This window comes from Drosophila persimilis, unplaced genomic scaffold (genome assembly GCF_003286085.1).
Source record: "Drosophila persimilis strain 14011-0111.01,24,50 unplaced genomic scaffold, DperRS2 tig00000124-arrow-pilon, whole genome shotgun sequence".
NCBI classification, from domain to species: Eukaryota; Metazoa; Arthropoda; class Insecta; order Diptera; family Drosophilidae; genus Drosophila; species Drosophila persimilis.
The window spans coordinates 3,931,130-4,219,487 of record NW_020825294.1 but is presented as its reverse complement, the minus strand read 5'-3'; the positions used below and the strand labels follow the sequence as shown (position 1 = coordinate 4,219,487).

At 41.8% G+C, this 288,358-nt stretch overlaps 13 protein-coding genes, 3 long non-coding RNA genes and 3 other non-coding genes across 25 annotated transcripts; 11 read left to right on the top strand and 8 right to left on the bottom strand.

The window, feature by feature from the left end:
• Nucleotides 1-27,226: 27,226 nt before the first annotated feature.
• Nucleotides 27,227-28,449, bottom strand: LOC6593277. Of its 3 annotated transcripts, none has more exons than XM_002018757.2 (2): nucleotides 27,537-28,448; nucleotides 27,227-27,437 (listed from the first exon to the last, which is right to left on the bottom strand). In XM_002018757.2, the coding sequence occupies exons 1-2, from the start codon at nucleotides 28,399-28,401 to the stop codon at nucleotides 27,349-27,351; spliced, it is 954 nt and encodes a 317-aa protein (XP_002018793.1). In that variant the 5' UTR covers nucleotides 28,402-28,448; the 3' UTR covers nucleotides 27,227-27,348. The 3 variants fall into 3 exon arrangements, with proteins under 3 accessions (XP_002018793.1, XP_026843054.1, XP_026843055.1); XM_026987253.1 differs by having other exon boundaries at nucleotides 27,377-27,460; nucleotides 27,537-28,449; XM_026987254.1 differs by having other exon boundaries at nucleotides 27,388-27,455; nucleotides 27,537-28,449.
• Nucleotides 28,450-60,841: 32,392 nt separating this feature from the next.
• LOC6593279 lies at nucleotides 60,842-76,785 on the top strand. The gene is made up of 3 exons (XR_003408635.1): nucleotides 60,842-60,917; nucleotides 76,319-76,526; nucleotides 76,589-76,785. It is a non-coding gene; the product is annotated as an uncharacterized LOC6593279 (long non-coding RNA).
• On the bottom strand, nucleotides 75,630-76,030 carry LOC113565510. The gene is made up of 2 exons (XR_003408636.1): nucleotides 75,980-76,030; nucleotides 75,630-75,920 (listed from the first exon to the last, which is right to left on the bottom strand). It is a non-coding gene; the product is annotated as an uncharacterized LOC113565510 (long non-coding RNA).
• A 1,564-nt stretch (nucleotides 76,786-78,349) lies between the features above and the next one.
• On the bottom strand, nucleotides 78,350-202,408 carry LOC6593283 (protein outspread). Of its 4 annotated transcripts, XM_026987639.1 has the most exons (11): nucleotides 202,077-202,407; nucleotides 140,733-140,813; nucleotides 106,572-106,637; nucleotides 105,377-105,953; nucleotides 95,467-98,240; nucleotides 95,262-95,396; nucleotides 95,053-95,192; nucleotides 93,622-93,771; nucleotides 93,437-93,551; nucleotides 92,817-93,201; nucleotides 92,262-92,476 (listed from the first exon to the last, which is right to left on the bottom strand). In XM_026987639.1, the coding sequence occupies exons 1-11, from the start codon at nucleotides 202,260-202,262 to the stop codon at nucleotides 92,268-92,270; spliced, it is 4,818 nt and encodes a 1,605-aa protein (XP_026843440.1). In that variant the 5' UTR covers nucleotides 202,263-202,407; the 3' UTR covers nucleotides 92,262-92,267. The 4 variants fall into 4 exon arrangements, 3 of the variants coding, with proteins under 3 accessions (XP_026843440.1, XP_026843441.1, XP_026843442.1); XR_003408607.1 differs by lacking the exons at nucleotides 92,262-92,476; nucleotides 92,817-93,201; nucleotides 93,437-93,551; nucleotides 93,622-93,771 and adding exons at nucleotides 78,350-78,595; nucleotides 78,658-78,865; nucleotides 89,354-89,481 and having other exon boundaries at nucleotides 202,077-202,408; XM_026987640.1 differs by lacking the exons at nucleotides 140,733-140,813; nucleotides 202,077-202,407 and adding an exon at nucleotides 109,472-109,543.
• Nucleotides 79,154-79,554, top strand: LOC113565483. The gene is made up of 2 exons (XR_003408608.1): nucleotides 79,154-79,204; nucleotides 79,264-79,554. It is a non-coding gene; the product is annotated as an uncharacterized LOC113565483 (long non-coding RNA).
• Nucleotides 90,526-90,597, top strand: Trnap-agg. Its single transcript has one exon. It is a non-coding gene; the product is annotated as a tRNA-Pro (tRNA).
• Trnap-agg lies at nucleotides 90,865-90,936 on the bottom strand. Its single transcript has one exon. It is a non-coding gene; the product is annotated as a tRNA-Pro (tRNA).
• On the top strand, nucleotides 91,155-91,226 carry Trnap-agg. Its single transcript has one exon. It is a non-coding gene; the product is annotated as a tRNA-Pro (tRNA).
• LOC6593284 (alcohol dehydrogenase) lies at nucleotides 110,905-112,859 on the top strand. Its single transcript, XM_002018761.2, has 4 exons — nucleotides 110,905-111,014; nucleotides 111,810-111,915; nucleotides 111,980-112,384; nucleotides 112,445-112,859. Exons 1-4 carry the CDS (start codon nucleotides 110,920-110,922, stop codon nucleotides 112,709-112,711), a joined length of 873 nt encoding a protein of 290 aa, XP_002018797.2. The 5' UTR covers nucleotides 110,905-110,919; the 3' UTR covers nucleotides 112,712-112,859.
• LOC6593285 (alcohol dehydrogenase-related 31 kDa protein) lies at nucleotides 112,924-114,246 on the top strand. Of its 2 annotated transcripts, XM_026987644.1 has the most exons (3): nucleotides 112,924-113,121; nucleotides 113,430-113,834; nucleotides 113,893-114,246. In XM_026987644.1, exons 1-3 carry the CDS (start codon nucleotides 112,924-112,926, stop codon nucleotides 114,226-114,228), a joined length of 939 nt encoding a protein of 312 aa, XP_026843445.1. In that variant the 3' UTR covers nucleotides 114,229-114,246. The 2 variants fall into 2 exon arrangements, with proteins under 2 accessions (XP_026843445.1, XP_026843444.1); XM_026987643.1 differs by having other exon boundaries at nucleotides 113,430-114,246.
• Nucleotides 202,409-232,583: 30,175 nt separating the features above from the next.
• On the top strand, nucleotides 232,584-233,088 carry LOC6593287 (34 kDa spicule matrix protein). The gene is made up of 2 exons (XM_002018764.2): nucleotides 232,584-232,595; nucleotides 232,658-233,088. The coding sequence occupies exons 1-2, from the start codon at nucleotides 232,584-232,586 to the stop codon at nucleotides 232,970-232,972; spliced, it is 327 nt and encodes a 108-aa protein (XP_002018800.1). The 3' UTR covers nucleotides 232,973-233,088.
• A 456-nt stretch (nucleotides 233,089-233,544) lies between these two features.
• Nucleotides 233,545-234,011, top strand: LOC6593288 (mastermind-like protein 2). Its single transcript, XM_002018765.2, has 2 exons — nucleotides 233,545-233,566; nucleotides 233,624-234,011. Exons 1-2 carry the CDS (start codon nucleotides 233,555-233,557, stop codon nucleotides 233,930-233,932), a joined length of 321 nt encoding a protein of 106 aa, XP_002018801.1. The 5' UTR covers nucleotides 233,545-233,554; the 3' UTR covers nucleotides 233,933-234,011.
• Nucleotides 234,012-247,480: 13,469 nt separating this feature from the next.
• On the bottom strand, nucleotides 247,481-254,214 carry LOC6593327. Its single transcript, XM_026987569.1, has 5 exons — nucleotides 253,602-254,214; nucleotides 253,394-253,542; nucleotides 253,120-253,333; nucleotides 251,054-253,047; nucleotides 247,481-248,809 (listed from the first exon to the last, which is right to left on the bottom strand). The coding sequence occupies exons 1-5, from the start codon at nucleotides 254,140-254,142 to the stop codon at nucleotides 247,682-247,684; spliced, it is 4,026 nt and encodes a 1,341-aa protein (XP_026843370.1). The 5' UTR covers nucleotides 254,143-254,214; the 3' UTR covers nucleotides 247,481-247,681.
• Nucleotides 254,215-255,190: 976 nt separating this feature from the next.
• On the bottom strand, nucleotides 255,191-259,519 carry LOC6593328. Its single transcript, XM_026987665.1, has 2 exons — nucleotides 258,197-259,519; nucleotides 255,191-256,599 (listed from the first exon to the last, which is right to left on the bottom strand). Exons 1-2 carry the CDS (start codon nucleotides 259,397-259,399, stop codon nucleotides 255,466-255,468), a joined length of 2,337 nt encoding a protein of 778 aa, XP_026843466.1. The 5' UTR covers nucleotides 259,400-259,519; the 3' UTR covers nucleotides 255,191-255,465.
• Nucleotides 259,520-259,734: 215 nt separating this feature from the next.
• Nucleotides 259,735-261,675, bottom strand: LOC113565418. The gene is made up of 6 exons (XM_026987346.1): nucleotides 260,748-261,675; nucleotides 260,540-260,688; nucleotides 260,266-260,479; nucleotides 260,013-260,193; nucleotides 259,813-259,940; nucleotides 259,735-259,742 (listed from the first exon to the last, which is right to left on the bottom strand). The coding sequence occupies exons 1-6, from the start codon at nucleotides 261,673-261,675 to the stop codon at nucleotides 259,735-259,737; spliced, it is 1,608 nt and encodes a 535-aa protein (XP_026843147.1).
• Nucleotides 261,676-262,124: 449 nt separating this feature from the next.
• On the bottom strand, nucleotides 262,125-267,524 carry LOC6593329. The gene is made up of 5 exons (XM_026987700.1): nucleotides 266,873-267,524; nucleotides 266,665-266,813; nucleotides 266,391-266,604; nucleotides 264,316-266,318; nucleotides 262,125-263,537 (listed from the first exon to the last, which is right to left on the bottom strand). The coding sequence occupies exons 1-5, from the start codon at nucleotides 267,360-267,362 to the stop codon at nucleotides 262,410-262,412; spliced, it is 3,984 nt and encodes a 1,327-aa protein (XP_026843501.1). The 5' UTR covers nucleotides 267,363-267,524; the 3' UTR covers nucleotides 262,125-262,409.
• A 5,892-nt stretch (nucleotides 267,525-273,416) lies between these two features.
• On the top strand, nucleotides 273,417-275,011 carry LOC6593330 (E3 ubiquitin-protein ligase KCMF1). Its single transcript, XM_002018770.2, has one exon. The coding sequence runs from the start codon at nucleotides 273,511-273,513 to the stop codon at nucleotides 274,834-274,836; it is 1,326 nt and encodes a 441-aa protein (XP_002018806.2). The 5' UTR covers nucleotides 273,417-273,510; the 3' UTR covers nucleotides 274,837-275,011.
• Nucleotides 275,012-275,651: 640 nt separating this feature from the next.
• LOC6593331 lies at nucleotides 275,652-276,411 on the top strand. Its single transcript, XM_002018771.2, has 2 exons — nucleotides 275,652-276,082; nucleotides 276,144-276,411. The coding sequence occupies exons 1-2, from the start codon at nucleotides 275,690-275,692 to the stop codon at nucleotides 276,306-276,308; spliced, it is 558 nt and encodes a 185-aa protein (XP_002018807.1). The 5' UTR covers nucleotides 275,652-275,689; the 3' UTR covers nucleotides 276,309-276,411.
• A 3,728-nt stretch (nucleotides 276,412-280,139) lies between these two features.
• LOC113565505 (protein Turandot X-like) lies at nucleotides 280,140-280,802 on the top strand. Its single transcript, XM_026987727.1, has 2 exons — nucleotides 280,140-280,216; nucleotides 280,273-280,802. Exons 1-2 carry the CDS (start codon nucleotides 280,194-280,196, stop codon nucleotides 280,724-280,726), a joined length of 477 nt encoding a protein of 158 aa, XP_026843528.1. The 5' UTR covers nucleotides 280,140-280,193; the 3' UTR covers nucleotides 280,727-280,802.
• Nucleotides 280,803-288,358: the final 7,556 nt, after the last annotated feature.

Below are 288,358 nucleotides of genomic sequence, written 5' to 3'. Positions count from 1 at the left end.
TGTTATCCCCAAAAGCCGACCGACAGACAGACAGAGAATAATTTATGCATAATATTCGCCTAAACCATATTTCATGTTGGCCAACAGCATTTGGCGCTATCAAAAACATCCTGTTTTTGTGGAAAAACCATTTATATATATAGTAAATATATGCATATATGTATGTACATTTATAATGGATAGATAGGGTCGGATAGGCGAAGCACAGCTCGATTCTCGAGCTCTAAGCTCTGACTGCATCCGCTTGTAAATCATATTAAAATATTTATGCTGCCGCTCAATGTTTGCCCCACACTCCCCCCTCTGTGCAATGCTATTTTATTTAGTCTTTTTCGGGGCATGCCACCGATAAATTCCGAACAAATGGCATTATGTTGCACACACACACACACATGTGTGCCGCCGTATCTGCGAGTGCCCCTCGTGTGTGTCCCGTGTGTGGTTTATTTAGTGCATTTAGATAAAGCGAGCGAAAATGTCAACTTTTGTGACTCTTTTTTTTTTTCTTCTCTGTTTCCCCCACGCTCCACGCTCCACGCCCCACCATTGGCATTCGTTGCTTGTGGCAGGCAGGACAGGCCAGGCCACTGGCAGTGGCAGTGGCTGCAATTATCGTGCAACAAATCATGGCAACATAGTTTATGGCATTAGTTGTGTTAATTTATGTCCCATTTATGAAATATTTACACATTTTTGAGCCATTATTGCAGTCCCCCCCTGTAAACCATTTTTCGATACGAATTCTGTTGGGAATCGGGGTTTTTCGGTTATTTATGAGCCTCCGCCGGATGTTTAGTTGCAGTATTTTTAATATTTATCAAAATTATTATGCATACGATTTGGCATTTAATTTATGTAATGGCATCTGAGAATCGATTCGAGCAGCGAGTATTTTCTGGGTAATTGGTTTTTGTCAGGAGAGACAGGCAACCAAATAATTGATGGCATTTGGCTTAAATTTAGATTCTGGTTAATTGTTCAACAACAAGCAATTAATCCCAGAACGAATAAGGGGGAAGAAAACTAAAGATTTAATCTTTAAAGATGATTATTATTGTAGGTGTTGTTCTGAAATTATCCTAAGATTCCGCTAAGATTATCGCTAAGTAATTATATTTTATAGAAAATTAGGAGTAAGATTACCTAAAATTAGTGTCAAGAAATACGTTCCAATAATGGTATTAATTCTGATCTTTTTTTTAATCGTTGAAGGAGAAGTATTTGATTTTTTCTTAATTTCAATTCCATTTTTTTTTGTTTTTTCCATATAAATATATTTTACACAAATTAAAAATCAAATATTGAATATCATAATATCTTATAATATCTCATAATATAATATTATTTCTTAATATTTATTGCCATTATTTTTAAGGCAACGATGCTACATTTTTGACTAAAATTCGTTGCTTAACTGCTTACTAAACACTTTTATCGTGTTAAATACTTTTCTATCGACTTAATTAAACACAAATTTGATGCCTTAACGATCCTAAAGACCAACTTTCATTAAAAAAACCAAGTGTGGCTCGACAACAACTTTTTAAACCTTTTTTTCTGTCCGAAAGGTACCTAAAATGTTCCGAAATATATCGTTTATGCCTCTTTCTGCTCGTATACCTAAACCCCTATAGACTTCCACTATTTCCTGCTCTTTATTCAGGCAATACCCCATCTTTTATCTTCCATCGCAACTCAACAAACATTGACCGAGTCCGAAACCCAGAGCTCCGCCGAGTGTCACAACAATCTTCAATCGATTTCCAGCAGACAATTGCCGTTGATTAAGATGCTGCTACAGCATGTTGCATGTTGTGTAAATGTTTGTGTTATTGATTAATTACATTTACAACAATCAAAGTTCATTGAGTGATACCAATCACAACAACGCAGCGACTGCAGCAGCATTGCAATGAATCTTCTTCGAGTTGAAGTGGGAGCCCCCATGGCAAATGGTTGTGAAGCGATCGGAATGACTGGCTGACTGAGTGACTGACTGACTGACTGAATGGGTGAACGAGTGACTGAGTGAGTGAATGAAAGACCCAAGAACATGTCTAATGTCTGCCCCCCCTCTGTAGCTGATTGCTTGCATGTTCAGAGGCTCTTGTCGCTGGCTTGTATGGCATTTGTCAGTGTGTTTGGTGGCCTCTCCGCAGCACTGCCTTTGATCTTGTTTTCTCCTTTTTTTTCTCTTTCTTTTTTTGATCTTCAATCGCTTTGATTGATCAATTAAATTCATTTGTAAGCAACTTGGGGCCTACGATGACGCGGCATTAACAGTGGAGCGGGGGAAAGACATCGGCCAGATGGTGGGGCAAGGGCCTGCGGCGAAAGACGGCGTCCTCAAAGAGGCTTTCCTCGGACAGAGAGAGGGAAAGATTTATTTGGTTTTCCTATTTTTAGGCGGCAGTTGAATTGAGGTTTTGGGTTAAAACCACACCAAAAACACACACACATCCCGCTGGTAATAATTAACAGATGATCGAGCTGTTCTGAAAACATTTTGGTAACATCATTTGCTGAAGGCAAATGTCAGAACCCTGTAGGATATGGCTGCTGAGGAAGCCATCACTCAGAGTGCAGTTTTATCTCAAGGGTAGAAGGCGCCTTAGTTACCCTGGGACCCCCGAACAGTGGTTTAATCATCTTTCAAGAGTATAGTTTAATTTTCAAATAAGTGTTTTTTTTTATATTTAGTTAACTATAAAATCCTTAAAAAACCTAATTTATATTTGAATTAATTTTCTATAATTTTTCTGATTTGTTTTTTTTTTCTTGTTTATTTTTTAATTTTGTTTCTCTTACATTTATTTTATTTTTTAGATAATTATTTCTTCAATTTATTTTACTTTATTTTTATTTTTGTTATTTATTGTTATTATTTTGTATTATTATTATTTTTCTTTTCTTTTTTTTTCTATTACATTTAATATAATTTAAGTTTTCTGGATAAATATTTCTAATATTTATATAACTTCAAAATTATAATTTATATTCTAATTAACTTCCTTGGATATTTTTCTTTTTTTATATTTAACTAATTTTTATGTTATTTTTTTTTGTCCCCCTATTTATTTTTTCTTTTTTTTCAAGAAGAATTTTTTTTATTTAACTCTTTAGATAATTATTTTTTCAATTTATCTTTATCTATATTTTTGTTAGCATAATTTCTTTGTATTAATTTTTGGTGCTTTTATTTAAATTTTAGTTTTTTCTTTTATTTATATTTTCTGTATTATGTATCTTTTTATCTGGTATATTTAATTTCATTTTAATTTCTAGATAATTTTTTCTTTAATATTTCTAAATAATTAATAAGCTTATTTTTTCTTTTCTATTATTTTTTGTCTTGTACATTTTTGACCCACTATGCACCACTGTCTGGGGCCATGTACGAACACAGTTTATCGTACATTTTTATAGCTGTCAGTGCGTTGGCTGTCAAGTGTCAAAAACATTTGCAACGCGCTCAGCGCCGTGCGGGCAAAATGCAAAATGCAAATGCACTTACGAACGTCTCTCGCCAAATGCCTGACAATGACAAGCCAACAGAAGAAACATACATATTGTACATATATAAATATATATATATACAACTTGCACGATGGATTCGCATTGTTTGCCACACAGAAAGAGAGAGAGAGAGAGAGATGGAGAGAGATATGTATTACACAAGTCAGAGTGGGGATTTGTACAATAGTTTCGAACAGGGGCGACTATCTGACTGACTGACTGACTGACATGACTGAACGTGTGTAATGATTATGGGTATGATGTTGATGATGCTCTGACATTGCCCTGACGCCTTGATTAAACTGTCATTTAACTTCATTTATTTTGACATAAAACTGACAAGAGAGAGACCCTCATCCCAAGCCAAGTGGCAGAATATATTCAATTTCAGCGAATAAAATGTGCACGAGAGAGAAATGGCTTATTTTAAAGCCCGATGAGGTCACCTATCTAACTATCTAACTATCTATCGGATTGAAAGTTCAATTAATAGATCAAGGCACGAATTATATTGCTTATTCTATGGTTTATCTGATTAAGTAACAAATCAATTGCACAAGTCATTCGATTCGATTCGATTGGATTCGTTGAGGAGGCAACAACACTCATTTAATGCTAAATAACAAGTGATTAAAATTCGCTTTGCGCCGCCGATATAAAGCTGTCACTAGACATAAATTACAATATGTCAGGTCTCAAGAACCTTTGACTTTTATTAATGTAAACATGGAAAGCAACACGCATGCTGAACAGACACAGGCACAGCTACAACATGCTGACACTGAAAGCCGAGATAAGTTACCCACAAGACTCGGGGCCGGGCCCCAAGACTCGAGGCCAAAAGACGGAGGGAGAGACCCAAAGACTGGCTCCACAGAGCCAGGCAGGCAGCACGCTGACAGGCAAAAGTCTGGACCGAAAGAAGATGCAATACTTGAGGTTCGTTTGGGCCCTTGATTATGGTATAATTCTTACTAACACAGCCAGAGCCAGTGCCAGAGCCCAGAGCCAGTCTCAGCCCCATTTCGCATACACCTCTCCTCTGTGTCTCTCTCCTCTCTCGCTGTTTTGTGTCTGTTTGCGCGCTCACTTAGCGATCATATCATTTTGACATGCTCGTGTGTTTAAGCTGTCAAATTGCCTGCTGTCTACGGATGCTGTTCCGTTCCTCTAGGAGAGTCTAGGAGAGGAGAGTCTTAACTATCTTTTTGAACTCCTCGTAGACTGTAGACTGCAGACTGCAGACTGCAGACTGTGCTGTGGCCGCCTGTTGGAGCCGCGCGCTTGTCTTGTCTATTTGTATCTGGACAGGCACTTCTCGGCCTTAAGTTGACGTGTTACGCTGTCAGCATGGAGAAAACCTCAATTTCAAACTGTCAGTTTATATGTCAGCTTCAACTGACAGTTCTCCATGTTGGCGCTGTCTCTTTTTCTTCGTTTCGTTTCGTTTCGTTACGTTGGCTCCGGCTCTGGCTCTGGCTTTTCCACAGATACAAATACAGATACCATACCGCGTAGAGGCTACAGTCTACAGCCGACAGACAGGGAGATACTTAGATGGGCATTTGAATAATGCGCACACAACTCTCTGGCTTACCAAAGAGGTTTGGTTTCGCTCTGTTATGGCGGGGATACTTGCTGTTCATTTGGCCATGATCCTAACTCTATTCATGGTGTGCGCTTCAACACGGGGGAAACAACTCATTCGTGGCTGCTGTCTACTGTCTACTGTCTACCGTCTACAAGTTGAATGGGCCAGAGATACGAGTACGACTAAGAGCACACACCAGTACACCAGCTTGCGGAATCCGGTGATGATTTCCACTGATACTAGATAAAGCATTACAGGCGACTCTTTCTGGGAAACAATGTTAAGTGTTGTAACCACACATTGCCACTGAAATGATTGTTGGATAACTGTATTTAGATAAATTTACTTGAAAGTACATGGATTATTTGATATATTATAGTACCTTTTTTTGCTTTTAGGTAAACCGACTGAATGTCCGACTAATATTATGGTAAGTTTGTCATAAATTATTGATTTTTCAATCATATCATATCAAATATACTCCTAATAGTATAACTAAAAGCAGGGACGTCTATTTAGAATACTAAGATTATGCAGATTTCTAAAACAATGCTATTTTCTGCGCTAACCCCTGGCTCACTCGCCTTGTAATGAGTAAAATATCGGATAGCGACGAGCCAAAAGATATTTTATGAAAATATAAGATGAATGCCTTCTCCCAAAAATACTTACAAAGATTCTTCGAATACAATACTTGTAGATATATCATAATAGAGGTGTAAACTGCTACCCTTCCCCGTCACTGTTCCTGCTCCCATTCACAGTGATTCCCAGCCACAAATACCCTACCCTCAGCGCACTTCTTTCGGAAGACAGAACGACAGCCGGACAGTTCCTTTTGGACTGTTCTCAAGCGATAAATAAAGTTGTGAACATTGGCTCGATTTGTTTGTAGGGCAGGGTCCACGGTACACGGTCCTGGGTGCAGTGCGGCGTGCGGTGAGGTGTGGTTCGGGCGTGCTTTATAACTGCCGCCGCCTTGCGCTCACCGGACAGATCCGATCCATGGCCTGGTCATGTCGTTCGTTCGTTGCACTGCGTCGGACACAAAAGATTTACGATTATGGCGCGACTATTAAAAAGTTTCGCCTCTCGCACACCTCCTCCTTTTGGCTTCAGCTCTGCGGCTCCTCAGCTCCAGCTCCAGCGCCCCGCACCTCTTCATCTCTCACTCAAGCCCACATTCAAAGTCAAAATATTGTGTAAAAAAGAGGACAAAAAAAAAACGTCGCTACGGTCTCTCGGGCAAAGGCTTTTGCAGCCGGCTCTCGGGTCTCTGGATCGATTAATTATGTGCGGAATTTGGTTTATTGAGTACGAACCGCCTTTAAATTGTCTAAAAGACCCAGAGAGCTGTCAGGGCATGTTCATTCGTTCGCTCGGTCCTCCATGGGTTGCCCGATCGGCTCGTATCGGATCGGATCGAAGAAACGGGTTTCAACGGCTGACTACGGTTGTAATTTATGAGTTTAACTATAATTTTGAACATTTACGCTGCGCCTGCGTGCGCTTGCAATATGACAATTTTACTCTGAATATACGAGTATAAATACTCTATCCAAAAAGGACAGACGGCCCGACAGAAGGGTGTGCAACAGCAGGGAGCCCACAGAGAGAGCGAGAGCGAGAGCGAGAGCCGAACAGGTCACCGGACGGGTGGTGGCGAGTGTATTTGGACTTTATGCCGACAGCTGGTCAATTGAGTTGGTCCCAATGTCGTCGTCGTCGTCGTCGTGTCGTGTTGGCGGGGCAACCATTTTGTTGTTTTCGATTAGACTGTTAAGTTGTCAAGTTGAAATTGATTTGTAGCCACTGCCACACGGCTCCAGCAGTTGCAGTCGCAGAGCACCAGTCCTCCCAGTCCCCTGGTGCCGGTCTGGGAGGGAGTTGATTTTAAATTGGTTAAATTAATGTTACACAAGGTGTTGCTCTCGATGAGGCCATAAACGCTCGGTCAAGCAGCCAACTGGATTGGATGCTGATCGTAAATCGATCTGGGGTAGCCATGTGCCCCCCCCCTCCCTCCCTAACTCCCAAGATGCCGTTGCCAATCCGGGGTGTTATGACTGCTGTTAGATGCCACAGATTAGCCACAGCTTTTTGTACACATGTCCAAAGGCTTTAATCGGATCTTATTGGTCGGATCTGGGTGGATTTTTTGTGTGCTCCAGTGTGTGGATATTTATTATTGTTGGTGGGTTGACGAGACCGATATTTGTGGATATTTGTACTATATACTAGGATGCTATGGCCATCAGAGAGAAGTACAACCAAAGCTCCCTTCTTAAACCACTTTTAAGGAATTTAATTTAACAAAATTCTCCCTTTTACCATTGAAAAATCATCCCTGAACCCTCCTTAGCGCCACTTAAAAAATCAACATAAATAAGTTAATGAACATCTATTGAGCAAATCTTCTCAGGTACCAATTAAAAGTCTGAAGATCAAAAAGGTCAGCAGTGGAACTGGGTGCTCACGTTTCGTATAGCCTTAAGTCGAAGAGCTATAGCGATGTCCCTTGAGGTACTGCAAGCGGATGCCACATCGCTGGTATTTCAGGGCCGGGGCTTCCTCAAAGCTGCGAGTATCCAGAGAGCTCTCCAAAAGACCTTCGTTCAACTCGGAGATCCTGCCAACGGGTGCCGAATACATGCCAAGGACCTTTTGCAAGTCCTCACCATAAATGAAAGCAATTATGACGGCCACCACAAATAATGTAATCAGCCAATTCATTTTGAACTATACAAATTCGACTTTCTCTCTCTTGATCTGTGCGATTTTTGACAGCTAACACCTGGCTGGAAATGTTAAATGTTTTTAATCATTTCGGATCGGACATGAACAAGTACTTAATCGCTTTAATGAGCAGGCAGCCCATGAGATTGGCGGGGAAGTGCTTAAGCCCGCAAAAGCCCGCAATTAAATGTCGTTTCTTATCAAAGACATTTCGTTTCGATTCGATTCGGGGTTTCTATTTCGAGTGTAATCGCGATTACGACATTCATCGGACATGCAACTGACTAATCATTTTTCAAAATCCATTCCGATTACGCACATCGTCATCAGCGTCTAATCCACAAACATTTCCAGCTCACTGAACTGGAGACTTGGAGGAGGAGGAGGAGGAGGAGGAGGCTGGCTGTTGGGATGAGATGGTGGATTGGCGTTCCATTCGGCTTCAAAGGAGTGTGCGACATCTTTGACGGCAACGGATTTGCCTGTGCTGTGCTGTGCCACACCCCGTTCCCCCGTGAATGCGAGGGCAGCGCGACAGGGGCCCATGTGTTTGTCGGCCGCGACTATAATCTGACATTTAATTAATAATAAAGTCGACAGCTTGTTTTGAGTGACTGTGACAGTTTTAATTGAGATTTGTATTCGTGTATGCCCTGCACATCGCCGAGTGATTGGGGCTTATGGATTTCAGCATGTCTCAGGGATCTTTCAGGCTCTGTCTGTCTGTCATTTATCGAAGCTACTGTTTAAATGGGGATGGTTGTTCTTTTGATGTTCTTTTTGAAAAAGATTTAAGCTGAAAACTGAAGAGAATAAAGTTAATTTCATGGAAAAGATAATTAAAATGAGAGAACCTTTTTTTCAAATATATCTCTAAGAAACTTCTATCAAATGAACTAGTAACCAGTCGTAGGTCTTGAACTAGTTCATTCGTCGAATGTTAAACGGTTTTAAAAGCGTTCAAGAACGAACTAGGTTCTAGAACTAAATATTCTGTATAATTTAAAAGAGATTTTTGGTAAAGAACTAAAAAATATGTATATTTTGCTGGCTTTCAATGTAACATAGCTTTTGAAATGAACTAGTTCGATAGTTCTCTCTCATAAAATATCATTTAATTCAAATATATATATATTTCTTTGAGCTCGATCACATTTTCCAATAGGTTCATGGCTTAAAAATGATTTCACACCCACTCGTGTCATCATTTCTCAACCACTTGATCGACCATCGCTATCCCACCTTTGATCTTCAAGTGCTCGACGATGTCACAGAGGCAGGGGCAGGGGCATTGGCAGGGATATCCGAAGCAAATTTCGAGAGAGAGCCAGGCAGGCACCCACCAACGTCAACGACATGCCACTCAAAAAAGTCAAACCACTTAAGTGCCCAACCGACAAAAATAAACCGAAACGAAATGAGCTTTTCGGCTTTTGTGTGGGGTACTCAACGGAGAGCCCGATTGAGAGGCGATTAGCGCACAACACACAGAAGTGGCATGTCTGGATGATCATCTGGCTGGGGGTCTGATTGCCGGCAATCAAGTGTTTGTCCAAAGCCCCGACAGGAGGGGACAGGTGCCTCGATGCGATAGACACGCGTAAAAACGCTCTCCAAATGGCATTTCAATTGAGTCATTAAGCTGAGCTCCAGGCAGGCCCCTCCACCCCGATCCGATCCGCTGATCCGCGCAGAATGGCCCAATGCTTGCGCGATAATTGAGTTTTATGATTGACACGACAACTTTGCTTTTTAAATTGACATAAATTTCAATATGTCGCATACAAAAGGGAGAGGGAAAATAACGCGCGAGTTAAACGAACCGAACGCGATCTGTCTGTCGTCTCGTTTGTCCCTATCTCTATCTGTATCTGTATCTCTCTGTCTCTCCATCTGCTGTCCCTGCGATAAATTGTGCAATAAATTTCAATTACAGTTATTTTGCCGGCAAAACTCACATAGAATCCGCCACATACTCGTACAAGCTCCAGCCCCAGCCCCCAAGTCCACATAAACTATTTAAGTGAACAAAAAAAAAAAAGAGTAAAGACCATGAAAGGAAGGCTCTCGTTTTAGGGTTCGAAGTTGTAGATACCCTTGTGGAACTCATATCGGCGCGAGCGATAGTAGCGAGTGAGCCGGGGGTTGGCGAGCGATAGAAGCGAGTGAGCCGGGGGTTGGCGAGCGATAGAAGCGAGTGAGCCGGGGGTTGGCGAGCGATAGAAGCGAGTGAGTCGGGGGTTGGCGAGCGATAGAAGCGAGTGAGCCGGGGGTTGGCGAGCGAGCTGAGCGATCTATAAGGCTTCCGATTAAGCAGAAATTATGGGTTTCTTGAGAGTATCTTTCGGTTGACAGCTTTCCGCATTTCTGATGCCATTTTCCCTTCATTCGGTCAACCCATAATACCCTCCTTATAGGGTACTTCAAACAACAAAAATGAATGTTGGAAAAAAAGAGCGAAACAAGAAATATGCGACACACACAAATTGTGATAAATTTTATGTTAAAGTGCATGAAATTATATGGCGACACATTTGGGCACTCATAAATTTTATTTAAACAATTTACAATTGTCATTCGAGAATTGCTTGTCGCAATTGTTGCTGTGTTGCCCCGTTGCCCCCTTGCCCCGCTGCCCCTCTGCCCCATTCCCATTGCTGTTTGCCCGCCGCCACTGCCGCTGCTGTGGCAGTCACGGAATGGACTGGACTCTGACTATGAATAGTGGTTATTGGTGTGGCTCTGGCTCTCTCTCTGGCCTGCACATTATTTATGTTTTATTGTCAGATGGAGGTTATTATATGGCCATATTGAAGCACGTTAGCACTATAAATATAAAACCCAATGATATGGAAGCTTGAACTGAATGGCAAAAAAAGGTGATGTGATATTTGTGATTGCAAATTGAAGGTAGGTTTGGGGGGTAGCACATGCATATGCAGATGCAGAGATGCTGTCATTTAAGGAGGGGTTTCAGGTGTGGATAGAATTTTCTGGATTATTTAGAGAGGGATTTGTGAAGGTTTTATTCGACTTTTGCTGAAGGTATTCCAAGAAGTTACGCACTACAGACCGAGGTGTGCTGCTGCATGACGCGGAATACATTTTTATATAATTTTCTATTTCGTTTGAAATATTTTTAAAGACCTTTCAACGACTTCTTGAATCATTTTTCTGCCATTGAAAAAGATGGTTCCCAGCAGTTACGCACCACAGACCGAGGTGTGCTGCTGCATGAAGCGGGATACAATATTATATGATTTTTTTTTTAGTTTTACAATTTTTTTGAAGACCTTGCAACGATTTATAGTAGAATTTTTCAGCCATTGAAATATGCTCTAAATACATTCCAAACTTTATTTAATTTTACTTTTAAATACAAAAAAAACTAGTTATTTGTGAATCCAATTCCATTCCGATTCCTATAAATAATTTGAATAATTGATACGGCAAACGAATGAAAACCAAAAACCAAAACCAGAAATTGATTTGATGTAAAATACAAAAATATATTTACCAAAAATACAGAATTTCCCCGCAGTCAAACAAAATACCTTTTTGCAGTCAGGTGGGGAGTGGGGAGCCGGTGTAGAGGGGGATTGTGTACAGAAAAACCTTTCAAATTTTGCAACGCAATATGTCAATTACTTTCAACAAGGCTGCCAACTGTGTCCATAGCAGACACACACACACACACAGCACACACACACAGCACACACGCACACACACACAAGAGTCGGTCTGTCGGTCTCTGACACAGAGCAAAATGAATGAAAAATGAATTTAATTGCCCTATGTTGGGTGTCAACATTTTTTGAAATGGGTTCGCATTTGTTGTATCTCGCCGACAGAAAAAGCACAATCCCCTCTGGATTCGGATTCGGAGTCGGAGTCGGGGTGGGGCCAGGCACGTTGGCAGCCGCTTTTATGACAGTAACAGCAGTAAAAACTTTGACCTCTGACCAGACCCCCATCCAGCATTTGACCCACATCATTGGACGGACCGGACGCTCTCCATGTGCCACAAATCGAACGAAACGTAACGTATTTTCATATGGAATGCTCAAAACACATTCTTCTTTGTACGAATCGGTCAAACATTCTGCCGCATCGTCTGGCTGTGGCTCTGGATTCCAATTGCGGGCCAAACGACTCGGAGTCGTCCCCCATCCGCTGTCCGTTGCAGGCGCAACCGCAAAGAGCAACATAATGAAAAGTGTTTGGTCATTTATTGTTTAAATGTCTGACAGCATGTTGACAGCCAAATGCCAAAGTAAGTTGTCAGTGGCACTGCTCCACAGTGGAGCAGCAGGCGATATTCCATTCCAGACCACGAGATGGGGCCATGTCTGGCAATGTCAGTTGGACTGGCAGCAGCCAGAGGAGCGGAGAGGAGAGAACTTTGAGTGGGTCTACTACGTCAACCCATTCCATGCCACCACGTCTCCTCCTCCCCCCCAACTTCTGATTGCAGAAAACTTTCGCAGCGAACGAGCGGGATTTTCGCCTTCATCTTCATCTCGGGGCCCCAGTGCAAAGTGCAGGCGACATTTGCTTTGATGTTTCTCATTTGATTGACTTGCGGGTCGGCGTCTGCCTTTTCCACTCTGCCCCACTCTGCGGTGGAGTTTTGAAATGTGAAATGAACGACGGGTCCCGGCGAAGGGTTAATTAAGTTGGCAAATCAAATGCATATTACGAATGCCAGCGAATGGAAAATCATTGGCTCTGAGTGCAGTTAACATTATATTTGCGGGTTTATAAGAGAGGTGGAAGATACCCTGGGATTCCAGAGAGTTGAGATATCAGATAGATATTTGTCCATATTTAATAGGTAATTTGTTGACCTGTGCATTTTGTTATGTCTTTTTCATAAAAAAAAATATTAAAATTAAAGGGCTAAGGAATGGACAATGGGTATTCCTAAAATTTCTTAACACCAATCGAATATCGTGTGTACCTATACTATATAAGATCGTATATAAAATTAATCGTGAAGCGACTAATTCTTCAATGAATGGGTATTGCCTGATCAATTTAGGAGAACTCTAAGAAACATACATTTTCAAAAAGAATGAACACAGAAGTGGACAATTTCCCATTGTATCTATCAATCTTGAGGAACTAAAAGAGAATTAAGGATGAGCGTAATATTCAATATTCAATAGACGAAGTCATTGTCTGACATATTCTCTGTGAGTGTCCATCACAAAACAACGTTCTTGTCTTTGTTGATTTCGATCATCTCTTGCCTCTAATGATTGATATTCCCGCAATTGCGACATGCTCACACGCACATTTTCATTATTCGTTCGCCTATTCTTTCATTTTATATCTCTTTCAGTTTGGATACCAAACTGTTCAGAATTCCATCTATTTCTAGATCCTTTAATGACTTGTGTTAATTTCAAGAATTTAGAACTGTTAAATGTATAATTTATTTGTGCCTTTTAACAACTCCCCGAATGGAAAACATTTGGCTTATTGTCTCACTCACCGCATCCATAAATACATCGGTAAGTAAACCCAAAACCATATCCCATATCCCATGGCCATCGATTTATCGCCCTTGTGGCACTGACAGTGTCAGTCCCCGTTCCCGGGCATTAAGTGCGTTCCGAGGCCCATTAATGGACTCTAAACACGTTGTTGGAATTCTTTTGCCTCGAGACGGAAAACATCCGTACAAATTGCTTAACACACATTAATGGGAGCATTTCGGAATGGCTTTCTCTTTTCGAAAGATCCCTATACCATATCCAGACACCTACACGGGGACATTGCACGTCTCCTGGTGTCTCAAACGCCCACGACCCGACTCTGGGGTCCTCTCAGGGCTCACCCTCTCTGTCTCTCTGTGTTCCCGAGGCTCGTCGTTGGCCATAAATTCTGTTTTATTTATGAGCATTTAATTTTTGTAACATTAATTTAAACATAACTGCCAAAACATAAATTAGCTTCCGTTTCAACTAATTATGCCACTCCGCTCCGGCTCCGGCTCCCTACCTTCCCCGCTAACCCCTCCCCGCTCCCTTCGCTTGGGTTTTCGTGGCAATCGCTCAAGCATGAAAATTGTTGACTGCACAAAAGGCAACATCACACAGACACATCCACCACAGCCCCTACCCGCCCCCATGCCCACAGGCATGGCCCAAAAACCGCATAAATTTAAATGTACATATATCCCTCTCTCTCTCGCTCTCTCTTACCCTCTCTCCTTCTCTCTCGTTTTTGGGGATTGTGTGAGCGCCACGTTTTATCTTTCCCTTTTCGCTGTGGGAGGAGGGATCTGGATAGTTTGTCGGTGGGCTGGGGGGTAGGGAGTTCTTTAAGTGCCGTTACACATGCATCTCCATCGCATGCATATAAATTTTGATCTGTTGTGCCGGCTGCCCTTTTGAACTGCCTTCAAATTAGTTGTTCATTCAAGCAATTAACCAAAAATGGGGAGCATCCAGGGCTGGATGGAGTCCACCAGGAATGTGGACCGAAAAATGTGTATTTTTAAATATTCATAAAATCTTTTCTTTGTGCCATAAAAAAAACCCCGAAATATAACTCATAAATTAACTTAATCATAAACCCATTAATAATCGCCTGTGAAAGTTTTGGCCAGAACTTTTCACTCGGACCGTACCTTAACTCTTTCGAATCGTTCCACTCGGCTGCTTCGGTAGCCCTGGTAGGCCCCAATCGTAAAAAAAAGAATAAAGAATTGCGGCAAAAGACACCGACACGGCACAAAACATAATAATCATAAATATATCAGGCAGCTAACTTTCGGCCTGGCATAATAAAATCCAATTAAAAACCAAAGAAAGCAAATGTTTACGACCTGGCACACAGTCGAAAAGGGGTGACGGGGTGCCACGGGGGAGTGGCAGTGGAAGTGGCTGAAAAGGGCTGTTGTCCGTCCATCTGTTTCGGTGTGTCTGTCGGCGAGCACATTGAGTTATGCTAATGGGAGGCACTGTGTCTGCGCCCCCACAAAAAAATAAAGAAAATGGAGTGGAATGGAATGGAATCCATGTGGATGTTGTGTGTGATGCAAGGGAATTTCAGTCTAAATTGAGGATCCAAAGGGGTGCTTCTAATTGCTTGTCAGGAAATCATTCTAAATACTTAATCGAAAGACAGAATGGTGTGCATGATCCACTCTAATGGCCAGGCATGCCACAACAGCTGTTTGAGACATCATTATTTAGCTTCCACAACAGCTGATGGGCAAAAAAAACTACCCCAAAAGGATATCCAATACAAATATAGTCCTTAAGGTTGATAATCCCTTCAATATTTCTATGACGAATACCCAAAACGTAAGACCCTTGAACTGGAATGCCTTCCACGTCAGCTGATGTTTCAATCTTCAAAAGAAAAAGCAATCCACAGTGGAATATACCGTCGAAACTGAATTACTTTTAAGTCTAATGCATTTCACAAGCCAGCTAACAATAACTGAAAGCCAGACCCAAACAGAAATCTTATCGCAACTGAAGTTTTTCTCTCTCTCTCTCTCTCTCCGCTCCACTCGCCCCCTCATCCACCCATATTTAGTCAGAGACAAAACGGTAGTCAACAAGCAACAGCAACAATTTCCAACTAACACCACATAATTCACAGAAAATGACAAACAGCTGAGCTCCAGCCCTCACCCCAAAACTCGCAGACTCCCACCCACCCGATACCGCCGCCCCCGCCCCTGCCCCTGCCCCTTGTCAAGTGTCAGCGTAAATCTTAAAATTCGCCGAGCAGAAAGTGTTGCCTTTGTGGAAATTGACTTGGCCCGGACCAACAGCAGCAGCAGTGGCAGTGGCAGCCACGTCTGACCAAAGACTGAGGAGTTTCAGTGGGTGATGTGGTGGGTTGTTGTTGGGGCAGTGGGGCGGTGCGGCGGCGGGGCGGCGGGGTGTTGCTTTGCACTTTATTATTTATGGCTGTCGGGTTGAGTACGAATTCATTTTATTTATGAAGCAAGTCAGCCAAGCGACTAGCCAGCCAAAAGCAGCCAAAAAGAAAGACAAACCAAAACCAAATGGCCAACGGACTGTGGTCGGTTGTGGGCGAAACACACAGAGTACTAGAGTACAAGTCTCTCAGTTGCTCGTTGAGCTGGAAGATGGGGGTTTATTGGACAGTGGTCGGATCCTTGGAATTTCACAAAGTTCCCAGGAATATAAGAAAGTTATTTGGGATTTTATGGATGGTAGGATGTAACGTTCTTTAAGCTCATTTTAATCACTCTTTCAGCCCAAACATCCCACTGTCCATCCAGTTGAGGCTCTCCCCCAAAATATGCCATACGATCCCAACACTTGCACTTTGGCTTCCTGAAACAATGATCCCCCTTCTGCCATTGAGTTTCTCTCTCTCTCTCGGTCTTCGTCTTCAACTCCACTTCCATCTCGGTGTCTTGTGGGCTCTCTCTCGCTCCCCTTTTTGGCCACGTTCGTAGCAATTTTCGTGTCGGCTAATTAGCTTTGGGTGTATTGTTTATAAATTTATGACGCATGTTAAATGGGTTTAATTTATTTATGGCACTTTGACCGCACAAGAGTCCCAGGGTCCAGGTCCAGGTCCGAGGCCAGAGCCGACTCGAGTCGAGTGCTTAAGCTTTGGCCAATTGAATTTTCGTTTGTGAATTATGTTTATGAGTCTCTCCCCGCGCTCTCGGTCTCTCTGGGTGTGGGCCGACGACGACGACGACGACGACGACGAGTGGCTCTGTGGCTGGGGATACTCGTATTGTGGCAGTGTTCTACATATTTGTGTGGTTAATTAGAGTCCGCCTCGTGACAGGGCGCCAGCAGAAGAATAAGCGGCACTGCCACTGCTGTCGCCAGACAAGAGAGACCCAATTAAAACTTCAAATTGTTGTCAGCTATCAGCACTCCTCCCCCGCTGGCTCAGACGGCTCTATTATGCCGCAAGGCGATAGGGATTGGGCACCAACCCCCGATAATGGGAATTAGAATGAAAAATACTGATGATTATCATAATGATTATGATGATTATTCAAAATGCACAAAACTCTTCGATATGGTCAAGGGAAAATGTCTTAATTGAATATTGTTTCAAGAGTGACGAAAGTTGGGTATATTAGCTAGTAGTTTGGGCTTGCTTTTGTTAAAACTCGACATGTTTCGGCATGTCCATTGTTGCGTTGTTGCTTTCTGCAGGGCGCTGTGTTCTGGTTTTATTTCTTTGCTTTTTTCGTGAGCGAGGCAGATCTGGAAGCTTCTGTGTAAGGTAAAGTCTGGTGTGGGTGTGAAAGGGATAGAGAGAGGCATGCAGAGAGCGCAGAAAAGGTAAAAGCGTTTAAGTCTCTCACAAGTGCTTTTGCATTGTGATGTCATCAGAGAGGCTGAGAGGTAGAGCGAGATAAAGCTTGCATAGCTATGCATGCAGAGAGTCAGATCAAAGAGAGAGCAAAAGGGCAGACAACTACGGCTCTCCCAAGTGTGCTTGCATATTCTTGCAGGTGTTAGTGAGGCGATGGGCAGAAAGAAGCAAAATTAAAATACGCAAAGCTGCGTAAGTCAGTCAGAAAAAATCATTAAAGTGCGAAAGTGATGTCACGCGGCAGAAAACCAACAACTACACATATATATATGTACATGTGTGTGCGAAAAGGAGTAGTATGGAGAGGTAAGTTCTGCTTGAAACTTGTTTATAATTTTCTACAAAAACTTCTTTCCCCTAAGTGAGTGTATTCTTCGCGTCGATGTGCCTTCTACCTACTCTCACTCTCTCTCACTTTGCCACAGAATTCGGTTGTCACACCCAGGCGCCAAGCCAGAATGATCAATGGCCGCTAATTAGTGTGTCCTCTCTTTTGGAAACTTTACACATGCTCTGCTCTGCTCTGCCCTGTGCTCTGCCCTGTGCTCTGCCCTGTGCTGTGCCCTGTTGTGCTGTGTTGTACGATGAGTATCTGCTGCTCCCTGCGACCCAAACCCGAGGGGTTTTCAGTTACAAGTGCTGATTACGGCCGCGGGGTGCGGGGCCTAGGGTCTTCGCCTGGCTTTCCTTGCCTTGCCTTTCCTCTTTTTTTTTCGGGTTTCCCCGCTGTGGCCGCAGGTCATTTATTATTTTGCTGCCGTTGTTCCCCCTCGCCCGCTCCCCGCCCCTGACTTGGTGACTCTTGAATTTCAATCATTTTTGTTGTTGGAGCCTGGTGCTTCGATGGTGCCGTGCCTGAGCCTTCGATTAGAAATGGCGATAATGTCCGCTGGCGACAAAGCTTTCGAGGCGCCCGAGAGCGACAGAGAGAGAGAGAGAGAGAGGTAGAGAGAGAGTCGCCCATGGGCGCCCTGTCTGCAGTTTGTCAGAGGCGACGGCAGCCACCAGGCTTATCTGCACTTGTCTGCCACTAAATTATGTTTTATCTGCATCTGTGGGTCATCGTGTTGCGCAGTTCTCCCCACACTCGTTGTAGATACTCGGATGCGAGTGTGTGTATGTGTTCCGGGCGGGGACTCTGTTGCGGTCAGTTTGATTGATGAGCCCAGAGCGCTAATGAGCAGCAATTAATAAAGTCATGGACTTTGTTGACCGCATCGAGATATACTCGCTTGTACTTGCCTATAGAGAGGGAATAGAGATATTTCGGTGTGTGGCGGGGGGGGAGACAGGCAGCGACTTGTCCGGCGTCCAGCTGATTAATGCCCCGGCACGATAATGAGGTTCGCTTCAGGATGGGCGATGGCCGATGGCTGATGGCTGATGGGGGAAACATGTTTGAAAACGGCCTGTTTGATTGATGCCCCTGCCGAGTGCAAAATATTGAATGTTCCAGCAAGAATTTCATTAGGGAATACATAACATCATGTAGGTGGAAATATTGGGGAGTATATTAGAGAAATATCCATATGAAAAACCCAACAAATAATAACACTTTTCCCTCTTCAATGCAAATATTAATTTTTGTAAAAATTCCTAGAAAAAAACCAAAACAACACCCGTTTAATGCATTCTCCCATCATGGGATATTCAAAAGCTGATCTTGTGCATATATAATTTATGCTTAAACTTTTGCCAGGAAATTTTATTTTTTAGTCCTTTCTCTCCGCCCTTGGCCGGGAGACAGCTGCAACTATTACCACGGACTAAAAAAATAAAGGAAAAATAAATATACATACATATAGAGTATAAGCCAAGTTATGTAAATGAAATGCGCTTTGCAATTGCTTACGGCTTTCGGGATTCCGCATTCCGCATTCGGTTTTCGTTCCACCTCCACTTGGAGTACACTGCGCAAAATATATATGTTATATGTATATACATTTTTTGGCGCAGTAGTTTGAAGGCGAAACGCGTGCAAATATAATTTATGGAGGCCATCAACAACCCTTAGAGCTGAAATGATAGATGGCGTGCCGGAATGTCTGCCATCCCAGAGCCAGAGTCAGAGCCAGAGCCAGAGCCAGAGCCAGGGCCCCACAGTCAGGGCCAAAGTCAGAGTCGAAGGCAAGTTAACCCAAAATCCAAAATATGCTGCGGGCGCAATATTTCTCGCACTCACTGTCAGCCGGAGAAAGGGGTGGAGAGGGGGAGAGAGAGTGTCGAGCACTTTTCGAATTGAAATGTCGTTTTGGCTGGCGCTAGAATTTTTCATTGCCAATTGCTGCTGCACGGACCGGAGTGGCAGAGCGGAGTGTGGCACGAGGGATACTTGTACGGTGCCGCCGCCTGCCAAGAGCTGCCATATTTCTCGAGGGCCCCAAACACAAATGTCACATCAATCTTGTGTCCAGCGTTGCGTAAGAAGCAACGAAAATATTCATTTCTCCCCCCACACCCCACCAAAGCGACCAAAAAAATTGAATCAAGTCTTGCGACTTGGCTGCTTGCGAAAATGATTAATGGGGGGCCGCTGCCATGTTGTGCGAATTTTAAATGCAAGACAGCGGCATAGTCGAGGGGGCTGGGGGGCAGAGCGGTTGGGGTTTGGGAGGGAGTTGGACAAGCATTTTGATTGAATGAACTTGCCAGAGGCGCTTGCACCCAACTAGCCGCTGCCACAGCCACTGCTGATGATGCTGCCCCACTGATGGTGGGGTGGGGTATGGGGTGGCATGTTCTGTGATTAACTAGGGGTGTAATTGATTCATATCATTTATTCTACAATTGTGGGAGTGATGGGAGGAAGAGGCGAAGGCTTAGGTACAGCAGTGGTCCGACTGAAATTGCTGAAACATTTTTCTGAATTTAATTCTTTTGAAATTAAACCATTTCCAGCTCTTAAAATATTTTATTAGCTAATTTTCCCGAAACAAAGCGAAAATGAGCATCTAATGCTCTCTATAGGATAACCTCTCCGAAATATAACCCTTTGATCTTGAGAATTGACCAAAACGAATCGTTCCTTAAGCGTTTCGGACTCTTTATTTATTTATTTTATTTACAGTCTCAAAACCCCTCCTTGGGGATCTAAAAATATACGATACTTATTATTTTATAATCTTATACTTTTCTATTAAAATTATTTAGGATGCATTTATCATATTTACCGTTATAAAGGGACCTTTTTTAAATGAAAAAGTACTCAAATTTGTACAAGTACAAGTACTTGTACTTAAACCACTTTGAACATGATTAATTTCTAACTTTAAAATACTTTAGATTCTAATTCTAAAATTCCCAGTATTTACCACTCAAAGGTTGGGTTACTTAAACCGCTTCCAGGTCTTTCCTTGGTTGAAAGGAATAGGAGACCATCGGGGTAGTTGGAGTCGATTGGCAACTCTACCCGTTTCAGGATCAGCCCCAGTTCAAAGTTCAACAGTAACTTAATCTAACAATTACGAAAAACCACAAATAAACACCAGAAATACACCCATACACATATATATGTACATCCAGTACTCGTTCTGTAATCAACTGCTAATCCCTTTCATATTCAACAGAAAGTTGCAAACCCCAAAAAAGGATGCAACAAAAAATAGAATCTCAACAATGCAATTAAACAGGTACCCTTCAGAGCATCCTCGAGCACATCTTTCCCCTCACACACACACACACACACACACGTTATCAAGTCATCAAGTGAGGTTAGGACTACACCCCCAACCCCCTGCGCCAAGGACTCGTCGTAGTCTCACCTCTAACATGGCCGCAACGTCATTTACGCTGCTTAAAAGTTGATTCGAAAAGTTTTACACCGCAACCGAAAGGCAGAGAGGGAGAGAGACAAAGACAGGAAGCTGCCAGAGAGAGAGAGAGAGAGAAAGAGAGAGAGCTAGGAAGCAGGGATCCTTGAATATGCGGACGTCGACGCCTTCGTTTTTGGCCCTGACATACACACAATTAAGCATAATCACCTACACACACAATTAAGCAGAGGCACTCGCTCTGGCACTCCACATAGATACAAAAACCCACACACACACACACACGACGGGGCAGGGGCATAACCTGCTTGCATCGTCGTCGACTCCGTCTCCGTCTCCGACCTCCGCCGCCGTCTCCGACCTCCGTCGCCATACAATTTCCGCAAGTCGTAAAAGTCGGTAATTTATACCTTTTGCCCCATATGCTATGGCATGGTAATTTGTTAAGTAGAGTTAAAATAATTGCTCGTATTTATAATTTACACATTTTGGCTGGGAGAATTTATCGTCGCGCTGAAAGTGCGCTAGATATCGCATACAGCACACACACACACACACACACAGCGACAGGCCACAACCACACACAGATACTATACGTAGAACAGGCCCCAAAGGAGGACTCCTCTCCACTCGGAAAACTGTAAAACCAGAGTCAGTCGGGAGGGAGGGGCGAGGCAGTCGCGGCGGCTGACTTGCCGACGCTTTTGGCCTTTTTAGCAATTTTTCGGTGTAGTATTTTCCCCACTTTTGCCGCTTGTGCACAAATTTATGGCCACAAGTTGCCCCTTTGCTAAACTGAATGAATGAGTAAGTGGGGCTCCTGCTCACCAGCCTCCAGTCTCTGGTCCTGGCTCCTGCTGTTGCTGTTGCAACACCCTCCCTCTGGCCAAGTTGAAAGTTTTAGCCGCTATTAATTTTTCTTGCTCCTCTGCATTTTGGGAGGGGGCCAAAGTGAGAGATACAACCGAACAACCTCTCTTTCTCTCTTCGTGGGGGGAATATGAATTGCAGTTGAAGAGATTTACTGGAGGGTTTTTTTTTTGGCAAAACAATTTGATTGGAATTGATAAATGTTAAATTCAAATTAAGAGGCAAAAAGATATCTTTGCAAGTGTCACAAGAGAGTCTAATTGAGGGCGAATAATAAACAATATTTGATAAACCATGTTTCAACCAACCAATAGCCCCCTAAGGCTCCTTTTTATATGATGTATCGATCAAAGAAAGGTTCATAAAAGGAGATCCATGCCAAGAGCTGGAAAATACGAATAAAACTTGATATAAAATCCAGAGAAAAAGATCAAAGAGATCACGTAGTAAATGGAGCATTTCTCTCCTTCTTCAGGCACCGATAAATATCGTTTAAAACCAGATGAAATTCATTTTTCTTCTCTTTATTTGCCATCTTGGATGTTGTCTATCCTTCCACCTTTGCTCCTGCCTTTTCTTTATATAATTTCATTCCAAAAGAAGAAAACCCAAACCATTTCCCCAACGAGACACTCGTTAATCATATGTACGAGTGTGAGACTCGCTACTCGCTCGGGTGGAAATATTTAGAGACAAAGTAGCACAGTTTACGAGTATATGAACCCAATGGCTGGGATTACATTCATTTTGTTACCAAATTACCGAGTAACTCCATTTTGTACGAAAATTTCAAGAACCATAAAACATTGTGAACGATAAATTTCATTTTAATGGCTCGAGAATCGCTGGGGAAGGAGCCGGGAGCGGGAGCCGGGAGCCGAGAGCTGGAGCCTTTCCCCAGCAGTTACTTTGTGTGTGTGCTGGAAACATTTTATAAAACATTTATTTGCTTGATTCCTAGCCTCATTTCCGCCAGACATTTCGCACCCATTTCGCTACCCCCCCATATGCCCCCCCTCCCCCATAAGTCAGGAGTGGTGCTACCCCGATTCAGGGAGAATTGCTGCAAAGATATATTTTGTCTGGCAGTCCCGGTCCCGGTCCCGGTCTCCGCCCCGTATGGCCCATAATGAGGCCATAAAAAGGGTTAAATAAAATGTGCAGCAATTGCTTTGTGAAGCCAACACGACGGGGTCTAGTACGAGTACGAGTATGGGGTCCTCCACCCTCCCCCCGCCCCATTAGATCCGACCACTGACAGCGAAAATTTGCCCGATTTTCGCGCCGTTGCCTTAAGAATTATCGACGTCTTTTTTATTTGGTCGGAGGAATGTCAGAAGAGGCGTTGGCCCAGGGACGGGACGGAAAACGGGGTCTGGGGTCTGGTTGGAAATTACAGCTTGTAGCTACAAATTGCTTCCGTTGCAGGCACTTGGAGGCTCTTTAGAGCTCCACAGAGGAGGGGAGTGGCCGATGCGGGGGCAGCCGAAAATAGACACATCAATGAAATTTATTAGTTTGCATGTGCAAGTGCAGCTGGCGGTTGGCGGTTGGCAGTGGTCGGGATTTTCCATTTCCCGCCGGACTAGGGTCTAATTCTCTGCTGCCTTCACTTGCCTCGTAAATCCCATAGATTCCCCGTACGTCAGTTCCTCCTTCGCCCCTTGATTCTCTCCCTCTCTCGTTGGCGGATGTAAATTGCCACTAATTTGGTGGCTACTACACTGAAATTAATCGGAAACTCAAATGAAAGTCCGCCCCGGGGGGAAAGCCCCCTTATTGGATGATGAATGGGGAAAGTGGTAACTAAGTATTTAAGGAATGGCACAAGTGTTCAGTTATTTACCCCATAAATATCAAAAGAATCTGATATTTTTTTTTATATCTGAAGTCGATACCAGAGTAATTATGATAATCGAAAGACGATAGCTTTTACTACAAATGTTGATAGTTATCATGCTTTAGAATGTCTTTGTTTAACCCTCAATCAATACAAAAATACGACATCCTTTGTTAGAATCGCATATATCGAGGAATCACCTTTTTTATTATAATTGTCGGTTTTTTATTATTAAGCCTTTACGATAACTCTCTTCAATCGATAATTAATTTGATAACTTTCGATCAGCCTTTCTATGTATTATAATTGATTCTTTGATGGTTTTCAAGAGTAGATTTGTATACTATATCATATTCCAGTTCTCTCCAGACGATACCAGAAAATATGTAAACGGAATGCGATAAATTTTGTATCAATTTAATGCATTTTTTCGATAATCAATAATCAATTTAATAGCTTTCGATAGGCCATTATTCTTATTAATGCTGCCTATTCTTTGATGGTTTTCCTGAGCAGATTTATATTATATCATATTCCAGTTCTGAAGCGACGCTCCCTTTGTAGATCAGCGCTCTTTTCTGTGGAAAAAACATTCTAATTATTCTCCCTGGAACATCGTACCTCGTGTCTTGTCGGCTGTCGGTTGATTGCATATGTAAATATAACACATCGTTTCATTCGCTTCAGTTTAGCGGAGATGTTCAGTCGTATTCGTATAATGAATGCCCGATGCGATGCGCTTTGATGTGGCCCGCTATCCTTTCACACTTTTATGGGTTTATGATGCGCCCCATCTGAGCGACAAATGCAACGGAACGAAACGGAATGGAACACTTGCGTTACACGTTTCATTCCTCCGGTACACGGTAGAGAGGCCACAGGCAGTCGCAGTCCGCCCTCTCATTACCTTTTCGGTTGTGTGTTGTGTCTCGCTTTTACGATGCCTCAAATAGTGTGATAATTAGGTGAACAGACGTCTGCCAACGTGCGTCGCGTCGCGTCGGTGCAACATCAAAGCGAACGACTCCCACTCCGACTCCGACCCCTGCCACGGTCCCTCTGCACTGCACTGGCACTGGCCTCTCATGTCTGTGTCCAAAAATTCGTGGGCGTGGGCGTGGGCGTGTGCTTCGTGTTTCGGCCTCTGGTGGGTGTGAGAGGTGGGATGAGGACTGGTATGACGAATTCCCAGAACTATTTGTTATGTCAGTTTACAATTGTTGGAACATTCCGCGGAACCATAACAATCTCTCGTCTGTTTAATATTTGACTAGGCGTCGACCGCTCGGATGTGTGCACACTGACGATTCTACGGACGATGGGCATGTGTACACACTCCAATGGCGCACAGCTCTATAAATGTTGATTCTTTATATCTGTAAGACTGTAAGACGATTAAATGGAGGGGAATGTAGGAAATGGTGGCAGATAAATTATACAATAATTATAGTAGCTGGATCTTCCATAAATAATCGCAGAAGAAATATTATAAATATATTTTCTTATGTTTAAAGTAAAAATAATTAAGAAAATATATTATTTAGTATTATTTTATATATATTTATATTTATTATATTATATTCGATATTATAAATCGTTATTGAAATATTATAAAAATATTTTCTTATGTTTAAATTAAAAATAATTAATAAAATATATAATTTAGTATTATGCAATATATATTAATATTTTTTATTATATTTTATATTCAATATTATTTTATTTTATATTTTTTTATATTTATTTTATTTTATTTATATATATTTTATTTTATTTTATTTCGCACCAAATCGTGATTTATATTATATCCTAAAGGCTCAATAAATATTTTTATTTATTCTCCATGTTAAATTAAATATATTTATTGATCTTAAAAGCGCTATTAATAATGTTTGGCTGGCTGGCTAATCTTTAAAGCCTGATCATTAGCCATGTACGTGATGTAATTTAATGTACCAATGTAATAATGTGATCTCCGGCTTAAAGTTCATCCAGCAACCAGCGCCAACCGCTCGAGCAGTTGTTCCCAGGGAGAAGGTCAGGGAATGAATGCTGCGAAACGTTCTGCCTTATTTGGTGGGTCCCGTCTCGTCTGGTCTCCTCCACCTGTTGCTGCTGGCTGTGCCACCGTTTGGGGAAAACGACACAGCGCAAAATGCAAAAACGACGACGTGACAGCTAATGGCGATGCCGGCAACAGTTTGCAACTTGTTTGTACCCCCCTCCCCGTTCTCTCTTGCCCCGATCGCGACGGGATCTCTGTGTGGCGCTGCGGACACATGTTGCATCGCTCGTCCGTCTATGTCGCTGGCCGGTGGTTGCATGCGGCGGCTTGTCGCTGATTAGCATCGGCATCGCCATCGGCATCGCCATCGCCTTCGCCACTCGTGTCAGGCTCTGCAGATAAGCTCAAGCTCCAGCGGAATCGAATCTCTGTGGCATGGCATCGATGCCACAAATCATTGCCAAACATGATTTCTTATTATGCCCCGACTCAAATCGAAGGTGTGGCTGGAATGTGTGTTTGCATTTGGTTATAAACTTGTTATTTCTGATTTAAATGCATGTAATTTTAATTATAATTAATTAGCTATTTATTTAGTGTGATTTATACAACAGGATGCTAGATGGCAGCTTGCAACTTGCAACCAAAGATTTATGCCACAAAAGATTAACCAGAGGTCTAGCAGGTGGATACACCTGTAAACATATATCCGATTCGTATAAAAATTACTACAACGATAGACAATAGTATATTTTTTGAAACTGGAAATTTTCATTATTTTATTCCCAATTTTTTTTTCTTAATATTGACAAACCCATTTAAATATCTTTGACAAGCAATTAATATTTGTTTTTTTTCTGGTGAAAGTTTTCCCCAAACAAAGATCTTAACAAATCAGAGATCTCCTCGGAGATATTTCCCCCCACAGACAGTCCCAGGCAGGCACTTAAGTAAATATATCAATTTCGTTGAAGCTTCCTGCTGCGATATCTCCTCTATACCCCAATCTATCTATATGGATGTCTCCCTGCCCTTGCCACTGCCCCAAAGACCGACATTGCAGAGGCGTCTCATTAGCTGCTGCTTTCGATGAGGCCGAACAAGCCACTTAATTTAAATTTAAATGTTTACTTCTCGCTTTGCGTGTCCCCTCCGCCTACCCTCCCCACCCCCTCACAGCTTGTGTGGGGGCAAAAGTATTTTGTATTTGTCTTCGTTGCGTTTCCAGAACCTGTCCGCCGTCCCCCCCTCCCCCCGGTCCCTGTGTGTGTCACGAGATGGCAAGAGATTTATTTTCGGTATTCCATGGGCGACTAAAATGCGCTGTCAGCGCACCAGTTGCCGCCATACGTCGCCCCAGCCAGGCACAGATCCACACACAGAGCGAACGGCTACATTAGCAGCGATGGTGGTCTCCTTAAAGACCCACACAGCGAGGGACAGAGAGAAAGGGGGAGAGAGGGAGAGCGAGAGAGAGCACTTGACACCCGAAATTGATGCGCAACTGCGCCCCGAGACCGTGCCACATTAATTAGGCAAAATATTGACATGCTGATGTGTGGTGTTGGCTATTGATTTATGCATTTTATTGGATTATTTTCAATGGGATTATGTGTGTGTGTGGCAAGTGGGATTTCTATGGGATTTCCTTGGGCAGCATAATGGATGAACTGCTGCCGGATTACAGCCGCTTTCTGCCCCTCTTGCCGCAAGTGTGGAACGGACTCAGGCGTATCATCAGCTGCAACAGAGCCCCCCAACGGGCGCGTCCTAGAAATCAGAATAAGGCTTCGCTTTAGGCTACATCGAAAAAGTGTTCTTGTAGGACTTCCGAGACTCGCGTCCGAGACTCCAATCTTTAGTTCTTACCGTACTTTTGTTTGCTGCAGTTCCTTTCTACGTTTTTCACCACTAAAAGATCTTCTGAACCATTCCTGAACTCGTTGGAGGGCAAATCATTGGACTCCCTTGAAGCTGGATCATTGGACAGCTTTAAAGCCGAAGCTTTGGACTCCTTAGAGGATAGATCCTTGGACTGCTTTGAAGCTAAATCATTGGACACCTTTGAGGACGAATCATTGGACACCTTTGAAGCCGAATCTTTGGATACCTTTGACGAATCATTGGACACCTTCAAAACCGAAGCCTTGGACTGCTTAGAGGATAAATCATTGAGCTCCCTTAAAGCCGAATCACTGGACTCCTTCGAGGGCGAATCATTGGTCTCCTTTGAGGTCGAATCTTTGGACTCCTTGGAGACCGAATCTTTGGACTCCTTGGAGACCGAATCATTGGTCTCCTTGGAGCTCTCTGTGCCCACAATCGATAGTGTTTCGGTCTCCGACAAATCCATGCCACTTTCCGCAGATTTCCTGAGACGTAGCCACGATCTCTGCAGCACATTACCCTCTTCGATAAACTTTTCATAGTCCTTGAGCAGCCGCCGGACATCCACATTAATTAGCTCCTCGGGCACCCTTTGGAAATTTTTCAACTGTTCCGAGGTCTTGCGCAGATCCTCGAAGCGTCGAATCAGCCTTTTGATATCAACCTGGCCGGGACACGCACTTGAACTGTCCAGGAAGACCTGTCCCACGGCCGTAGAGCTCATCCGGGTGAGCATTTGGGCCGTCTGTTCCATGAAGGCGGCCTGACGCTTCTGCAGCTCCCGGAATCGCGTCTTCAGCTCGGCCAAATAGGACAGTTCGCTGGGTCTGGGCGGCTCGGCTGCCATTTCTTTGGGTCGGGGTCACCAACAGAGAATTTTTGTGTCTTATTTTGTTTGGAGTTTGAAAGGAAAGTAAAGGAAAAGGCTACTAGAACCTCTCTTTGCTCTAGGGTATCTCCTGTTCGTTGCCTTTTTCTACAAATACTCGTACTCCTTGCTGGCCACCGCTATCGTCGGGGCCTATTACTCGTTATTTTTATGAGCCTCAAATTGAGATATCGCATGCGGCTCCGGCGGGTTCTTAACTAAGTTGTAACCCGCACCGCACCGCATCCTCTTCCATTCGTTGGGGGCGACGAACAATGGATGGAGGGGCACGGGGTACGTACACCTCTATATATCTTTAGTTTAGCCTTTTACTCGTTTCGGCTTTTGGTTAGGAATTTCACGAGGAAAAACGTGCCGCTGCCAACGGCTGACGCCTACAATGAAGAAAAGAGGGGCGTGACCGCTGTTGCCTGCCCCCCGACTGCTGTTGATTTCACCTGAAGGGTACTGTACTACAGTACCCTTCACTGCTCCACTGCTCCCCTGCTCCTCCTTCAACCGATCTCCATCCCAGGCAGCCGATCTCCATCCAACCTCCTTTTGGATCCCACCTCCTCCTTCTGGAGCCTGTGCAATTGTTGTTTTCATATTTTAATGCCTTTTTGAGTTGGTAGGCGTGCTACGACACGATTCTTTGCCCCGATAAGCTGTTATTTTTATGGCCCCGCCGAATCGGATCGACGCGGAGTGGCTGTGCCTCTGGGGGCACCGGGATCTGGCTCTGTGGCTCTGTGGCTATGGATGTGGTGTGGGCTGCCGACTGCCGACTGCCGACTTAAAGAAGTTGAAATTATTACACCGCAATTGTCTTGATCGTTGATTTATGTGCGCTTTTGTTGTCGGCTCTTTGGCTCTCAGATCTGGCAGTACTTTTTTTCTTGGTAGAGTTGGCCAAGAGGCAAATTTGTGTGGCTGTTGATATTTATTAGGCACGGCTCTCGGCCCCTGCCCCTGCCCCTGCCCCGGCCACGGCACTGCAGCTCTGGCATCAATTGTGTATGCAATATGGGAAGTTGATTATGCCTCTCATTAGCCACCGCTTTTTTTCCATCCACCCTGCCAACAGCCTTTTGTTTTTTTCGGGATTTTCTGCATAAAAAGTGATGACGATTCCCAGGGGTTTTTTTTTGCCTAGGGGAGTGTTTATTTCGACTGGGAATAGCTAGGGAATGCGGATAGCTAGAGAGGACTGCATTGTGGTAGTAATTAATGTGGGATATAGAAATTTATATTTTCTATAGAGACATCCTTTGAGAGTTTGGATTTCGGGATCCACAATAAGAGAAATATGGTACCTAAAAAAAAAAAAAAAAAAAAATCTATATATTAATTCGGGATTTTAATAGAAAAATAATTAAAATAGAATTCCATTTGAGTTTAATATAAATTCATTAAAAATACTTTTTTTAATATAGCCCATATTTAATCAAAATATAAACAACTTTTAAGTACATTAATAAAATCCTTAAATTTTTCGGAAATTGATCAATTTTATAAAATTACTTTGATTATTCAATTTATTTTAATATGAAAATATTTAATTAATTTTTACTACTTTTTTATTTAATTTTTTTTTTTATTATATCTATTAATATTATATTGAAAACCCGAATATTACTTATTTATTCAATTTTTTCTTATTAAAATAAGTTAGTTAAATATATCATATATACTACAAATTTAATATTCATTTATTTTAAATTGAATTAATTTATATTTTTGTTTAATTCATTTTCAATAAGAAATATATTTGAACAAATATTTTCCTAAATGTAAACGAAACTACTTTCTTTTTACAATTTCCACTCTCTTACAAGATATTTTGGTATACCTTTTTAAATCCTATTGTAAATATAACAATTTCATGGCTTTTTTCTCCGAGCGTCAATCATAACTTTCTGTTAATCTGTTAATTTCTCGCCATAAATTTCTCCTTACCACCGGATGCCCCTTCGGTATTTCCTAATTGAGTTCTTATTTGCCAGCCTGGACTCCACTTCCTTTCCCGAGTTTTCGGTGAATGTCTCACTGATGTCATAACAGAGCCACGCCAAACCTCATCTCGCCGGGAACCCAGCCCAGCCCCAGCTACAGCCCCAGCCACAGCCCCAATTCCAATCCCAAAGCCCATTGTGCGGCTTGGACACGATTAAAGGTAGGCATTCGCAGCCGCCTTCAATTGCCTGAAAACTTAATGATTTCATCTTTCATTGAATTCAAATTTGTATCCCCTGCCCATTGGGGGCCCCCACGATGTCCGCCGAGTGCGAGACTTGCAGCTGTGCAGAGAGCACGAATGTTGAATGTTGAATGCCGAATGCTGAATGCTGAATGTGGGCGTGCCATCATCATACGCCCCTAGAGTTATTGTCGCTGGGCTTTCAGAGACAGGGCTGTTGATAGCCACTGCCGCGGCGAGAGAGACTCTGAATATAACGAATTTATTATTTATTTCACCTGACAGCATGAGCAACAGACTCTATAAATTTCCCTAGCCACTCGATGGCCCGACTCTGGCTGTGTGCCCCACCGACTCTGCCGCTGACTCTGGAGTCAGTCCGGGAATCATATTTATGGTCTCCATCTGTACCTCTCGCTCTCTCTCTCTCTCACTGTGTATCTGGCGATGCGCGTATGAAAATGAAAATGAAAATTATTGATAAGGCCAGCCCTGGCCATACACACGATATATCCAACCAATACTATATTGTTCATATATTCCTTTATTTTTTCCAGACTCTGATTGAAATACCGCTTTCGTCTGGGGCACACGGGCAACAGCTTCATTTCGACAGCGGCAACAAAGTTTATTGGCAACAGACACACACACACACACACACAAAAGAAGGTAAGAGGAGGGTAAAACCTTAACCCAATATCCTGCTTATGGTCATAATTTTTGTGCTGCTTCCAGCCAAGAAACCAAAAGAAAAAGAAATGAGAAAAAAAAGAAGGAAAAAGATCTGTAAAAAATCCAGCGACCGCCTGGTCGCAACTTATTGCAGTTGCAGGGAGAACCCTGCCACATCCTCAGTTGCAGCTCTCCCATCTTGCGTCTCCCGGTGCCCGTCTCCCGTCTCCGATCCACATCCCAGCTCCGAGGAGGAGCATATTTCATTATGAATTGCTCTTAACGATGTTCCATTTTTCATGTGCGCATTCATAAACCTTTTTGCTTATTTTCGACTTGCGAAAGCGGATTGCTGTGTGTTTGCATCTTGTTGTTTTTGTTTCTGTTTCTGCGGTGGCCAGAGACCAGCAGAAGATTCTCTCTCTGTCTGTCTGTTCGTCTGTCTGTCCGTCCGTGTCTGCCCCACGTTCCACGGCTTGCAAGTGAATGAATAATTGCACCAAGGTGTTGTAAGGAGAACTCTGCTGCCAGTCCGTCCCCTCTATTCTGCTTTGGGTCTGCCACAGTGGGACTCAAGCCAATTTTTCAAGAAAAATCATATTTTAGAAAATGTGTTCCACTTTCGATGGAGTAGAAAATGTTGTCAAAAATTTAAGAATATTTAAGAAAAACTTTTACACTTCTGATGCACTAAAAAATATCACAAAAATGTTCTCAAGAATTCTAAAATATTTTGGAAAATTTTCCGCACTATCAGTGCACTAGAAAAGGCTACGAAAAAGCTCTACAAAATATAGAATATTTTTTAAATATTTTACACCTCTGATGCACTTAAATATATTTTCTAAAATGTTCTAACGAATTCTGTAATACTTTAGAAATATTTCCACACTTTAATTACACTAGAAAAAGCTACGAAAAAGTTATATACAATTCTAGAATATTGAAGAAATATTTCTAAATTTCTGAGGCAGCAGAAAAATCTATCAAAATGTTCTGAAAAATTATGTAATGTTTAAAAAAAGTTTTCACACATTCTATGCACCAGAAAATGATTCTAAATTCCTTCTAGAATATGCTAGAAATATTTGTATGATTCTGATGCACTAAAAAATGTTCTAAAAAAAGTATATACTATTTTACAAATACATATTTCCACTGCCCTAGAAAATTTTACAAAAATGCTCTACAAAACATAGAATATTTTAAAAATATTTTTCCACTTCTGGTCCACTAAAAAATATTATAAAAATTTTCTAAAAAGTTCTTTAATATTTTAGAAAGTTTTCCGATGCTCCAGAAAATGCCTCTATTTTATAAATATTCTTTTATACTTTACATGCACTAAAAAATTCTACTAAACTATTTGCAAAAACTCTAGAATATTTTAGAAATAATTTTGCACTTCTGATAAACTTAAAAATACTACAAAAATGTTTTCAAAAATTCTAGAATATTTTAGAACATTTTTCTACATTTTCTTTACATAGAAAATTGTACGAAAATGTCCTGAAAAATTCTAGAAATATTTATGTCACAGAAAATATTTTATAAACCGCATCTTTGAATCATTTTTCATTTCAAAACAAATTGCATTGGAAATTCATCTTTCCAATATGATTGAAAATGGTTTTGGGAATATTTTAACTAGTTTTTGGTTAAAGGTGATTTTTCAAATCCCATTTAGAGGCCCCCAGGGAGGTCCTTTTGCCTTTCCTTTTGGCAAGAAGCGAATCCCTTCACCGATTCACTGGGAGAGGCAGAGCACAGTCCCAGGGAAGGGTTTCCTCTTCAGATCGGTTCGGGTTCGGGGGCTGTCAAAGGCACAGCGGGCAGTCGTAAAATCGCGGCAAACACAATTGAAAAACGGCCAACTAGTGTGACAGAGAAGGCTATAGAGGGAGTAAGAGAGCGGGACCCAGAAGAGGCCATCGTGAGTGAAGGAGTGCGGCGGCAAACACTCCACACTTGTCAGCGAGCAGAGCAGAGCAGAGCGTAGCGGCGTTCCTCGTTTCGTTTTGGCCATGGCCTATACGTATTGCTATGGCTATTGCTGTAGCCCCCCGCCACAGTCCCAGTCGCAGCCGCGACCCCCGACCAGATCCCCGACTCACGGTCTTATGCTCACAAATCATAAATTGCCGCCTTAAAATTTATCTTCAATTTTCGAGACCCCATGTGGTGCTTAGCGAATGGTGTTTTGAAATTTATTGCTGCATTTGCAATAAATATTGTCAGTAGAGAGACACAGAGCTACAGAAGGGGGAGAGAGAGAGAGAGAGATAGAGAGGGAGAGAATGGGATAGCCATAATGGCGCGGCGTTTGCTTGCTTTTTGCATGATTGCCGCTGTAACGCCTCTGCCTACACTTTGGGTCTGGTCTCCCCTCGAAGTCCATCCTCTTCCTTCGCCTTCGCCTTCGTCGATGGTTTATTGTTTTCGTGCATATTAATGTACGTTGATTGCGGGGCTCCCAGGACCGCCACGGGGGCAGGGAGGGGAGAGGAGGGGAGGGGAGGCAATGAATGGTGGGTATACGGATATGGTCGAAATATCCCCAACCACCGCGCTTTGGCAGTTAGCAGCTGCCGTGCTATGTACACCCTCTTTCTCTCTGGATCTCTCTCTCTCTCTGTCTCTCTGTCTTTCTGTCTCTTTCCCCACAATGATTGTTAATTTACAGCGCGAGAAATTGATTGCCATTTTGTTGCGATAGTGTCGAAGGGGGCGGGTGGGAGGGAAGTGGTGGTGCTTCCGGGGCAGAGGTGTTCGTCCGACAGGGGGGTGGGTGTGCCATTCAATATTTGCCAGTTAATTGTGGTTTCTTTTGGAACTAACAAATTATTTATTGCCTTTGGCAGGGGCTCTAATTGGGTGCGGGGGGTGGGGAGGGTGCTGCGGGCTTAATGAAATCATCAAGATGAAAAGATTTCCCAAAGACAGATTTTAATTTATTTCGGGAATGATTTATAGAGCCCAGAACTTGAAAGATTGAGATTTAGCTGCATTAGAGGCCACTGCCGTTCGACTTTATGACCATTAAACCCCCTCTATGTACTCTCTGGTACCCTGTAACTAAGCTCCAATATGCCTCAACCATTCGTCGTTGAACGTCAGGCGGCATTGGCAGAGCCATCAATCAACTGCCAGACACTCGAGCCGTAAGCCGAGGCCTAGGCCCGCCTGCTGCCAAAAAGAACCAAAAAACGTAACAACTTTCCCTCGCACACACACGAAAACACTTCCTGTCGCCACAATTTGTTTGCACTGCTGTCAGGGCAGGGCGATATCCCCACATTTTCGCTGAGTGTAAAAAAGCCAGACAGACAGAGAGACAGAAAGAGAGACAGATAGACAGCAGAAGAAGACGATACGACACCCATGCACAAAACCCATCGATTCGGGGCCATGTGACAGGCATCAAGGCAGAGCTCATCAATCTCCTGTCGGGCCAAACAAAATATGCAATATGTTCACATTGCGGTGCAGGGGGGGAGACAGGGGGGAGAGAGCAGGATACAACGAGGCACAAACAACAATATTAGAACTCTTCTCGAACTCCGAACAGAATGGAAGAGAGGAACCCTTTTTGCGGCCTAACCACACAGTCGGTAAATATTGTACAAAAAATTAGAAAATATGTGTTGACAGCAGTCATCAATCAAGTGACACAACTTTTGACATGTCAAATGAACGAGCGAGTGCGCGGGGATAAATTACAACACCACGCGAGCACAGAGGCCATTCGACCCCGAAAATACCAAAAACACCAAAAGCTATACCGACCCCCAAAGAGATAGCGCGATTGTGTGATGTGATGTGATGGCCAGGGCCTAGAGAGCCCAGAGACAGCCCAGTAAGTAGTCGAGAGGTAAACATGTCACACGGAGGCAGGCAGGCGGCAATTGGAAAATCAATTTCATGGCATGAGGTGGTGGGAAAACCCACCAGCACGAGGGGTAATGGTAGATGTGGCCGTGTTAAATGTCATTACATTCATTGATAAGATTGATAAGAGTAAACGGTTTTGCGTGTTGTTTCCAAATGAGTCATGTGCTCCGCATCGCTGCACAACAGAAGCGCCGCATTTAATCACTCTCACACACACAGATACACAGTCCGTCAGTCCCTCAGTCCATCAGTCCGTCAGTCCGTCAGCCTCTCCACCATCAGACACAATCTGTCAAACAGTCACGCTGACAGGCATTTCCACTTAAAACAATGCCAAAACAGCAACAGCTGCTGCTGCTGCGGAAAAACCTCTTCATTTTGCACCTCTCTCTCCGCCCATCCACCAGTCCACTGTGTAATTTATCCGCGGTTTTCGATTTGTGATTTGTGGGAAAGTTTCAGCGAGTGAGCCAAAAAGGCAAATGGGCGGATCGTTGGGGGTTTCTGGAGTACTTAAAAAGGTCTCTGATTGGAGAAAACTATTTTTCTATCGCCCGAAATCTGTTTAAGCGAGCGGGAACGCTGGGAGTGGCGGTAAGGGCCGCAGCTCTACTTTCTACCCAGCAATCATCATCATCGGAAGGTCATGTTTTACTTCTAAAACCAACAGATTTTTTTCTTTAAAAGCCAGAAACTTGACAGCAAAATTGAAGTTTGGGTTTTTTTTTTCAATTTTCTTTTGTTTGTGACAGATTTTATATATTTTTTTTTGGCAGAGCAGCGTGTGTGTGTGTGTTTGTGTGTTTGTGTGGCAGTGACAAATCCTTTACCGTTATTTGCGCATGTCGACAGTTTGACAGGCGTCGACACATGCGAGAGTCGAGTCGAGTCGAGAGTCGCTGCTCTGCTCCACGTACGCGGTCGGACAAAGCCCCTATCATATTTCTTTCTTTCGGTCTCCGTGGATTCTCTTTGTGTGGTGTCGCTTCCTGCCAGGCTTGCGGCAAAGTTTTTAATAAATTTTTCGTGGTGTGTGTGCGAAAACATTTATTTCAATTTTCGCCTCATGTCAGACGGTGACGGAGTGAACGGTGGGAGGGGGGCGGGGGGGTAGAAACATGAGATGGGAAAATTGTTGCTGCCAGTACTTTACAAATTTGTTTCCGTCTCAGGCAGAACGGAGAGCGCTGACAGGCTGTCACTTGAGTTGGAGCCACAGAAAAAAAAATAAGAAAGAAGCCAACAAAAATTGACAGTTATCGTACGTCAAATGCAAATCAACTTCGGTCACACTGCAGCAAACACACACGATTCGATTGTTGTTCGGGGAAAATGCCAACAAAAATATATGCAAATAAATTGGCAAAACGACAGGAAAATGCACTAAACTCTTGGGCCAAAAAAAAAGAAACAGCGACAGTGAAATGAAATGGGAAAATCCTTTGCAATTAAGAACTGTCAACGGTCTTTTGTACACACAACATTCTTGGGATTTCTGGCAAATTCCTTGGCGCTCATTTGATTTACGATCCCATCCCATCCCATGCCATCCCATCCCATCTATCCACTGTACGAGTTCGAGCATTGTGTTGAAAGTAATTTGGCGCTTGATTTTCTCAGTACATCGTTCCATTCGCCTTGACTGACTGACTGGTTGTCTGTCTATCTGGCTGTTTGCCGGCTGTCTGTTGTCTGACATGTTGGCATCTCTTTGTAATTGATTAGCCAGCGGGGTTATTCACTGACACTGCATGTCGAATCCCCAATGAGAACAATCCCCGAAGTGAGCGGAGTCCAAGATCACTCCGAGCGTCTATGTACGTATTTTCAGGGCGTGTGTGATTGATGGGACGTATCGCTAAATTCAATTGATCAAGCGGCAGCAGCAGCCCCCGAGTCGCTTTTATGAACTCGATGAGATCATGAATCATACACGATGAAAGGAGCTACAAAATTTGCAAACTTTGGAGTATATTCTTTCGAAGGTGATGGCAATGGTAAGATCTATTGACAGATGAGAGGGATTAAGGGGATAAGTGCAGAGATTTGGAGTAAAAAGAGTTATACCATCGGTAGAAGAGAGATCTTTATTCAGTAATGATTATAACAGACAATATTTATGATTCGAGGGAACTTATTAGGAGAACAAAATCGAATCAGATGAGTTATCCATGGACACAGAAGAGATCTTTATGCATGAACTATCATAGGGAATATAGGGAAGAACTATCCATCGACAGAAGGTAGATCTTTATTTAGGGAACCTGTTCGATACCAGGGAACCTTTTCGCCTTTGATGGTGACTCTTCAGGCACCTACAACGATCCTCTAGACTTCATATCTCAACATTCAGATCTATTTCCAGTTCAATTGAACAATTGCCTTGTTTATATGGGACTTACCCCTCCCTCGAGGAAAATGTGTGGAAGTATCTTATCGCAGCGATGATTGTTGATGTTAGATTGTTGCATTTCGCTCAGTATTTCGAGTGATCGATGGAGGGGCCATAAAGCTGTCAAAGTGTAATTCCAGTAGGCGCCTAAGCGGGTAGAAAGGGTGTGGGGGGAGACCACAATATCTATAAATCCTACGAGAGACGGTAGTTATCTTATGGATATTGTGGAACAGATAAGCGCCTGAGTAAACCCCGATTGATATACGATGGTTGTTCGGTTTTGTCATCAATCAAAACCGGAAACGTCAGATCGTCGCCTTAAATTATGATCTCTCTCACATTCTCTCTCTCGTGATTTCTGTGGGCCTTCAGGGCCTCTTCGATCAATAATTCGCCGCTTATCGGGAATGCAATTTATAATACAAAATGGCAGACGAAAAAGGGTTCCCAACACCAGCACTCGGGGCATAATTAATATTTAAGAGGCTGCTCCAGTGACCAGCAGAACCCTCTGTGTTGCAAGCTCTCCCTCCCCCCCTCTCTCTCTCGGGTTCCTGTTGCTTCATCAGCGATTCCAATCAGATAACATTAGCACGTCACATCACACAGCGTGCAAAAATTATTATTCATTGAATTTGTGATAAATGTGACAGGCCCAACAGCACTCCGAGGGGTCGTCTCAACAATGCCGACCAGACGAGGTCCGACCAGGCCAGACCTGCCTCCCTGCTGGCCTCCGCCTCCCCGCTGGCCTCTGCTGGCCGCTGCTGGCCTCTGCCTTTCGTGTGGTTGCATCCTCCGCATCGAAGCTGTCAAAAATTTGTTGCAAAAAGATATTATCTGGGATGGATGGCAAGGACTGACGATGGCTCCTCTCCCCGCCTCTCAATCTGTTGCTGTGTGTGGCTGTGTGTGTGCCCTGGGCTCATCAATAATGAGGCGACGAGGATGTGGCTAAGACGGGGCTCTGCTCTTGCTGATGATGGTGATGACCATGATCGATGATTGACCTGTTTTTGTTTTGTTCAGTGTGCCTGCCCATCTTTAGAGTGACGATTGCTGGACGGCATGGCATGGCATGCCTCCTCCTCCTCCGGCTTGACCACACCCATCGACAGACATGTGGCTGCACAATCTGCAATTATTTGCAGAGAGAATCACAGCAACAACAGCAACAACAACAACAACCGACCGGAGTGCTACTCAAATGGAATTGCCACATTGATTGATGTGCTCAATAAACTGGCCGACGAGATCTGGCAGGGCACTGGGGGGGTACCTCTGATAAGGCCATGGCGAGAGGTGACAAGCGACAACAGAGACATGGCTCTGTCATGAGCTTCAAGTGTCGTTTGGACACATTGAGATCACTTGGAAGTGGACACAGATGCAAGTGGAACGAGTGCCGGTTCACTCTTGGTTTATTTCAACAGAAATTGATTCTTAGATCAATATTTTTGGACTTGGGCACTCGTTAGTCTATGCGGATTGAATCTGAGCGTCTTTCTAAGGGTTTTCTTATAGATTCTTAATCAAGAAAGACTCTATGTTGATTTCGGATTGAATCTGAACCTCTTTCTAAGGGTTTTCTTATAGATTCCTAATCAAGAAAGACTCTATGTTGAATCTACGTACATTTTACAGTCGCCCAATGGGAATTCTTTAGCCCATGAATCACTCTCCGTCTCTACAGCCCACAGTCGCCTTTTGGGTGGAGGCACTTTGTTCATGCAGCATTTTAATTATGGTTTTTAATTTCACGCCCCATATGCCGAGCTGTCAGGTGATTTCCACTGAAATATGCACAGAACACACATCTATCAAAGAGCCCAAGACCAGGGGCACATCGGAGGACGAGTGTGAAACGAATGAGCAGTGAAATATATATTTCACTCTATTTCTGTGTGTTTTCTGCTTGAGGTCTTTCAGAACGAAATTAAGTGTTAATCTCATTTGATTTGTCATTTTCACATGACGTGATTTCTTGGCCTTCCTTTGCGCCCGTTTCCCCATTTCCCCAAGCAGCGATCTCTCCCTCTCCCCCCGCCCGATGGGGTGATGTGATGTATGGGAAACAAATGTTTCTCTGACACATTTATTTGTTTAATGAGACGTTGAATAATTAGTTGGATATGGGCACAGGCACAGGCAAAAGAAAACCCCGCGACGTACACACAACGGAAAAGTGAAGGCTCAAATAGATGTAGATCCCCCCACATCCCCCCTTCCCCCCTGCTCACACCCCCTCATCGTGCGGGCACACACACACATCGGTGGGGCAAACAGCAATTTATAAATTATGATTGACGACCCTCTATGTGTGTGTGTGACGACCCATTCTACCCTGCACTCATGGGGATCCATCCACACTCCACCGCCTCTTCATCGGGCTCCTCTATCATGTGAGACCCGCCGTCTGACATTTTTCTATATAGTTTTTGTGCTCTGGCCTCGGTCATTATGGCTGACAGCGCGCCTTCAAAATGATGAGTTTAGATTGATGGCCGCACATCACTCAGCGAGATGGCAGCCACACCGAACCCGCCAGCCCGAACAGGAAAGATATTTGAACGACGTTGAAGCAGGTTTAGAAATGCCCTTCTTTACACAGAGGTTCCTTTAGAGTTTGGGTAAATTAGTATGGAAATTGTAGAAGATTTATTTACAGAAGATGTAAAATTATGAGATGTATTTACGTTATAAGATCTGCCAGGAGGTATGGTGTTATTCTGAATAATTTCCAACAAATTGCATTTTTCTTATGGTTTCAAATCATTAAAATATTCTCATATATATTTATTATTGATGATTAAAAAAGGGAAAGGGACCATAAATATTACTACTAAATAATTTCAAATATTCTCAATATTTATAGAGAAAAGGCTAAAACTGGAAATGAATTTGCTAATTTCATATCTTACATTTTATATATTATTCTTTTTATACTATATATATTATATTATATGCATGGATCCAATATTAAAATATTTATAATCGATCCAGCATGTGTAAATTCTACTTCCTATAATTCTAGGCAAAAAAAAAGTATTTTTTTAAGATTAAAAACTAAAAATGTTTTCAGTGAATTATGATATTTTTATATCAAGGGTTTTTTTTAATTTTTACAAGCTGTTATTTTTTTTTAATGTTTTTTAGAGCTAGTTCTAATTTTGTTCGCATAACCTAAGTATTTTACATCTGGTTGGAATAGACTTGGCAGTTTTAAAAAGCTGATAAATGCAGGTTTAAATTGGATCAAAACACTTTGTAGATTATGCTTACCGTTTGGAAAATATTAAAATTTCAAATGCAAAATAGATTTTCTGCAAAGTTTTTTTTTTCTAAAAATTCAGAAAAAGTCAAAAGAAAAAATGTATATTGTTTTTATATTTTTTTGTTTTTGTATAATGGCATTAATTAGGCGTCGTTCGTTCTTAAAAATCTATTTTATTTAATTTTATTTCCTTTTCCCTTTTGCTCCCTGAACCCCGACCAACTCTTTGAGGAACTCGTAATACCTTAATCCAAAAATAGAGTACCCCTGAAACCCGCCATGCGATTGCAGATTCTCGCTGTGGTTTTAGGCTCAAACCCATCATCCGCGTGCTCCTTCTTTCCTCATCCTCCTCCTCGTCGTAGTCGTCGTCGTCGTCGCTGCCTGTTGACATGTCACTAATTTCGAGTTCTCTAAGCTGTTTTTGTTGGAAATTTGATTTTCGCCATGGGCTTTGGGCCCTGGTACAGGCCTTTCCCTTGGCCAAAAACTCGCAACGATGATTGATGTGTTTGGCATACGGAATATACGGAAAAGCCGAAAACAAAAACCCTTTTTCGAAACATATTTTATGTCATTTTGTGTGTGCCGCCGGAGAAATGTATTAATCATCCATGGGATGGATGGGTTTTTGCCCGGCGAAGAGCCGAAGTGATAAATTAAGTTTGAAGATGATTGGGAAATGTCTGTCGAGTAATTAGTGAACAGAAGAGCTCTGGGGTCTAGGCGGGGAGGGAGGTGGAGGGAGGTGGAGGGAGGCCTAAGAGAGCAATAATGATGTGCATGACAGAAGAAATGCAAGAGACCGAAATTAAATATGATAAAAGACCCACACAGTCGGAGTCGCAGTCTGTTCGCCATAATTAAGTATGACATGCAAAAGTATGAATTATCACTGAAATGTCAAAATGTCACAGCTGCCATCAGGCGAAGATACTGGGATTGGGATTGGGATTGCGACTGGAGAAGAGCTGGAGAAGGCTGGCGGAAGGCATAAATACTATAAGAGGGGCAGGGGCAGGGGCAGGGGCGGTGGCGGTGGCGGAGGCTGGTGGCATGAACCGACGAACGCCGCGTGTGGGATTAACTGACTTGAAAATTTATGATATGAAAAATTACTTTAGCTCAACGCACACAACAGCAAATGAAAGATGCAGATGCAGACGCACAAAAAGATACAAAAGTACACAAACACAGAGATACAGCCGAGAGGGAGAGAGAGAGAGAGAGAGAGAGAGAGAGAGAGAGATGTTTATTTTGTATTTTACGAGTATTTGAATGCTTCTCCCGCCTGCTCCCAAAGACTGAATCCTGTGTGTTGAAAAATTAATGTGCCCAACTGTCATTGCAATGACAGAAGCGATCCGAGGCGAAGGGGTATTCGTTGTTCATATTTGCCCAGGATTGGGGCGTGAGGGTTGCTCTGTTCTGTGTTGTGAAAGCTTTTGATAAATGATTTTGAAATGTGACAAAATGCTTACGAGTGGGATTAACAGACGACCAAGCAACGACGCAACGACAACGACAACGATGATGATGTGGATGTGACGGAGGATGGAATACAAAAAAAGAAGCGTCCAAGGATTGTGCCCTTGTTTGTTTCTGGCTGCGAGGAAAGAGTTGTGTTTGCCGTCCGAGAGACCAACAAGTTTGCTTTGTGCCATCCCAAATTGGATGGGATTATAGGGATTTTCGCAAATGAAGTTGTTAGAGCAAAGAATGGGGGGATGCTCCAGCGAGAGGAGGATGATGTATAAATGGAAATAGAATTATGGAAAATGGGATGTTTATGTACCACAAGGAGGATGGTTTCCATGGCATACTTTCGGGAGAGAAGGAAAGTTTTAAGAAAGAATATATCCAATATCTGGAACTGTAATAAAGTCACACCTTCGATCAACCGACGATCATTTGACTCTTGGGCTTACCTTTCCATATTGTTTGGGTCATCAAAGGGGCATCCATCAAACCAATGACGCCATGAGGCAGACATCAAGCTGCGACGACCGATCAGTGATCAGTGATCGGTGATCGGTGATCAGTGCTCGACGCCTTTTGGCATTTTCATTCCATCATCAATCTTGCGGGTTGTGACGCATCTGTAAGTAGCGACAAAATGCAAAGCCATACCCCCCGCCCCACGCCATGGATGGATCGATCGAGCCAAAGACATCATCAGTCAAGTGGCGCGACAGCGCGTCCCATGGCCGGGTCAATTCGCTGTGACAGCTCTCTCTCTCTTTCTCTCTCTTTCTGTCTTGTGTGTGATTTATAAACGCGGCTCTTGGCAGGGCAGACAGGCACTCCATAGATAATCGTTGAGATTCTACCGCCAAGGCGCACACGATTTATCATATAATTAACTATATCGATAATGTTATTACACTGTCCATAAAAACGGCACTCCAGATGGATCGTGGATCGTGGGTCGCGGCAGGTGCCTGTGACACGATGGTAAACAAAGATTACGACCCCAAGAGGGCTCTAGCGGAGATCTCAGATGCGGGTCGTCTATAGATCGGATCGGAATCAAGCGGTGCGACCTGCCATTGGGTATTTTGGGGGCAAACAAAAGCGCCACTGCCACTCCCTCTCCCCCTCCCCCTCCACACCATTCCCGATTCACTCTCTCCCTGCCCCTACCCCTACCCAACCCACGATATAAATCAATTAATTTAAACTGTCAGGCAGCTGTCAAATTGTGTTGCTACCGGGAGCGTTTTCTCGTTTCATTTCGTTTCGTTTCGCTTTGACTCTCTCAACATCGCCTCGGGTTCGGGTTTCGGTTCTCGGGAGAGTGGAGAGCGGCGGGGTCTCATTCTGCGCGGGAGGGGGAGTGTGGCGGAGAGACTCAGTCGCGACTTTGGGTACGGACCAGGCGACATGTCGAGATTTACCGAGTGATTGACGACTTTATGTGTCATTAAATACCGTTAGCAGTCGACTCTCTCGACTCTCGCTCGCCCGCTCGTTGGCGTCGCCTTTTGTGCGCCTGTGTGTGTGTGTGGGGGTGGGGGCACCCTGGACTCTAGTCATTTTTCATGCCACGCAGTCCCCAGGTCCCGTGTTTAGTGAAAGTCGTTTCGATCCCCATATTTGTTGCTGTTGTGGAGCACGGCTGTATCTGCCTGTATCTTTGTGTGATTAGCGGCAATTAGACACCCCACTGCGGGGGCGACAATTACTCTCGAAAGCGACAAGCAACGGAGGTAATGACTGAAATATATGTATATTCATTTAGTTGGAGGTATTTGATCATACGAGTACTTATTCCCATGACAGTTGTTTATGCGTTGGCACTTAAGGCACTTCCAAGACACTCTTATCGGTTCCGATGGGTTCTCAATGCTTTACGGCTACTAGAAGCCTTCCAATTCATTAAATCATAGTACTATCCGGATAACTAAGGTCCGTCCTAAAGATAAATAAGGAGGGCCGACGGGGTTAACCTAACCTAGGGCGCAAGCCCTCGGCACACTCGCTTTGCCCTCGGCGTCCATCCCTGGCTCACTAGCTGCGCCTTCGGCGTCCACCCCCGGCTCACGAGCTTCGTTTGCTCGCGCCGATATGAGTTGAATATCTGACGACGATCCCAAGCTTTTTTATAGCTTTTCCACTTTATAAAAAATATCACAATTATTTTAAAAATATCAAAATTTTACTAAGAGAAAATTAGGACGATCTTGTGGATGGAATATCCCTTACTCATTCCATTATGCTACCCCTGGGACCTGATTCTCAAGTACTTAACGAATAACCTATGAAAAACATAGCTCAAAAATAAATGTCTCCTCTAAATTAAGTGATTTTAAAGGCTCGGAAATCGTAGCCTTCTTTCAGAAGTACGATAGGAAAATCCCCTACTCCCTCGATGAATTCTAAACTTGAACTTTTACCACTTAGTTGGGCTCAACTCATTCGATTAGTCAAATCATCTTCCACTCATGGCCAATGCGAATCAAACGTTCAATTCGCATACATTTGCAATTATCCTTGTACCGATTCCGATGCCAACTGAATTGAAATAGATTCCCGCAATCAGAAAGCGTTCTGCCCCCCATCACGACAACAATAAAACCGACAAGAACACCCCTCTCTGCCGCCCCCGCAGGACTCAATAGTGCAATCCTCGAAATCCCGCCTCAAAGCCGGGGGTGAAATGGCGGCAATGTTAACTGGCACTCAACTAGCAGCTTATTAGCAAACTTTCCCATTGGATTATATAGTTGAATATTATAATAATCGAGTTAGGGTCCCGTGTAAGTGGGTGCTCCCTGGCAATGGCTTTGGGGCCATGTGGCTGGGCTGGCAGGCAGCTTTCATGCACAATTTCCGTTTTCATGGCTCTGGGCATGAAAGTAAGCCCCCAGTTTACGAGACGGCAGCTAGGACCACGAACAAGGGCCAGGAATGAGGAAGGACGAGGAGGATGGCGATGGCGATGGCGATGGCGTCTCATGTTAGTGTAACAAAAAGTGGGCAACTTTTTAGAGCGACGAGGAAATACTTTGCTAAATTGCCAGGGCGGTAGCGGTGGCACTCGGAACTCCTGCCCCTTCCCCGATCCTTCCCTCTCCTCATGGAGAGGGCAACAAAACCAATAACAGGACGTACATTCATGTGAGTGCCGAGAGAGAGGACGGAGAAGGATTCAACTTTTACAAATCGTTAGCATTTCGCACGTTTATTGAGTTGTTTTTGTATGTAAATTGGTTGCATAACTTTTGCCATGGAAAGTGTCGAGTGGCCGGAATGGCAACACTAACGCAATCCCTACACACAACCCTAACCCTTTTGATGGCCCCCCTCCTCCGGTATTTGGGGGGCAGAACACAGGGTATACTAGAGTCTTGTTAGGGCATGCTACAGGCAGAGGAAAGATCTCTTTGGTCAAAGGGCTCTCCTTCTTGGAAGATATGGTAGTCACAATTTTATAGATACAGGGCTAATATTTGCTGGGATTATATATAGAAGCTTTATGGATGGATCTACCAGAATTCATCAAACCTAAGTAGTTCTTAGAAGGAAAATACCTCAATAAGAACAGCAATGCTTACTAAATTCCCACTTGAAGTAATGCTATATCTTTTCCTCTCATAAAAACGCCTTGTAAGAAAGTAATTGATATTCCAACTATATAAATATCGTGGCTATATAAATGGCTTATTAAAAACAAACACCCACATTGAACTAAAATATTTGGTTCTTAAATACAACAATAAAATAAATTAATTAAATTTTGAAATAATTGAAGTAAATAATAATTATTTTTGATTTTTTAAATTTTGATTTATATTGTAAATTCTTAAAAAAAAAGCCGATATGTTCTCCCTGTTGTTGTTGGCGTACAAGCGAATTTGTAGAAAATGTATTTAATCTAAATCCACAAATTTTAAATTAAAATATGAAATATATTGATTTAAAAAATTAATACATTTAAAATGAATAATTATGATTCTCAGGTGTTTTTTCTCTGGGTGTTTACTAGAGCCCTGCATGAATTCAGAGTATTTATAAAATCCCAGCTATATTTCATGCGTCTTTAATGCTTTCGATCATTACGAAGCAAGCATGATGCTTTCTTATTCGCTCTACAAGGATTTAAATGGAAAGTGAGCGCGAAAAAAGTCCGAAATTTTGGAATCCGTTACCGTAAAAATACCGAACATACCGAAGCCCATACAGGTCTCCAATTTATAGTTTAACTTTAGTAGTGGGTATCTCTTAGTCCAAATGGCACCCAATATCGATTCTGTTCCTCTTTTTTTGGCCCTACCACTACACACTGGATTACTGTCTGTAGATTTTCAGATACCCAAAGCTAGTGTGTTCTCTGTCTCTGTCTCTGTCCCTCTGTCTCTGGTCTGTGCGTTTTGTTTGTGTATTAACTTTGATTCCACTTTGAGTGCGCCAACACCAAAGCCAAAGCCACAGCAACGCCAACGCCAACGCCAACTCCAACGCATTCTAAAAAGTTAAAGCTATTTGCGTATCTAGTAAGGGGTGCCGGGTCGGTTCTGGGGGGGCGGAGGAAAGGTCGTTCTGTCTGCGGTTGTTGTTGGTTTTCGGTTGTGGTTCGTTTCGTTTCGGTTTGGTGGTGCATATTTGTCGTTTGCGGTCCTCTCAGCTGCAAATATTATAGCAAATTGAACTGTAAATAGTTTTTATTGCCCTTTAGGCCACAGAGCCAGAGTGTCGAAGGCAGAGCCAGAGTCAGAAACCAGCAACCAGAGAGCCAGAACCGAGAATATGCCAAGCCGAAGTGCAGGCATAACTCTGTTTTTGTCTGCTTCCAACAATGTGCATACATACTTGGGGCAAGGGGCATGGGGCATACCACTCCCCCTCCCATTCGCCACAAAATGAAGTTGTTGAAATGCACAGAGATTAACCCTGAGGAATGTCGTGGTGGCAGGCAGCAATGGGTTTCATACCCTGCCAAAGCAAAGGTTTCTCGACTAAAAGGCAGAGAGGGAAGAGGCTTTGGGGATTCCCTATAATATTAGAATATTATTGAATCAATAGAATGAAAGGAAGGGATTCCTGATAGAGAACTTCAGAACGTTCGGAAAAATTAAAGAAAAAACCCAGAAGATCGGGCAAATAAAACTTTATTTTATTGCTAAAAATATATGAGATTTTTCATAGGAAGTTAAATAACCCTCGATTTTGGAATAGGATCTGTAAAGATAGGTAGGTCTTACTCTGTTTGCCCCCTTTTTAATCGCTATAGAAATACCCTTATGATAAGAGGAGTTTCTCTACCAAAAATTACCCTAAAGATACAGATTTTCTAACCTGATCTCAACCTTAAAAATATTTAAATAGGTCTTCGAGGGTGAAACTAGTTGTAAGTAATTTTTTTTTACCTTGCGGCATGATTGAAGTCCATCTATGCGAATCTCTTTGAGCACTCTATTCCATTTTCGATTGTTCCACTTTTTTTGAGGGATGGCAGAGCAATCGTATATTTTCATTCATGTCAGTTTGTTCCATTGTTTAAATTATTGAAATTAGGCAGCACAAATTCCCTTCAAGTCCGCCAGCTGCCGGCAACACCCCGAGGCCCCATATTGCCACCTTTGACACCTACCTACCCAGAAAACACAAAAAAAAAAATAAGAAAAGAAATCAAACAACGTCTGACAACAACGCCCCCTCGTTGGATGATTAATGATTGGCAAATTAATATAAAAATTCTGCCTGGCTGCCTGCCTCTGAGAGCGGACCGTCATCGTCGTCATCCTCGAATTCTCAATCCACAGTCCACACAGAAATGTTGCTGCCTCGCCGAACATGAAACTAATAATTTGTGTGCCGTAATTTGCATAGATATATCATTATTATTATTATTATATTTTTCTCTCCTTCTCTTTTTCGTACACGCCTCGCATTTTCATCAATCAATCGGCGGAGTGCTGGAGGGCGGGTGGGGAGGGGAGGGGACATGACATGAAAAATATGTCTGCCAGTCGATGGAAAGAATTATAATTTATAAAAAATTTAAGAGCACTGCAACGTGCGCCACTCGACATCAATCAAAAAATCTCAGTGGACATTGCAGACGGACAGCGGGACAGTGAAACGGATGGATGGATGGATGGAGAGACGTCTGTCTCGGAAACGAGATTACGACGGTAGCAAGTAGCAGTCATCGGTATTGGTGGCTACTCCGACTCCGATTCGACCCATTCCACCATTCCATTCCGTTCGGAGCCACTACTGGGCCTTTGTTGGGTCAAAAATTATTTGATACCCTCTGTGGCAGAGGGTGTGATAGTTTTTGGCCAGCAGTTGACTATTCCCAGAAGAAATACCTGGTATCTGATTAATAGGAAGAGGGGGGACGAGTTTTTGATATATCTGTTCTCTATTACACAATTATTATAGCCACGAGGGACCTTTCGACAGTTCTTAGTAGCCAAAAACTCTTGGAATTCTCTTTATTATACAAAAACCATCTTGGGTTGGCGTTGTTACGATATTTTTCTCATTTCTGCGTGAGCTAAGCGAGTACCGTCAGAAGCGAAGCGAGTGAGCCGGGGGTTGTGGCACGACCGAAACGATGTCACAGGGGGATTCACCCCTAGTATTATAAAATATATTAAACATGAAAATTCTCTATAATCTATATATTTTTTCGAGATATTAGACCACTTCATACAGTAGGTGCTTCCTAGAAATATTACACGAATTTCTAAAGCCCCTCTACCACGTACCACTATACCAGCGCTGTAAACTTTTTCCTGCTCTACAAAAACCCCTCATCATTCCACAGTATCAAGCTATTCGTGACCCAAACAGACCCATCTTTCCTTCTTGTTATAAATGACTCGAGTCATGGGCACCGACAACGAGACGACGACGACCATGACGATGCCGCTGCTGATGATGATGATGTTTGGGGATACCTCTGTCGCTGCCTCTGCCGCTGCCACGCCTCTCTGCTACGTGTATTGTTGCCCTGCCCTGGCCTGTCTGGACGGATGTTGGAAAATGTGGAAATTGTGAAAAATTCTATAACAATTCATAATAACAAATGCTGCAAACGGAAATGCCGGAAAAAACGAAGTTTATTAGATTTGTTCCAGGCCCCGAGACCGGGTCGAAACGGACTTCCCATCGCTGCTGCTCCCGGGTCTCTTTCAACTTCAATTTGTTCGCTCTCAAATGAGATTAATGATGGTGGCAGACGCACAGTTGCAATCCGGCACGGCACGGCTCGGCACGGCACGGCACGACGCACTGTTGACTCGCATTAAATGCCACCTAATTAATGATCGAAAACTGTTGCAAGAGGATATGCCACGCCTTCTCTGGGCCACGCCGTATGCCCCCATAGTGCACAATTTGAGCTGAAGAAAAGTGAGTGACAAGAGGAACGGACTGACACATTCACTCTCTCTCTCTCACTCTCTCTCTCTATATGGATGATGATTGCTCTTCTCCAGTCACTCAATGCCAGTCCCAGTCCCAATCCCAGTCCCTCTCCAATGATTAATGAGCTTATTATATACACTCTCTCTCTCTCTGTCGGGAGTTCTTTTCTTTTTGGCCAAGGCCTCATTATTCTTCATTGTTCATTTTGGCATGGTGTGGCAAAAAAGATTTATTACGATCCCACCGAATGGCATGGAGAGAGCTGGAAGGTGGAAAATGGCCGCAAGATGCACTCAATACAACTCGAAGAAAAGAGCATTCATTCATGTACTTTAATCGGCTGTCGGGGGCTCCTCTTTGGCGCTGACTTGATGAAATCCCCGACAAACCAACTATTTGTGCCTCACTGCCTCCTCACGCTGTCTGTCGTTCCCTTTTGGAAGTGGATTAAAATGTTGCACGGCTGCTGAGCTCAGCAATTTGCAGCAGCAGCAGCAGCAGCAGCAGTGGCAGTGGCAGTGGCAACAGCCAGCGGCAACAGCAAACGAGCGTCGCGTCGCGTCGAGTCGCGATGACAGCTGTCAACATGTCGTATGATTAATGTTGGCCAAATGCGGTTGCATTTTTGTGCGTTTTCGCGCTGCAAATGAAATGATAAATTGGGTGTGCAAACATTTTGCTTTGCTCTCGGCCAACAGACCACGAGCTGACCAATTTACAGGCTTAATGATGAAACCAGATCAGAGATCCAGAGCCATGGATGCCATGGTTGTGGCAAAGAAGTCCCTCAATTAAATTGCCTTTCACCTGCAGAATGCCATTCAGGAAACCGAATGCCGCATATATCCGCCGCTCCGTTCCAATGCCAACTTGGAGCTGTTTTTGCTGATGTACTGCCACGCCTTCGCTGACACCTCTGCGCTGCCACACAACAACCTTCAGGTAGTGCCTCCCCTGCTTCTGTGCCTCTGCTGTGTCGTGTGTGTGTGTGAAGTGGCATGTCCACATCCGTTTTGGCTCGCGTTTGATTGATTGAAACTGCAGTTGCAACTTGGTGGCAGCAATGGCGACGACAGGCACTCACAGCTCAGCTGGGTGGCTGGCGGGGCCAGAGGGGGCCGAGTGTGGGGGCACAAAGTGCACAAATCAACGCCACTAATGTACGACCTTTTGGCCGGGCGACATGGGAAATCGGGGAAATGTTTCAGCTGGATTTCCCCCAGGTGGCAAGCAATCAAGTGCTTCTCTGTGATGGAAGACAGAAAGGGTACGGAGTGGAAATGGGAGATGGAATTGGAGAAAATAGAGGGCGAGAGAGGCTACTAAAAATATTTAGAATTCTCCATGAGGCGGCAGCTTTCAGGTCTCCTCTAAGCTCACAAAAATATTCGCTAAGGTAAGTACTCAAGGGAACTCCTAAAAGGAGCCCTTACCTCCTGGAAACCCCCCTAAAATAAACCCAAATAGATCATAATTATACCTCTTACAGAAACTATTCCTTCACTTTCTCTCAAACCACCTCAAATCCCTCCTTGACAAGCATAAATCTAACATTTGAAAGCCCTGCCAGCTCTTAACGTGTACAAATTGCCCGTTTATGTGCGAATCTTTGAATGGGAAGGAAAATCAACCCATCATCCCGAAGGGGCTGCCAAATGCAGCTTCAAATCCAGCTCCATCTTCCATCTTCATCGCCATCTCAATGGAGAGACTCTGCCGGGCTGGATTGTTCCGTTCGAGTCAATTTCCTGTTGCGGCTTCAAATGCAAAACTAATAACATGACAAGGCAACCAGAGTCTTGGCTCTCGACAAACATTATAAATGCAGCCATAAATGCGTCATAAACCAGGCAGAAACATGGTCGAGAGTGGAGCGGGACCTGCGAGTGGGGCGAGTGGGGGGGGGCGCTCGAGGAGCCAGCCATGACGATGATGGCAACGTCGCAGAAATATGGCCAAAGGCTGCAAGCGGCAACAACATAATAAATTAATTATATGCAACATCAGCATCGGGGGCCCCCAAGTAAGGTGCCTGCCTTCTGCCTCCTGTCCCCCTCCTGTTCTCCGGTGCCCCCCGCTTTTGAATGATGTGTGGCATAAAGTCGTGAGCGTGAGCGTCTATTAGCAGTCAACGTTGACGACGTACAACAGAACCGGCAACGATCCCTGATTCTGCACAGTGCCCCCCCCCTGTGCCCCCCTCCAGTGGTGGCTGCCACTCTTGACAAGGCGCACACGAGCGCGAACAAACAAGGGGCGTGCCACAGGGGCGAGGAGGCCACGGCAGCGAGAGAGAGAGATAGTTTAGCATGTGTGGCATCGCGGAAAGGCGAGGCAAGAGTCAAGTCAAGTCGTGGGGCAAGTCAAGTCGAGTGGCGCGCGGGGTGTGCGCGGGGGAGACTACAGGCCAGGCCCGGCCAGGCCAGGCCAGAGAGCCAGTCAAACAGGCAATCCATCCATCAGCCGCTGGCAGACAGCAATTGCAAGTTGCAAGTTGTATGTGGCACGTTTGATGTGCGCTGCTACCCTAACGGCACCGAGGAAGTTATTACTGCAACAACACGCTGCAGCGCTCCGGAGTTCGTGTGTGGCTTACTGCGATTAATGGATGGGTTTCAGATTAGAAAAGAGGATGGAAATTAGAAATTAAAATTGAATCAACTCGTAGGCGGGTTTCCCAATGCTTCCCAGGGGATATACATTCGATTGTTCTGGACCTCCTGATGTGTTTTCCATCTAGTGATGGGGAAAATCATCCAAAAGTCGGGAGTTAATGATGGCTTTCTTTAGCCATCTTTCTGTGATAATTTTTCTGCATCTCCCACTATTCGTTGTCTCCTCATCTACCCTTAAGCTTATACTAGATCTACTCCTCATTTACCCTCCTCTAGCCACCTTCTGGGTTCCTCTTTCCCGCCCCGCATAGAGCATACCGTATTCGTCTTGGCTATATCTTTGGTGCACCATAATTCTTGCCATTGTTGTTGCATCGCCTCGCAAAAGACGTTGCCACAAATGTTGCTGACGTTGCTGACTAGCCAACTTCGGGGGAGACAAGACGAGACGCTCACTTTATATTGCAGCGGCGGGCAGAGTTGGGGGACGGAAGGGATAATGGCTGGATGGGATGGATGGTGTGATGGGAAGAGGGAGAGTGTTCTGATTGGAAAATCAAGTGTGCAGTGCATCAGTTGAGCTCTGAACGGAGCCAGAGCCGGGACCTGGCCTGGGGCTGGGGCTGGGGCATGTTTGCCTGCTTTTAATGGGGGGCCCCCTCAAGCAAGGGGCTGGCTGGGGGCTGCAGCTCCGCTAATTGCGAATGCTTGACGCATGTTGCAGCCACTCGGGCCAGACATGGACACGAAGTGGGTAGATGGGGCACGGTCAGGGGGACACGGGACTACGGGGCAGCGTCAAGTCTTTTGCTTAGACAGCTCAGCCAAGTCGGATCCACTCGGATCCACTCCTCCATCAATTCCACGACTCGCGCGCTGCTGCGTGATTTTTAATTAGTTTTCCTAGAAATTAAATTGTTAATTTGATCGACGCATTTTCTGCACTCTACGCTGCTGTCCCTGTCTCTGTCCCTCCCCTGCCCAACCTGCCATCCATCCATTTGAGCCGCTAAGTGGCCTGTTGCTTTGACTTCATTATGGCCGTTGCTGTTGCATTTGCTGCCTGGTTGCCTGTTGCCCGTTGCCTCTTGCCTCTTGCCTCTCGCCTCTTGCCTGTTGGCTTGTTTGAGCTCTTTGTCTGCTCATTAATGCCAATTCTGGCGCGCCAGAGTTGACGCCTGCCCGTAGTATCCCCATTTTACTAGACTTCTCCACTTTGGTCACGGCCATCAGCCAAGACAAGTTGCACTCGTGACTGACTGGGAGAGTGTTGGTTGTTTATGGGTCCCTTACTACCGGGAAGGAGCACTACGAAAGGAGTATGGGCTGTCATCGAGGGGGTGATTGGTATATGCCAACAACATATGTTGCAGTGGCAGTGCCAGTGGCAGTGGCAGTTGAAGGAAATGCCTTCTTACTGAATTGCTTGGTGACATGCAACAAGGAATAATTTAAGGAAAAAATGTTATGCATTTGAATCATTTATGGTATTCCATAGAAACACAACCGACCGGCGAACACCTGATTGGAAAATGCCCAAGAAATTGCATTTCTAAATGGAACAGTGGAAACACTTATGGAGGGACCTTTTGACAGGTATTAAAGGGGAGGGGAATGTGTCCTGTCCAGAGAGCAAAGCTTTCTCTCGATTATTTATCGATACTATGGAATTTGTATCGATTTTAGAGACTAGAACCCGCTTTTCCTCTATATTTTATTTCCATAGTTTGGAAAAGCTAAAGCACCCCATGGCGTGAATTTGGCGTGAATACAGAGAGGTTTTAGTATTAATTGTTATCGATAACTTATGGAATCAAAGTCTTTGCCTTAAAGTTGTCTCCCTTTACTCATATTCCACCATTTTTATGCCATTTCAATCGTTGTTATATCGATAGAATCGAGGAAATATCGACCAAAGCAACTATCTATCAATAAATATCGATTAATGATGAAGCAATAATATTGCAGGAACTTTTAGTAGTCCCCCTATTATTTTTTGTGCCCCAAGTTTTCCGCTAACCTATTCGTGACCCCCCGCCCCTGCCCCCATCATCCTTGTGGCTGACGCAACCCCTTGACGAAAACTGGCCTGCAATCAAACAACTTTCGCCTGCAATCAGTCGATCAATCAATCAATCACACCAACAACTGACAATTTCAATCTCACTCTCTTTGCCGGTCTCTGTGTTCCAACTCCAGCAGGGAAACTCCTTCCTGGCTGTCACGCCCCTGCCCCATTGTTGCACAGTGGTGCAACGGCGAATGGTGGATGGATTGTGCATGTGTTGTAGGGTGCATGGTGCCTGGTGCATGATGCATGTGCCACTCAATGGCAATTAAGGCCGAAATAAAATAATACACAAAAATGCCAATTAACCTTTGAATGCCATGCATGACCACGTAGCCTGTCGGCCTGCCTGCCTGCTGCCTGCCTGCTGCAAGGAGGAGGTCCACGAGGAGGAACTGGAACTGGAGCTGGATCTGAAGGAGCAGCAACAGCAGCAGGAGCAGGAGGACGAGTGCAGGGGCCGAAAGATAAAATAATTACCCAGACGCATAACTCGAAAGTAAAATATAAATTTAATTTATGCATGCACACAACAACAGGGCAAAGACTGAGAGCCGTACCGTACCCCAGACCCGGATCCGGACCACTGCAATTTATCTCACGCGGATCGCAGTTCGTTGATATATCTATGCCCCCCCTCAGACCCCCTCCGAACACCGACTCCGGGCGAGGCCCTAAATATGAAATAATTTATGATGCGACATTTTCATCAGCAATTCGTTAAAATTCATGCATGCATGCATTTTTTAGCAGTGCCCCAATGCCCCCTCGCACCACCTGAAACGTCCCTGAACCGCCCCTTTTGGCGCTGTTTTTATTATAAATTTATTAAGCCGCATATTGCATTCGAGAGTGAAATGAAGGAAGGGGCAGAGCAGAGCCAGAGCCAGAGCCAGAGCCTTGCCCCTGAGGAGTGTGCGCCGTGTGTGTGGTGTGTGGTGTGGCAGGGCAGGGCAGAGCAGAGCAGACAAAGCCAGGCGACGACAACACGAATCGCATGTAAAATTCTTATTTTAATCGATGCAAATGCTGATGACGCCGATGGTGGTGCATGCCCCAGCCACAGTTCCATATGACAGGCAGGCAGGCAGAAAGGCTAGAGGACAGAGGGGGGCACACACTGTGTGCCCGTTGGGGAGGCCTGTAAACGAAAAAAATAACGCGGCCATCGCGATAATAAATCAATTTTCACAATAAACAGTTGTGCGCCGTGGCGGCAGCAGACGATGACGGCGACGGCGACGGCAATCGGCAAACAGTGGGACAAAATATTGATAAAAAAAGCTCCTTTACCATTTGAAGTAGGATTCTATTTTGTATTTGGACTCTAAGAAGAAAAGACTCTAATTTGTATACAACTTTTTATTTTATGATACATTTTTAAAAAATTCGCTCATCTAAAAATATGGCTTATAAAATTCTAAAAAATGCAGGAAAATGTTTTTCTTACCATTAAAATTTTTTGTAATTTCTAGAGATCTATGAGAATACCTATAAAAATCCTCAAAATGTAAAGGCCTGTAAAAATTATTTTATAATTAATTACAAAATATTATTTGCAAGCTCTACAGATCTCTTAAAATACATTTCTGGGATGCTGTAGTTCTTTGTAAAGATCTTCTAATATCTTTTTATAGATTCCTATAGATCTCACAGATCCTAATGGTATTCTGAATGATCTTCCAAGTACCTACAATACCCCCATTAAGAGTCCTTGAAGAATGGCTCCCTAAGAAAGACAAAAATTTCAAAAAATCTTGAATTTCAACAAATTTCTCTGAAATATTTGCCCCACTGTTGGCGAATGCCTCCTCGACTCTGACTCTGACTCGTCGAGGGGTTAAAACACATCTCGCACCACTCGACTTCATGTCTTGGCAGCGACATAATAAATTAACTGCACTGCAATTATTTTCGCATTTTCGCAAAGTGAATAAAAATTATAAAATTATGTGGAAACCGATGGAACAGAGGAATTGAGAACGCCAACGAGCGGTGCACGAGGGGGAGGAGAGGCAGGAGAGGCAGGAGAAGAGGGCGTGTACCGTGCCCCGAAACAACCCATGTGGCAAGTGTCGTTTACGTAGCCGCGAAAGTGAGAGCTTATATAAGGGATTAGCTGACGCCTGACCCTTGCTCCCTGGCTCCCCCCTGTTCACACTCACCTTGAGAGGCGGTCCCCCGCCCCCAGTTGGAGCCCCCCGCCCAACACTCTTCGAAAAACCGGATAGCTGGCAACAGTACGGACTGTAGCAGTTAATCAAAATATCAAATTAACTGTCGTGTCTGTGGCAAATAAATCAAAATAAAAGCCGGTACACGGTCCCCGGTCTCCGGTCCCCTGTGCAGAGACCAGGACCAGGGGCGGGGACTATCCCATGAAACCTCCTCAATCAAGCCGTCTGATGACGCTCCCTTATGAAAATTTCATGCGAGTATGCCCGGCCTGCCTGCCTGCCTGGCCTGATGAGTGAGAGCTGAATTTATTATAGGCGCAGAAATGTACGCGGATTTTATGAATGAGCATCAGCCATGTCATGCCTCGTACCCACTCTCCGAGGGAGAGGGGGAGCGAGAGGACGAGCCATGTGTGTGTGTGTGTGTGTGTGTCGTCAACGCCTTTGGCGGTGATTATTCAATGTCAAAACTTAATGTCCCCAAATTGCAGTTGTTGTCAGCGGTCAGCCATGAAATTGAATGCATGTCGCAGATGAGGATGGGCCTCGAGAGCAGATCGGCAATGCTGTGGCAGCAGCTGTTGCATAGTTTCAGGCGCGAACCCTTGCCCAAATTCAATCCAATCCAAGCCGGACTTTCCTTGGGGGTTATCCACCAAATGCAGCCGGCAATTTGAGCAGTCCAAAATGCAAAAAACGAGGAATCCCAAACCCGAAACTCGACTCAAACTCCACTCCACTTCACTCATTTGGCTAGCAGCTGCCATGGGGCATGTCCAGTTAGGAGGGGGACTTGCAGGAGGCAGGAGGGAGGCAGCGGCAGCGACGACGGCGGCGGCGGCTTGTTACCATAAAATTGGTGTAAACGAATTGCAGTCATCGTCAGCGTTGCCGCCGCTCTGTCGACATTGCAACAGTCCAAATCGTTGGGCACCCAGAAAGAGAGCCCAACGACTGAGGGGTCGAGACGTCCGTCCCCACTCGCGTCATTGTGAAATGTCTGTAATTTGGACAATTTGATGAATGGTTATTTGCCACGAGATGGCAAAGTGGTCATTATTCTTTATCTCTTCCACTCGCACTCGCCGGACCTGCCTCACTCGCCTCACTCGCTCGCTCACTCGCTCCTTTGTGCTTCCTTCTACCCTCCTTTTATGTGGATGCATTTTTGTGCTTGTTTTTTGGTTTTTGCAACATTTTACTTACTTTTTCATTGCACATTTGGTGCAGGTTTTTAGCAATTTTTTCGGTCACTTATAGAGTGGACCAGGCGGGGGGTAAGTGCATTGTTTATACGCGTATCGGGAGTTGGGGAATGTGGCATTGAAAAAGGGTCTCATCAGTTGGTCATTAGGCTGAAGGAAGCACTGAAGCAACCTTCATCATATTCGTACTCTGAGCACTCTATTAAGTCATCATCCTTGGGCGTTTTTTAAGTAACATTAATCTATACTAAAGGTATTATTTGATTTAATAATTGGCTTGGCGATAATCGGAATACGAATATATAGAATGCAGTCTCTTTTCAACTTTTATAATGGTTGATGCATGTTTATTGTTTGTTAATTATTATTTTACTCATATAATCATCATTAGATGAGCATTTTCTGAACTAATAATTTGTTTACTTGTGAGATGAATGTTTAATATATAACGAGTAATTGACGGTTTATTATTAATTTCAGTTTTAATATGGAAAATGTGATAGTAAAGCCTACAGCGGCACATCTTACAGTATTTGCTGGTATATCCGATATCAAAGATAGGTTTTTTACCAAAGATAGGTTTTTTTCCTGATATTTCGGCTATTTATTTTAGCCTTCGCACTGATCTTTTTCCTTTAATGTTTGACTTTCGTAGGATCTTATTCACCGAAAACCTTTCTTAGTGCGACTCTGTATTCCAAATAAAAAATCTTGTTCTAAAGTTATATTTAAAACCCCCCTACACTCTTACACACTCCCATCGCTCGTGCACCAACCCTCGGCTCACTCGCTTCGCTCGTTTGTTTCATTGGCTTCGCTTCGCTCCGTCCACTCGCTTTTCTCGCGCCGATATGAGTAAAATATCGGAGCCCCGACGAGCGATATTCCAATTGTCTTCTCCCTGGTACAGGGTATTACTTAAGCCTGTTATCTCTCTGTATGGGGCCCCCTTGTTAGCGGAATATATTTTAATGACTTGCTTTATGGGCAAATAAATAGCAATTGCTGGGCAATGCCGCGCTGCTGCTCGTTTCATAATTCAATAAATTTGAGAGGCGTTCCACCTGGCGGATCGAGCCGAGCTGTAATATTGTCATTATCCCCCCCTCTCCCACTGCCCCGCCGCTCAGAGGGAGAATGCGGTTCGTGCCCCGTTATCATTTGGAGGCTAAAGATTGCAGTCCGCACAATAATTCCACGCGGGTTGGCAGCCTGCCACTTGGATGGACGGCTGTGTGTGCGGTCGCGGTCAACTGGAAGCCATCTGTTAGTCCTCCCTTCCCTTCCCCCCTGCGGCACCACCTATAACCATATAACAGCGTATCCCCCAGTCCGCAGTCCCCAGTCCGCAGTGCCCCGAGATCGCCTTTGGGCAGGCAGGCAGGCAGCAGAATGCGTTCCACATGGCGGCAGGCCTAATTACATTTCTCGGCAAATGGCAAATGGAGAATGGCGTGATTGCACACGCAAATGTTCTCTCTCTGCCGCTCTGCCGCTCTTCGCTCTCCACTCTTCGCTCTACACTCTCCACTCCACACTCTTCACTGTACGGTCTCTACAGTCGCCGCTCGGAGCTGTTCTACGGGCTGGGTTGTTTATATGCGTAGCAAATAGATTTATGCGCTCGTATTTTACACGCTTAATTCCTAAAAGCGAAATCCCCCTCAGCTGCAGAGCCAGAGCAGAGGCAGAGCAGAGCCAGAGCAGAGGCGGCAGCTGAAACACTTGCTGCAGTCGCTCTCCCTCCATCTCTCCATCTATCTCTCTTCCTGGCTCGACTCTGCCGATGCTCTGGGCACTTCCTGTGCAGGGGTCTCTCTCTCCCTCTCTCCCTCTCTCCCCTTCTCTCGCGGTGCACTCGGGGCGTACGTGAGACCCGCGACCAACGACCAACGACCAACGACCGACGACCGACTCGTGCAAGTACTTAAATTACCAAATGAGTTATGCCCTCGCAAATATTTAACAAATGTCGAAAGAAAAGAGGCAGTGGCGAGCAAACGAACTGGGGAGCAGCAGAAACCAAAGAAACAAGAGAAGTGACGAAACGAGACGAAACGAGACGAGAAGGAGTAAGGAGAATGGAGAATCGGGCATTATGTGGTATGTGGGGGAATGAAAAATATGGCCAGTAAATTATTTGGAAATCATACGGAATGCCAGACATTTGGCTAAGCGATTGCCCATTTGATTGATCGTCATTAGCAGTGATTATATATAATGTAGATACTCAATAATTATGGAAACCATCGATAAACGAACAACAAAAGCTACACCCAGCGAAAACAGTCCTGAGACCCGAATAGTTTCACTCAGATTTAAATATTTATTTAGATTTTATATTTCGTAACATTTGATTTCATTTTTGATAATATTTTAATATTTAATATTTATATTTGCTCCGAAAGTGGAAATATGAATATGGAAGTATTTTCAATTATATTATGATATTAATAAGAAAATGTTAGATCTAAATATATATCATAATTAAAAGAATAATAAATATATTTCATATTTAAATGAATTATTTTCATTTAATTTATATAAATATATGTATTTCTTACGTGATCAATTGTACTATATTTATATTTAAGATTTTGTATGTTGACCGTATTAAACAGATTTTTTTAAATACATTAATATTTTAATGAATATTTCAATGAATATTATTTAATATTATTTAATTATTCTAAAATATTTGTATTTAAAATCCGTAAATTTAAATATGGGGATCTATCAATTCCTCTTCGGAATATTGTTGCAACGAATTCAAATATTTTTTGAAACCATCTTATTACTTAAATTAAATTAATTGAGCTGGTAAACAATGTTAAACTTTATTTTAAATACCTGAAGCACCTATTTACATAAATTTCCTACACAAACAAATATATGAAAATCATACTTTAATATCCTAAAATTTATGAGCATTTCATATATTTTAAAAATTATTAATATTTAAAAAAAAATGCATTCTATACATTCTTTTGCAGGTCTGCAAGTTCTTGGTTAACATTTCGGAGTACAATTCTGAATAACATTTCGAAGCACATTTCTGGATAACTTTCTAAAATTCAGAAACGAATTTACAGTTTTCTAATGGAATAATATAATTCTTGTAAGTATAAAATTGAAATTAAATATGAATTTTCTGCTCCTTCACCCAAGTTTCTATGAAATTTATTATGCTTAGGGCCCATGTGCATAAAATTATGAAGTAAAATTGCTTTTATCCCTTTTTGTAGTCAGAGTAGAATGGGATAATTATACTATAAGCGTTTTACCCCCCCAAATACGTATTTCCGTACTCATCTGAAATCTGCATATAAGGTATTAGATGGATTACCCTTTCAAATATATTGCATTTCCCTCTGGCCGAAGTCTCCATCCCTGCACTTCCCCATCCCCATGGGTAGGAATCGCTTTAAGAACTCTTAGAGTTTGAGTTTTTGGTCTGCTGTGTCTGCGTCTGTTGCCGCCACCCCATTGGAAAGAAGGGAACATCAGGCGGATGAGTGTGTGTCCCACTCTCCCTGCCCCTGCTGCCCCTGCTGCCACTCTCCCATTCTGCCGCTCTGCCGCTTTGCTGTTTAATTTTCAGGCCCGCTCATTAATCAAATGTTGCCTTATTTGCAATTGCCCTGCTCCAACCGTTGCTCCAACCCATCCACCCATCCACCCATGCGGATTCCCGAGTTTTATAAATGGGCTACGAAATGGCCTAGGCATGCCCCTTGTCCCCACCCCCGTTCGCATGCCACTCTTTGGGTCGCTTAATTTATTTGTAAATATTAACACATAAATTGCTCATGAAGAACGTTTCGGATCGCTGTTCCGGGGATTTGTGTGGAGCTCTCGGGGGGCATTTATCAATATTTTATTGGCCCCATAAGCGTATTAATTGTCAGGGTTACCCTTTCCCTGGATGCGTGTGTGTGTGTAGGAGGCAGGGAATTAATTAGTCGTCACTGGCACTGTGCACCCATTACGAGTGTGTCTCCGTCCACTGTCGGTTCAATCTGTCTCCATGGAGATGTGGAGAAAGATGCAAAATGCAAAATTCATACGCAACAAAACTGACCGCAAACAAAACTGGAATGACATTGATGATGGGTGGGTGGGGGTGGGGGGCCCATGGGGATGTGGCAGGGGCATGAATCAGGGACTGCTCATGACAAGTGCACACGAATGAGTTTCATGAGCTGAAGTCTTCCGGACAGAGTACGGGAGAAGTGCGGAAGGGCCAGGCCACATCATCAAAATAAGAGGGCTCCGGAATGATGATTTCCCTTGGCTGACTTCCAGATGCTCTTTGGCAGAACACAGGGGCGATTATGCACCACCCCGAAAAGAGCTATTCCCTTTCAAAGTTCATAGGCTACTCCTCCGCCTATGCCAGCTGGAGGTTCTCTCCGAAATTGTTAGAGTATTCAAAGCATACTTCTTCCGGGGTTCCAGTTGAGTGACAGCTGCTTGCCAGTCGGACGTTTTCTGTGTGGTTTGAGCTAACCATTCGCTCAGTCCCAGTCCAAGTCCCAGTTCCAGTCCCATTCCAGACCCGTCGGACAGAACACAGAGAGAGAGAGAGAGTCCTCCCTCCTAGACACATGAAAATGACATGATGCTCTGATGCTCTCTGTGTGGATCCAACAACTCTGACGATGGCTGCCCTGTCCGGCAGCCAGCTCATGCTGAAAAATCCTGTTGACGAGGATAAAATGCAAAAACAGTTTTGTGGCGGAGGCAGGAGTCGGTGGAAAGTTAAGTGAAGTGTAGACACACTGTCAGGCCCTGCATCTTGTGCGGGGCGTGGCGGGGCGTGGCGGGGCATGGCGGGGCATGGCTCTGGTCGAAATCCGAGAGTCCGGGATAAATTTATTGTTGTATGTGCCACACGAATTGTTTTCTGGTCAAATCTGTCACTCGGCCTGTCCAACTGTCACTGAGCAAAACGAAACGAAAGGAATGGAAAGGAAAGGAATGGAAAGGAAAGCAAAGTTAAGGAAAGGACATGACATCGGGCCTATAGGAACAGTTGAACTTTAACCCAGGCACAAAGCCCACAAAATGCACAAGTTTTTAAGTAGATTGATGATTGTATTGCCAGAGGAATCTGTCAGACAGAGAGAGATTCAAATTGAAATTAGTTTTGCGGCAGGGCTGGGCCTCTCACCTGATGAATGAACTCTGTCTGGGCCCCCCCACCAGTCCCCTCCCTCCTCCCCACCCCTTTCCATTTAGGAGTAATCTACACTTACCCCTGGCCAGGCCTCTGTTCTCTGTTTGTAAGCGAAACCTCAATCGGATCACGAGGCGGAGAAATAAAGCTTACGAGGAGGAGGATGGTTACGTGATGTGGAGTTTCCTCTGAGAAAATAGAGACCCGCCCCCCCGCGGGGCCTTGTGCTTATGGCCGATTACACACAAAGACATTTCGCCGACGGCTCTACGGGATCGGTCCGGCACACATCTCCCTCCCATGCCGCATGCCGCATGCCCCATGCCGCATGCCACATGCTGATTTCAATTTCTCGCAGCGCGCAACATGAAACGCTACAAAATATAATAATGATGACGATTGACCGAGCATTACTTTTTCAGTCAAGTATCTTCGGGGCCTTTGCGCATTTCTTGATTTCTCAATGATAGAGAGAGCCGAGAGTCCAGAGGCGGCCTCTTTCTTTCGGGATTTCTTTATTATTGTGCGTCCCCGATACGTTCGACTTCCAGTCCGACTCCGACTCCGACCGCATGTGGTGGCAGCTCAAAGAGTATTCCCAGCCGAAAAAAACAGGGTCCCGACCGTTCAATTCATTCATGAAAACCGTCGACTAATTCAAGTTGAAATGTGTGAAACAACAAGCGAAGGAAGGAAGCCAACGCTAATGATTAATGTATGAACACACTGAAAAGAGTCGGAACGAGTCGGAACAGAGTCTCCTCTCCATCCAGTAGCTCTGTCGATCGCACTGAGTGTCATTAAGGTTGACTGGAGCGCAGCTGGACTGCGCCTACGGACCTCTCCCAGCTGCAGTTCCAGCTCCAGCTCTTAACTAGAACTCCAACCGTCAACTGGCGATGAAAATGGTGAAAATGTCAAATCGTTTTTAGCGCAAAATGCGATTTGGTGCAACTCAATACACAGCGACCCAGCAGCAGCTCCAGTTCCAGTTCCAGCTTCAACTTCAGCGGTAATTGCCAGCCAGAAGTGAGTTCATTTGAGCGCACGTTCATGCATCATGCATGATCATCATCATCATCTCGAAACGGGAATGGGTACGGGTACGGCTATGGGTTGTGTGTGGGGATCATGAATCGGATGGATCTCTGCTGACGGGGCGTAAATAAATCCAATTTGTTGCGCGCGTGAGCGTTTGACTTTTTGTGTGTGTGTGTGGATCGATCGTTGTGCCTCTTCTATCAGCCATGCCAAGCCATCCGTCGTCTATATATCATCGTCTTTTGCTTTCCGGTTGCCACAACATGTCAATCATGGGCTCCCCGGCCTACCCCTGGTATGTATCAAAAGCATTTTCTATTGTTTCGTTTTCTTTGGTTTCTTTGCCATTAATTTATTGTGATCGCTTCGTTTTGCAGCTTTGGCTGATGATTTTATAATGGGATTTCAGTTCAGGCTTTCTGTTCGGTTCGGCCATAAGTCCGATTGAAGTATGGCTGCAAGGTGTACCGCGAGATGAGGCCATAAAGCGTAACGAAACGGCGATCATGATTGTGATTGTCCATAATAATGTGTGCTGCTTTGGTTTCTAAGAAAAGAAACCACTTCTTCGGGGTATATCCACCTCGTATTACGATCTCTTTAGCCCCTCCTTAACTTTCCCATTTGCTATTTGCTATTCCTTTGATCTTTCTCAACAGATTCAATTCCCAATTTCCCCCTCCCCACCTCCTTCTCATGGTATGACTTATGGCTTTTTCGTTTTCTTGTGCTGCAAATAAAAAACCCATAAATCGAATTGCCATTCATAAACATGACACCCCTAATGAGAATAAACTAAGGCAACAAATCCAAATCCAAATACAATATACGAGAGACCAAGAAGCCCCCCTCCCTCCCCCTACTATATCATAAATAACCGAAAATGGGGGGAAAAACTGCAAAAGGAAATGGAAGCTGGAAGCTGCAAAATGCCTGGGCATAATAGAAAATTTTTCGTTAAACGCCAGACGCAAGGCATGGGGCAGTGGGGCGCGGGTCGTGGGGCATGGTGCACAATGAGAAAATCCAGAGACAGAGACAGACTCCCAACGATGGAACCACTTGTTTTATAGCTGGCTATATTTTTGCATGCAGACATGGCCAAGAACGGGCTGCCAGAGGGGTTGCAGGGGGGTCTCAAAGGAGGACTGGCAGTGCCCACCGCCTGAGAGCGACAAAAAGACGTTAATCACGTTGAGTTATGTGACATTCTTATATCTCTGCGCCACCAAAGTGTCACGTACGCATTTGTTCCAAGCCAACAACTGCTCCTCCACGGCGAGGGCGGTGGCGGTGGCGGTGGCGGCGGAGGGGAGGCTTGTGTGGGAGTTGCAGCCAGAGCTGGAGTTGGAGTTGGAGATCTCGGGATGGGCCCAATGGGTATGCGATGGGTTACTAGCTGTTGCTGTTGCTGTTGCTGCTGTCAGTTGTCCATTGTTATGGTTGTTGCTGCTGCTGCTGTTACTTGCTGCAGTTTACATACTCTTACAGAAGGGTATTATGGCTTTAGGAGCATCTAAGATACTCTTTCAGCACTAGATCACCTACTAAAGACACAATAGAACCCATAGAAATATGTATGTACAGTAGGGGTCAAGCCTCCTGCACACTCGCTTCGTTCGTGCGTCAACCCCCGGCTCACGCGCTTCGCTTCGGTGCGTTACTCGCTTCGCACGCGCAGATATGAGTAAGGTATCGTTCGGGGACGATGACCCAGAACTTTTTTATCCATTACGGAGTTAATGAAAACTACTGATCTGAAAGAGTATCCTCTGCCTCGAATCGTACCCTTTTTTCCTTGCACTTTCGTGTCGTTTCTTTTCGCCAGTCTGTTAGGGTTTTTATCGCCTGGATACAGACCTAGAACGGGAGTACGGGACTCCCTTTTGGAGGAGGTGGCCTCCTCCCATCTTTAGCTCTGCCAGCCGTGTGGCATATGCCACACACTCCAGCGATTCAAGTCTTTCCGAAAGGTTTTTCTGTTTTTCTGGTTTTCTCCCCTTTTATATTTGTTTGCAAAGTTTTTCCTTCGTTCCGTGATTTTTTATGCTTGCGTTACAAAACACAACGCAACGCCCGAGACAAAAGAGGATTTTTCTTATTTTGCTTTTGTCATATGTGTTCCTGTGTGTTCCTTTGTTCTTCCCCTCATTCTGTAGGTTTTTGCCATTGTCAACACTCGGGGGACTCTCTCTTACATCTTCCATCCAGTATTCGGTATTCAGTATCCAACATCCAGTATCCTTGTTTGCGGCTGTTTTGGGTGCAAATTGCACTTTTGTTGGAACAAATGCGAGGCAAGGCAACAATGCCACAAGCAACAACATTTTGCCACTCCACACATGTGAAAAGAACGGTTTTTCGTGCATGAGTCTAGGTATGGGTATGGGTTGCTTTTCATTTCGCTTAACTTTTCACTTTTTCCACTCATTTTCAGACAACAGAACTTTCCCCGTCGTCGTTTTCGTCGCTGTCGCCGTTGTCTGTGTCATTTCTGTTGTCTGTTGCCTGTTGTCTGCCTCTGGCTCTGCCTCTGACTCTGCCACTGCCTCTGCCGCTGACAGTTTGACTTATGCGACTTATGCAATCCTGAAATTAGTGTTTTATCCATTGCAGCAGGGACTTTACTTTGTTTTCCTCCCGTTATGGATGAGAATAATGTCATGTGTCAGTTGGATAATCAACAAAAGAGTGTATGATCTATACTCGTCTATGCGTAGTACAAAGGTTGGATACAAAGAAGGTTTCCTCGTAGCCTTTGTCTTTACTTACAATATACATATGCACTACTACTACTATGTATGGACTTACTTACAGGCCTTCATCTTCCAAATGTTGGAATCGCATCGAATCCAAGATGCGATTTGGTATTCCATTTTTTCGGTCAGTTAGATCTATTACTCCTTCAAAATTCTCACCCAAAATGAATTGAACAAAGTTGATATCGTGAATTTTACTGTTTCAGCTCCGAAAATTTCGGTTTTTCTTCGCGCTCACTCTGCATTTAGTTTTCTCGTAGAGAGAACGAGAAAGCAACATACAAATGCCATGATTTTTGACTTCTCTTCTTCCTGAAAATATACGTAATGATCTAAACGAAGCAGTTATCAGGTAGAGCCGAAAATTTCGGCTTTTTTGTCGCGCTCACTCTCCACTTGTTTTCTAGTAGACAAAACGAGAAAGCAACACAGAAATCACTGTATTTTTGTCTTTCCTTCTGCCTAAAAATATTCGTCCTAGATACGCAAATTTCGGTTTTTTCTCGCGCTCACTCTCAGTTGGATAGTAGAGGGCACGATTTGCTGCATTTTTGCCATTTCTTCGACCTAAAAATATCCGTAATGATTGGAAGCATTCAATATACGCATGAGTATTGCTGTGATTTTATGGATACTATGGATTCAGGCAGGGCTCTAGTTGGAATGTTAATAAGACTGCCTAAAGAATAGTTCAGACACCAACAAACAATACAAGTAGTCGCAAAAATGAATGTCTAGTGTCCCTAAGAATGTCCCATTTAATTCAATGTTAAAACCACTCCAAAGCTTTGAATAATCTGAATATTTCCGCCAAGAGTTCCACCAAGTTTTAGATCGCTGTTCAAACTACTTTCAGTTCGCAGTTAAATCCTAAAGAGAACTGTCTGTCATATCCAGAGCAGCTCTACTCATTCATGATTATTATTTCCTGTCTCGACGAAAACATTTCAGGCCCCGAATCCCCACCATCAAAGCGTGCCGAGCCGGGCCGCTTTTTCGTTAATTTTGACAAATTGAGGCTCATCAGACCCGCAGCGAGGGGGGGGAATTTTGTCCCAAATGGTTTAGAAAAATGCTCGAGACGGGAGGGGAAACAAAAGTAAATTAATTACGCATTTCAATCATTTTGAAATGTATCTTTTCCGTGCCCCAAATTGGGCGCATCATTTGTCAGAGAGAGCAGCACGAAAGTACGCGAAAGGCGTCAATGGATTCGGAAAAGAGGAGTGGGCATGGGCATGGGTATGGGCATGGTATAGGTATAGGTATCGCTGTGGGATGGTAAACAGAAACCCATCAATTCAGAGACTTTGTCGGCAGAAGCAATAATCAAAAGTTGTAATTATGTATTATTTATTTTTTATTTATTGTGCATTATTCACAGCGAGAGACTCGGCCATCGGCCCAGACGCCAATTCCGCGTCTGATTTATGGTTGATAAATTTATGAAAATCTTTCATGCCGACCCTTTGGGGGCCCCCGGCCTGTCCGGCCAAGAACCGACCGACTGACTGCCTGGATGGGTATTGGGTATGGGTATGGGTTGGTAACTCATCAATATCATTAATCATAAAATTAAGTATCATTTATATTAATTTATTATTGTGCCACAGAAATTTCAACAGAGCATTCGTTGGCTCCATTCCCCGCTGGAGCTACCCTGATTTATCATATAATGCTCATTATCAACGTTATATCTCTCATGATGATGTTGTGCTCATTTTCGACAGTCTCACGTCTCTCTCTCTCCCTTTTGCTCTCTCTCTCTCTGCGGCACACTCTGTCTCTGTCTCATTCACAGCCCATCATTAATCAGCTGCTGGCTCTGCTCCTCTGGCATCCCTCTCTTTCATTGTCATTAGCTCACGCTCTCCCTCGCTCTCTCTCTCTCTCTCTTTCGACGCTGTCTTCGTCTCGTTTCGTGCTCGTGCTCGGGCTCGGGGCCGTGTAATTAATTATGCTCTTTTGTATTCTACCGACAATTTTCAGTGCTTTATGCCCTCTCCCTCTCTCTCTGGGCTCTCTTCTGGGCTGCTTATGAAATATCGCATATAAATTGGAAACACTTAATCATTTCGATTTACATTTTAATTAAAATATTATGTATCAAAATGAGTCCCCGATGATCAGATGCCGGCTGGTGGCACTCCATAACAGGACGCCGGGGGGCGCTTAACCCAAAAACATGTGTCGGCGGTTAGGGATCGGGTTTTGGGGAATCCCTTAATATCTCTGGTCTCCCAACTCCAATTAAGAGATACATTTTGGGGCAAAATAAACCTTCAACTATTTATTGTGCACTCTATTAAATTCCTGTCTGCTCCCTGCTCGTGTTCCATTCATCCATTCATCGGGCGACTGGGTGTCAAAGGGCATGCCAATGAAAAATAATAATGGAATCCTTTGGCCCACACGAAAAGAGAAGAGAGAAGACCCAGAGCCATTCATCCAGGAATCATTATCAAACAAACAATGGACGGGTCAGAGCCAGAGTCAGAGCCATAACCAGACGTCGAGATGGAGTCAGAGTCAGAGCCAGGAAAGGAGTAGGAGCAGGAGCAGGAGTGCGAGTACGAGTCAGAGCCAGGAACAGAAAGAACCAAAGCCCGAGGCACACAAGGAGCTAAAAAATTAAAACTGAACCCAAACCCAAACCCAAACCCAAGACCAAAGGCAGGGCCCACAAATCGAATGGCAAACAGGGAACTCGAACGGGAAGCACGACGACGTGGCTGTGGAGGTGCTGCGGCGGTGCAAGCAGCTCCTTGGCCAATTCACAATTTAACAAACTAATAAATATTTTGCTTTCGGTGCCTTCCGGTGCTCCAAAGGACATGGATATGCCCTACCGAAAATAGAGCAATTCCTTTGGCATCTGCGAGGGAGCGAGAGCGATAGAGAAGGAAAGAACGAAAGGGAAGAATAATATAAATCAAAGGTTGCACTAAACTTTGGCCTGCTCGATGTCGTTGCCAGGATAACAGCAAGAACGATGAGTATTGCCTGGAAGCTGCTCTGCTGCCGCTGCAAATGGAGATGGCAGCGTGAGAGTAGGATTTGGGAGCACTCACGAGGGGGAGCAAGAGCTGTCTGGGAGCCTTCAGAGCACTCTTCTTGGGAATTGGTAGCTTGGGGCGTGCTACTAGGTATTCCCGAAGGGACTGCGACAACACTTCCAGCACATCCTCGTGTCACGACCTGTCTCTCATCTCCCATGGTTTCTGCAGTGGGAAGCAGCCATCTTTTGCCTGGCTGATAACTTGATAGGTGCAGGCTGCATTGTTGTTAGCATAGTTGTTGCTGTGCTGCTGCCAACAAGGACACTTTGGTGTTGGATTTAAGGAGGAGACACACAGAGTGGCAGAGGGGCAGTGGGGCAGAGAGAGAGAGAGATGATACTGACTGGGGATCCGCACATGGCTTGCAACTGCCAGGCTGTCGGATATGCACTGACATAAATTGCTTCAACTGACAACGGCAGGGTCGGGGCGCAGGAGGAGGACTGGAGATGGGCGATGGATACTGCAGGATGCCCGGGACCTTGCCCCATGATTACTGCCTGCCGTCTCCGTCTCAGCTCTCGGATCTCTGTGCTCTGCGCTGCTCCACTCCGCTCCGCTCTGGATTGTGCCGCTGCCTCTGCCTCCGCCTCTGTCTCTGCCTCTGCCTCTGCTGGGGCAATAACTTTTCTCTGTCCGGGGCCCCGTCTGCTGCTTTGGGGTAAAATTAATATTAAAATGGAAGCATCGCCTTCGTCCGATGTCCGACGTGGCACGACGCATTGCACTGCACGGAAGGACCTTGCCTCCCCAGTCTCCATTTTTCTCGAGGACAGAGCAGGCTATGGGCATGGGCAGGGACAGGGACAGGGACAGGGCAACGCCAGTCAGTGCCAGGGCAAAGGACATTTCCAATTTATTTACGCTCAGAGGCACTTTGTCTGCTGCTCTGCTTCTCTGCTTCTGCAGAGCTCTTACTCCTTGTAGAGGCACGAGCTCCTGTTTGGGCTCTTGGACCATTCTTTTTTTCCCCACTGCATATGACAGTATTTGTGTAGCCTGTCAGGGGAGGCCAGAGAGAGACAGAGAGATAGAGACAGAGACAGAGACAGACAGATGGTGAGAGTGGGTGGTCGTGCATCTCTCTCGCCTTTTTGCTAGCTTGCTTTCTATTTTTGACAGCAAAATGTTCCTTCTGGTTGTGTTAGCGTGAAAAGTGTTGAAAGGTGTGAAAATGAAAATTTACTACTTGCCGCCAAGATTTATGCTGCCCAATATTTCTGCACTCCTTCTCTGAGCAGACGGACAGGGGAGAGAGGCGGGTCGTACAGGGCGTGCAGGTCGTACAGGTCGGGTCAAGGGCCACGACATGGCCATGGACTCTGACGACAAGTTATGCTGATCTAAATAAAGTGCAACGCAGGAGAGTAGGTTTTTTATCATCTCCTCTCTGTGGGTGATGGATCATTGCGTGATTATCTGCCCTTGTTCTGGTGATAGTTTCAGGAATTTATATGCGAGTTTTCGTTTGACTTTTATGCCCATCCTTTTGTAGGGTTTCTAGAAGGAAGTTGTAGGAATTCATAAACATGGTCTCTGATTAATCTCTGCTCAACTATTAATAACCTCCTTCGTGGGAGATCTATATGTAAATGTTTCTGCACTGATTGGCTCATAGATTGCCCAACAAGCTTATACCATACTTCACGCCTGTCTGTCTGTCTGTCTGTCTGTCTGTCTGCATGCCCATTGTCATCGATTGGCATCCTAACTTGACATATCCCCACAGCAACAACAAATCCTGTGTCAAGCATCCTGACACGCACATGATAAATTATTATCTGCAGACTATGGTGATGAAGGAGACGATAGGGGAGGCGGCGGCTGTGCCAGGAGGAGGAATCCCTCTGGCTTTGGCTGCACTCTGTGCCCTCTGTGCACTTTGCACTTTGGCACAATATATATTTAAAAGGCTGAGGGACAGGAACCGGAACAGAGCCAGGATCGAAAGGATTGCCAGCAAGGGGGCGGACATGGCCAACGAGGGAGATAGAACGCGTGCATAGAGCAGGATGGAGGGTGGGGGATGGAGGATGGGGGATGGGGGATGGGCCAGCAAAAGTGTCCGGCAGCTCTCGAGTGCGACGCGTAAGTGGAGCGGTAAACAAGTGACCCGACCACGATGACTACTCTCGGCCACGCCCACTCGGGCGCCGCCCCACCCATATGGAAGGGAGAAGAGAGGAAGCGGAAGAAGATGGTGGTTGGAGAATGGGGAATGGAGAATGGAAGATGGCAGTCGAAGGAGAAGAATGAGAATGAGGATGCGAATGAGGGCTAAATGTTGGCTGCAGTCGCTCAGCGGGCGGGCGCCATTTACCAAGTGTCAGAAGCAAAGCTAAAGCTATTGTCGACATGACTTTGGACAACAACAACCAGATGGCTCCCCGGCTCCCCGGCTCTCCCTCCCCCGTCCCCTCTGTCCCCTGAATCGAAAAAGTGAAATGCTTTGTTGGCAATTGCCGGAGAGTTTCCCAAAGAGTACCCTGGTCCCCTACCCCTCCGCCTTCCCCCCACCATGTGTCAACTTCTTCTTCAACTGTGGAGGGATTTTACTCTCCGGCGGGTCAGACTCGAAGTCCAAGTGGAAGTCCAAGTCCGAGTCACGGCGGTGGCGATGGCGATGGCGGTGGCGGTGGCGATGGCGGTGGAGGCGATAGAAAAGTGGGTGACAAGTAACCGGAAAATGTATTTTATTGTTTGCATCCGGACATTTCGTTTTTCCGACCTCTGCTCTCCAGAGCTCTCCTTCAGTCAGCCTCCGAGGGAACTCCTCCGCCACTGCCACTGCCACTCGCACAGCCACTGCCACTGCCATCTTCTGGCACTAAATTTGTCGAGTAATTGATGATATTGCACTTTTTCACCCAAAATCCATTCGAGAAGGAGAGCTGCAGATGTTCACAGAGCTGTGGGCGTTATTGTGGTAATGTCCTGGCAATGGAGACGAAGAAGAAATACTGCCCCTGACAGCCAGAAGGGAACGGAGCCAGTTCGTGCTGAAATAAATGAAAGGGGAGCAAATAAATCAAACACTAGCATCATTTTTATAGGTGAATACTTGGCCTATGCGTGGGATATATATTCTAGGGATAAACTGATCCATGATCACGAGTGAAACAGCTGTGAAAGACAGATCCTTCATATCAATTTAGATACTTATGGCTGTACTCCCTTCCGGCCATAATCTCTGTCCGTACTGGCCACCATTTCCCTTGGTCGTGGGGCCCATTCGCGCCCTGCCACGTTGATAGATTGTCTAAATGTGCTGCGTATGAATGAATGAATGAATGAATAAGCGAATGGAGGTACGAGCATGCCTCTGTCCACCCACAGCGCCTGGCTGTGGACTCTTCTGTCCTGCCCCGATGCTTCCCCGAGATTGATGGCCAAAATGGCTGTTGAAACAACGTCGAGGCAGCCCAGCGACTGCCGCTCAATGAAGAAAAATAATCACCAACATCATTTATTTTCCGTTTTGCCTGCCGCCGTCGTACAGCACACATCAATCTTTCGCAACAGCCAAAGCAACAGCCAACTATCGACCATGACCATGCCTGGACTCGACTCGGACTCGGACTCGGAATGGGGACTGGGGGCGGTGTGCTGGAACTGGGGCCTGCTGATGTATACTTTTGTGAGCCTGACAGCTTCTGACATGGACGGGGATGTGAATGTGGACGAGGAGCTGAAGTCTGATGCCTGATGCCTGATGCTCGAAGCTTGAAGCCTTGGCGCAGCTGACAGACGACTTTTGACGTTTGTCTGCAATTAACGATGCCATTCCCAGTCGCTCAGTGTTGAAAAATGACTGCAGCTGCAGGTGAAAATGGCACAGCAGAGTGTTGGTTAATGACATGACAACATACGGGAGTTCGTCCCCGCCAAGTCCTCCCCATCTTCAAGTCATTTAAATCATTAATTCCAATGACGACGACCCCACACACGCATCCCATCACTCAGCCAGAGTGATGTCAAAGATGGACGAGCGACAGACGATGGATGGATAGACGAGTAGAGGGAGTCGTCGAGTCAGAGTCAGAGTCAGAGTTAGAGTCAGAGTGGGGTCTCATCCTCGTTTGCTGGGACTAATTTGTGGCTCTCCTCTCGACTGAGACGCCCACAGTGGGGGGAATAGTACACGAAGCAAAATCGTTTAGATTGGTATGGCTTAGGGGAAGCAGAAATCTATCTATGGAAATGGTTTTCCTCTCAGTGTAGCCACAGCTTTTGATCCTGGCTGAGGCTCGTTACGTGTGTGTGACTGTGTCTGGTGGCTGTGACTCGGTTTTGTTGCAAGTCACTTGAAAAGTCATTAATCATTTTGGTGGGGAGGTTCGCTTTTTGCACCATTTTGGGGCGGAGTTGAGCCCCGGAGCTGTCGGAGTCGCAGCGACTGCGCTTTCGCGATGGATTCCGCCTCGGAGTGCTGCAAAAATCCATCACGCACCGAATGCCAACCACTCACATCGCCCAAAAGCAACAACCAACTTCCAACAGCCAACATCCAACATCCAACAAACAGGCAACAGCTAACAGCCAACATCAATGTCAACGTCAGGCAGAGGCAGGACGCGGATGTGAGCGCGGACAAGGCGACGGCAGCGACGTCTGACAGGCGGAAGAAAAGCCACCCATCAAGTGGCAGAAAGGCAGAATGGGGGGCACGGTATGGTGGTGTGGTGTGGTAGGGGCGAGCCCGAATGAAAGTGCTTTGTGATTAGGAGTCAAAGCATATGCTTTTTAATTTGCATGTCAGTTTGCGGTGCTGGTTCGGCGGGTGATGTTCTCCTCGTAGATGGTCCGTTTAGATTAGAGTGTCTGTCTAAAGCGCCATATGATTGCCAAGTGGGGACTATTTCCATCAGCTAGCCATGCGGGTTGTACTATGGGGTTAGTGGCGGATGAGTACTAAGTTCTTGTAGATGATGCAAACTTTAATTCAATTTTGGCACTTGTTTTGGATTACTTCTTCACTGACAGCTCAAATTGTAATTACTGCCGCCAAATCGGTACATATATTAATTATTTGTGCCATTGCACACTTTTGTTTTTGGCATATGCCAGCTTAGATCTGGAATTTATATATTTAAAAGTGCGAGAGACGTGTTTTAATCCTCGATTACTTAGATGCATTTCGATATGACTACCGGCGCCATCTGTACACAAGAAAATGCAACTACTACACCACTCATGGCGTTTATGGCGTCGATTTGCTATAAACTTTAGTTCATCCATTTTCTCATAGGGGGCGCACCAAAATTTAACCACGAATTTTAGTTAAGAGCGTTTCCGCTATGATGGCCCTTTTTCTCAGGACTCTCCCGATTCCGAAAAAGGCAGAATATGACTATATTTTTGGCAGAAAGGACAATCTAAAAAAAAGCTGGGTTGGATACGAGGGAAGATTATTATTTTGTCTGCTTTTAACATAACAGACGACTTCAATGGCCAAGTGTCGTGTCGACAGAAGGTAGTACTTCCTGGGAGGAATGATTTGCACGGTAAGGTGCATGCTGTCCTGCCTCATCGATAACCATGGGATCAATCCATTCCCCACCTTTTCACTGCTTTTCACTGTTCGGCTCAACACTTTTTGCTCCATTATTATACATTTTTATAGTTAAAGCAAAAGTTGTCAACAAATGCTTTTCTATTCTACAATTGTTTATCATTGCATTGAATGAATATGAAACTCAAAGACCAGGAATGTCTCACGCATCTTAATCCAATCTTAAGCTATAATAGCTACCACCCTACCCCCTTCATGCCCACAATAAGACAGTTCAATGTTTGGTGTGCTCTGGTGGTCTAAGCTATTGTTTTATTGCCGTCTCAAATTAATGTTCGTGGTTTGCGATCAATAGAAATTAGTCGCAGAGTCCGTTAGCCCGTCCGCTGGGGCCACAACAGCAGGGTCCGCCATTTCTACAAGGGTAGCAGCAGGGTCCGGAAGGTCCGCAGCGGGGTCTGCAAGGTCGGTGGCTGGGTCCCCAGCAAGGGCCGCAGGATCCGCAGCAGGGGCCGCAGCAAGAGCCGCAAGGTCCACAGCAAGGGTCGCACATGTTTGAGAAGTTAAGTTTCTAGAAATATTAGGACCCAGACTTATTCAATTCTCAAAATTTGTTTCTAATATATTTACCTTGAACAAAACAAAAAATTTGAGTCGACAAAAATTTTAGGACACACAAAAATTTAGATGTTTCTGGGCAGATTGGTTCGGTGTGAATGAGAGAAATGGGAAGGGAGAAATAGAGCATGGGTTTGACAGAAGCACAAACACACTTCACAGATGACTTGATGATTTTATTTGTACTATATATTTTTTGTATTAAGCCAATCATTTTAACATAGCAATACAATTCATAGCTGACAAAATCGTGTAATATTACTTCTCCGTAATTTTCCATCTGTTAAAGTTTTTAGGTCACTTCAGCATTGGCTCTTCGAAATCTAACTTTTTGTGCTTTATCCCTTGCAGATGCGGCTTGTTCTGCCCAACCGTAGTCATATCGTCCTGTGGGTCCAGGCGGATTCTGTGAGGAGGCATTGGTAGTACGGCATCGTCGGGGTTTTTCGTCTCGACAACGGTTGCCCACAAATGCCTTTGTCCTTGGGCGACTCGGACCACTCCGAATAGCACAGAACAAAAAATGTTTGCCTAGTTTCGATCTTCTGTTTGGTTTAAGGTGACTACTCTATTATTTATTATAAAAATAATAAGATTAAAGCCATTTTTTATATTTTCCAGAACTTCTACGTGTGGGCCTTGTGGATCGTGCCCTCCCATCTGCTGTGGAAGCTTCTGTGGTGGCTGTCGCTGACTAATAACGACAATCGACAGGATCTAAGCCTTCCATCAACGCTCTGGTGACAACTGCAGAAAGCTAGAACACAAAGCTGCCTCAAAAAATAGCATTAGACTAGTTTTATGATAGTTTTACAAATAAACCATTTAAGAATAAAACAATTATTATTTTGTATGTATTTGGGAAGACTCAGGAGAGTCGACTGAGACTGCGGAGATCCCTGGTCCTTAATAAGGATATCATCAGATCAGATCACAATCAACAAAGAAAATTAAATATTTTTGATCCTTGATATCCTTGGTCCTTGAAAAGGACATCATAAAATCAGGGACGTTTTGCCGATCACAGGAAGCCGTCGCATGCCCAAATCGGCCCATAAGGAGCGGAGAAAATGAATATTTGTGATCTTGGATGTCCTTGGTCCTTGAAAAGGACTTCGAAAAGTCAGGGACATTTTGCCGATCACAGGAAGCCATCGCATGCCCAAATCGGCCCATAAAGAGCGGAGAAAATGAATATTTGTGATCTTGGATGTCCTTGATCCTTGAAAAGGACTTCATAAAATCAGGGACATTTTTCCGATCACAGGAAGCCATCGCACGCCCAGATCGGGCCATAAATAGCGGAGAAAATGAATATTTGTGATCTTGGATGTCCTTAGTCCTTGAAAAGGACTTCGAAAAATCAGGGACATTTTTCCGATTACAGGAAGCTGTCGCACGCCCAAATCGGCCCACAAATAACGGAGAAAACAAAATTGGCTTATAACTGTCTTTAAAAATGTAGTTCAAGAAATCGCCGATGGGGGCGCCACCGTACAAAGGGAAAAAACTCGCGTCGCATAGCAAAAATCTGGCTGGGATACCAGGGGAACAGAAATCAGCAGAAGGTAACTGAAATTTTTTAAAAATTTGCGGTCCCCCAAAAGTATGCAACACGAATTTTTTGAATTTCCTACAGTTGCTTGCTGCTGATTTCTGTTCGCCTGGTATCCCATTCAGATTTTGGCCGTTTGCTCCGGTATTTGTGGGCCGATTTGGGCGTGCGATGGCTTCCTGTGATCGGAAAAATGTCCCTGATTTTATGAAGTCCTTTTCAAGGATCAAGGATATCAAGGGTCAAAAATATTCATTTTCTCCGCTATTTATGGCCCGATCTGGACGTGCGATGGCTTCCTGTAATCGGAAAAATGTCCCTGATTTTTCGAAGTCCTTTTCAAGGACCAAGGATATCAAGGATAGAAAATATTTATTTTCTCCGCTATTTATGGCCCGATCTGGGCGTGCGATGGCTTCCTGTGATCGGCAAAATGTCCCTGATTTTATAAGGTCCTTTTCAAGGACCAAGGATATCAAGGATCGAAAATATTCATTTTCTCCGCTATTTATGGCCCGATCTGGGCGTGCGACGGCTTCTTGGGATCGGCAAAATGTCCCTGATTTTATAAGGTCCTTTACAAGGACCAAGGATATCAAGGATCAAAAATATTTAATTTTCTTTGCTGATTGTGGGCCGTTCAGAGCGTGCCAGGGTTTCCTGCGCTCGGAAAAATATCCCTGATCTGATGATATCCTTATTAAGGATCAGGGATCTCCGCAGTCTCAGTTCAGCATAAAAGATGGCTCTCATTACTAAGCAAATAATCCAATCCACTATCCTCCTGAGGCGTCCAAAATACATAAAAAATAATACGATTTGTGAAATGTTTATATTCGTAATTGTTTTATTTTTAAATGGTTTATTTGTAAAACTATCATAAAACTAGTCTAAAGCTATTTTTTTGAGTCAGCTTTGAGCTCTAGCTTTCTGCAGTTGTCACCAGAGCGTTGATGGAAGGCTTAGATCCTGTCGATTGTCGTTATTACTCAGCGACAGCCACCACAGAAGCTTCCACAGCACATGGGAGGGCACGATCCACAAGGCCCACACGTTTTTGATCCGTAGAAGTTCTGGAAAATATAAAAAATGGCTTTAATTTGATTATTTTTATAATAAATAATAGAATAGTCACCTTAAACAAAACAGAAGCTCGAAACTAAGCAAACATTTTTTGTTCTGTGCTAATCGGAGTGGTCCGAGTCGCCTAAGGACAAAGGCATTCGTGGGCAACCGTTGTCGAGACGAAAAACCCCGACGATGCCGTACTACCAATGCCTCCTCGCAGAATCCGCCTGGACCCACAGGACGATATGACTACGGTTGGGCAGAACAAGTCGCATCTGTAAGGGATAAGATACAAAAAGTTAGATTTCGAAGAGCCAATGCTGAAGGGACCTGAAAACTTTAACAGATGGAGAATTACGGAGAAGTAATATTACAAGATTTTGTCAGCTATGAATTGTATTGCTATGTTAAAATGATTGGCTTATTACAAAAAATATATAGTACAAATAAAGTCATCAAGTCATCTGTGAAGTGTGTTTGTGCTTCTGTCAAACCCATGCTCTATTTCTCCCTTCCCATTTCTCTCATTCACACCGAACCAATCTGCCCAGAAACATCTAAATTTTTGTGTGTCCTAAAATTTTTGTCGACTCAAATTTTTTGTTTTGTTCAAGGTAAATATACTAAAAACAAATTTTGAGAATTGAATAAGTCTGGGTCCTAATATTTCTAGAAACTTAACTTCTCAAACATGTGCGACCCTTGCTGTGGACCTTGCGGCTCTTGCTGCGGCCCCTGCTGCGGATCCTGCGGCCCTTGCTGGGGACCCAGCCACCGACCTTGCAGACCCCGCTGCGGACCTTCCGGACCCTGCTGCTACCCTTGTAGAAATGGCGGACCCTGCTGTTGTGGCCCCAGCGGACGGGCTAACGGACTCTGCGACTAATTTCTATTGATCGCAAACCACGAACATTAATTTGAGACGGCAATAAAACAATAGCTTAGACCACCAGAGCCCACCAAACATTGAACTGTCTTATTGTGGGCATGAAGGGGGTAGCTATTATAGCTTAAGATTGGATTAAGATGCATGAGGGGCCAGACATTCCTGGTCTTTGAGTTTCATATATATGAAAAGGTGGGGAATGGATTGATCCCATGGTTGTCGATGAGGCAGGACAACATGCACCTTAGCGTACAAATCACTCCTCCCAGGAAGTACTAGCTTCTGTCACCCGACACTTGGCCATTGCAGTCGTCTGTTAAAAGCAGACCAATTAATAATCTTCACTCGTCTCCCACCCAGCTTAAAGGCTTTAAGCGAGCAGGCTAATTAAACCCGCCGTTAAATTAGCCAAGTAGAGCGGGGCGAGCAATTGACAAATTGTCAGCCAGGCCAGGCCCGGCCGCCGTTCGAGTCTGAATCGAAACTCGAAACTCGAAACTCGACACATCGATCAGTAGAGACAGAAAACACTTTGCCTGCTGTCCGCTGTCCACTGTCTGCTGTCCACTGTCCGTTGCCTGCTGCAATGTGGCCAGCTGGCGGACAGTTGGCATGGCCACTTGCCCATTCCTTCAGTCGGACGATCTGAGCCGTAAAATGCCGTTAAATGGACACGCAGCGCGAGCCAGAGCCAAAGCTAAAGCCAAAGTCGATGCCAGAGCCAGAGCGCGCGCACTTCCAACGAGTTCTCTCCGCCAGAGATGCTTCCTGTTTGATAAATTTGAAAATCAATTGAAAATGCCCGAAAGGCCGACGCGTCATGGTGGGAGACAGACGCACACACAGGCGCACACCGAGAGAGAGAGAGATTCGCGGAAAAGCAGCTGGAAGCTGTTCCGAGTTGGTTCGCCATTGAAAGATGGATATGGAGATGCTGCACCTAGGAACGGCAGCCAAAACTGAGGCAGTGACTTTCAGCAGCGTATGGAAAACCGTGACTGCGCGATGCGTATGCTTTAAATACTTCAAGAATTACTTTAAATCATGAACTGGGAACTGGAAAACAAGAACAATCTTAAACAAGAGAACAATCCACCTTAGAAGTAAAAAAGCATCCCAAAGTGTAGGAATATGAAGTCATTTTCCAAGGCAAAGGAATATCTTTCGGTTGGTCTATAAAATGGAGAATATTGTGGTAGATTTTCCATTTTCCTTTTACTATTTTTCCCCTATCTCTATAAGTGCCACTTCTAAGTGGAATCTATTCCAGTTCTCTTGAATTGAATGGTTTAGTTCTCTATACATCCCATATACCACTCCAGGGAAGACTCTGCTGACTTGCAATCATCTTTTCCACCTGTTAGATGTTACCTGTTCGGGTGATCACTTCACAGCCTCCTTGGGGGCTGTCATCTCTGGCACTGGCCATAACCTAGAATATTTTATTATTTTTTATTGATATTTTCTAGCCATCTATTTACCCCGGCTGGATCATCTGCCCGGGCCCCCGTCCCACGGCTCGCCCGATCGATGCAAATAAATCACTATGGAAAATGCAGTCGATGAAAAAAAGCGACGCGTAAGTGCCGCCAAATAAATTTCGCAATTTATTTATTGCACAGTCGACGTTGGCTGCCGTTCGATGAGCTCCCATCTCTCCTCTCCCCTGCTGGCTTTGCTGGGAGTTGGAGCTGGAGATGGAGTCGGCGTTGGAGTCCGTCGTGGTCAGGTTTTCGGCAGGAGAGCAAAAGGAAGAGAAGTATTTTATTTCATTGCCAGCAAATTGGCAATAAGTGAAATTTGTTGGCCGCGCTCGGCAGGTGTTTGCCAGTGGCCAATACTCGCAGCGATTGAAGGAAAAGGAAATTCGAATCGCACGCAGATTCCATTCCATACCCTTCCACGGCCCCGAAGATCCGAGGAAATTGGGTTAGCAATGCCATCCACCGATGGAGGCTGTGGCTTTGATTGGGATTTCTTGTGGTTTTTGGTCTGGGTTTTGTTTTGGTTTTGGGGTAGAGGTGTGTCCAACCTCTTTAGCGGCTACTAAAGACTCACTTAATATATCATCAGGTAATGCAATTTGCCGATAGTGTCGGGGTGTGTCGGGGCACCTGCTCTGTGGGCTCCCTTTATGAGTTCCCTGGAAGCCGGCGTAACCGATCGGCTCTGACCCATTTTCCCCATTGTTAAACATTCACTTTTGTACTCATAATTTATTGTTATGTCTTCGCCTTCAACTTGAGTATCGGCATCGGCATTCGGCATCATTTTTGCATAAATAAATCAGCTAAAGCGGAGGCCAAGTGCAAATGAATTAGCATTTGTATTCAGCCCCTTGTGCAGTTCTCTCCGGATCTCTGTCTCTCGGGAACCCCTTTCTCGATTCCCATACGCATCATTAGCCTAAAAGGCAGAATCAAGTGTAATTTAACCGTTAACAAAAGCCTATTGTGAGCTAACAATCCATTGTGAGTGTGTGGAAAGCCTTTTACCAGCCTCCTTACCTGCCGGGTGCCCCCTGCCCCTGATGTCCCCTTGCTGCACGGAGAGAGAGAGAGAGAGAAAAGAATCCACGCCAGACGCAAATTGATTGAACGCAGCGAAGGAGTCCGCGTGGAGTGGAGTTTGGAGCTGGAGTGGCGTGGAGTCCGTCTCCGTCTGCGTCTCCAAACAGAGAACCTGGCTAATGACCGCAAATTAACACTGGCCAAGGAGCTGCAAGACGAGTGTCATTAACAGAAGTGTTTGCCAGAGCCAGAGGCAAGAGGTGGGCGGGGGGCGGGGGCTGGGGGAACTGGGACTGCGGCTGGGAGACGACTCTCAATCGAGTGGCAAGCCACTCACTTTGGCGCGGGCTTTTAGCATATCTTCTAATAGATCGCCAACTTGGCATACTTAACTCACGACGCAGTTCCCTAACTCTTTTCGGTTTCTGGTTAGTCGACTCTCCGCTAAGTTGGGCCATAAATCGGCAGTTAAGGCCCCCAGAAATCTACATGGCTACCGTCGTCGCCACGGGCATTCATAATTTAAAGATACTCGTATAAAAATAAACAACATTTTTACTCCTGCCTGGAACGCCGACTATTCGGAAGTAAACGAGAAGAACATGCTAAGTCGATGGGTGATTTGACTCCATAACCTTTGACGATCGGGGGAAGCACTTATCAGCGTCCTCCTATAGCGCGATTGCGCCATTTTTATGTCGTGAAGGGATGCTGCTATATTAAAGGTGTTATCCCCATTTGATTATAGCACATTCATTGACCAATTATACTCGTGATGATCATTCGAATTAATAGACAATTCTGCAAATGGACTTTTCCAATTTAAATCCCTCATCGATAGAGTTGTAAGTGGCAAAGTTTGACGATCACATTAAAGGCAGAGGAAGCAAGAGCCCATAGACTGAGAGAAAAATTGAAAGGTATAAAAAAACCCATATTTAAATGAAATATTTGGTTTTTAAATACAAGCACAGTGAAATTAAATAGAAAATTTGATTTTAATATACATTAATTAAAAAGAAATATTGTAATATTTAATCTCAATATAAAAAACTTTAAAATAAATATATGACATTAAATTTATGGGAAATTTAATAAAATTATTTAATTTAAATATGATAGATAAATATTTTTGAAACAACAAATATATCTCATATTTAATTAAATTTTTAATATATTTAGATCAAATATTTTCATATTTATTAAAAAATATAATTAAAAACGGCACAAATAGAATGGCAAAAAAAAACAAATCTATGTGAAACAATACGGGGCTCAAGCCCTTTTTTCTCTGGGTGTGGATGCATTTATACTTCCTCAGCATTTAAATGATTTTGTCCCCAGTAATAGGCCACCAGGAATAGCCATTAATATTAATCGAAAATCTTCATTTTCTCTGGCGAAAATCGAATAAAAACCTGCACAGAATAATATAGATCGATTTGGTTAATGTGAATCCATTCGATTCATTCGCTTCCCATCAGCTGTGGCTGCAGTTTCGCATGTGGGAAGTACATATGTATCTATCAGGCAACTAACCCATATCTCGCCCAATTATCTATCCCCCTGGCGATCCCCGATCAATTTGCAATTTGGAGTCAAAATACACAAAAATTTCCTTTGCAAATTGCTTGTGTGTAGGTTTTGGACAACGTTTTTTTTTTTTGTTGTAGCCAGCCATAGACATCTTTCTATTCCTATAATTACCACAGAAATCGCATAACAAGCAGCAAGCGGCATGGGGGAGGGTGGGATGGGGCGAGATGGGATGGTGCGGAAAGTGGGTCAGGTCTGGGGGTCTGCGGCATTATTGGTTTAGTGGATCAAACCCGACAACGACTACGCAAAAGGCAATTTGAGTTGCACGGGGAAACAAAGCAAACAAAAAGCGAGAAAGAGACTTCCACTGGCAACATTTATTAGATCAATGTCTCGGCAGCAACTGCAACTGCAACGGCAACGGCGATGGGGGGAATGGGGCAACTTGGCAACCCACAAGACTGCTGAATAAATTGCAGAGGCTGCGACGACTCGGCGCGGCCTACTCGGGGAGCAAAACAGAAAAAGAACAACAAAAAATCAAACGAATGACTAGCATGAGGCCAATATATAATAATGGTTAAACGCCCAGGCATCAGGCATGAGGCTGCACCGCTCCAAACATCTAATAACAGCAACAGCAGCTGCCTGCCACAACAGCAACAACAACTAGAAAGAAAGAACAACCAACAACCAGATACAAACTGCCCATTAAGCGAAGCTCCAGAGAATATCCACCTCTCGATTGGCATTGGCGCAACAATTTAAATAGAATTCGCCAACATCAATGAGGAAATCGAATTGAATTTGTTGCTGCCACTGCGCCTGCCCCTGCCACGGCTGCTGCTGTTGCTTTTCATGTTCAATTTTCCTGCACCACCCAAAAGGAAAATTCGACAAAATAAACATAATCATGAAAAGAAAGTGCTGGCCCGAGTATGTGAAATACTGGCATACCCTTGAATCAGAGCAGAGGAGGCCAAAGGCAATTAAAGGGGAATTGGAGAAACCCAATCGTGGAAGATTTTCGTTTGTATTTCCACAATGAACAATTAAGTAGAACATATTCCTTCCTACTCTATCTAGGGATCCTTTAAACATCTAGAGTATCATTAAAGATCATACAAAAAACTTCATTTGATGGGCAACGCATGGGTACACATGTCGCAAAGATTTATATAGCCAGGCACTCCGTGTATTAGAAAATGTTTTTGGGCAAGCATGTTGCACAGCACAAGTACGAGGAGTTTCTCCTGCAACATCAATAAACTTGGTCCGGCTCTTAGCCGCTACTGGCCTTGCCTTGCCCCGTCCCCAGCCCCCTCCGACATGGCACATGGCACATGGCCTGGCTGGTAGTCTGTTCCGTTCCGTTCCGTTCCGCCTATTGCTGTTTGTTACCTGCCTGCATATTAATTTATGTTTCGACATTTGCCTTGGCTTGAAGAATTTCCTAGCCACACCCAGCCATAATTTGTTGTTTTTGTTTCTGTGGTTTTTTTGGCCAGCTTTTGCCTGACAGGCAAAGCCTAAAATTCAATTAAAAATATCAAGGCAGAGCTCTGGCTCTCTCGCTGGGCTACTGCTTATTATTACTGCTTTTTGGGCCGACATCGAGTTTTCTCTATGGCATTTGATTTGGGGGTTCTCTGCCGAGACTTGCCATTGGGCTGGAGAACATTTTTGATTAGTGATCTGTGATCGAATCGACCCCTGGGCCCCTGAAACCGAAACCGAACTCGAAACCAGTGTTTTCGTTTGAATGGTTTTGGCTACCGATCAACGATCAACGATCAGCGATCAGCGATAAAGATACGAGTATCTGTCAGTGTTTACCCAAGCGAAACTGCGAATTATCACTGCTCGTAAGAATATACAGTTATTGTTTTGGCCACTTTACGAGAATACTTTTCGTAAATGTTTATGAAGTGAAACGATCGTTGTTCTGTGATCCTCTATAAGAGATGGATGGTGTCAATGGTTAAACAATCTTTGAGCAATCCCCAGACCTGATCAACAATCCGAAAGAAGATTATCCGCTATCCAAGCCGAATGATCGCTAGAAACGATCTTCAGGCTGCGATCCTTTGTTAGAGATCTCTTCTTACAAATGCCAATCGCTGGCTAAACTTTGAACTATCCAAAGACCCATCCTCGGGCAATCCCTCCAGCTATTTTCCTTACAAAGTCAGAGACCAGAGGCCAGCGATGATCTTGACCAAGCCACGTCCCTTGGGGGGCGTGCCCTGTTACGTTAACCCATACACAGACGCATTGTGTGCGAGTACGCTCCGTTAACCCGCAAGAAACGAGAGAAACGGTCGACAAATTTATGACTTCACAGTTACCCCTCGGACCCCACACTCCACTCGAGTCCACACACATCCCATACCCCCGCACATCCCAGGGGAAGACCTTTGTGACTGTGTGCCCAACTACCGCACAATTTACGATCGGTTCATTTAGGTGGCCCATTGTCCGATGTTCCGTTCCGTTCCGATCCGATCCGATGTTTATGCAATGTTTTTGTGATTTCATATCAAGGCAGCTGGGAATTTGTACCGGCAACGCCTTCGCCTTCGCCATAGCCCTCGCCTTTCATTGTGGGCGTTCGATCTGGCTCTCCCTCTCTCTCACTCTCTCTCTGTCTCCATGTGGATCCTCCACAGCCACTGGCAGCAGTAGCCACCAGGCAGTACCATCTCTCCTTCGCCTTCTCGTGGCCTTTCTTTCTTGGGGACGGACGTCTCTCCTTTGGCAATGGGATAAGCGCATCCTAGCCAAATATGTGGGCCTGTGCGAGCCAAAAACGTGAGCCGAACAAATTGTTGTTGCCTTAAATAGTAAACAGATTTTTTTTTTCTGTTTGTCGCACAGCCAAAAACGGGGCCTGCGTATTACGGCAGCCCCAGGAACACGATCGATGCAAGGAGTGGAGGAGAGTCCACCAGTCGGAGACTCAGAGTCAGACTCGAAGTACTAGTCATCGCAGTATTCGATTCTTCTCGAGCGCACCAGCAAACCAATTCCCAGAGGGTTGAGCTGGGTCATTCTCTGGGTCTCTCGGTCGGTATCGGCCCGGAGGGGTCCCCAGGAGCATTTAAAAATCAATTTGGGCGCATTTATGTTTCACACGATTGCCCAGAGACAGAGAGACTAGGAGACTAGGAGACTGGGAGACTAGGAGAGGACCCTCTGACTCTCTGAGTCTCTGAGTCTGAAGAAGTCTCGTTTGATGATTATCTTTTTGTTGTGACTTTCGGTTTCCAAGCTCGGGTACGAGAGATGTACGATGTACGAGTATGTAGATGGTGTGTGCCCCCTGTGGAAAATGCATGGAAATGTGTGTCACCGGGTCTCTGTGTCTCTCGTTCTCTGGTTCTCTATGCTGCACTGCCGCCTGGCAATCCTCCAACTGCATCTCCAATACCCATTCCCATTCCTATTCCCCTGGCATTGCTATTGCTACTGCCGTTGCCATTTCCATTCCCAATTCAAAACAATTACCAATTGTTTATTTGTTCTTACAACTTGTTGTCGACTTCCTCAGTAGTGGCGGTGGTGGTGGTGGCGGTGGTGGTCCCTCAGCTCCCCACACCTTCTACTCCATGGCCTCCAGTCGCTCCTCTGGTCTGATTGGGTCTCGCTCCTTCCCGAATCCATCAATTGCCACACACTATCTTGATCTGGCACTAGGCACAGAGCACAAGAAAAGAGCAGACCTCTGCCGAAACGAGCCCAACCGAAAACTTTCCTCCGGCCACTTTGACAGACGGCACTTTATCTTCGCCGGCTTTTAATTTCACTAATGACAATTGATGATCGTACACGTTTATGAAAATGGAAATGGAAAATCTAATGAAACTGAATCTTAACTGCCAGTGCCACTGCCACTCGGAGTCGGAGTCGGAGTCAGGTGAAGTCAGGCGCAAAATTTTGGTAGATCCGTGCGATCTATCAGAGGGGGAGGGGATTCCACGTTCCACTAGGACACAGCTAGAGTCGTCTAAAGAAGCGAATGAATATCCCAAGAGAGCGAAGGAAAGAGGAGGACAAACCCTTAAAATCGCTCCGAAAATACCCTTTAAAATGGCTTGAAATGAATATTCCCTGTATCTCCAATCCCATCCAACTCCTTGGTAGTGACATGATCTGCCTGAAGGATAATCCCTTACGATAATCCATTCCAATTAACTTGCTTATTGAATGAAATGTTCAACTGCCAGAGAATCATTTGGTGAATGCTTTGAGGCATGCCAAGACTTTGGCACTCGTAAATTGCCAGAGCCTGGCGACCAGCCCCACAATGCCACAATGTCCCGATGACAGTCCGCGCCACAAGGATGAGTGGACTAGGAAAGTATGCCAGCGCATGCGGCATGCCTCTGCTGCCACTGCTGCTGCATGCTCCACAGAAGTTGTCATCGTCAATTAGTTTAAAGGCAGTATAAATTTATGTTAACAGCTACCAAACATAATATCCCCTGAGAGAGGCAGGCGAAGGCAGAGCGAAATCGAATCGAAACGAAACGAAACAATTTTCCCTTTTCAACATGTTGCCAGCTGTAGCTGTAGCCACGGAGCGGGGCAACATCATCGCCAGCTACCGTTTGTGCCACTGCGCAAGTTGTGGATGCTGCCGCTGCCGCTGCTGTGGCATTGTTTTGGGGCGCGCGATTTCGTGGCCGTTATAACAGGCCCAAAGAATCCGAATCCGAAGCGAATCCGAGGCGAACGTTATGCCTCAATGAAGTTGAAGTCAGAGCCCGGTTCCCGGCTCCCGATTCCCTGTTCCCTGTTCCCGAGACGGGGCCAAGTGGGTCGTGGCTCTGGTGCCTTTGCCTTTACCATTGCAATGGGCCTTTGATGTTGTCGCTGTTTGTTAGAATCTGTTGCAGAGGAACAGCCACATGGCCTGGCTCTGGGTCTGGGCCTGGGCCAGGGCCGCAGCGGCAGCATTATTTAATGTAATCGATCGTGATGGGTTTGTTCTAATTTGCGGTGATTTTGTTTTTGGCGCTTGTTAAGAACCGAAGCCGAGCCGCGAGAGAAAGAGCCCAGCGAAACTTCCTTTGAAGTTGGTGAAAGATTTACTGTCGTATCTTTTATGGTATATCATAACAATTTACGAGCCAGTGTTTAATTAGTTGGGGGGATAGGATTGGGGGTGGGAAAGGGAAAGGGAGCGTGCCTTCAGTGCCATAAATTTCTCTGGCCTGCGGAAATTCGCCCCAGAGTTCAAGTCTTCTAATTGGCCTGAGCCTGAACTCTAGTTAGAAAGGATTATGAGCCGAGATGCCATGCGATAGAGTTGTAAGATTTACAATCTTAAGTACATTTTGAGCACCCTATTAACTTCTTTCATGGAAGTGGAAATGTAGAGCGGTGCCATCGTGTATGTAAGATGGTTTTAAGTAGATCTTGAGAATACCCATTAGCATTCCCATTCTAGTTACACGTTCCCATACCCATAGCCATAGAAATTCTCGCTGCGTATCAGAGATGCGGGGCAGCATTGTGTGCACAAATGTACATATGGGAGATGGAAAATTGCATGCACTGGACTGTTGACTAGATGGTAATTGCAGGTGTGCTACATGGTAATGATGTCTTTGTGCCGGCCAACATGCAATTGCTGGTGCTGCCGGTGGAGGCCACCAATTGCCGGGAAGATTGGATGGGGCGGACGACTTCCACCCGTCCATGCTCATTATTGATGGACTTGTTACGGCTATCGATGACCAGCCAGTGCACAGCATTCCGAATGACCCACATTCTGATTCTCTCTAGCATTCACTTTCAGGGTTCAATGACCCATCACTACTCACCTGCTCTCGGCCTCCGGTTAACCCCGCTTGATCCGATCTGATCTGATGGCACTAACATCGATTTATCCAATCGGGCGAATTAAGTAATTTCGATTCCGTCACGTCACACCAACCGCAACCGCCGGCAGCTGAAGAGATAATCAAATAAAATGGAGATTGTTAGCCATTTTCAAGTTGAAAGCAAAGCGCCACACAGGAATATTTGTTTTGGGCCACGTTGCGCGATCCAAGGGTCAGGGACAGCCAAAGAAAAGCCAACGAAAGCCAAGGGAAAACTGCAGCCGAAATCAAACAAATTGTATCGATTGCTTGCCAATGAAGTGAAAATCGTGATTCAAAAGTCAAACAGCGGCCTGTAATTTTCACTAATTTTAACAATGTTTTTGTTGTTGTGTTTCGCTTTGGTTTAGTCCGCTTTTTTTTTTGTTGTGGTTTTGCTTCCCAAGTAGCAAAACAATTATGCGAATTAAGGCAATGGAATGGGAAACGGCAGATCCGATCCGATGCCAATTCGAATTGGTAAAAGTTGAAGCCAATCTCATCCCAAATGACGTCACACTCGGACGGCGGGGATTACAAAAAAGGCAATGCGTCCACAAGGAACCGAACCGAACTAAACTGAACTGAACTGAACTGAACACAGCCCAACTCCATATGTCGATGGGTTGCAGGCCAAAGCAAGATCCCACAGTTCCCAGGAAAAACTCCATAACAGCAAATGCATTCTGCATTTTAAAATCTCCTCCAAAGGGCCTGCCAGGTCTGTCGCTGCAGTTCGCAATCGCACGTCCCAAGGGAACGTTAGTCGACATTTATGGAATGGGACTTCTGATTTCCAGCTACGCGCATGTTTCTGCTTAGTTGGTTCTGTTTTTACAGGAATTGTGCTGAAGCGGCAGACTGCCTGGAACCACTCCTCCTATACGACTCGACTCCACTGTCTGCTGAATCCGCGCTCATTTATGCAGTATCTCTTTTTGCTGGCTATGGCAGAAATTACTGGAAATGGCATGTAATGAGTCCGCGACTCTTCATTGCGCTTTCGTTTTTTTTTTCCAATTTCTACGATTTTCCTGGAAAGCTTGCGTCTTCCGCAGTCAAAAGCTTTATATGCACTTGCGCGTGGAGTGGCGGCCATAACAAAACGTATTTTAACCGCCCATACGTCAACTGGCTCGTTGGTCTAGGGGTATGATTTCCGCTTAGGGTGCGGGAGGTCCCGGGTTCAAATCCCGGACGAGCCCAAGTAAAATAACTTTTTTTTCTCTTCTTATATTTTTTGAATAATTAAATTGCATTTAAAAATTATTAATGAAGAAAATGAGAAGAAATAGAGAATATTAACTTGCAATGAAGCCAGAATGAATATCATATCCCCATCACACAATATTATTCAATTTCTTAGTAAAATAAAGAATACACATTTCTACAATCAAAATCAAACGATTTATTTAAACTTTAGTTTTTATAAATTCTATAAGTGAAAAAAAAACAAAAAAATTGATTCTCTTGGGCTCGTCCGGGATTTGAACCCGGGACCTCCCGCACCCTAAGCGGAAATCATACCCCTAGACCAACGAGCCAGTTGATCTGCATCGCAAGGCATCGAATCATAAAACAAATCCAATTTAGATGACTTTTTATATAGTTTTGGTGTGATTTTCAAAGAAATAAAATACCTTGGGGAAACTGGTTTGCTTGCATTATCAAAATCAAAGAGTTTTCTCTTTGGCCATGTAACCAAAACTCGTTCGAGGCTGCTGGTAACGGAAATAGGCTTTTGGACGGTCCAACGTTAACCGGCTCGTTGGTCTAGGGGTATGATTTCCGCTTAGGGTGCGGGAGGTCCCGGGTTCAAATCCCGGACGAGCCCAAGAGAAATAACTTTTTTGTTTTGGGTTTTTTGTTGTCAAATTATAAACATTGCTTATAGAATTTATTTTTGTTGCACAAATAACGACTTAATGGGTAAATAATATTAACATTTGTTGTTGCCCCGCTTAATTAGCTAGATTAAAATTGCATTAATTTAGGTGGAATTTAGGGTGGAACCTGAACCTGTACCGACCTCGGCTTCCTCCGCCAGAGCAGCATTCAAAGCCCGGGCGGTGACTCCTCCTCCCAGGAGGAGTCGTTGGTGCCACACGAAGCTGAGTTTGGTGCAGGTTCAGGCATCGAAATACACATCAGAAAAAAAAAAAACGAAAACAAACAGAACAAGTTGTCGAAAGCAACTTAGAGCAGATATCTGTTTGTCAAAAGTACTACTCGAGGACCTAAGAACTACATAATCATAAATAAATGACACATTTTGTGGACATAGAGAATTGGGTAAACGTACAATAGAATAACATACAGATACAATGGTAGAATAGATAGACGATAAATACATAAATTTGGCCCAAAATTGTGGTTTCTTGATGACGCGGCAGCAACATTGCTGCCATGTATGTTGGGGGATTAGTTTGATTTGTTGTCCATTGCTCGACGTCCCTTCCAGTATGCCTTGGAGGGGGGTGAACAGTTGGGGCTAGTGGAACTCCTCATTTGGTAGCTCTCTTTCAATCAATTTCAGGGATGGGGGGTTACGCTGCAACATCACCAACATCATCATCATCACCATCATCATCATCATCATCATTCCTTCCTTATGATCTTCTCAACCAGTTTTGCGCTCTGTTAGATATAGATGTTATTCGCATATGTACATACATCATGATGTGTTGTGCCGCTTGATTTTGATTTGGTTGCTTGGTTATTAATATATTTTAAATATTTATAATTATTTATTTAGTATTAGCACTAATTATTCTTTGGTTGTTCCACTGGTTCTGTTTTTGTTTTTTGTTGTCGTTTGTCGTTTGCTCTTGGTTATTGCATTTTCTTCTGCATTTTCATTTTCTTTTCATTTTGTTCATTGTGCTTTTTCTTCGTGGAGTTGCATGTTAATGACGGCAGCCGTTTTAAACATTTGCTTGTGACTGGGCTTATTTGGATTGGTTGTCGGTGCTGTATGGGTGCTGCTGCTGTATCTGGGTGCTATTAATTCTGATGATGCTGGTGATGCTGTCTGTGCTGTGGATTTTCGCAGACTTTTGCCAAACGTCGAGCTGCCTCTTAGACCTGAAATCAAAGCGACACAAAAGAAAACAGAGATTCCGAGATTAGCCGCTGATCAAACACAATCAGAATGTCGCATCTTTGGGTTAGTAGTGGAAGCCAAACAAATATCTGGTTATGAGGAAGAGTACAAACAGTGGGAAGGGAAGGAGTGAGTGGCAGGATGGGGAAGATATACATATGCACCGACACAGAGAGAGAGAGAGAGAGGGAGAGGGAGAGACAGAGAGAGTGAGTGGTGGAGACAGTGGACAGCTTTGTGTAGAGGTGTGTACAGTGAAAGAGAGTGCGCGGTGGCCCCGAAGCTCGAAGAGAAGCGTGAAGAGAATGCATTTGCGTTTACCTTGGAAGCTCAAACGATTCTGATAGATGGCAAATATATCGAACGGCCGGTAGCACGGCTCGTAGCCGTCCTCGAGCGCTGGATACTCGCTCTGGATCGCTCGCATCTGATCAGAAGAGTTTGGGCTTTGATTTTGGTTTTGGTTTGCGGCGGGCACTGGGGAACAATTTAGCATATGGGAGGGTATCACGAAAAGGCTTTGCTCCACGAATTCATTGGCTGTCGCTGGCGCTGGTGCTGGCGCTGGCGCTGGGTGTGGGTTCTGGGGGTTCGGTATCGATTCGGTATCGCTGCTTGTTCCCAATGTGGTTGTGGTTCTTGGTTCAGCCACTATTTCTGGTGCACACTGTACTGTGGGTACGGGTACGGGTTCGGTTGGTACAGGCTGTTGTTTGGTTGGTTGTTTGGTTGGTTGTTTGGTTGGTTGTTTGGTTGGTTGTGTTGTTTGTGTTGTGTTGTCGGTTTTTGGATAGTGGGAAGATGGTAACAAAGTGGATTAGTTGTTGCCTGTCGCTGTGGCGATTAAGTGTTAGTCACAAGTGTGGATTCTAGTGTTAATTGTTTTTTGGATTGTGGATGTTGTATGGGATGTGTCTGAGTTGTGGGGATGTTCTCCTTACCTCGCTATCTTCACAGTGGGCACCCTCTCTGGTGTGGTCCGTGGTCAGGCCCTGCACAAAATGCACATCATTCGCTGGATCCTCCGATGCCAAATGGGCACGAAATTGCTTATTTCTGTAGAAGTCGCAAGGGCTTTTATGTTTTATTTCTGACTCAAGGATCTGCGAATTGGGGGTTGTCTTACCTCAGTTCCAGCTGTTGCATTTGCTGAAAGTGCCTTAATCTGCTGTTGGCCAAGTGCAGTTTCTCCTCCAGGGCGGCATTTTCCACACACTTGATGGAGTACTTCTCGGAAAACGATAAAATTTCCAGGCGAAGTTCTTCGAGTTCCTCTCTGCGTATTTTTTGTGGGGAAAAACAGTTAGATGTCGCCATAAGCAGGCACCTCTATAACTTTGGAAAGCTTCACTGTACTTGACTCACAATACACTCAAAAGTCGTTTTGATTTCACGATGAATACACTTTTTTAATTGGTTTTCTCTTTTCTATTTCCCGATCACTTTTTAACACCACTTTTGCAGAAACTACAATCGATAAAGTGATCGTTAAGTGAAAGAAGAAAGAACAAAGTTTATATTGCCTTTGAAAAGGCATTTTGAATGTAGTCCGTACATACTTCAGATATACATGAAAGAATACATTCCAGAGTATGGTTTAATCATCATTTCATTGCTCAAAGCAATGTCATTTGGAAGAATGAATTGAATCTTCAGCATCGGGTTTGAATCTGAATCCATGCCGATGAACAAGCCATTAAATGGTTCTGGTGGAGTCGTAACTTCAGGTAGTTGCACTTTTACTGAAGCCCAAAACATACCATCCGACTCCTGTTTTAATTTGAACGCAAGACAATGGAGATATTCTTTGTCTAATGCACCAATCATCACTTTCGGTTGAGCGGAATACTCAATAGTAGGCTTGTTTATGAAAGATGTACAACTCTGTGAAAGATTTCTATACCTTAATTTGAAGGTACATAGATGCCAATATTGATACATATGTCTTGGAGTATTTCTCGAAAACAATAGAATTTCCAGCATAGTTTCAATGCTTTCGTTCAAGGGTATGGTATGATGATCTAATGCAAATACGCATAATATATCATACACCATATCATGTATAAAATGAATATTCAAATGCTGACCACGTAGTACTTCAACCAGACTGGTTCTACAACCGATCGTTGCTAATGGCAACAAAGTCACAAATCGTTAAACATTTTTCAACTTTTCAAGAGAAGCATATGTATATTTCATACATAAATGGAAGTAGAATACATAATTAGAGGGCTCAACGTACGATATGCCATCAAACATTTTAATGGGCCATGTCGTATACGTATAATCGTTAAAAATATACGAGTAATGGGTACAAATTTTGAAAGTATTGCCAGGTTAAATCTGCTCATATTTGATCTAACAGATCACAAAGATTCCACACAATTTGAGCAGCTATCCTCTATCGATAGCCCTACAGTGGGGATCTATAAAACTTCCTCAAATGTTTTTTCGAACCTTTTTGCATTGGGTTCAAAGTGTTTTTGCAGTCAATGGGCTGTCAGTACACTGAGCGGCTCTCCCATCAAGTCATAATATAATTTCATGTTCTACTCACTCTTTCAGCGTGGTGCCATCTTCCCGCATGTGCTCTCCCCGCTGGACCTGTCGCAGGAACTCCTGCTTGAAGCGTGCCACCTCGCGTTGCACTTCGCTCTGGTGGGCTTTACGCATGGCATCCAGAGCGGCCAGGGTTGCCTGGAAATGAACGAAAAACAACCCACGATTAGGTACTTGGACTCTCAAAAGTGTGGCTGTGTTTCCCACCTGAGTTTCCTCTGCCAAAGCGGTCTCCTTTTCGGCCAGCAGTCGCTCGATTTCCAGCTTGTGCTGCTGCTCCAGATCGCAGGTGATTCTCCGATGCGAGGTCTCCATGGCACTCAGCCCCTTCTCGCAGAGCGTCTATGCAAGGGAACCAAGTGATAAATGTTAGCTATGGATTCATCAATGGATGAGGGGAGGGATTACTTACCCTCAGCTGTTCGATTTCCAGTTGGTAGCGTTTACGGAAGCTCTGCTCGTCGGCCGCATTGACATGCTCGTTGTGGTACACCTCTCGCAGGCACTCCAGCTGCTTTCCGTGCTCCCGTTCGAGCAGCTCCAGACGCTTCTCGAGGCGCTTGCAGCGCTCCTGCTGTTTGCCCAGCTCGTCGCTCAGTTCGTTGCGCTGTCGGAGGAGCAGCTCCTGTTCCTGCTCCTGGCTGGCGCACTTCTCCAGGGCCTGGGCGAGGTCGCTCTCTCGTTGTTCCAGCAGCTGTTCGCTGCGCTGCAGATCCGTTTCGGTCTGCTGTTGCAGGGCCGAGAGCTTCTCCACCCTCTGTCGAAGGTCGCAGCACTTGTGGCAGGCATCCTGGACGCAGGTCAGCTCCATCTGCTCGCTGACCATCACGCAGGTCTCGGCCAGAGCGCGTTCCAGCTGCCGCAGACCATCCTTCCTGTCATTCATGGGGGAAACGGAGCGACGACTCCTCTGTCCTGCGCGGATTTGCTGGAGTTGCGTGAGACTCTGCTCGAGGCGCTCCTTGCTGCCCAGCAGCACATGCTCCAGGCTGTGCAGACGCTGCAGGAGATGGGCATTCAGCGGGGACTGGCTGGCAGACTCGCTGCTCGAGGACTCTGTGGGCGGACTGATGCTCTCCACCGACTTGCGCTCGATCGTCTCCCTCTGGAGCTCGCTGAGCTTCAGCTCCAGCTGCTCCTTTCCCTTGAGCGACAGCGATCGCCTGCGCTCGGACTTGGCCAGCTTCTGCTTGAGGGCTCGCACCTGTCGCTCCGAGCTGCTGTACTTGAGAGTCAGATCCTGGATGCGGGCGGCCATCAGTTGAAGCTGCGCCCCATCCTCCAGTTGGCAGCGTTCCAGCTTCTGCTGCAACGCCGCCTGGGCCAGCTCCAGGGCGTCGTATTGGTTCTGGGATTGCTTCAGCTCCCGCTTCATGGCCCGAATCTCGTTGACGGCCTTCTCAAAGCGCGACCGCAGCTCGTTGTACTCCTCCGCCAGGGAGTCCCGCTGCAGGCAGTACGGATCGATGTCGCTGATGGTCGTGAGGTCGCTCAGCGAGTCCATGCGCTTCATTTTGTGGCGCTGCAGATTGCTGAGGCTCGCCACCTGGCTGCCCTCCGCCTGGAGCTCCCTCAGACGCTTGTACAGGCTCTCGTTCTCCTCGATGCCCTGAGCCAGGCGGTCCTCCAGCTGCTTGATCTTGCACTGGCTCTCCGACAGCTGCAGACTGAGGCTGTGCATCAGCTCGGCGGCACTCTGCTTGGCCTGCGCCAGCTCTCCGTTGAGCTGCTGCTGCTGCTCCTGCAGGCGGGCCGTCAGCTGCTGCTCCGTCCGCTGCAGGGTCGTCAGCAGCTCCGACATTCGTGCCTCCCGCAGGGTGGCCTCTGCGCGCAGCGTCTCGCACTGCTGCTTGAGCTCCCGATCCGGCTGCAGCAGCTCCTCGGGCACCACCAGGAGGGGCAGCTCGTCGCTGGCCACACTGTCGACGGTGCTGCGCCTGGAGCTGGGCGGAGAGCTGCGGCTGCGCTTGTGGAGGCTCGCGAGGCTGCGGTTGCGCAGGCAGCTGCGTAGCACGGGCGGGGATGGCGACAGCGGGGAGCCCCAGTCGAGGCTGTCCCTGCGCCCGCCCTCCGAGGCGGTGCGGTACTCCTCGTCGGACGAGAAGTGGGGTCCTGTCCCGGCGGGGGTGCCCGGCGTGGTGGCCGGACTCGCCACAGGCTGCAGCTGGGCCTTGATAAAGTCCTGCTCGATGTCCGTCTGCTTGGCGCCCGTCGTGGGCGTCGTCGTGTCCAGCTGCTGGGGCAGACCGGCGGCACTGCGGAGCACCGCCAGCCAGCTGTTGCGGGAGCTGGGCGAGAGGCTGGCCAGCAGCAGGCGCTGCTTGTCCCAGGTGATCAGCTGGAAGGCGTGCTGCTTGCTGGCACTCGGCTCTGGCAGGACATTCGTCAGGCTGTTCACGTCGAGCACTCCGTCCAGGACGCCCCGCTCCTCGCACAGCGGATCGCGGTAGTAGAACAGAGCCGCTCCGCTGAGGGTGAACCAGTGCTTGGACCACTCGCCCGTGCGGTTGTCCTGCTTCATCAGCCACCCCTTCTTGGCGTTCAGCGACTCCTCCGTGGCGGCCTTGGCTGAGGGTTTGCTCGCCCCGGAGGAGGAGGAGGAGCTGGACTTGATGCTGAGGCCTCCCTTCACGGATCGCAGCTCGTCCGTTTTGGCCATGTAGTTGGGGCACAGCTCGTCCATGTTGCAGCCCCCATCGGGATCGCCTCTCTCGTGCTGGTAGTGCTTCGCTGGCTTCAGCTGCAGCTGCAGACGGGTCGGCGTCTTCGTCTTAGAGAGGCTATCCCCCTGGTGCTGCTGCTGCTGCTTCTGTTGCTGCTGCTGGGACACCATCACCGTGGGTATCTTCTTGACTATGGCCGAGACGATGGCCGGCGTGGAGTTGGCCGCCAGTGGCAGTGACTTTGGTCTCTCGCTTCCACCGCTGCTCGGGGACTTGTTGCTGTTGTTGTTGTTGCTGGCGGAGGATACCTGGAAATCCGTCTCGTCCCGCGATGTCTGGTACTGTCCGTGCCCATGGGTGTGGTAATGGGAGGAGTGCTGATTGTTCAGCGCATTATTGACGGCCGTGGACCAGCGTTTGCTCTGCTGTTGACTTAGGTTCGTTATGGTGTTGGCAATGTCCTTGATGGTCTTCTCATCCCGGCGTATGTCCTCGATGAGTAGGCAAGTGTTGGGTTGGGAAACTGTCGAAGATGAAGGATGGGGGTTTTCGATTAGTTATTGAAGGAATTGATGGGTATTTTATTAGATTTTGTAGTCATCAAATGGCTAAAGCAAAGAAAGAAACGCATACAGACCGAGGGGCGCTGCTGCATCACGTGGGTAGCCTACACATATGCAGTAAAGACTATTTCAAGAGCAAACTAATGAATATATAGAACAGATATTTGATCCGAGACCTAAGACTATTATTCAGCCCATATTCAAGCCTTTAAACAGTCCTTTAATCATCTTTAAACTATTCCCCAAATTACACTTCATAAAGGAAATCATAAAGGAAGAATAAAAACTCTTTTGGCAAACACCAAAAGCCCATCAAAAAATCTTCCTCAATTTATCCCCAAGAAGCCTCAAGTTTTCCCTGGAATCCAATCAAGAGTTGAGAACCTACACAAAAACATTACTATTAATTTATTGTATAAATAAATTAGTAAACATAAAAGAACAGAGGGACAGGGAGAGATCGCTTATGGCGGATAATCAGGCCTGTTATGGAGAGGGCTCTTCAAAGACCATTTCTCAGAGCATCTTCCGAGCCGTAATAAATTTCCCAGGGCCCCAAAACGCACCGCAACGCAATCTCTACGCGCAGCCGCATTCTTCCCCCCATTTTCATAATTGGCCCAACGTCTTCATTAAATACTTTGAAATATGAGCATGTTTCTGTGGTCTGGGAGCCTAAGCAGAAACCATATCAATGCCATTGCCATTGACTGAAATTAACTTAGACACAGGATCGTGGTGGATCGAGGATGGTGGATGGGGATCCCCCTAACACACCCCTAACAATATTTATGCCCAGCATAGGGCCATAAAATCGCGAAGCGAGCGCCAAGTTATGTTCGCGCAAATATAATAAAATTATTAAAACGGGCAAAGAAATTGTAAGGAGATCCCCTCTCGAGGATCCCGAGAGAGAATCGGATCGCGATAAGCAGCATAACCGCAGAGAAATCCTCAGAGAGAGAGAGAGAGTGGAAGGGAAGCCACTGAGAGTGCCATAATTTTATTAACACCCAAAACGAGTCGAGGACTTGGGGACGAAACATCAGAAAACAGAAGAGACCTCTCGACGGAGGCTTCGCTTCGAAGTTGTCCCATAAAATATATGATTACAAAATATATATTTAGACTTTCGACCTGTTCCCGGGCCTGTCTGTCTGTGGCTGCCTCCTCCGAGAGGCACACATTTAAAGTTTATTATGATTATGATACAAATTTCCGACTGGCCATAAAAAAAAAAGAAGAGCCAGCCAGCCAGTCAGCCAGCCATCGAGACCCGTCTCTTGAGTGCGCATCAATTCGGTCAGTCGAACAGGTTGGTCGCTTTTCGGCTGGTCCGGCGTTTATCTTGATTATTGAGCTGTTGGCCAACAGCACCAGAAAGGCACCAACCAAATGGCAACAAAAAGCGAAAGGAGGCAGCATCAACAGCAGCAGCCTCTGAACCCCAGCCAGAGCCACAGAAACCTTTGGCGTCATCAGCAGACGTCCGCCTCTCTCTCTCCCTCTCTGCGACTGACTCACCGGAGGAGCAGCAGCAGGTTCAAGGTTACTGTGTTAAATGGAGGGGATGCTGGCCAAGCTCTGTGGATCAGAGAGGGAGTTACGGCCTGATGGGTATGGGGCATCGGGGTATGCCTTTAATTGGTCGACTTGTCGGCAAAAGAAGCTGCGGCCCCGAACGATGCGGCGACTATGTCAGCAATGGAATTTATAATGCTTATGATACAATATTACCCATGAAGGAGGACAGCAGAAGGACAAGACCCTAGAGCTACTTTGTAGAGGGTTGATTACATGCCAGATAGATAGAGAGAGAGAGAGAGATCCTTTGATATATGCATGAGGTTTGTGTGATATTTCAGAGAGAAAGATCAGTATGAAAGGAAGTAAGTGATCTTCAGAGTTCAATAAAGTAAAGTTAAGTATCCTATAACCCGGTGGTTTATGGGTTATTAGAGAAGGGAATCTGATCTCCAAGACTTTTGACAGTTAAAGATCAATCAGAGACGGGGTAAAGCGATCTTCCTTAAAAGAGAACGAAGTATAAGGAAGTAAAAGATCGTTGAGCGTTTTAGGGAAGTTTTTAAGATCAGTTAATATCATCGATATATGCAGGGATAAGCGATCATCAGGGAAGTTCTTACAAAGAAAGTGGAGGTTTTTACAAAGAAAGCGGCTGGAGAAGATTAAGAACTGAATTATGATCGTTTTGGGTCGCCCTCGTGGCCAAAGGAGCTAAGCTAGTGCGCAGGGGTCTTGCCCTACCAAAAAGAGATCGGTTTAAAAAGAATAAGATCCCATGGTAGGCATAGGAAGCTCCATGCTTTATGTATATCATGTGATAGATCATCAAGAGATCTTAGATCTTAGAGAGGTCGTTTCGAATGACAGTAAAGGGATATGATATCTGAAATACTTATGAGAACTCTCTGGCAAAGCTTCAGGGAATACTCAATCGACTCCTTCCTTCCTTTTCCACCACTCTACAGGTCATCTCTCATTCGATCATTCGATGCTTTGTCTTCTTTGGCCAGAGTGCGTTCCCACTCTTTCTATAAACCCTTCCTGCACTTCAGCTACTTCTGCTTTATTATCTGGGGGGCTCTTTGTTTCGCTGTGCCCTTGATGCTGATGTGTTTTGCACCATTTAATATTTATTGTGGCTTTTACTACGCGCTTTCAAGTTCAAGATCAAATCAGAGCACACCAGACAGCCCACAAAAAACCCAACAGAATGAACAGAAACCACAGAAAGAACAAAAAGAACAAAAAGAGAAGACGCGTAAGGTGCTAAGTGTAATTAAGTTGATAAAAACAGTGTTCTTTGATATATGGGATGGATGGTGGCGCATGGATGAAGGAACTGTAGATTGTAGACCAGCGACAGCGGATGGTACAGAGGGAGGCAGAGCGACCTATAATTATACTTGCGATTCCCTCATCCCCTGTCGGGATGCTGGAAGAGGGACTCCAGGAGGTTGGTGCAGATCTTTGACTAATTTTTGGTACAATTTTTAGCATTTCTTTAATTAACAAACATTTGATTAATTATGGCAACAATTAAGCGCACTCAGAACAACCCACTCAATCATGCCCTCCTCGGATGGGGCTCTTCCTGCAGCAGCCCTCCCCCCCCCCATCATCCATGCCCCATCCTGCGTCCTCCCTGGAGTTAACTCCGCCTCAGACGCAATAAATAATCAAATTGCAAGTTGATTTACCTGCCGCTGCCGTTGCCGTTGCGCCTCTGCCTTTTTGCCTTTTGGGCGAACGAAAGCGAAAATTGCCTTTGCCTCTGCCTCGGGGACCCCTCACACGATGACTTTGAAAAATTTCTAACTGCCCCTGCCCCGTGCCCCGTGCCCCGTGCCCCACTGTTGCGTTCCTGTCCAGGACGGCACGTTGCAGCCATCCCGATGTTGCATAAATTTTGCTTGCAAGTCGTTACACTTATGAATATTGATTGGTTATTGGTGATGGTGGTGACGGTGCTGCCGCTGGTTCCTCCTGTGTGTGTGTGTGTGTGTGTGTGTGTGTGTGTTGCAAGTCTCGTAAATCGTACAACTTGCATCGTTAGCTGGCGAGACGCCTCCTCCTCGTGAGGCTCCTCCTCGAGCAGCTGTCATTTTGCATTTGCACAGAAGTTGTCCGAGGCTGGGGCACCCTCTCGCCTCTCTCTCTCTCGCGGTTTGGGGCATAATAGGTTTCTCAATAGATTGATAATGAACTAATGGAACTCCACATACAGCACACACACATACAGCACACCCAGACACACAGACAATGTTGCAAAAGGGTTGTAATTAACGATTGATATACTATGAAAAGCCCATGGGTTAAGTACCCGATAAGAGAGAGCCAGGATAGGGAGGATAAGCCTTTGATTCATTGAAAAAGTCTAGCGGGCAACATTGTTGCACAGAGTTGTCTTTTGTAATACAATCTTGCACTTAATTCCATGTTGCAGGAACTTCTGTGGCAAGCTGATGCTTTGATTGTTGCCTTCTTTGTTGCATTTCGTCACCTTTTTTGCTAAAAAATCCAAAGAGAATCATAGTAAAGAGTACCCTTTGCGCTGCAAGAGATTTATTTGCACTGTAATTATTCACTTTGCCGTGAAACTTTGCCCATTACACAAGTCCCTGTGCCGTGCCACAGACACACGGTGGATAGACCCAGCCACACACATGTCCCGGAGGGGCCTATCTCTCTGGTCTCTTGGAAAATATATTTCAACGTGGCCCCCATCCTGACACTGGCCTCTCTCTCCCCCTCCCTCCACTGACTAGCCGACGGCTATTAGGTGTAGACAGTTTATAATCTTTGTCGTTGTGCATTTTAAGAGCTTTAAGGCCTGCTCTCCCAGCAGATCTCTTCCATTCAGAAAGTGTACAGAGCCAAGAGGCAGCAGAGAGGCTGCAGAGGGGCTGCAGAGGGGCCAATGAATTGCCTCATTTGCCGCACAATTTTGCTTATTGATGGAATGTAATTAGTCTGTGTCAGCACCACCACGAAAAAGAAGCTGCCTGCCCACAGAAAAAAATGCCCTAGAGTCCTACCAGTCGCTGTAACTGATCTTCAGACCTCTCCGGACCTATTACCCGGCATAACACTGTATCTCTCTAATCGAAAAAGAAACGTACGAGTGTGGTGGATGGAGAACGTGAATGGGGAATGTGTAAACCTTTACATTAGACACACAGAGAGAGAGAGAGGGAGTGCCAGAAGCGGTAGTAATTGATAGTGATATTCGTTGGAAAATTAGATGAAAAACTAAAGGAATACTCGATTTGGAGTGCCTGCTATCAAAGAATAAGGAAAGAGTGGTACTTTTGTGGATGAAACATATGGTTATGGAGGGGGTTACTCGCAGAAATCTAGTAGAAACCTTTGGATATACTAAATTGGAAAAGAATCTCAAGGAATAAAGGAAATACTATCTATTATTGGGACGGAACAAGTTGGAAAGAAACAAAATCGAACGAAGAGAATGGGAGCGCTCTCCGTCTTTTTGTTTCCATTACATTCCATTCCATTACATTCCGCCTGGGCACTGAGCAGGTTCCCACAAACAAAATCTTTAGAGATCCAATACCCAAACATTATTATACATATATTCCCTCTATAAATTCAGTTACCTTACATTTTCCAGCAATTCTCTCGTCTACTCGCCTCAAAGATCATAGTTTCATAGTTCTATAGTACCAATCAGTACCTTCTTTGACTTATTTTTCAATGCCCTTTGGCCAGGTATCGGCACTTTTCATGTTTTACCACCTTATGGATCTGTGAAGATGGTTAATTTTCGCTTTCCATTTCGTAGGGCAGAGCAGAGCAGAGCAGAGAAGACCAATTCGAACTGGTTCACGTATTTAACTGGCGATTTATCAACGGAATAATGCCATTTGATGTGGGGGGCTGAGCCTTGAATTTGCAACAGAGACACACACAGAGTAGGAGAGAGCTCGAAGGGGGTGGGGGGGCCTCTACTCTACTGCCAAACCATGAAAAGGGTCCCAGTCCTATTCCAAAGTACTATGTGTGTGCCTCCCCCCATGAGTAGGGATCTGTGGGGCAGACACACTATAATTTAAGCGTGAATATCATTTTTCCATGAACAAGTATCCTGCAGCAATGTATGTGAGAACATTCACAGTAACTGCAATTACAGGAGAGCATACAGCAGGCAGCAGGCAGCAGCAGCATCCAACGAACCCAACGAGAACCAGACCTTCGCGGGCTCCACTCTGCTCTGCTCTCTGCTGCTATGGGATCTAAAGAAAATTTATGAAGCCTACCATTATACGATCTTAAGTAGTGGAGGGGATTCGAAGCAGCCCCATCCTCAGCTCCAGTCGGTCCCCGTTCGTGTGTGTGTGTGTGTGAATTCAAGGTTAATTTCGTGGCTGTGGCTGTGGCAGTGGCTTTAACTAGCTGCACGCACTGCCCCATGCCCCTTGCCCCTGCCCCCACTACTGCTGTCCCCCCTAGACAGCCCTGCAATCCTTCAACTGTACGTCTGTCTGCGTCTGGGGCATGGTTGATAATTTTGATTGCTGCAAGCCATAAATGATCATAAAAATTATAGCAGCCGATACCGAGAGACTCGCGAACAGAGAACAAAACTGCGGATGGGACTCGAAAAATGGACTACTCTCGTACGAACAAAAAAAAAAACGACACAGAAAAAATGGCTGTCAAGGGTACAAAATACAGAGCACAAGATACGGAAGATTGTTCAAATAAGTGCTCTGTGGTGGAGTGAAAAGTAAAAGTCACTTTATCAACTTTACCTGAAATATATGTATGTACAAAGGAATCTGCGAAACTGGAATTAATTTTCGTAAAATAAATAAATACTTTGATTGGTGGTTTAATGCGGAAGTGTGTACCTTGATCGGTTGATCGGCATGATCTTGGGATTAAAATTCGAACACATCGATTTCAATCAATTTTGTAAGGATTTCGGGATCATTTCTAGGAAGTTTTTGGGCTGATTGCAAGGTATAGAGAGCTCTATAAATGATATTTTTGGGTATATAAATCATCTTTAATTGGATACAAAGTAGAAGCGAATATATTTCAATGTCTGAAATGAAATGCTACTTCTTTAAGGGAATTCTCTGCGTGAATATCCTTCTATTATGAGAGATCTAGGGATCTGGGTATATAGCAGATTTATTTCAATCAAATTTGATTGGATTTTAAAATAGTTTCCTGTGTTTTCAAATCATGAGCGATATATGACATTCTGGAAATGTTCTTTTGTGTGTCAAAAGCTGACTGCCATGAGCGGGTTTGTGCTTTTGCTGAGCATTCATTTCATAGATTTCATTTGAAAAGCTTTTAAGAGCAGCATTTTAAAGCATTCGGAATTCTTAAGAGAACAAATCTCTCTATAAATATTACTTATTCCTATAGAAGATCCCTTTGAAGCTGTATTTTTGTAATCATCAAAGTGTTTTCTCAATCCAACAGGTCTCAAAATTATTGAGAATCACTTGATAAAGAGTAAATATTCCCTATATGGATCATTAACCTCAAAAAACACTCTTTGAATAATCTAACTCTAACATTTCAATGGACTACTCACCCCGATTTGTGATCTCATTGCCGGCATTTCGATTGTTCTCATCCTGTCCGATGATGCAGCTGGTCGATGCCTTCGATTTCCTTGGCTGCACATCCTCCTCGTCCTCTTCGTCGACATCCTCGCCCGTTTCCACGCCATCATCCTCCTCGTCATCGTCCACAGTGCCCTGGGTATTGGTCACCGTGGTGGATCCACCGGTATTCGTAGAACTAGGACTCAGATCCAGGCTGCTCAGCAAATTGCCCGCCGACTGGGAGGACGTGAGCGTGTCCTTGTGGTACGAGCTGTGGCGATTGCCCAGCTTCGTGGACATGTCCATGTTGCTCGACTGCCGCAGGCTGCCAACCACCTGGCCGCCCGGCAGGGTGGCGCTGCGCTTGTGGCGACCCTTGGATTTGGGAAAGGCCGCCAGAATGTTGAGCCACCACTGCGACTCCTCGGAGCTGGTGCCCTTCACGAAGGTGACACGCTCCGGTGCGGTTATGGCTATGGAATTGGGATGACCTGTAACCTCCACGGCCCCGGTCACCTCCAGCACTTTGGTCATGTCAATGCAGGCCTGCGGTATGGTTTCGGGCTGCAGGAAAAAACGAGTACAAAATAATATAAAAATACATTCTAAAGAGTTGTGCAAACTAAACAAAAGTTGTCGCTTAATTTAAGAGGATTTTCCCATTAACTTTTACAAGTTTAAGCCATAATTATGTGACATATTCCCTGGTAGGGCAACTGTTCTTCGTTTTCTAAGATTATCACAGTCTTCGGTCATTTCTTTTTTCTTTCCTCTTATGTTTTATAATCATCTTCCAAGGCAACCAGCCGGCAACTTGTTGAGCTAGTCTGATGTGGCACTATTTGGCTATAAGCGATAAGATATGACAAACATTCGCGTGGCGAGGCCAAGAGCAAGGCCATAATTAGCAGGCACTCGAGTGGACGGTCGTTTATTTTTAATTGACAAAAAAAAACCACATCTCGGTTATCTCAAAAGTATTTTCAAACAATGCCAGGGCATTGCCTAACATTTATTGTAGTCTTTTTATTAATATTTCTTATCGCCAAAGAACCACCTTAGGGGGCATTCAAACAAACAAGACGTTCTATTATTAATTGAATTGTTTGCACACTTTTATGGGTATGGTTCCTATATGGCTCTGTAATTTATTCTAACTCCAAGCCTAAATTAAATACTCACATAATCATCCACCGAATACGTGAGCTCGCCATCATCGTAGAGAACAAACCATCGTCGCTGCCAGCGCTGAAAATTAAAGAAATTAAAAATAGATTAGAATCGAATGAAAGAGTATCGAAAATAATAACATCATAGAATTAAAAATATCAGAAAAATATATGGTAATAGAAAAGCTATGAAGATTGAATTAAATTGGAATACTTTTGCACCGAAAAGTAATCTTTCAAGATCTTTTCTACTAGATAGCAAAGTTTGTCTTGATTTTCTTTAACTTTAATGGTTAGATCATAAATATTTATAAAAATATTCAAGAACACTTTCTAAAAGAGAGATAAGCTCTAAGATCTTTGATAAGAAGATAATAAATAAGTTGGTAGAGAATAATGAAAGATACTTAAGTAATCTTCAATGATCATTTAAGCGTTGAGGTGTAAATCATTTTATAAGTATTGATTAGATGATCGTAAATAACAATCTAAGAACTCTAACCAGCTTATATAAATATTTTACTTACACTTTTATCCGAATATACCCCCCTCTATGAAGGTTAACATGTATCTATCTAACTATCTCCTAAGATCTTTGCTAATTTGTTGATCAAACAATGATTTCACTCTCTTTACTTTCGATACAAATATCTCAAGAGCCTCTCTAAGTTCTCTCCATTCGCCCAAACCATATTTGTGTTCCGCCAATCTGTAAGTGTAGTACAGACTGTATTCAAAGATTGTTACGATCGCCTGATCGCAGTGCTGCGATCATATTTGCATTGTCGCCGCATGAAATAGGGGGACAGACAGCTGAAGGGGTAAATTATATTCAACGCCCCCGTCAGAAATCATAATTCCTTTATAATTCGTTCGTTTCATATACATATTTTTTCTGCTGTTGTCATTCTACCAAGCCCCAAACGCCCTCGCTCTCGCTCTCGGGCCGCCTCATCGCCTGTGGAGTACTCGTACCTTATGCCACAGATTCTGTGAGAGGGGGGAATCTGACTCTGGATCTGGATCTGATTCTGATTGTTATTGCTGATTCTGTGGCCAGAAAATCATAGCAGCAATCGGGCCGTGCCATGCCATGCCATGCGATGCCACGGCAGCGTAGGACTTGCCCCAGCAGTGTGTCTGATATTTATGCAAATTGCTAAAAGTCAAAGCAAATTAAGCTCAACCTTCAGCGAAGATGACGTTGAAATGTGTTGCACACAGCATATCGTTGCAAGTTGCAACTCCCTAAAGTTGATTTCTCTTCAACACCATGCAACATTCAACAATCTGCGGGTAAGGGGAAGGCGAAGGGGCAGTACATGTGTGTGGTGTGGTGTGCTGAGGTGTGTCGAGAGTTTTATTTATAAGGAGAGAGAGAGACACTCGGCGGTAGAATAGAGAACTCGCACACGAATAATCAAGAGTCAGCACCAAGCACCATTTCTCACTTTACGCTCTAGTTCTTTATTTATTTTTCCTATTTCCTTTTCCTTTTCCATTGGCTTTTCGTTTTTCCTCGTTTTCGCGATTGAATTCATAAATATTGAAGAGCGAATCTATTGAATGTGATTTGGAGGCCCAACCCGAATGAAAAAAGGGTTTAATGAAGTGAGAGGTACCTTTTCGATGGGGAGAGCTTTCTTTTTTCGGTAGAGATCGGTGGAAATAGAGAGGTTTCTCTTTAGATTCAAGATTGATCTTTCAAAATCTTAGAACATATGTTTTTCATATGAAATTTTCAGGCATTAATCATTGAAAAGTTCCCTTAATCTCTTACAAATTCAATTCGTTTCACTCAATTCCCAAAGAAGATCAAAAGATCAATGTAGTTTCCAGAAGTAACAAAAGAAAAACCCAATTAGAAATTTATCAAACTTTAAAGTAGATTCTAAGACGCTTTTGAAAATACATATATATAAAATATGATTGATGACTGCATTATTGTGGATGAAAAGACCTCACACATTTATAGTACAGTGGATTAGAAATGCAAATAATATGATGCAACTTTTGTGCGGTTTTGATTAGAGGAGACCCCAAAGCAAAGTCAAGCGTAAAAGGGGAAATCTGATCAGGCCTCGTACGTCAAAAGAGGTTGATTCCCTGGAGAATACAAAAAGAGGAAGGAAGTCAAATGGGTCGGTCGGTGGAATTGTAAATTAGATTATGCTCGGCACCCACAACACCATCTCTAGTCCCGCCTTTCTCTAGTACGAGTAGGTACCGTGTGGCATATATAGGTAAGCCGCTTAGGCAGTGCCGTTTAGAAGCCCCAGTTTCGTTTCAATAGGCACACGCACACACACCACACACCACACACAGCGGGGAAGACAATGCCAGTGGCTTAATTAGCTGCGAGGCACGACATCTACATATACGACTATGCTTTCTAGGGGGGGATATTTGGATGTATGCACATAAATCGGTTTTGACAGGTACGCTGTTGGCGTCATTACCCCCCAGAGGTTGAATGTCACCGGCAGCGTGGACCCCGGGGGCCATGCCACACTTGTGCCGACACCCCGCGATAACACACTGTACTTAATGATGGAATAGGTCTGGAGGGGTTTCGTGCGAGTACAGAGACGTCTGGGTACGTCTGCTGATAGGAAAAAACCATATCAAAGCGGTGTCTGGAACAGTCATACGATTTTTCTTATATGGAGTACCTTTTGATTGGTTCTACGAGTAGTTGCTAGGGAATAAACCCTACCACTTTGATTATTGGGTCAGTGGGTAAGGGTATTCGTGTATATTTGTGGAAAATTCAGGCTTCCCCCTAACATGCGTGCTGCACATGCTTTTTGCCGCACGAGTTTCTAGGCGATAACCCACTTATGGGGGCCAAAACGATTATGAAATATTATTTAAAATAATTGGAATATAATACTATATTTCACTTTTACATACGTCAGAGATGCAGCGACCGATTTGATGCAAAGAATCATCCAGAATCATTCCAGTTTCCGTTGCCATACAAGTCGAACCCTATATATTAGATGTGTAACCCACATCGAGCCCATTTATGTAATTTAATTTGTGTATATATTACACATCAATAAACAGGTTCAAGTACGGACAACTACTCGTATTTCATATGTAAATTGAAAGCTCTTTTCTTCCGCATGCTTATCTCTTTCCATTCTCCCTCTCTCGATTGCATCACACGTGTCCCGCTATGGACCCTTTACTACGCTTAACCCACTGATGGCGGCATGTACTCAAGTGGGAAGAAAAAAACAGGACTTGTGATATTTGGAAATGGTTAAGCAATATTCTATATATACATATTCTAAGAGCAGATTTCCTTTCAAATTAATTATAATTGGATTCAAATTATATTTATATTATATATATAAATATTACTGCTTAGATTTCTCTGTATATCCTCAATTTTAATACAAAAAGTCTTTTATTCTGCTTTACCTTCCTTAACCACCAATGGGTTAACGTTTAACTGTTGCATATTTTTGTTTTCTTTTACATACTTGTATTCAGCTCTCCCTCTCTCTGGAGCACACACACACACTCGAAACCGCTATTCCTGCTCGGCTCTGAAGTGGGCTTGGTTTCTGCTGCCGACAAGCGAGCGATTGCTAATGAGCTGCGTTTTAGGGGGCGTGTTGTGTGTGTTATTCTAGACTGATTCTACAGACATATATGTACATATATGTGTGTATGTAGATGCCCCGCTCCGCCGTCTAGCGCTCACCCCTTCTTCTTCAGTCGAACACACTATCTCCTCTCGCTGTGTGAATATGTAAATTAAGCCGAAGTTCAATTGCCAAGCAACAACGAAGGCTGGGTCCACTCTGCTGCTCTGCTGATCTGCTGCTCACACATTGCTTGACATTCACTGAAGGTTAAAGCTTTTGCTCTCTCTCTCTCTCTCTCTCTCTCTCTCTCGCGCGCGCTGTTGCTCTCCCGCGACTGATGCTATGATCTGGCTGTCCTCTCCCCCTTTATCAATCAATATTGCCCGCTCTCTTGCTCCCCCTCTTTCCATTTGCATATTTTGCATTTGTTTTCGCTCTGCACATGTCTGCAGATCATTTGTGATACCCTTTCCTGGGGTATATCGATATTGAGCATTGTAGGTATATATTTTCTTGAATTAAATTTACAGATGTGGTCCCGTTTTGTTTGTTTTTATATAATCTTCATTAGTCAAATTTGTTTAAAATATGTAAGGCTATCAGGGTATCAAAAACTTCGACTATTGACGCTAGCATTCCTTTTTGGTTGCTGTATATTTTTATTGCATTTTACATTATTACGAATTATCGCGTCGGCGTTTGCGTTTGCGTTGACAGAGGCGCCGACAGAGGCGCAGCCGCAGTGTATTTAAGGCACTGCACATGTCGAGGACCACGATTATTGTCTACAGTGCAGTCAGTAGTTGTCAGGTGCAGCAGGCGGACCAGCATTTCTTTAAATCTACTCAATCGATCAAGTAAGTAACTGTAATCCAAGTACAGTCGGCCCATCCCACTCGGTTCTGCAGTAACTCAAGAAATTTCTTGATAGCGCAGTTCCAGTTGTAAAACGTCGTTTAAAAAAACATCTCGTTGGAGCTTGGGTTGAAAAACGTTCGAGTTGGGCGTAGAAAAGTTCAAATATAAAATATCAAAAAAGAGAAAATATCTTCACAAAGCAGCTGTCCATTTTTTGTTAAAGTGATAGATCAAAAATTCGTATGACGTATTTCCCAAGTGCTCTTTATGCAAATAATTTCCTCAATTCTAATTCTACAAGAAGCACTTTTGGCTCTTGTCCAGAAAAAACAATTTGTTTACACTTTTCGGTTGATAACAGAGGAGGACCGACGGCTAAGTAACATAACAGTCGCCTGTTAAGTAATGCCCTCACTCGCTGTTAGATGGCCGCGCGTGTCGACTCCGATAGACCAGCAGACACGCAGTAGTTTTCCTCAAGAACCTGAACTCTAAACATAGACATAATTTACGATACCTTGAGACTCAAATAAAAATACAAGTATGAGTGGTATTCTATTCCTGATTAGACTCGCACACACACACGTACGAGTATTAACATAAATTTGCCGGCAAATAACCAAAACAAAACGAACGCAAACGATCCGAACACGTAATGCGAGAGATAAGAAACAGAAAAGCTCGACGTGAAAGAAGCTTCTGGCGGAAGCTCTTGCCGAACTCCCTATAAATACGAGACAGAAAACCAGAATAAATATAATAACAAACTGTTGAATTGTCCCATCGATTCCCAGATCAAAAGACAGAATGTCTCTCACCAACAAGAACGTCGTTTTCGTGGCCGGTCTGGGCGGCATTGGCCTGGACACCAGCCGGGAGTTGGTCAAGCGTAATCTGAAGGTAAGAGAGAACGAATTCCATGGAATCTATGGAATCCTAAATTTAAAAATTTATTTTTTTTTAGAACCTGGTCATCCTGGATCGCATTGACAATCCGGCTGCCATTGCCGAACTGAAGGCAATCAATCCCAAGGTGACCATCACCTTCTATCCCTACGATGTGACTGTGCCCGTCGCTGAGACCACCAAGCTCCTGAAGACCATCTTTGCCCAGGTGAAGACAATCGATGTCCTGATCAACGGTGCTGGCATCCTGGACGATCATCAGATCGAGCGCACCATTGCCGTTAACTACACGGGCCTGGTCAACACCACCACAGCCATTCTGGACTTCTGGGACAAGCGCAAGGGCGGCCCAGGCGGCATCATTTGCAACATTGGCTCCGTCACCGGTTTCAATGCCATCTACCAGGTGCCCGTTTACTCCGGCTCCAAGGCGGCGGTGGTTAACTTTACCTCCTCCCTGGCGGTAAGTAATCCAACGTTTTTCCTACTCCCCAAAACTAAATATTTCTTTGAAATCCCATAGAAACTGGCTCCCATTACTGGTGTCACTGCTTACACTGTCAATCCTGGCATCACCAGGACCACTCTGGTCCACAAATTCAACTCGTGGCTGGATGTGGAGCCCCGTGTGGCGGAGAAGCTGCTCGAGCATCCCACCCAGACCTCTCAGCAGTGCGCCGAGAACTTTGTGAAGGCCATTGAGCTGAACAAGAACGGTGCCATCTGGAAGTTGGATTTGGGCACCTTGGAGCCCATCACATGGACCCAGCACTGGGACTCGGGCATCTAAACCATCCCAGAGACTCTATGGGACATGGCGTTTTAGCTTTTAGTTTCTTTTTTTCCACTCAATTGTTACGTATATACATACACATATGGCAATAAGGCTGATTTGAACCCCGTTTTGAATATGATAATACAAAATTATATTTGAGAAATTTCAACAAAATCGATAAGAGCTATAGCTCTCTTTTAATTAAAAAAAACTAGATAAAAAGAGCAATGGTCAGTGGTGGTCAGTGGTCGTTGTGGCCTCTATCGATTTCCACACAAAAACTTTACTGTTTAGTAATAGAAAAGAACTTGAGAAAGGCAGCCAAAAGAATGTACGATCTGACGGGTAAGCATGTCTGCTATGTGGCTGACTGCGGTGGCATTGCACTGGAGACCAGCAAGGTTCTCATGACCAAGAATATAGCGGTGAGTGGTAGAGTGGTGTAGAGAGTGGAGAGTGTTCCGAAGTGGTTCTGGTTCTTAAACAAGTCTCTAGTCTCTAGTCTCTTGGCTGCTGCTGGTAGCTGTCGAAACTAATTAAGTTAATGACTTTTTCATGTTTTGTTTTTGTCCGCTGACTTTTGCTGTTCAAAGCTACAATTAAGTTTATGTTTTGAGTTTGATCTACTTTTGCTTAAGGGAAGTACTTTCGATTACGGATTGCTGGCATATAAAAATAGATACCAAGGAATGTGCATCATATCATATTGATTCTATCTTGATTCTTTGCCTAGAAACTGGCCATCCTTCAGAGCGTGGAAAACCCCCCGGCCATCGCTCAGTTACAATCGATTAAGCACAGCACACAGATCTTCTTCTGGACCTTCGATGTGACCATGGCCCGCGAGGAGATGAAGAAGTACTTCGATGAGGTCATGGTCCAGATGGACTACATCGATGTGCTGATCAATGGGGCCACCCTGTGCGATGAGCGGAACATTGATGCCACCATCAATACGAATCTGACCGGCATGATGAACACCGTGGCCACTGTGCTGCCCTATATGGACCGAAAGATGGGCGGTTCGGGTGGACTGATTGTGAATGTCACCTCCGTCATAGGACTGGATCCATCGCCAGTCTTTTGTGCGTACAGTGCCTCAAAGTTTGGTGTGATTGGGTTCACCCGAAGTCTAGCGGTGAGTGGGCGAGATCTTAGCTTGAAAATGCTCTCTAATGTCTTTCATTCTTTCGCAGGATCCCCTGTATTACACCCAAAATGGTGTGGCTGTCATGGCCGTCTGCTGTGGTCCCACCAAAGTGTTTGTCGATCGGGAACTGACTGCCTTCCTGGAATACGGCCAGTCCTTTGCCGATCGCCTGCGTCGTGCCCCCTGCCAATCGACGGCCGTCTGCGGCCAGAATATAGTAAATGCCATCGAGAGATCGGAGAACGGACAGATCTGGATTGCCGACAAGGGCGGCCTGGAGTCGGTGGCCCTTCACTGGTATTGGCATATGGCCGATCAGTTTGTGAACTATATGCAGAGCACTGACGATGAGGATCAGGAGTTTTTTTTGGGGCAGCGATGAGGCATGCCTTGATCCACGGAATAAAACATCAAATGTGTCACAAAAAGTAGGCAACTTGTTTGTGGGTCTGGAAATAGATTTGAAATATTTTGAGGTCATATGAATAATGACATAAATGAGGGTGCCTGAAAGTATGCCAAGTTTTGGATGGGTTATACGAGTACTACAAATAGATTGCAATTCACGGGGGAAGCTTTTTTCTATGAAAGTGTGGGATTATCATAGAAGACGCTCTGAGAACCTGTAAATATAGAAACTTCTGGCATACAATCTTCTGGAAAAGATTGAGGACTCTTCTACAATGTTTTGTGATCTCCAAAGACCTTTCGTAGGTTTCTCTTCCAATCTTCTTTTCTCTCCTAAACCTTTGAAACCTTTTGACTTGGATTCCTTTACCGAAAGTCAAGTACAGCTCGTTCAAGGATTGTCTGACTGGCTGGCATTCCATTTCTAGTGGCATCTCAATCTCAACTATGCGATGAACCGAATCGATTCGCAAAATTTCGCCATGGCAATGCCGTGCATTGAACTTTGGCACATTTCCAACCGCAGCAGACCATCGAACGTTGCCCGAGAATTGAATGTGAAAACAAACAAATCTGCCGACACATTGCACAGGAGGTAGGAAGGCAGGAGGCACGGGGCAGGCGGCTGGGGGCACACTATGCCGCCTTGGCATACTTCCAATTTCAGTGCGTTGTCGTCTTGGTCTTTGGTTTCCTCCTATTTAGTCGTTGGCGGGGCACGGGGCACGGGGCACGGGGCTCGGAGCACGGGGCATTCGCCTCGTAAAAAATCAATAGCCTGCTGCTGCTGCAACAATACCACCATCGTACCACCATTTGAGGACCCAACGCAGCGGAATCATATGCAATCCAAGGAGGCCGCCGTCGCAGCTCCAAGTGACCATTTTTCCACTCTCCGTCCGCCCGTCCGTCCATCCGGCCGTCCGTCTGTCCGTGTCTGTGGCTGTTGCAAGTTGTGCTTTCCTTTCCGCAGCGGCGCAACTTAATTCCAAAAATCGATTAGTCACTGTAAGCGAACCGTGCAATTGTCCAGCATTTTTCATTTATAACTCTTTTTTTTCTTTTCTTTTCCTTCCTTCGGCTGCAAGTCTTTTTCATTTTTTTTTTGGCACACGCTTGATTAATTTGCCAGGCAGCCAGGGTTCCGGGGAGCCAGCAGGAGGAGGGGAGCGGGGACGGTAGAGACATTTAAAAATGCAGGAAGTAATCGATTGGTCGATTGGCTAGGGCGCACAATAGGCGCACACAGAAATGGGAGAGGCCCAGAGTCCCCCCATCCCCCCCCCCCCCCCCCCCCCCCCCCCCCTCCGAACGGCTGAAGGGAGTACACTTTGGAGGAAACGATCCATTTATTCAGTGGTTCGGAATGATGTATTTACTTTTGATTACTTTTGCGAAGGGTTTTCCTTAAGGGATCCCTTCAGGGGCACTTGGGAGTGGGTTCATTGAGAGATTGCAAAATTATGAGATCATCATAGGCATTACTACAGTGATGTGTCCTTAACTTGACTACAAAATACGCTTTTTCTATGAATACAAGTTACTTCTCCATGTGCGCTTACAATTCTATACATAGAATTATATCTTCTTAAAAAATTCCCACTAAATAAAGCTTCATGCTTGATCTTTGATCTGTTCCTAAGTTTTGTACCAGCACAGATGTTATTCCTATGAATATCCCAATAATTCTTAAGTAGCATAGGCCTCTTTTCTCACTCCATCTTTCTTTTAAAGAACTACCACATAATAATACTTTGCATTAAAGAACTCTACAGCCCATGATCACCTCTAATAAAAAGCCCCCCTTCAAGAGCATCAAAGTTTCGTCTAGTTTGCAAAACATTCCCCCCCCCCCCACCCCCTCCTACAAGCTCATTTTCCCCAACCTCCCTTTAACGCCCTCCCCCGCTCTCTCTCTCCGATCGAACAATAACATGCCACCGACGGACCCGACCGGTTGCCGGCAGTAGGTGGAGATTAATCATAAAAAAAATGAGGAAAAAAGTCAGAAAATGCTGTTTAAATGGCAATACGTGCCTGGTCACCAGGTATTTTACTAATTAACCTGACGGATGCACGCCACGCCGCGGCACCGATGCAGTGATTATGCAATTGCACGGATGGGCGGGGGAGCCCCCTCCCCCACCACCACTACTCCGATGGGAACATCCACCACAGACACTGATAATGTATCCATTATGGGAATCTATTATTAAAGATGTTGTGAAATATACCGATAAATAAAGTTATAATCAAGGGGTTATACAATCAATTTTAAAGTTCAAATCGGAGGGGAATGGTGTGGGGTTCCCAATGGGGAAAAATGTAATGTGTGTTCTGCTCTGGTAACCACTTTGTTGGCGGGGCGGTGGGGGGCTTCTTCTCTATGATCTATTTGTTCAATGAGTGGTGGCCATAATCAGATGATTAGGTTTGTTGAACTTTTGGGAATGGCAATGGGAATGGGAGTTACGGTTGCGGTATTTTTCTGATAATTACTTTTTTGCTAAAACAAAAATCAGTTACGTTTTAGTAAATGTTTGGCATTAAAACTGTGTGTGCAAATGTATAGATTAAATTTGTTTTGTGACTAGCGCCTTAAATATAATTTTAAAAAATAATAAAAAAAATAGAAAATAATTAACAACAAAAAAAATTAATAAAAAAAGTGCCATAATTATACATGGCACTTTTTTATTAATTTTTTTTTATATCTTTATGTCTTTTATATCTTTATGTCTATCTATCTGTACAAAAGTATAGATTAAATTATTTTTGTGATTAGTGCTTTAGAAAACATATAATAAAAACAAAAAAATTAAATAAAAATAATTAAACTTCTATGTATTGTATCTATATATCTATATAAATGTATAGATTAAATTGGTTATGTGATTAGTGCCTTAAATAAAATTTTAAAATATTAAATAAATAAAATTCCATGTAAAATTGTATCTATACATCTTTAAAAATGTATGTATTCAATCATTTTTGTGATTAGTGTCTTAAAAAAAGTAAAAAATAATAAAAATAACTAAAATTCCATGAATAATTTATCTATTAATTCTTACACCTATCTTAATCCCAATTGGTTGTTTTTTTACTCATATTTCTTCATTAAAAACTTTGTAATTTACACATTTTGCTGGCATTTTTGATCCCCCCCTTGAGCAAAGTTCACGAATATTTGTGGACTCGTTTCATAACAGAAAAAGACACATGGAACACATGTTACATAGAACGACAGTCCACACACACAGAGACGATCGACTCTTAAAAGCCGAGACCCATTTGTATGGCCGACTCGTAGACTCCGTCTCCGTCTCCGACTCCGGGCACCGCGCATAAAGATTATCTATGGGGCTATAGGGGGGCTCCAGCTCCAGCTACAGTGCACACACCACAAGGCGGTCAAACAAGATTATGCGAAATACGAAATGCGAAGCCAAATAACAAGTGTTACTCAAGGCAGCAAATTAATAGCCAACATTTTTCTAAACAAATCACGACAAGTGCCAGTGCCAGAGCCAGTGCCAGAGCCTGCCTTCGGTTTGGCTTCGGTTTTGGGCTTTTCGGTGCTCTGACACTAAACTGAGGCTCAAACTTCGAGCTCCAAAAACCGACAGATAGATCTCATGGAGCGTGGAGCGTGGAGCGTAAATGCCGCACAAAATGCAGTAAGCGCAAAAAAAATAGAAGTAAACATGAAGAAAAATGACAGGCAAAAAAAGAAAGAAAAAAAAAACGCTAGCCCCATTGCCGCCTCCGGGGGTCGAACGTTTAAGTGCCCCACAAAAGAGAGCCCCACAGACAGAGACAGAGCGAGAACTTCTGGAGCTAGAGATCTGTTTTGATCCCCAGATCAAAGATTCCAACACGTGCCAGTATGACAATAGCCATGACAATGGCCAAAAAAAAAAAAACAACCATAACATTTTGTAAATTTGCGTACATTGACACTTTTTCGATTTCGGCTGGATATGAATCTCGTGTTTCTGGCTCTTTTGAGATCATGTCTGGCGCGGGGCGGGGGGTCTTGCCGTGTTCCCATCCCCCAGATTGGCCCACGCAACGCGGCACCGATCTGCCCCCCCTCCCTCTGCTGTCTGTCCGTTCAGCTCCTTTCAGCCTTGGAGGCACTAACCACTTTGTATGTACACGAGAGACGAATGTAGAAAAGAAGCAATATTCTCAAAAAGAGAAGCAGCAGCAGGAGGAGGAGGAGGAGCAGCAGGAGGAGGAGGAGTGCTGTAGACTGTGGAGACCGGTCCGTCGGTCCATGGGTGCATGTAACACAATCAGGAAGTAATTTTTATTCTACTATGTACCCATAGCATGTGTCGCCGTCATCGTCAGATTGTTGCTCTTGCTGTTGCTGTTGTTGGTGGCTGCTGGTGGCTGCCACAAGCTGGGAGTGATCCAAGCCAACTCACTGGAGACAGTCGTCGCTCAGGAGTCAGTCGTCTTTGCGTGCTGTTGTCGGGGGAATTGCATTGGATTTCCCTTCCACCCTTTGATTGCCACCAAGAGATCATGATTACGATGATTATTACGATGACGATGATGATGTGAGGCAATCACTGAATCAATCTTGGCCAGTAGTTCAACTGTTTACTGTTATTAGTTGCTGGCAACATTGCATTTTCCGATCATCCATCCTCTTCCTCTCTTCATCGATGCATCGCCTGGGATATGGAGCCACTCGGATATGGGTGTGGATTTGCTTTGGTATTCGATTGGAGCCCTGCTTGGGGGAGTTTTCTGGCTTTGCTGAGAGATTGTGGTACTTGCTAGCGGTTTTTATATGAAATATTTATTTTTATTTTATTTTTTAATTTATTTAGTTTAATTTGAAATTTTACTAACTTTGTTTTTAAACGTTTAATGACAATTTTCTTTGGTTTTACGGTTGAAAATTATTAAATCAATATTTGTAATATTTATCCATAGAGATTCTGCTATTAAAAAACAGTCCAGAATATTTTCAGTGCCTTAAAAATTATTTTTTATTGATTTTCATATAGATCAAGGTTCAGAAGTTCATTCATGTGTCATATAACGGTTCCTATGTTAATTTTGATTTTTTTTTTAAAGGTTTTTTAGTTTTATAGTATATAAGATTCCATCAAAAGAGTTTCAATCTTAAAAAAGTATAAAAATAAAAAACTATTATGCATGAAAATAGTTTAAAACGAGGGGGAACGTTGTGAGTTGCTGCGGACACCGCAACTCTAAGGTTATACCCGATACTAAGTCAGTATGGCTCTCCTCCGGCAGACGCCGCTAATATTTAACGACACGACAAAGAGTGCGTGCGAGAGAGACAGAAAATCAGTCTGAGCGTGACGTCGGGCGCTGCGTAGCCACTGCAAATTGATTTGTTCCTTTTGGCTACAAAAATTATCTGATCTGATCCAGATTCAGCAATCTGATAGATATGGTCGTTATCTATGATTCCCCGTTTTTAGTTTTCTCGAATCTGCAATATTGTGGATGCAACAGATTTTCGTCCTTTGTGTGGGCGGAAGGGGGTGGGGCGAAATTTTGAGATACACGTTTTATAGTGAGATCTAAGAGAAGTGCGGATTCCAAATTTGGTTACTCTAGCGTTAATAGTCTTTGAGATTTGTGAATATCCCCAGATTTGCATCCTTTGCGGGGGCGGAAGGGGGTGTGGCGAAATTTTGAAACAAACTCGTCTCGGTCTGATATATTAGGAGTGTGGATACCAAATTTGGTTGCTCTAGCTTTTATAGTCTCTGAGATCTAGGCGCTAATGTTTTACTCTAAGCAAAGCCGCCTATGCTACCTGTGTGTTAGAGAGAGACAGGGCGAGAAAAAATGAAATTGTTTTCTTGATGCTGGCTATAATAGTAATACGATCCAATTCAGATTCTGCAGTCTAGAAGATATGGTCATTCTCTACGATTCTGCGTTTTTTGTTTTCTCGTATCTTTAAAATTGTGGATGCCACAGATTTTCGCCCTTTGTGGGGGCGGAAGTGGGCGGGGCAAAGTTTTGAAATATTTTTGTAGCAGTGACATATCACAGAAGTTTGGATCCAAAACATCGTTGCTCTAGCTCTTATAGTCTTTGAGCATTAGGCGCTGAAGGGGACGGACAGACGGACAGACGGACAGACGGACGGACGGACAGACGGACAGACGGACAGACAGACATGGCTCAATCGACTCGGCTATTGATGCTGATCAAGAATATATATACTTTATGGGGTCGGAAACGATTCCTTCTGGACGTTACACACATCCACTTTTACCACAAATCTAATATACCCCAATACTCATTTTGAGTATCGGGTATAAAAAATAAAATGTCTTCCCTTGTTAAAAAAGTTTCTCATATTATAATTTCTTATTTATTTTATTAATTAATTTTTTTATTTATTATTATTTATTATCTCTACTTTAAAAAATCACCAAAAATCCTCAAAATTACCCACCAAGTAGTTCAAGTTAAAAATAATAAAGCAATCAAAGATATTAAAAGCCTGTAACTAGTCTCAGAAATCGTTTGCTTTCCAAAAACAGATCTCCCTCCTTCCAATTGAAATTATATAATTTTTAATAAATATCACAAAATGAAATCGAAACCATTCGGGCGGAACCAGCCATCCATCCATCCATCCATCCATTCATTCAGTCGTTCAGTCGTTCATTCATTCGATTAAATCCCCAGCCAGTCGTCCAATCAACAACTCCATCGAAATAATAACTATTTCGAATGCAATTTCGAGATGCCTTGTAAGACAAAAGCCAGAGACCTGCCCCGAAAACGGTGGAAAGCCTAACGGAAAAGCGTTTTCGGCGAATTGTGAAATAATTTGGTAATTTCAATTTTTGATGGGCAGCACAGGGTAGAAATCGATTAGCGCCACGCTTCGACGGCCAGGGCCCCCTCCCCTTCCTACCCCTTCTACGGCTCCTCCTCCGAAATAAAAAATAAAGTTATCGAAAATGCAACAAAGACAACGACGACGAATGATCGAAAGGCGAAAAATGTGGCTCGTGCGGAATGCGTTCGTTCTGCCTCTCCCTCAGTCTTCCCCTCTCTGTAGCACCCCTTCCTTTGCTGTCTCCCTCTCTATTCGCGGTCTCTTTCTCTCCTTCTGGGCTGGGCAGAAACTCATTCAGCCATTAAATGCCGTTATCTGCTGATTACACAATAAAAGCAACCACAAAAGCAGCTACAAAAGCTACTGCTTGCTGCTTTCTGCTTGCTGCTTGCCCCAAAGCCCCCAAAGAGAGACCTAATTCGAGGCGCATCTGTAGAAGAGTTACGGCAACAGCCATGCAACAGCAACAACAAAGGCTATAATATAACGTAACATTTAGAACGTCTTTGTTGTAGTTGTTGGCTAGTGATGCCTCCTCTGAGATGCTGCCTGCCCCCAAACAGCGCCACAGAAGAAGGAAAAAGTTGCCGCAACAATTTCTCGCAACATTTTGCGCTGCCTTGCATCATTTAGAGGCAGCAGCTACAGCAATTGCGGTTGCCACCGATCTACAGCGTTGGGGGGGCAGAGGCAGGGGATCGGGTAATGGGCAGAGGCTGCCGGAGAACTGTGCAAGATTTGTTGCGTTCGCTTGTCTTTTTTCGCTGGCAAGGATATGTCAGAACAACTTGCCCCTCCACCAGGGGGAAGATGCCACGGCAGTTGCACACACACGTTTCTCAGAGTGGAGATGTACAGCTGGAAGATGGTATATGGGGCATGCCATGGCCAGGCTTGGTTTATGGGTGGCAAAAAGTCCCCCCCTCCCAAAAAATAAAATAGAAAGATGGTAGTGGCCTTCCCATGGGAGAAGCAAGAAAGAGAGAGAGAGAGCCTTTCACCACGCATTTTTACAGCGTTCTTCATTGAACGAAACTTTACGATCGCCTCTCGTTGCAAAAAGAACAGAAAACACACACAAGGAACAACAACAAATAGCTTTGAGAGACTTTTGCGGTGAGGGATACGTAACGTATAGTATTTGGGCATGTGGTTTTTCCTATATGTTTTACTCGTTGCAGCCAGAGAGGGAGAGAGAGATGGCTTTAAGGTCGTTTCGTATCTGTTGTTGTTGTACTCTAAAAGCCAGGGTATCCCTATTTGGAGAGCGACTTTGAAGTGTTCAGAGGAATATTGTAGAATATCAGACGATCCAAAACGATGGCACTTAAAGAATCGTATTCTTATGTCTTTAATATCGTAAGATATCGTAGATTGCATGTAAACTTCCTTTCCACTGTTTTTCCGACGTCTCTCCTATAAGAAAAACTATCATTAAAACCATCTCTCAAACAAAAATACCCCTGTTCTTGGTATAAATTATTCCCTTTTAGAGAAATATCTAACCAATATATGCCATGATATTGAATCAAATACAGCCTGTATCATATTTGCTGCCATATAAATGATCTATACTATGATCTCTTCAGATTCCGCAGCTCAATCAACTTCAATCAATAGATTAGATTGAACTAGGACTATTAATTACTTGTAAAAATTAATGGAAAGACATTGTCGTAACACTTTTGAATATCTCTCTGAATATTTTCTTGTAGAATATTACAAACTTTTGATCATTAGAGTGTCATACGAAAGATTGATGCCCAAAAAGAGGCTGAAGGGAGTCAACAAATTAATTGGAATACATTTCCTTGATAGTGAATCTTCCAAATCTAGCAAAATTGGCCAATCATATCATTCTTCTCTGCACTTAATATGGACTCCAATTAGGGTCCCCCAAACCTTACAATCTGAACCGCATTACAGCCTCATTTGCATATCGTTTTTTGGTTAGGGTATACAAACCTTCGACAGTTCAAAGTCATATTTTCTCTTACTTGTTTGAGAGTTTTGGAAAATGCTGTTAGCGATTGCCTGGCTTCCTACCTCTGGAGCTGCCTTCCCTCCATCGACTGGCCTGCCTGCCTTGCCTTCTATCTACATAGGTGCAAGAAATCGAGTCTCAAATTGCGCCAAAAGCCGCCAACTGGCCAGCACCGCTCTCCGCTCTCCACTCGCCACACTCCGCTGTTGGCCATTAGTTATTAGAGCTTTGGTGCCACAGACAGCCAGCAGTATGTGTGTGTGTGTGCTGTGGAATTTTCAACAAGTTTTTGGCTAAAATATGATATTACCCAAGCACACACAGCACACAGGTTGCAGTCGCAAAATATGTATATTTTCGAAATGGCGCCCCATTCCCGTGGACTGTCGACTGTCCGTTCCGTTCCGTTCAATGGGTGAACAAACTCCGAAAAAAAAACTTCGGTTGCAAGAGAAGTGCATGCCATGCAGTCCCGCATGCAGTCCCTCCTCTCGTCGAAGATCGTAAATCAGTGTTTGCCCATTGATTGACGTTGATTGTTTGTCGTCGTCGTCCCGTTTGCCTGCCTCTGCCGTTCGTTCATTGAACTCATTTTCGTACTCAGATTTCGTTTTCCATTTCGCAATGACATGGCATTAAAGCGTCGGACGACAGTTATGCCCGGCCAGTGTTGGTCAGCGCAAGCCAATGATCTGACAGCTGGTGGCCCTGGAAGCAACACTTGTTACGAGGTGGACGATCGCCTGAATTAAGATAATGTCTCGCTGGGGGATGCACGTGGTCTTCAGGTTCACACGATAATGAGAAGCCTATGCAAAGTGAAGCCTGAAGGTCAGAGGTCTTTTGTCTTCGGTCTGGAGATTTTCTGTTGTTTGATTTATGGAAATTGCAAATGTTTTTCTTGTATGAGGTGAGCAAACAAATGCCACCAGCAACAAAATGAACGTGTGGAAGGCTGAAAAGCGTAGAGTGTTCTACTCCGATATTTTTGGTTTCAATGAAGCTTCTTGGAACTAGTTCTTATGCTTTGAGGCTAATGAGGTTTTTTGGAACCGGTGGATCTTTTAACTGAAAACATTTTTGATCGTTTTTATAATTTGCATTGCTTTTAAACAGGTTTTTCATTGTTTTTGGAACTAGTTCTTGACTTTTTTTGAGGTTAGTACAAATATTTGGAACCAATGAACCAACTAAGCTGTTTTTTTCCTTTTTTAAATATGTATTTACTTTGTCTTCGACTGTTTTTATAATATTTAAAGAATAAGAAGAGCCTATTTATAGCCAGAAACTAAAAACAATCTGAATGTGGACCAGGGCAATGATTTCAGTAGTCCATCGGCGATTACAGAATAAATATATTCCTATAAAAATCCGACAATCATGTGATAACGCCTTCAGTGACAAAATAAAGAAATCGCATTAAAATGTCTTGGATTGGAAAAATATTATTTTTTCTGTGCATCTTTTTGTCGATTATCCACGTGTCAAATGCTGGAGTTAGTTGGTGGAATGATTGTCTTTGCTATGATTGGCGTACTGGAAGGTGTTTCAGGTGTCAATAGTAAGTACAGCAATGTTTAAATCATCCCTGATCTCTCCTGATATTTGTTACGATATTATATTTGTATTTTACTTGATGAAAACTATTTTATCCTGAAACTGGTGAAACAGACATCGGAAGAAGAAGATCTGTGGATCTATTTGATGATTCTACGATCGGAAAATGCCCTTGGAAGTTGGTGCAGAAATGGAAAATGTAGATTTGATAAATGATCTTTTGTGTAAAAAATCAAATGAGTTTGATTACAAATTTGATATAAAGCAACACTTAAGCTCATTACAGCAGACTTTCTTTCTTGAATATTTTCTATAAATAAGTCATTTGTGGTTCAGGGCGAATCGCTTCAAAGGCTATCAATGTTTACGGACTGCAATTATAATCTCTTCATGCAATATATCAATAAAATGTATTAAATATATAATTGTTTCCCTCGATGATCGATGATCATTCAGTTACGAACAAATCGTGAAGCTGGTGAGAACAGACATAAGAAAAAGCTCTGAAACTGCATTAAAATGTCTTGGATTCAGAAACTACCATTTTCTCTATGGATCTTTTGGGCGACTCTACAATTGGCAGAGCGTGTACATTATGAGTGGCAAAGTCCATGCCATTATTTTGATATCTATGGAAACTGTATCAGAATTGGCTAAAAATAAGTGAAAAAAATATTCAAATGTGGCTTTGAAATAAATTTTGAAAGAAATAAAAGAAAAATAAATATATTAAAATGATTTTGAAATAATTAAAGTAGACCTTTTTGTCTGAATATTGTTTATAAAGATTTTCAATGGAGTTGAAATATAATCTCTGTAATATATCTGTAATATATACAATTTATTGTTCATTCAGTTGCAAATCACTTTTAAAGCAACAAATAGCCTTCTCAAGGAGATCTTCCAATATCTACACACTATCTGAAAGAGATCTTCCAACATCTCAAGCCCATCCACAGCATCTAAAGAAGTTCCTCAACACCAAATAGATTTCTTCAACTGATAAAAGATGTCTTATATGATAAATTCAGGTATTTCTGCTGCCTTTTGTAATCTGCAGATTTGTTTAATAATTGTCAAAAATCTTTAGAGAATTAAGTCCACCATTTATATGTGATTAATCCGAAATAAAAGTTATATATCATTAAAACAAAAGTGTTGCAGCCAAACGTTTTTGTCGGGGCACATGCTAGGGTTGCCGTAGATCGCACAGTTCCGGACTGTACCCCATACTCATATCTCAAGTGAATTGCGATCTAAAGTGGAATAATGAATAGAAATCACAAATAACGAGCCAACGATTGCCTGCCACGATTCTCATTTAAATTTAAATTTGATTTGATTTGTTTTGATTTTCTGTTGCTGTAATTTATGGATCATTGCGGGAACTAGTTCTATTAATAGACACGATTCAATTAGTTAAATGAGGAATGGAAACCGTTTTCCATTTTCCAACCAAAGAACTTGTTATGCCGTTTGGTTTGATCGCTGCAGTGTTTCCATAACCCACTTATGGATGTTCAACAAGTGGCTGCAAGCATTTCTTGTGGCCAAAAGATTGCGCAAGTATCTCCCACAGTTCCACGACAGTGTATCTGTAGTATTATGCCATTATAAATTGATGCAAATGAACTTTTGACTAACGAAGGTCAATTGTCTTTTGTACATAAATGTTGTGCTGGTTTTTATGGTGTGTTGTCATAGCAAATGAATGGTGGAAGGTGGATGGTGGAGGGGTTCCTCGAACTTCGACTTTAACTTTGGGGCTAATTACGCGAGAGCCCAGGGGCCCAGAGGCCCACAGCCCAGAGGCGTCCCCCATTCTGTGGCATAGAAAAAAAAAACCCAACTAATTGAAACAAAAATCGAACAACAGCAACAACAAAAAATGCCATAATGGGTCCACTAATTGCTTCAATTAGACATTGGCATAGACATCGACATCGACATCGACTTGGACCGACCGGCAGCATCGACCGACCGAGCAACAGGTGTGCGAAACGACCGACAAAGTTGTGCAATACCCGCCTTTCCCCGCCTCATCGCATTCGAGTATCTTTGAGATACACAATTGCAGTCGCTGGATGGAGGGGAAGGGGGGCTTCCTCTATTGTTTTCGAAAGTTCACGATATTTTCATGCTTTTTGCGGTCACACCTTTGTGGATTTTTCAATTAAACCAAACGATTGACCTTGGATTGAGAGACTGAAACCTCAATCAAGTTGCCTACTCACGTGTGTGTGTGTGTCTTTTTTTTTTGGATCTCTCGTTCTTGGTATTAACTCACCTGAAAGAAAAGAAGAAAAAACCGATTCATTAATAAGTTACTTAGGGGCAAGAAGCACACTTCATTTCACTTCCTTATTGGCCCTCGGGGAGATGCCTAATCTGGTGAGCCATTAAGAAAAGTCCCGCAAAAGAAAAACCCTACTCCATTCCTTTGAGAAGCGATAGCACAAGCAGAGCTGAGGCTGGGCCTCTCTGTGGCATAATGAATTGTCAATCATTATGCAATCTTCGAGTGAAAAATGATGCAGCAGGTTATGCCCCAGAGAATGCGTGGGCCGCACAACATTTAGACAGACAGACAGACGGACGGACAGACAGATGGGACGTTGTGATGTGCAACATGGGTCTTAGATCTTTTGCCGTGGCATGTGGCGCTAGAGAGAGGCTCTTGGACTTGGAGTTGGGGGGTTGAGGGGAGCCATCATTTATAACACGGACAGCTCTCTCGCGGGTTCCTTACCCTTACTTTTCCGCTGTGCTGCCTTTTTGGCGTTTATTATATGGCGTTCTCTCGTTTGCATATACGCACAGACGTCTCCCCTGTGGGGGACTGGAGGAGGAGGTGGAGCAGGCCCTTTTAGGAGAGACAAGACAAAGACTAGACAACGACAAGACAAGTTGCACGATGATGGATGCCACAAGTTTTGATCATAAATTGAGCTTGTTTTCTGGCTGGACTGCAGATGGACCGAGACGACAGACAAACAGATGGCTGGATGAATTGTGGGGGCGTCTATTGGTTAGCCTTGTCAACACACACACACCCATTCCCACATCCACGAATGGCTATTGAGAAATGTATCTGATGATTTGCTTGAGATGCTCTTGCGAAAGCGATTTTGAATTAATCAAAAGAAAAAAGCTGCGAAAGAAATGTGAAACCAAAGTGGTAGTGATTTTTATGAATGGGCGGCAGATGAAATCATCGGAAAACTTAAGTAGTTTGTATTTTAATCAATCAAAAAGGGGTAGGAAAAAAGTCAGCGCAGCGAATGAGCCGGGGGTGGGCAGGGGGCTGGCCTCCTTGATGGTTTAAAATTTAATAATTATTTAATTAACAAATAAATAATAATACAAATAAATTATTTCAATAAATAAAAATAAATTAAATATTAAATAAATAAATAAAGAATAAATAAATAAATTTAATATTTATAAAAAAAAACAAAAAACGTGAGAGAAGAAAATCTTAGAGAGGTTCTAAACGATCAACACAGAACATTGACAAAAAGGTGCCTCAATGCAGGGTATCCATCTCCATCTTCAATATCCATATCTCCATCCCTATATTCACCCCTGAATCATATTCCTTCTGGAATCGAAATCTGGGTGGATCATCACAAAGTCCCTCAAATACAAGAGGTATGCAAAACTAATCTCCTAAAAATATACTCAATATTCTTTGGTTTCCATACGGGAAATATATTGTGAATGATTTTGTAAATTTTGCTCTATAGATTTTTATAGATTTCCTTAAATTCTAAATCAAATATGGCCAAAGTTTTTTTTATTCATTTCTGCAACTCCCAATTCTTTAATGAACTAGTTCCCAGGCCACCAAAAAACCACATTAAGAACCATTAGCCATAAAAAATCGTCAGAAAAGCTTTGGGGAAAAACTCAAAACTCGGCGCAAAATTGACAAACCAAAAACTAATCAATGGCATTAATAATGATCAATTGCGAAGTGGCAGAGATACCTCCTCTCGTAGTCGTAGTCGTACTCCTATTCGTAGGCAGGCCCGGCACCGCAGGAAGTCAATTATTGATTCAATCATTGCCCCAAACAGCTCTTGGGGTTTTGTTGTTGTTGGTTTTTTTTTTCAATATTCGTATATTGATTATGTTTGCTGCCGTTCTTTGGGGTGAATGCAACTTCCTTTGAGGCAACACCAGTGCCACTTCTACTAGTGCTGCTGTTGTTTTTCTTGTTGTTGTCGTCATAAAAAGTTAATAGAGTTAACTATTAACTTGTCAGTGGGCCTCGCGCAGCGGCAGTTTCGCAAGAGAGGCGCCCATTTGGCAGGCATTATCCAGAGTTGCCAAGTCGTCAAGTCATCACCAGAGTCGTCAATCATTTTCATTTCGTTAAACGTGTCAAATGACGGGCGCGCGAACGGAAATCGTTCACTTGTCTTTTATTTTTGCTATGGGGTAACCAGAGTGAGAGAGAGATAGAGAGAGGGAGAATGGGAGATTGGCTTATTAAAGCGCCTTAATGCGATATGTGTTAAAAGGAGGGAGAGAAATAATTGCCACATCGGGTGGCACGCCTACAGTTACTGCCTCCAAATGCAACCGCAGCAGCAGTGTTTTTGTATTTTTTTTTTGTAATTAGTGTGAAGGAAAATCTTGCAAACAAAAAGGAAAACCGAGGGGGAAAAACAATACCAAAGACACACAGAAACGAAAAAAAAGAAGGTAATTACGCGGAAATCAAACATCAAATGTCTCCCTGGTGATTTTGCAGAAACCGTTACCGTTATGATGAAAACTTTGGTGTGACTGTACCTCTCGCTCTCTCTGTCTCTCCAGTGTGTGTGTGTGTGTGTGTCATACGAGTGCACGCGGCACAATGCGCGCCCGAACCAAATGACAAAAACAAAAACAAAAGCAGAAAGCAGTGCAGCGGCAGCGGCAGCGGCGGATGCGAAAACAAAACGAAAATCGTAATAAAAAATACGATACGATGCGAAATTGCATAAAAGAGCAACAACAGCAGCCAGCAGCCAGCAAATGAAAAAAGTTGAATAATATGTTTTAAAGGGGAGGAGGAGGAGTAGGCTGCGGTATAGGGGGAGAAGGTAGGGTAGGTGGGTAACTAGGGAAGATGAGTAGAGAATACAGCACTTGACGAATGGGGAATACTCATCGAGAATAGGTCTAGGCCTCGGCACTTATACCTCTAACTAAATCAGGTCAAAGCCACCAGTTTATACATCCCTAATCTGTCCATATTTGTAGCCTTATGTCTTAAGACTTTGCTGCTCCAAAGAGAGTTCTACCCAGACTATCTATCTATAGACAAGTCGGAACTGAGACACAGCCATTCAGCCATCAAAATGGGATCTAAAAAGTACAGCAATCGATCATCTCTGCCGCTAGAGCAGCTCCCAGCTAAACTGGGCTACACATATATCTCTGAACTGAGGGATATATATCTCTCCTTCTCACTGAATGCTTTTTCCATAGGCCTATCTCTGTTTTTGTAGCTAGAAAGCTACAAAGGTCTAATGTCTAATGCTATTAATCGTCTTAGTTTTCATACATATCTTAAATTCAGTCCTATATCTTTTCCAACCTTATCTTTCAGAAATATGGCAACCTTCAAGTAATCTCTCCCCTATTAATGATTCTAACCATTCAAAAGTAACCAATAAAGCCACTTTGAAGCTCTCCCAATTGTCATATGCCATATCTTCCTCCCATATCTCGCCATATCCCACGCATATCTACCCATATACCACCCATATCCCACCCATATCCCACCCATAACCATACCTCAATCTCCTTCAACTCAAATCTATTCCAAAGCCCTATCCATCAATAAAACTAACCTTCCCCAACAGCAGCAGATCATCAAAGTAGGGTATTCGCCGCAGCAAAAAAAATAAAGCACAAACCGAACATTTTATTAAGGCTAGCCGCTAGGCTTTGACGGCCACACCACACCACACCAGAGATCCACAGCAGTTCCACAATTTCCACAGTTAGAAATATAGCCTCCGACTGCCTCCGTGCCGCCGTCTGTACCCGTCTGACAGTTCGTCAATGCAACCGCTAAGCTCTGTGGCAGCTGCCCCCCATCCCCATACCCATCCCCATACCCATGCCGCATCCCATGCCGCCGCGCTCATCGCACACTCATTCAAACGACAATGACGGCGTGGAAATCCAATACGCGATCTCTCCAAGTCCGAACGTCATCCCCGTTAGACGTTCAGTCTACGTAAGCTTCAGCCTCGCCCCAAACCCCCACCCCAACCCCCCCTCTTGAGTATCGTCTCACGTCTCCGCTGTCTCTGTTTTATGTAATGGAAAGAAACAAAAAGCGAGACAAAAGCGAAGAAAGAACGATAACTGTGGGGTGGTCACGACTAAGGGATATCCTCGGACTTGAATTCTTTGGAGAATGAAGAATGGGAGTGCAAATATCTGGAAACAGATGTTCGATTGCGTTTATTTTTGGTTGGATGATTGAAAATATAAGATATTATAAGGTATTTCGAATAGAGGACATCTGGCACTCAGATTCTTTTACTTTTTTCATAGAGTCTTCGAGGGAGAAATGTTTTTTCGGGGGTAATACTTGTAGGATTGTGATATTTTTTGGTAGTTTGATAGATGATAGCACTGTAATATTTAATAAAGACAAATCTGAGGTCTACATCTATGTTTTCGGTGCGAAAATGTGTCGTATAACCACATAGTATTCATGTGAAAGCTCGATGCTCTAGATCTTAAAGATCTCTCTGATCTGACAGACTATCAAAGCTTTCAACGTTTATCAGAGGTTCTACAATATGTTGTAAAAGTTTCCTCCATCTAATCCAATACCCTGACCCAAATCCTAATACCCTTTGCCTCACTCAGTTACTGGGTATCAAGAGGAACACTAAGAAGTGCAGAGAGCAGGGAAGAAGGCGAGAGAACTTCGACTGCGACTGCGACAGAGGCCATATTCCATTGACAATAATACGGTACACACACGGTAAAGCACAGCAAAGTAGAGGAAGAAAGTACTCTGAAGAAACGGGACCCGGGACAGGGGGCATATCTTTGTTGTCATTTCTGAAATATGACTACAAAAACAATGTGTCTCCTTTTTGCACAGTCCCTCCCAGGAGATGAGTTTTCGTTACTTAACTTTTTTCTAGCTCTTTTCTTTTTGCGGGGAATTCTTGGTGGCGTTGGTGGTGGTCTACCGTTAGCTATGAACCCAGGAGCCTCTCCTCAGGCAATCAATTAACACACCTTTTTGGTGGTAGTGGGTGGGTGGAAAGGAGGAGCAGCAGCTGGAGATGGAGAGGAACCCACGTACACAGCCCCCATCGTTGACAGGCGACAGTTACAAATGCATCCATCGCGAGTCGCGAGTGGCAAGTCGTGGGCCTGCTGCCTGCAGCCTGCAGCCGCCACACTAATTAACATATAAATTTAGAGGTGTTGCTGCGTTATTATGAATGAAGCCAAAGATGACGGACGACTCTGGTCTGGGCAGAGAGTGGTAGGCACTGCCACAATCTATAATATGCATCGCATATGCAAGCCAAGGTCGATATCAGTTCCGTTCAAAACTGCAGCAAAGCCAAAGAGACGACTGCTTTGGAGTTTATGGCCAAAAAGGGGGTGGAGGGGGGACTGGGGGGAGCCACAAACCAAAGATTTATTGGCATGTTATTCTAATTGCTATTTATTAGCGGTGGGAGCAACACAGCTGCCTCGCTGTCTGACTGACGCTCACTTATTCAGTTAGTCATTCATTCAGTTCATTCATTCATTCGTTCATTCCTCGAGTCGAGTGCTGGCTGGCTGGCTGGCTGGCTGGCTGGCTGGCTGTGTGGCTGTCAGGCCATCAAATGTGCAAATTAGTTGTTGCTTTTGTCTCTGTGCATGTGCTTAACCCACTTGCCTCTGCCACAGGCATGTGCCTCGAATCGAATCGAACAGCAGCTACTACGATATTTTCTATATACGATTAAGTATTCGTGCGAGAGTGTTGTACATGCATATTTGTTAAATGTCAAGAAATATTATTTATTAGTGTTTGGAATCGATTGGATATATATAGTAATACTGTATAATTCAAGCGGATTCCCGCTTGCAGCACACACAGACACAGATATATATATATTTATAATTTAGGAACACTTTAATTAAATTCTATAACACCCAAACCAGAAAGAGACAGAGAGAGAGACAGAAAAGGCAGCAAGGTTGTAATCAAACAAAAAATACACTAAAATACAGACAGAGAGACGAATGGGTCAACGAAGATCGACTACAGCCCTCGCCCTCCACAGAACTCTTTGCCACAAGCCTCTTTCCCCATCACCCTTTAATCATCACTCTACCCTCAATCCCCAACTCTTCAAAGCCCTTCGCCCAATGAAGGAAACCCTGAATGCACCCCTGCATATCTGTCGTCGTTCCTATGGATACGCCTACTCCTTCTTATATATTTCTTCTAAAACATATCATCACATTGGCCTTGAGTCAGTTCAAACTCTTGGAAAAAATGGTATATGGGTTTGTTTTGTGGATTTCCTCAGTCTGAAACCAGGAGCAGTAGAGTAAACAACTAAATTTCTTGTTTAATTTTCAGTTTTGTGTTTTTTGGATTCCAGTCAGAAAAAAGTAAAGAAAATTTGTAAAGAAAAATTGTGAAAAATAATTTAAATTTTTTGGTTTTTTTATAGAACTTTTAAAAGCAAAATGTGCTGTGGACCTTGTGGACCCTGTGGACCGTGCTGCGGCGGCTGCTACAGCCCTTGCTGTAGTCCTTGCTGTGGCCCGTGCTGTGGACCCTGTGGACCCTGTGGACCCTGCGGACCCTGTTGCAGTCCCTGCTGTGGACCGTGCTGTGGACCCTGTTGCGGCGGTGGATGCTGCAGCAGCTGTGGTCCATCCTGCTGAGTCCTGGCCAACGTCCGTCGAATCCAAAAAGGCGCTAACTAACTGATTGTTAATTTCCAAATATCTCTGCTGACTTATTCGACTTGAAAACAAGATCAAGTCGTAATAAACCTGGAATCGGACGAAATTGATGCGTGTTTTTGTATGTGGGAGTGGGTGGGGGGATAGGAATTGGGTGGTGGTTTCAAAGGGTTATAATACTCAAAAACCTACAGGATCGAGTGGCAATATTTATAGGACACGATAAATATAATTTCCCATGTTTTTCTGTCAGTGTGAAGGTTTCGTCATGGCTAATGCCGATTCTGGCTGCTAGTTCTGGTCAAGACTTAAAAACTATAATCAGAATCGTAGTACCCTTTGGCACAAGACTCGAAGACAAACAGTGTATAGGTGCAGCCAGGATGTGACAATGCGAGCAAGGCTCTGTAGAAGCATTAAAGAAATACCAAGCTTTATGGTATTTTTGTTTTGGTATGATTTTAACAATATTTTTGGTTTGAAGCGTGGGTCCTAAGCAATTTAGGATCTATTGGTCTTTTAGTATTTTTTAGTATTTTCCAGTATATTAATGGTATTTTCTAGTATTTTTATGGTTTATTCATCGAGAAATAGTATAAGTACCTTTTTAATTATATTTCTAGTATATGTATGGTAGTTTCCAGTATATTTATAGTATTTTCTAGTATATTTCACCACATTTCAATGAATTTATATATTTTGTTAATTATTTCAAGCTAGACATTTTAGTTTTTGTTAAATAAACACCAAAGAATGCATTGCTTGAGATATTTGTTCCTTTAATTCCCTAATTTCATCACTTTCTTCTCAATGTAGATCCCCCACTGATGGGAAACACCACAGAAGTGAAACACTTTGAAAAACTCTTCTTAATCAAGCAATTTCTAGCATATTTCCACCACTCGAGTGTAAACATTAAGATCCATTTGAATCGCTCATTACTCTCCCTAATGAAGAACTCCCACTATTCCAGACTTAATCGTGATCGATCGATAGCAGTCGTGATCGATTGATATTTATCTTATAGACCAGACTGAATACTCATTAGTTCTGGATTAATGATCACCCACACTCCCCCGGTCTGGTCTGGCATTTCCATTCCAGTTTCCACTTCCACACAGCCAGGCCATACCGAGACGTTCCTCTTTCCGCTTCCACGATCACAAACACCCACAGACTTTTCAGCGGCTGTAATCTCAAGAGAACTCAATCAATGCGGGGCCGGGGCCGGGGCCGGGGCTATACCATTTCGATCATCCGTTAATTGCAGCTAATGAATTTGTTTACGGATAAGACCATTTCCAGTACGCGATCTGGTAGATCTATTCTGTAGTAATCTGTAGTTCTCACCTCCACCCACCAGGCCCGCGAGCGGCTGTTTTGTAATTAGTTTCTCTCTCTCGCGAGAGGAAATTACAAACGACTACGCCCCGCGACGGGCGTTTGTGGGCGTTTCGGGGCCCAAAAGAAGATCGCTCGTAAAACGTTTCATAGCGGATTCTCTCTTGGGGGGCCATAAAGCCCCGCAAATCTCTAGAGAGAGAAAAAAAAAACCAAATTAATATGCAACATTTCGTGTAATTCGCCCACCGAAGCCACGCCACAGAAAACACTTCCTTAATAAAGCCCAGGGTGATCTCTCTCTGTCTCTTTCTCTATCTCTCTCTCTAGGGGCAGACTAATGCGTGCATAATTTTTAATAAATATTTTTCAAGATCTCCCTGAACAGCTGCGCAGCCGTCTCGAAGAGAGACTGCCTGTGGAGGCAGGCCAGGCAAAACGCTTCCTGGTTTAATTAATAAAAAGCCGCAGAAAGCACTGAAGGCACCCGAGGCTCCGACGACGACTCCTTGGCCAACTTGTCAATCAACAACATGGCTGCTAAGACATGGCTGAAACGGTGTGGTGGCTGTGCTGCACTGGCTCTGGATCTGCTCTCATGATGATTGTGATTATCAATTTTCATTATCAGGCTCAGCCTCAAGCCCTGAGGATAGCCCTGAGAGTCAAACACTTCCGTTTTGCCACTCGTTGCAGGTACATTGAACCATCCTCTGTCTCTGCCCCTCTACACTCCAGGCCTATCCCCCCACCACCCCCTGAGAAACCAGCAGCATCTCTCGCTTATCGGTTTGCTGCTCAGCCAGCGCCGCTTATGTCCCTCCTGTCTGCCACTCAAGCAGGTTTTTCCTTTGCCTTTTGCTGCTGAAAATTATGCACTTTGTATGCAGAAAAGTTGGCGAGGCGATAAAAATCTGCATAATTCCAAGCCATAAGTTTATTGCCGTTTTCCTAGCCACAAGATACCCGTACCACAAGACCCACAAGACCCACAAGATACAAGATACAAGAGTGAGATGTACAACAACAGCAACAACAAAAAGGGGGAGATTTTTTTTTGTTTTCTGCCTGCCTGCCCTTTCATAATCGTAATCAATATTAAGTTATATGATAAATTATCTGCGGGATCTTCTGCCCAAATTGCAGCATTTAACTTGTCAAAGGGAAATTATCGGAAATTATGCTAAAAAGGGTCCCACAAACCGCTGGAAATTACTTTCGGAACTTAACTGTCAATTTGTCTCATGGGTTTATCGGGCGAGTGATCGAGTGGGCCATCCGATGGCTTCGACTGGCAGGGAGTGGAGGAAGAGAGAGTTGCCAGATGGACAGGAAAGTGCAACGGGAATAAAGTAGAATAGGGTTCTATATAGAGTTTACAGTACAAACCCAAAAGATGGACATTTCTTTCATCTTTTAGGATTTCCAGACGATTGAAGGGACAGATGGCACCCACAGATTTATCTCTAGCTAAAATTCCCTTCACTCCTCATTTGGATCTCCCACAAAGTCCCACCCACAGCCACCGAAAGCCCAAAATCCAAAACCAAATCAAAACCAAACGAAAAACACCTTGCGGCCGTTGTCTGGGTCTAGCCCTGAATCAAGTTCAGGTGCAACAACAGACCCAAAACAAATGAAATCCTAATAACTTTGGGGGCAACCAACAAAAAAAGTGCCACAAGTCCAGACAGAGTCGAGACCCCCAGAGAGAGCGAGAGAGAGAGAGGGAGACAAAAAGAAATTGGTTGCACCTGCAGCACCTACGAAAAAAAAGGGGGGGTTCGGAGCAAGTAATTGCCCGAGTGGGGCACACAAATTGTGGCAGGAAAGCAGGAAAGGGAGCAGGCATCAGCGGCGGCGGCGGCTTCTCTTTTGTGGGTAACCCAGAGCCCAGAGCTGTGGATTTGCTGGAGGGCCCAGTCAAGGCGGAAAAAGGGGCAACTGATGAACGGTTGATGATGATGGCAGATACTTTCTAGGCAGCATAGGACTACAATGTGTTGGCCAGGAATAGAGCTGCCTACTCGCAGAATGACAAATGAAATGGAAATCGGCTTTTGAGAGAGGTTTTACACGGGTTTATTTCACTTTTAATTCGAGTCTGGCAATGCCTATTTGCATAGAGTAAGACATTAAGGCAATGCCAGGATCTAGAAGTGGAAATTCTAGGAAAAGAAAATTGATTTTAGAGAAAGACATTCATTTATTTAAGGGGCTAAAATCCAATTGTTTTGGCCTGGCAATGCCTCTATGAAGCAATAAGAAAATATGGCAGTGACTCGATATAGAAGTAGAAATTCTAGGAATATAATATTTATATTAGAGAAATTTACATTAATTATTTATTATTTAAGGAATTAAAATAAATTTTTTTTTGCCTGGCAATGCCTCTACGAAACAGTAACTAAATATGGCAATGCTGTAGCTCTATATTAAGGTTATGTAAAATTTCTATAAGCGCTTTTAGACCATATATCTCGTAGATATTTAAGTAATTCTGTGTTTTTTTGGCAACAATTTCCTTAAGGAGTACAACAAATATGGCAAATTTATGAAGTATAGATTCGAATGCCTAAATAAATTATATTTGTACTTTTAAATATCTTTTTTTTTAGGTTTTATTTAAACTACCAAGAAAAACCATCAAAAAAATTCCAAAAATGTTCTGTAAATTTTATGAATAATTTCCAATAAATTTGATCTTAAATTTCCGGACCCCTGGCCACACCAATCAATACGAAATCCCATAAATATTACCCCATATAGTAAAAATCTTTCCCAATTGCTATTTTTCCTCCTACTTAAATTTAATTAATTTTTATTTTTGAATAATTAAATCTCTGCAACTGCTGCCAAAAGAAAGTATCTTTTAGATAGTTGTTGAAATTTATTTCCTGCCTCTAGCCGCCCCACAATTAGCCACGCCCTCTTTCTCTATCTTTCTCAATCTTTCCTTTCTTTCTATCTTTCTATCTGGTTTCCACACAGGCAGGTAGCACTCCCGACATCCGGTTAGTGCTTACTTTGTTGCTCTGTTGCTGGTGTGCTTCTGCTGCAAATGTTAATTAAATACCTGTCCATCTATTAAAAACATACGTAAATTTATGTTGTTAACAAGGAAGTGCGCTCTGGTATGGTCTGTGCGCATGCGCACACTTTTATTATTATCATCGTCGTCCGTAGCCCGTCGCTCAAGCGCACATCAAGCGATGGCCAGGTTACCATTTGGCCAGCATTTCCACCTCCTCTCCGGCTCTCCACCACCTCTGCTGCAGAGAGTCTCTCTCTCTCTTGTAACTGTTTGCAGCCATTTGCATATGTCGCCGAACGTTTGCGGGTTTTAACGATGCTGGGGCTGCTGCGACTGTCGCCACGTCGCTACGTCATTCGCTAATTGGTCGAGATACAAATCGCCACGAGAGAGTGACGACAATGAAGGCTATGGCTATGGCTATTGCTATTGCTATGGCTATGAGGAAGAGGATGTGGAAGAGGCGTTGCCTGGACGACAACGATTGCTGTTGCTGCTGCCTAGAGTAGTGCCATACCGGTCATCATTACCCTGGTATCCGAATACAGCACTCCACCTCCACCTCCACCTGCACTCCACTCCTTGCCTCCTCCTCCTCCTCTTGGGGGCACTTTCTTTCGCCCGGTGCGTTGCCTCTGTCAAATATTTGCTCAAGTGTTTTCTTGTTGTCTGCTGGACAAGGCGCAAGCAATTTGCTTTATGGGATTTACTTGTACTAGCGGTTAGACGGCAGGCAGCCAGCAGGCCTGCATTTTTTTGGGAAAGTGGACATCGAAAATTTGGTTAGCCTTAATGCACATTCAAGGTGTGAAAACCGCACCCCCCCACCCTTCCCCCTATCACCATGCGATAGGCAGAACTGGTTCGCCAAGTAGTGGGGTACGCATGCGCGTCTCTAGAGGAGGAGGAGGCGGCGTAGATCTCTATGGGTCTCTCCTCTAAATAGTTCGATTTCCCAATGTTAAAATCTCTGTCGATCTGCCTGTCTTTTCCACGGCGGTCATTAAGTTCAGTTTCAAAGTGGCTATCGCCTTAAGATGTCAATTGTTGAACTAGTTCTTGATGGGGGCTTGGTTGAATGTCAATTGAAAGAACTAGTTCTGGAGTTCAAACTGGCATTTAAAAGTTGTGGCACTGCAATAGGGCAGCAAATGCAACGATGGTTTGGGAATGGTGCTATAGAACGATACATCGATAGATCTTTTCAGAGTAAAAGTCGAATTTCGAAAACTAGAAAATGAAAATCAAAGACAAACGAGGGGGAACGTTGTGAGTTGCTGCGGACACCGCAACTCTACAGTTATACCCGATACTTAGTCAGTATGGCTTTCCTCCGGCAGACGCCGCTAATATTAAACGACACGACAAAGAGTGCGTGCGAGAGAGACAGAAAATAAGGCTGAGCGTGACGTCGGGCGCTGCGTAGCCACTGCAAATTGATTTGTTCCTTTTGGCTATAAAAATGATATGATCTGATCCAGATACAGCAAGCTGATAGATATGGTCATTATTTATGATTCTGCGTTTTTAGTTTTCTCGAATGTGCAATATTGTGGATGCAACAGATTTTCGTCCTTTGTGGGGGCGGATGGGGGTGGGGCGAAATTCTGAGATATACGTTTTATAGTGACATCTTAAAGGAGTGTGTGTACCAAATTTGGTTACTCTAGCCTTTATAGTCTCTGAGATTTGTGGTTGCCTCAGATTTTCGTCCTTTGCGGGGGCGGAAGGGGGTGTGGCGAAATTTTGACACAAAACGGTCAAGGTCCGATATCACAGGAGTGTGGATACCAAATTTGGTTGCTCAAGCTCTTATGGGTTCTGAGATCCTTGAACTCATATTTTGCAATTGGCAAAACCGACCATGAAACCTGTGTGTTAGAGTGAGACAGAGCGAGAAAGAGTGAAATTGTTTTCGTGATTCTGGCTGTAATAATTATACGATCTGGTTCAGATTTTGCACTCTAGAAGATTTAGTCATCTTCTACGATTCTGCGTTTTTAGTTTTCTCGTATCGTCGAAATTGTGGATGCCACAGATTTTCGCCTTTTGTGGGGGCGGAAGTGGGCGGGGCAAAGTTTTGAAATATTTTTGGAGCAGTGACATATCACAGAAGTCTGGATCCAAAACATCGTTGCTCTAGCTCTTATAGTCTTTGAGCACTAGGCGCTGAAGGGGACGGACAGACGGACAAACGGACGGACGGACAGACGGACAGACGGACGGACGGACAGACAGACATGGCCCAATCGACTCGGCTATTGATGCTGATCAAGAATATATATACTTTATGGGGTCGGAAACGATTCCTTCTGGACGTTACACACATACACTTTTACCACAAATCTAATATACCCCAAAACTCATTTTGAGTATCGGGTATAAAAACTTAATTTCTAAAATTTTCTTGAGCAAAAAATGTAAAAATTAAAAGGAATCCTCCGTAGGATACGATCCGCTCCACTCCAATATTGGAAGTGCAAATTTGTAATTTTTTTTAAAATTATTTATCAACATATTTCGAACCATTCGACGGTGAATGCCTTAGATCTTTAGAACTAGTTAAACAAAGAAACGAATACTTTTTCTTTTGCCCATAAAAACCACCTGCTCAATGACTCACTCACAGAGTTCCCTTTAAAATCGTAGCCGCCTCAAAACTACTAAAAAATTCTTATCTCAAATTAGGCAAATATCTATTGGAATTCATGGAAATGCCAATCGATAAGCGATCTATTAAAAAGTATGTCAATAAGAACTCACCTTTGTTCTGTACAATGGATTGCTAAAGTCCCAGTCGGGTGCCACAAACAGATATCCGCATTTGGAGACCTTGCGCGATGCCTAAAGACGAGAGAAATGTGGAGAAAAGATATTAGTTTAATATTTATGATAAAATCACAAGAGGAGTGTTGAATAAGAAGATAATGAAGAAATATCAAGGCTAATAAATTACATAACAGGAAAACTATAACAAACAAAATTATGTAAATATTTACAAATTTTTTATTTATGAAATATTTCGCAAATTATGCAAAAAAAAAACCAAAACAATCTGCAAAAATCGGTTATCATATCTCCGCTTATCTGTTGACCAAAAAAATATACAACAAATATTTAAATGGTTTTTTAATTAACAAAAAAAATACCCAAAAATACAAAAAAAAAAATAAAAATGTTAGCACATTTTTTTATCGGTTCCGTTGCCTGCTTATCGCCGAGACTTCTTTTGTTGTGTGTGTGTGTGTGGCGCACGTGTCGCTAAAAGATACAAGTTTGTTTGTTTGTATCTGTACCATTTTTTTCATTTTTTTTTTTGGGGTTTTTGGCTTGCCCATAACTATCCGTCTAAGCCATGACTAATGTTAATGACGTGCGCCAATTTAACTGCCGGCACAGCGGCTGTTGTGGCGGTATTTTTTTCGTTTTTTTTTTTGTACAAATAAAATAAATTACAACCAGACCACTTTGGCGGTCTGTATATATCCAACAGTTACACAGATACACAAATATATATCTAGTATATATTGTGGTAGTGGCGGGTGGAGGGGGGCGGGAGGGTCTTGGCCTTTTGCACACCTCTTGGAGCCCCGCCAAACAATAAGCGACAATTGGGGCTGCTTTTAAAGTGGATTTTGGTCGTTAGTCGCGCCCCACACACGCCATTAAGCCGCCGCTGCTGCCAGTCGGGTCTTTGGTCTAGTTTTGCTTTTGTTTTCCTTAGCTCTTTTTTTTTGTTTGACAAAGCTGCAAATGAGAGTGCCAAGTGGGGGCACAATGTGGATGCAATTGAACCTCCACCCGGACTGAACTGCGGCATTTAATTTGCGAACAGCAGCATCAGGCAGTGGTCGGTCGGATGGTCGCCAATCAGTTGGTAATTAAAGGAAAATGAAAGGGAAAACTACAAAGAAAAGTGGGGATATACAGGGTCTACTGTGGTGTCCATCACAAAAAATATATACCCTTCTATGGCCTACATAAACCCCACTTTTCTTTACATATTTCCCTATCTAGGCTCCCTTTAAAACCCCACCCTAAACAGGGGACCTGCAATTAAATCCATCAAAATATAGGTCCTACCGTTCACCCCCATCCCTGCCGTCTTGGACCTCTGGTCATGTCTTGTAAGCTGACACCATAAAATGTTTACAGCAAACAGAAAAATCAACCAAAGCCCCCGAAAATGAAAACGAAATGTGTAACACGGTAGTTCCCACCAGCCATTCCATGGCACTCCATTCCATGGCACTCCACCACTCACTCGGGGCTCGTTTCGGCTCTCCAACTATCCAACAACTTAGCGGAAAAGCCTCCCACTACCACCAGCAGACCTCCCCCCACTCCATCTACCCCTACTCCTTGCTCCAAGGAGGTCTCTAATCCCAGCTGTTGCTCTGAAAACTCCACTCCTACCCCTACTATATGCAGTGCCATATACACCAAAGGGCAACAAAATAGCAACAAGAGAAGATATACTATCTTTACAAAAGGGATTTTTGGTGCTTTATAGGAATTTCAGTAAGTTTTTAGCAATTATTTGGGAGTAAAGTATGGGTTTTGCATGATTTATTCACTTTTTAAACCTATTTTTGGCATTCCTAGAACTCTTTTCGATCTTATAGCGATCGTATCAATTAGATTTTCAAAAAAGCAGAGCAATTGAATGATTTTTATAGACAGAATGGACAGAACAAGCTTTCCATGGCGCTTCCTGGCTCTCTCCCAGAGTTGCTTAGCGGCAAAGGGTGGAAAGTGTCTTCAGATCAGGCCTCTCTGCCAATGAGGCTTAGCAGTAAAGGGTGTTTTCGCTCTCTCTCTCTATTTGCCCCTCTTCCAGCGTGACTTAGTAGTGAGGGGTGGGTTTTAATATCCCTCAAAAAGAGCGCATAGCTTGAAAGCTCTCATCCAAATATTCCCCTATATTTCTCCCTCTTCCAGTGTGGCTTAGCAACATTCCCTTTCTCCATGGCTAGCTCTCTCCCGGCGAGATATTTCTCTAGTTTATCCCGATTTCCCTCTCTCCAAGTGCTACTATTTTCTTGCACTGCCATTGTATGCATTTTTTGGGGTCTCGCTGGCTGGCCTGGCTTTCTGCCCTGGCTGTCTCGTTTGCAATTACGTCTGGCTAATTTTATTTATCTGTTGTTGTATTTTTTGTCTGCATTTTGTTTTTGTTTTTTTGCATTTTTATGATATTTTGTGTGGTGCTGTTGTTGTTGTTGCTGTTCGGCGGTGGGTCGTTTAAATGCGCCATTAACATTGATTTATGTGAAAAGTCGCACGTTTGTATTCAAATGGGGGGGATCACTGGGGCTACAGACAGAGATAGGGCGAATGAATGAGTGAGAGACTTGCAACTGTTGCAACTGTTGCAAGTTGCAGTGGCAGTAGTCACTGATTTTTGCAACTTGCAGTAGCCGCTGCAGTGGAAACAGCTGCTGTCAGGCTTTCATCAGGTTCAAGTCAGTCGACACGTTTTCCACATAAATTTCAATGGGTCCCAGGTCCCAACAACAACAACAAAAAAAACGTTAAGTGACAGAAATCGTTTGGTTTGGGCCTTAGTGGGTTTTAGTGGGCAGCAGGCCGGCAGGCCGGCAGGCACCTTCTAACGACTCCACTCACACGATCCCCCAATTGCGATCTACTTTTGTCACACAAAAAAAAAAACAAAAAAAATCAGGCTAAAACCCCGTTTTGGCTACCACACGTACCACACACCACACACTCGACTCGTAAGCCCCCGTGCGCTTACAATACTCGTAAATTATCAATGCCAGTCGCAGTCGTCTGGTTGTTGTTTGCACAAATACCAAAAAAAACACCGAAAAATTGTTTAAAAAAAAGTCGGTGAAAAAAAAATCGTGACTAAATGAGTCACAATTGTCTTCCAAATTGTGCGAACACTGTGTTTTTCTTTCAGTTCCCCCCCCCCCAAAAAAAAAAAAAAGAATTGATCAAACACGGCCTGGTAACCGATCGGGGCTTATATGGCGGCTGGGATACTCTCAGGAAATGGTGCTCTTCAAATGCGGCTTGAGAAATTGCTAAATGAATAAATTATAAAAATTATTTGTACGAAAACAAGTGTGGGAAAATCATCAAAGAAGGTTAAATATGTGAAGAAGAATCTATTTATAAATAAAGATCACTCTTCAGTTTCAGTTCACAGCTTCAGTTTTTGGTTGTGGAATAAATTCTGAAAGAATTCTCTTCCTTAAATTCCACTACCTTCTGTTTATTTTTTTTTTTTTTAAGGGTATTCTCAAAACAAATCCCAGGGTAAAACAGAAAAAAAAACAAACCAAAACACATGCTGGAAATTTATGCATCGCGCATGTCGCTGCTGACACACAAATGGAGGATTTTTTCCAAAGAGATAGAGCGGGCGGTGGTGGAGACCTTGCGCGTGCAGAATTTCGAATGCGCTGCCCCCAGAGGGTAGCCAAGAGGTGGGCGTGGCCCTGCCCCAAAATGGGGCTAATGAAGCCAAGTGGCTGGCGTGGAAAAAACAAAAACAAAAACTAAAACTGATTGATCGGGCCAGATCTCTCGGCAGTGGCAGCGAATGGAATGAGTAACTCAAATACGGAATACAGAATACGAATACGTTCACGAATGCTAATGACAAATCAAAAGGTTGTGTGACAGTCATTTCGGGGTTTGATTTCAAGGTGAAGTTTGCCTTGGATATTGCTGAAGAATAAAGGGAAGAAAGGTTTTGTTTTCAGGTGGCAAGGCCCTCAAAAGGCATGGATTCCTCTCCATTATTCTTCTTTTAATTATCTCATTGCACTTTTAATTTACTCTTAATTAATAGAAGTCACTAAATAATCGTGAACCAGTTCTTTATCATTCAAATATAACCATTATTTATTCCATAGCCTATAAAATACTCGGCGGAAAACCATAGAAAGATTAATGGGAATAAAAACTAGTTCAGTTTAATTTATGGAAATTAAATAAAGTAAAAGGGAAACCAAGTCCATTATTACCAGAGATTAATACACTCGATCTATGATTAAATTTATAATTAATTCTTAGATTTATTGAAGGTTATTGAAGAATTATTCTTAAGTACTAGATGAATAGATTTCTAAATTTATGAAATATTCAGAAAATTCAAAGGTATAAAAATGTATAATATTATTATGATATAGAAAATTTTAAAGCAACAAATTTCAATGTTACAATCAGAAGAAAAATTATAGAACGGCGAATATGTTTATGTATATTTTTTTGTATTTAAAAATATAGGCTATTTCAAAGATACAATCATGGAAAAAATAATAGAACGAAATATATATTTTTTTATATTTTACAAAAAACTATTTCTTCAGTGAATAATTTTTCTATATATTTCTAAGACTTTTTTATGTATGAAAACAAAGTTTAAAAAAAAGTTTTAAAACTAAAAAAAAATTCCAAGGATTTAAAGCAAAGAAAACCCCATGAAATGCATGTCTCAATGAATAAGTGAATCTTGCAACAAAACCCCAAAATAAATACACAAAAATACACTCAAAATGCAATCGTGGAAATGCAATAAGGCCTCTCCATGTACGACTAGAACAACGATTATGTGTGTGAATCGAAACGAATCAAATACCAAATACTTAATACTCAAAAGAACGATCAAACGACTACGTGAATACTTACTGGTTCCATCGTCTATTGCGCAAGCGTGCAAGAGAGAATACGAATAGAGAATAGAGAATGTTCATTCGGTTAGTTATAGAATTAATAAACTAAGAGAGAGAGAGAGGAGCCACCAGAATGACTCAATTAACAGCGGCAGCAGCAGGAGGGGGGCCTGCGGATGATGCATTTTGACATTTAGCCACATTCGAGAGATGACATTCAAGACATTCGCGATGAGCAGGCAAGCCTTAGAGGCTGCAAATGAATTTAAATTGCATGAGAGACGAGACCAACTTGTTTTCGATTTAATTTGATAAGAAAATAACCCAGAGCCAGGCGAGCACGGGTGGTGGAGGGGGTGGGGGGGGAGCATACTTATGACTGTGAAAATGTCAAATCAAAAGTCACGTTTTTCACTCACTCGCTCGCTCGCTCGTTCGGTGGCGGCTCGTCCGCTGATTTATTGGCCAGAGACTGGGCTATTAACTGACTTGAAATGCTTTGGCCATAAATCGACCAGACCAGAGCGGGCCACGAGGAAAATTTCACTTTTGCCTTGGATTGGCCCCGGCCGCCTGATGTTGCTAATAAGCCAAAAACCGATTGACAAATAAACAATTTGTGGCATCCCCTCCACACACACACACACACACACACATAAGTATTCAAGTATCTGTGTATCTATGTAGCTATACGCACACGTGTGTGGATGTCAGCACAAAACTCGCTTTTGGCCTGTCGAGTGGAAAGTTGTTTGCAGCTTCAATCTCTTTGGGGATCGCTTGTTTGAATCTCTTGGGCTTTTAACTCAATTTCCAGCCAGCTTCAACTTCAGAGATACGTCTATGGCTATGCCTGTATTTATTTATTTAAGTTTGTCTATTTACACATGTGTATTTTTCAATAGCCACCGCGCGCGCGCGCCGCTGCCGAGTTTCTAAGTTTTGCGGCGGCAGTAAAAACCCCAACAACATCCTCAAACCACAAACAACAAACAACAAAAACAAAAGACTAAATCATCATTAGCCACATCCATCCATCCATCCATCTATCCATCCAACCATCAAACCATCCATCCATCCATCGAATGGCTTTGGCTTTTTCCTGCATATTTATATTTATTGTATTTTATATTAACATTAAAAATATTAATAAATATTTATTTGGCTATATCCCGAAATATAAATTTTAAGGCCTTGAAGTAGCAGTTTACGAGGCTAATTGTTGATTAATGATCCATCATTGATGATGGATATATCAATAGTTGTAAAACTATGAATAAAAATATTTAAAAAACGAGTTAAAAGTCCTTGGAGCTTATTTATGGGAAACTATGATGAAACTATGATAAATGTTCCATTGATGGATGATCGATGTATCAATATTTGTAATTTCAGTTTTATTTATTGAAACACTACGTATAAAAGTGTTTGAAATATTAATTATTAGTCCTTGAAGTAATATTGATTGTAGATTTATACCCCAAAAACATCTGCCTATTTTTCTTATAAAAAAAACCCCACAACTTTAGAACACCAATATTTGATTGATGATCAATTAAAGCCCCCTACAATTTGATTGATTTTTCTATAAATTTGTTAATTAAAACATAACCCAAAGTATATTTAATGAATTCTAACTAAAAGATTTATAGATTCAAGAGCTTTCAACAACCTGCTTGGATTCCATTAAACATTCAAATCGAAAACCGAATTCGAGTTCGAATTCCAATGAACATCTTTCGAAGGGGAATTTCATTCACCAACCAAGACTCGATTCGTATGCTAATTAGGAATTGTCTACGTGTATATCCGTAAACATTTTTGTGGTTAAATACTTCAGAATTCCCTGGAAAAACAATAACAAAATTCCCTGGTAAACAATACAAAAATTCACTGGAAAAAAGACTGCAAATTCCCCTGGAAAAAAGACTTCAAAAAGATCCCAGAAATTCTCCAAAAATTATACGATGCAACACAATGATTTCGGGCATTTTCAGCATATCTTTTGCATAACTCGTCTTATTGGTATTTTCGGCATTTCCTCTCGCCAGGGAAAATTACAGGCCATCAATTCGTGTAATTGAACCATCAGAAATGTAAAGCAAAAGGAGGTCCCGTCCTCTGGTGCTCCTCTGCGGCTCCGTAAGTGGGCCAGAGATCCAAGAAAAACAAGATTGAGTGAGACAATTGGGTATACGACGAGGTCGTCAATCGATGAATGAAAAACATGTATTTTTTTTTTTCCTTTGGTTATCGATGGGGAGGTCGACCGATCGGTCCGTCTGTATATAATTAATGTGTGAGAACAACTTTCTTCGATGACCATGAATCGATCCGATCGCCAGAGTCGCGAATGCGGACTTCCAATGAAATAAAAATGAAAGTGGGGACCTCCTCAACCAAAAGGGCCGTCACCGTCAACGATCTTAGGCGCGATTAAACCAATGGGAAGGCTAATCTCTGCTCATTCATAAATGCATAAGTATACAGCCGCCACGCATGGCATGGCAAGGCATATGACATGAAATATGATTAATAAGTTTCGCACGCTTATTAAGTCCCCGCTGGTAGTGCGATCGAAGAAAGTGGTTTGATAAACCATAAGAGACAGGTTGAGTGACTGCCAAAGGGAGGGGGAGGGGGAGGCGGAGGAGGAGACTGCTCTGCTCAGGGTTTAAGGGTAAACAGACAGACGACCCCTGCCATCAGTCCATGGAATGAGTTGAGACAGACAGTCTGCGTGGGGGTTTTATGAATAAACAGAGTGGATCGGGTCCCTATAGTGGACTTTTGAATGGGCATATACCCTAGGAATTATGATATAGACAGGTGGAAAGGGAAAGAGAGAGATCTTTAGTAGATCCTGGCTATGAATGCCGGAAGAACATGAGTTGTATCCCTCATCAAACCTTGTTTATTCCATTTGAAACATTCTTATATGGTAAATCAACAATATTTTGTTTATAGCCACATTTACACCCTAGGAAAACCTTTGAAAAGCATTCCCTGAGCGAAAGGACCTACAACCCCAAAGAAATCTATCATTCAAGAAGTTCTAACACTCTCCAAAAATCTTTCTTTGTGTAATATTATGTTTAATACTACACCCAAAGGAGAATCATCATTGATCCTTTCTTTCTATATTTCTATATTTACCAAATTCTATAAATTTCTTCTTCTTTACCACATTGTAATAAATTTCTTATATTTTTAGACCCAACTTTACCCCAAAACCCATAATACCTTTCACCTAGACCTTTTTTTCAAGGGTATCGAAAATCGAAAGTACAAAAGAAATCGAAAGCGAAAACTGCACAACAGAAACGAAGCAGAGAGAGAGAGGGAGAGAGAGAGACGAACATCAAGTGCAACAAACCGATGAACCGATGGAAGGGAGGAGCAGCAGCAGCAGCAGCAGCAGGGGGAAAGGGGAGAGGGAGAGGAGCATGGCGAGGCGAGTGGCAAGTGCATGGCACGGCACGGCATGGCATGGCATGGCATGGCACTGGGTAGCAAGTGTGACTGACCAGCGGAGGCAGAGACGGCGGCGGCACTGCACTGCAGCTGGAAATGAAAGCGAATGTCGTCGTCGTCGTCGTCGCCGTCGTCGAGAGTTGTGGTTGTGTTTCGGCGGTCGACGATCGGTCGGTCGGTGGTCGTTGGATCGTCGCCTGCGGTGCGCGGTCGCGCTTCAAGCTCCATTTACGAACAAAAACGCGGATCGAAGTGAGGGCCGAAACAGAGACAGAGACAGAGAGAGAGAGAGACACAGAAAGAGAGTGAGTGCGAGTGTGAGATGGGCAGACAGTCTGTCTGTTTGTTTCTCCGTCTGTCGATCCGGTCCACTCCGGAACTTCGCTTCGATCCCCTCCCTCCCCCCCCCCCCCCCCCCTGCCGACCAGTTCTTCTCGCAAGAATTTCGAACCCTTTTTCCTCCCTGCCGAAGAGAGTGAGAAAGTTTCATCATGGGACGGCTCTGGCGACTCTCGATCTCGAGTTATTAACATAACATAATATTGACTTGGATGGGCCCTGCCCGTGTGCCCCATTGTGTAATATTCCCCACATGCCATCAAAAATAAACGAAAATACAACAAAATATATTGGAAATATGTATGTTTTTTTTCTTTCTCTTTTTTACTGGGTTTTCACTTTCGTTTGTTCGATGGGAACCTACTGGTGCTGGTGCATGGCGCTGGGGCATGCTGCATGGTGCCTGGTGCATCCCATACGGGTATCATGCTGGGTTTTCGGATGAGATCACCTGCCGCCATCGTGTGACATCGTTTAGGTAACGCTAATTAGTCATCATTATGCACTGGAGAAAGGCCATTTAAAAAAAAAAAACAAAAAACAAAAGAGGAAGGCGGACAATAAGGAGAGGGAGAGGGAAATATGGGTTATAATAAATAAATATGGCAGTGGGTTATAAAGGGAAATTTTCTATAGATCTTTTGTGGTATTCTTTATAAACAAGGTAATATTTTAAGGCAGTGTTCTTAAGGTTTCTCTGGGTTAAAAGTATGAAGAAAAAAGATACAACTTTTAGCTAGTTTTGATCTAAGATAAAACCATGTGATTCTATCAAAAGTAAAGAATGACTACACTCAGAAAAATATATTTTTATATAATATTTATCGTAAAATTTTGAGCAATTTTTTCTAGATTCTAGAACAATTTTCTTCATTATAGAAGTACAGGGTGTGGCATCTTTTATGTAGATATTTAAAAATTGTATAACTTTGAAAGAGAACAATTGATCCTTAATTGAGATTAATTTTTGAGTCTTTAATATCTTAGAATATCAATCAAGTGACCGCCTTAATGGGCCCACTAAAATGTGCCATTTTTCCCGCGTTTTCCATCACTTTTTCGAACCTATCGGGCGGTCTTTCAATGATTTAGGGCTACATTTTTGCCTTGAACTCGTCAATGGCATGGGGCTTGCTGGCCTAAGCCTTGCTTTTCAAATAACACCACAAAAAGAAGACCAAAAGCGCTAAATTTGAAGCACTTGAGCTTAAGTACATTCGTATAATTATTCGAATTTTAAAAAAGATTTAAAATACCAAAACTCGAATAAAACTAACACAAACAATCATTAAAAATGTATCTAAATAAAAACCAAAAATCAAGATATTTCCTCTTCCGCTTCCCCCTCTACCTCCACAAAACCACACAATTTCCGTCATTTACAGATCCCGAAAACATCAATCTGGCTCTTTTTAATCGTGTAATCAATCCAAAATGCGACCTCCTTCCGATGATTTCCCTCCCATTATTATACTCGACCGCAAAATCAAATTACAAACTTACAACAACAAAAAAACGCAACAATTAAGGCATTATTCGAGTAAAAGAAACCTCACAAAACTAATTAAAAATTGAAGTAAGAAGTAAGAAATTCAACGTCATCTGGGATCTAGAGAGTAGGCGTTGACCACACACAAAGGCCCAGAGCCCAGGGCCCAGACTGCACAGAAGAGTGTGTATTTTCTTTTCGAAATTACAATAGAAAAATCTCTGTCAGAAATTGATTTTCAAATGCGAGGGAAAACAGCAGCAGCAAAAAAAAAAATTACAAAACAATAGTTTAGAGGCAACATTTCACTTTCGATCGAGAGACACAGAGACACAGAGGATCGGATCAGAGGTGTTTAGCTTCATCATCTTTCGCATTTTTTGTGTGGAGACTTCTGCTGCTGCGTGTGGAGGCTGCTGCCACATGGTGGCGCGTTGCCTCTTCATTTGAAAGCCCCATTCGGCATTTTTTTTTTGTTTTTTTTTGTTTCTTCGGTATCGACGTCCACCGATGGCTGGCTGGAAAATCGTGCACATGAATTTTTGGTGGAAGTAAAAGTAAAAATCACCTTCAACGTTTTTGGTCTGACTGCCAGCCAGGCTGACTGCCGCATATGTTTGCATTTGATTGTGTTTCTTTTTTGTTATTTTTTTTTTTTTAGTTTTATTTTTATTGCCGCACATGAGCTGGCAAAGACTCCCTCCAAAGCGGCGCAACGACGACGACTCGACTGTTGGGGCGATAGACATCGCCACATAGTAGTACTCGTACTCGTACTCGTACTCGCACACAGGTCGTGTCTGTCGGACAGACAAAGGGACGGACAGACAGATCGACAGTCAGCCCCATCGGTATTACAATTCATTTAGAAATGCATTTAAAAATACATAAAATACTTTGACGGGAAGGGAAGAGGCAGCTCCAGCAGCAGTAAAGAGAGTTTTGAAGGAAAATGAAAGCGAAAAGAATGCGAAAATGAAATGGAAAGTGGCAGTGTGGGGCAGTGTGACCATAGTTATGAACATAACATATGCGTGTGGCGGGGAAAATGAAAAGCTTTAAGCAAAAACTCACAGAAATTGCTGGGGAAAATGAAAGAAAAGTGAAGTTTTTACTGGTTGAAAGTGTGACCAGCCCGGTTTGTGCCATTACTTGATACGAGAAGGGGGTCATACTAAGTTTCAGGAACTTAAGAAGGGGAAAACGAAAAGATTGAGGCAAGAATTTACAGAAATTGCAAGGGAAAATGAAAGAAGAGTGAAGTTTTACTATTTTAAAGTGCGACCAGGCCGGGTCAATAAATATGTTATACCAGATTAGGGTCCTATTCATTTTAAGGCCACTAAAGGGAAGATATGGAAAAGTTTGAAGGGAAATTTAAAATTAATTGCAAGTAAAATGAAAGAAAAGGTGAAGATTTTACTGTTTTAAAGTGTGACCAAGCTTCTTTGAGCAATTAATTAATTCTATAATAGGGTCATACTAATATTAAGGAAATTAAGGAGTGGAAAATGAAAAGATTGAAGAGAAAATAAACAGAAATTGCAATGAAAAATGAAAGAAAAGTGTTCTAAAGTGCGGACCAGCCCGGATATTCTGCAATTATTTTATCCGAGAATAGGGTCCTACTAATTTAAAAACTAATAACTAATCGATTAAGCATAGAAATCTGTAGAAATTGTGATAGTCTTGTATATTTTAAATCAAAACAAAAAATATTTTAAAAATCCATAAAATAGTTTAGAATTTACTAAATTAATTTGGTCACACTATAAGCTTAAGAAATCAAGTGAAACTATCCATAGATACATTCTAAGAGGAAACGCAAATCGTTAAACAAATAAAAGCTATTAAACCACTTCCTGCAATCGTACAATTCCTTCCCTCAATTCCTTAAACACTCTTTTGCCCTCACAGTGTGACCATGTTTATTCCATTACACGACACCGAAAAGACTGTAGCCCGCTGTAAGAGCGGTTCGCCCTCTGGTTGGGTTACATTACCAATCAACAGCAATCATCGTTATTTATGAGATTGCACAACACGATGATCGGTCTGAGAGGCCCGAAAAACGACGAAAAAATGGTAACCCAGGACCACCTGGATTGATTGTTTTTAAAGGTATCCCTTGAAATTAATCATCTGTCTGGATTTCAAGGAAAAACACAAGCAGTGAGAGGAGGAGAAGGAGGAGCAGCAGATGGGAGGGAGATAAGTGCAAACAGAGGAAAAGGATAAACAAAAAAACAAATGCAAGGGGAGAGATGGATGACCAACAACGAAATGATTCGATGTCGTGCCCTTGTGTGTCAAATTCATCATTAAATGTCAACGCTTCGGGGGACCTCATGCGAAACTCTCTCGCCGAAAACCGATCGAAAACCGATCCAAAAGCCCGGGCATGCCCCCAAAAGTGGGGAGGGCGAAGGTGCAGCCAAAAAGGTTAACAACTCGATGCCAATTGAGTAACTTAACAAGAGAGGAGCCGATCCGAGCCGAGCCGCCACAGGGAGCTCGCTCAAAATCAGTGGAAAAACTTTTTGGGCAAGGCTGTGGAAATCATTTGGGATTTTTTTCGGAGGTACGACTAAGGGGTTACCCTTGGCAGAAGAACACGAGAAAAGGGATGCCCTTCTGCTGAGATAAACAGTTTATACTCCCTTTTAACCATAGAAATATGTGCCTAAAAACCTTCCATTTCCCAACAAGATTCCCCCTTAAATAAAACAACACTAACCCCTTTGATTATTTCCCTAACCTTGACAACATTATTCCATTGCATTTCCTTGCAGCCACTTCCATGGGCACTTCCTCGCCGCCTGTGCCACTGCCTCCTCTCGGGCCGAAAAGATATACGAGTATCTGTATAATGCAGAGCCATAACAAGGCGTCTTGCAACGCGAGAAAACTGGCAACAGGAGAGGGAACAAAAAAAAACAAGGAGAAATAATTGCGAGACTGCATAAATTTTCAAGCAGGCCCAAAGACCAAGGGGAAAGACAGACAGAGAGACTCGCAGCTACTTTCGTTTTTAATTTAAAAAAAAAGCAAAAAAAAAAAGGAAAAAGGGGGGAAAAAGATACTGCCACTAAAGGAGGAAAAGCGCTTTTGCGGTCTCTCTGTGTGTGTGTGTGTGTGTGAGCGAGAGATCGTTGATCGTCGGACCGATCGTCAAATGGCAACGAACCTTCGACGGCGCAGGGGCCGGCCCCCAGCAACCGCCGAGAGTCAAGTTTTGCTTTTGCACATAAATTTTCGCATTTGGCCCGGTCGAAACGGATCGGATCGGATCGGATCGATCGCTGGGGGGATAGGGTACTACGGTTAAGGGTATTGACGATTCCACCGATGAAGATCGATGATTGTCATCGTCATCGTCGGCGGCAGCCCCAGTCGCTCGCTTGTGGCAGCCACCGTTGACACTAAGTGAAAGTGAACTTGATGGAAGCCACGTCATTCATCGATCGATCGACGACTCGAAGTTTGTTTGATCTGAAATTTTCCTTCAGGTTTTTTCCTACGTTTTCATCCAATTAGAAATGTTTGACATTTAACATTGTTCCAGGGGGGGAAAACGGGGGACAGGACACACACACAAATGGGCGGCGTTGGCGGCACAGATGAAAAACCCCCCCCGAAAAGATTTTCCTCAATTTGAATGGAATTTTCACCCATGAGTGCAATTTGCGTTCGATTTTGGTGAAAAGTGAAATATGACAAAAACGTCAGGGAGGGGGCGGGGGGCTATCTGCAGCTGCAGCATTCAATTTCTGGTTATATCTGCGAGTACGAGTACGAGTATCTTTGTATCTTTCTCTCTGTTGTGGTTGGCTATTTTTTTTTGTTTTTTTTTGGGGCTTTTTTGCGTTCAGTTTTGATTGCACTTGGGCCGATTAGATAAGCAAATGTTAAGTTATGCGATCCATAAACCAAAAACCAAGCTGCGGCACTGCTGTGCGCGGTATATGTGAAAAGAAAACCATTAAATGCTACGACTATAAAATATAGGAAAGAGATTTTGGCTTGGCGGGAGGGGTGGAGGTTGGAAAATTGTACAGGGAAAGCCGCCACATTTACGGCTTAAATTATCCCATTAAGAAGACATTTCTTACGGGCGGGGATAATCCACTGCCATTCGATGGGAGGTCGAGATTATCGTTGGATTATTTGCTATGGAAATCTTTGCTAAACTGGGAAAACACGGGCATAGCGATGGGGTTTTTCAATGTCAAGAAGGTAGGTCTTGCATTTTTCCTTGGATAAGAGTATTCTCTGAAAGGTAGATCATAAAATATGTGGCATTATCAGTGGGTTTGTCCTACAGATAGTTATACTGTTATCTGAAAAGTATTTTCATATCAATCTAAACATTTTGGCATTCCCATGTTTACGTTATTTCAGTAAAAATACTATCAATCCTACGAAATTTCGGGCCATGGGAAGACTAAGTACATAAATAGTTATATTTACATATCTAAAAGCTATCACAGTTTTTCCTGGAATATTTACATTTATTATACATATTTTGTCATTCTAATGTTAACGTTATATAAGCTTATGACTTCATAAACTATAATTACGTTAAAAATAGCTAATTTCTAGAAGATAAAACTGCTTTTCTTGCTTTTAGAAAATGGAATGACATATATTTGACATATTTTGCCATTCCCATGTTAACGTTATGGCTGGAAAGTTATTAACTAGTGGTAATGCCTTTAAAAGGTTTGATTATCGTTTGCTAAATCCTATAAAACATAAGATATCTAGAAGATACAACTATTTTTCCTGCATTTAGATAAGGGAATGACATATTTTGCCATTCCCATGTTAACGTTGAGGCTAGCGTTTAAAAAGTTTGATTATAGTTTGCTAAATCCTATAAATATATACTAAATAACTGATATATAGAAGATACTACTGTTTTTCCTGCATATTTTGCCATTCCCATGCTAACGTAATGTCATTCCCATACTAAGGTCAACTCAAAACCCACTTAATGATTCAGAAAAACCTAGAAATCATTGAAAACAGTGATGGACAAAGGGATAATCATGAAAAATGTAATCTGGAAAACAAGGTACAATCTATGGAAAAGCCTTAGCTTTTTAGTTCAATTGTAACATTTCGAGAAGTAGATTTAGGGTATTTATAAGAAACACCATGTTAAAAAAACCCAAATCGCACCACAAAAAGATAACACTAATCTCAAACACCATTCAACATAGTTTCATATGATTACACGATTACCTCCCAGCCCCTTTTTTGACCATTAAATGACCTTAAACATACCTTCAGCCTTAGCATATTTCACTATCTTTGGTGTAGACCCAACCCGCACCCGCATGCTATCTTTAGTTCTTAATTATCTAAAAGCTTACGTATATTTTTACGAGTTTCTTTTGTATTTTCTTTGACCGACATAGATTAGGGCTTTGAATGGCATTATCATTCGCTGCCGGTACGAGTAGGCGTGGTGTCTTTCGCTTACCTGCAATGAGATAAAGAAAAGCGTTAGAAAAATGGTTAGTTTTCTGTTTTCAGTGAATGATAAATGGGAGAGTGCCACACAGTCAATGTTGTTTCATTGAGTAGTAGAAAAAAAGAAAAAAAAAAACTGGCACAAATGACTTTATTTACAAAAAAGGCTGGAAGCGCCCGCCTAACGTATATGGTTTTGGGCCCGATTCCGGACGATTCCGACTTGTTGTAATTACAAAATTGGTTCGGCAAAACGGAGAGAGAGAGTTCCCCCACTCCGGCCACCGAACCACCTCCGATCATTCTGTGTTTCTGTTTAGATTTTTATGAATGGAACAGCAGCCGCAGCGTTTCGTCTATTTATGGCCTGGGCACTGGTTTCACATTTCATTCACTGGAAAAATCAGTTGCTCAATTAGCGAGAATCGAAAAAGTGGGACACTCTGCCGCATCGCATCGCATCTCATCGCACCACGCGTTGGCGGTGTGCAACACTTCCTTTTTGCCTCTTTTCACTCAAGAGAAGACATTGTCACACACACAGACAACAAACCACAAAAAGAAGACGCTTTTAAGTGCGAACGTAAAAAAAACGTTTAACAGGCATTGCGCATACGCCGCATGGGTCGCATTGGAGTACGGGAAGAGGTCGACGGCGTCGCATAGCTATTTAACATAATTTGGTCATGCCATCATGCAAACGTTATTACGTTTATGGAGTGGAGTGTCTGTCTGTCGTTGGGACTACATATTTTGAGAGCGGTAAGGGTATACAAACATGTTGATTTTGGCATAAAAGATGCACGGGCATAGCTGCATTCTGGAATGAAGGCTGTTCTACTAAGGTTTGTCATGCCACGTCAACGCGTGAATGGCAATTTTACTAATATTTGGCAGAAGAGACTTTGAATGTCCATGAACGCATTTTTTTCGTTCCAAAATGAATGACACTCTACTTAAGTTTGTCATGCCACGTTTACGCGTGACTGCCATCTCACAACAAGGGCGTACAAAATTGATTTAAGACTATTTATGGTGTGAAAATGCATTAGGATGTCTATTAGAAAGTTCTCTTTATAAGAAGGATGTTTCATTTGAGATATTGCTCACTACCATTATCCTACGTAAACGTGTGACTGTCATACTACGTTAACGCGTGATTGTTATCTCACAAAAAGACTATGCAGTGCTGTTTTGGAACTATTTACGGCATGCAAAATGCAGTAGGATGTCTATTAGATTGTATTTTTTATTGGATAGATGTTTAATTTGAGATATTTTTCACTGTTTCATACTACGTAAACGTGTGACTGTCGTAATATGTTAAGGTGTGACAGTTATCTCACAAAAGACAGAAAATGCTGTTTTAAAACTAAGTATTGCATGACAAATGTAAAAGGATGTCTATTAGATTTTTCATTTGAAAGAAATTTACCCTTTCCCTACGTACACGTGTGACTGGCAATTGTCTTGCCAATTACCATGAGAGATGCTGTGCGGAACAAGGAACAGCTCAAATCAAACTGTATACTGTGTTTTATCATAAAACAATTTACCAAAAAAAGTTTCCTCCACTTAATCCCCAAATTTTCCTTAATTCTCTTTCCAAAATCGAACAAAGAGTATACCATATTCTACCTCGGAGCCCCAACGCCAAACACTTTTGTGTCGTATTGTCGTATTTTCTATGTCGTATTTTTCTTTATGGCACTTCAGGCCCCAATTCATTCCCAGTCCATACATAGATGTATGTAGGAGTACGATGTCCGTCCGTCTGTCTCTCCGGCTGGCTGCTTCATTGTTGCCGGTCTGTGGCGGTCTCTTAACTGCCAGTTATATATATTTTTTCGGCAGTTAGTGTGTCAGTGGGACAAGTGTAATGAAACGAAACTGCTGCATTTTTTGGTTACTTTTTTATGGCCACCCTTTTTTTTTTTTGGGTGCAATAAACCGAAAGACGCCTCGCGTTGTCCGACGTTACATAAAGTTTTTGTTTTGTTTTTTGTTTTTGTTTTTGGGTGTCAAATGCATCAGAAAATCTCTGCGAGACGTGGGCCGAGAGGTCCCCATACTTTCGCTGTTATTTACGACCACATACTAATTTTCGAATCTTCAGAGCAATAAAGATTAGAGCGAGAGAGCGAGGGAGAGAGGGAGAGACCCCAAGAAGTACCGCTAGAATGGGGTTTGCGCGCGCCAAAACAATTCCAGACTGACAGCAAAAAACAACAGAAAACTAAGGAGGAGAATGAGAAGGAGAGCCTCCTCCTGTAGCAAAAGTCTGGAAGGCAGGCAGGCAGGCAGGCAGGCAGGCCAACAAATTCGCATGACTTCCGTCATTGACATACAACATGACAGTTGATTTCTGTATTTGATATCCCAGTGAATTTACCACAGAGTCGAGTCAAGTCGAGTCGACTCGAATCGAATCGAGTCTCGTGTGTGTGTGTGTTGCAGCAGTCTTTTGGCAGCATTCCCGCCAACTGCAGCCGAAATAAAAGAAACTCTGGATGGAAAAATGTGTGATGAGTGCCAGACCGTAAGACAGGAGGAGCAGCCGCAGCAGCCACAGCAACCCAAGTCATCTTCTGTCTTCTTGCAGCTAAAGAACATCTTGCAGCATCTTGCAGCAGAGTCTTCTTGCAACTGCAGTTTGGGGAACCGTTAAATGGTACAATATTGAAATTTATTTTTATGCTGATGATGATGATCATCATTTGATGGCCGGCGGGGGGGAACCGGTTCGGGCTGCAACGTCTCGATGGGGTCCTGGCTCTCTCTCTCTCTCTCCCTCTCTCTCTAGCCACTCCGTTGCCAATGCCAATTGGCCAAATGTCAAAGCAGCGCAAATTCATCATCAATGCTGTGACAGCCATAGGAATGGAATAGTAAGAGGAGTAAGTTAGGGAAGAGCAGGAGAGAATACTGGAACGGAACTTCAAATATGAGTAGAAGAGATTTGGAATGGTGGAATGGAACTTTAGAAAATACGATGAAAAGTGTTTCAGGGGAAATCATTCAAATGGAACAGCATAAAGGAAGAACATATCATTGGAATAGTAAAATGGAACACTTCAATGGAAAGTGCCAAGGACACCTGGTTATAACGGTATATTTGATCTTTGGAATGTGTCAGCAAATGAATTTGAAACTAAATAGTAAGTTAAATGAATAAATTACCCTGCAGCAGGTAAATATTGTAGAATTTCTATTTCTGTTCTATTCCATCATTCCCACACTACACACAGAACACTGTACAACGGCTGAACATGTGCCATGTGGCCCCACCAACAGCCCCGCAGAGTGGAAAAGTGGAAAACAAATATTACCAATAGAGGGAGCTGTTGCCATTGCTTCCAGTACGAGTGTACGAGTATGTGCCACTGCGTGCTACTTATCGTTGGTTGTCTCTTGGCCAAGAGGTCTCGGGGAAGGCAGAAGCAGACGAAGACGAAGAGAATTCAAGTATAAATTACCAAACCAAGCAAAGAACCTGCTACCAAGACTTATGACCGTATTTGATATTGCCTAATGGTTTCGTTGGTTCGCTGTTGTTGTTGTTGTTGTTATTGTTGTAGTTGTTATTGGCTTGCCTGTAGTTTTCTTGGCCGACTAGCTGCCTGCCTGCCTGGTTGTTGTTTTGGTTGTTTGGCTGCCAGGCTGGTTAGTTTTTTCTATTAAATGTTTTTCTCTTTCGACTGTTCGAAAAGCAGGTGACGGGTGAGAGGAGAAACGGTAAGCACTTGGCTACTTTTCAACTAGAAGTAGGAGTTCTTGTTGACTGGAATTGCTCAATTTGTGTGTGCAGCAGAAGCAGTAGCAGCAGCAACGACAACAACAACAACAAGCTACCAATTACAACAACAATTCCAGCCAAAAGAACAGATAAAACATTTATCAAAATAAACGGAAAGCTAAAAAAACGAAAACAACAAGAAAAAAACTACAACAACATTTAGAAAAATTACACCAATAACAAGAAAAATTACATTTAAAGCGAAGAAAAGCTTCACCAACAGCTAGAAAAAGTACACCAATCACAAGAAAAGTTACACCAACGAGAAGAAAAGCTACACCAACAGCTAGAAAAAGTGCAGCAGCCCAACAAAAATTACACCAATATAAAAAAAGTTACACCAACACTCAGGAAAATTAATCCAGCACCTAGTTACACCAATACCGAAAAAAGCTACACCAACAGCTAGAAAAAGTACACCAACAACTAGCATCTCAACAACAACAAAAGCCTAGAACGACACACCAAAAATGGATCAGAAATCACTAAAACGAATAATTTTCTTGGGCATACCGAGAGATGGCTATATCAATCCCTTTATGTTGTGAGTAAACACCTTTTCAAAATTCAAGTACCCTCTGCAAAAGAGTATTGAAAAACAGAGGAGACTGACTGCGATGGTAGGCAGAGAGACAAGGCGACAGTGCGACTGAATAACAAGCCAACTTTGGATGACGACGATGCTGCGGCTGGCTGCTGACGTACGTTGGGAGTTAGCCTCCATCAGCATCAGCATCACCATCACCATCACCCTCCTGCATCGCTCACTCTCTCCCACAGTGGCACAGCCTGTGTCTGTTGTGGTTACTTGGTGACGGCATTGGCCAACAACAGCCAACAGGCAACATTGTTGTCCCAAACAACAACAATAACTACATCAAAAGCAGGCAAACACCAACGTAGTAGCGCGTAAAACAGCACCAACAATCAGACAGAGTCAGAGCCTAGAGCCCAGAGCCAGTGTCAGAGCCCAGAGCTTGGAAATTGCAAGTTGTATAATTTATTTATTTCTATTTCCCTTCGATTGTTGGGCACTATACACTTGTTGGAGAATTGGGTGGATTGTCAGCGGGGGTTGAAAGACTTTAAAGAAAATACCGCAAGTGAAAGGACACTCGGTTTAATTCTCAGGCATTTTCTAGAATCTTTTTCGGAGTCTTTCCTTCCGTAAGATCATACAATTGTCGTGGCAACTCTAAGAATTGTAATTAACTTTTCTGTTCGCTGCTGCCGCTGCAGTTGCTATCTATCTTGTATTCCCCACTCGAATCAGTATTTTTCTTTTTTCGTACGTATGTATTTTTCAATTTATAAAAAAACATAGCGACTGCTGTGGGACTGCAGTTTGCAGTTTGCGGTCGGCTGCTGCTGCTGCTGTACTCGTAGATCGATTCAATGAATTTAAAATGCATTTACGATGAAATTTAGGTCAAAAGTTGTTGCTGTTTGCCGCAGTTGCTGCTGCTGCCGCTGATCGGAGGCTGTAACTTCCACAGCGGCACTGCCGTATCCCCTGCACGTTCCATCAGAGAGCCTCTCTCTAAAATATTCTATTGAAAAACAACTTGCGGTCTTAGAATAGTGTTTTGGGGACTGGTTTTACGGTTTTACGATTGCGTAGTGGCCGGAAAGTGCGGGAATGCCCTCCGATTTCACGATTCTAATTACACTTTTAGCCAGGTCTAAACAGGTTTCAACCACTTGCCGCAATTGCGATTTGCGGTTCTCGTAAATATTTATGACACCAATTTCGACTTCAGAAAGTCATAATTTGTTGATTTTTACCATTAATTAGATGCATTTCAAGTTCTATTTGTCTTGGCCATGGCTCAAAACGAATATATCATGGCTAATTAGTTGGACATCCATTGGCGGCTGGCGGCTGGCCACTGGCCACTGGCCACTGGCCTCCAGCTGCTGCCACAACTTTCACACTTTCCATTTTCACACTCTCGGAAATTAATCAAAAGAAAAATTAAGCACAGGCGACGCTTTTTTTTTTTGTTGTTGTTTTTCTGTTTCGTGGAATGTTTTGAATGCATTTGGAAAACTATAACAAATATTTTTATTGTAAATTGTTTTGGGCCTTAAATGGGGCGAGTGGCAGCCACAAATACACAATGGAGCATTGTGGCATGGAAATGGAAAATAAAACAAAAGCCATTGAAAAATAATGACAAAAACAAAAAAGAGAATTGATTTCCATATGGAAAACGAGCCATTGGATACACTAGGGAACATGAGAGGAATATTTAAATAGAGAATTTGATTTTTAGAAAAATAATATATAATAATAAATCGATATAAATTATAATAAATATATATAAATTATAATAAATATATAAAAATAGTAATAAATATATATAAATAATAATAAATATATTATACATCTCATAATATGATAAAAGATCATAATCCTATTAAGGGCATCAATTTAAAGGATTTAATTTAATTTAATTTCCAGTTCTAAATATTAACTATATTATGGAACCATTCTATTTTAAGTTTAAAAGAAAATAATACAAATAAATTGTTATTTCGGTGTATGTAAAGGTATTTCTATGGATTATGATCGATTTAGCACAAGAAATAGTAACTTGAAACTATATATCGTTTATAATCGAATAATTTAAGACATGGAATCGATAAAAATCGACAGAACTGTAATATACAGGGAGAACTAAAAGGGAAACCATTTAGGGAATTATTTGACATTTTTTAGACACGATTTCTTTATTTTTTCACAGCCATTATTGTAAAATATATGTGTAATACTCCACTGAAATGGAATATGTTAATCCCATCTACAAATCCTTTCCACAGATAAGTTTTTGCCTTGCCTTTATTATTATTAAAATAATAATCCCAAAATGATTACTTTTTTTATATTTCTATTAATTATTTCAGATTTTTCTTGCTTTTATTTTTTTTCCCCCAAAATCCAGATATTTTTGGATTTTTTCTTTGTTTTTTTTGTGTATTTCTTCAAATTTTACTTGTAAAATTGTTGGCTTTACCTGTAAATAAAATTCCATAGTATTCGGGCCGTTTTAAGACTATCGTACTGCCGTAGCATAGATCACTGCACACAGGCATTATTTTTGGTGGGTTCTTCTCCCCACAGTCGCCCCTCCCCCCCATCCACCGTTACTCACACATCACTGTACATGCCCTGTAACTGCGGTTTGTTCAGCAGAATTCTTTGTTCAATGGAAAACAATGCCTTTGAACTGTTACCGAGAGAGCGAGTGACCGGAATGGAGCTCGTAAATGGGTTTCTGGAAGGGGCACAACATTCGGGGGCGTTGTCGTGTGGACAAATGTGTTTTGTGTTCGAAAATCCCCCACCTCCCCCCGCCACCCCTACCGAAAAAGTGGGTCACAGTCACACCAAAATCCCAAACCAAACCGAACCAAAAAAAAAAGATGTACAAAAATGAGAATGAAAAAAAAACCTATTCCAGAATAGAAGAAGGAAAAAAAAAGTAGAACCAAAACAAAGCAAAACTTTCTCGCAAAGACCATCTAATGGGCTTCCTCCTGCATGAGGCATGTGGCATGTGGACTGTTGTGGAATCTGGCAGGGAGCAGGAAGTAAAGCAGAAACAGCAGAAGCAGCCAAAAGGAATCAAACTGTAGACAAGATCACTTTTCTGGAAGGAAAACGATGGCTGGCTGGACTGAAAACCGACTTGTCAATCAAGCGATTGACTTTTGCAACAAAATCCGCAGACAATCTGCGATGCCAGGCCATCCAGCCATCGAGAGAGGAACCCAAAACAGAACCACAATGATGATGATGATATCTAAGCAGAGAGGTTCGGTTCTGGTTTTCGCGCAAGGAGGAGGACTCCAAGACTCCAGAAGCCAGAAGCCAGAAGCCAGAATCCAGTGTCCAGAATCCGAGACGAAACGAGACTCCAAGTCTTTCGAGTCTTTCGCGTAGTTGTGGCATTTTTCTCTCTCTATCTCTCTCTCTCTCTCTCTCTCTTCTCTGTTGGCCTTAAGCGAACACAAAAATTATTCCTTTGCCTAATTTGGTTTAAATGGAAATTCCGCACACCATATTGTAGGACCACAAGGACTTTAAATGACTACCCGACGGTAGATTCGTGTCTTGTTCTAAAGTGAACTATTTTTGGTATTTTTTTTTCTGTGATTTCGATTTGACGTTGCCCTGCACCAAATTGTATCTGTGTATCTTTGGGTTTTGTGCGTTTCGTTTCAGGCCCCAATCACCGGCGAAATGATTTACGATCACGATAAAGAGATTACAGAGCGCAGGAGAGGAGGAAATCTTTTTCGCAAAAATAAATGACGATTAGATGGAGGATTTGAATCGAGAATGAAAGCTGTGAAGGGCGGCAGAAGGCAATGAACTGTGGAAGAGAAGATCTTTTCGATAGATGAAAACAGAAAGGGAATGGCAGTCACATGTAAACGTTGTACGAAGAGCGAAAGCAGCGAATATCTAAATTGTAGGAAAAGGAAGGCAATGTGAGTATAGAAAAGGTTATAAAAGAAATAGTGAGTAAATAGGATTCTTTTATCTAGCAGCTGTTCAAAATTGTCATTCACATGTGTACGTTGCATGATACAAATCATTGGAACGGCGGTCATCTGAGTGGGAACAGTGAAATGTTGGAATGGAATAGGATATAAAGGAAAGCTGTGAAAGAGCGAGAGTAAATGGCATTCTGTAATACAATAGATGTTGAAAGTAACCATTCACGTGTGAACGTGGCATTGACAAATGATAGAAAGCAAGGAAAAATTCTTAAATAACACTAACAAGTATAAACACTCTTCCAATTAATAAAAGACTGTTAAGAATACAATAAAAAGTGAATAAAAAGTATCCCAAATCCAGTATTAACTAAATAAATGTAACCCCAGTTACATGATCATCCTCCTACCCCCCGCACCCCCACCCATCATATAGATAAACCCCTTATGTGATCCCTAACTTTTCCCCATTCCCCTGTTGTAATCCTTTCTCCGATAAATTCGGACAAACAATAAGCAGGAGGAGGGCTTAAATATTGCAAGTGGAGTCAAAGACCAATAAAAATGCATTTAATCCCCGCGAACCATATAATTTATATACATTCATTCCTGCCGGGGTCTCCATCCAGAGAGCCCAGCAACAGGCAAACAAAAGTAAAAGTACAGAGGGATCTCCCAGAGGGGGAGGGGCAAGGGGGGGCATGCATGCATGCAACAGACAGATTGAGATACCCATGAAATGTACGAGTGTATCTGTAAGGGACATACAACAACAACAACAACAACAACACATGTGTGTGTCCACATTTGAACTTTAACACACGACCGACCGATCGACCGACTCCAACCCCAACCCCAGCCCCAACCCCGACTCCGAGGTACAATAAAAATTTCAAGTTTGTCCAAAGAGACATATGGGCACTGCCCTGGCTCTGACTCTGCCTCTGACTCTGGCTCTGTGCCTCTGCGGCTCTGTGGCAAGGGTCAACATTATAAAATCGCAAGCGCGGCAGCAACAAGCAAATAATTTATGAGCAACTTGATGCATGGTGGCCGCTTAAGTTATGGACCTCTCTCTCTCTCCCTCTCTCCCTCCCTCCTCTATAGAGAAGGGTATCCGTATCGGTATCGTATGGGGGAACTGCTCGATCAGCAATTGCATTTGCCACAAAGATATACCACATACGACTCTATATATAGGCAGATATATACCGAGGTACTCGTAGTACTTTGTACTCGTAAAAACCAATGACGCATCGTCTGCGTTTGCATTGAATGCACATTTTTCCTCCAGACGAACTGTCTTTTCTACACTTTGGTTTTTTTTTTGTTTTTTTTGTGTTCCCCGCGATCTTGACAGACAGGCATTGGAGGTTATAGTTTGGCGTTTTTCCGCTTTGTTTTTTTTTTTTTTTTTTGTGGAGAGAGAAGGCTGACAGACAGACCAAAGACTTGTGGGCGTGGACGCAGACTTTACTTAGACACAAAAAGACACAGCAAATGGGTGAAAATTTCATAAGACAACAAGAGAGAAAGATATTACGAAAAGTTTGGAGCGCGGGGGGGGGCAGGCCCTTTGAAGAAAGTTTTTAGCAGGAAAAATGAAGGAAAAAGGCAAAGAGAGGTCTGGAAATGAGCTAGAGGTGGGGAAAAGAGTGGCAGCAGAGGATGGTAGGGACAGATATGGGTTCATCAGAAGGACTACAGACTGTACAAATGAGGGAACTTACTTCCTGGAGTTAGGAGTGGTGCTACACCTAAAAGTTGAGTGAAATAAACCAAAGACTTGAGACAGTACTCTGCAGAAAATCTGAAAAAAAATCTCCAGAAAAGACCCCTTGAAAAATGTACAAAAGAATCATTAAAATACCAAACAAATTTCTTTGCCAAAAATAAAAATTGTTTCCATTTAAAAAAACAAAACGAAAGGAAAACAAAAATTAAATTTAAGCTATGTGAAAAATCAGGCATAAAGAAAATTCTGAGAAAATGCAAAACACAAATTTCGAAACAGATGAAAATGTGTTGAAAATATTCCCAAAAAGTGATTACAAAATACACAAAATATACTCAATTTTTGTGCAGAGCTTAAAGATGATTAATGATTGGAAAGAAACCGGGGATTTCAAGGGATCTCTCAGCCTCTAGAGATCCCCAGACTGGCCTGATCTGCAGCCTCATTCTGTTGGGCGTTAATTCATTTTGGGGTTAATTCGTTAATTAGCATAAATGTATCTGCATTTCACAGAACCGAAAAAACCGAAAAAAAAACCGAAATCTGTGTCACATCGGAAGAGATGATGATGGGGCCGCCAGACACCCAGAAAAATATATACGTATGTAAATGTATTTGGCTTAATAAAAATAAACAGCTCGCAAGACTTTCTGTCTGTTCTTTCAAGGGAGGGGGGGGGAGGCAGCAGCATACAGAAATGCACATTGGATGTTAATTATTTTGGCAGTTGAATGCAACAGCAGCGGCAGAGTATATTTTTATATGCAGAAATTCTCCTTCAAGTGAAATGAGCGCAAAATGCATATTAAAATGTCAAGATGGTAACCGCTTCTGGGGGTTAAAGAGGGTGCAGACAGACCAGACCCCGACCCCGGCTTTCGGGTTAAATATAAAATTTAAACTTTATTTTGTTTTGTGCAAAATTTGCCAAATTTTGCAGAAAACAAGACGAAGAAAGAGTCAACAAAAAAAAACCAAAAAAAAAAGAGAAACAAATAAATATACAAATTCATTTCGCTGTTGGTTCGTGAAAAAAGTGTCCGCTCAGCGGAAAGATACGATGTACAGGAAAAAGCAAAGCAATTTTTGGATGCCAGATATCATATGGCGGCATATGGTAACCTCCTCCTCCTCCTCCTCCTCCTCCTCCTCCTCGAACTGCCAGGGACATTGTGGCAGAGGGGTTGGGGATTGGGGCTTGGGGCAGGGACAGTGCGCTGGGCCTGGCGCTGCAGACCCATTGTCGACATTCATCTGTCTCTCGATTGTCGGAACCAATTAACCCTTGGCGGCAGGCAGGCCGCAGAGATCCTTTTGATTGAATTCTGCTTTTGGGTTTTCTCTTTTTTGATTAGCTTTCACATAAGCTCATAAAATGTATGACAAATGATGTGGAAAATGATGATTGATGATGCGCTAATAAACATTCAGGATTTTATTCAACTAAATATTTAATTTTAAATACTACAAAGCGACTCCAAAAATAGTAGAAAATTCAAACAAAAATACTTTAAAGTACACAAAAATATTTATCAAAAAGCAGACCAAAAAGATAATTAAAAAATACTTTAAAACACTATAAATCGTTCAAATACTAAAAGAAATTAAAAAATATTTCAAATACTCTAAAAATAGTAAAAATTTATAAAAAAAAAAAACTTTAAAATACTGCAAAATATTTATAAAAAATATAAAAAATATTATAAATATATATAAATAAATATATAAATAAATATATAAATATAATATAATAATATAATAAAAACTAAAAAATTAATAGAAAAATACTGGAAAATATTTTGAAATACTATAAATGACTTAAAGAAACACTGAAATATTTCGAATACTAGAAAAGTATTAATAGTAATATAATAGTACTTTAAATACTACAAATAATTTTTTAAATACTATAAATTCATTTTAAAATACTATAAACCCTTTTTTAAATACTATACAAACAAATTAATATAAAAAAATAATGTAAAAATACTACTGGGTAATACTTCAAATACTAAACATTCCTTAAATGCTAGAAAAACCCTTTTTATATAAAATACTAGAAGCGACTTCTAAGAAACCATAATTATACCTCAAAACCGCTTAGAAATATCGGAATATTCCATTTCATTTGGTTGTAGTATTATTATAATATTATATTTATACAAATATAATGTACCGCCATCTCAAATAGAATTCTTTAATTAAAAAAATGTTACGCACACGATTAAATACTGAAACATTATTATTACTATATTTTATTTAAATATTTACATATATTATTATATTTTAAATCAATAAATCATTCGTTCCAATGATATTTACAAAATAAAACTTCAAATTGGGCGTTCAAAGAGATTCAGGGAAATTTAGAAGAGATCTCACTGTCCCAACAATTCTCCAAGCTCCTTAAGCCCCCGCCAATGATATCTGATACTCTCCCAAGAAATACAACCTCAAAAAAAACCCCTCCGCGTTGAGCATTCTGCCCAGGCCAAAGCATTCCTTTTGCTCTAAAGAAAAAAAGACAATCCGCAAATGTCGTAACTTGGCGCTAAGTTAAGCGGCTATGAAAGCCAGTTACTCCACCGCCAACCTACCTCCTCCTCGCCCTCCCTCCCCGTCGGATCATGGAGGATGGTGGTGCTGCTGTCGGCAGTTCCAGTTTTCCTACGAGAGTATTTCTTTTCTTTCTTTTCGAAGACAGAGAGAGACACAGAGAGAGAGGGACCATCAATTGACAGGTAACCGCTACGCTCTGGACATTGATATGATTAGTGATTTTTAATTTAACGCTTCCACGAAGCGCGTTAGAGCAGACACAGCAGACACAGCAGACTCTTTAGAGACAGCCCAAAGGCTCTTGGGGCACAGGCACAACACACAGATCTTTTTGCATTTCCGCAACGATCCATCGAAGGCCCCCAAAGAGCGACTCTCTTGAAGAGACCTGAATCGTAATTTGTCAGCTTTTGGTAATAACTTTGGACATTTACCGTAAGCGACAGGCAGGCAGGCCGCAGAAACGATCGCGATAAGTCGCGTTTCAACCTGCAGAGGCGCCCGATCTTTCGGCCAGAGATAGCCTCACGATCCACAAGATACTTTTGCGGATGGGGACTGCTGGCCGCCGCCGCCTAATTGATTTTCGCATGCGACGTGACGGCGACTGCCTTTTTCGGTATCTTTTCGAGTTGCTGTTTTTTTTACGATATGACATAATTATTGACATTCATAAATTGTGGGGCACAATGGTGGGGCTCGTTATCTATAAAAAAAATAAAATAAAATAAAACGAGCAGAAGATAAATGTGCAAATGATTTGCCAACTGCCGCAATGGTTCTTCCTCTTTGGGGGGGGAAAACTCCTCTGGAAAACTCTATCCCCCTCTGCACCAAATGACATTCCCCCATCCATGGCTTTGGGGGTAGCAGCAGCAGTGGCTCCACCCATTGATATATTTGATAATTGAATAAATTGTCTACCCCCCCGCTTTTTGTATCTATGAAATGGAATTCGTGCTTTGGAAATTTGCCAAAGCCATAAATTTAGCCTCTAGCTAAAAAGGTTTATTTTTTTTTTTGTTCCTTATAATATATAATAAAGCATGCAGAAAACCAGAATTTGTCGGTAGTTTTATGGCCAAGAAACAATAAGGTTGAAGTCGTGTCGGCAGATACTCTAAAAAGTGTCGGAAGGTGGTTGGGTGGGTGGGTGGTATTTTCCATACTTCGGCAAAGGTTTATGGCGTTAACGGAACAATTTTTAGTGAGGTTTTTTTATGCAGATACTTATGGGTAATATTTTTAAGATACATATAAAAATCTTTATGGCTATTTATGGTTTTGGAGTACCTATTTATTCAGTTTAAATTAGTCATATATTTTTTTTAAGTGCTAATTTAATAACTTTTATTTCAAGAACTAAGGGTTCGAAATGATATTCATAAAAATTTATTTATTTCTTCCAACTATTTATTATTTTAATGCAATTTTTTTAATCAAAAATAATCTAAAAACATTTTATGCCTATATTATTTTTTATAAAGTCCCTAAGAGTCCCCAAAAAATTCCCTTCTGCTGCAAAATAGAAAAAAACCCGCAACAAACAAGTGTCAAAGTTCATTTTAGCTACATGTAATCTCCTTTTTGTCCTCCAGTCAACCTATAATCTTTACCTCACCAATGATTATACCCTTTTTCTAACCCGAAAAAAAAACTAGAAAAAAATCCGCAGTTATCGCCGAAAGCTCATCTCTGGATTACACAATTCTCCGACAGAAAATTGCAATTGCAACAGAAAAAAAAAACCTCAGTCTGAGGAACATTTTTGTAAATATTTGCTGCTGGTGCTGCATGTGGCATGTAGCATGTAGCATGTGAGGGGAAGAGCTTTCTTATTTATTGAGTGGGTTAAATGCTGCTGTCTGCTGCCGTTTCAATGGTGAAAAAGAAGTCAAGTGAGGTCGACCAGATCTAGGGGGTATAAAAACATTTAGTTGTTGAGGCTAATAACAACGACAACCTCCAGCAAGCAGGGAGAGAAGGGAGAGAGAAGAGAGGCAGAGACCAGACCCCTCTAGAGGTGGATTGTGGGTGCGATTTTGTGGGGTTTTTTTTTCTGAAATTTTTCTCGTTTTTTTTTCGGCATCTTGTAATTGTTGTTATTATACAATTTGCAAAAACAGCAAACAACAGCAGCAGCAGCCATGTAAAACAGCAATAAAACAACGAAAATTGTACAAGCATTACGACTACTTGTAGTCGTATTCGTTGTACTCATAGTATTCGTAGTTTTGTACTCATTTCAGTGGCAAAAGTCTGGGTCGAATCGCTTTTTTCTGCATATTTGACATTTCACTTGCTGCCGTTTTTTTCTTTATTTTTTCTGCAGTTTTTATGGTATTTTTGTTGGAAATTTTCATGGCAAAATATTTTCGAGATTATCTGAAAAAAAAAAATTGCATTAAAAAATAGCAACCCTCGGGCTTTTTTGTTGCTTTGATTTATTGATTTTTCCAAGCAGATAATGTGTGATTTTTCTCATAGAAAAAAAAAAAAAAATACAAATGCAATTGTTTTTGCCTTTTGTTTTTGTTGGCTTTTGGTTCGGTTTTATTGTCTCTTAATGTGAGAAACTTTTGCTGTGTGTGTCAACAGAGAGCTTTGGCTGGCTGTAGCTTTAGCCCATTGTTGCATAACCCTCCCCCCCCCCCCCCCCACGCCCAGTGCCACCGCCAAGACCCTCCAACCAGCGAACGTCAGCGCAATGCGATCTTATATCTTTTATGTGAACCTCCAAAAGGCGGTTGGTTTCTCGGCATGCCTCGAAAAAAAAATAAAAATACTACAGAAAAGAAAAACGTTTTTAAACAGGCTAATATGACAAAATTTTCAGACAGCTTGTCTGCTAACTTGATTTCAGTGCAGGGGGGCGCGATGGGGCCCTTGCCACAGAGGCGCGTTTCAGAGGTTGGTATGGACAAAAATATAATAAGAAACAAAATAATATAAAAAAAATAATAAGGGTGTAAAGAATACATTAGAAATTATATTTTGTATCAAGAAATTCAATTAAAAAATTTAATTTGTGCTGAAAAAATCTTTAAAATGTCTTTCGAATTTTATTGGAATGTAATGGTTAAAATTTCCAATTAATTAAAGCACATTCAATTAATTCCTAATTAATTCTAAAATAATAATTCCGAAATGGCAGGCATGTCTTTAAGCCACTGACAATCACCCGAATAGGATGCAATTTTTAAGGAAATATTTTAGAAATTTACGGTTTTCCATAGCAATGACTTTTGAGCACTGTATAGAATAGAATTTCGATAGGAATTTCTACTAATTAATTCAATAAAAGTTTTACCAAAAATAAAGTGTTAAATTTTCTTAAAGATCTTTAAATATTTTTCTTGTGCTCGAAAGGGAAATGTAACCATTTATTCCTTAATTTTTGACTGCCCAAAACTGTGGTCCCACCCCTCGCCACAAAATTTCCAAGGGGGGGTGGTGTGGGGGTTAGTAATATAAGCTGTTGGAACCTCTGGTGGAACGTGGAACCTCTCCGTATCTCTGGTGCCATGTGCCTTGTGCCTTGTGGCTGCAGACAACAACTAACGTAAGCCTCGAGTCGCCGACGGCCACCATAAAACGCCACCATTTGCATAATTTCTAATTAAAATATTTTCCAAGCCACAAGAGAGGCTGAGAGGGAGAGAGAGAGGAGTCTGGAGGCTGGAAGATTGGGATGCAGGGTGCCATACGGTTTCAGGTTTTGTTTTTTCTTTTTGGAAAAACTCTTTTGGGCGTCTAGATAAAAATTTCAATTAATTTAAATTTGATTTTTATAGGCATTCACCTGTGTGCAGGAAAAAAAAAGGTTCCGAGGCGGCCGGCTCTATGAATTCGTAATTAATTAATTCCCCGCAAGAGCTTGAATCGGAATAGCTTTTCGATTTCAAATTAGAGGAGTGCCACGGTAGGGGGGGGGGGGGGGGGGGGACCAGACGTTTGATAGACTTTTCTTTTTGTCAATTATTTGAACGGTGGAACGTGCGGCGCACCGCAGTGCCAGTGCCAGTGGCAGTGGCACTGAAGTGAAAGTTGTTTCAATTTCAAATCGAAAAAAAAACACAAAAATTAAGTAATTTTTCAGTTAAAACTAGAAAGAAAAGTAAAAAAAAAATTGCTACACTTTAAGGGGGGGGAGGGAAAATGCCAGAGTAGAGGCCTACAATGAAAAGTAATCACAAAAGAGAGAGAATGACAGAGGGGGGGAGAGACGTAACGCTGGATCATCACTTCACCTGTTTTGCGGGGTTTTTTACTCCTCTTTTTTTACTCATTTTCTTATTTGTTCAATGCTATAATTTTCGATCCCATTGATAATGATCTGGCGGCAGTCACTCATCGTCGAACTTGAATCGTCAGCCGGTTTTCTCAGTCAGTCAGTCACTCATCCAGTCGTCTGTCTGTCTATCTGTCAGACTTTCTGGCAGTGTGTGTGTGTGTGTGTGTCTGCCTGTCAGGTGTATTGAAGCATTCGAAAATTGTATCGAATTATAAACTCAAATGTGTATTGTAATCATCGTTCGACTTTGACTGAAACTGGACTTGAACGCAAAAATATCACAAAGGAAAATATGATATTAAATGGAGAGAAATGTGTGTGTTTGTGTGTGTAGAGGAGGGTATAAGGAAAATGTGATCAGGTATGGCAAAACTGCATAAAAAGTAAAAACAAAGAAACTACGCAGCAAAATATTGTCCAGTTATTCCTTTAAGCTCACACGTGAGTTGCGAGAAACGAAACCCAAGAACCCAGAGAGCCCCGAAAGCCCCGTGAGCCGAGTGTGGGCGCTTTGTTATTGTTGTTGCTGAGAGAGCGATTGAACGAAGGATAGACGGAACTTCTAGTAGAGAGAGAGAGAGCGCGCAAATGGAATAGAAGCAGAGAGTGTGGTGCGTGAGAGGAGCTAAAGCAAAGCTCTCCCGCTCTGAAGATCAAGAACTGCGCGACTGCGGCAGCGACTTCGGCAGCGCTGCTCGGAGTCGGAATTACAACAAAAATATACCTGAGAACAGGAGCAGCGTGGAGAGGCTACCCATGGATTGTCCCGCAATTATGATGTCTTAATCTCTCTCTCTCATTTCTTCTCTGTGTGCAAAACAAAAACCTGACCCAATTAGAGTATTTAACCTTCGTCGTTGAAACGTTTTCGCGTTGTCTTTATTTTGCTTTTTTTTGCTGCTGTATGGCTTTGCCATAATTATAAGCGCCCCTTTTTTTCTGTTGTTTATTTTTTTTTTGCAATGCAATGCCCCGTCTCCCCCCCTGCGTTTATAAATCATTTCACTGGTGGATCGGCAATTACAAACACATGCCAGATGTTAAGAGTGCAAAGGAAACCCTGATTTTGATTGCAAATACAATGGGGATAATATATGTATGTATGTATGTAATGGCAGTACCGACTGCCGATCCGCTGGCGGCCCAGACATATAATTTAATAGAATTGTTGTAAAAATGTTTGCTCAGAGATCGCTGTGCGGTTTCTGAGGTTTGCGCCTGCCTTGGGGCCTTGGGTTGATACTGGTTGATATTCAGTTTTTATACCCCGTTTTTATTGCATCTAATGATAATACTAAACAAAGATCGTAGCAGTATCGTGCACTGCAAAAATTTAATTTCTAATTTTTTAAATGTTGTACAAATTGCACTCAAGTTTTGTTTTATGTTTGATTTCTACTAAACCTTTCCTAGGGTGTTCATTTGTTCATTCTTTGGCTAATTGTTCATCCAGAGTTCATTTTGTAGTCATTCGTTATGCATTTTATAGAAATCACTCTTAACCTTTGTTTTATGTTCATTTTGTGATGAACTATTTATAATGTGCTCATTCAGGGTTCATTTTTGGTTCATTTTTTGCTTATTTTTTCCTTCAGTGTTCATTTTTAGTTCATTCTTTAATTACATATTCTCGCAGAGTTAATTTTTTGCCTTTTTGTTCATTTCAAGTTCATTTTCTGCTGAATCTTTGCTTATTTCTTTATCCAGAGTTCATTTTTAGTTCATTCTTTAATTATATGTTCACCTAGAGTTGATTTTTAGTCCATTCTTTGTTTATTTGTTCATCTAAAGTTCAATTTCTGCTGAATCTATGATTATTTCTACATCCTGTATTAATTTTTGGTTCATTCTTCGCCTCTTTGTTCATCCTGTATTCATTTTTGGTTTATTTTTTGCCTATTTGATGCTTCAGTGTTCATTTGCAGTTCATTTTTTAAATTATATTTTCAACCAGAATTCATTTTTAGTTCATTCTTTTCTTATTGGTTCATCTAGAGTTCATTCAGATTCAGTAGAAACTTTTTGCCTGCAGTGTTCATTTTCACTTAATATTGTGCCTCTTTGTTCATCCAGTGTTCATTTTTAATGCTTTCTTTTCTAATAATCTTCATCCAATTTTCATTTGTAGTTTATTCCTTGCTTCCTTTTCCCTTTTCCAGTTCATTCTACCGTCCTTTACCATTCATTATCTTTTCAAATACCCTTTTGTTAGTGTATTCATATTCGAAATGAAATGTGATTCCCCGCATTCATACGATTCGTTCATTCGAAGGTTGGCTGCTCTGCTGCTCTCTGCTGCTGCTCAGAGAAAAGTCCTACACAAATTTGCATTTGTCCGACGGGCAGGCGGCCCAAATATGGTTGCCGCACAATGGTGAATGTTGTTAGTTTTTGTTCACATCCTACGATTATTTATTATTGCCACTTGAGACAATAAACTCAATAATTCAATTGCAACACACACACAAATCATGTGAAAGTGCAGGTAAAAGTGCAGCAAGTTTTTGGCGAAAGGTTTCCGGAGACAGAGTTTGAGATCTAATTAGTAATGCATTAGTGCAGGCCAAAAATGGTAAATCCTCTCCCCTTCTTAGCCATTAGTTGCAACTTTTAGGCCAAAGTCCATTGAAAAGTAAAAGCACGAAAATCAAAAATCAAAAATCGAACTTCAAAAGCTTCAAATGCCGCCAGTCGATCAGTGGGTGTTCCCTCAACGAAATAGGGTCATGGCTACATCGGTTCGGATCTGCTGCTCTCGATCTGCCCTCAATCTGCTCTCCTCTCCTCATATTACACAGAGAGATCATACAACAATTAGACAACGGGGCATGCCACTCCACATCCAACTCCACTCCCCTCTCATTACACACCCGCCAGCCCCCCCACCAACGCCACTGACACACTTTTCTCTTCTAAAAGATCTCTTGATCATGAAATTGGGAGCACAACTCTTTTGTTTCCCCCAAAACTCCAAACTCCAATTGAAAACGAAAATGATTGATTGATTGATTATTTGAATGAATGAATGATAATTGAAAAAGAGAGTAAAAAGATATACAATCTTTGATAGCGGGCGTACAAATGATTTTCCCGCCACGGAAATGGGAAATGTGGAAAATGGAGAGTAATGAGATGTAATGAGGGTTTCAGATATTCTGTATAGATCAATAGAATTTTTGTGGTAAAGGGAAACCGGGAAAATTCTTTGGAAAAATTAAGAAAACTGATAATAAAATGAATTAAGATTTTTTTGTGGATTTAATGGATTTTTAGTTGCATTTTTCGGATTTTTTTAAGCTTCTGTTTTGGAAGAAATATCGTTCTTAAGCTTCTTTCTTTCATAGTTTTCATCATTTCTGCCAAAACCTCTTCCTATAATCACCTTTTTTTTTAATCCTTTCATTACATTTCTAAATCTTCTAATTAAAAAAAAACCCCCCCTCACCTCTTTTGATGGGAGCTTCGCAAACGGCAGCCATATCCATGCCCAGACTTACGGGAACCCTTTTCCAAATTGGTTTAAATTCTGATTATTCTAGATTATGTGTCTTTCCCTTTCCATTGCCCTCCATCCACCGTCAATCGACCAAACATCTCAATCGCATTCAAAGCTGTTTGCATAATGACGATTCATTTCGAATGGGCTTTGAATGAACAGAAAAGTAGAGGAGGAGCATTGGAGCATTGGAGCATCGTCATTGGACGCACTCGATGGCTTGGGCCCAGGGCACACCGGGACACAGGGACACCGGGACACACGGCACACACAATGCATTTGATTGAATAATGAAGCCCAAGTAATGGCAAAGCCAAACAAAAACACACACAGAGCAAAATAAAGACCCGATTCCCCGATTCGATTCCGATTCCAATTCCAATTCCAATTCCGAGTTGAAATCCCAAGGCAAAACGCATTGGGATGAATGAATCTACGAATACGAATACGAAAGGCAAATAAAGATACCGAATAAAGTAGTTACAATTTCGAGGAAATTACATAACATTAGGAGAGCAGAGGAGGCGGGGGGGGGGGGGGGGGCCTCGCCGACGCCGCTCTGTGGAGCATTGGGCAATGCGACGACGCAGTCATCGCGCGAATTAATGAAGTGGAAAATAAACACAAACAAAACAAAACAAAGCCAACAACAACTGACAAATCATATAATCTACAAGGCGGCAAAGGCAGATTTAGGCATGAGGCAGAGGCTCGGCAGAGGCCCGACAGAGGCAGAGGGCAGAGGCTCGATAGAGGCAGAGGCTCGGCAGAGGGCAGAGGCTCGGCAAGAGGCAGAAGCTCGGCAGAGGCTCGACAGAGGCAGATCTCGGCAATAGGCAGAGGCTCGGCAGAGGGCAGAAGCTCGGCAGAGGCTGATCTCGGCAAGAAGCAGAAACTCGGCAGAGGGCAGAGGCTCGACAGCGGCAGATCTCGGCAGAGGGCAGTGGCTCGGCAGAGGCTCGGCAGCGGCTCGTTTGTCAAGCGGAAAATGAAATTATCTTGAGAGAGAGAAGGAAAAAGAGTAAAGCACAAAGATGATGACAATTTTCCCGCATTACATAATTGTAGACTCCCCCCCCCCCCCCCCCCAAAGAAGGCCAACCGACCCCCCGCCTCCTACCACCTGCTGCTGCGATGTCATTAGGGGATTTTCACAAGATTTTCCATTGTTTTTTCTATGGTCTTTGGATATTTTTTTTGAGCAGTGGTCTATGGCTGGAGTGTTCTGGCAAATTACCTAACAAATGGCCAATGTTACACTTGTTAACTCGTTTCGATTTGCTGGGCTAGAAAGTGAATCCCAGGGAAAAACAAAAAGAAAGACATTTCAAAGACAAAGAGAAGTTTTTGAATGTGAAATGAATGGCAAGAGTGTGAATAATATAGAAAGGGCTGTGAATACAAGATAATATTTAAGATATTACTTTAATTTCGAGAGAAAGATGAAATAATAGAAGGAAAGCACAGGCCCAGTGGGTTCCAGTAGCTCATACTCTTTGGTTATTGCTTACCCAATGGTTTCCAAGCTATTAATCGTACTTTTATCGAAGTATCGATTAACATTTGGTATCAATTACAAAAGATCTGTTTTAAAAAATACTTTTTGGGGGATAAAATAGTCTCATAGAGGCTTTCTTGAGTAACTCTTCCTTGAATATATCCTCTGCTCTCAACATTTTATTGGCTTATCTCTACTTCACAGAATTAACGATTACTTTTTAGTATTTTCTGTGTTCTAATCGGGCGGAATACCATTATTTTCGTAGGATCTTTTCTGTTCAAATTAGAACCGTTCTTTATTCAAAACTTTACGGGCATTATCCATCTCCCTTTTGTAGATATCTGTGAACGTTTCCCCACCTTAAAAGTTGTCTCCTCTGCCTTTCTTTCGCAATCTGCCCCTGCCTTAATTTAGCTTGAAATTTGATTTAATTTTGATGGGAAATGATTTGAATATTCCGAAAGAGCGGAGGAGCGGGGGAGCGGAGGTTCCTCTCTACGCACAGTTAACCCTGAAAGCCCCAAGAGCCCCACCTCCAACGTAATTTCAAAAGAAGTACCTCTTCAGTTCTCAGAGACCTCTTTACGCTTGAGCTCTAACTGAGGTCTAACTGTCATAGGCAGGCCGAGAAAACGTTAGAAAAGAGCCAAAAGAAACAGGGGATAAGGGGGAATGAATGAATGAATGAATGAAATAAAGAAATAGAAAATAGAGAGACAGACAGACAGACAGACAGACGATAGACGATAGACGAGTGCTGTGTGCGTTCTCAATGAGTTTTTACAGTTAAATGGGTTTATTTCTCTCGGCCTGTCTGGAGGTCCCCCACCTTCGAGAATGGGTCAAACTCCCGATCTATTTTGCTGTGGCACACCACGTGTGCATGCCCCTGTGCCCCTGTGCCAGCCCCGATCGAACGTGCAAATAAATCATTATTTTTCTCTCGTTTTTTGCAGAGACAACATCCACCAATAAATCAAATTGCATTCCGCCGTCAATTGCTGTTAATTTCTTTGGCGTTGCCTCACAAAAAAAAATATTTATATTTATTTTCCGAATGTAGTATATGAAAAATGCATAAATTATTTATTGCTAAAAAGCAAAATGTCATAAGTGTCCGAACGTCCAGTCGTCTCTCTCTCTCTCTCTCTCTCTCTATCTGTCTCTGTCTGCGGCATGCGACGGACACTGTGGGAACCTTTTTGCTTTTTTGGGGTTTGGTTGGGTGGAGGTCCCTCCTCCTCGGCTGTCTTTCGATTGGATTTTGTGTTGAAATATTTCGTCGTTTTGTTGTGTCAATTGGGGGTACGATTCGGACACAGCTGTTCGTAATTCGTTAGTCATGAGTGGAGGTCGCCTGTCCCAGGTCCAGGTTATAAATATTGATGTATTGATTAGAATAGAGGTTCCCCCCACCCCTCTAATGGGGTTTTAAAGTGTGAGGCGAGTTCTATCAGTGCCACAAAATGGGGCAAATAAATATATTTGAATAGTTTTTTGCCAAATAAAGTGAATGGCAATATAAAATGTTGCATTTTTCTGCATTTTTATTCATTTCAATATGACATAAGGGGGTTCTTAGAGATTTCCTTGCGAAAACCATCCAAAATTGTCCACATTATGATAAATTTATCAGAAAATGTATTATTTTCTATAAATGCTAAATTTAAAAGGGAAACGACCAACAAATCCCAAGTTACTTTGGGTAAATGCATGATATCTTATCAAAAATATACCATTCCCTTTTAAATGCAATATAGTTTACTTTTATTATGCATAGCATATGTGTATAATTATTTTGGAAGTATTAGCAAGAGAGAGCTGCTAGTTCTCTTGGATTTTCAACGAAAAATGTAACCCTTAATGAGTGGGAACTTAATAAATGGGCATATGATAGTACAGTCTCCCTATGTATTCAGTTTCCTAGGGATATCATCAACAACGGCTGAGTTCTTATAGGTTAGGGCTTGATATCATACCCGAAATTGAAGAATTCTTAACAAAACTTGCATTATTTTGGATTTTGTTCATATAAGATCAGTATATTCCAACTTTAAAACCATTTAAGAGAAACACTTCACAGTTCCTATGGAATCAGTTCTTATGGGCCATAGAATCATACATAATTTACATACAATTCAAAGTAGAGCCTCCTTTGTATGCAAAATTTACACTTCTCAGTTCTAATATATGCTGTTAGAAAATTCCTTGATATCTGATTGAAATGTGTACAATTTCCCATCAGGCCTTCACTATTTTACATTCCTTCGATACAAGATCTTTTTATACCTTTCTACCCATCAAATCTTTCCAATCTTCATAAAAAACAAGAGTCTAGCCAACTGTCTGTCAACTATTATGGCATCTCCCCTGTCAAAGTCTACCATTTGATGGCCTTCCCCTCCGCACCCCGCACTCCACACTCAACACTTTCTTCGTCTCCACAAGGGGGTGGGGGTGGGGGGGAACCTCCATTCTATTCTTAGAGCAAAACCCATTTTGAAATTAATTGCTTCACAATGTACGGGAAAAACCTGTTAGCGCCAGAGCTTGAGCTCCGAGGGCCCTCCAAACGGCAAACAAAAAAGGTCAGCATTTTTTATTGACCCAAAAAAAAAAAAACAAACGAAAAACGCCAACGCTGAGAGCCAGAGAGCAGGGCATAGCAGAGCAGAGCAGAGCGTCAAGTATTTCTAGTTTTTATTATGGCAACAGAAGAAATAAAAACAACAACAAACAGTTGATAATTCTCAGAGGTCATCCCTGATAAGAGCTCGTTGTCGTCGTCTCTGGTCGTGAGGTCTGCCTGGGTCTGGGGGTCCGGGGGTCTGTCTCCCGCTGATTTTCAATTGAATTAATTTGGATTTTATGGCCGCTATTTCGGAGGCGCTAATTGAAGAGCCCCACAGATCCCAGATAACGGATCCATACACATATATACATCCGAGGAGAAAACAACAAGAAATTCGTTCTGTAAAACGGTGGGAACAAATGATATTGGGGGGGGAATCAATCATTTCCTATACATTTTTGGATGGTAATTGAACTGTAATTGAAAGTTCTTTCAGGAAATCACCATTAAATATAATAACAGTCCATCGATCTATAAAAACACAAAAATTCGCTTCTCTTACAACGAAATTTGTGCTCAAATTTCAATATTTTCCCAAACCCACAATTTGCTGATCGTAAAAACAAGTCTTAAAATCTTCAAAATTTCACACTTTTGCGTGCAGAAAACACAATTATGGGGTAAAAAAAAAAACAAAGAAGAGAAGAAAAAGGGGTTCTCCAAACAAAAAACTCATTTCAGAAAGAACATCATGCAATATGCAGGGAGGGAGAAGAGAATCGTGTTTTCATGTTTTTCGAGCGTAATTTTATAAGAATTTGGCAGAGAAGTTTTTTGTTTTTTTTGGGATGGAAGCTTCCTTAAAAAGATGTTCTTATGAAACGAAACGAAGAGGCAGGAAAGGCCGTATAAGAGGGTTATACGGGGAAATGAAACTCCCGAAAATTTGCATAAGAAAAACAAAGACTGCGCGTGCAATAATAACAGTAAAAATACCTTAAAATAAGAACAAGAAAAAACACCAAAAAAAACCAAGGAGGAGAATGAGAATGAAAAGGATATAAACAATGTGGCGACTTTGGGATACCCTAGAAGAGGGGTAATAATAATAATAATAATGAAAAATAATAATAATGAATAATAATATTAATGAATAATAATAATAATGAATAATAATAATAATGAATAATAATAATAATGAAAAATAATAATAATGAATAATAATAATGAAAAATAATAATAATGAATAATAATGCATATGAAATAAATATAATCCGATTGGGATCTTTGGGGATCCAGTGATAATTTTTTGAAAAATACACATTTTAGCTTAGTTTTTTCCCCCATTTCGCTCGTTAATTATTATCCGATTATAATGATTGAAGGATAGTTTAGTAGATAAAGGCATTATATATGGTAGAGAATACTTATATGTCCTATGTTAATAGGTTTTCCCAAGAAAAAGACTTGTTTAAACACCCCAAAAAAATTATTTTCGATTACAAAACACTCCCGTAAACCCCATACACCCTACAAATACAGGGTACTGTCGACCAGCCGACAGCCGTGAGTGGAGTACACATAATAATAATATAATTTTCTATAATAGAACTCTATGCATAGACAGAGAGACAGAGAGAGGGAGAGGGAGAGGGAGAGCAAACAAACGAGCGCACATCGGCGCAAAGACCCTACTGATTGAGGGAACAACACCGCCGACAACTACAGCAACAAAAACAACAGAAGCGCAGAGCGGGAGCAATACGAACAAGAGGAAGAAGTTCAACAACCTGAAAAAGAGGAAGAAGAACAGCAACAACAAACAGCAGCAGCCGCAGCCGCAGCAGCAGCAGCAGCAGCTGAGATGGAATGAAGAGAGGGGGAGAGAGGCATAGCACCAGCATCAGCATCAGAGATAGACTGAAGAGAGGGGGAGAGGCTCGGCAGCTCCATTGATAGAGGAAGAGAGGGGGAGAGGCTCGGCAGCTCCATTGATAGAGGATAAAGAGGAAGGGGGGTGGGCCAAGAAACGACCTGAAGTATGCCCATGGTATGGTCGGAGAGGGGAGCAAAGAGATGAAAGAACACAACGGGGCGATTACTTCACTCACACCACACGACACACACACACACACACTCCATTCCACAGCCATCGATGTCGATGCTGTCGATGATGATCAGCGAAAAGAAGAAGACGAGGGAGAAGAGAAGTGAATCAAGAACTGCCAGATGAGAGCAGGGGGCGGGGGTGGGGTAGTGGATCTGGCGAAAATTGCCCTGCAAAAGGGCGCCAGGCAACAACAACGAACGGTACTTCCAGTAGAGACGATAGCGTGCGTCGGGAACAAGCACGAACATGCACGGGCAAGCACGGATGGCAAAAGAGAGGAAGGTGTAGGCAGGGGCCACCAGGCAAGGGCACAAAATAAGGATACAAACACACAGTACAAAATAAATAACAAAATAAATTACCTATAAAAAACTAGTTAAAAATGTTAAAATATATAAATAATAGAAATACGCATATGAAAATAGATAATAAACATTAAAAATATATATATTTATACAATAAATACGGAATTAAATACCTATTAAAAAATCAATTAAAATTGATAAATAATATATCTAAAAATAAATAATAAATTTAAAAAATATATATATATATATTTACATCAAATATAAACGAAAATAAATAAATAAACAAAATAACTTAAATTTAAAAATAAATAATTAAAATACCTGTATAAAAACAAACAATAAATTAAATTCCGAATAAATACAAATACGAAAATAAATACATATAAAATAAATACGGAAATAAATAAATAGAAAAAATAAATAAAATTAAAAACTAAATAAATAAAATACCTATATCAAAATAAAGAATTAACTGAAATATTTGTATGATATGAAAGTAAGTTTTTTTCCGAGAAATTGTACCATCTCTATGTTCTGGCAACAAAGTCCGCGAATCGTAAGGAGAGAATCTTGAAAATTTTCACAAATCAAATCAAAATAATTTACGCAAACGGTGCGCAAATTGTTTTTTTTTTTTATTATTTTTGTACCTCCCCTTTCGACCCGGCACTACCATTTTATTGGTACCCCTACAGATATTGATATTGATATATGGGGAGAGAGAGAGAAGAAGAAGAAGAGGGGTAGAAAGAGAAGTAGAGAGCGGCATCACAATTACTGTGTAAAAACCTTGGGAACGGAGATTTTTTCGGAACGGAAGTACGATAGCTGTGGCTCTTTTTTATTCGTTGGGTGTTTGTTCTTTTACCGATTTTTTGGGTGTTTCGCGGTACTTTCTTTTTTTCTTCAACATAAAGTGCGGAAGCAGATACAAACACACACACACAGAGAGATATGGAGATACAAAGATACACAAAACTGTTCGATTACCTTGCTTTTTTCTGGCGCTTTTGAACCAAAGAGATTACGCCATGAACCGTGTACTACATTGGGTACTCATTCACACTCCATTCCACACTCCACTCTCCACTCCACAACACACATGTCCAATGTCCAACGATTGGCGGCGCGTGCAAGAGATCGACAAAATATTCCATATTCAAATCAATTGTCCAACAACTTCTCTCGAATCTTGAATGACAGCCGTCCGTGTGGCTGCACCTAGACCTTGTCAACGGTTCAAATCGCAAATACAAAAAGCAAAAACTCCTCCAATGAACGCACAAATACAAAAACAATGAAATGAGAATTGAAAAGTTCAAATTACGAATGCACATAACACAAAACCAACCAAAGATTTATTCAATATTCACTAGGTTTGAGTGTAGTGAATACCCTTCCTTTTTTAGGGGTATTTGGAACGTCTTATAAGGTTTATAAAGGCCTATGGAAAAGGGTATTAGAAAATGTAATTTCCAGCATCGCTCGATCTCTTCCTACAAGCTCTACAGAGACCATAATCTAAACCGAATTGAATGGCAATAAAGTGGGGCACACAGATACACTCCTACAACCACTACAACCACACGACTGGCTGCTGCCACATTTGTCAACTCGAATGAAAATTGAATGAAATGCATTGGAAATCGATTCGAATCGAATCGAATCGAATGAGCGTGAGTATTCGCATTCATTCAAGTCAAAGGCCAAGCCCCATGAACGAGGAATTTCCCCGCTAATTGCAAATTATTATAATTTCTTTCTTTAATTTAATTAAAATTACTTACTCCGTTTGACTAGAATATACATATGTCTCTCTTGACTCTCTCGGCTTTCATTTCACACACTCGTGGATTATTCAGTTCAAGCATCAAATGAATTATCAAGTGAATGACGGACGAGGGACGATGCGGTCCGACATTAGCCCAATTCGCTCTGATGATTTATTAGATTTTTTTTCTAGGTTCTGTAAATTATTTTCTGCTGTTGTTGTTGTTGTTTTTTTTTCTTTACAAAAATTTCTTTTCTTTTCGCTTCTCTTTCTTTCATTTCTTGTGGCGGAAGTGGGTTAATAACTGATAACGCGGCGAAAATGTAAACACGACCCGAAATCCAATGAACGTGCAAATTTGCGGGTCGCTGAAAAACGTTACGAAAACAGTTCCAAAAAAAAAAAAATGAAGAAACCAATTTGAAAATCATATTTGGCATGATTTCCGACCGATCTGGAGGTTCGGTTTTGGCTTTTGGGGCGTCTGTGGTGGGCGTTGCCAAAGCGTTAATTGAATTAAATTTTGTTTGTTTTAATTAACGAAAAATTGCCTTATATTTCAAAGGAAATTTTAAGCCAAAAATTAAAGAAATAAATGGCAAAAGTGTATCAAATAAAAGCCGAAAAAACGCAGAAATTATTCCCCAGAAAGTTCATAAAATTAAGACCAAAAATTGATCAAAATAAATTCCAAAAAAAAGCAAAAATGGATCACAAATTTTGCGGCAAATGAAAGCAAAATTCTTATTGTTAATTTTCTCCTTAAATTGCTAATTAATTTCTGCCTGTTAGTCCATATTATTTATGAGCATTTGTTGCCCATTAAAATGTTATTCATTTAAAATTTATTTGCTTTATTTATGGCCCAAATGGCCTGCCCTCAAATTTCGGGTTTTTATATCAAGTTAATGGCGATGTGCCATAAAAAATACTTGTAAAATATAAATGCATAAACATTAAATGGAAATTGGTGGCTGGAATTTAAATATATTGAGGGGCAAATAAAAAACAGTTGAATGGCATTTGAATGGACAGGCCTGGCCTGTAATTTGAGGAGCATTTTCGTGCGTTTCGAAAACGAGTTGGCAGCCCCCTGAGTGTGGTTTAAATTACGCAAAAGAGTGTTGTAAAGTTGGTTGAAAGTTCAAATAAATTTATAGATTTTTTTAAGCACTTTTTCAGGCAATAAGAAAAGGTATTCAATATAAATCAGAAGCCAGTGGAGACTCCCAGCAGCTGGTAGCGCTATTTTTAAGGGTATAAAGCGAGTTGGCAGCGCTATTAATAAAAGTTTGACTACAAATTGAATGGGTATAGCATTATTCATACAAATTTATATCCTTTTCGAAATAACTATAGTATTTTCGGTGGTTTTAAGACTAAAACGAGTTGGCAGCCCTATCATTGATATTTCAAGGTATACATTTTTTTCCATTCTGTGTCTCTTCTATAATATTTTTAATATTTGAAAGTTTTTTTAAGCTAAACGAATAATTGGCAATGCCTTCTAAATGAGTTGGCAGCTCTTTTAAGGGATATATTAATTTTAAGTGATAAGAACTACATACGTATTCCTTCTGTAACCGCTATTCTTTCAGAAATTATTCTAATTTTGGTCTTGATCTGAAGTTTTCTCTAACAAGTTGGCAGCTTTGTTTCCAGTGTTCCACATTAGACATTTCTTCGGTGATGGAAAACTCTCTGTTTTCCACCGATTAGCCACACATATAAAGTGAATTTCCAAGCCCATATCCCCATTCCAAATGCCTTAGCAAATAGCGAAATACCTTTAAAAACAGCCTTCAAAGTCCGCGCGCAAAGGCCCCTCCTTATACTATGATGATCGTTCCGCATTGAAAGAGGTAGAACTTCTTTTTTTTTATGGTTTTTCGTACATACCTGAAACGAGAACGAGAAGAAGAAAGAAGAAAAAAATAGAGAAAAGAAGCAAAACAAATTAGTAAAGAGATGTGAAAAACGCATATGGCGTACGTGTTGTTAAACGTTCTAAAACCGCACCAAAAAGCAGGGAGGGGGTAGGGTAGGGTAGGCAGGGGGTATGGCTAATCACCATATAGCCCCAAAAGACATCATCAGTAGCCCATTATCATTACCATCATCATCATCATCTCTTCATCTCTTCATCTCTTCATCTCCTCATCTCTCCATCTCCTCATCTCTCCATCTCCATCTACCATTCTTTCGACTAATCTCTTAGAAGATTCTTATCTTCGAAAAATGATTCATAATTTTTGTGCAAAAAAAGAAAAAGAAAACATTACCGTTTTCTTGGCTGTGTTTTTTTGTTTTTGCTTTTTTTTTGGTGGGTTAAATATTTGCTTTCGAAAAAGATTGTTATTTGAAGTTTCAACAGTCGAGTCGACTAATTATGGCCAAGAAAAATGCCTTGGCTGTGCCTGTTGCCGATGATAAATGAAAGACAAATTAGGGCCCCGCCAATTTGCAAGTCAACGTTTACGTTTGTGTGTGTGTGTGTGTGTGTGCCCCATGTGGCATGCCTCCCCAAATATGGTAAAGCGAGAAAATATACGACATGTATATCTAAAATATCTTTAATTAAAAGTACAAAAGTCGTACAAATTATGCAAGAGACGTGTGTGGTGCTGTGCCGTGGCTGTGGCTGTGACTGTGGCTGCGCACAAATATGGCAAACACCTAAATATTTTCTCAAGAATAGTTGATAAATTACACGCATATCGCGACACTCCGTACGCCACACACCATCACAGGCACCCACTATAGAGAGCGGCCTGCTCTCGCTCCGATTGTCGCCAAAGCGCGGCAGCAATCGGCAATCGACATCGACCCACACGTACGCGGCGGCAGCCAGGGGGCAGGCAAGGCGGAGCGGGAAAACAAATCGAAAACAAAACACAAACATTGCACATTTTTTTATCGCGGAGGAGTCCCGGGCAGGGGGTGGTTGGGTCCACATGCAGTACTCCCACCCGTCACAGCATGCGGAATCGAATGGCGAAAAATGTGTTGCATTCAAAATGCACAAAAATATGTTGGAAAATGCACAAAAATTCAAACTTTTTCAAATGAAAAAAAAAAGTATTTTAAACATGCCTCCAAAGGGGGACTTTAATTTATGCAATTATAAAAGATATGTATTGATTGGAAGGGGACAAAGATATGGCTGCCCCTTGTGGCCTACACAGGAAAGAGTAAAAAAGCAAAAAAGGGAGAAACGATATTCATTTTCTTCATTAGATTCCCTTCTATTGAATTACCAGAATTATCATTCTTTGAAGGTATATATGAGTATCTAATGCTCTTGCAAATATTAGTCAATATTTATATATTTATCTCTTTAAAATTGTATTTATATCTTGTATATTTTATTTGTATTTTATTTATATTTTATTTAAATTTTATTTATATTTTCTTTATATTTTCTTTATATTTTCTTTATATTTTCTTTATATTTTATTTATATTTTGTATATGTTTTATTTAAAATTTGTATATTTTATTTTTTTTTTATATATTTTGTTTTTAAGTTTATCTAATTTATATATATTTTATATATATATTTTATATATTTTTTTTATTATTATTTTTTTTTATATATTTTATTTTAATTTTATATATTTTTAAAACTGTATCTAATTTATTTATATCTCATATATTTCATTTTTATTTTATTTTAAATTTGATATATTTTGTTTATGCTTTAAATATTTTATTTGCATCATATATATTTAAATTATATTTTATATATTTCATTGTTATTTTATATATTTTAGTTATCTCTTTTTCTTATTTATTTACATTTATTATCTTTTTTTATCTATTTGTAACGCTCTGTAAAATAAAGAACTCCTAGTTAATCTTGATCTAATCTATGACAAAGTTTAAGCAAATTGTCGATGACAAAACGATAGATTGCAACGATTTCAACGCGGATAACTGATAACACAACATCTATAAATGAATCACAAATGAATGAATCTAATACCAAGAAACGAGAGCGAAGATCTTATCCCACATCTAATATCTCCCTCCATTCACTCTGAGTATAAGGAAATTTTAATAGCTACTTTCTAGCGAATTTTCCCGCCACTCACAGAGAATATTCTGAAATATTCTTCCATTAAAACAGCACCCCCTACCTCAATAGACCTAACCATATTTACATAGTCATATTTATATAAAAATTAATTTATAAAATGATATCATTGCCATTGTATTCCATATATGATGACATTCTTTCATATTCTGCTACGTAATACCCATAAAATGTGACGTAATTGTACCATATTTTGATCCATGATATACCCCGAGTCCCCCTCCACACTCCACTCTTCCTTCCACGCCGTTCTTTTCAGCTCAAATTAATTTCCATCTTCCGCTCAACGGCGTAGACGCCGAAAATTGCAACGAAATTTCGTTTGCACCCAGTTGGCAGCTCCAATTTTGAACGCCCTGCCAACTCCCCGCACCGCCCCTCCACCCTCATTTATTTGCATTGTAGCCTGCCACAAATTTACAGTAATTGCAGACTGAAATTCGCTTTAGATTTCGCTTTTTTTTTCTTCCTCTTTTTTTTCTTGGATACAAATTTATTTTATTTAAATGAAATTCCCCTGCAGGGCATTGGCGGCGGTGTATTTTTTTTTTTAGGGTGCGGCTTGCGAAACTTTGTTTCAAAGATCTATAGGGAGGGAAGGAGGTAGGAGGGGAGGGAATGAGGGGGGTCTTTAGGGGTGTCTGCACACAGCCAAAAGCCAAAAGCCTCGAAAATTATCATGTCCACCTACGTAATTTAGCATGTGTTGTGGCGGCGGAGTTTTAGCCTAAATTATTGCCTATAAATAAATTGTTTTCTTCTGCAAGACACTGCAAGTCATAGCCATAGCTCCATATCCAGCGAGAGAGACGCTTGTTTCCATTCATTTTGTCTATATTCGGCTTTGTAATTGGCGATTTCTTGTCTCGCTGAAAACACTTTGGGAGGGGGTTTTCTCTCTCTTAAAAGATTGATCTGATCCGGAATGTCGTTGGTGCCAAAAGAGATCTCTCCCTCAAAAAAGTTCCATTGTTTTTCGGTTCCAAGAAAACGAAAAAAAAAAGAAACAACACCAAAATTCTAAACTGCCAAATAAATGGAATGTATTTTAGATGATTTATCTGCCAGACAAAACAAGAAAACAAACAACAACAACAACGGAGAGACACGCGAAACATAAAATTGAAACTTCTACCTGGAAAGCTTCTCTTCTCCTCCCTCTCCCCAGAGAATTATAGGCCGCACCCCGGTTCCATCACCTGCTGACTGCCTGCCTGCCTGGAGATTCCTATTGAATCGAAGACTTGACTCGTTTTTTGGAGGCGACTCGCGCGACTTGGGGCCGCCTCGATCACCTTGACCGCACACCAAAACACAGACAGAGATAGAGAGAGATAGAGAGAGAGAGAGAGAGAGAAACAGACTCAAAGATGGAGACAGAGAGGTGTCGAGGCAACCAAACAGAGATACAAGATACAATTTACATATCGCTTAAGACGGCCCCAAATCGATAGAAAAAAAAAAAACCAACGAACAATGAAAAAGAGTGAAGATCCGGCAAAAAGGCCAAACAAATTGGCAAGGAAAATCTAAGCTTTGTTTGCCTTCGGAAAATCCATGAAAAATCTATGAAAGAATCAACAAAAGATGATCATAATCATTCAAGTTGGAGAGGCAACCAATAGCCAATGATTGTGGATAATAATCCCCTGAGTTTAATGGAATTACAGTAGAGAGGTGCCATAAATCAATGGGAATCTACGATTTTTATTTTTATTTCAAGAACGAGAAAAACTAGAATTTTCACCTATGAATTATAAATATTTAAATAAACAAAATAACATTTAAAAAAGAAGGAGAAAATTCAGAAAAATCACATTTGGCTCCAACAAATTTTTAAAAAATTACTCAAAATAAAGAAAAATATTTCCCTAAAAGTAAGAAAACAAATACAAAAATAAATAACAATTTTCACCTAAGAAATATAAATATTTAATAAACAAAATTAGTACCTAAAGAAAAAAAATACTTTAACTCTAACCAAAAAAAAAAATATTCCAATAAAAAATGAATTATAAATCAAAAAGGGAGAAATTATTACCCTAAGAGGAAATAGCAAATTTAGGAAGAAAATAATTTAAAATATTCCTAAAAACAAACAAAAAAATATTCCTATAAAACAAAATTAAGTATAAACAGAACAAAAATATTACCAAAAAACAAAAATATATATTTAATAAAAAAATAAATATTTATTTTCGATTAAATAATTAATAAAAAATAAATTTATTAACAAATATATTCCTCTAAGAATATTGTTCCTAACAAATATGAAATATTCCTAAAAAAAAAAAAAAAAATAGAGAAAAATATTCTTTAAAAATTAGAGACAAATATGTATTCTATAAAATAAATGAAAAATTGTTCAAAGAAAATCGATTTTAACCAGATACCCTGTAAAACAGCATATTACAAAATTTCATCCAAAGAATACCCTCAAAATTTCCTAATGAATACACCATTTTTCCGTTCCCCTTTGTACCTCTTCCGGAGTTGAGGTGTGTATCTAACCATTAATCTATCTAAAACATCACAAGATACATTTCATGGTTACGTTTCGCACAGATCTCGCTTTTTGACAGGTGATTTTGCTGATTTATATGATTTCTCGTCAAATATTTATTCATCAAACAACAGGCGCAACATTCCACACGCTTCTCTCGTTCAAAAAAAACCAGAATTCCCGCCATGAATATATGATATTTGTTTGAAAAATATGTTTCTTTTTGTTTATTATACAGGAAATTAGCATTTTATGGTTAATTGCAAAGACCCCGAAGACCCCCAAGACCCCAAAGGGGGTTTAAACTTGTTTTTTTTGGGGGGTGCTAAAATATGCGCACCAATAAATATTTGGCAAACGAGAAAATATGAGGAATTATGGCCAAGAACTCCTTTGTTTGGAGGCTCTTGAAAATTATTTTCCAATTAAGCAACAATTTCCTTGAGAGAGAGAGAGAGAAATAATTATAAACTAATTTGAAATCAAGATGCCCTTCCGTCAACACGTCATTATTTTCCGCTGGAGAATGTGCCACAACGACGCGTCGTCGTTCCCTTCTGTGTGCCTCTGGCCGTCGTATCTGTGGCAAATCTAATGGTGTTTTTTGCCTCACTCTCTCTCTCTGTGTCTCTATCTCTGTAGCTCTCCGTGTTGCCCCTGGAGGTGGTGGCAGGTGTAAAGATGCCATAACTCTAAAGATTGTTCCACTGCGCGCGGCATTTGAACTGGAACTTCAAGAAGGGAGTGGAGTGGGGCAGCAAGCAGTTGAAGAGGCAAGCGGCAGGCAGCAGGCTGGCTGCAGGCAGGCTGCAAGCAGGCAGTGCATTGTATCTCTTGATTGAGCGACGAGCAGAAGAGAATAAGAATTCAATTATGCAGCAAAATGTCACATGGGGGGAAGAACAATGGGGATAAGAGAGTCATGGACGATGCCCCCTGCCCTGCCCTGCCCTGTCCCCCCTCCGCTCACCGCTCGTTTATCTTCTTCTGCCTGCCCCTTGAGGCAATGGTTGCATGCTACTGCCTGCTGCTGCTCCTCCATGATGATGGTTGATGTATGAAGTGGCAAAATCGCTGCAGTTCCACAGCAAAACAAGTGGATGTTTGCCTCTCGACGTTGAATGCTGAATGTGAGGATGGTTCGAATTGGAGGATGGATAGATGGATGGTTGGAGGAACTACCTTTGGCTACTGAACAGAATTAGCTTTCAATTTGAACAGCAGAAGAACTGCAGCAGCGGCAGCAACAGAAGACGGAGACGAAGACGAAGGAAGCCACCGGGCAAACGAGGGCAAGAACAGATGCATAGATGGTTCTGTATTTAAGACAGTGGTTGAAAGCACGTCGATCCAGAGATTAGAGGGACGATTAACTCCACTCCACTCCACATGAGTACTTATAATTATGCTGAAAGCAGAAGTCTTTCAGAGAGATTTTTGTGTAATTTTCTTACAAATTTGAAGCCATAAAAGAATTGGAACTCTTTAAAATGATCGCAAGTCTAAGAACAATTAATGAAATATTTTTCAAGTTTTTCTTTCAATCGATTTTTATAATCGATAGTTTTTATATAGCTATAAAATATTAAGAAAATAAAATAAAATATTAAGAACAAATAATTAAATTTTTCATGTTTTTTTTAATCCATTTTTATCATCGATCATTTTTATTTAGTCATAAAATATTAAGAAAATAAAATAAAATATTTAGAAAATAAAATATTAAGAACAAATAATTAAATATTTTTCATGTTTTTCTTTCAATAGATTTTTTATAATAAATAATTTTTATTTAGAAATTTTCTTGTCTCGTTCTTTTTTATTACTTCTTGATAATCGATAAAATAATTATGATTATATGGAAAATATTTCATATATGAATGAAAAATGAGGTGGAAATTTGAGCAAAGAAACTTTTTCATTAGCTTTTCTTATCGATTAAAAATCGGTAGCCCAAATTAAGTTGCATTATGTATTTCTTTGAGCTATCGATTAATTATCGAACTTTAAATGTATATTAATTTCATGAATGATATCTACAAATCAAAATGAAGTGAAAAATATATTAAATATAATATTTTTTATTAGTTTCTTTAGTCGATTAATAATCAATAGCCCATAGCAAGTAAAATTCCCCATTTCCCTAAGTTATCGATCAATTATCAAGCTCTAAATATCGATACATTTTATAGTTTCTTGCCTTAACCGATTGGTTTCTTCCACAATAAGTGGAAACTTTTTTAGCCCCAATTCAAATTCAATAAACTTTCTGCCCTAATCTAATCCCACTGTCTTGCCGTCTGTCTTGCTGTCCCTTGGAAGAACCGACTTAATTAAGGCATAGCGAAAAGATAGAAAAGGTAGACAAAAAAAAACAGAGTAGTAGAAAAAAAATGAAATGCCGCCACAGCAGCGGAAGATGTCGCCGGGAGTTTATAAACTAAACTCTTGAGAGAGCGGGCGATCAAGAAGGATGGTCTCGAGCAGATGGGTCTCTGGTTGCGGGAGGGGGAGGGGGAGGGGGGAGAGCCCTCTTCTAGATCGCAGTTTCAGAGACGTTTTGCCGACGACTTCCACTAGTTTTTATTTGTTTTGTTTTTGTATGGTAGAAATCTAATAGCTGAGGCGGGTAGCAGCTGCAGAATGAAGCTGTTGGCGTTAAGAAGTTGATTTGGTTTTGGCCTTAACTTTTGTTGCTGTTGCTGCTGGAATGATTGATGATTTGTTGTCTTTGTAATGCGATAAGGAGAACACAGGGGAAGAGAACACCCAAAGAAGCAAAGACACAACTTTCTGGCGGGGCATTGTCTTTGGGTTTTGTTGTTTTTTTTTTGAGTGACGGAGAAGTTCGTGCTGATAATTGTGACACGGCAGCATGCAAAAAAAAAAATAGAATGAGAAAAAAAAGAAAGAGAATCAAAAGAGCAACAACAAAGTGCAGCAGCGATCGGCGAAGTGGCGAAGGAATATGCAGACGATGCCTTCCTTCGGCCTTCTGCCGTCTGCTAATTGCAGCCACAGACGCAAAAGCAACAACAGCAAAAAAAAAAGAATAGCAGGCCGAGCAGTCGATCGAAATGTAAACAAAAGTTAGAGAACGATAAGCCGAAGCAGAGCAGTGGAGGGACAGGGACCGGGCGGGGAAAGGAATATCCAAGGGAGCCGCCGGTGGGATGCTCTTTGGGAAAGAAGATTCTTGAATACTTCGATTCTAACTGCTTTCTTTCACTGTTTCTTTTATCCCTATTCTTATATTTCCTTTATTTTTCTTTAATTTCCATATAATTGTATATGGTATTCTGGTAAAATAATTTCGGTAAAATTTTTTAATCCAAATTTTAATTATTTATTAATTCTATTATTTAATTTACAATAATTAATCTTCGAAAATTATATTTCCTTTTATATATTCTTCTAAAAAAAATAAAATCAATATTTAATCTTCTAAGAATCATAAATATAGTTAATAATAATTTAGTTTAGTTATAGTTATAGTTTTTAATAATTAAAAATTATTTAGACATTATTAAGTGATGGAAACTGTCAAATAATAAAGAAATATCGAAAACTGTCGATTAAATTACGAGTCTTTTTATGGATTTTGCTGCTCAGGCTTTCCACGTTTATAGAAAACTGTCAAATAATATCAAAATATCGTTAATTATTGATTAAAGTACAGTCTTTTTATGGACTAAGCAGCTTAGACCTTTAACAATCAAATGATCGATAATTATCGATTTGATTCTTCGATTCTTCCTGCATTCTTTCACTTTTTTTCATCATTTCTTTCTGATATTTACATTATTTTTCTTTAATTTCAATATAATCTTATATAGTATTCTTCACTAAATTATTTTTTAGTGACAATTTCTTTATTAAAATTTAAATTTATTTTCGATATTTAATCTTGAATTTGAAGTATATATTAATGGATTTAATACTTTTTTTATAGGAATTACATTATGGCTCATGTTTTCCAAGTCTTTGTATTGTCGATGATTGCTCAAATCTTTATTTTCATGGAGTTGGGGATGTTTCCACATTTAATCTATTTATCGCTTCGCCCAATAATATTTTTAACCAGCGATTTTTTTCACAGCTTTACCAAATAATTTGTATCTTTAACAGATCCTGAATGGATCTAAAAACGAAAGCATAGGTCCTTCAAGTCTCCAACCAAAGAAATCCCAAGAAAATGAAAGATTCAAAAGGTTTCGTCCATACGGAGGAAGATCTATGCCTCGTTTTGGGAAGGAGGAGAAGAGGAAAACGAGTTGACTTTTCTTATCTTTTGGCTTTTGACGGTTCCGCCGTTGCCTTTTGCCTTAGAATGCGGCAATACAGCAGACTGGAGTGGTGTTTGCTTTTGTGCAGGCTAAGCGTGTGTATCTATCAGATAGGTCTTTTGTTCTCAGTTGTTTATCGGGTATTTAGTTCTTTGTAGTTCTCTTTATACTTTTCACACTTGCAACAGAATTGTGTGGTGTGTGCCCCCAAAGGTGTTACCTGCGATGCTTAACAGATTTAGATACAGAACCCCGAGATGAACCCCGAGCTGTAGATACACGGTAGGTGTCACAGGCTCTCAAGGGTTCAATGCACTTGACACTCGAACGAGACGAGGCGACTAATTAACCTACAAAAATGCAAATTTCAAAGATACTCTCAGACTCTGGACAATTTCTAAGCCAAACAATCAATCAACGCCGGGGCTTTGGCACTTGAGCACGTCGCAACGAGGCGGAGGCATGCCACAGTGCCACAGAGCTCCAGAGCTCCAGAGGGGAGTGCTGTGTGGCAGGATGGGTGTGCAAAAGTAATATTTATTATGTGTATACTTCTCTGACAAACAACACGAAGAAGAACTTGGCCCAAAGCCAAGGAACCAAGAGAGGGGGAGCGGCAAGGCAGAAAGTGGAGTCTCAAAGCCAAAGGAAAAAGAGGGACAGCGAGGAGGCCACCAAAGGGCAATAGGGGACCACGCGAGGGGCCACTGGAGAGAATGAGAATGAGGTTGAGGTCTGGTCTAGAGAAGCTCTCATCGGAAGAGACTCCGCAGAGCACTCCACTGGAGACCAAGTCGTCTCCCGTCCTCCGTCTCTCGTCTCTTGTGGCATGCTGCTGCCAATAGCTCAATAACACCCCGGGGACCAATTGAGATCTTTTTGGTGGGATAGGCAGGCAGGCAGCAGAGCAGGCACCTACTAGGATCCAAACACAGCGATGGACAGACAGAGAAAAGGAGAGAGAGAACCACAGAGAGAGAAAGAGGGACAGCTGTCCTCTGAAATGACACCCGATTCGGGTGGAAACCGTGGCACCAGAGACTCCTTTTTGTGGGCTGCTCAAAATGTTCCCCCAAGCGAAAGGACACACAAAGAACCAATAGCGGGGGGTTCTAGAATTGAAAAAAAGGAAAACCAAAGTCGATTTTTCATGCGAAGGACTGGTTTTCAATATATATATCCCATAAGCGAAAGGATCTATACAAAATTTTCTTTATATTTGTTAAAAATAAAGAACATTTTTTGGTTTTTACGGAAATAAATAAAAAAATTTCTACCATTTTCCTTTGCCATTTTGTTCCACTGTATGCTGCCCCACACTGTTGCTGTTGCCAATTGTTTTGCCAGACAAATAGACGGCCCACAAGAGCAACAACAACAACGAGAACCACAATTACTGCCTTTGGGGCCACCGCTTGTGGTGGGGCAAAGGCACTTGGTGGGGCGTCCAGTCACGCGCCTCAGCGCCGAAAAAAAAACCAAAAAAATACGAGTTGCAAGATGAGATTTTCTTAACCTGAAAATGTTGCAAGCCTTTTGACCTGAACTGTCAACGGAAACAATGCCACACAGCACTCCAGAGTTGCCCCCAAAATCATAATCTTATTTATGGAGTCACAGAATGTATCTGTTTCCCCCTTTTTCCGCGTGTATCCTTTCACTTAGGGGAATAAAATCCTTAATAATTCTCGTATAATCAACGTTATTCCACTCCATTGATTAGACAATCGATTTGGACATCCGTTTGGCACCTCTCGACAGGTTTCTTTGTTTGTTTTTCCCCGCACATTTTCCCTTTTTTCGAACCGCAAAACTACAAAGGAAACTCCACCTAACGACCACCTTGGCGGCGCATCAACCGACTGCGACTCCGACGACTCCCTTCGAAGACAAGGTAATCCGAGAGCCGTGTTAGGGACGCTTTTGCCGGCTTCATTAGCCTTCGTTCTGGGGCAGAGACAATGCCACACAATTATGTATGTGCCACGAGGAAAAGCAAACCTGGAAACCTGGAAACTGGAACCCTGGAAAGCAAATGCGACATTGCAAAAGGCACAAAAACAAAAGCAAAAGTGTTGCTAAATTTAGAACAACTTCAGGAGGAGGCACACATCATTTGGGGGGTGGGGTGTTGGGGGGGACACGCCTGTGAGGTCTTTGGCGTTGAGTAACCGCAAAAAGGGGGGATGCTGCTGCCTGCTGCCTGCCGACGCCTTCTAATTGCCGCATGGGGCGAGAGCGGAAGCCCAGAAGAGTTCTATTTTTACATATTAGAGAGATCTACATGCAACAGCAGCCAGAGGGGGCAGGGGCATACATCTACGGGCAACTGCTGCATTTACACAAGGGGCACATTGCTCTCTGAAATGTGGAACAAACACAGAAATACAGAGGAGAGAAGGAGAGTGGGAGAGGGAGAGGGAGAGGTAGAGTGTCTAAATTTGGGATGGAGTTGTCTTTGGGGATGGGTTTTCTTCCACAAAAACTGCAAATTTATATTTATTTCTATTATGTGTCCAATCGATTACCTTTTATCGATAGCATTAGACATTATTTCAATGAATCAATCGATTAATTACCACAAAAATACAAAAAATCCATTTGATGGTTTAAGATGCCTTTGGAGCTTATTTTCTTGCAGAAAAACTCCAAAGATTTCCTCTATTTCTAATCGAAAACCTTTTATCGAACGCAAGAGACAATATTTGTCTGTGAATCAATCGATTATTTATAATAGAACTACAACCAATCCATTTTATGGGTTAAGATGCCTTTGAAGCTTATTTTCTTGCAGAAAAACTCCAAAGATTTCCTTTATTTCTTATCGAAAACCTTTTATCGATTATATTTCCCTAAAGAAATCGATTATTCCCAAGAAAAATACAGTCAATGCCAAAGCAAAAAATGTTTCCACAATAACCCCCTTAAAACTAATAATAGTTTCTGTTAGTCAGGGTGTTTAACCTTAGTTTTCTCCCACTACCTTCCTTCTGCCGTGTGCTCTACTTCCGTCCGCTGGCTGCCACTTGCCACACAGAGACACACACACACACTCGAGAGACAGACAGACAGACAGTTGTTGTTGTTGACACAGTTGTTCTACCCACTGGAGGGGGTATACGAATGATTATTGACTCAAATGACTTTCACACTCTACAAAAATAGTAAAAATTTTTATTTACATTTTCCAATGTCCATGGCCCCCAACGACTTCGATAGGTTCGTGTTTCTAGAAAAGAAAAAAAGTAGGAAGTTCTCTAGTAAACCAATTTATGGAGAGATCTACTTTTTCCCACTCTTTTTCTCAATATATTTTTCACGGCTGTCAAGTGTTTGCGTCTCGGGGCCCCCTCGGGGGTTCTCGGTTCTCGGTCTTGGGCTCTTATGTTCTGTGGACTTCCTCAACAAATAAAATATTTGGCAAATACAATTAGATCTCTTTTCTGTGCCAAATTTCATGCATGGAACACTCCTCTGGAGTGGCCGAAACACTCCACTCAGAAACACATTTCAAGCATTTAGAAAACAGAAATCTTTCGAAAAAAAAGCCAAAAATCAATTTCTATGCGCCACTTAGCCCACAAAAAGCAAATTTAAAGCCCGAGGGTTCATATAATTTTCACTGGTGATCAATTAAACACAAACAATAAAAAAAACAAAGAAGAATGTGCTTTTGACAAACGAATAATTAATTTTTGCAATGCGTTTCGCTACTCAAAAAATTGTAAAAAAAAAAAAAACAACTGGGGCAGGCGGCTGTCAATGGCAATAATAAAACATTTTTCGTATAATAAACCATAAAATTAAGTTCATAAAAATCACACAAAGTTCCCCCCCAAACAATCACGAAATGAGAACGAAAATACGAATTAGGGTCACAAATTGTTTAAAAATAGAGCCAAAAAAAAAAAATTATACAAAATATTAATTAATGATCTGACAGGCAGGCGGCAGGCGGCAGGAGACGCCGCAAAATGCAGCAAAAAAGAGAGCTAAAAATAATGTATGAGGCAATATCAAGGAGAAATGGGGCAAAGATTCTACGAATATACAATGACAAATAATTGTAGATATAACGCATCATAGAACGAGTGTTTTTTTTTTCTACTTCGAAAAGAGATTTTTCTGGCATTAAAATCCCCCATAAATTAGGCCTAAAATGGTTTACCAAAACGAGGTCTAATATGAGATTCTAAAAGTGAGAACAGTTTAAAATTCTAATTTACGATCAAGATCTCCTTCAAAAACGCATGATTATAGCCCGGGGGCTTATCTCTCGAGGAAACAGATGAAGATAAGACCCCCGCCTCGTTTATGGTCTCTAATCTTCATTCTTTATCTGTCTACAAGTTCTCTTCTCTTCTCTCTCTGTCTATTGTTCTCTGTTCTCATTTGCATACATCTTTCATAGTATTTTTGTCAAACTTTCCAAAGACCTGGACCATTTCTCATTTATTCTCTCAGCCCTTCCATTGGATTTTCTTCTTTTATGGCGACGATTTTGATGTTTATTAAATACAAATTCAACCAAAAACCCCTACGATTATCATTGGAGGTCCCCAAGAGACCCAAAGAGACCTCCGACTCCCGTATACGATTCTGAATCTATGGCAGTCTGGGGATGCCAGGGGTTCAGGGGGTCTCTTTTTGGGGGGCATTGTATTGTCGTTAAATTTCGGTTTGGTTTCCAAACGATTTTCACTTTCTTTCTGCTTTGGGTTCTCCCTATCTCTCTTTTTTTGATTGGTTTTTTTTGTTGTTATTTTAATTAGTTTTTTCGGTGGCATTTTGTTCCCTCAAATTCTAAGACCAGATTCCAATGAAAAAAACAAAACACGAGAAAGCGAGAGTTTTTCCTTTGTGGCACCGCAATTTTTATTCCAGTTTTTTCTTGGATCTTCTCTTGGTTTTTGTATATATTTTTTCTGTAGTTTGATTGAACGAAAGTTTGATAGACTTGTAGATATTTTAGCCTCAGGCCACAAGAGGCCTTTGAATCAAGGTAATGGCATTAATCTTAATCAAAAGTTTATGTTTTTTCTTTGAAATTTGTCGACTCTTTTTTTTATAGAAAAAAATGTGTGTCAGATCTACCAACAGCACTTAAAGGTGTTAATTGAGATATTAATTGGACGATCTTTTTATTTTTAGAACATCTTTAATTCAATTCAACTAAAAAAAACATATTCCACCGAATTTACACACAATTTACAACATTCTTCAGATGCCAAAAGAAAGTCTTTTCTTTCCCCCTCAAAAAAAAACCATAATTCTAAAACTAATCCCAGAACATAAATTCTTCTATAAATTTCCCTGCCGCCCCACGCAACCAAAAACTTCTCAAATGTCCCCTAAAAAATTATAGAGTATTCCGAAATAAATACTGGAGAAACAAAAGAAGAACAGAACATAAATTTCCTACCAAAAAAAAGAACAACAATAAACACAAAGAAAAGACAGTGGAGAATTTGAGACTAAATAAAGATTTATCCAGAGAAGCAAATACAGTGGAACCTCCTTTTAGTTGGCTATTTGCTGTGCTGTGGAAAAATCCATGTCTTTAGGCGAATTTTTGAGCCATGGAAAACTGCATTTTATGTGTTATATTTTCAGCGGTAAATCTTTATAAATTCTATACGAAAGCTATGAAAATTCTAAGGTTACTAAAACTAATATTTCTTTGTCATTTCTCCTTCAAATCTGTCATCTAGAACCCTTAGATTATTCTTTCATTGAAAAGTTTCTTCATAAAAGAGAATAATATTTCTTCTGCCAGACATGTCCAAATTTCACGAAAATATCAAACGAAGGCGAGAAGGTGACGAAGATGAGGATATCAAGCTAGCCAAGCGGTTCAGATGTCTAAAACTGAGCGACGAACCAGAAGGAACAACGGATATACTAAACGACGACGTTGCACCACTGGCTGGATACGATCCAGATCTAAGCCCCATCGAAAATCCCTTCTACTGGAACAAAAACAAGATCTTGTACGATCTTCACTTGGAGCGTTTGAGTCGAATGAAACAGAACTTGAACTGAAGGCGGCGCGAAAGAGGTGAAAATAAAAGTCCAAGTTTTCCCCACCCTTTACTGCACTTTTCTTATAGCTCTAGGGTTGGGGTGGGGTGGGGCTTGTAGCGACTCACCCTATTGCATTCCAAGGCGGCGGCCGAGTGCTCCTCTCGTTGACGAAAGCAGTGACTGCATTTGCTTTTATTGAAGATATTCGGTGAAAATTTGCGGCAATCGGCAGTGCGGCCTCCTCCTCCTCCACCGCCACCTGTGGTTGTTGTTGTGGGCGGCGGGGCCACAGTTGTTGTTATTGTTGACATTTTATAGATTGCAGAAATAACGGTCGAGTTGAAGTGGTTAGAGGGGGATGGACTGATGTACGAAGGAGTGGGGTGCAGAGAGAGAAATAACAGTGTTTAGACGTGAGCGGACATTGTGTTTTGTTGTTGTTGCAAAGGTTTTGCTTGTATTTTTGATTATTTGTATATATTTTTAATATTGTTATGATATTAATTTATTATGATTTTGTTGTTATTTTGCTTATAGTTTGGTTTTTTGTTTTATTTTGTTTATTTTGTTTATTTATTGTTTGTTTCCTTGTTTTCTCTCCTTTCGGTTGGTTTTCTCTGCCAAGGATTCCGTTATGTAAGAATTTCGTCGCTGCAGCAGCCGGCAAACAAACGCTTCGCTCCTCTCTGTCTTCCAATGCCTTCCAATCTCCCTCTCTCTCTCTCTTGCTTACTCTCTCTCTTCGAATCTTCTAAATATAGCAAAAACTTCTCTGCCCTGCCGCTTCTTCTACTCCACTTCACCCACGCTGCTTCTTCCACGCTAACTGTTGTTTTTGTTGCTTCGCCTCCTCCTCTTTGCTCTGCATTTATTTATGTGGCTTTGGCTTTTTGTTATTGCCCTTTTTTTATCAGCTTCAACTTTATTTTTCGGCTACTTCTCGCACGCACATGCACCTACACACCTACACACAAATGCTTGAAATTATTTTTGATTCTTTGCTTTGGCACACAAAAACACACACACACAGCTGCACACGCGGAGCGCAGAGAATGCGCATACATACACAGACACTCTAAAAACGCAGAGATTTTTGTTGTTTCTTAGTTTTCGTCTCGTCGAAAACGCCGACGACAGAAAAACACACGCGACGGTGCCTAGTGTTGCCTTCGGTGGGGAAAAAACGGGACTGAGGCTCGAAGCTCCGATGCGGGGCCAAATGCTGTTCCTAGGGTCTGCAGAATGTTGCCCGGGTTGCGGGACATGTTGCTAGTTTTCTCGGCACATGAGTCTGGCCCCTACAAACCGAATGAGCGTGCATGGAATGGGTCTCAATGTTGCTACCGATTCAGAGAGCAAAAAGAGAGCCCTAACCGATTTCACGAATTAAGCTGAGAGTAAGAGAAACAAGCCGAGAGAGCAACAGATGTTACTCAGTGCACTTGTTGCTCAATGTTGCTGAGCCGAAGAATGTTGCCAAGAAGCGCAGTGGGTGTTTGGAGGAAACATTGAAAGGCAAAAATTGCATAAATAGCCAAATAAAGTAAATATTTATTGAATGAGAAGTTCTATGCAAGATCAACAGCTACTTTATACCATTTTTACATGTTTGGTATTTACTGGCAGCATGTTGCTGGCCACCATGCACATATGGCAACAACATTCTGGTGTTAAACGTTTAACATTTTGTGTAACAGCATGTATTATTTAACATTTCTTCTCCCTCTTACAGTTCACACATGTTAACATTGGCTCTCTTGCAGTTTAAATGCTAGCTAACATTTTCTCTCTCTCGCCAGTACTTTAAAAATGTTGTCTGAAAATGTTAAAATGTTATCAGTCAGCAACAAATGCTGCTAAACACCTTCTGACAAGAAAAATGATTTATGCGGTACTGGAAAAATCAAATCAAAGTCCGGTAATCATTTCCCCCCCACCCGAAAACAAATACCAGCAACATGCTTACAACAATAGCAGCAGGGAAAAGGGTGTAATGGAGAGAACGGGAAAAGCAATAACAATTAACTGCACGCTTCATTAACAACAACCTTCGACAACAAATTTTCAAGTGCGAGCCCACAGGGAAACCGAAACCCTTTTCACGCATGTTTTTACGTTGCGGCAAAGAATGGCAGTGGGGGGAGAAAGAAGAGGAAGAACAATAACAAACGGCAGAACGAACAGAAATGCCGGCGGCTTCGGAGGTCGAAGCTTTTGATACCCTTGCTGAATTTTCGTATTCCCTTGGAAGCTTCAACATGTTGCTGGTTGTCCAAATCGTAATACCCTCTTTCCAGGGTACGGCAACGAAGGAGAGTAGGACCAGGAATTGATTAATTGAGATTCTCTTAGGTTCTGACAATTGCTGGAGGGGGGGGGGGGGGGGGGGGGGGGGGGGGGGGGTGGTGGAGGTTGGAGCAGGAGCCACACACTCGATCAAATATTTTGACTGCTTTGCTCTTTTGGGGGGCGGCCGAGGGCCGCTCGTAAAAGGAGAAGATGAAGAGAAGACAAATGCCTGGCGCTGGGCCTCAAAGGGAAAGACAAAAGGAAGAGACAAAGAAAATAAGGAACGCAGGCAACAGGCGGCTGCTGGAAGGTAGGGTATGCGTGAGGGTATAAGCACTGAGAGAAGGAGTTGGAGAGGGGGGAGTTTCGTAACTTTCCTTGGTTTGAATGGAGAGAGTATCTTCAAGTCGCTTGCAACACTGAATCCCTGCGTTAATGCGTTTTAAATGAAGTCGAATTACATTTTATCTTAACACTAACCCCATGGAGGGGTTACCCTGCAGACCAATGATGGATATCCCCCCACCTCTTCGGATCGGACAAACCCTAATGATGCCCGCCTGCTCTTTCCCTCTTTATGCTGATAAGAAAGTGAAGAAGAGCGGCCACAACAGGAGACGGAGAGAGAGAGAACAACAGTTCATTGACCGCCAGAGAGAGGGGAGTCGAGGGCCGGGGGCCGAGGCCGTCTGGCATTTACAGTAATTAGCTGATTTTTGAATTTGAATTTGAATTCGATTTCGAATTGCCTGCCGCTTGTGCAATTGCCGAAAAAAAGAAAAAAAATACAAAACGTTTCTTACGGCAGCCAGCAGCTGCCTCTGCAACATATTGCATGATAATGGCTTCTTTTTCGGTGGCCCATTGTTGAGGGGGCTCGTTGTTGTTGTAATACCTGCACATAGCTGAAAAATGCATTACCGCATATTGATTCCATCAGCCGGGGGGAGCCGGGGGGAGGGCTGGGGGACACTTCTTTTTTTTCTGTTTGGTCGCTCGTTTTGCACATTTTCCACTCTCATTCAAATGTCAATCGAGTCACGAGCTGAGTGTCTACCGCGTACTCGCGTACACCTCCCCCAATCCCCCCGCACGCCCCCCGCCGCACCATACGGTCTCGAAATGAATTCAAAATAATGTGAAAGACAAACAATGAAGAAGAAAAACCCATTTCCCTACAAATTTTCCAAGCCTTTTTGGCAGTTTTCTGACGGTAGTTAAAATTCTGTGCGCGCCAAATCACCCAAAAGATCAAATCGAGGGGGATATTTCTTCATCAGGTATTTCCCAAAATATGGTACGAGTATGACATTATGATGTTATTAGTTTTGGGCTACAAAAAGGAAGGAACCAACGTTGGAATACTCTTTTTTTTGGGATTTTTCTAATACAATTTTTGAAAGGGTAAAGAACATTATGGATATGTTGGGCTGGACTTAAATTCCTTTGAAGATTGATTAATTTTTGGCAAGAGAAACCCTTTTGGAAAGATCTTTGAAAAGACAGATCCCTGGTTCAAAGATTCCCTAAGGTGACCATTTTTTAAATCTCTTAGATCTCTTTAGATCTCTTCTCTATTCTCTGTAGAACCAAAGACAATAGCTAGAAAGCAGTGCATAACAGCTGGAGCGGCTTTAAGACAGCCTCGAGCCCTTTTCAAAATCCACCCTGAAACCCTATATTGCCTTTGGTAGAACCTACAGAGGATCTATTTATCTGTAGAAGAGGCGGAGTATCTGTATCTGCAGAAGAAGAGAAGAAGATCTGTAGAAGCATCCCCAACTCAAAAAATGCATTCCAGAGCATCTCAAATGTTGAAGATCTATTTTAACGATCTATTAAACCCTAACCCCACAACAACTCAAACGAAAGTGATAATAAATCATCTCGATTCTGGTTTCTAATTGAGAAAATCATTAAGAAAAATGTATCTTTAGCTCTCTTAAACGAACAAATTCTACAAATTAAAACATAAACCAAACCCAAGCCGAAGCCGAAGCTGAAGCCCAGGCCCCTTGGAAATTCTCACAAGACACTCAGGCCGTAGGTATAGCAAATGTTTTACCAAACTTAAGTACCATGTATCCCCATTAACCGATACACTCGGGCAATTAGTCCATAATGTTTGCCCATCGAGTGGTGTGGTGTGGTGTGGTATGGTGGGTTCCCTTTCAACCGGAACGTGCAACAAGTGCCGCAGCAGCGGCAGAGCACGCCTTCCTTCGGGGTGTGTGACCAAAAACATGGATCACGCTTCTTGTTGGATCACTTAGGTTAATAAGTATCTCGTCTAGCCATGCAAATCGTGAACTGAATTGAAAATCAAAGCCTGAACTTGAGGCACAGCCCACTCTGGGCCTCTAAGCTAATCTCCGCGTGGGCTGGCACTTTCCATATCGCTGGTCTCTCTATCTCTGGAGTATTTTTCTCAAAGAAAGACCGAAAAAAAAACTATACAAAAATTATCCACACTTTGCGCCCTTTTGACAGCAAGTGAAGCCTCGATTCATGGCTAATTTAGGTGGGTCTTTGGAGCGCGGGGGATGGGGCACTGAGTTGCGGGATATGGGCGAGGTCTAAATGCTGCACATGATGTCAGTTGTTGTTGCTGGTGGTTGTGTGGCAGGCCGTCCAGTCAGTTGCTACATATTAAATGCACTGCAGCTGCAAACACTTTCACTTTTTATGCACTATGCTAATTTTCCCTCCAGAAAGCGAGCCATACCATGCCGAAAATTGGAGGAAAACTGCATTTCGGAGTAAAAGTCATGGGATTACATTTTTATGATTTTCCAAAAAATTATCCTTATGCGGTTGCGGATATTTTGTGGGTGTGAGCGTTGATATTTCAATGGAAAGCTCCGAGAACTTTTCAACACTGATCAACAACACTAAAATACAAAATATCACACTCTCAATAAAAGCACTGAATGACAGACTATATGCGATATAGCAAGGGATATAATACTCTTCTCAACACTGTTTCAAGCACTTCTCATCGTTGCACTTTACATCACTAGATTATTAGAAATTTTTTTAATAAAAGATGAAGGGAAATGGAGCTTAGAATTTGTTATAGAATAAACTAACATTAAACCTTTATACTTAATTATATTTTTAGCAATTTACAACACTGATAATCATATAAATAACAGTTTTTTATGTAGCATCAGACAACGCCTAAAGATCCTCAAGACGACCTTTTAAAATTCGATTTTTCCAATAATTTAAATTCTATAAACTCGGGAAATCCAAGCCTAGAAATTTCTCAAAAAAGTCCATTTTACCGCCCTACCCAACACTGCACTAAATAAGACATAAAACCTTGATTAACTTCAGGGTTTCTTGCGTCTTTCGATTGATTAATTTATTTTTAATTTTAATGCCAGCCAAAAAGGGAAGCCAATCAAAATGTTTATTTGGTTTCTGGAAATAGCCCCAAAGCCATGCGGCATTAGAACGTATCTCATTTGATGGCCTGACATTAAGACATTAGAATTTCTATAAATATCAAATGGAAAGACAATGATTTATGCCGAATTTGCCACCAACTGCTAATCAAAGAGTCACCCAAAAAAAAAAAGATAAGTTATGAATGGGTTAGAGAGGGATTTAGATCGGAAATAGCTTTGGAGAGATTTATGGGAGTATTGCTGGAGATTTTTATGACTTTTTTGGGAAAAAATTAAGGGGGAGTTCTAGGAAAAGGATTAATAATATTTGACTTAGAAGATGGGGTACTTTTACGAGTGGAAGTTCCACTAAAAGAGGGCTAGAGGGAGTGGAAATTACACTATGTTTGAGTACATGAAAAAGACTAAGACACTTTGGGAGAGAGTTTTCAAGATTATAAAGAATTATAAAAGTGATTTTCTTCTGCCCAAAAATTGTTTCATTTCTTTGTCAAACACTTCCTCAAAAGGTTGACAAACTTCCTCCTAAAAATGTAAATATAATTCGGTTTATCTGGTTTATTTAATAGTTTTTTTTTTTGGGGCGTCACAAAGACGCCGACGCCGATGACTCCATAACTGACCAAACGAAAAACCAATATCAAAATACAAGTCCAAGAAAAACCAACTCGGACCTCAACGAAAGCATGCATTTGCCTTGTCTGTACGGAAAACCACCTGCGAACAATTTTCCAGGCAAAAAACAGGCAACGAAAAAGCCAAGAAAAAATGCCGCAAATCGACGTCTGACAGTCTTCGGCGTCTGGTACCAATTTGGCGGCGATTCGCGGACTCACGCCAGGCCCAGGGTGTGGATCGGCAGCGGGGCGAACCAGGAGAAGGTGTTTTCGGGGGGAATAACGTCCATAGACCTTTTTTGTGAAAGTGAAATTTTTGCGCAAAAGTCTGTTGGCGTCTGTTAAGCGTCGACTGCCACTTTGTTTTCCTGCACTTTTCGTAAGCAGCGCCAGCGGTTTTTCTTTTTTTTTTCGAATAAGATACACTCCCCAAAGGGGGTTGGAAGGGTAGTTGGGTTTTCTGGGGTTGTCTAAAAATTATGAATTTCAATTGGGAATCAAAGTAAGTAAAAACAACAGAATACTAAATTGTATAGAAGAAAAAGTTAAAATTAATATCGATAGGAATTCAGATAACACTTAAATGCTCTCGATATCAACGATAAATTTGTATGTTATCGATAATAATAATAAACAAATAACCTGTTAAAGGCAGGCTTTCTGTTCTTTCTATTTTCTGTTTTCTTCTATTTTTTTTATATAAAAACAGTCATAAAGATGCCGATAGACCATATCGTAATAGCCAGACACATCGATACAAATAAAATCGATAAATTCGTAGTCAAAGCTTTGGTCACAGCCATTTATCGCTGGTTTATCGCCCTGGATTTTCCCTCTTAGAGCACCTTCAATTCGTTGTGTTTTCCCTCCAGCTATTTTCCGCTAGCCTCTCGTTTTTGGCGGTTTTTTGATAATTGACTCTAAGCGCGTGAATAATAACAAGCAACAACGAAAAGCCACTGCAGCAGCAACTTCAGCAAACAACAACAGAGCGTCAGGCAGGCAGGCTGGCTGGCAGGTCGGCCAACAGTCAGCTAGGAAATCGCGTTTCATTAACATGGAAAAACGAAAATTGAAAATTGCAATAAGGGGGAAAAGACGTCACACAGCCATGACATGTGCGGAGGGGTGGGGGGAAGGGGAGGGAGAAGGAAACACGGGAACAACCACTGGAGGCAGGCAGGCGAACGTTGCGTATACTTGTTGTCGGTCGAGGTGAACCGACTTATCTACGTTTTTGACTTTTATTTTTTGTTGTCTACCATTTTTCTTCGTATTTTTTCGATTTTTATTTGTGTGTATTTTCTGTGGTTTTCATCGTTTTTTAATTTGTTTCTTTCTTTATTTTTTTCCTTATATTTTCTTTCTTTATTTTTTCCTTATTTTTTCTTTCTTTATTTTTTCCTTATTTTTTCTTTCTTTATTTTTTCCTTATTATTTCTTTCTTTATTTTTTCCTTATTTTTTCTTTCTTTATTTTCCTTATTTTTTCTTTAATATTTTTCCTTATTTTCCTTGATTTCTACTTTCTGCCTCCTATTATTCTCCTTCTTTTTTTTGGTTTTTAGTATATTTTAACTTTCTTCTTTTTTTTTCTCCTTTTTTTTTTTTTCTCCTTTTTTCCTTTTTTTATTTTTGCTTTTCTTTTGATATAAAACGCTTTTTGGTTGCTTTTTGCTTGATTTTTTGGGAAAGTAGAAGGAGAAACACTTTTCCATTAGCTTTTTGGGACTTTTTTCCTGTGGCACAGAGTGCGACAACAACATAATTTACCACTAACTCTTCATCAACGCAACTTGTGGCACACGCAAAGTCAAAGTCGTCGTCGCAGTCGTGGCAGTCGTCGCTCGGTCTGTGGTCTGTGGGGGTCTGTCTTGGTCTCGGGGGATATCTGGATATGTGGATATGGCTGTGGTCTTTGGTCTCGAGGATATGGCATCTCTTTTGCGTCCAAGAGGAGTTTTCCACACTTTTCGCGTAGCGCGTTTTCGTTTCATTTTTGTCGTGTCTTATGATTTATTTGACATGACAGCCAAATGAACAATGATTTATTCAGCAATGTTGAATTTTTAATGAATTTTCGTATTTTTCATTTAATTCTTTTTTGCCGAGCATTTTGTGCGGGGGAATCGAATGCAGCGGCAAACACGCAATTTTGACGCCCAGTCGGAGATACGATACTGAGCCGCTGAGAGTTTTTCTACTTACATTGGAATCACGTGGGTTTTCAGCTGCTGCTAGGCTCCAATTTTATGCACCTGCTGTTAGATTGTAAAACAGAAATCAATTATGAATCGTCAGAGCCAGCATTTAGCCAAACAGATGCAGCTGAAGTTGGGCACAAAACTGATTCAGAAGTGAATCAGTTTGGAGAATGTCTAACAAATTTGGTGGTGGGAAATACCCTGTAAAGCCAGCAAGATCGTATGGGAAATCTTCATTAAATATTTGCTAAGATTCTAGGGATTATAGGGAATATATTTGGTTGGTTGAAGTCTCAAAATTGTCTTGGAGGCGACTTCTAGTCTTCTTCTAGTCTTAACTTTTCTTTACTTCTCTTAGCATTCTAATCGATTAAATACCCTAGTATTTGCTTGGATCTTCACACACTTTATACCATTTTTCGCCTGTCTCGATTGGGGCAAGGGCAGGCAAATATTAATTTCACTTTTGACTGCACTTGACCCACTCTCTTTTTAAGTTGAAGCGAAGTGCATCTGCATCTGCATCTGCTGCGGAGAGCCGCCGACTGCCGAGTGCCGCAGATGCTGATAAATCATATAATAAACAGAACACAGCAGGATATCGGTCTGGGTAGACCCGGCACTGGCGCTGGCACTGCAATTCCAAGACCTGACGACTCTCGATGACGAGTTTTTCGGTGTCTTTTCGAGAGGAAGAGGCTCCTCTTTCTGTGCTGACTCACGGATGCTAAAAGTAGGAGTTTAAAACAAATTGAAAGCCGCCATAAAATTGCACAAGGCATCGATAAATGCAGAAATGGCTGTAAAACAAATTAAATTATGCTCCGAAACCGAAAGGCAGCACCGCAGCAGCAGCCAAAGTAAAAGTCTAGTCCATAAAAATGCCATTTGATATGCGTATTTAATTGAATCTTTTGGGATCTGTTTTTTTGTTGTTTTGGGAAAGCAAGCCGCCTTCCCCATCGAATGCCCTGTGCCCAATCCCAAAACCCCATCTCTCAGACACTTTTGCCATTTACAAATCTCTCTCCCACTTTTGGTGGGGAGTTGCATTTGAATACAATTAGCAGTTTATGATTTTCACTTTTTTTTCGTTCGGGTATGAGGCAACTCTCTATTAAGTGCAATGGCCAATGGACAACACGTGTGTGTGTGGCATTACTGTGTGGCTGCCACTGCCACTGCTGGCTGGTTGCATGGTAATTTCGAGTCGAACAACTCATTTTCGATTGCAAAACAAGTGGCAAAAGGGCACACCAGGCACAGGCAGGCATGCATCCAGAAGAAGGGGAACTTAATGGGACAATTGATTGCTTTGGGAGTGTTACAAAATCCAACACAACCCAACACACGGGGGGGTGGGGGGTGAAAAAACAACCCAAAAATGTAACCAATTACTGGGTGGTACTCCCGGGGGAGGCGGGGAGGCATGTAAATTAGTTACACAAAATGATGGATGTATGAGTATGTGGAAACCCTCGCCCATTCGTTGGGCTGCAAAATTTGTGATGCTGAAAAGTTGGGAAATGTCCAAGCAGCAGATACGAGAGCTTTAGTTTCAATCAGACATGAAAAATCACTTTTAACTGCTAAGCTACGCTGTGAGAGAGAGAGAGAGAGTGGCAGGAGAGTCGGCCAGGCCATAAATTTACATCGTTTTGTAGTCTTTTTAGAGTTAGAAGGCCTACAACAACCACACCAACGAATACAACAACACCAAGACCTACAACAGAACGAACTACAACAACAACAAAAGGTACAACTACAACACCAAAACCAACAACAAGAACAACCACAAGGCGTACAACAACTACAACAACAAGAAAGACTACAACAACAAGAGGCACAAAAAGTACAACAACAACGCAAAGACTTGCAACAACTTGCCTTTATTAAAACTCAAGAATTCTTCTTTAAGAGAACACTTATATAATGGTCTATGGTCTCTATTTGCCATGGGTTTTCAAGGTTTCCCCTCCTTCAAACCGTTCAAATGGGTATAGCACACAGCATATAAGATAGTATATACCTCAAACTTCACACAATCATCTTTTAAGTCTCTTTCCAACGATCCTCAAACTTTCATAGCGATTGCTTTACAAAATACACCCACAAGATACCCAAAAATAGTTATATATTTACAACAGAAAACATGGTTTTCATAGGCAATATGTGCCATTCTTATGATGGATAATTCAACCCAAATAGTAACCGATTTTCCCAAATATTTCTTCATAATTTCCAACAAAGACATACCTAACCAAAAATCTCCTCGTTTACCTATTTACATTCCTATTCCGATTTACAAGTACCTTTGTGTTAATTAAGCTTTTAGATAAACATTTACAGTGTCCGGAAAGAGCGACTTGAAGGCACCCCAAGAATTTCAATGAAACCCCCAACCAGCGCCACAGACGGCAGTCGACAGTCGACAAAAGAGTTTCGTTTCCCTTCAAAATGTTGTTGGTTTGAACTTGAGATGTTTGTTGCGCCGCTGCCAGTCCCAGTTCCAGTGCCAGTGCCAGTGCCAGAGTTGTAGTGGTTCTGTTTGTCATTGTCAGAGTAGCTGTTGTTGTTGGGTTCAAGCAGCACGCGATTAAGTCGTAATTTGTAAAGCGTTTTAAAGTGATACTCTCCGACATGATGAGGTGTTTGGGTCAAGTTGATGACGCTCGGCGTTGCCCTCTACAGCGGATGAAACAATTTTCAAATACTTGAAACAAGCAGGGGATCACTCTGTTGCGGTTTTCTTTTTTGGTTGGGTTCGAAAGTGCATCGAGAGCGGATAAATCAAAGAAGGAGAAAGTAAAAAGATCAATGAATGAAAGTGTCTTCAAAAGAAGAACAGATCTCTAATTGTTAGAGGAGAAACCATTCGACTTCTTTAAGCCTAATACATCCTACCTTTTTTTCCCACTTAATCAGCAGGATGACCTTCCCATATAACTGAGACTCTTTTTCTATCGTTTTTCCTACAGATTTCCAACGTTTTCAATGTGCTTTTAATTATTCTAATTGTCGCTTTGCAGCTGCAACTGGCTTTATCCGCTATTGCCACTTCCTTTTGCTTTGGCATTGATTGATGAAATGAAACTTTTGACTTTGAAAATTGGCTGAACATCTTCTAGAAGTGGCGGCTCAGTCGTTGTGGCGTGCCACAAATGTCATGGCCAATGGAAAAATCGAAAACAGAATACAAACAAAAATTAATAGAAAAGAGAAAACATTTCACAGTTTGCCAAAGTGTCAGGCAAAAGTTTCACACCGACCACCAAATGGCGAGAGAACCCCACATGAATATGAATATTCGATTGGCGAAGAGTAGTAGCCAATCCACTCGAACCCCACCAACCCAGTGCCACACCCCCCACCCCCCTCCCACTCACGGAGGCTCCCTCACTTTTGAACCGTAAGAAGACCGAAGACGTGCCAAATGAATGAATGAATGACGGACGAGTTGACTGAATGAGGTGGCAAAAAATTATACACTACTCGTCGTATGAACCGTTCGGGAACAGTGGGTCGAAAGTGGTCGAAATGGGAGGGATTTTAAAGGGGAGAAAATTGTAATTTGAAGAAAAGTATTCAGGGGATTATATTCCCCCTCATTTTGAACTTTAGAAGATCATTCTTCTATGAACTATTTATATGTGAATAGGTAAATATATCAAATTTATATCCAAATAAAATATGTTTTCCATACAAATAAATAATTTTAAGGCTTTGTTGACACTTAAAATATGTACTATATTTTTAAGTAGGATGATCTATAGTTTTTTTTTTATAGTATTGGAAGTTTTCTTAATGCTTTTGAGACTAATTGTCAAAGTATAAAGTAATTAAGAAGAAATTTCCAGATTAAAAATCATATAATTGTGGAGTGGAATATCTTTTAAAGTTAAGGATTACTGGATACTAACATTTCCTTAATTTAAAGCCACTTTCAATTGGTCTTAAGAATGTTAATAGATCTTTTTGAAATCCCTGAACATACTCTTATAGTTCTACTTGCACCACTGCGTGTTAGATTGGGATCTAAATGAGAAAAGGAATGACAACCTTGGCTAAAGACTTATTTCTGATGCTTATAAAACCTTAATTGCTGTCAAAACTATGTTTAAATATCTCTCTTCAATTTCCATGCCAAAAACCAATCATTTCCGGCCCACTGTCCCTCTCCTTTCGTTCGTCGCGTGTAGGAGTCAAGTGGTCATTGGAGTAGTGTAGTGTAAAGTGAAGAAGTGTAAGTAGCAGTAGCCTCCTGTCTCGGACATGTCTCTCTGGCTCTGGCTATGGCTATGGCTGTGGCTGTGGCTGTGGCTTTGGCCCCTGGTGCTGTTGGCTGCTGCCGCCTGACATACGCCAAAAAATGCCAGCCCCCTATCCGTAAAACCGAAAAACCGAAATCGCTTTTTGCTATAATTTAATCAAAAATTGGAATATTTCGCTGTTGTAGAGGTTTTTTTTTTTTATCCATGTTATATTTGCATTCGTTTTCTTTTTGGAGGGGCGATTCACTTTTTGACAGTGTAACGGCCGCGACTTGTCATAACATTCACAGTGACTCCCAGATGACTGCGGAGTGGAATAAACTGTGTGTGTGTGGATGGACATACGTTGGATTGCTTTGGGTGAAACTTTTGAGATGGTGACGATGACATTCGGACATTTCATGGGCGAGAGAGCGGCGAGCTCTTTAATTAGTTGTGAGGCGCAAAACGGTGGAAAAACTTTGACTTTGACTGCAACTTGTCAACGCTTTATGGTTTGAACAAAAAAAAAAAACACACACAGTCCAACAAATGGAATGGAAAACAGCTTACAACAAACCGAGATCTGGGGCCCCGTACAATCTCGCGGCTGTCGACACTTGTCGGTGGCCACACCCCAAAAAAAAATCCAAAGCGCGACCACTCATAATCGTATTCATATTCGTATTCAACTGCACCCAAAATGGTATTCATGCTTCGTCGATCAAACACTTTATGGATTATGGGCTTACGGGAATGTTATTCTAATTTGAAGTTTATAGATCTCAAAGATCTGATAATCACATCACAAAATGTATGTTAATCTGTCTCATAAAAGGCCCCTATGCTAAACAACTTAATATTCAAAATATTTTTTAGTTTAGATATATTTTTGGGGAACAGTTTTAATATATTTTGAGTTGGTATAAGAAAGTGTTGGAATTAACAATCAGGTGTTGATTGGAATATCGTTTGAAATCTTATAGGGATTTGATAAATAAAATAAATTGTGTTTAAAATAATGTTAGATGTACAAAATAATTCTAGAAAAATCTCCAAACAAATATTTTGCTTATAAGCCGAATAAAATTCCTATTCCTTGACCATTTGATTAGTTATTCAAGTAGTTGTTCCCACAAAAAAAAAAAGGAAAGACTCCGCCTCAATCATAGATCTAAGGTTCTCAAACCGACATTTCTACAACCCACCCTCTTTCCGCCTATTTAAGAACTATAAATATCCAAAATATGCACATGAACAAATAGAAATCTTAAAACAACAACAAATTTGAATGCACGTGTGTTAATCATAAATTTTAAACATGTTTCAAATGCACAGGGCCCGGCAGGAGGGGGGGGAAGGAACACACATTTCCAAGAGTCCAACGATGGAAACGATCCAAAAAGCGGCGGCGGCGGTTCCAAAACCAAAAAAAAAAAACGCTCCGCTGCAGCTATAATAAAACGCATGAAAATATGCCCAAGGCGTGCGCCAAGCGATTTCACCTAAAGATATATACACACACACATAGCCCCAAGTACATATATGTAGCTCTGGAGGAGGTGGAGCTGGTGGAGGGGGGGACTTGTCACTGTTTTTTTTTTGCATAAACGCACCCAATTTTCGATGCGTATGAGTGAGAGCGAGCCCCGGCCACATGCCAGTGCGTACGACTGCCAGTTGGAGGGGGGGGGAATAGAAGAGGTGATGGGGGTGGGGTAGGGGGAGTTGGCCGCGCCTGCAAGCCGTGGGCGCAGTTCGAGAGTCTATTAAAAGAGCTGTAAGAGCTGTAAGAGCTCTATGGAAACTTCAGAGAGTGCCCATGTTCCCGGGCCCCCTCACCATTTTCCTCCTGCCCGCCTTAATGCTGTTGTAATGGGACCACAAATTGCCATTGTTGAGGTCTGTCTGGGAGTCTCTGTGGCCTGCCTGCCCGGGCCTCTTGTATCGATGATCGTGCTGTGAATTGGCAAATCGGATTTGTTTTTAGCCGCCAACAGTGGCAAATGTCACAGAACCCCGTCCAACTCCAACTATGCGCTGGAAACCATGTAAACTTGATGGATGAATTGATGCAAAAAAAAAAAACCAACACAAAACAAAACATGCCAAGAGGTAGTTCTGGCAACGAATATTTTGAATAGGAGTACCTACTGTTTAGTGGCTATGGGAAAACGAGCCGCCATTGAGGGGAATAGTTAATAGAAAAGGCATTCAAGGAGTTATATGGGTATTAATCGTATATATTTATAGAATCTACTAAGTTATGGTACTTTGAAAAGAAGTATACCTGGCAAGCTCCATTCTTGGGATAGGTTTTTCTATAGGTCCGTGAATCGACGAAGTTCCCATCTCTTAAAGGGTTTCCCTATACTGCTTCTGTCAACAGGCATCTATATATATTCCTCTTAAAAATCGAAGAATCTGCTTCATTAAGATTGTGTTTGACAGCAGGCTTCTTTGTAATTTAAAGAGAAATTGCAAAGAACTGAATTCCTGTATCAATTCTAATGGTAAAAACTGATTTACTGAATGTCGAACTTCCTGGATTCCCAGTTGAGGTCTCTAGACCCGAAACAATTGACAAAACACATGATATAGTAATGACCGATCGGAGATTGAAAGTGCAAGACATTGTAGGAGCCATCGTATAGCGTATATCAAGTCCTTAAAGTGGGCTGATCATCTCTTCATCTACAGACAGTCTGTTGGTATAAAAGTCGCTAAGTGGTCACCAATGTTATATTTTCTGTGTATTTCAACAAAGAACACATTTATTTCGAGTTTTATTACCATGTGAAGCCATTCTTTATACTCTACAGCCCAGAACTTTGGGTGCAGAGGCCCTTCTTGAAACAGGGTGAATATCCAAGGATCTAGAAGTACCACAATCCATCGAAAGAAGTCCAATGATTGTTAGATACCTATGGAAAATACCCCTCCCTACGAAACCTTGTATTCCCCTCCCTAAAAACTAATCAGTCGCCCTTTCGGTTTGTACTTTTGGGATCATCTTCGCAGCACCTCTCATCTGCTTTCATGCCACAGACATTCACCAATTGTTGCCGCTTTCTGCCATACACCAATTATAATTATAAAGCAATTATTTTGGAAAAAAAACCCTTATAATGACATTTCTGCAAATGCCACATTGCTCTCCCAGCAGCAGCAGCAGGCTGCTCCCTGAGACAATGTGCATTTTCTTTCTGTGGGGGAAGGTGGGTAGTGGAGGAGGAGAAGGAGTGGAAAATATGTTTATGCAGTTCGTGTGCAACGGCTTGGCTGTGTTTTCCAATGTGAAAATGAAAGTAATTGTTGGTAATTTTTAGTGTTGTTGGACAAAACGATTTTCAACAAGTTTTTATGAGAGATTGGATTGGTTTTTGAAGACATTTCCACACTTTAAAGAGTAGCAAAAACAGAGAGAAAACAACAACAACAACAAAAAAATGAAATTAATTAAATACATAAATAACACGAAAGCGGCTTTTCCTCCTGGAGGCTGCCTGCCCCACCATCACCGCTGCGCCACTCTGCCACTCTGCCACTCAATCAACTGTGACGCATCGTTCAAACACATACGAAAAAAATGGTTTGTCAACAAATTGGAGCGCGACCAAGCCCAGCAACAACAAAAACAAAAACATTTAAAAAATGCAATTAAAAAATCGAAATGGAAAAACAATAAAATAACGAGAAAATAAGTGCTTAAAGCATAAACATGAACAAATCGGAGATACAGGCCCAGACACAGACACAGAGATCGAAGGAGGGAGGGGTAGTGGTGGAGGACAAAAAAAAGCGAACAAAATATTTTACAACACTTTCGCTCGTTAGAAGCGGGCACAGTGCTGCACGAAAGTCTATGGTCTATGGTCTCCCCTATACACTCGTATGATGCACTCATTGCCGCTTTAATTGCTCGGTGAAAATGTGCAACAGCAGCAGCTGTAATGCGCTTAGGCCACGGGCTCTACTCTAATTACCCCCCAAACCTCGAATATTGAGAGCGATGCGAGGAGGCTCCTCTCCTCTCCTCTCCTCTCCTCTCCACCGTTCATCATCTATCCGAATCCCTTGAAAGATGCCGCCGACGCTGCACTGCACTGGCGCTGGGATAGCAAGTGAAATGCTAGTGAAATTAATCAAATTTGTTTTCGAATTTAGGTTGAGACACGGTGGCACTATGATTGGTTAGATGGTAGGGATTACGATTACTTGGAGTACTTGTAATTACTCTCAGATTACCAAGATGGTGCTGGGGACGGGCGGTAGATTGTTCAGCAGGAGAAAACTTTTCGATTTCTGTGAAAAATAATTCACTTGATGGCTCTGGTGATCCCATGTGTTGGAAAGTACTTATTAATTGGGTAACTAATGAGACATATTAGGGGTATAATAGCTAATTGGGAAGGAACAATTTACAACCTGACAACCTTTTCTAATAAAATACAAACAAAAAAACTAAAATATTAAAAAATAAAACTAAAATATATAAAAATATTATACTATATTATTAGTCAAAAATACTTTAAAATACTAGAAAATACTTTAAAAATACTATAAAAAATACTGCTTAATGCTAGATAGACCAAGTGTTTTTTACTAAAGCTGTAGAAAATAAAGATACTAATAAAAATACTAGACCTACCAGTTGTTGTTTTATTAATTAATGCTAAAAAATACCAGAAATGTACTTAAAAACCACATCTCTAAAATACTGCAAAAGTACTATAAAATACAACAAAATTCTCCACAGACGGAGTATTGTTTTCTTAATTAAATATGTAGAAAATACCAGACAATTACTAAAAACAAAAATATTAGACCTACCAGGTGTTGTTTTATTAATACTGGAAAAAGTACCAGAAATATTTGAAATATATGTTATACATATATATACTTGATAAAAAAACTTCAAAGTTCTAGAAATATATTACAAAATAAAAATAAATACTCGGTAGGCCAAGAACTTTGTACTTTATTAACAAAGTAGAAAATACCTGAAAAATACTAACAAAAAAAATTAGACCGGCCTGGTATTAAGGCGGGAAAAAGTGGTACAAAATATACTTGGAAAATACTCTAAAATACTTTCAAATAGTTGAAAAATGTTACAAAATACATGAAAAACCAATGGTTTTTTTTCATTAATACTAGAGAAAGAAGCAGTACAAAATTCTAGGAAAAATACTACCGCGACAAGATGCTCTTGTATTTTTTTAAATAGTAGAAAACATTTATATTCCCTTATAGAATCGATCCCAAAAACAACAAACATAAAAACAAATATCTTTTAATAACAATTCATCAAAAACAACGCCCATTCGTGGCACAACTGCTGCCGGCGCTGGCTCTGCAACGCCTCGCGTCGGCCTTTCTTCTGCCGTTTGGAAACTCAATTTCAATTTGCTCCCAGTCTCCCCCCACGCTCCCCCGACCAATTGACAGCTTCTTGGCCCAGCACCTTCTGCGACTTGCGACTTGGGTCAATTGGCTGCCATAAATCTTCATAGAACATTGTTGACTGCCGGCGACAGTGCAAAAAATACAAAAACTAAAAATTTCATTACAATTTTTTTCTCTCTCTCCAATTTTGTCGTTTTTTTTCGCCATTTCAAATTATAGAAATGTAATAAATCAAATTCTCGTTAAAGCAACGCGACGTTTGAGTTTCGTTTTAGATTAAGAAAATAAAAAAGAATCGGAAATTATTATAATTAAATGTATTCAGGCGTAAGGGTATGGGAAATTTTTGTGGAAGACAGAGAAATGAAGTTTTCCTTCTCTTCAGTTGTAGGGGAGTTCTTTCTTAGATTTTTACATGCAGAGTTAGCAAGGAAAGAATACTAGAAATAATAGTAGGAAAAATACTAAAAATTAACATAAATAAAATAATAATAATAAATGACTGAAAAACGTACCAAAAAAATACTAGAAAACTGAAAATAGCATACGGAAAATAAGTTGAAAAATAATACAGGAAAAATTAGTAAAATACTGTAAAAAATACCAGAAAAATAATAAATAAAATGGACACAACAAACTGTAAATACGTATGAAAATACTAGTAGAATATACTGGAAATACTAAAGAAATAATTTAAAAAATTTACTGGAAAAAAGGAAACAGTATACGGAATATAATACAGAAAATATTAATAGAATAAAAAATTTTAAAATACTCTGAAAAATACCAGAAAAAAGTATAGACAATAGACTAAAAGTACGTAGGCAAATAATAGTAGAAAAGTGCTGGAAATACTATAGAAATACTTTTAAAAAATTACTAGAAAAAATACTTGACCAACAGCTGTTTTTTTAAAGATAAAGAAAAGTGAACAGAAAAACTACTAGACCGACCAAGTGTTCTTAGAATTAATTCTTTGAGAAGTGTAAAAATGTCAGACTCTCCCACCCACAAATTGGGGATGGAAGCAGGTGGTAGAGCCATGGAATCTATCTATAGTCCACCCGTCTTAGCGGTTCCACTGATTAATACCCCGTCGAACGAGATAATGACAAGACAACACCCAAAACAAAACAAAAACAGAAACAACAGCCACCCAGTGGTTGGGGGGCGATGGATATGCGAATCTCGATCATCTTCAGCTGGTTTGCCGCTTGCTGCTGCTCACTCGTGTGTGCCACAGCAACGGGGCACAGAGGCACAGCCAGAGCAACAGCTTGAATGTGCAACTGCAACATGTTCCCGTTGTCGTGGCAGCAGTGGCTGTGCAGTGGCAGTGTTGCATGCAACCGATGATTAAAACGGGGCAAGCTCCAAACTCTTAATTCTTAGGCATTTTCACTGAAATTGTAAAATATAATTTCCAAAGAAATTCTTTCATCTTGCTTGACTCTGGCAATTACTAAGTTTCTCTTGTTAATTTCTATACCCTTTTATGAAGCGCAGGGGTATAACAATTTGGAGGAGGGGTTTGGCAATGAGGAGAAGAATTTAGTGGAGATCCTATAGGGAATTTCTGTCTTCTTCGATGACAAATATCTGACTCTTTTAATTGCCGCGGGATGGATCGATCAAAAATGTGTCTTTATTAGAAAAATGTCTGATTCTAAAGAATATCTAATGAACTATCCAAAAAATTGAGAAACCCTATAGTACACCTATCACAATCGTTCTTTCAGGGTATCCAGCGTCTCGATCCTCTTTTGCCTGGTCTTCTTGTGTGTGTTTTTTTCTCAACTATATTTACTTTTTGCTTGCATTATGCCTGCACTTTTCATGCGCGACTTCATTTAACTGTGGTTTTTGCATGATTATTGCTCCAGTTACCATCGCATCGCAGCAGCAACATCAGCGACAACGGACTGCTGCTCCAGCAACATCAAACATGAACAACAACAACAACAGCAACGAGCACTTCTGGTACCAGGCGGCCAGGTAGAAATTATGTTGAACAAACTGCAACAACTTACAAATATGGGCATTGGTCTAGGCCAAAATGCAAAAGAAGGTGCAGCAATGCAGATCGTCTCGCTGTGGATCTATGGAAGATATTTCTCATTGTACAAATATATTTATTAAAGAGAAAACTGCAACAGCTAGAAAGGGTATTCGTTATTTAGAGTATATCCATTTGAAGGGAGCCCAAAGATAGGAAATTTCGGTAAAAGTTCCGTGGAAAAAGGATATATGACCACTTTATTCTGTCCATAGAACACCATTTATTGCCCCTATCTTAAGAGCTCTTATCATGCTATAGACTGCCCTTTAGAATGCGAAAAGGGAAAATTCTTCACCCTCCCTAAAGGTATTCCAGTTTTCCTCATAAATCTTCTGTAAGCTCTCTCACATTTCCCAAGTCATTTATTTTCGAAAATTGCCCAAGCAATTGTGGTCTCGGGTCTGGGGTCTGGCGTCTGGACTTTTGAAAAACGTAGACCTCCAAGCTCTTAATTAAACGTACAAATGCAAAAAAAAAAAAAAACGTAACTTAAAAGGAGCAAGGCGACTCTTACTGATTTTACATTTTATCGTTTTCCTTTCTGCCTGATCATTTTTCTTTATTTTTTATTTTTTTTGTTCATTGTTTGAGGGAAACTCGCTCGCTGGCTGCTCGGGCTCAGGCCTGGCCTCACCTGCTGCTCGTTATCTGCAGTATTTATGTCATCGTTAAATTTGGCTTCCAGCTGCTTTTACTTGGACTCGAAACAAGTGCATGCGCGGCGGATCGTTCTATGACGCCGCGCTATGGCCTAGGTGTGGCCACAAAATATTTAAACACAGCATAAAAATTAAAAACTAGTCTAATCACAGCACCCCAGCCAGTTCCACATATGTGTACGTATGTGGGCAAAAAGCCTGGCTCTGGCACAAGGCATCAAGCCAGATCATTTACTATAAACCAGCCGGAGACGGAGCCGGAGCAGGAGCAGGTGATGTGTGAGATATATAAAAGGTGGCAGATAAATTCAATGTTTATAGAGAACTAAAACCGATAAAAGGAACCCCCAACCCCGAACCCCGACCTCTAGCTGAAGTCTATTCCTAAAACGGGTTCTTCGACTACAATGTTATTTTCATCTTGGGGTTCATTAAGGTTCTACACGGATAAGTTTTTAGTTAGTGCCGAATGTTGATTGTTGGTTTATTTTAATTTTACTACCCCAGAGGTTCGCCGGATCTTTAGAAGCCATTAAGAAAGCTCATTTGTTCAGAGATTTAGTTAGTTTCTATTAAGCACTTTAATTTGTTTGATATGGTTATGGTTTTGGGATAGTATTTTTGAGTAATTTTAGTGTTCTGAAAGTCCAAGACTTCAGTTTGAAGTTTTTTAACAGCGGGTCTTAAGGATAAGCGAAAAACTAACCGAGGGGCGCTGTCCCATGACGCGTAGATCAGTGAAACTTTGAAAGATACCATCTTAAATTGAATCTAATATCTTTCCCTCCACTAAGAACTGCTGAAAAACGTAGAAAATAGCGAAAGATCATGAATTTAGGACGGTATTTTGGAACTTTATAAAAAACTAAGTCCTTAATAGAAAGTATTTTATTAGATAAACAGATTTTGGATTCCATTTCTGTAAACTTTACATCTAGATAACATTCTCCTTTGGTACTTTGGCCTACCTAAATATTTTTCTCTATTTTAATATTATTTTGAAAGATTTTGTTCCCCCATTATATTTTGGTACTTCTTTCTCCCAAAAAAATGCAGACTGAGTCGGATTGAGTTGTCCCCTTCAAATGTCAGGCCATCGCAAATGTTTGACATCCCCCAGAGATTCTTTTCTGTGTGGAAAATGGACCGTGTCCCATTTACGTTTCGAGAATCCCCTTTGGAAAGCCTCGTGGAAAACTCATTTCCCCCTAAATGAATGCTAATCCCTCCTGCAGGAAAAAAGTCTGTCCCTCTCTCTCTCTCTCTGTCCTCTTAACTCTTGAAATCTTGAGACGGCAACAGGTGTAAATGATTTGGTGGCCTGCCACATGACATGGTGGCTGTCCCCCCGCCGGTCAATGGCGTCGCTGCATTGCGTTCTGAGCAATTTCAAGAAGGAAACTGGTTGGTTGCCGTTGCCTGGCTGACTGGCTGACTGGCTGCCTCGTGTACGTCTTAGTACGTCGTATTAAGTTTAATTTGCATGGTAAAAACTAAAACTAAAAAAAAAAAAAAAAAAGAGAGAAAAATGAAATACTTTGAAAAGAGCCCAAGGCGCCAACAAGACTTGACACATTTCTTGCGGGGCCATGAGAATGAACTTCTTGGCAAGAAAATATACTTTTCCAATAGTTGACCCAATTGAAAAGAGCGATAGAGATAGATGGATAGGGGGGCTAGAGAGAGAGAGAGTGAGTGTGGGACTGCAGTTAAGGGCGACATCAATCATTGCATTATGAGACATTATTCTTAACGTCATCCTCTGTTGGTTGTCTAAGAAATGACTTGACAGCTTTCCAGTAAAAGTTTTTCTAGGCGGCAGAACCTTCCCAATCCCATCGATTGGTAGCTGCAAAAGAAAATCTTTGGGCCTAAATGACAATCGATTAAGGTCAACTTTTGCTGGCCCTCATTCAGCTGCCGTGTTGCGAAAGTTGCAACGCCCAGCAGCAGCGGCAGCAGCAGCAAGTGGCGCCCCAAAGTACAACCTCAAATGGTAGCCAAGCGTAGCTCCACGATCATGATCATGGTTGAGCGCAAGAAGGAGCATGCACCAGCATGGTCAAGTGGCGCAACGGCGTCTTGCAGCGACAACGATTTGCATGACCAGTCGATGGGTGCGTGAGGCGATCCTCAAATCGGAATATAGTCGATCGATCCACACAGAAGAGGAAGACCAAAATTGGAGCAACTTCACAACAAGAGCAAAACCGACCAGCAACAGGCCGTGCCGCCGCAATTACTTCTTCAGTTCCAACTTCTCTTTTCTCAGCTTCTCTCAGTCATGCGAGCGATTTTTCCGGTGCATCCATCCACTGGAGAGCGGGGTGGGGCCTGGACATGGGCCTTGCATTCGGTTTGGGTGTAACTTCCCTCCCATCCCAATGGCTGCTGGCTGGCACAGTGAACCATTTGATCATTTGACCATGGAATTTGCATACAACCAATATATCTGAGAGAATTGGGCGAGCATTTGTTGTGGGTTTTCCTTTGGACTGTGCTGATTACTCAAATGGAAAGGGGGGTTTGGCTGGGGCAAAGCAAGAATAATTTAATTCTTTAGAAATATAAATTAAAAATATTACAAATATAAAGAACTTGAGAATTTCAAAAGCAAAAAAAAAGGAAAAAATATCTCGATTTTAAAGATTATTTATTTTATTTATTAATAAAATGTTTCCTAATTTTCTAAAATTAAAACGAAATGTCTATAAATTTAAACATATATTTTTTAATAAAACCCATTTTTATAAATTTAAATCTAATTTCCTTCAATTTTTCCCAAAATTCTTTTAATTTCAATATAATTTGCTTAAATTTCCATAAATTCATTTCAAAATAATAAAAAACTCTTTTAGTTTAAATTCAATTTCTATAAATTTAAATTATATTTCTGTAAATTTCGATTAAATTCTATAAAATGTAGATAAATTTATTTATATTTCAATTCAATTAAAGTTGAAGAAAAAGGTCTTTAAATGGTTGTCTTTTAATTTCACATAGGCGCCGCCTGCCAGGCTGTAGCAGAAGCTGTTAAGGCGAGCTTTCTTGCCACAGCCCTCTGTTGGTCACCTCAAAAGCTTTCGTACACCAAACAGAAACAAATGGCGCTAGCTAGTTTCCGAAATTACACAACCCACGACATATGTAGTACGCATGTAGCATTCATGTAGAGAAGAGATAAACAATCAATCTGGATGAGTTCTAATAGATATAATTGATATGTAAGGATATTAAAAGCTTTAGCAACTCCAAAGCCATCCTTCTTTTGTGGTCTAAGATTCATTTTCGAATGGATTTGTATTTGGCTTGTGTATTTCACTATGGAAGATGAAAAGATATTGTAATCGAAACCAAATAGGTAGAAAGATACATTTTAGAAGGGAAAATATATGTAATAACAGATGTATCTTTTAAGCTATAAAGGAAACCTATTAATTCTAGATATATAGAATGCTTCAAAATATACATAAAAATAAGAAAAAATCAAGGTACCCCTCAATTCACATTTAATATCATAATTTTAGTAGCCAAAATGGAGAAAACAAGTTCCCTGGGCTACCAACTGTAGCACCTTTCTCCTACTTTAATAACCTAAATTTCCAATTTATTCTCAATATATTTGGACCTTAATTTGACAGAAAAGATTGCTCACTTGAAAAGATACCAAACATGCAGATACGAATACGAATACGAATACATAAACATATCAAAAACAAACGCCCCTATTTGTTGGGGCAAGTGAGGCGCATAATTCGTGTCAATATCAAAACTCATTTACTTGTGGTTGCCCCCTCCCCCTCCCCGCCCTGTCTAGGCCCCACTAAGAAGTACAAGTAGATCAAAAAGCAGCATGGGAATGGGGGGGGGGGGCACACGGATGTCATTCAAATTGTGAGGAAGGAAGAGGCGAAGGCGAAGGGGAATGTGAATGCGTTCAAGTGTGATGCCGTTTATAAGCCATCACATCGTTGACAACGCTGGGCAACCTGGTAACCGACCGTAGAGGAGATGTTTCCAAATCATTTTCATTTATTTTATTTTTTTCTAATTTGGTTTGAAATATGGAAAACTTTTCGAGGGATTTTAATTACTTTTCTAGCAGTCATTCCATTCATTTCCACTTGTTGCCCATCAGTTAAAAGTCAGAAGGCGAATGGAGGGTAACGAAGGCAGGAAGGACTCGCCACCAGAAAATGGTATTTTCCATTTCCATTTTGGACATTTCACGGCTGAAAGGATTCCGCCCGATGTCTATCACATTTTGTGTGCCCATTACAACTTATTGCTGCCACTACTACTGCGGCCGGCTACTTTTAATACACTAAATTAACTTTTTCCCCCACGCCCCAGAGGACCATCCCTTCCCAGTGGAGGCAAGGACGCGTATTTTATCTGCCGTTTATCTCTCGCCTTTTGTTGATTAATAGCTTTGCGGTAATTAATTTGGCCATGAATGAAGTGCATTTCTATGGTAGAAGGGAAAGTGAGAGAAGTCCAATGGAATGCTGTGGCTCGGGCGGAGGGGAAGCCCCAGTTATCATGAATCTATATGGCATAGGAATGGGTAGCCTCTTTAGATCTGATAAAAGTTATATGATGTGTTAATTAGCTTGAAAAGTGTTGGAAAAAGTTGGAAAAGGTGAAAGGAGAGGCTTTTCAGGGGATTTATGAATAAATTATGAAGAACGGAAAGTCAAAGGTGTGGTATTGAAGCTTTTTTAGACTTATAGAAGGGTTACCCATCGAAGAATCATTGAAGGAGGAAAAGGAATAAAAAGACAAGTAAATTCTGGCAATTTTTGGACAGCTCTCTTTCTCTTGAAGGAGGCTTGTCTATCCCACACACAGAAATCATCTAATCTTTGAGTAGAAGTCCTACACGTCTTCCTTCAGGATCATAAAAGGCACGGCTTCCGCTGCCCAAAATCGAGTTAACCTTCTGTAACACCTAACTACTTATTCCTTTTTGCGGCTTAAACTTTTCTCATTATAGTAGTACTCGTATCTCCTGCCACCACATCCGCACATCCCACATCCCCACATCCAAATGCAGACAAACAGAGAGAGAGAACAAAGTTCTGTAGGGGCTGCTAGCCCTGGGAATCGGCGTTTGCCAATGACTTCCGTCATCCCCCGACATACACTCGACGTGTAAATTTGCATTTGCTTCTAATTACAAGGGAGACAGAGAGACAGGATGGGGTTGGGTTGGGTTTGGGTTTGGGTGGGGCCCACACACCTGAGGAAGAGCCTCGGCCCAGCCCGCATCTTAGGAGAAAACTTTGGTAACCGTGGCATCTGCATCTGCATCTGCATCTTGCAGCAGTTCTCCAGCCTGGAAGCGACTGAAAGAGCACTTGCGGCAATTGCAATTTAGAATTTTCAATTATATTTATATTTTTTTTCTTTTTCTTATGAGTCCTGCACACACACACACGGGAAAACACTAGAGAGAACTACAAATCAAGTGCCACGCACGCAAATTTCCTTTAATTAAAACTAAACTTTTAAGAGCCCTCTGCTCCAGCCTCCTTCTGCAGGATGCATCCCGCCTGCATCTTCGTGGTGCCACCCAATGGGGCCAAGGCGACATCATCTTCGAGGGCAGAAGGGGGCGAGGCGACGACCAAAGTGCGGGCGGGCTAGGTGATGATTAACTCAGGAGTTTGTTCAGCTGAAGTACAACAATTATAGAGGCGGAAATTCAACGTAAGTGGATATGATTGGGGGAAATAATTATAAATTGTAAGAGAAAAGACAGATAGATGCGGCATATAAGCCGAGTAGAAGCGAAATAGATGGAGATTGCTCAAAAGGATTAATCAGCAGGCAAATCGGCTTGCTTTCATTATCGATACACAGGTATTTCATTTATTTAATGAGATTTAAGCAGAGACTTGGCACTCTGTAGGACTTACTTAGCTCTGCTATTCAGACAATTTTATTGATTTGTGGAGAGATAACCCTATAAACACCTACAACTAACAGATAAATAAATAGATCAATATAAGCACGAACCCCGGGCTCACTCGCTTAGCTCTCTCGCGCCGACATGAGTAAAATAACGGCAGATGTTTTCACGTGATAATCTATATTTTAAGCAATATAAAATATTTTCTGTATCAATTTAATCAATAAATAATTAATAATACAAAATAAAATAAATAAAAACCCCAAAAGTTAATAAAAAAATAAAATAAAAAAATAAATAATAACAAATAAATAAAAAAAACTATTGCAGATCATTTAATGTTAATGGCGACTAAAACACAAATATCTCTGCGTGGATAATGTTCAGTCGGACGGCTTGAGTTGAGTCACACGTGCCTCGACCTTAAGATACCCCGGTGTTTAACCAAATTAAAACCAAACGTAAAATGTTCATCCAAAAACAAACAAAAAATAGAGGAAAATCTTCCCCTGAAACAAACCAAAAAGAGAGGAAAATCTTCCCCTAAAACAAACCAAAAAGAGAGGAAAATCTTCCCCTAAAACAAACAAAAAATAGGGGAAAATCGTTCCCGAACGAAACACAAAAAGAGATGAAAATCTTTCCCGAAAGAAACACAAAAGAAGATGAAAATCTTCCCCGGCAACAAACACAAAAAAAAGAATGAAAATCTTGTATTATGTCTAAACTCAGAGAATCCATTCCACGATTAGAGGTTAATAAAACTAACTCCGAAAACTTGAAAATATCTGGCAAATCTCAAGCTCTTTCTCTCTGCGTTTTCTCTGAGCTTCCGACTAGTTCCCGGAAAAACATCTATCAAAAAGTGGAAGTGCACTTGACAAAAAAAAAGGCAGACAAAAATAGAGAGTGTGGAAGAGCAGAAACTTCCTCCACACCGAAAGAGTGACAGGGAGAGGAGGCAGTGAAAAAGTTTTCCTAACCCATATTAAAACATATTTGCGCAAAAATATGCAGATGCCAGGCGGAGTGCAAGGAAGTTGCCCCCGAATATGTATGGGCGGGTGGGGCGGCAGCAGCAGCAGGGGGTGGTTTGGCAGTCAATTGCTCATTGACTTGGCTCAAAAATTGTTGGAGAGAGTTCCAGCGAGTTCCAAGTACTAAGCTCCTGTCAAAATTGCAGCTGTGACGACGACGACCGTACGAATACTCGTATGAAGACGAAGCAGCCAAACGGAGGAGAAGCAGGAGGCTCAGAGTCAGAAGCAAAGTTCATAGCACTAGATACTATCCCAGAACCCACCAGCTACTTCTTCCTTACTTCATTCTTCTTTGGGATTCGAAATACCTGGTAGTTGTAGCATGAACGGGTATGTTGCTTATGTGACAGCCACAAAAAATACAATACAAATTGTAAATAAATTTTTAAATTGGATAAATCACGAGCCTTAGGTGTCTACTTCCTTTCCTGATTTTACTCCTATCGTCGCTAGCGCGCCAAGCGAGTGAGCCGGGGGTTGGCGCACGAGCCCAGCGATTGTGTTTCTATGCTTTATTTAAATTTATAATTGTATTTTTACAGCTTTTTCTATACTTTCCCTTTACTAGGTATCTCCTAGTCGCAGTCTCCCACACCCTTTCTTATGGTTTTCTATATTTTTTCTTGTGGGTTTTAGTTTCTAGTTAAGTTTACGTGGAGCGAGGATTTCAAGCTGTGCGCGCACATAAGTTTGCGGCTTAAGCATGTGAAATTCATATGGATGGGAAGACAGACATATCTACACACAACCCCCCTTCTAACCCCTTTTTACCTGGATAAGGGTGGCATAAAATACAGCTACGGCTAATGCATTGCCTTTCAGAAGGAACCCTAATAACCTCAGACATTGCATGGCATAGCATCGACGGGGGGGGTGTCTGGTGCCGAACGAAAAGTCACCGAAAAAGTTACTGATGCCAAAAAGTTTAAAATTAAACGTACTTGGATTTCCTCTAGGTGCTAGGGGGATCTACTCTATGTGGGTTGCAGGGTATGCTAGGATCCTATATGATGTCATTTGAGTGATAGATAGATGGGTAGATAGATAGATGGATAGAATATAATCTATTGCAGATATGCCTATCGGAATCTGTCGCCGAAGCTAAAAGCGAAAGCCCGAGTGTGCAAAAACAAAATTCATGCCGGGCGTAGAGGCAGCTCTGATCGCTCTCGAGCCCGAAAATCCAATAACAAAGTGATTGGGAGGGTGAGGCACCGAGTATTCCATAGACCATCTACGACATATCTGCGAGTATTCCTTAACCATGCTCTCATTTGCCTTGGCCTTTGACTTGTCTGTGACACAAAGTTTCAATGAGAGACCCCATTTCGCTGCAAGTTTTAACCCTCTATTAACCCAAAGAATACTTTAAGGTCTAATTATGTTGATGTAAAACTTTAAGTCAGAGCCTAATGGAATATAATCTGAACACAATTATTGAAAATTGACGGTAATTGAATTGAAATTTCGAACAAATTTGAATGCATGGCGCAGCACTGGGGTATCGTGCAGGGCCACCATCAAAGTAGTCTTGAACGCTTGCAACATGTGACACGCGACGTGGCAGGCCTGTGTGGTCTACAATTTGTAAGCCAAAAAAAAGGGGTCTATTAGGCATTTTACTCCAAAGTAAAGGGAAATTACTGAACACTTTCATGGGAGGTCGAATGGACTGATGCCCTATGATTATGGACTTCCATTTCGAGTGTTCTTTCTGAGATTAAAGCAAGTTGAGAGCCAAGTCCAGAGCCAAGTAAAGTACTGGCGATAAAATGCTGCACAAAATCTCTTACTTAGAGACCCTTCCTTCGCTTACAAACAAATTCAATAAAAATAAAAATAAATTAGCTACAACTAAATGAGGCAAATAAATTCATTTACCGCTCAATGCGCACCAAAAGGACATCCCCCCGATGGCACTGACTCCTGCCGCTGTATCTGTGGCTGTGGCAAGGTTAAAAGCCAAAGTTAAAGCCAACACGTATTCGTAAACTCAATTGCCACACAGCCAAATGCAATTCCAAGCCAACCCTCCGTGGGGCTAAGGGTCCAAACTGTGTTGCTTTTGCAAGAGTACACCCCCTGCAGCACCATCTGTGTTGCAGGTGATTCCCCTCCACACATTCGTGGTACTTATCTATTGAGGGAATTTCGCTTTGCTTTGGCTCTCGTGTCAAGCGATTGACAACACTCTTGAAATCCTCTCAAACGCAAAAAGAAGAAAAAAAATCTCTTTGATTTCTACGACATGTAATCAACTTAGGAAACTTCTATCCCATTCTGCATTCCCCATTTCCCATTCGAATTCATTTGTATTTTCCCTTAAAGAAGTACTTACTCTATAGAAAAACAGTGCTATGCGTATGGGTTAAGGATGGAAAAGTTCAGCCACTAACACACTTAGTTAATCACCCCAGGAAACACTGATTTAAATACAGATTGACGAACTATATCATCCATATTCATTCTCAGACCAGCACGCACCTGCTGCCTGTTCAGCTACGTAAACAAAACACACAGAAACAAAAAATACTATAAAAAACAAGAAAAAACCAGCTAAAAAAGAGAAACGTATACCTGGTCAGTGATCCGCTTAGAGGGAAGCCCAAAGCGTCTGGGCAAGTGTCTGGGGGGCCTTGGGGACAGGTTTTTTCACACCGCAGCCATGCGTCAAGAACCCACGAAAGTTCCGTTTAAAACGTATAAATAGAGAAAGAGTTGGGTAGCAACGATTCAGTTTTCAAACGTCTTCATTGGCAACAAAAACCTTTTAAGCAAAATGAAATTTCTGGTAGGTTTTATCTTTGATCGGTCCGAGGATTGTGTTTGAATCCCATCCTCCATTACCCATAGGTGATCGTGTTTGTGGCCCTGTTTGCTTTGGCCTCAGCCCTGCCTCAGTTTGGAGGATTCGGCGGCGGCTTTGGTGGCGAACAGCAGCAGCAACAGCAGCAGGATGCAGGTTTCGGCGGTGGATTCGGTGGAGGCTTTGGTGGAGAGCAGCAGCAACAGCAGCAGGAGAGCTCATCCTTCGGCGGTGGATTCGGAGGCGGCTTTGGCCAACAGCAGCAGCAGCAGGAGCAGCAAGAAGGTGGCTTCGGTGGCTTCGGCGGTGGATTCGGTGGCGAACAGCAGCAGCAACAACAGCAGCAGGGCGGATTCTTCTAAATATTAGAAGAACTGGGAACCGACTTGAGCTGCCCGACGTTATAATGCCATTGGAAGTCCCTCTGGGAGAGACTTGAGACCTGTTAAATTTTATAGATCTAAGAATAAAATATAAAAAAAAGTACAACCTATGCTTCTGGCCAATGACTCATGAATCAGTTCGTGAATCTGTGAGATAATCTAATGATCTTAAATGAACATCTAATTTGATTAGAACAGAGTTAGAAGTGAGAAACAGAACTGGAGACCAAAAGCGAGACAGAGATAGAAGAGCGATGGAATTGGAGATTAAAAAGCGAGACAGAGATAGAATTTGAGACTAAAAGCGAGACAGAGACAGAGTTGGAGACAAAACGCGAGACAGAGATGCGAGAAAAAACCTGTATTTTTTCTACAAAATTATCTGTCAATCAGGGGGAAACCCCCCCATGACAGCACAAGATAGATCTAAGACCTAGGTAAAACCAGTTTGGAGTGTCACAAAAAAATCACCAAATAAATGGTAGAGTAGCTCCAGAGAAGCCAAGCAGTTTATTGAAAATTGTCAAACGTAGAAGATCGCTAGCTGGAAATCAAATCACAATGAAATTTGTGGTAAGTTCAGGAGCCCTTCATCCTCACAAAATATGCCTAATCGAAGGTACCCTTTAGCTTGCTTTACTTGTGGCTTTGTTTGCCTTGACGTCAGCTCAGTTTGGTGGACCCTTTGGTGGCATCATACGGGAGTTTGAGCAGCTTGAACAAGGACAACAACAGCAACAGCAGCAACAACAACAGAGTGGCTTTGGTGGCGGCCAGCAGGAGCAACAGCAGGAGCAAGGTGTCATCCTTAGGGGGCCCTTTGGCGGTGGCATTGAATTCTTTCAAGGTCAACAGCAAGAGCAACAGCAGGGGGCAGGAGGAGGTCAACAGCAGCAGCAACAGCAACAGCAGGAGAACCTATTCGATCTATTTGGTTGAGATAATCATCCAACTGCCAACCTCCCCAACTAGTCATCATCATTCCTTCTAATCATAAAAACTAAAATAAAGTTGAAAAACCCCATGAAATTCTATCGTTCATAAAACGCAGCCAATACTTGAGCCGCGTGGTCAATTGTGTGATTAACTTTTGTGGTTAGGCGCACTTACTAGTTGAGAGCTGGAGCCTAATCATTTGATCACAGGTGGAGGCCATCTGCGAACAGTTAATGGCATTTTCAAGTAATTATACCCGATACTCAAAATGAGTATTGGGGTATATTAGATTTGTGGTAAAAGTGTATGTGTGTAACGTCCAGAAGGAATCGTTTCCGACCCCATAAGGTATATATATTCTTGATCAGCATCAATAGCCGAGTCGATTGAGCCGTGTCTGTCTGTCCGTCCGTCCGTCTGTCCGTCTGTCCGTCCGTCCGTCTGTCCGTCCCCTTCAGCGCCTAATGCTCAAAGACTATAAGAGCTAGAGCAACGATGTTTTGGATCCAGACTTCTGTGATATGTCACTGCTCCAAAAATATTTCAGAACTTTGCCCCGCCCACTTCCGCCCCCACAAAGGGCGAAAATCTGTGGCATCCACAATTTCGACGATTCGAGAAAACAAAAAACGCAGAATCGTAGAAGATGACTATATCTTCTAGAGTGCGAAATCTGAACCAGATCGTATAATTATTACAGCCAGAATCACGAAAACAATTTCATTCTTTCTCGCTCTGTCTCACTCTAACACACAGGTTTCATAGTCGGTTTTGCCAATTGCAAAATATGAGTTCAAGGATCTCAGAACCCATAAGAGCTAGAGCAACCAAATTTGGTATCCACACTCCTGTGATATCGGACCTTGACCGTTTTTTGTCAAAATTTCGCCACACCCCCTTCCGCCCCCGCAAAGGACGAAAATCTGAGGCAACCACAAATCTCAGAGACTATTAAGGCTAGAGTAACCAAATTTGGTACACACACTCCTTTAACATGTCACTATAAAACGTATATCTCAGAATTTCGCCCCACCCCCATCCGCCCCCACAAAGGACGAAAATCTGTTGCATCCACAATGTTGCAGATTCGAGAAAACTAAAAACGCAGAATCATAGAGAATGACTATATCTATCCGGTTGCTGAATTTGGATCAGATCAGATAATTTTTGTAGCCAAAAGGAACAAATCAATTTGCATTGGCTACGCAGCGCCCGACGTCACGCTCAGACTGATTTTCTGTCTCTCTCGCACGCATTCTTTGTCGTGTCGTTTAATATTAGCGGCGTCTGCCGGAGGAGAGCCATACTGACTTAGTATCGGGTATAACTGTAGAGTTGCGGTGTCCGCAGCAACTCACAACGTTCCCCCTCGTTTTAGTATAGTTTCCTAAGAATTTTTGTTCTTTAAGAGGACAGATTCTTTAAACCAGTCTCCCCAAAACAGTCATGTAGTAAGATTAAACTATTTTTGAGTAAATTTAAACAAAAGAATATACATATAACCATATTATAAGATATATTTCTCTTAAGCAGTCTGTATTTTGTCATTCACACTTTTGGAAGTTAGAAATGTATCGATTCTACTCAAAATGGTATCCATATTTGAGCGGAAGAGACTTACAGATAGTCAGGGACAAGCGTACAAGGTTAATTATCCAATTTGATGAGCTTGCCATTCTAAATTTCCAAAAAGTACAGTTTCATTCAACGTTTACATGTGAATGCTCATGTAATCAGCTGTTTTTTGAGCGTCCAGGTAGCAAAACTATCGTTTTCTTTATAGAATATGCTTTAAAGAAACACTCTAAACGTAATCCATAGCGGGGGAATAGCTTACCTTATGGAATGACGTAATTTTCTTTAAAGAAATGTATGCACCATCTGCAGAGTGGATAATAGACTTTGAAGCCCATTTCCCTACCAGATGTAGATCCCTCTCTATATTGTGTATTCACTGAAATGAAGAGATTGATACCGTTTAAGAGGATTAACCATGGTTTCAATATGCGTATAAGTCTTTCCAAGACATCCCTCCTTTCATCAAATTAGGCCACCAAGTCAGTCCCAGGACTGCAGCTTAAGCTCTGTTAACCAAATCAAATGAAAACATCACCATTTATGACACCTCAAGAGTAAACTTTGGCCGATTTCGCTCTCCCCTCTGTTAAGAGATGGCAATGTTTAGGTTTGTCGCAAAGTCGCGACGATGGCCATGGCCAATTGTTATGGGAAAAGTTTTTAAGCCGAAAAATCGCCAGAAAACTCTAATGAGTGCTATCGTTAAAATCAGGAGAGAGAAAGTGAAACAGGGAATGGGAATGGGTTTTCGGTTTGCGATGCCTTTATCCCTCGCGCCAAAAGTCATTAAACGGCTAAAAACCCTTTTGGCTGCTTTGCCCACGCATTTTCCTGATGACTTCATCTTTGTGTGTGGCGTGGGGGGTTTGCTTGGCTTTTGGTTTTTGGGTCTTGTTATTGGAGACAATTTTGAAGCGGAGAGGAGACCCGCCATAGCCATTGCGGTAGCCCCCAAGAACAGAAACAGCAACACTCGTAACTACAAAACAACTTTTTAATTGCAATTAAATACGTAACAAGTTTTTAGTTGTAAGTGCCACACAGAGTAAGACAGAGAGAGAGAGAGAGAAGAACTCTTGCACCACTTCGGGGAGGGTCCTCGGTCCATTGTTGTCTCTGGCTGGCATCTATGAAGGGAATACTATATATGAAATTGCCATTGCAGTTGTCTATCTGCCATTTCCCATCTCTGGTTCTCTGGCTTTCTCTGTGCGTATTGCAAAATTGAGTTGTGCGCTTTGGGGTTTTAATTGTTAATTGTTGGCTCCACGCGGGGGGGTCACGACAATCGTTGATGACAGTCGTCGGAGGACAGATAAAGGAAGCAGCACTCAGGATCTCAGGCACAGGGTTATGGGGTCCATAAGAAAAGCGTGCTGTGGGGATTACCAGCAAACGATTGTGGGAAGGATTGAAAGAAGGAAGGAAGGAAGGAACAAAGGAAGATTTGAACGAAAGCGGGAAGAGAGGATTGAGGGAGCCTTAGAGGGTAAAAAGGATGTTATGTTATGGATTAGGGAATTAAATGTGGAAGCCCTTAATGAGTTTCGGTTAAAGTGGGGGAACAAAACAATTTGTGCTTGGGGATTTTCCATTCAAATCATCAAGTTTATGGATGAGATGGATCTGGGTCTCTTTTGATCATAAATTGCATAGATTTCCAGTGGCGAAGGTGTGTGGTTTATAAAGGGAAATTGGAAAATCACTGAGGTTTGTGGGAAAACGAGTATTTTAAATGGGATGGGATTTAAATGTATGGATTGGATTCATTCAATGGATTAAAATGCATATCCAGAACACTTCTACCAAATTTATTTAATGGATCAAATAATTATAAAAAACCCCATTGAACATTTCTGAGGAAAATCGTGATAAAATAAATGTTTCCCTTTATTGTTCTATTAAAAAAACACCCGTAAATGTATTTTTAAGCATTCCGAGAGATTACCAGTGGCCACAGCCTTGATTTCTGCCATCTTCCATCTACGTATAACATTTTTTTTACCGGAGGTCAAGTATTTTTGCCATTCAATTTGAATACAAATTAAAAGATGATGTGGCCTCTGATGTTGTCGCTTAACCGCTTTTGGTCGTTCTGTCGTTTTACCATCTAATGGATCTTTATGACAGGACACTTGCCTTCGGGGGTTAAGTAAACCCAAACCGCTCCTAACTTTAGTAACCTCTAAGTGTCTGCGTTTTCCTTTTCGCTCTACCTGTTCGGGGGATTTCCTTCCTAACTTTCTTCTGCTTCTTTCCTTATTTTTTTTTAGAGGTTTTTCCTTCACTAATTTGGCCGCAATTTGCATAAAGGACTCGCGCACGCGGCCCCCAAAAAGTTGTTAGCCATGGTAATTTTTTTCCACTGCTTTGCATATATTTTTTGAAGAGAGAATTTTTGTTTGTGATTAAATTAGAGTGAAGGCAGAGACCAAGAGGACTACTAATGATAGGCAGCCTGCATTTTAGTGCCCAACTTCAATGAGTCTCTCTCTCTCTTTCTCTCTCTCTGTCTGCAGTTCTCTCTGCCTCTATAGCCCCAAAGTCGTGACAGATGTATGACTTGGCATTTATAGTTTTGAGTCGTAATTTTTGTTGATTTATTTATGCATGAAATGCAAACAAAATCTCGAATAATTACCAAAACAAAAGCTAACACAACTGACAGACCAAGAGAGAGAGAGAGAGAGGCAGCAGACAGCAGCACAAACACAAAGCCCAATCCTTCAGTCAGACCTTCAGTCAAATATACAGACAGACAGACAGCCTCTGGAGCTGTCATGTATTCTGGAGTAGCATCTAAAGGGAGGCAGAGAGAGCAACAACTGTCTCGGGGCAGGGCAAATATTATAATAAACGTAAGGCTTTGTAAAATTGTTCGTTTCCCTCTCATATTTCCTCATATGGAAATGTGGCAGCACATGACAGCCAGTGAAACGGCATAGAAGAAGCGATTTTCAGGAAGTGGCAAATATATATTTGCACATCATCATTTCCAGGAACCAAGAAGACACGAAGGAAACCTTTAATGCAGTTCAATCTGTTGAATTCTGCAAGAAATGATTTCTAAAACAGAAACTCAATAATATATGGCAATAATCAAGAGAAATTTGGAGAGAAAGCATAGATAAACGAATGCTAGCCAAATGGTAGGAGGCTTATACACTTTCAAAGACAACATGGCTAAAATATGGAAAATCTTCTTATTTTCTCCCTCCTTTCAGATTGTTTTCTTCGTCTTGATCGCCAGCCAGCGAGTGCATTATGTACCCAACCGGGAAGTACATGAACAGCAGAGATAAGTCCGCAAAGAACCTAATGAATGGGTAAAGACTTACGCCCAAACTGTTTTAGGTTAGGTTAGGGTAACGCGGACGGCTCTCAACGGGGTCCCCCATAGGCCAGTATGACCAGACAGTGACCTGTAAGTATTCCCACTAACAATCTGCAGTCCTTCCGTGGTAGGTGTAGTAGATGATGGCTGAGTTTCTCATTGCGTTCTTTGCACAAGATTTTTGAGGTTCTGTAGGTGGTGGTAGTCCTCCATCTACTTTCGTTCTGTGATCTAGCCTGCTTCTCTAGATCGCTTTGCAGCGTTCTAAGGGAGAGAGGCACGTTCTCGGTCCTCCCATTCGCCAGCCCGACGCCTTCCTTAGCTAGTACGCCCGCCGCCTCGTTTCCTTTGATGGCTTGGTGGCTGGGAAGTTTTCTAAAATATATAAAAAATATAGCTATTTTCTTAGACATATCCCCCAAAATAAATTATCCAAATATATGTAACTTTAAACTATTAAAATATCTAAAAATAAGTAGATTAAAATAAGTGGGATTTCCCAGGGGGGGGGGTCTTCACTTCATTTTGACTGGAAGGTTCATTGTGTTTGGAACTAGTTCATAGCTAGTTCGGCAATGTAATAACAAAGTTTAAGCACTTGAACACTTTTGGCCTTTTGCCTTTCAACTAGATCCTGGCCACGCCCAATCTTTTGGCTAGAGAGAGAAAGAGTGTCTCCCACTCCCTCACCCCTCCCTATCCTATTCCATTCCGGCATTTCTGTAACCTGGGCCTGCAGTAAAAATGACTGCACACAGCTGTGCTTCATGGCTCTCTGAAGGAGAGAAGGCTGCTGATGCTGAATCGGTGGCGGACGGGGGTACTGCCGCAGTAAGATTTTATTAGCGGTGGTATTAGCAGCGACAGCACCAGCTCCTCTAACCACCCCCACGACCACGGACAGGACCCACCTCCTCCTCCCCCTCTACAGTGGTTGTGGCTGGCGTTGCATATTAATGCAGGCATAAAAATATTTACAACTTTTTTATGCAGCAAATATTCTCCCTCTCCCTCCCCCTCCCTTTTCATTCTCTCCTTTGGTTTCCTGGTTTTGGTTTATTTTGCTAAATTTAATATATAATTTCTGGTCGTTTAATGAGGGGCCATTCAAAAATTCTCACCATCAAGAACTCCTACATTTTCGTCAAGTAGCCGCCGCCGTCGGGCACAACAAGTGTGTCGGCCATTAGGAAGTGACCCCTCGGTGTATCGTAAAAATTGCTTCAACAAACATTATGCAAAGTAAAAGATGCGGAGGAGCCATAAAAACAAAGGAGACCAGAAGACCTGGAGTCCTGGCGACCTGGCGACTCTGTGGCCCACTGTACTGTGCCGTGGATGGAAGTGGAATTCGCATTCGCATTTCGGTTTCTCTCTGATTCTCTCCAGGCTGCCTCTGCCATCTTTTTGTGTCTTTCATTTAATCCATGTGCTCCATGGGCTCGCAAATTCTAATGCTGGTTTCTGTCATCCGCAAAAGTTACTTGGCCTGGTCCCGGTCCTGGTCGTGGTCCTGGGCCCCATAACCGAAAGGATTATACAAATAAAAATAAGAGCGCCAACAAAAAAAGGTTGAAAAGCGGTGTAGGTGTTATAAATTTTTGGAGGACAGCAGGTGAAAACAATTTGGTGCATAAAGTTTTCGCTTAGCAGCGCTCAGCAGCGCCCAAGGACCCAGAGACCCAGAGCAGACACGCGGCTCTGACTTCTGTTTTGTGGCCCAATGCGGTTTGACACAAAACAGAGAGAGTTGGTCCCCCAAAAACAAAAAACAAAAAAATGGTTGGGCATAATAACAAATAAAAGGCGAAAAAAAAGAAGAAAAAAACCAAGAAGGAAGAGGCGAAGGCATATTTTTCTTGCATTTGTTTGAAGGAAAATATAATGGAAAGAAAGGGATTGCTGTGGGAAATGTGGAAAATAGACATTAGAATACACAGCTGTGGGGCTTTTTAGGTAGATTACCGTTTGGTTTAGTGGAGATCAAAAGGGATCTAGAGAAATAGATTCAAATGCGGCTTCGAGGAAAGAATGATTTTAGCCCGATCCAAGGCTGCCTTAACTCTGATATCAATTACAGTAGTTGTTCTCTCAAGGACTTCCTGGCCAAAAGCAAAAGCCACTAATGCATTTCCCATTTGCAGGTCTATGGTCAACGATGCAGCAGGAAAAGGAACCCAAAAGCGAGAGAGAGGGAATGACAGCGATTTCTCATGTTAGACGTGCCTTTTTTATGTGGCACGGAAATTAAAGTAATCATTTTTTATTGCGCGAACAAACAAAGGCATTATATTTTACAACTAGCAGAGGGAAAACCACAGAGAAGGAGTGCAAACGAGAGAGAGAGTGAGCAACAGAGAAACAAACAGAAATAGAGAATAGTGAGACGACCACAAAATGCACTGAAGGACAATTGAGTGCAGAAATATGGCTAGAAAGCCTGAAGAGAGAGAAAGAGAGAGAAACTTGGAAGCGGATACGCTGTCCAAACAGCCAACAACAGCAAACGGCAAGCGGCAACGGCAATAGCAACTAAACTTAAGCGAAGCCAGGAAAAGCGGATGGACCCGGGACCCGTACGGAGTCCGGGGCTCACGCCTCGATGCTCCACTGCTCGGACAATGCGACTCTACTCGACTCTCCTCTCGCTCACTTGCAGCGAAAGAACAAAGACTTTGGCAGCTGCGACAATGACAACACTGAAAATAAAAACAAGTAATAATAGATGGACTGCGTTTTGAACCTATAGAGTACCCTATACAAGTACCGGGCAAGCCCCCTGCACACTCGCTTCGGTCGTGCACCAAGCCCAGACTCACTCGCCTCACTCGATCGCGCCGATTTGAGTCAAATATCGGAACGACCACGGCGACCCAGAATTTGTTTATATTATCGAGTTGTATGTATATCATTATTCGCTTATTCTATATGATGTTCGAACTAGTCTCGGCGTGAACCATTTTCGGGTTCCTTGCGATAATTATAGCTGCCTTTGCAATACTATAATTGCCCATAATATCGCTAAAAATAATAGCACTTACCATCATCTGAATCTATCAATTTTATTTCTTTCGTCTCCTGTATTTAACGTTTATTCTTTATATAAGTTCATAATAAGCAGATCATTTTGAATTATTTAAAAAAGAAACCATTATAATTGTAATGCAAAGATATTCAAACAGATAATATTACTATAACCTTTTTCCAGCACTAAATGGAACATTTTCTTCTAACAGGACTGCTATTTGCATACGACTCAGTAGATGGGTGGAAGATCCGTAGACAAAGGTTATATGAAAAATTCTGTCACAAAAAGAAAAAAGTCTTATTTTCTCCTAGTCTAATACTATTCGAGAGAATTAAAAATTTATATATCACACCATCTCCATATGATTAAAAACGCATTTTTGTTACAAACCCATACAAAAAAAGAAGATACCCCAATGTGCTCTACGAATACCTCGTATAAATATGTATATATAGAAACCCTTGGATTCTTCCACCATCGGAGAAAATTGCATTAAAATCTATGGAGTGTGCATAGAAAAGCGCAGAAAATGTTCCTGTTGGTGGGGGGAGGAGTAGGAGGGGAGGATAGTTTTCAGTTTTTGCGGAACTACGAAATGGCGAAATTCGTGAAAAATTAAAGGAAAAAGGATATGACGCCACATTGCAACATGAACGCAAAATTGCAATTTTATTATATTTTAACAATGCACTTCGTTACGTGATTCCCACTAGGAATATTGTCCCCTCCCGCCATTCGTTCTCTTCAAAGTAAACGCCAAGAGACAAACTCTTACCTTACATACGGGATACGTACATTTATATACATATTTTTTTTTCATTTATTTTTTTTGGGTTCTCTGTGGCTTTTGCTGATGGTTTTATGCATGCAATCCTGAATGGAAAGCAACGTTCGTTCATATTTTATTGAGCTTTTTTTTTTTTTTGGGTGAATTGAAGTCATAAATTCATTTAGGTTTTTGCATGGGGACATGCTTTTTGGTTTATATTTATTATAAGGCCATTGTCTTACGATTTGTACGATTTATTTAAGGTTTGAAGTAAATTTAATGGAATAAAGACATGAACTCTTGGGGAAAGGAACTTTAAAGGAAATAGAAATTTAGGATATTCTTTAAAATAAATGCAGGAAAATGTGAGGCGAATTAATTATGGTTTATAGTACGATATTTATCGATTCCCCGATTTTATTTCGACTTTTGGTTTATCGACTTTTATTTAAATTTATTTGTACGACAATTTTTACTCTATTATTATCCATTTTTATATTTTGCCTAGCCTTTAGTTGTATTATTATATTAACCATATATGCTATTGAAAGATTTTTTCATTGTTTGCTCACCTTAATAATTGTTATGTATAAGCTATACATTTATCGTTTCATTCCATCGTTCCATTTCCTCAGTTCTGAAGTTGAGCGACAACAGCTCTGAAACCGAACGAAGAACAAATCCTGAAAGGAAGAAGCGAGTAAGTCGTAGTTAATAGTTTAGTTAATACTTATGAATAGTTTTATGTGTGATTTCTGCCTTAAATACCCTAAAAAACTCTAATAAAGGACAACAATAAACCTTAAACAATCTGCTAAGAATGTCACTTCAAAAGTGTTATTTCTTTCATGGCTTGACATTTATTCTGATTAATTGACACTTTCATCTCAACTTACATGGGGATACAAATCCAATCCATACACAAACACCAAGAATATATACGGAAAATCTCCATTTGTCTGGGAATTTGTTTACAATGTTTTTGTGCAACAATTAATTTATTTAGCCAAATGCCTTTCAAAATGATTGCCAGCTGCCGGAAAGGAAATGAGAGGGTAGAGATTTTGCCCCTTTTTAAATGCCATAAAACAATGACAGCCATAAATAATGGGTCTCGGCTCTCTAGACTTTTCTCTTCTTGGGCTGACCTGCTTGCTTGCATTTCATTTGCGCTTGAAAAATTCTATTTACACTTTATGATTTCTTTATTTAACACTAATTGCTGCTGCCTTTATTTCATGTTTTACTCGGCCTTCCGCCTTCGCCTTTGGTCCGGCAAAGAGAGGATCCAACTGAAAGGTTGAGTGAAAGGCAGGACCAAGATGCACAGCCAAAACAATAGCAATCAAAGCAACGAGTAGGAAAGAGCACTCTATCCGGTTGCAAGATCAAACTTTTAGCATTTCAGCATACCCCTCAGGAATAAAGTCTTGTGCCATTCTGGTATCGAAATGATTTGAAGGACAAGCTGCCAGAAATCATATACATAGGACGGGGAGTCCCGTGCCAAAAAGTTAAGCAGAAAACCGGTGATGACGGGACTTATAAGATACATAAATCTACACACACACACACACACAGATAATATCACACTCACATCCAGACATATGCTCGTATGTGTGTATGCATCTGCGTTGTCAGATAATATCCAAAAAAGTTTCTTCCTTTTTCTTTGGATTTATTTTTATATGCCTTTTGCCTTAGCATATGCTTGTTTATGGCCCTCTGCGTTTTCCTGCTTCTTCTGCTCTGTTTCTGCTGCCTGTCTTTTTCTCTCCGTCGCCGTCGACGTCTCCGTCTCCGTCGCAGCTTCAGTTTCGCTTTTCTTCGTGTAAAGTTTATTTTTGTTACTTATTATTATTATTCCAACGCTGCTTTTCTTGTTGGTCTTTTCCCCTCCTTCTGTGTGCGTATTTTTCTGTAATTAATTTCGTGCTTCGAAACATCTGCAGCTGAAGATTTTTACTGCAGCCGAAATTACGCATACGCCCCGTGTAATGCAGACAGACATCTTGATTGCTTGGTTTTGCTTTCATCTTGGGCTACAATTTCGTGGCCAAATGTTTGCCTTAAAGTTCTCGACCGTTGAATGGCAATTTGTTAAACAAAATGAAATGCTGTAAATAAATATTTTTGCCAAAGAAACAGACGAGCGAGAGTCGGTTAAAGTGGGCGAGACAGGCGCCTACAGAGTGGGACACACAACAAAATTCTTGCAAATTTCATACGAAACTCCGAGTGCAGCAAACGGCGCAATGTGCAATGCGCCGTAGCGGTGCCCAAAGGGAAAACGGAAGCCCCAGAAAACTGTGGGAATACCACAGACCGACTACAACGACGTTCCACATGAGCAGTCCAGCTTAGAGTCGAGTGTAGAACATAGCATATGGGTTCTACTATCTAGGTAAACGTTGAATACACACTTTAAAAAATATTGAAAAAAAGGATCGAACAAATTTCTATGTAATAAAGGCTTTAATCTTTAAATTGTCACTACATTTTTTTTCATTAGCCATCTGCTAAATGTCTTTTGAAATAAAGTGACAAAATGCACTGGCAAATTCCTTCTCTGTAGAGCTCATCCGACAGTCACTCAATCTGAAACATTTACCAGGTGGTTTGGTCTTGCATTTGCCTATGTGCCACTGCCACCGCAATGTCGCGTCGCGTCGCGTCGCGAGTCGCTGCAAGGCAAACAACCCACAGAGACAGGGGAATGTGGCATGAAAGGGAGTACCAGACTGTGGTGTACGCTCGTATTTACAGCTCCAGCTCCTCCCCCAGCATCCTCCAGAGAGTGTGCCTCCTTGAAACCAGAAGTTTTCATGCATTATTTTCTCTCCCATTCCACTTTTCGTGTGCACATCTTTTTCGCTTGCTACTCTCGGTCTACGTTTGTGGCATAATCCGACGGGAAGAGTGGAAGGATCACACAAATCAGTGGAGAAAATTTGTCAAACAGCAACAATTCTCAGGATAACTAATCCACTCACAGATTTCACACTTCAATTTCCGCACAGGTGGGTGCGCCACATCCTCATCCTTGCGACACACACACAAACCCGCAGACAAGTTGCAAGCTATTTGTTGTTGCTGTGTTGCACCCCCCCATCGTTATTGTTGCCATGTTCCATGTCGTTTTCCATTTCGATTGTGTCACTTACATGTTGCACTGCTGCTGCTGCTGCTGCCACTGCCACTGCCGCCAAGCACAAAAATTGCCAAACACGAGTACGGATTGTGAGCTGTAGAAAGTGGCATGAGGCATGGGGCATGGGGCATGGGCCCAACCGGAACAGCCAATGATTTGAGGAGTGCGCCCCGGCAATTTCACATCGGGCACGTATGCAAACAGTGGCCAAAATGTGGGCGTTCTTCTCTGCCGCCCCCAAAAAGGCCCCGTGGCGACTGTGTACACCAAAAACTGTCGGGTACAATTTTGTCGGCTGGGGGTAAGAAAAACGCATAAACAAGCAACAGAAAAAATCAACAGAAATTGTATCCAAAATATTCGTACTCTTAGATACCTGCTAAAAAAAAAAAAGATCTGGATAAGAAAATTTGCATTAGAATATCTTGTTGTTTGTGGCGGAAGAATGCTTGAACCAAACCTTCAGGTTTAGAAGATGCACTGCTTTAAAAACGGACCAAGCCTTCAGGTCTTACTGACGAAGGTTTAACAGATGCACTCCTTCCACTGCAGTTCACTGCTTGAACCAAACATTGCGGCTTCAGCATGATGCACTGCTTTTAGGATCATTTCAAGGGAAATAGTGCAAGGTTACAAACTTATCCACACATCAAATACACCTCTAAGCTCCACAAATACCCTGTATAAAAACGAGAATACGTTGCCCAAACAACTGCAATATGACAAATTCTGCTTCGTCTCTCCTTGGTCCTCTATAGAGTTTAAGGGGATGTGTGATGGTCCTGCCCTCGAGTACAATTTCCGTTGCACCGACACAATAGCCAAAAAAGGAGAGAGAAAAACTTGCAAATCTATGCCTAACTACAAAGTAAGCAAAAATCGGAACTGGTTACAGATTGAGCCGTTGTTTGGGGGGAGGGAGAAGGCGACTCTGGTATGTCATCGTCGTGGTTTGTTGCCTCAAGGCTGCTGCATATTGGAGTGGATGATGGAAATGCATTGAAATGCAAGTAACGACAGAATTTTCGAGCAATTTTCACTTACAAGAGGAAATAAGGTTTCTGCAGCTTTCAGATTATACTGGGAAGATTCAGAGTGCTATGAAACAAATCAAAATTCATCTATGATCAGACCAGAACAGGAAAAGATCTCAACTACCGGTTAAATATTTATACCGTACTGTCTTATGACAATATGACACCTGGAAAGACCCCCATAACACCTTCAACCCCAAACTGCCAACCTTTTTTGGTGGCCCATTTATAATGTCGTCGCAGAAACGTTATGAAAATGCATTTTTCGGTGCTGTCCTCTTCCTGTGCCCAACGCGACAATAAGAAACGTAGCGAACAAAACAGCTGTAAAGAATGAAAAAAATGGCCCCCGACTTCTGGCATAAAATATCACACGTTGAAAACCGTTTTTCGCGCGCATTTGGTAAGGCATTTAATTAAATTCATTTTTATTTTTAGCGTCACATAAAATATGCGCTGAAGAAAAAGGACACATACAAAATGAAACAGAGGACCACAAGTAGAAGCGAAAGGAGTGCGCAAAAAAAAGGTGTTAATGGTGTGACTATGAAATTCCATTTGCATACCACACCTAAGCCAAGAGGACCTAAAACAAAAAAATTATAATTAAAATACCATAAGCATAGTTTTTTTTTTTTTTTTGGATTTTATGTCACAAAAAAGGGAGAAATAATTTTAAATGTAATTTTTCTTGCATTTTTTTCAATGTGTTTGGCTGTTCCGGCACTGTCCGGCTGCTAGCTAAAGTAATGGTAATTAGCCATGGAAAAATCCATTAGCCGTATACCGGGAACAGAGTAATACCCAAAACAGGTGGCATTTTCATTTTCATTCCCATTTTCTTTAGCATTTTCCATTTCAATGCCGACGCCAGAGACAACGCATGATCGCAAATTCAAAGAACAAAAGCACACTAATTCCAATAACAACAGAGTATACCCCTAGAATGAGAACTTCCTTCATTTTTAGACCAGTCTTATCATCTTTGAAGGACTCCTCGGTGATCGGCTCATACGGAGAGGGTCCAAAGTAAAGGCTGACCAAGAGAATCGTTAGACTGACATTACAAATCCAAACGCAGGAGCGTTCAAAGCGTGTCATCGTATAGAGCGTATTGCGGCTTAGCCAGGGCCCCGTCATGGGGCTGATCAAAAACCAATTGATGAAACGCTGTTCGAAACTGTTCCGGAAACGTCGCGTCCAGGACTGCACGGGCCTTGCATTTTTCGAGTTTGTGAAGTAGGGGGAATGAATGAAGGGCGTGTGCCCCTCCTCGATCCATCTCTCGACTATAAACAGTTGCTCCATATCATTCTCCAAATCGACAACACTCACCGACCGGCAATACCATCTCGGATACCGTCCATTCCGATCGATGCCAAAGGCCAGGCGGGTGGGTATTTGAACGCTACCGGCAGGCAGATTTATTTTATTGATGCTATTCCGTAGGAGACGCGGTCGTGCTGGATCCTGTGATACGATGTACGAGGACTGACTGGACTTGTTAGATTTGAAGTACAATTTGATGTTGGAAGTGGTTCCAGCAAACTCATGACCGCCAGTTTTTATCAGTACAAGAATTGCCTTTTCCGAATCGAACTTCATGTCCTCCCTAAACCGCACATGCTTTTTTCTGCACTGCTGGACACGCCGATGCTGATGGGCGACCATCCGACCGATATACGTTAATAGTACCACCAAAAGCAGTAGGAGTAACATCGCAAACAAGGCAAACATATACCAATTTGTCTCCAGTATGGGAAAGACGAACACCGTAATGATTCGTTCGGCGGCTACGGGAAATATGCGAGCGGCTAGCGATCCCAAGATGGTGCAGGTGCATCCGACAAAAATGTCATCCCTGTTTTCCAATTTTGTTTTGCAATATTCTGTACTCCAACCGGGGTTCAACGATCGATTCAACCAAAATGTACACAGATATGACTCAAGGAGAATCGAGTAATTGAGTCCATTTTCAATTAAGTTCTGCAGAATGTGAATGTGGAAGAAAATATACATCTAGATTAGTTATCGTTAGTATATATTCCTTGTAAAGGCATATTGTAAAAAATATACGAACTACAGCATACAAACGACACATTAAACAACGTCTAATTAATGTCTATATATCAAAGAACATGGAAGGAACCCATTGAATCGACTGCTGCATCGAGTACTCAGTCAGTATGGCTCTTCTCCGGCATAGGCCGCACACACTGCACTACGAAGAGTGTGTGATAGAGAGAGACAGAAAATGAGTAAGCGCGTGGTTACGCTATCGAAGCCACTGTAATTTCATTTGTTTCATGCGAGAGATTTTCATCCTTTAGAGGGGTGTGTAAAGGGGAGTAGCAGAACTTTGAAAACTACTATTTTTTTTTAAGTGTTATATCTTAGGAGTCTGAATAAAAAATTTCGTTGCTCTAGCTCTAATAGTCTCTGAGAGGCGTCAAACAAGACGGACGGATATAAACAAAATTTTATATTTGGAATTGGAAAGCTTAATATATTCAAGATTTGGTTCCGATTTATCTGCTTTTCAGAATAGCAAAGTTCCCTACAACCGGATGTAAAATACTAAAGTTATCTGAAAAAATCACAAACTCTGAAAGAAAAATTTTTTAAATACCAGGTCTTTCAAATTTAAAAGAAAACCCACACCATTAAAAAAGAATCATAATTCATAGATATATCAGATAAACTCGGTTTTGTTTCGAAGCGTGTTTAGCCTTCAGCCGCATATTTTAGTTGCTACAAATTGCTTTGTTATACCAAAGACTATACAATACAATACAATTGTATAGTCTTTGGTTATACGTACTCCTATGTTTGTTTAAGCCATGCCCTCCTCAGCGTTCTCTCGAAGCTCGCTTTTCGAGTATGTATGCTTATCTATGTATGTATGCCGAGCGAAGCGATAGGATCGGAAATGCAGGCATGTAAAGGGCACCAAGCTATCGTTTTTGGATATCATGCATTGAGGAGCATATCGAAATTTTATTTGTGCGCCGTTTTTATATAATCGGAATAATTATTAAATTAAAAACCAATATCTCCGAAATAATCTTTCTTTAAAAAAAATATAAGCTTATAATTATAATAATCAATTTAATAATAATTAAAATTATAATAATAATCAGTGAATATAAAAATTAAAAAAATACTAAAAACAGTTTTTAAAACACTATCGGATAAATAATTTTCAAAAATATCAACCAAAATACAAAATTGAAATAAAAAAATATTAATATAAATAGAATAAAAGAATAAGAGCACTTCTAAATGAAAAGAAACCAAATAAAGTTTATAAAATAAAAACGAGGGGGAACGTAGTGAGTTTCAGCGGCGACCGCAACTCTACATTTATACCAGATACTTAGTCAGTATGGCTCTCCTCCGGCAAACCGTTTTTAGTTCTCGTATCTTTCATATTGTGGATGCCACAGATTTCCGTTTTTTGTGGGAATGGAAGGGGGTAGGGCGAAATTTTGAAATACACGTTTTATAGTCAGATCCAACAGGAGTATGGATACCAAACTTGGTTACTCTAGCTTTAATAGTCTCTGAGATATGTGGATGCCCCAGATTTTCGACCTTTGCGGGCGCGGAAGGAGGTGTGACGAAGTTTTGAAACAAACTTCTCAAGGTCCGATATCACAGGAGTGTGGATACCAAATTTGGTTGCTCTAGGCTTTATAGTCTCCGAGATCTAGGAACACAACATTTTGTGTGAGAATGAATGAAATTGTTTTCTTAATTCTGGCTATAATAATTATACGATCTGGTTCAGATTTTGCAGTCTAGAAGATATGGGTATCCTTCACGATTCTGCGTTTTTTTTTTTGCTTTTTCGTGTCTTTGAAATTCTGAATGCCACAGATCTTCGCCTTTTGTGGGGGCGGAAGTGGGCGAGGCGAAGTTTTGAAATATACTTGTAACAGTGACATATCACAAAAGTCCGGATATAAAATGTCGTTGCACTAGCCGCTCATAGGGTCGGACAGACGGAAAGACGGACAGACAGACATGACTCAATCGACTCAGCTATTGATGCTGATCAAGAATATATACACATTATGGGGTCGGAAATGATTCCTTCTGGACGTTACACACATCCATTTTTACCCAAACTCATTTAGAGTATCGGGTACAATAATATTTTAAAAATGTAAAAATATAAGAATGAAATCGCATGTAATATAAAACCTCGGTTTTTCGAGCTTTTCTTACTTTTACTTTACTCGGCTTGCGATGTCTATTATCATTTTGATCATCTTCGAGCTTATGCTCTCTACTGAGTACACCCACATAGGCAATGGAAGTGCCAGGGCAGTTGTTCGTCATCCAAATGCGTTTACCTTTCATGTTTGGCGTTATGTGGCAAGCTTTTTCCCTGATATCGTGCATTTTTGGTTTTTGGTTCAAACTCATGAAAATAAGTATTTCCTCTGTGACATGACCGATGCGCACAGCCAACACACTTTTCGATCTCAAGGGTATCTTATAAACGTGTATGTGAGAGTGGCTCTCGATGGTGCTGTTGGTCATCCATTTGACAAACTCTGGATTCGCACTGAATTTGGAAATGTTCAAGTAATAATTCAACGGATTTTTAAGCGGTAAACGCGCCCCCATAGGGTAGTTCTTTTTGGGACTGTACGCATGAACAATGAGTACATTTGTCTCCGACGGCAATGGCTCCGGATACCACCAGTACATGTTGTGAAAGTTCTGCTGCGATATGATCTGAAAGAGCACTGCGGGATCAGCCAGTAGGTTCCGCAGCTCCCCAAGGAGCCCCGCCGAGATGTGAACATGGAACATATCATCGACGGTATTTACAGTAATATTTTCGATCGGTTCTGTTACTTCTGTTACATTCATTTGATATGAAATGCCGCCCTGGAACGTTGATAACGCTCTATCGTAGGGATGGTGTCGCTTGGTGCCGAGAACACCCAGATAGTATACACATTTATACAGATACCATGTTTCCAATAACCACCAATTGATGCGGATCAGGGTGGCCGGATCCACATCCATCTCGAATTTCCTCTCTGCACCCAAACTCTGACCCATTTTGCAAATTTCATCATGGGTCTTGCACTGTGCCGGTGGATGCTTTTCTGTTGGCAAGGCCAGTGTGGACACGAAAAAGACGTGGTGCTCTGTGAGCGCGTTGTACGCTGCCCGATGTAGCCATTCGATGTCTTGGATTATCTGCTCAAACACCACGCTCATTCGAGCAAATATTTGAGCAACCATGGCTGCTTCTTTATAGTCCATGGGCATCAAACGTTCAACAACTTGACAGGCCAACACTGAGAGCTGTTCGAGCTGTGCACCCGTTATTATAGTTCCCCTGTCTAGGTATTCGTAGACGTAGATGCCCTCGGCAGATGTTTCAATCTTCTGAATAGCCACCAGTGTCTTGACGTAGGCCTTGTTCCATCTACCACGCGACAGCAAGTACGGCACCTCACTTATATAGTTCTTCACATCCGAAAGATGCTTTAGCGTATTGTTTTCGTTGTATTCACCTATTTTTTTGGTTTTAAGCACTGTGACTTTAAGACCTACATCGATGCACATGTCAAGGTAATCGCATATCGATACATGTAACTCGTTGGTGGACGGTAGAGTCAATTTGAACAGTGGGTAGGGTACATTCGAGTCGATGACGTTCAGTGCGACTGTATACCTAAATTGTAATGGTGGATATTTCGTTTCGAAGCCTTTGCAAGGCACGTAAAAGTATGTATATGCCTCCATTCCTTTAACTGGAAATATCGTGCATTCTCCATTCTGTGGTCCATCGTTTCGTTTCATTATTAAATTCGCCGCACCCGTGAGGCCATCCTTTAGTCTAATCTCCAGTCGTATGAGCAGCTCCGCCTCAGTATGTTGCGTTACAAGATTTTTAAATTTGGACTCTATCTTTGGCTGTCCTCCTTGCACTGTCACATACCATCTATAGCGATAAATCTTTGAATCACAATCAACACATTCACCCGACAAGTGGAAACTATCGATGGGGGCATACGTTTTCATATAGCAATTTCGACGGCAAAGTATATGTGCCGTGATGGTACGATGCTTGACAGCTTGAAGCATTTGATATACCGTGACAGATACGCGGTAATCCATTCGCGAAACCATTGACAAACTGTAGTTATAGAAACTGCCGCGTTTCAATGAATATGGTGGTATTATTATCTTTTCCTCTGTGGAGTATCCCATTTCAGGATTTTTGATTGAGAGTTTGTGTATTTAAATAGTATTCGTAACGTACTCACTAGTACTCATTTTTGGACGACAGTACTTATTTTTCGGATCATCTACGCTGACACAGCCCCAAAGGAATATCCTGGAATCATCTTCTGTCCGTGCCCTCGATCTGTCTCTACTTCTACTGGCATCCATCACAATCTCACGCGCAAAATTGGCCTTTCGATTCATGTTACCCCGGATTCTCGGTTCCACTTGAGGTGCGACCATTCGTACGTAACACTAAATGGGAAATCCGATTATCATTTGTGATCGATCATCTTTACGTAAATATGTACTTACCCTGGCAACACAATTTATGCCATTTATAATCGCATTTACACGCAAGAGAAATAAAAAACGTACCAAACGTGGATTGTATTTAAATTGCACCTTATATGGTGGTATCTTGAGCACAAGGCCCTTGGATATACCCGCATGACCAACCAGATCTGTGTGTGGTAGATAGATATTAGCATGAACTTTTCCTTTAAGATATAATAATCATTACATGTCTCCCTCAAATCATAAAAGTTCCAATCCACATGATCGTATTCTAAATTGTCGCATTCGTCTCCTAATTCAGCAAAGAATTGCAAATGACTCCGGGGTGAGACATCTATAGGTTCATCGGGATTCTTGCAGAAGGGCAGAGTCAACATCGGGTTACAGCTCATGGATTTTGGAAGTAATATTTTGATACCACGTCGTGCCTTGTGTGCTAAAATCTTTCCCCGATTCTTAAAAGCCTTAATGATGATATACACGTAGCGCTGATACGAGTTGAAGTAAGTGGCACGCGTGTGATAGTAGTAGCCACTTCTGTACGGCAGCCTGGTAACACGAATGCCATACATTCTCAATATCGATGGCAATTTTTTGGTGTAACGCCAGGGATTTGGCTTACCGTTGGGTACAGTCACTATCTCATCGATCAGATAATCATTCGTATCGGCCGTCAAGGTCATTATAAATTTTTCATCGCCTAGGCTGGGCATCATGACGATAATGTGATAGCGTTTACCATAAGTCGGAAGACGATTGAACTCCATATGAGGTTCAAGGGGATACGTAATATTTCTACGTTTCCCTTGCCGTTTCCTCCTTCTGGAGAATGCTTTTTGGTTTTCCCGATAATCAAGGCTTTCATTGTAGGCAGGATCCCAAAGTGTTTTGATTCGTTGCTCTTCATTATAAAATTGATTTCTCGTTTCAGGAAATGTCTTTATGTAATTCTGGACTTTGTTACTCCAATTCAAAAAGTTACGATATCTTTCGGGTATTTTTTGTATTTGTATGGAGCTTTGTGCCGATTGATTGGAGGTTGATTCAATGTTATCCCCTTCAAAGTCCCATTGGCTTCCCTCATTTTGGGCACTACCATGATACACGAACCACATTATCGATATCGTTGCCATCATGAATAACGGAAGTTTTTGCATAATAAAAACGTCTCTCAAAATGTATTAATATTTTGTAATCCATATTTTGTTGTATACAATTGTTTTTGTCATGTTTTTCCAAGAGGCAATGGATATGGGAAGCACAGGTGTTTAGATATCCAAAGCGACAGCGTTTCGGTGTGGAAAATCTTCCTTCCTTTGGTTAAATGCATCCGAAATGTGCGGTTGACAGGCACCACGAGATATTTAAACGCAGAAAACTTGCGTTTTTCTTCTTAAACTTTCTCGATACATGTTTGCCGTCTGCCTTCATAATTGTTTTAAAGTAGTTACAAATTGTGTATGTAAAAATCCTAAAAGTGTACTTCAAATACGAGTGCAAAAATTACCAAAAGCCTGGGCACAGCTGGTAATTTATTGACCACACAAAAGCATCCAGAAGGACACATCAGCAAAATCTTCAACGAGAGAGTAATACAGTAAAGGTCTTAAGAGCTCCAAGCATTTTTCCCACTCCAATTTTGATTTCCATTTGCGTTTATAATATCCATTTAAATAAAATGAAACTTAGTCACAAAACACAGACACGGCAAGCAGGAAATTGAGTGTTGAACTTTTATAAACCAACAAAGACAACGGCAAGTATTCGACAATAAACAATCATACTTTATTTACTATAAACTTTACTCATGGCATGGCATAGTTTTTTTCTCTGGTTTGCGTTTCTATGGATGAGTGATATGGAAGGCGAACATTTCTTAAATTGTCCGAGCAAAGCGGAATGGAATGGTATTAAGTACAAAATTGTGTTGTGTGTGAGTGTGTTCGCGTTCTTGCTTTTCGGATTCTGGGTAAGGTAATGGTAAGGTAATTATCCATGGAAAAATCCATTAGCCGTATACCGGGAACAGAGGAATACCCAAAACAGGTTCCATTTTCTTTTTTATTCCCATTCCTTTAGAATTTTCCATTTCAATGCCGACGCCAGAGACAACGCATGATCGCAAACTCAAAGAACAAAAGCACACTGATTCCAATAACCGCAGAGTATACCCCTAGAATGAGGACTTCCTTCATGGTTAGATTAGTCTTATCATCTTTGAGGGACTCCTCGGTGATCGGTTCATACGGAGAGGGTCCAAAGTAAAGGCTAACCAAGAGAATCGTTAGACTGACATTACACATCCAAACGCAAGAACGTTCAAGGCGTGTCATCGAATAGAGCGTATTGCGGCTTAGCCACGGCCCCGTCATGGGGCTTATAAGAAACCAATTGAGGAAACGCTGTTCGAAACTGTTCCGGAAACGTCGCGTCCAGGATTGCACAGGCCTTGCATTTTCCGAGTTTGTGAAGTAGGGGGAATGAATGAAAGGCGTGTACCCCTCCACGATCCATCTCTCGACTATAAACAGTTGCTCCTTATCATTCTCCAAATCGACAACACTCACCGACCGGCAATACCAGCTCGGATACCGTCCATTCCGTTCGATGCCAAAGGCCAGGTGGCTGGGTATTTCAACGTTACCGCCGGGCAGGCTTATTTTATTGACGCTATGCCGTAGAAGAAGCGGTTTTTGCGGATCCTGTGTTATGACGTAAGAGGACTGTTTCCCACTCATCGATTTGAAGTAGAATTTGATGTTGGAAGTGGTCCCAGCAAATTCTTGAGCGCCTGTTCTGACCACTACAATCATATTCAATTTCGATTCAAATGTCATTTCATCCTTGAACCGCACACGCTTTTGCTTGCACTGCAGGACCTGCAGATGTCGAAGCCGATGGACGATAAGACGACCGATATACGTAAGGAGTAAGAACAACAGCAGTATGAATAGCATCGCAAATAAGGCAAACATATACCAATTTGTCTCCAGTATGGGATAGACCACTAGCGTTACGTGTCGCTCGGCGGCAACGGGAAATATTCGCGCGGCTAGCGATCCCAGGATGTTGCATGTGCATTCGACAAAAATGCCTTCCGCATTTTCTAATTTTGTGGTGCAATATTCTGTACTCCAACCTGGGTCCAACGAGCGATTTGACCAAAAGTTACACAGATATGACTCAAGAAGAATCGAATAATCGATAAAAATTTTATTTGAATTCTGCAGAGTGTGGATGAAAATATAGATATTAGTTATCGTAAACTATATTGCGAAAAATATTATTTATTAACAACTGTAAAGTATTCGAATAGGTAACAATAAATTCTAAAAATATATAAAAAATGAAAGAAAAAAAATATAAATAATATAATATCAAATTCAAAAAGCTAAATAAATAATAATTAAATTTGAAAAATAGTAATAACATTTAAGTAAATACACAAAAATTTAAAAATAATACAGTAGAATCTCTCGAAAAATGTGATCACTTTGTTTTTCTGCATTCTGAAAAGTTTCCTCGGGAATTCCCGTTGGATTTACTTCAATGAGCAAAAATCGAACAGGGCAAAGCTTTATGGTTAAAAAAAAAAAAAATGCACCATAAATGGTATTATGGTCTACATTGAATAAGTGTTAATGGGCTTACAGACATTTTCTCCGCTCACACCCGAACAGTCCTAAAGGAGCTATTTTATGTGATTATAAGATAAGTAAATAAAAACAAGCAGGAACGTTGCGAGTACCTTGTCCTCAGTCAGCATGTATGTACATATGTGATAGATATAGATTTTATATGTACTTTGGTATCGCTGTTCAAAAAAAAAAAAAATTCTACAAAATAGGCAGATAACATCTCCTTTCTGATTCAACTTTCTTGATGTTCGAGAGGTGTTATCTGTGTCAGCTTTCTATACATTTTTGTACATCTGTTTCTTTTCTTCTATTCTCACAGCTGTTTTATCTCGCTCACTTCCCCCAGAGCATCCACACTGCACGCGGAAGAGTGTGTGAGAAAGCAGCCAGTGCAATTACATTTTTTTCTTCTAGATAAAAATTATCCAATCTAGATACGGTCATCTGCTAGAAATGGTAATTTTCTATGATTCTTGGTTTTTTTTTTTTTTGTTTTATCTTATCTTCAAAATTGTGAAGACCACATTTTCATCCTTTATGGTGGCGGAAGGAGAAAGATACACTCGTAAAAGGAACCTGGATATAAAAATTTGGTTCCTCTAGCTCTTATAGTCTCTGAGATCTAGGAACTCACATTTTGTGTGAGTGCTAGAGAGAGACAAAGCGAGAGAGAATGAAATTGTTTTCTTAATTCTGGCTATAATAATTATACGATCTGGTTCAGATTTTGCAGTCTAGAAGATATGGGCATCCTTCACGATTCTGCGTTTTTTTTTTTTCTCGTGTCTTTGAAATTGTGAATGCAACAGATCTTCGCCTTTTGTGGGGGCGGAAGTGGGCGAGGCGAAGTTTTGAAATATACTTGTAACAGTGACATATCACAAAAGTCCGGATATAAAATGTCGTTGCTCTAGCTCTTATAGTCTTTGAGCACTAGGCGCTCATACGGTCGGACAGACGGAAAGACGGACAGACAGACATGACTCAATCGACTCGGCTATTGATGCTGATCAAGAATATATACACTTTATGGGGTCGGAAATGATTCCTTCTGGACGTTACACACATCCATTTTTACCCAAACTCATTTAGAGTATCGGGTACAATAATATTTAAAAAATGTAAAAATATAACAATGAAATCGCATGTAATATAAAACCTCTGTTTTTCGAGCTTTTCTTACTTTTACTTTACTCGGCTTGCGATGTCTATTATCATTTTGATCATCTTCGAGCTTATGCTCTCTACTGAGTACACCCACATAGGCAATGGAAGTGCCTGGGCAGTTGTTCGTCATCCAAATGCGTTTACCTTTCATGTTTGGCGTTATGTGGCAAGCTTTTTCCCTGATTTCGTGCATTTTTGGTATTTGATTCAAACTCATGAAAATACGTATTTCCTCTGTGACATGAACGATGCGCACAGCCAACACGCTTTTCGACTTCAAGGGTATCTTATAGTAGTGTATTTGAGAGTGACCCTCAATGGTGCTGTTGGCCATCCATTTGACGAACTCTGGATTCGCACTGAATTTGGATATGTTCAAGTGATAATTCAACGGATTATTAAGCGGTAAACGCGCCCCCATAGGGTAGTTCTTTTTAGGACTGTAGGCATGAACAATGAGTACATTAGTCTCCGATGGCAATGGCTCCGGATACCACCAGTACATGTTGTGAACGTTCTGCTGCGATATGATCTGAAAGAGCACTGCGGGATCAGCCAGTAGGTCTCGTAGCTCCTTAAGGAGCTCCGCCGAAATGCGAACAAGGAACATATCATCAACGGTGTTTACAGTTAAATTTTCGATAGGTTCTATTACCTCAATTACATTCATTTGATAGGAAATGCCGCCCTGAAACGTGGACAGAGCTCTATCGTAGGGATGGTGTCGCTTGGTGCCGAGAACACCCAGATAGTATACACATTTATACAGATACCATGTTTCCAATAGCCACCAATTGACGCGATGCAGTGTGACCGGATCCAATTCTGCTTCAAGTTTCCTCTCTGCACCCAAATTCTGACCCATGTTACAATTTTCATCATGGGTTTTGCACTGTGCCGGCGGATGCTTCTCCGTTCGCATGGCCAGTCTGAACATGAAAAATAAGTGATGATCGGTGAGCGCGTTGTACGCTGCCCGATGTAGCCATTCGATGTCTTGGATTATCTGCTCGAATACCTGGCTCATTCGTGTAAATATTTGTGCAACCATTCCTGCTTCCTTATATTCCATGGGATTCAAACGGTCAATAGCTTGACAGGCCAACACTGAGAGCTGTTCGAGCTGTGCACCTGTTATTATGTTTCCTTTGTCTAGATATTCGTAGACCACTCTGCCCTCGGATGGTGTTTCAATCCTCTGCATAGCCACCAGTGTCATGACGTAGGCCTTGTTCCATCTACCACGCGTCAACAAGTACGGCACCTTACTTATATAGTTCTTCAGATCCGAAAGATGCTTTAGCGTATTGTTTTCGTTATATTCACCTATTCTTTTGGTTTTAACCACTGTGACCTTAAGTTGTACTTCTATGCACATGTCAAGGTAATCGCATATAGATACATTTAACTCGTTGGTGGACGGTAGTGTCAATTTGTACAGTGGATAGGGTACATTCGAGTCGATGACGTTCATTTCGACTGTATACCTATATTGTAATGGTGGATATTTGGTTTCGAAGTTTTGGCAAGGCACGTAAAAGTATGTATGGGCCTCTATTCCACTGAGTGGAAATATATGGCATTCTCCATTCTGTGGTCCATCGTTTCGTTTCATTATTAAATTCGCCGAACCCGTGAGCCCATCCTTCAGTATGATCACCAGTGTTATCAGCAGCTCCTCCACAGTATGTTGCGTTACAAGATTTTTAGTTGTTGACACGGACCAGCTTGTCTCATCCCCAGGGAAAGTCAAATACCATCTATAGCGATAAATCTTTGAATCACAATCAACACATTGACCCGACAAGTGGAAACTATCGATGGGGGCATACGTTTTCATATAGCAATTTCGATGGCAAAGTATATGTGCCGTGATGGTACGATGCTTGACAACTTCCAACATTTGATATACCGTGACATATACGCGGTAATCCATTCGCGAAACCATTGTCAAACTGTAGTTATAGAAACTGCCGAGTTTCAATGAATTTGGTGGTATTATTATCTTTTCCTCTGTGGAGTATCCCATTTCAGGATTTTTGATTGAGAGTTTGTGTGCTTAAGTAGTATTCGTAACGTACTCACTAGTACTCATGTCTTGACGACAGTACTTATTTGTCGGATCATCTACGCTGACACAGCCCCAAATGAATATCCTGGAATTATCTTCTGCTCGTTTCCTCGATCTGTCTCGACTTCTACTGGCATCCATCACAATCTCACGCTCGACATTGACCATACGATTCATGTTACCCCGGATTCTCGGTTCCACTAGAGGTGCGAGCATTCGTACGTAACACTAAATGGGATCTCAGATCATAATTTTGTATCGATCATCTCTCTGTAAATATTTACATACCCTTGCCACACAATTCACGCCATTTATAATTGCATTTACTCGCAAAATAAACACAAATTTTCCGAGCATTGGATTGTATTTATATTTAATCTTATACGGTGGTAGCTTGAGCGTCAGGCCTTTGGTGACACCCGCATGACCAATCAATTCTGGGTGTAGTAGCTAGATTATAGTATGAATATTAATATTAAGAACAAATATTCATTACGTGTCTCTCTTATATCATAAAAGTTCCAATCCACATGATCGTATTCAAAACTCTCGCATTCGTCTCCTAACTCGGCAGAGAATTGCAAATGACTCCGGGGTGAGACTTCTATAGGTTCATTGGGATCCTTGCAGAAAGGCAGATTAAACATCGGGTCACAACTCATAGCTTTTGGGAATATTATTTTGATATCACGTCGTGCCTTGCGTGCCAAATTTTTTTTTCGATTATTGAACGCCGTAATGAGGATATAAACGTAACGCTGATGAGAGTTGAAGTAACTGGCATGTGTTTGATAGTAGTAGCCACTTCTGTACGGCAGCCTGGTAACACGAATGCCATACTTTCTCAATATCCAAGGCAATTTATTGGTGTAACGCCAAGGATTTGGCTTACCGTTGGGCACAGTCACTATCTCATCGATCAGATAATCATTCGTATCGGCCGTCAAGGTCATTATAAATTTTTCATCGCCCAGGCTGGGCATCATGACGATAATGTGATAAAGTCTGCCATAAATCGGATGACGATTGAACTCCATGTGAGGTTCAAGGGGATACGTAATATTTCTACGTTTCCCTTGCCGTTTCCTCCTCCTGGAGAATGCTTTTTGGTTTTCCCGATAATCAAGGCTTTCATTGTTGGCAGGATCCCAAAGTCTTTTGATTCTTTGCTCTTCATTATGAAATGGATTTCGCTTTGCAGGAATGGTCTTCATGTTATTCTGGACCTCGTTATTCCAATTCAAAAAGTTACGATATCTTTCGGGTATTTTTTGTATTTGCATGAAGCTGTGTGCCGATTGATTGGAGGTTGATTCAATGTTATCCCCTTCAAGGTCCCATTGGCTTCCCTCATTTTGGGCACTACGAACCACGAACCACATCATCGATATCGATGTCATCATGAGGCACAGATAGTATTGCATAGTACAAACTTCTCTAAAAATTTATCAATACTTGGAATCCATATTTGTGTAGACATTTGTTTTTGTCATATTTTTCCAGTTGACTCAAGAGGCAATGCGAATGGGAAGCACCGGTCCAAAGGCCAAAAAAGCATACAAGTGCCAAATACTAGTCCAGAAAGGAGAAATGGTCTGGTACAGCTGGTAATTTACACATCCCCACAATTATCAACAAGAGAGCAACAAAGAACAAGACTTAACCCAGAGCTCCAATCATTTTTCCCACTCCAATTACCATTTTCATTTGCATTTAAAAAATCCATTTAAATCAAATGAAATTATGTCAAAAAACACAGACACGGCAAGCAGGAAATGGTGTGCTGCATTTTTATAAGCCGCCGAAAAAAACGGTAAGTATTCGACAACAAACAAACATACTTTATTTACTATAAACTTTACACATGGCATGGCATAGTTCTTCTCTGCGTTTCTATGGGTTGTTTCCTAAAAGTATACAATCAAAAGTGCGTTTATCTGGTAATAATAGGACTCAAATGCCAGGTGTTTAAAGGGCAAACATTTTTTTGTGTGTGAGTGTGTTTGCGTTCTTGCTTTTCGGATTCTGGGTAAGGTAATTATTATTATTATTATTAATTATCCATGGAAAAATCCATTAGCCGTATACCGGGAACAGAGGAATACCCAAAACAGGTTCCATTTTCTCTTTTATTCCCATTCCTTTAGAATTTTCCATTTCAATGCCGTCGCCAGAGACAACGCATGATCGCAAACTCAAAGAACAAGAGCACACTGATTCCAATAACAACAGAATATGCCCCTAGGATGAGAACTTCCTTCAGTTTTAGACTAGTCTTTTCATCTTTGAGGGACTCCTCGATGACCGGCTCAAACGGAGAGGCTCCAAAGTAGAGACTGACCAGGAGAATCGTTAGACTGACATTACAAATCCAAACGCAGGAGCGTTCAAAGCTTGTCATCGCAAAGAGGGTATTGCGGCTTAGCCAGGGCCCCGTCATGGGGTTGATAAAAAACCAATTGATGAAACGCTCCTCGAAACTGTTCCGGAAACGTCGCGTCCAGGACTTCACGGGCCTTGCTCTTGCCGAGTGTGTGAAGTAGGGGGAATGAATGAAGGGCGTGTGCCCCTCCTCGATCCATCTCTCGACAATAAAAAGTTGCTCCATATCATTCTCCAATTGGGCAATAGACACCGTCCGGCAATACCATCTCGGATACCGTCCATTCCGTTCGATTCCAAGGGCCAGACGGGTGGGTATTTGCACGCTATCGCCAGGCATGCTTATTTTATTGATACTATTCCGTACGAGACGTGGTCGCATCGGATCCTGTGATATCATGTACGAGGACTGTCTGCCATTGTTCGATTTAAAGTAGAATTTGATGTTGGAAGTGGTTCCAGCGAACTCATGACCGCCAGTTTTGATCAGTACAAGTATTGCCTTTTCCGGATTAAACGTCATGTCCTTCTTGAACCGTACATGCTTCTTCTGGCACTGCTGGATAGGCCGACGCACCAGGTCGCCCATACGACTGATATACGTAAAAAGTACCACCAAAAGCAGTAGGAGTAGCATCGCAAACAAGGCAAACATATACCAATTTGTCTCCAGTATGGGAAAGACTAACACCGTAATATGTCGTTCGGCGGCAACGGGAAATATGCGCGCGGCTTGCGATCCGAGGATATCGCAGGTGCATTCGACAAAAATGCCATCCCTATTTTCTAATTTTGTGGTGCAATATTCTGAACTCCAACCGGGGTTCAACGAGCGATTCAACCAAAAGTTGCACTGATATGACTCAAGGAGAATCGAATAATTGAGACCATTTTTAATTGATTTCTGCAGAATGAGGATGTGGAAGAATACATAGATATTAGTTATCGCAAATATAAATTTCAAGGATATGAGATAAATAAAAAAAAACACATCAAATTTAAAAATAAATAAATTAAAAACTAAGAATAAATGTAATGAAATAAAATTTAAAAAAACTATCCGACAAAAAACTTTCTTAATAAAATAAAATATTTATAAATAAACCTTAGCATATGTACATACATATATAAAAAATTTAAATTAAAAAAAAAATAATTATGTACGAAAAAATATAAATAATCAATAAAGTAAACGAGGGGGAAAGTTGTGTGTTGCTGCGGGGACCGCAACTCTACATTTATACCCGATACTTAGTCAGTATGGCTCTCTTCCGGCAGACGCCGATAATATTGAACGACACGACAAAGAGTGCGTGCGAGAGAGACAGAAAATCAGTCTGAGAGAGTCGTCGGGCGCTGCGTATCCCTGATAGGGACGGACAGACGGACAAACAGACTCGGTCGTCTCGGCTATTGATGCTGATCAAGAATAAATATATATGTGTTTTTTGGGTGTTAGACATACCCACTTTCAATAAAACTCTAGGATACCTCTATACTTTCCGAGTTCCGGGTATCAAAATTAAAAAATCAACAAAAAGTAAACTAAATTAAATTTTAAAAATTAAAGTAATCTATCGAAAAAATAAAAAGTATCCGAAATCTCAATTTGGTTCAAAATAGGAATGAAATCGATTAAGATCAGTAAAAAACAAACCTCTGTTTTTTTGAGCTTTTCCTACCTTTACTGGACTCCTCCTTGACGACTCGTCATGTCTATTATCATTTTGATCATCTTTGAGCTTATGCTCTCTACTGAGTACACCCACATAGGCAATGGAAGTGCCTGGGCAGTTGTTCGTCATCCAAATTCGTTTACCTTTCATATTTGGCGTTATGTGGCAAGCGCTTTCTCTGATTTCGTGCATTTTTGGTTTTTTGTGCATAGATATAAAAATAAGTGTGTCCTCTGTAACAAGAACGATGCGCACAGCCAACACACTTTTCGATCTCAAGGGTATCTTATAAACGTGTATGTGAGAGTGGCTCTCGATGGTGCTGTTGGCCATCCATTTGACGAACTCTGGATTCGCACTGAATTTGGAAATGTTCAAGTAATAATTCAACGGATTTTTAAGCGGTAATCGCGCCCCCATAGGGTAGTTCTTTTTGGGACTGTACGCATGAACAATGAGTACATTTGTCTCCGACGGCAATGGCTCCGGATACCACCAGTACATGTTGTGAACGTTCTGCTGCGATATGATCTGAAAGAGCACTGCGGGATCAGCCAGTAGGTCCCGTAGCTCCTCAAGGAGCTCCGCCGAGATGTGAACATGGAACAAATCATCAACGGTATTTACAGTTAAATTTTCGATAGGTTCTGTTACCTCTGTTACATTCATTTGATAGGAAATGCCGCCCTGGAACATTGACAAAGCACTATCGTAGGGATGGTGTCGCTTGGTGCCGAGAACACCCAGATAGTATACACATTTGTACAGATACCATGTTTCGAATAGCCACCAATTTATGCGCTTCAGGGTGACCGGATCAACATCCATCTCAAACTTCCTCTCTGCACCCAAACTCTGACCCATGTTACAATTTTCATCATGGGTCTTGCACTGCGCCGGTGGATGCTTTTCCGTTGGCATGGCCAGTGTGGACACGAAAAAGAAGTGGTGCTCGGTGAGCGCGTTGTACGCTGCCCGATGTAGCCATTCGATGTCTTGGATTATCTGCTCAAACACCACGCTCATTCGTGTAAATATTTGAGCAACCATGGCTGCTTCTTTATAGTCCATGGGCATCAAACGTTCAACAACTTCACAGGCCAACACTGAGAGCTGTTCGAGCTGTGCACCCGTTATTATGGTTCCCCTTTCTAAGTATTCGTAGAGCTCTGTGCCCTCGGCAGATGTTTCAATCTTCTGAATAGCCACCAGTGTCTTGACGTAGGCCTTGTTCCATCTACCACGCGACAGCAAGTACGGCACCTCACTTATATAGTTCTGCAGATCCGAAAGATGCTTAAGCGTATTGTTTGCGTTGTATTCACCTATTCTTTTGGTTTTAAGCACTGTGACCTTAAGATCTACATCGATGCACATGTCAAGGTAATCGCATATCGATACATGTAACTCGTTGGTGGACGGTAGAGTCAATTTGAACAGTGGGTAGGGTACATTCGAGTCGATGACTTTCATTGCAACTGTATACCTAAATTGTAATGGTGGATACTTCGTTTCGAAGTGTACGCAGGGCACGTAAAAGTATGTATGGGCCTCTATTCCTTTATGTGGGAATATCGTGCATTCTCCATTCTGTGGTCCATCGTTTCGTATCAATAAGAAATGTGCCTCTCCGGAGACACCATTCCTTAGCACGATCTCCAGTCGTATCTTTAGCTTCGGCTCAGTATGCCGTGCTACAAGATTTCTAGATCTTGACTCTATTTTTGGCTGTCCCCCTGGCACTGTCACATACCATCTATAGAAATAAACCTCTGAATCACAATCGGCACATTCACCCGAAAAGTGGAAGCTGTCGATAGGGGCATACGTTTTCATATAGCAATTTCGATGGCAACGTATGTTTGGCGTGATTGTACGTTGCTTGACAACTTCCAGCATTTGATATTCCGTGGCATAGACTCGGAAATCCATTCGCGAATACAATGTTAAACTGTAGTTATAGAATTTGCCCGGTTTCAGTGCATTTGGTGGTATTTTTATCTTTTCCTCTGTGGAGTATCCCATTTCAGGATTTTTGATTGAGAGTTTGTGTGCTTAAGTAGTATTCGTAACGTACTCACTAGTACTCATTTTTGGACGGCAGTACTTATTTTTAGGATCATCTACGCTGACACAGCCCCAAAGGAATTTTCTGGAATAATCTTCTGTCCGTGCCCTCGATCTGTCTCTACTTTCTCTGCCATCCATCACAATCTCACGTGCTGAATTGGCCCGTCGAAAAATGTTGCCCCGGATTCTTGGTTCCACTTGAAGTGCGACCATTCGTACATAACACTAAATGTGAAATCAGATAATCATTTGTGATCGATCATCTGTACGTAAATATTTACTTACCCTTGCCACACAATTCACGCCGTTTATAATCGCATTTACACGCAAGAGAAATAGAAAACGTACCAAACGTGGATTGTATTTAAATTTGATCTTATATGGTGGTATCTTGAGCACAAGGCCCTTGGTTATACCCGCATGACCAATCAGATCTGTGTGTGGTATATAGATATTAGCATGAACATTAATATTAAGAACAAAAATTGATTACGATTCTCGCTCATATCGTAAAAATTCCAATCCACATGATCGTATTCAAAACTGTCGCATTCGTCTCCTAATTCGGCAAAGAATTGCAAGTGACTCCGGGGTGAGACATCTATGGGTTCATCGGGATTCTTGCAGAAGGGAAGATTCAACATCGGATCACAACTCATGGATTTTGGAAATATTATTTTGATACCACGTCGTGCTTTGCGTGCCAAATGTTTTTTTCGATTCTTAAAAGCCCTAGTCATGATGTACACGTAACGCTGATGGGAGTTGAAGTAAGTGGCACGCGTGTGATAGTAGTAGCCACTTCTGTACGGCAGCCTGGTAACACGAATGCCATACATTCTCAATATCGATGGCAATTTTTTGGTGTAACGCCAAGGATTTGGCTTACCGTTGGGCACAGTCACTATCTCATCGATCAGATAATCATTCGTATCGGCCGCCAAGGTCAAAACAAATTTTTCAGTGCCTAGGCTGGGCATCATGACGACAATGTGATAAAGTCTGCCATAAATCGGATGACGATTGAATACCATATGATTTTCTAGGGGATACGTAATATCTTTACGTTTTCCTTGCCGTTTCATCCTCCTGGAGTATGCTTTTTGGTTTTCCCGATAATTAAGGCTTTCATTGTAAGCAGGATCCCAAAGTGTTTTGATTCGTTGCTCTTCATTATAAAATTGATTTCTCGTTTCAGGAAATGTCTTTATGTAATTCTGGACTTTGTTACTCCAATTCAAAAAGTTACGATATCTTTCGGGTATTTTTTGTATTTGTATGGAGCTTTGTGCCGATTGATTAGAGGTTGCTTCAATGTTATCCCCTTCAAGGTCCCATTGGCTTCCCTCATTTTGGGCACTACCATGATACATAAACCACATCATCGATATCGATGTCATCATGAAGCACAGGAGTCTTTGCATTATACAAACTTCTCTCAAAATTTATAAATACTTGTTCCATATTTGTTTTTGTAATACATTTCCATTTGACTCAAGAGGCAATGGGAATGTGAAGAGCAGGTAATCAAAGAGCCAAACAAAAACAAAAAAGCTAAAATTGCAATTCAAATACGAGTCCAGAAAGGAACAAAAGCCTGGCACAGCTGGTAATTTGTTGACCACACAACAGCAAACAAAAGGACACATCCCCACAATTATCAACGAGTGAGCAATACGGAAAACGACTTAACGCAGAGCTCCAATTTCCATTTCCATTCGCATTTACAAAATCCATTTAAATCAAATGAAATTAAGTCAAAACACACAGACACGGCAAGCAGCAAATTGAGTGCTGAATTTTTATAAACCAACAAAGACACCGACAAGTATTCGACAATAGACAATCATACTTTATTTACTATAAACTTTGCTCATGGCATGGCATAGTTCTTCTCTCTGTTCTGCGTTCCTTTAGATGGGTGATATGGGAGGCAAAAATTTCTTAAATTGTTCGAACAAATGAGAATGGAATGGTAGTAAATAGGAGTAAGAAAAAGCCAAGGCGACAAACCATTTACAGGCCAGAGCGCACTTCGCATAAAAAACAGTGAGGAATGAGTAAAAAAAAACATATAGAAGATATGTGTGTGTCTTTTCGACTGCTGAGAAAATACTCTTTCCGGAAATAGGTCTGCCAACAGCCTACGCGTCCTAAAAGTATGCAATCAAAAACACGTTTATCTGACAAAAAAAATTATTAGAAGTCCGTGTGCTCAAATAGAAAAAAACGACCCGTTTTATTCTTTCGGACTATAATAATGATCCGATCGCTGCCAGATTCTACAATCGAATAGATATGATTTTTCTGCATAATACTTCTTTTAATTTTTTTGTTATATACCAAATTGGGGTTGAAAATAGTTCAGCTTTAAGTACAAAATTTTATATTTCTTCTTCTAACGGAGCTATCTATTAGATAAACCCTTCAAATAGAGTATCAAAAAACTTTAACAGTAAAGCGGAAAAAAAAAAAACAAAAGAATGAAGCATTTTACGATTTGGCATGTGTGGGGAGGACCAACTGTGAGACTGTGAAGTCTACTGGGGTCTGATGAACGTTCTGTGTGGATGGGGAGTGAAGCAGAGGACCGCCAAGTTCAGCACTTTGGCTGCGCGTCAAGTGCTTTTCATTTTCCGAGCACGTTGCCGCGTCATAAAACAAAAACGCATGAAGCGCAACGGCCAACGGTTGGGAGGGACACACATACATACACACACACATGGTGATGGCGGGGCACGTTTAGCATATATATTTTCACACTTGCAATCATACTTTAAGCAAAAGAGACCCCACATACCCCCCACTCTAGAGATGGTAACCGTTGGACTAAAAAGTACTCTTTGGATAAGTCAAGCTCTTTCAGTAGTTTTCTTTTTACCATCTCTAGTACAGAGATACAGAGAAGATAGTATCTCTCACTTAAGACAAGGATAACAACGTGGGGGTGTCACAGGTTGAGACTTTCCCCATAAAAGTGCGTCGGTAGTGTCACCCAAAACTTTTGCTTTCTTTACTTTTGCTCTTTTGTACTTTTTGTTGTCCTCTTTGTGGACTGCCTGTGATGTTAATAATTTGAAGAGGAATTTGAAGGCGGCGGTCCTTTATTTTGTGCTATTTTTTATGGCACTCACTCTGTCTGCGGTTTTTGGTTTTCGCTTTAATTAAAATGTCATAGTCCCCTCCGAAAACGAGTATCATTATTAAGTTTTACTTATATTATGGATAGATAAATGAATATTAATGCCCTGTTGTTTAATAGATGTCAGTGTTTCAGTCTCTGTTTTTCCTCTGGCCTGACATTTTATTAACTGAATCGACTTAATACTTTCATTTCGTGATTGAGAAGGGTTGAGATGAAGGCTGAAGGCTGAAGGCTGTAGAGGAGTGACATTAAAAGGATTTGACGCGCGCGGGATGTACCATAATTTCTCACTGACACTAATGACAGATAGAATTCTGGTGTACATTAAATATTCCAAACTGAGAAATAGTTTCCGACACACACCATCAGCATCAGCATCTTTATCGTTATCAAAGTTCAAAAGTTCAAAGCACTCTAATGCCATCATCATCATCAGTATTATTATCATTGAATGCTTAATGGTTCTGAAAAGCAGCGTAAAACCGTTCTGCAATCCTTTTTCCCCATTCAATTTCCATTCCATCCATCACTTGATGGGGAAACTCTTTGTACTCGCCTCCAACTTTCAGTTGTGGGGGGGGTTGGGCGACTGCTGTTGCCTTCTGCTTGGGTTCTGGGGGCTTTTGGTTGTGGGCCTCCGAGGTGACGTCTGTTTTGGCCATGCTGGCAACTTTGCGTGCGGTTTGTCTTTGGCCCAAACTTCTGACCCTGCGCCCTTTAATGATCCATGCCGCAAATGAATTGCAGTCCAGTTGCAAGTCCAATTGCTGCACTTGATTTGCGGTGCCACTTAATGGTTAACAATTATCTCTGCCTGACATTTGAGTGTGGTTCCCCAGAGGTACCGGCGACATGGAGGAGCCATGTGCTAACTCCCTGGATACTGCAGTTGACACTAAGTGTGTGTGTTCAAAATACATACTACATATTGATCAAATTATTTGATTAAAGAACTTTAAGTATGGGAAAGTTAGGTTATAGTTGAAAGGCAATGTTTATATTAGGAATAAAAATTGTGTTATGGATTCTATGGGTAGATAGAGAAGCAATCATTATCGTCATGCACACGACATGTATTTTGTTGTTGCCCTTTTCAGTCATTTTCTTTTTTTTATCTTTCGCTGTGATGAGCATCAATCATGCACACGACATGTAATTTTGATGTATTCTTAGAGTTGTTTTCTTCTTCATTCTACGTTCTTCATTCGCTTGAGGGTCCTTGAGTCTAGCATCATTCGCGAGCGATTGGAAGCTTTAAAACTTTTCTTTTAGTGCAGTGTTTCCGTTTTACTCTTCTTTCATTTCTTTTAGATCTTTACTATAGTTTTCAGCAAAACTTAGTTGATTTCAAGCCACTACTCGTATAAGTGATTGATAGGGAGTAAACCCTTTTAGATTTATCAATGACTTTGGCCTCCCCCCGCTTCCCGGCAACCCGCAACTAAACCGCCAAAATGTGTCAGCGGCAATTACGGGGGCATCCGACACCAGCCACCTAGCCACCCTCTCAACATCTCCAGCGCCTCAGGCACACAATATCAATTATCGGGCTTCAAGTGTCGCTCAAGTGTCACGTCAAACACCAACACGAAATACGAACAAAGAGCATCGGCAGCAGCATCTAGAGCACACACATGACAATACAGTTTCCGTTTTGGTAAAAACGGGTTGCCAGCATTCACCCCACCCCCCATCCCCTTTCAGATGCTCTTCTATATCTTTCTCCAATGCTTTTGACTTTGATTGATTACAAAAGCAATTGAGCGTAACCCCTCAGCTCTATATAGAAAAAAAAAGAAAAGAAAATTAACATAAATAAAAACGAAAATGGAACGAATTTTCATTGACAGGAAATGGGGGAAAATGGAAAATGGTAGCGCAATTAGGTAGTCAACCCCTCAATGGGTTAATGAGCAATGGCACTCCCCCTGGAATTTTCGTGGGCAAATCGCTTGCGGGGAAGAACTCAGATTTTTCCCAAAAGCCTGCTCTCTATTAATTAGCACAAAGGAAAGAGGATTGGATTGGCCGCGAAAGGTTAATGAAAATAAAATTTCAATTACTTTTAATTGAGAAATTAATCAACAAAAGGTCCGACAGGCGTTGATTGATTAAAGGCACACTCTAGCTCCTGCACAGCAGGAAGGAAAATATTTTAGTACACCTAATTAATGGGGTTAATGCAATTATGGGAACTTTAGGAGCCAGCCCAAAGTGTTCATTTCTTTCCCCCTGCTTTCGAATAAAAACCAATGTTAAGGCACTTGGAAGACGGCGGAGGATACGAGGGAAGTGCCATATATGTACATGCACGTGTAAAATGGTCATTTAATGTGTGCTGCTTTTGCTGCTGTTTGCCTTTTGCTTTACTTTTAATTACCAACTGGAATTACACGGCCAAAACGGGCAGACAAAAGCGGAACAGCTGTTTGGCTTGTACTCTGGCCAATGGACACAGAAGGAAGCAGAAGCATCTTCCCAGAGAGGCAACCACAAAACTCGACTTGCAGCCCATCGTTTGCTGCACATTTCATTACAATGCCATTGTATTCAAATCCTATTATAAAGCGTACAACATGCAGGAGCTGCAGGAGGGGCACAGAGATTGGGGTATGGCAGTGGGTGCACAAGAACTTCATGTTTGCAGCACGTTTCCACTTTCGCACTTGGTAAACATAAGTTTCCCCCCACACACACACACACACAGAGTGTGGGAGGAGGAGGAGGAGCTAACGGCTCCCGTCTGCAACACTCCATAAAATAATTACCAACACCAATGCAGAAAATGTGAGCAGAGGAGCCGCTCTAGTCTTACCATATCTCGGAATAGTTGGCCAGAAACGATGGCCGGAAAGGGTACACCAGGCGAGGTGCAGGAAACCGGAAGACGGGCATTACAATTGCCGTGCAACGAGAGCGGCACGGAAGGGAAATTGAAAGAGAACAAGAGGCACAGGCAGGGAGTCAAGGGGAAAGGAAAGCGCAAGAGTGAGAGAGAGTTGGCAACGGGAACAACAGTCAGACGACCACAAGGCAAACAGAGGGAGAGAGAGCCATAAAATGAGAGCATACGATGGTTCTTAACCCATTAGTGGCACGGGCAAAATTTAATTGGAGTTCATATGCACATTTCCATGGAATTCAAGCGATAGTTGCAGAAGCAAAACAAGATCAGTTTTTGAGTGAAGCTCGGAATTCGCAGAATCGTAGGTCTTGCGTAGGCTTGGCGTAGGTTCGAAACGAACGTGTTCGAAGTTCGCAACGAACATGTTCGAAGTTCGAATCACTCGGGGGTTTGATCGTTTGAACACATCGAACCGCCAAACACCTCAATGGAATGTTGGCTCGAACATGCTGGATCTTCTTAGTGATTGGAATATTTGTTCTCAAATGTCTCCTGGCAGCAAAGGGTTAAGCCACATTCACACGGCAAACATCAGGTTTAATTGCACCAAATATAGGTATATAAAAATGTTCAATTAACGCTCTTCTAAATAAATTAAGCCACGAAATTAATGATATTTGAACAAAAAGCTGGAAATGAAATTTATACATTCAATTTTTAATTTACTTGAAAGGATAACTCTATGTATTTAAGTAATTAAATTTCCAGTGGGAACACGGACAAAATTCACGTTTGTATGTATGTGCAGGGGATAGATTTTCTCACTAGAAAACAGCTAGAGGTAAAGAGAAAGAAAGTGCGAAAGAGAAAGAGAGACAGTTCTGGTGCGATCATTGAGTAATGCAAGGTTACTTTTAAATTTAAATCTACTTTATGAGAGAGTAATTTTTGTGTATCATAAATTTCATTTCTCTAGTAGCCCTACATTTAATGTCAGTCGCTCGTTACCGTTTCTATAGAAATTCAAAACCATATTGCCTAGTATTTCGATAATTATTTAATGCTTTAGCCCACATCATTGCTGCAATTCAAAATACTGGACATATTGAAGCCCCAAGATCTGGTGATTGCTGTACGTACAATGCCACAAGGCGATATGGCCACAATGGGCCATCGACATGTCCTATGCGATGGGTGTCAGCGACACGAGTTTCCTGGCCGCAGATACCGCTGCCTGCGTTGCCGCAACTACGATCTGTGCGGGGACTGCTACGATCAATGTGTCCAGACCGAGCACCATCTGATGGATCATCCCATGCAGCTGATACTGCTGGAACCGCAGTCAGTTCCAGAGCTAGCGAGTGACAGCGATGCCGTGGAACAATTGCACATGTCCAACTGCTACACCTGTCCGTATTGCAAGGTAATGGGCTATACGGCCAAGGGCCTCATCCAGCATGTGTACGGACTGCACAGCGAGGACGATAGCTATGTGGTGTGCCCCATGTGTGCCTGCGCGCCGGCAGCTAATCTGAGAACAATGCAGAATCTATCACGTCATCTACTGACCAATCACATTGACTATGCGAATTTCCTGGAGCCGAATACACCACCGCTGCCCGCACTACCGCCAGAGGCTGCCACTAGCTCGAGACGATTACGACGACGGAATTACACGCGTCTGCTGCAGCAGCAGCAACAGCAACAGCAAGAGGATGCTGCCTACGCGCAATTGGTTAATACCGGACAATTCGCTACTGATGATACATTTCTCGATCTGTCCAATGTGCAAATAAGCAACGACTTATTGAATAATCTACGCAGTCTTTATTCCGACGAAGAAATTGCCAACATGACGGGGAGTAGTGCATCAGCTTTGAACCCTACTGGAAGAACCAGTTCGCCTCCAAGCACTCCAATCACTCCGGTGGTTCCACACCCAGAGAAACCGAAAAAAGAACGCCGCCCTAAGGCAGATCGTTGTCTACTAACTAAATGGATGGCTGGCCAGCAAAAGCAATGGAAGATCTCTTCAAAAGCTAGCAAGACCCGGGAGAAACAGGCACTCTTTACCGAACAGATACTCCTCTCGATGATGTGTGATAAGCATTTGGAGCTGCCGGAGATAGAGCCAATTGACGATACATTGGAATTGAAGCTGTCCGAAACAGAGTCAATCGAAACCATCGAGCCGAATCAATCCGAGACAGAGGAGCCCCTGAAAACTGGAAAGGTTCTAGAGCCCATGGTAGCTGAAAATGATCTGACTCGCCTGAAAACTGAAAAGGATCTAGAGCCGAAGATATCCAAGGTCATGTCATTGATGGCCATACCCTGGACCCAGGCCTTTATGGCTTCTCAGACGAATGATTGTAATAGCTCGGCCATAAAGCAGTTCATTCATCTGATAGGCGCAACTACAGATGAGACCCAAGTGGATGAAATTAATCAGGAGCCTTTAGATTGAAGCCAACCTCCTGACATTTAATGGCTATTGCTGTTTTCTTTTTTTTTTAATGATTTTTCTGAGTTTCCATTGCACAAAACACTTGAAATTTATTGTGATAGTGAAGTTAATATGGATTATTTTTCGGTCTTTATGAAATGATATAGGGTTTTGTGAAACTAGGATTCTAGCTTAGAATAAAACCTAACAAAGCAAATATATTCAATTGTGGTTTACGATCACAGCTGATTATCATCTTCATATACAAAATATATGAGAACGGCATCTAAATACTAAAGGTGGAAAATCATCGTAGCATTTGGTATGTCCCTGTCGCGGCGCTATCTATGCCAGCCCTGAACTATCGTTGGTTTTAGATAGTTTTGTCACATAAAAATCACATTACTAAACGAGGGGGAACGTTGTTTGCAGCGCCACTAATTTTCTTAGTCAATATATATGATCATATGGTTTATGTTAATTATACAATATATTTGATATGTCCTTTGGTATGGCTGCTCGCAATAGACACGACGAATCGGTCCAACCGTTTGGGAGAATTTTTTATAAAATATATTCCACTTTATGTTTGAAAAAGATATTATGGGAGCGTCCAATATACTATACTTTTTATAAAACATAAAGGCTATATATCATTGGATCTTTCAGCCGATAAGCAATTACATATTTCTCGAAATTTCTTCTTGGTTTCTGAGTACTCAGAAATTTTTGTAAAACTGTAGTAAACTCTGTTTCAAAATTCCCATATACTCGAAACTAACAGAAATTCAAAATTAGTCGATCAAAATTCTCAGCAATTAAGCAAATTTTAAGAAATACAAAATTTTCGTTTCCTATTTATACTCCTTCTAAAATGGATTGTTGCCTGGGACGCCAGTCGGAGAGGCGCGAAGACAAGCGCGAGGACAAGCGCGAGGACAAGCGCGAAGACAAGCGCGAAGACAAGCGCAAACAAAAGCGGGAACAAAAGTCGGAAAAGAAGCCGGATGATTTGAACGAAACCGAATTGGCCAAACTGTTGGACCTGGAGTTTGAGCACATGCGTCGCCAGGCTCAAGCAATATGTCAGACGCTGGTCCATCCAAGGGACCAGAAATGCTGCCGGACCCAGCTCGAAGACGTCTCAAGGCTAAATAAGTCATACTCTTTGGAAATAAAAAAGAACGTAAATATATTTTTGAAATTTTATCTCAAGGCACTAAGATGGACGCAGCTAAATCAACCGGTGGAACTATACAAGAAGTGGGTAAGTGTCATCCAAACGCACCGACGATTGGGATTACAGATGGGGGGAATCCTTCTTGCAGTACCCCACGGACAGCGACTCTAAAGAAAAGTGTGTCTGGATGGAACCGGGGAAATGTTTTTTCGCCATGAAAGAGTTTGAGGATGGCTCCATAATAATGTACCAAGCCACGGCCAAAGATCCCTCTGCCAAATGGACTTCGAACGGTCTCAAGGCATTAAGATAGTATATTTTTCGATTTAAGGCTACTTTCGAAATTCGCAGTGTACAGCAATGTTTCGATAAGTTTTTTTTTTTTTTGTAAAGCATTAATTGCAATAAAAAACAACAAGAGCTTAAGACTGAGCCGAAAAATATTAATTTTTTCACCAATTTGCATCATTTGAATCCCTAAAGAAATTAAGTCTCTGTATCACTTCTCATCTAACGAATTTGAAGTTAATTTAAGCCAAAAGCAGTGCTTAAGTATTACTGAAACAGTCGTGTGGTTGCTCAAAGCTTAAGGAGATTGATGAAGCGTCCGTTTGCTTGCTGCAACTTCAACCGTTTTGATTGTCTAAATCCCCGGTCATAATGTTAGTGGAGAAAACTGTATAAGCTGCTATCCCCTCGAATAATTTCCTAGCAGCTGATGCGTTTGCATAAATCTTTTGATGGCAATGCCAAGGGGCGGAGGCAAGACGCGACTGCGAACTAATTAAAACGATTACCACTTAAAACGCTGGAAAAACGCTGCTCGGCAGCTTTTGTTGCGGGGGATTTTCCGGCAGCCGGCAGCCGGCATCCAGCAGCAAAAGCTTACAGTTTTTAATGTTTGCGATTTGTTGTGTTGTGTTGTCTTGTCCGCTCTACGCTGTCCCTGTCTTGATTTGCTTTGAAGAATTAAATGAATGCATAAAATATTAAAATAAATGGATTTCCGTGGGGGATTTACATTTACCATTTGGGTACTTGTAGCAAATGAAAATGGAAATGGTAATACACGAATGCCAAATAGCTAAAGTATTGTCTTAATTGAAGATGATTCTTGTTGGTACTTCTCTCGTCTATAGGGATCTCTACTTTTTCTATCTTCTGGCAGCAACAGCCACAATTAAATCTTGCCAAATATGCCCCGACTTGTATATCATTTGGCTAGCACTTTACTATTGCTGTTCTCAATAAATCGTAGCTTGGAAAAATATTTGCGTTGTAAGAGTTAGTTTTCTCCTCCACAAGCCTATATATATGAAGCGCCCATCTACTTAAATCGCCAAAGCCTCCTCAGGACGTTTAGGAACACTGCCAGCACTGCGACAAACTCTTCATCCGAATTGAACTCTTCATCTATCGCCACCTTTGTTCAAGCTTACGCGTCATTCCTTCAATGCTTTGTTAGCCAGAGATTTAGCTTTGTTTAATTTGATTTTTAATAAAAAATCTGCAAAATCTTTTGACCACTGGACAATAGCCCTCTGACCACTGCTTATTATACTTCTCGAAAATTGGCAATGTTCTAAAACATTTTTTCCATTTTTGCAGAACGAATACTTACATATATCCCTCTTTGTCTTGTTCATATAATCATAATTATTAAACATTCAAAATATATAATTCTCAGCCGGAATAGCGACCTTTTGGTTGTACCAAACAGCAAAAAATGATTCGCCTTGGGAGAATACCTTTGAGAATGTTTATAAACAACAATCGAAACCAGATCGCAGACGTCCCACAAGATGAACTTCAACAAAACAAGGAAATAACTGTTTTAAACTGTTTTTCCAAAGGTCAATTTCCACAACTATTTTAAATGAACACATGTAATTCCACGTCATATACACATTTTTAACAAATAGCTAAAAGCGTATAAATTGATAGAGCACAATCAATTTGAGCTAAGCTTTGAGTTTTTACGTCTTGTAAAAACTTTTGCTTCACAAAAAAGGCGCCAAAACTTGTTCACTTCAGCTTTTTTAACAAGCTGCAAGAAATATGAGAGCAACACAAAGCGGCAATTACTTCCATACTCAGTGAGGTATTAGGAATCGATACCACACAAAAGTTTTAGCAGACTCTGACATGAAATTTTGAATTAAATGGAGCTAGATTGGCAATTGCCCATCTGTGAGGTAGCCGTGCTTTTCATGGCCGACTTTTGTCATAGTTGGAGAATGCAAAATACGAAAAGAAAGCCTTACTTTGACAGAATCCCAGATACTCTCTTAAACTATAGATTCTTGAATATGGTTTGGAGGAGTTGCAAATATAGATTGAAAACAGGGAAATATGTGTGCAAGCAATAGAAAGGCAATGGTGTGATCTCGGAATAGTTGTTCCTCCGCAGGGATATCCTTCAGAGATTTCAGATATTACTACCCATGGGTATCATCCAAATACAGGCCAAGTTATTCAATTATGACCACCATAGAATGTTCTTGCAACATACTGCCCATTTAAGGGCCTTGCGACGCAGTATTGCCTGTAGCTAAAGTCCTTCCAAAGTTCCAATGTTCACCATCAAGGCACAAACTCGTAGAATCCGCTGCAGAAACATATTTTTAAATATTTTTTTAATAAACAATTAAAGTCTGTCTTGAGTCAACAAGGCTTACCATTAATTTCATTTCGGTTTCGGCATCAGCTTTGTGACCAACGATAATGTTTCTTGGAATTTTTCTTACGAGTTCATAGTTTAAAAAAGCATAAAACTGACCAGAATTTTTGCAAAATCGAATAGAAATATAATTTTTTCGTAAAAATTGCAAAAACCCAAGGTTTAGAAGACGATCTCATGAATACGCGTTGATAAATTTGTATACCCAATACTCACAATGAGCCTAGGGGTATATTATTACTATTTGGTTTCTGAAGATAATATAGTAGCTGACGAAGCTTGTATTATTACGCCCTTGAAAATGATATTATGGGACAATCCAATCAATCTTATCTTTTTATAAAACATATATCATTGGGACTTTCAGCCGATAAGCAAGTACATAACTGCTGAAATTTCTGCTTGGTTTCTGAATACTCCGAAATTGTTCTAAAACTGAATGAATTAAAAACAGAACAACTATGAAGTAATTTCAAAAAATCAAATACTTGTCTTGACTCCTCTAGTGAAAAATATAAATTAAAAAAATAAAATATGACACAGAAGAGAGCAGAGTATGGAAACTGATGTGGAAAATACTTGAAAGTATGAGTGCGGTAGTCCCTGATACCATGACGACGAGATTATGGGGCATCAAGTGCGCTAAAAAAAAAGGTAAAGATTAATCGCCAATTAAATTTTGTCTGTATATGATCGGCACAGACGACTTTTGGGAACTCTGTGGAATTCAGAGAAATAAGCCAAAAAGTTCCCCGAATAAACCATAAAATGCTGATCTGCCGATAGCATTTTAATGCTCTGATTCCGTGTATAAAAGCGTGTCTTTCTGCTCGATTGGCTTTCATTATTGAAATATCAATCAACATGAAAATACTGGTGAGTGAGAACTCGGACAAAAAAAATTTCTAACGAGTAAACGATATGTTCCTTGCAGAAAATTTTGATTCTATTGTTGGTGTTGGTGGCCATAAATGAAGCATCTCATCACCACCATCATTGCAGCCATTACAGGCGTTCCAGCCATCACAAGCATTGCAGAAAACGTCCCAAGCATTGCCGTTCCACAACAGAGGCACCGCCAGAGCCAGAGCCAGAGCCTGAGCTTCAAACCATTAATAATCCTCCATTATCTAAACTTTATGAAGTCGTGAACATGGACGCCCGTGGATATTGGAAGAGTGGATAGAATAGAGATCTGGATTCCAGTTCTACCGCATAAAACATAACCTAGTACTAGGCTAAGTATAACACACATACTAAAGCTTTAAGGGTACATCATTAATATTAAAGAGCATTGATCTTTTACCCCAGCAATTTGTTTAGTTTTGATCTGATCCCTGGACCAGTGCTATCTCCAGTTAAATATAATGTGCATAGGTCCGGCTTATCAGTCCACCAACACCCATACTACATCTACATATAATCATTTCTCTCAGACATCGCTATAAAGCAATCAATCACCCTTTGGTGACGACCAGTATACTTCGGATCGCAAACAGAGTCTCTTAGATCCGAGCCATGGGCCATTTGATACGTTGGAGGTAACATCAGTGAATAAATAAACCTCGGGCTATTCGTATACAGTCTGTCGTTTCAGCTGTCTTCTGATCGTACTGGTATGTTCTGGTACTCGAGGGGATGATGACCAATACGGCACCGCTGGTCGCCATTTGTTGGCGATCTACTCAAATCCAGATGTCAATCGAGCCACAAAGGAAAGGAATCTTCGAGAGATGGCACAGTTCTATGACGCATATCAAGATCAAATCGGCTTAACCTCGGAGGAAAGGCTACGTGCTGAAGAACTGCGAAAGCGATACACTGAGGCCATCCAAACTGGCGTCTTGGCGGAGGGTGAAACTTCTCGGGAGGGCACCATTGGACCCATTGTTGCCAAGTACATTGTCGAGGGTGTTGTGGATCTGGCGAAAGTCGTTGAAAGTCATAGAAGTTCATCAGCAAAGGGAATCGAGATAAATCGTATAATTACAATTATTGGATTTATTTTTTGCCTTTTTTCTAGCGGTATGTTCAGGTCAAAGTATTTTTAGATTTTTTGTTTCTTTAATACATTTTGTATAATATATATACCTATATCAATCATTAAGCGAAACACAAAGAACTACAAGATTAAGAAAATAATGAATCACACAGATATAAAGAAATTCGCTGATAAGAAAACGAGGATCAGTCGGATCAATCGTTCGATCGGTAACGATCGTTCGTTGCGTTTCATACTAAAAGTATGATCGAACACATATCGAACCAACATATCGCGCTGTTTGGTTCGAACATGTTCGTTCCCAAAGTTCTTAGTGTCATCTGAACAACTCAAACGAACATTTTGATGATGATCAAGCTGATTCGATCATACTCAATGCAATTCTCTGATACTTGTACTCCTGAAAAATACTCTTATCGGTCTCCCATGTCATCTTTTCTCACTTAAAAACTTTATTCTTTACTTCAATACACATTGAGTAAAGAGCTCCTAAAATCATTGGAGTAAAATATATCGTTGCAGAGGAGCTTAAGGTCAACCTCAAGGTTGTAAGTGTTGCATTTGGTATCTTTGACACATTTTTATAAATAGAAAATTCGACAGCAAATATAAAAGTATTCTATGGAAATCGAATTCCAAAGATTACTCGATCATACCGAATGCAAGTTTTTTAAAGCATCTTCTAAGGTCTAAGATTGAGAGAGCATCTTTTGGGGTTTTATTGTCGAATACTTAATGCATAGACACTGCCAAAAATTATGCTTAAAAGATCACAAAGTTACGGAGGAAACAGATCACATCATCAGCAAAAGTTATGCCATATAAAATACAATCCCTGAATCACACAAGTACAGATAAGGCATTTGGCTTATCTGTTTTGATTTGTTTTGTAAAAAAAAGCGAAAGAAATCAACGAAATGGCAGAGGCAGGTCACAAGACCCCATGGGTCCAATCTTTGTCAATAGAAAATGTCATTTCATCACGGCAAATTAATCTACAATGAAACGAGTCAGGCTTTGGGGTCGTTTTCGGAATACATAGGTGATAACAAATGAAAAAATCTACTCGTATAAACAATCTTTGTTTTTATTATTTTGTTATGTTCGCAGTATTGCTATAAAAGCCTCGTCGTCCGGCGATTATCAATCAGTTAGAACTTGAGTCTAAGCAATCAAATCACCATGAAATTCTTCGTAAGTCTTAAGAAAGATTCAGGATTTTGTGTTTGCTAAAGCATCTATTTTTTCTCCTCCTTTTAGATTATTTTCTTCGCCTTGATCGTGGCTGTCTTCGCCAACGGATACGGTGGTAACCAGGGACGTAGAGAGCAAGGATTCGGTCAGCAGGGACATGGCCAGCAAGGATTCGGCCAGCAGGGACATGGCCAGCAAGGATTCGGCCAGGGAGGCCATGGCGGACAGGGCGGCCAGCAAGGTTTCGGCGGTCATGGTCAGCAAGGACACGGCCAGCAAGGTTTCGGTGGTCATGGTCAGGAAGGACACGGCCAGGGCGGACATGGCGGACGTTATTAAACAATATTGATTAAAAAAATACAAAAAACACACAATATTTAGCATTATTTCGGTTACTATATTGGGTATAAAGACCAAAGCCTTACTGGGAGAGAGAGTATAGCGAGAGGTTCCTGCCAACACCTCGAACCGGCCATCAAACTGCACAAGACCGAGCATGTTTGATCCTCTTTTGATCTTCGATTTGTGTGAGCGGAACTGGTACGTACATGCTGCCACTGATCGAGCAGATTCGATCATACTAAAATGCAACTTTCTGATGGATTAAACACTTGCAACTGCCACGGTAAACAATATACCTATGTGAAATTCACTCAGTTGCCGCCAAGCACCTTTATGATCAGTGATTCAAGACATATAGAAGGCAATAAGTAATTGTGAAGAAATCAGTCCGATTGTAGGAGTACTTTTAATTAAAACCATAATTCTGTCATAGACTTCTGTCAATTGATTGCAACAAATGAATCCGATTTCAAATAATACCAAAGGTCTTTCTTCATAAGCAATAAGAGATAATAGGTAGTGGAAAACTGGATTTTTATAAGCCACAAACAGTTTTTAAGAGAAAGAGAGAGAGAGATCAATGCTAATAAGGGAGAATAATTGCCTCATAAACATTTTACTTTGTGTTTACGATACCAGTGCGAATTCAGAAAAAAAAATTTCAGCTAATATACACAAGACACAAATCTAACAAGATGACAAGAATTTAGAGTAGAACCAGAACCTACGACTATTGCATTGTAATTGTAAGTGAGAGGCTTGCCTTCTTTGATGCCCAATCAAAAATTCAATTATTTTGTTGTTTTTTTGTGGAAGTTCTATGTGGGGGAAAACCCTGAAATGGGAATCAAGGCATTGGTTTTCCTTATAACAAATACTCATAGATAGTGAATGAATCTAACACGCAAAAATTGCCAGAGATCTGCTTAATAACCCAAAACCCTGATGGCTAATAAACAATGATGTGCAAAAGAATTTAATTCTGGCCCTGCGCTATCTGGTGGAGGCTACGGGTCCAATCTTTGTCAATAGAAAATGTCATTTAATCACGGCAAATTAATATACAACGAAACAAGTCAGTCTTTGGGGTCGTCTTTCGGTATAGGTGATAGCAAATAAAGTCTACTCGTATAATATGCAAAACAATCTTTTTTTTATTATTTTGTTATGTTCGAAATCTTGCTATATAAGCCTCGTCGTCGGCCGTTTGGTAGTCAGTTAAGAACTTGAGTCGCAGCAACCAAATCACCATGAAATTCTTCGTAAGTCTAAAGAAAATGTCGTGAAAGATTCAGGAGTTTGTGTTTGCTAAAGGATCTTCTTTTCTCCTCCGTTTAGATTATTTTCTTCGCCTTGATCGTTGCTGTCTTGGCCGCTGGATCCGGTAACCATGGCGAACATGGACAGCAGGGACATGGCCAGCAAGCAGGAAGCCATGGCGGACAGGGCGGCCAGCAAGGTTTTGGCCATGGCGGACAGGGCGGCCAGCAAGGTTTTGGCCATGGCCAGCAAGGCAACGCCCAAGGACACAACAAGGCCGGACATGGCGGACATTAAACAATATTGATTGATCAAATACATAAACGACACTACGAAAAATACAATCCTTAGAATTATTTCGGGTAAAAATTGGGTAGAGAAAACAAAGCCTTTCTGGGAGAGAGTATAGCGAGAGTATCAAACTGCACAAGACCGAACATGTTTGATCCTCATTTGATCGTTTTGTACACGCTGCTGCTGATTCGAACAGGTTGGATGATAGATTCTGATGCCACTTCCTACTGACACAGTAAACAATATACCTTTATTTTAGACGACTATATATCATAAAGATTTTACTTTGTTTTTATGATACCAGCAACTTTACTTCAACTTGACTTTAACAAACAATTTTGGTAAAAAGATAATCCGTTTTAAAAGAAGAACAAGAATCTACGAGTACTGTACTGAGATTAACATGCAAACACATATAACATTATCTTTTGTGCCAAAATCTACGAGCAGAGAGATCTATGATAGGATATGTCGCACTCGAACCAGGGGGACTCGATGCAGGCTGCCGGACTGGTGGTGGATTCGGGGCTGGCGGATCATAGTGTTGTTCTCGCGATTTTTGCTGACAAATTATATAACAGCATCCTCTGGCTTCCACTGTAATCGAAGCTGCCAGCACGACCAAGACGATAATTACAATTTTCTGCAAAGAAATATAATCTATACAAAATCCAGAGATGTCTTAGGCCTTCCACTTAGATACCATTTCGATTGCTATTAAGAAAATGAATGCGTTTGGAATACAAACGGCAGCTTTTAATCCCGAAGAAAAAGAAGAAATGATAACAGCAGATTGACATTTAATGTGAATTCAAGCTAAATGCGATTTCTGGGAAACTCTAAATTTTATGGATTTTTTGTCGAAATTTAAACAAAGGCCAAGCTTCAAAGATAATCTAAGAAGTACTTGGGTTCACGATCTCTCGCCGAATCGTATAAATAAGGAATAAATTGGACTTCCATTGAAATGAAATTATTAGTGAGCAGGGAGCACCAACACTTTATAGTGGGAGCGACTTTACTTAGAAAGGACTGTTATTGACTTTCGATTTTTCTAATAGATGATGGGACGAACAGATTGTGATTACAGGGTTAAATAAACAAGTCAAATATGTTTACAATGAATATATAGGTTAGATATGGTTAGGTAGAGGCTGTTGCTTGTCGCTCTTCGGCCTGTTACGACCCATTGTGATACCGCTTGGGATCTTTCCCTTCCTGCGTTGTGGGACTTCACGTCAGCAATTATCCCATCCGGATGCTCTCACAAAGTTAGCGATCTTCCTGGAACATAGTGTAGACATCTCCAAAATGTCATTTAGCAAGGCCAATCCCAAGTATTGAAGCCTTATTCTGCAGAGAGCTGGACAGGACCAGAAGTGGTGAATATATAAATAATCCCTAAGTTCTAAGCCACCTTGGGAGACGAAGAGAGAGATAGACACGCTGGTAAAACTGTTTTCTTAATTCTATAAACAATTTGTGGATGAGTCTATTGATGGGATGGGTCATAACCTTTCGGTATGCCTTCTTTGATGCCTAATCAAAAATTCAATTATTTTGTTTATTTTTTTGTGGAAGTTCTATGTCGGGTAAAACCTAAAATGGACATCAAAAAGTCTGACCTTTTGTGTCTGAATATTTGTATTATCAGCTTATCATTTTAATAGGTATTCGTTGGAGTTCAAGGCATTCAAGGCTTTCTTAATAACAAGTACTCTTTGATCTTGATGTCTAAAAGAGAATAATGTATGTAAGATGTAAGAATTAAATTCTGATTAATAGGTATCTTTCAGTCGAAACACTCAAACTCTCTTTTTTTGGTATAAAGTTTGAATTCGTTTGAAAAATGATTTCATTTGCGAAATATCATCCAAAATGAAACCATTGGTAAGTCGAGTAGAACAGTTTTGGTGGAAAGAAACTAATTTTAAAAATTCTCTATTAAATGTAGATTGTAATATTCGCTTTGATGGCCGTTGCTCTGGCCATGCCCCATAGATCTGGCTACGGTGATGGCTATGGACATGGTAGTCCTGGTGGATATGGTGGTGGTAATGGCGGCTATGGTGCCCAAGGAGGCGGCTATGGTTCTGGAGTTGGGGGAGGATCATTTGGGCCTGGTGCTGGACAAGGCGGATATGGCGGACAAAGAGAAGGCTTTGGCGGACAACGGGAAGGCTTTGGAGGACAACGGGAAGGCTTTGGCGGACAAAGGGAAGGCTTTGGCGGACAAAGGGAAGGCTTTGGCGGACAAAGGGATGGCTTTGGCGGACAAAGGGAAGGCTTTGGCAGACAAAGGGAAGGCTTTGGCGGACAAAGGGAAGGCTTTGGCGGACAAAGGGAAGGCTTTGGCGGAGAAAGAGGGTTTGGACCAGGAGGCTTTGGCGAACAGCGGAATGGCCATACCCATCGTTTCCATCATGGATACTAGAAGACCAGACAGAAGACATCTTCCATGAAGAATTTGGTCAATCGCATTTTAAGGATTAAATCACACACGAATAAACGAATAATAAATATACTAAATGAAAAGCAAACAAAAAATTTTACAATACTTTTGTTATGAATAATACTACTAAGATTTGATTCCAATAACCAAAAGCCCACGGCGACTTTCTACCCGAAAATTGTCTATATTTCTACAGAAATCGTAAAGAAATTTTAATTTTCCATAACCTCAGTTATGATCTTAAACCTGGGTTTATCGCTGTGTCTTCCAGAGCATTTAATTTTGATAACGATTTCTGTGCTATAAAAAACGAGATGTCGCTGCAGAATAGCATTCAAAATCATTCGAAACTCTAATCGAAATGAAAGTCTTGGTGAGTAGAAGACCGTACTACATGGAGTATATTCCTTAATCCTCTATTTATCCTTCAGATTGTTTTATTTTCTTTGGTGGCCATGGCTCTGTGTAGGCCCCAGGACTACGGATTTTATGGTGGGCAAATGTGCACCATGTACAACGGTCGCCTGGTTTGCGGAGAAGCCCAGTGTTTTCAATACGGCGGCATACCTCTATGCCGCTTATACAACTACCGTTACGTGGATGGACAGAATGATTATCCACGACAACCTGATTACCCACGACAACCTGATTACCCACCGTCTCATGGAGGATCATTCCCAGACAGAGGTGATTCTGGAAGCATTCCAGACTTTGGTGGCTCTGCCAGTAAAAATACCACCCCAAAGCCAAGCACAAAACCCCAAAAAAGCTCTGAATATGAAGTTATTGAATTCAGTCCTAATCAAGGATAATTTTAATACAATTAATTGAAAATTTGATCAAATATATGGTCTAAATCGCGGACTGTTACGTTATATCCGTAGGCACAAACTGTTTAGTTTTAATATTTTTTGTATTTGCATTCAAAATTCAACAACTGATCATAAAAGTATATACACAAATCTACGTAAACTTTAACATAACAGAACACGGTTTTATTGAATAAAAATAAGTTCTCAATTATTCCTTAATATTATTTTTTCAATAAAATAAACTTGATTATATTATAGGATAATGTTATAAAAGAATATAGATCCATTTTTACTTCAAAGTCAATGTCAGGTAACCTTAAAGTATTGTTATGAAAAAAATTTGTTAACTGATTATTATTATTATTTTTTTTTGCCTAAATGTGATTTAATAGATAATATCCGATGTATTCACCTTTATTTTTTGTAACCTTTATAATTATTTTTTGCATACTGTTAATAAGCGTCTGGCATATGTATGTCTCAAACCAAAATGTTTGGATGCCCTTGCATAGTTTTTGATTATGGAATTCCATTAAATTTTTGTTATGAATTATTTGATAAGAGTAGTACTACTAAGACTTGATTCCAAGAACCGAATCCCAACAGCGACTTTCAAAAATTATCTTAAATGTTTCTTCAGAAATCGTAAAGATATTTTTATGTTCCATAACCTCAGATATGATCTTAAACCTGAGTTTATCGCTGTGCCTTTCGGAGAATTTAAGATTTATAAAGATTTTTGGGCTATAAATAATGGAATTTCGCTGCAGAATCGCATTCAAAATCATTCGAAATGAAAGTCTTGGTGAGTAGAAGACGGTACTACATGGAATATATTCCTTAATCCTCTATTTATCCTTCAGATTGTTTTATTGTCGTTGGTGGGCATGGGCCTGTCTAGACCCTATATTTTGAACAACATTTTTGGTGCTAGTAGTTATATGTGCACCATTTCCAACGGTCGCCAGGTTTGCGGTGAGGCCAGGTGTTGTCTATTCGGCACAATATGCCATTTTATCAACTACCATTACGTTGATGAACAAAATAATGGAGGAGGCTCCACTTTCCCTCCGTCTAATGGAGGGCCATACCCAAACCAAAGTGGAAGTGGCTCGGTGGATTCTGGAAGCCCTCCTCTACATAGTTCTCAAAACAACACTGACTATCCTGTTGTTGAATTCAGCATATTTAATAGAATTAATTGAAAATTTTGTTTAAATATATGCATTTATATGATTGGCAGCATACAAATTGGTATTTAAAGATTGGGGTGCTTCCAATGTTATTTTTTCATCCCATTAACCTTTTATAGTTCCTCTACATTTGG

Bases quoted from the DNA above. Each gene is read 5' to 3' on its own strand.
- LOC6593277 (XM_002018757.2), bottom strand. From the start codon at position 28,401: ATGGCAGCCGAGCCGCCCAGACCCAGCGAACTGTCCTATTTGGCCGAG. The intron at 27,438-27,536 runs GTAAGAACTAAA...TCTGATTTCTAG, and splicing joins CTGCAGCAAACAAAAGTACG to GACGCGCCCGTTGGGGGGCT.
- LOC6593284 (XM_002018761.2), top strand. From the start codon at position 110,920: ATGTCGAGGACCACGATTATTGTCTACAGTGCAGTCAGTAGTTGTCAG. The intron at 111,015-111,809 runs GTAAGTAACTGT...ATCGATTCCCAG, and splicing joins AAATCTACTCAATCGATCAA to ATCAAAAGACAGAATGTCTC. The intron at 112,385-112,444 runs GTAAGTAATCCA...GAAATCCCATAG, and splicing joins ACTTTACCTCCTCCCTGGCG to AAACTGGCTCCCATTACTGG.
- LOC6593285 (XM_026987643.1), top strand. From the start codon at position 112,924: ATGGTCAGTGGTGGTCAGTGGTCGTTGTGGCCTCTATCGATTTCCACA. The intron at 113,122-113,429 runs GTGAGTGGTAGA...TTCTTTGCCTAG, and splicing joins TCATGACCAAGAATATAGCG to AAACTGGCCATCCTTCAGAG.
- LOC6593283 (XM_026987639.1), bottom strand. From the start codon at position 202,262: ATGTCAACAATAACAACAACTGTGGCCCCGCCGCCCACAACAACAACC. The intron at 140,814-202,076 runs GTGAGTCGCTAC...TCTCGTCTTTAG, and splicing joins CCGCCTTGGAATGCAATAGG to GCATCGCGCAAGGTCTCCAA. The intron at 93,552-93,621 runs GTAAGACAACCC...CGACTTCTACAG, and splicing joins ATGCAACAGCTGGAACTGAG to AAATAAGCAATTTCGTGCCC.
- LOC6593327 (XM_026987569.1), bottom strand. From the start codon at position 254,142: ATGGAGTTCAATCGTCTTCCGACTTATGGTAAACGCTATCACATTATC. The intron at 253,543-253,601 runs GTAATGATTATT...TACCACACACAG, and splicing joins TTATGATTTGAGGGAGACAT to ATCTGGTTGGTCATGCGGGT. The intron at 248,810-251,053 runs GTAAGAAAAGCT...CACATTCTGCAG, and splicing joins GCAAGCCGAGTAAAGTAAAA to AACTTAATTGAAAATGGACT.
- LOC6593328 (XM_026987665.1), bottom strand. From the start codon at position 259,399: ATGACACTGGTGGCTATGCAGAGGATTGAAACACCATCCGAGGGCAGA. The intron at 256,600-258,196 runs GTAAGAAAAGCT...CACACTCTGCAG, and splicing joins GCAAGCCGAGTAAAGTAAAA to AATTCAAATAAAATTTTTAT.
- LOC113565418 (XM_026987346.1), bottom strand. From the start codon at position 261,675: ATGCAATACTATCTGTGCCTCATGATGACATCGATATCGATGATGTGG. The intron at 260,480-260,539 runs GTATGTAAATAT...GATCCCATTTAG, and splicing joins GCGTGAATTGTGTGGCAAGG to TGTTACGTACGAATGCTCGC. The intron at 259,941-260,012 runs GTATGCCCCCAT...TTATCGCTATAG, and splicing joins CGAAATTGCTATATGAAAAC to ATGGTATTTGACTTTCCCTG.
- LOC6593329 (XM_026987700.1), bottom strand. From the start codon at position 267,362: ATGATGCCCAGCCTAGGCACTGAAAAATTTGTTTTGACCTTGGCGGCC. The intron at 266,605-266,664 runs GTAAGTAAATAT...TTTCACATTTAG, and splicing joins GCGTGAATTGTGTGGCAAGG to TGTTATGTACGAATGGTCGC. The intron at 263,538-264,315 runs GTAGGAAAAGCT...CTCATTCTGCAG, and splicing joins CAAGGAGGAGTCCAGTAAAG to AAATCAATTAAAAATGGTCT.
- LOC6593330 (XM_002018770.2), top strand. From the start codon at position 273,511: ATGCCACAAGGCGATATGGCCACAATGGGCCATCGACATGTCCTATGC.
- LOC6593331 (XM_002018771.2), top strand. From the start codon at position 275,690: ATGGATTGTTGCCTGGGACGCCAGTCGGAGAGGCGCGAAGACAAGCGC. The intron at 276,083-276,143 runs GTAAGTGTCATC...TCCTTCTTGCAG, and splicing joins TGGAACTATACAAGAAGTGG to TACCCCACGGACAGCGACTC.
- LOC113565505 (XM_026987727.1), top strand. From the start codon at position 280,194: ATGGGCCATTTGATACGTTGGAG. The intron at 280,217-280,272 runs GTAACATCAGTG...CTGTCGTTTCAG, and splicing joins GGCCATTTGATACGTTGGAG to CTGTCTTCTGATCGTACTGG.